General features: G+C 44.7%; 11 protein-coding genes across 41 annotated transcripts; 6 read left to right on the top strand and 5 right to left on the bottom strand.

Moving 5' to 3' along the window:
• Nucleotides 1-50,140: 50,140 nt before the first annotated feature.
• Nucleotides 50,141-66,800, top strand: RUFY1 (RUN and FYVE domain containing 1). Of its 4 annotated transcripts, none has more exons than XM_054217903.1 (18): nt 50,141-50,426; nt 53,743-53,934; nt 54,266-54,383; nt 54,936-55,037; nt 55,357-55,480; nt 56,546-56,604; nt 57,333-57,398; nt 58,015-58,084; nt 59,048-59,149; nt 59,579-59,695; nt 60,365-60,532; nt 62,092-62,189; nt 62,660-62,779; nt 63,608-63,737; nt 64,570-64,664; nt 65,136-65,184; nt 65,375-65,452; nt 66,063-66,800. In XM_054217903.1, exons 1-18 carry the CDS (start codon nt 50,159-50,161, stop codon nt 66,204-66,206), a joined length of 2,100 nt encoding a protein of 699 aa, XP_054073878.1. In that variant the 5' UTR covers nt 50,141-50,158; the 3' UTR covers nt 66,207-66,800. The 4 variants fall into 4 exon arrangements, with proteins under 4 accessions (XP_054073878.1, XP_054073881.1, XP_054073880.1 ...); XM_054217906.1 differs by having other exon boundaries at nt 50,238-50,377; XM_054217907.1 differs by lacking the exon at nt 50,141-50,426 and adding an exon at nt 53,347-53,437.
• A 1,182-nt stretch (nt 66,801-67,982) lies between these two features.
• Nucleotides 67,983-85,663, bottom strand: HNRNPH1 (heterogeneous nuclear ribonucleoprotein H1). Of its 17 annotated transcripts, none has more exons than XM_054217910.1 (15): nt 85,568-85,663; nt 84,881-84,994; nt 77,165-77,224; nt 76,004-76,141; nt 74,979-75,134; nt 74,637-74,780; nt 72,985-73,123; nt 71,803-71,981; nt 71,510-71,581; nt 71,297-71,430; nt 71,004-71,139; nt 70,746-70,829; nt 70,560-70,610; nt 69,377-69,469; nt 67,983-68,775 (listed from the first exon to the last, which is right to left on the bottom strand). In XM_054217910.1, exons 2-15 carry the CDS (start codon nt 84,927-84,929, stop codon nt 68,651-68,653), a joined length of 1,560 nt encoding a protein of 519 aa, XP_054073885.1. In that variant the 5' UTR covers nt 84,930-84,994; nt 85,568-85,663; the 3' UTR covers nt 67,983-68,650. The 17 variants fall into 17 exon arrangements, with proteins under 17 accessions (XP_054073885.1, XP_054073886.1, XP_054073884.1 ...); XM_054217911.1 differs by having other exon boundaries at nt 85,558-85,575; XM_054217909.1 differs by lacking the exon at nt 85,568-85,663 and adding an exon at nt 85,118-85,204.
• LOC128916382 (deoxycytidine kinase 2) lies at nt 78,082-84,433 on the top strand. Of its 2 annotated transcripts, XM_054217927.1 has the most exons (7): nt 78,085-78,232; nt 79,048-79,163; nt 79,582-79,775; nt 80,045-80,192; nt 80,764-80,879; nt 82,309-82,408; nt 83,918-84,433. In XM_054217927.1, the coding sequence occupies exons 1-7, from the start codon at nt 78,133-78,135 to the stop codon at nt 83,939-83,941; spliced, it is 798 nt and encodes a 265-aa protein (XP_054073902.1). In that variant the 5' UTR covers nt 78,085-78,132; the 3' UTR covers nt 83,942-84,433. The 2 variants fall into 2 exon arrangements, with proteins under 2 accessions (XP_054073901.1, XP_054073902.1); XM_054217926.1 differs by lacking the exon at nt 83,918-84,433 and having other exon boundaries at nt 78,082-78,232; nt 82,309-82,586.
• A 7,203-nt stretch (nt 85,664-92,866) lies between the features above and the next one.
• On the bottom strand, nt 92,867-103,836 carry LOC128916350 (leukotriene C4 synthase-like). 4 transcript variants are annotated; one of them, XR_008468937.1, is made up of 8 exons: nt 103,703-103,836; nt 101,279-101,454; nt 98,301-98,470; nt 97,371-97,470; nt 96,263-96,333; nt 95,950-96,031; nt 95,381-95,567; nt 92,867-93,745 (listed from the first exon to the last, which is right to left on the bottom strand). XR_008468937.1 is itself a non-coding variant. In XM_054217844.1 (7 exons), the coding sequence occupies exons 3-7, from the start codon at nt 98,356-98,358 to the stop codon at nt 95,441-95,443; spliced, it is 438 nt and encodes a 145-aa protein (XP_054073819.1). In that variant the 5' UTR covers nt 98,359-98,470; nt 101,279-101,454; nt 103,703-103,836; the 3' UTR covers nt 93,774-95,440. The 4 variants fall into 4 exon arrangements, 3 of the variants coding, with proteins under 3 accessions (XP_054073819.1, XP_054073820.1, XP_054073821.1); XM_054217844.1 differs by lacking the exon at nt 92,867-93,745 and having other exon boundaries at nt 93,774-95,567; XM_054217845.1 differs by lacking the exons at nt 92,867-93,745; nt 103,703-103,836 and having other exon boundaries at nt 93,774-95,567; nt 101,279-101,910.
• Nucleotides 103,837-117,042: 13,206 nt separating this feature from the next.
• Nucleotides 117,043-138,256, top strand: CANX (calnexin). 3 transcript variants are annotated; one of them, XM_054217378.1, is made up of 15 exons: nt 117,043-117,106; nt 125,458-125,646; nt 126,116-126,189; nt 126,701-126,759; nt 127,109-127,250; nt 128,524-128,605; nt 130,880-131,072; nt 131,964-132,153; nt 132,897-133,010; nt 133,509-133,665; nt 133,987-134,202; nt 134,605-134,724; nt 134,826-134,961; nt 135,114-135,205; nt 135,829-138,256. In XM_054217378.1, the coding sequence occupies exons 2-15, from the start codon at nt 125,461-125,463 to the stop codon at nt 135,880-135,882; spliced, it is 1,815 nt and encodes a 604-aa protein (XP_054073353.1). In that variant the 5' UTR covers nt 117,043-117,106; nt 125,458-125,460; the 3' UTR covers nt 135,883-138,256. The 3 variants fall into 3 exon arrangements, with proteins under 3 accessions (XP_054073353.1, XP_054073354.1, XP_054073352.1); XM_054217379.1 differs by lacking the exon at nt 117,043-117,106 and adding an exon at nt 117,135-117,166; XM_054217377.1 differs by lacking the exon at nt 117,043-117,106 and adding an exon at nt 117,487-117,510.
• Nucleotides 138,257-139,973: 1,717 nt separating this feature from the next.
• MAML1 (mastermind like transcriptional coactivator 1) lies at nt 139,974-165,319 on the top strand. 2 transcript variants are annotated; one of them, XM_054216923.1, is made up of 5 exons: nt 139,974-140,499; nt 150,300-151,709; nt 154,415-154,684; nt 158,560-158,674; nt 160,876-165,319. In XM_054216923.1, the coding sequence occupies exons 1-5, from the start codon at nt 140,131-140,133 to the stop codon at nt 161,865-161,867; spliced, it is 3,156 nt and encodes a 1,051-aa protein (XP_054072898.1). In that variant the 5' UTR covers nt 139,974-140,130; the 3' UTR covers nt 161,868-165,319. The 2 variants fall into 2 exon arrangements, with proteins under 2 accessions (XP_054072898.1, XP_054072897.1); XM_054216922.1 differs by having other exon boundaries at nt 150,297-151,709.
• A 133-nt stretch (nt 165,320-165,452) lies between these two features.
• LOC128915945 (leukotriene C4 synthase-like) lies at nt 165,453-177,036 on the top strand. The gene is made up of 5 exons (XM_054216927.1): nt 165,453-168,374; nt 172,636-172,735; nt 174,626-174,696; nt 175,422-175,503; nt 175,767-177,036. The coding sequence occupies exons 1-5, from the start codon at nt 168,317-168,319 to the stop codon at nt 175,912-175,914; spliced, it is 459 nt and encodes a 152-aa protein (XP_054072902.1). The 5' UTR covers nt 165,453-168,316; the 3' UTR covers nt 175,915-177,036.
• MGAT4B (alpha-1,3-mannosyl-glycoprotein 4-beta-N-acetylglucosaminyltransferase B) lies at nt 177,037-229,791 on the bottom strand. 2 transcript variants are annotated; one of them, XM_054216924.1, is made up of 15 exons: nt 229,590-229,791; nt 192,998-193,177; nt 192,161-192,301; nt 191,183-191,316; nt 188,548-188,594; nt 186,313-186,426; nt 185,850-185,925; nt 185,370-185,484; nt 184,446-184,576; nt 181,416-181,523; nt 180,273-180,466; nt 179,809-179,887; nt 179,279-179,366; nt 178,161-178,273; nt 177,037-178,081 (listed from the first exon to the last, which is right to left on the bottom strand). In XM_054216924.1, the coding sequence occupies exons 1-15, from the start codon at nt 229,684-229,686 to the stop codon at nt 178,058-178,060; spliced, it is 1,641 nt and encodes a 546-aa protein (XP_054072899.1). In that variant the 5' UTR covers nt 229,687-229,791; the 3' UTR covers nt 177,037-178,057. The 2 variants fall into 2 exon arrangements, with proteins under 2 accessions (XP_054072899.1, XP_054072900.1); XM_054216925.1 differs by lacking the exon at nt 179,279-179,366.
• A 7,455-nt stretch (nt 229,792-237,246) lies between these two features.
• SQSTM1 (sequestosome 1) lies at nt 237,247-241,794 on the top strand. Of its 3 annotated transcripts, none has more exons than XM_054217004.1 (8): nt 237,247-237,515; nt 237,668-237,763; nt 238,568-238,797; nt 238,920-239,076; nt 239,530-239,616; nt 240,142-240,386; nt 240,621-240,828; nt 241,482-241,794. In XM_054217004.1, the coding sequence occupies exons 1-8, from the start codon at nt 237,338-237,340 to the stop codon at nt 241,637-241,639; spliced, it is 1,359 nt and encodes a 452-aa protein (XP_054072979.1). In that variant the 5' UTR covers nt 237,247-237,337; the 3' UTR covers nt 241,640-241,794. The 3 variants fall into 3 exon arrangements, with proteins under 3 accessions (XP_054072979.1, XP_054072980.1, XP_054072977.1); XM_054217002.1 differs by having other exon boundaries at nt 237,248-237,515; nt 239,527-239,616; XM_054217005.1 differs by lacking the exon at nt 239,530-239,616.
• Nucleotides 241,795-241,895: 101 nt separating this feature from the next.
• On the bottom strand, nt 241,896-246,168 carry MRNIP (MRN complex interacting protein). 2 transcript variants are annotated; one of them, XM_054217006.1, is made up of 7 exons: nt 245,935-246,168; nt 245,805-245,864; nt 245,514-245,611; nt 244,237-244,306; nt 243,795-243,931; nt 243,409-243,508; nt 241,896-242,962 (listed from the first exon to the last, which is right to left on the bottom strand). In XM_054217006.1, the coding sequence occupies exons 1-7, from the start codon at nt 246,013-246,015 to the stop codon at nt 242,366-242,368; spliced, it is 1,143 nt and encodes a 380-aa protein (XP_054072981.1). In that variant the 5' UTR covers nt 246,016-246,168; the 3' UTR covers nt 241,896-242,365. The 2 variants fall into 2 exon arrangements, with proteins under 2 accessions (XP_054072981.1, XP_054072982.1); XM_054217007.1 differs by having other exon boundaries at nt 243,424-243,508; nt 245,935-246,167.
• A 633-nt stretch (nt 246,169-246,801) lies between these two features.
• Nucleotides 246,802-269,801, bottom strand: TBC1D9B (TBC1 domain family member 9B). The gene is made up of 22 exons (XM_054217001.1): nt 269,588-269,801; nt 267,200-267,310; nt 264,084-264,202; nt 262,794-263,022; nt 261,902-262,160; nt 261,047-261,254; nt 260,702-260,914; nt 260,381-260,542; nt 259,629-259,779; nt 259,017-259,231; nt 258,151-258,268; nt 257,150-257,435; nt 256,354-256,483; nt 255,147-255,245; nt 254,237-254,305; nt 252,831-253,071; nt 252,446-252,511; nt 252,219-252,290; nt 251,754-251,804; nt 250,632-250,679; nt 250,176-250,282; nt 246,802-249,256 (listed from the first exon to the last, which is right to left on the bottom strand). The coding sequence occupies exons 1-22, from the start codon at nt 269,703-269,705 to the stop codon at nt 248,564-248,566; spliced, it is 3,765 nt and encodes a 1,254-aa protein (XP_054072976.1). The 5' UTR covers nt 269,706-269,801; the 3' UTR covers nt 246,802-248,563.
• Nucleotides 269,802-271,747: the final 1,946 nt, after the last annotated feature.

The raw sequence follows: 271,747 nt of genomic DNA, 5'->3' as shown, positions 1-271,747 counted from the left end.
TTTGCCATTTTATGTTGGGTTCTGACATTGAGGAATATGTAGTAAAGGCTTCCATTGGTGTCCAGCCTATAGAGAATATAAATCCTACAATCTCATTCAGGGTGTTTTAGTCTTTTAGGCAAATTTATCTAGTTTTTTCATTCTGGAGGACCTTGATTTAGTCCACAACAAGATGCCAGCCATTGTATACACATTTATTCTATGGAAAAAAATCTTGTCTTCTTTATCTCCTACTATCTTCTTTTTAAAAATGTTTGCTCCATTAGCACAAACATGATGCACCAACACTACACTCTTCTCTTGGCAAGATAGTTTTCAATACATCTTCTCTCCCTCTTTTTTATCTTTCTTTTTTTTTTTTATGCCCCAGTAGCATCTGCAGACCTCTGTCTGGAATGATGGTCATGATATTTTCTTGACAATCCTTTCATTAAAACCTGAGGTTCTCCATCCCAAGTTAGTCTATTCTTTTTTTATTTTTTGGGGGGGGGATTCTTCTGCTACATCACAGTCCACTAAAGAGCTAAAAGGGTACATCTTTACCCAAATTAAGCACAGAAAATATAAAACCACTAGTTAGATAGTTCTCTCGCTCTTGGAACATATATAGCATTTTCTTCCCTAATATTCTGGCAATAATATAATATTTTATTTAAAATCTCACTTAATTGTGCTTTGACCACACCCTAACTTCCCAATGACAGCCAAGCACCTCCTTCCTCAATAGTCTATTGATAAACTGCTACAACAGGTACATATTAATAAAAAACCAGGGAAATCTTGTTAAAAACAAAAGGGAGCACCACCATTTCCACTTGCTGCTTCCACCTGCCGTGTTTTACTTCTGCCTCTCACTCTTCAGTTTCCCAGCAACAGCATGTTCCCTCAATCCCCCAGTCGATAAACAGCACTGAGCCCAGCAAGGAATTACTTCAGATGCTTCAACCAAAAGTCTAGAAAACAGAAGAGCTATTGAAGTGACAACTATCACTTTTATCAAATAACAACCCCTTGCATACGATGGCATGTTGCAAAGCTTTGATACCACAAATGACTTCCTGTCCTTTTTTGTGCATGTGCTAAGCATATTTGACAGAGCTTAATACCGTGTAATTATACCAGAGATCAAGTTGATCCCTGACTATTTTTACAGAAGGTATCACAGCAGAATCCCACTCAGGTATAACTGTATTTTGGCCCGGGACAAAAACTAAATAAATGAGATAACTTTTAATCACATTTTGAAAGTGTTTCTTAGAATAGATTTTTACTGCCTGATTTTCAAAGCTGCAGTTTTATATATTTTATGTTCTATTATATTCCTTTTCACTTCAGACGTCTGGTTGTGCAGACACTTTTCATTGCTTCAGTTCTGGGCAAATCATTATCTATCAAACCTGGAGAAGTGCTGCAAAACAAAACTAAACTCTACAGCATCTCCAGCCATAGCGATGGAACGCTGTATGAATAGAAATAAATTCTCCATAAGAAAAATCCAACAATTTAAGTAGTTGGATCAGAACCTAGAATCCAGGAGGTCTGACCTGAAATGGCCAGTGAAACGTTTCAGAAGAAATGGTAAAAATGCTAAATTAGCTATGTCAGTAGTAGGGTCTAGCTTCTACAGAAGAAAGTGCTTTAAAGACTGGAGTAGTAGCTTTCAAAGCTACTTGAGGCCTGAAGTCTCACAGCCCAGAAAAGAGAGTCTTTACAATTTCATGCTATTATTCCTGCTTTGGAGTTCAACAGATTCTGTTGCAGGTTGCAGCCACCAGAAAGACAACGAGCATTGCAAAACCATTTTGCTCTGTTAATGGAGTGACCAAAGATTTCCAAGTAGAATGAAACAGCAAGGTTTCATGGAAATCTTACTGGGCTCTGTAGAATATATTTGGAGAACTGTTGATTTTGCCAGAGAATTCTACATTTGTAAGGGGCCCTTTAACTTCTCTATGGAATTTGATAGGGATACAATTCCTCACTAGAATTTATAAGATGTTTCAAAAACTCTACAGTGATTAGCTTTTCACTTAAGGTTGGAAAATGGTTTGATAAGGAATGAGATAAAATGCAGAAAATTTTTCATTTCAGCCAGCTATAATTCTGTCTGTATTTCTGTCAGTAATGTATTTTAAGCAGTATAAACATCCTCCCAAAGGCAGATCTGTTGAAGTGTTTGGTGATACCCAGATGAAGCACTATGTTTTTATTAGGCCAGATCCCAAATTTAATGAAAATCAACTGAAAGACTGCTATTATTTGCTCAGTTTAGTGAGCACTGACAGAATTCCTATGGAATTAGTCTTGCCCTCATTTTTTCTTCTCAAACCCAACCAATTTCTCAGTGTCATTTCTGGGAATCTTGCTGACCATGGCCAGTGACTTTTACCTCCATTTAAATGATCTCCCCAAGGTGTTTTGTGAAGTCCAATGAAAATGAACATTGCTCGCTTGTTCCTAGCTGGAGCAAGTCACAACCCTATAGCAGCTTCGATCCGTTTAAAAGAACTGTGTTTTGTCCCATCCCACAGCAATAATCACTATTTTTATTTCAGTTTCTACTTATTTTACTTCAGATTTTAATCTGGTATTAGTGAATCTCAGGGGGATGTTTTTAGTGAGAGAGGCTATTTGACTGCAATATAAATTAAAAAGTCTCTTTATTATGCCCATAAGAAGTCTTCAACTTTATTATATTCGTGTAGAGCGACTGTGACTTTTATCATCTTATGTAAAACCTTAATCAGCTGTGAGTGTAAAATGAGATCAGACAGAGTTTTACTCTATCCCTTTTTTCCTTTTCTTTTTCTGACCAGAGTAGACCTGATAGATACAGAATACTGATTTAGCTGTTACCTTTCTTTTTATTTTATTGAAAGATCTCTGCAGGGATAAACATACTTTTCTGGAGATATTTTTTTTTAATTAAAAGTGAATAATAAAGTAGAATGATCTGATAATGATATGGACATAAATTCACACTCCTCTGAATTTTATATGAAGTTATATAACAGTGGAGTTTTATGAAGTCCAGCATATTCTTCTATCTTTCTACTTTCAGTCTGTATGAATTCTGCATCACGACACTCATTCCTTTTAATTACATTTTTTTTTCCTCTTTCTTTATTCTCTGGAATATTAGAACCTTTCTTCATTACTATTGTGAAAATACATACGATAGCAGTAGTTGGAGTGCAAGGAAAAATTACCCCTGTGCTATGCAAACACAGAATAAAAACCAGTCTCGCCTCAAAAGGTTTTAGTTCAAGCGAGGTGTGAACAGAGAAGCAGGTACAAGGTGATGGCATGCAGGCAAATGAACAGCATGAAAAGTTAGAGTATATTTGTAAGAAGTCTGCCTCTTGGTCTGTTAGGTTTTGTTGCCTTAATAGGGATGTATTACAAATAGCTGGCACGGAGAGTTAGGTAATAGTATGAGATAAAAGTAAAAGAAGGCAAAGAGTGAATAGGACAGTCAAAGCTCACCAGCTCACTCTGGATGCCCAGAAAATACATCAAGGCTGAGAAGAATCTTTGAGAGGTTTAAGAGAGATAAGATGGCAGCTCTAATGGTGTGGTTTGTTTTGGTTTTTTTTATAGTAAGATTTAATTAAAAAAAATATTAGTCCTGTGAGAGAAGTCAAGAAGGTATATTTTAAGAAAGCATTGCCTACTACATCACATACTCTAACATGGGGACAAAATCTTTGTAAGATTCAGATATATAAGTTCAAAACAGAGAAACCGTTCTGGCTTTCCCATGCTATTTAAAATCTTGCCTGCATGATTATATTGACCAGGATAACTACAGATGAACAAATATGAGTCCCTAAGTGTTGTCATGTATCTCCTTTTTGCAGACGTTCTATTTTAGAATAAAGGATTTAAAGGATTATTCTGGAACAGAGCATTCCCACAGGAAAGCAGAAGCACACTGGCATCATTACAGCAGAATAATAACACCCTGTAAACACAACCTATGTTTTATTCCACCTTATGTCAAGGCATTCAAAATCCCTGTAGAAACGTTCAGGAGCTCAGCAGCCAAGCAATTATACTCTTGATCTCTGCAGTGCCCTGTTCCTCAGGAAGATCTCCGTTGCTGCAGTGAAGCACTATACTCTGGAAACTCAATGAAAAAGGTTATGTTCATAGCAGGAATCTCTGTCAGCTGACCGTAATTCTCAGACTATGCGCAGATCAAGATAGGACAATAAAATGTATGGTGCAAACAAGGAAAAGTGAGAAAAGTCAACTGAGAACTGCTTCAAAGATGTTCAAACTAGCTTCAGCAAAATTGTTGCAGTAAACATCTATTTAATAGTAATAGGATTTTGCACAGCCAGCCTAAATGCACTAAGAATCCCATCTTTTAAATGCAACAAGACATTTCTGGGCTGTACTTCTGTTTAAATTCAGTTCTTGACATCACCTACTGCTGTTATATTGAAAGTCTTAAATCTGACATATCCCTTACCATGTCCCATCAAACACAGCATCATATTGGAAACAGGGAAAACTTGATGCGGCTACAAACTTTTTTTGTTTTTAATCTGAATCACTATAGCTTCAATGGAGTTACTCTGATTGACACCCATGTGAGAGAAGAATTAGGTGTTTACACTTGTAGAAACAGTTTTTGGTTCTGGTCAGTTCTGGTCCTTAAAGTCAAATTTCCATTTGGCAATTTGCTACTTCTGATTCACTTTTATCATCCATAATTCTACTAGAGAAAAAAACACGCAATGGAGAAAACTATCACAGGCAGGACAACCAGCCAAGTCATAAAACAAAACCTTTTATTCCTCCCTCTGTGCAAAAAGAACACTATGTATGGACTGAGTCCCAAATCATAAAGCTCTAAATTCTATAAATCTCCACAAATAGAATGAAAAGTGACAAATTCATTATGTAACTCAGATGATATATCTGCCACTGTGGCTAGGGACCAGCCTATTTGAGTCCAAAGCAAAAATAACCACATACTCCTCTGAGGAATTGTCAGTGCCCACTTTCCCTTTTAGATTAATCTTTAGTATAATTTGCAAAAAAGATCACAGTTAACTAAATCATCAACATTGACTACTGTCTGAAGTAAAAGTCTGACTGACCACTTGTAAATTGGCAATTCTTTAAAAGCATATAGAAACTGAAGAATAATGAGGATTATTTGCGCGTACTGAAAATGCAGACACCAAAATGAGCTTACTACTGCAAACAGAAATAAAAGAAAATTGTATCTACAGGTGGAAAAATTTAGAAATAATTAGGGATTCTGGGAGGGAATTTACACATATTAATCTAAGTGAGAAGTTGAAAGGAAAGGATTATTTGAGGTTAAAGCTCATTTTTTTCCTAATCAGATATTTGGGTCTTTTGGGTAAAAGACAAGTTTTATTATACATGCATACTGCCCAGGATGTTAGGAATGTCGCTGGAACTGTACTACAGTGAACAGTAGACTGCAGGATATGGAAAACCTGTGCTAGGACAGACTGAAATTTGGTAACTTTATTGAATAAAATAATTTACTTATTCATACAACAATGCAATAAATTGCATTCTACATCCCTGTTATACTGTCATTGCTGTGTAAGGATGTGGTTTCATAATCAATTTAAGCCAATCTAAAACTGCATTGTCACCGAAAAGGGCTGTCCCGCCTTCTGCCCTGGGCTGGCTGAAGAATAAGACAGACCAGTGGCAATTCATCATAGATCACCTCAATCTGATCATGAAAATACATCCTGAGTAAAACGCTGAATCCACCAGTATCAGTAGTAAACACTCCAATGGGTGCTAGATGACCCTGTTAACTTGTTGTATTGTAATCTGTAATATGTGTTTGGTCATAAAATATGTGTTTGCACGGATGTGCATAGAAAGTGTCTGAGCCATCTGTGGGCAGTTTATAACATCATCAACTCACTATTTAACCCGTTTTTCTCTATGAACCAGTAGGCTTGATCTCTGGTACTATGAATCTGATACTGTCACAGGTGATGCTTAATAACACTCAACTAATTTTAGATTCTTGACTATAGAGGTGGTTTACGAAAAAGATGCTGCTGTCTCACTTCTCAAAAATATGCAAACACCACAGATTCACCATAAATATGCAAAGACTAGAGAAAGAACATCTTTTCCCAGACTAACTCTGTCTGATTGTATGCTTGGGATGTTCCCAAGCTGCCATGTGCTATTTTAATTTGTCCACTGTGAGTTTTGAACAGTAATTTGCATACAGAAACCAAAAATAGTGGTTTGGGGATACAATACAGCTGATTTCTGTCAAACACGCTGTCCAGGGGTTTCGCTGTAAAATTTTCAGCAGTAGTTGGATATTGTAATACTCCATTCCCTAGCCTGAATTTATTACAGTAGGAATCAGGATATAAAAGGAAGTCCTATTCTTTATACTTTTAACTCACTCTCCTGTATGGTGCACTTTTAAAGTACAGCTGTCTACCAGATGCAAGAAAATTAAGACATTTAATTTCCTCTCTCTGTGCATACCTCCCATTAATGGCAGCTAAGTATGAAAGTAGGAAGAGAGCTGCTGTGAACAAACAGAATATAACAGCTCACCCATTTCAAATAAATCTGGTTGTTTCAAGAAGAAAGGCAGAAAAACAGTCACATCACATCGCACCTATCCTTCAGCACGAGACCTACAAATTCATACTTGATTGACTTCCCAGCTGCAGTGGACATTATGTGCTGAACAGTGATAACCCTTAAATACATCACCTCCAAATTCAATAAAATTTTGAAGTTTTAAGATAATAAAAATGCAGTTCTTGAGTGCATGTATTTTAAATTGCAACTCCTATGATGGTTTCCTGGAAATTATTTTTAAAAATAACCTTTTCCCTGTTTTGTCAATTGTACTTTTTAATTTACTTGGATTATTAGGTGTTCCGTTCCCTTTGTTTTGTTAAGGGGACTTTCGAAAGTACTAATAGATGTAGCAGATTAGAAGCAGCCTAGGGAATTTAGAGTTTGCTGTACACCTATGCTTTTTGCTAAAAGGCATAATTTGCCAACCATGGGCGTAACTCCACCAGTTTAGCCAGTTGAGGGAGCTGGGAGAAAATCGCTTTGCTGTGCACAGGATGCCATTATATTTGTACTTAGGTTGTAACACTTCACTTCAGATTGCCTTATCTGGACTACACAGCTTGATTCCAGAAATGCAAAGAAAGACTGTTTGGGACATCTTTATCAGGACCTTATTTCAGGCAGAACTGTATTAATGCTTCTATTTTACTATTGTGCTTTGTGTTTTATACTTAGTTCATGCTAGGTGGCATCTAGATGTCATTAATGAAAAAATGTAAAACTTTGTCCTGTTAGTCTCATTATTCTCTGCACATTTGTATCAAACAAACTTTTAAATCATGGAATGGGAACTATGAATGTCCTTAGTCATCATTCCTTAGTTTCTGCTACTATAAGGAACAAAACAATTACTGGCTCCTTTGTGAATCACTGCTGATGTCCTGAGTAATGACTGAAGTGGGGACAATGCGTCATGTAGAACTATTCCACAATACAGCAAATCAAGTTTCTTTTCCAGTTCCAATTGAAAATCTGAAGTACGTACCAATCAAAAAAATTAAAATCTGGTTCAGAGTGCTTTTGACAAATTTAACAGTTCTTCCAACCCGCCAGTGACTCTGTAATAATCAGCCATTATCATATTTCCTTTTTGTTCCATACAGTGTTTACAGTTAAGTAAAAGGTATTTCTAAATGATATGTACTTGTCAAACAAGACATTCCTGTCCATCTTATTTGATGTGGGTTTTGAACAGATTAAGAATTTCACGAGGATCATTTGCTATGACCTAGAGATTCAAACTTGTGACACAGAGGAATTACAGGATTAAAATTCCTGTTACAGATACACTAAATATCCAACTCATTGCTATGTTGAAATCTCCTATTCTTTTTTTTAATGCACTATATTGCTTGTTCATGGTTGATTGAGATATAAAACCGATTAATCTGCAGTTCTACAGAGGCAGATTTTAAAGTTAATTGCAGAATTTCATTGTATCTGGACTGTTTAAACCTCCAAGTGGTTAGTGTCCTAAATTTGAACTCCATTTCCTTTCAATATAAAAGGAATCTTTGGTTCAAGGTATAAGCCACACAAAAGTTGTATCATGGATTAATTTTCACTGTCTTTTAAATAGTGCATATCCATGCTTGCAATATAGAAGACTTTCAAATTCAAGAATTTAGAAGCTGAAGTCATGTTGCCTAAATAATCTCGTGTGACTGATTTGTGTCTTTGGGTGTTGCACAATTCAATGGCTACAAATACACTTTTAATGTCACAAAATTTCTTAGTGATTTTTAAAACATTCTTTTAGAAGATGATACCTTCTGTGAAAATTCAAGTACCACATTATAAAATCTTTACAGGAGATCCTCATCTATCACAAAATCAAGGATACATGTAGAAGTTCATCTGGTATTAATAGAGCAAATGCAGGAGACTGCCTCCTCTGCTAAATTTCTTCATAGCAAAGATTTTTAAAAATCAGATACCACTGTCTGCAACAAATGTTCACCGGGACTTTGATTTTCAATAAAGACCAAAGAAAAGACCCACCTGAAGGATTCCTCTGGATTCAGTGGAAGTAAGCACTCAGTTGGCCAAACAATCCTACAAGTCTATCCAGAAGAAAAGTGCTTAAGCCCTCTGCCATACAGAGAAGACCTTTCTGATAAGACTGCAGCGCGGGTTGCAAATTAGCCAGCCCTACAAACTCTGTATGAAAATCTTCATATGCCTGACCTTAGGTAACCAAGGGAAGAGGTGGCATGCGGCTAGCTCTGAAGGAGACCTGGTACTGTCAGTAGCCTCAGCCATTCAACTGCTGGTTTTCTCCCACAACCAGATCAGGGTTACACAGCACAACCTGCATCAGCACAGCCCCACTGCTTGTTCCTCAACACAGACTCAGTAAGGCAGCCACCTACGAACCACTCTTCAGCTCCACACGCCCCAGGCTCCAAAGAACAGGCCACCATGAAACATGATAATCATTAATGTCAAAGTGACTGCAAAACCAAAACAAGGAAGCAGCTTTGCTGAAGTACATGCACTGTCATAGGCCTTATCTTCAAATGGAAAGAAGAAACTGTGTGTTCATGCTACTAGAGGACACAGGAGGATATCTTGGGCACAGAGTCCCCACACTGAAGGGCCACCATACGTTCCTGCAGGGCTTTTATTCAGGTGATATTGAGTAGTAGAATCATCTGTGGAAACCTTCCTAGATAGCCCTGACTTTGTGTGCTGTGAGGGTAGATGAAACTTGTTGGCAGCTGGAACCTGGGTCACACTCTTAATACTGGGGCTGTGCTCCACCATTGTACGCAGTGTTCCACACCATGGCACAGGGATGTATTAAACCGGGTCCAGGAGTGCACTGGCATTTTAGCTAGCCTCCTGAATAGGCCACTGCAGTTATAACATAGACTTTGTCTCCACCTCACTGTGATGGGTGGCAGCTCCTGAAAATAGCTTTTGAAAAGCATGGATACCTTCTGAAAATTCATAGCCCTTTAAGGCTCTCATTAATTGCATCTATTAACTGCATGGGGTTTTTTATTTTCCAGGTTCTGAGTTTGCAGAGAACAAGGCTTGCAGCACCACAAAGACAGGATACAAGCAGCCAACTATTTCCGTATAGCCTTTCAAACATTTACTGATGCACCCCTATCTAGATCTATGACAATGCTTTCCTCTTTGCTCTTCCCATTGCCCAGTTTTAAGCTGGATCAATACAGTCATAAAGGAAATTCTAATAATCCAACCTAGTTAGTGTGTAATTGCACCTCACTGGTCAGGTCACTTAAAATATTTGTGATATTCTTGTATATTAGTTTTTACAGGCTAATATTTGGCAGTTTCTTATCTTCTCATTGTGCCATTGCAGAAGTGATTGCAAAGAAGCCCATGGGTACTTTACAAATCCCCAAATCATTATGAAGTTCCAAATACACTCCACAGTTATTATCTTCAGATTGTTCATTGACTGCCAATTCATAATATAGATGAAATGCGTTATTATTGTATTATTAGCTGTTTATAGCTTGATAAATCATAATCATTTCTAATTTGCAGAGATGTGAAAACACAAATCTGGAACATATATTTCCATATGTCACATCTAAAAAACCCTATGAACCAAAACTAGATTTTTTTTAATTAAACTGAGTATTATTCTCCATATCACTAAATATCGCATAGGACTTTAAAGGCAAAATAAAGAGTCCATTCCAGAAAGTACTTTTAAAGTCTACCCTGTATTTAGACCAGAAAGCAGGAAATATGAATTGACAGAAACAGCACCATAGAAATAAATTTATTACTTTCCAATACTCCTATATTCTATTACATTTTATTTATATCTAATACATACATATATATTGTTTTAAAAGATGGAAAACTGCAGGCAAAAAAGAGTAGAAAATTATAAAGAACTGCATTACAATAGCTGAGCAATAGTAAATATTTCTGTCTTCGTTTACTGAATGTACAAGAGCACTCAATGTAATTGCTCCCATCAAAGTTGAAACTCAACTGGCTGACAGCTTAACCTTTTGCGGTTTTGTTACAGGATTATGAAACAGTAATTGGACTTTTTTTAATATTGGGGAATTGTCACAAAGTGTTTATTTGTTAAATTAAGTCTTCCAGTATTTTTCAGGGAAAAAAATATATTTGTGAGACTTAATTATTATATCAAATAACTTTAATTCTATCCCAAAATGATCCAATTAATGTAGATTAGAAAACTCAGAGATAATCACTCTGGTTTAATATGCTTATACGAAGGACAGGAAGGCCCATATAGCACTGCCTGTGCTTGCTTAACTTAAATCTCAGTTTATAACGTCAGCCTGAAGTTTGATGTAGTCTGATTGCAATTTTGACAAAAAGAAATACTCCAGCTACAAAGAAAGAATAATAAAGTACATTTTTCATTATCTCTCTCACAGGTAACTCAGCAATTGCATTCAAATCTACCAAAACGGTTTAAAAATGTGGTTTTATCCATCCCTTCTGGTCCAGTGTCTAATACTCAGCACACTTATAATCTATTCTCTACCACCATACGAATCTTAAAATATTTTACCTTCTGGCTGGACTAAGAAATACATTTAGGAAGTCATAAGCTCTGCTACCTTCTCCTTTGTCTGATGTTACTAACTCAGCTACAGTTCTGTGGAATACATTAGTTTAAAACTGTATAAACCAATTCTTAAACAAAATTGTTTCCAAAAACACCATCTACCAAAAATTTATTTTCACATGGTTCATTTCCTTTCCCTTTTCCAGTAATACAAGATTTATTTTATTAGCTAATTTTGTTTTATGCTTATGTTCCTTATCACAGAAAAATTTTAATAACTTTATTAAACATGCAAAATAACTTCAAATAATTGTTTTTAAATGTAAAAGCTGTTAATCTGTAAGAAAGACTCTAAAGGCAGGAAGTTTAATTCACCAGCCCTTTGCAGAACTTTATGGCACCACGAAGTTTTACATCTATGAACATCCTGAAGGTATAATTATTCAAACAATTATAAAGCCTGTGGCAGTGGAGCCACCATGAAAACATGTGAACACAAAATATAACAATGAGGAAAACAGAGAAAAATCACATCACAGGTCAATATAATATAAGAAATTGTTTTAGAGTAGCAGTGTCTTTGTATTTTTAATCTCAGGCAGAAAATTTCAGGAGGAAAAGGGGTGAGACTCAGAGTACTTTGAAAGAAATCAAACAATACTAATCCAAAATCAGCAGTAAGAAGATACTGAAACTCCATGGTCAGGACATGTAGGAGAGGCTGGATATGCATCCAGACTCCTCCAAACTGGAACAGTTAGACTGCTAAGATGAATTTAACCACATTTCAGTCCCATCCTTCATAATCTCACACCGCACTTGCGCATTCCTTTTTGATCAAGCTAAACATAATAATTCTAATCTTGAATTATTTCACATAGTTTAGTCTCTTCTTTTTGGTAGGTCACCATCAACCTATAATATTGTTATTGTTACTGCAGAAAAAAAAACACTATAGAAATTTAGCTGTTTTGATGAGGATGCTCCAGTCTACTGATTATCAGTTCCTATGAATCTAGATTCCTTATTCATATTTAACATATCAGGCTTAAATATCACTGCAAGCATTTGACTTGTTCCCAATGGCTTATCTATACAGTGATGTATGCAGGAAACAGTCTGTTCTTTGAGATACATTTTTAAATTAACACTCAAATCACGGATTTTTTTCATGAGATTTTGACCCAGAATGCTAGAAATTTTCAAGATCAAGTATTGCAAAAGAATTTAGAGTAAAAAAACCCTTCTGACTTCAGTACAGAATCAAGTATTCAGGGACAGATTTGAGATTTTCAGATTGACTTTGAAAACCTCACTGATGAAATCAGAAGGTGTCAACACTGATTTTCTTATCACAACTGCCTTCCTGGTACTAAATAAAAGCAAAACAGATGCTAATACTATAAAAATAAAATTAAAAAAAAACAAACACCTCCACCACACAAACCCTGAAACACACAAAATTACAGTAATATTGGAAATAAGTGTGAAAAAACCCTGAGTTCCCAAGAACCTTAAAAATCTGCAGCCTATATCTGTGTAATACACCAAGTGGCAAAATAAAATCTCTACCAGCTGTAAGAATAATCAAGATGTGAACTGCAGCAAATAATAAAAGAAGAAATTCCTGAGAGACAGTGTAAGTTTCACCGAAGACGTTGAAGAGCAGAGCAGCCCTGTTCAGGGTGTTCTGGGAAATTTCCTGGCCAAACTGTTTCCAGCTTCCCACACAGCTAAAAGTGAAAAATTCAAACGCTGTTGCCCAGAAAGCTAAGGATTACATTGGGGAAGTAATGTGCTAGTTTACTTTGATCTGATTCCACCTTAACAACTGTTTCTCATCTTGACCTGATGATTATACCCCGCAAGTGCAAAACAGACACCATGTTAGTGTTGGCACTGCTGAATACTCTCTGCACCAGATTGCAATTGGTGCTGAAAGATCCCTGTGTATTACAGCTGTGCGTGATGTACCATAACAGCATTATCTCAATTCAAACAGCAATGGATAACTTTGTAATATTATCTAGTATTATGAAAACTAAAGGGAAATATTAAATAAAAAGTTCAAAATTGTCACCAAGCTATCATTTCTATACATTAGATTCAGAGTTGAATTTGTGTTAGTAAAGATTTTTGCATAGAGAAGGGTAAAAGTTGTGTCGTGTTTAACCAGAAAAATAAGAAAGGCTATGAGAGCTCTATTTCCCAACTTGATGCGCTCTGGCATCAAGCAGATCAATGTCTGTCTCACGTTTCCCAGCTCTTGACAGTACCTGCTCCTGTAAAACGCTTGCAGTGCCTCTTTAGAGAAGGCGAGACTGGCCCAGGGCTTCTCAGCACAGCAATACAAGCAAGAAACACTGGCATCTGAAGGGAGAGTGAGCAGGTCACACCTTTCTCAGGAAGGGGAAGAAAGGAAGGAAAAACTGGCCAGAGATCTGGAAAGGGAGCAAAACTTGGCTGCTTCTGACACTGTTCAAAGGGATGAGATGATATAACATGGGGCGATAGATTTTTCAAAGGGGTTTCCTGCACTCACACCTGAAGTGACCATCTTCTATACACTGGCCTCTCCTTAGGCGGCAGGAAGCGCCAGCTTGTCAGTGCTCTGGCAGTGGGTTGGGGCTGGGTTTTGCTGCCCCTAAGTCTCTTGCTGCCTTCAGTGACAGCTGCTCTGCCTGTGCCTACTGCAGCCCCTGAAGAAAGGTACAGAAAATCCAGTTTCGTTACAATTCTAATGAGAAAAGTCTTAGCAATTCATCATGCGAGTTGCTTATTTACCATTAGAGGTCACTGTCCTGCTTATGACATAACCCTTAGCTACATTTCATTTTACAAAGATTTTGTACATAAGTGGGTAGGCATTTTAAAGCCTAATAAACAGTAAGTATACAAGCCATTATTTAAATCAACATTTTAAAAAATCTTGTTCATATACAAGTCCTGCATAAAATTGAAAAATAATAAAGAAAAATAAAGAATATCTATTAGAATATGACAATTATCTGTCGTTAAAGGTCCAATAAGTTATGGAGTAGATGGCTTATAATTAAGAAAACTACCTAGCCAAAGAAATGTTGTCTTTAAAATGCTTCTCTTTTTAACATTGAGTTTTAATTCTTGAATAATTATCAATTCTCTTCAATGAAATCTTTTTCTCAATGACCGCATGATCCCATAGCATGATCGCCCTGAAACAGGAAAGCAGGCTTATGTGCACTGGCTGTTTGAGAACTAAGAGGCAGTAATTGAGAAGGAAATCAGTGAGCTGATGAGTGTTTTGCAACTTTGAAAGACAGACCTTGCCATACTTCCAGCAAGAGATCTGAATTTGACAGCAATGCGTACAGGGGATATAACAAAGATGAAGATTGTGACTTCAAGTTTTGTGTCCCCATCCAGTAAGAACTAATATGAAACTGGAAATGTGAAAGCCAGTTTCAAAACAAACAGGAGCAATAATTACTGTGTTCAGTCATCTGCACTGAAGACAGAGGGACAAGGATACTTTCCTTCTGGAAAGGCCTTTATATGGAATTTCCTGTCAGTCATTCCTTCTGGGGGAAAGAGTAGAGTTTGATCTGTTTCGGATGATAGTACGGTATTACAGTGTCCTGTGCCCTCCTCTGGCCCCTTCAGTCTCTCTAAAAATTGCTGCTGTTGTGATCAGTTCCACTGCACCTCACTGCAAAACATGGTGATCACTGAGAAATGTTTAACGAGCAACCTTTTCTCTCCACTTGAGATCAAATGACGTAGCACTGCGACAGCAGTCTCTGCTTCCTTCTACATCTGTCCAGTAAAACTGTGTCACCAAGCTGCTCCTGTGATGTCACAGAACTAATCTAAATGATGTTTCTGTGACGTCATAAGAAGCTGGAAACACACCAGAGGAGATGGTAACTTTCACATCTCTAAATTGACCTCTCTTACAAACAGAGAGCAATCAGATTAGGAAAAACACACAGATGAAGATGTGTGATCACTAATTCTCTTCAGTTCACTCTAATGCTTTGAGAAAAGGATTCTCTAGTTACTCTGGTTTGTATGCAGTACCTCACATGTACAATAACATGGAGAAAACTCACTATTTGTTAGTATAAAGAACCATTTAATGCTTTATGATACTCTTTAGATTAAACACAGACTTGCTGCAAGGAGTATCCTGAAATTCACTGAAACTGTAAAATACTGTCATGGGTTTATAATCCAATGATTACCATTTCTGCCATTTATCTTTAAGTTATGTGGTCCTTAATGAACTTTATTGAAGCATAAATGTGCATCATATAGGTTAAAAGCAGGAGAACATGAGGATGGCAAATATGGCATTCACTTGCTTCTCAGTTTTAATTAGGCCAACTGGGAGTATTTTAGCATAACATATTTCAGCTGTAAAAAATACCACCTTTAGATATGTACATCCCCAGCTAGGCATTTGCAATATTTTATCATCATGCTCAGGATTGTTTCTCAGCAGTGAATACTTCATCACTAGAAAGAAACTCAATAACATTTTTTAAAGCAAAGGTCGTGAGCCCTGAGCACTAACTCCTCATTACAGGCTGATGATCTTCGTAAAACTAAGTCATTCTCATTCTAGTAGGGAGCAAAATCTAGCGGAGAAAGAGCCACCTCCTGTGCATGTAAGAGCTCTCTCCTCTGATAATATTCTGATGCCTCATCATATTCTGTATAATTCACTGGCTGAAGTAGACTTTCATCACGTCCGCACAGATGCTGGGCTGGGCACAATAAAGGACATTTGTGTTACATAATGATACAACTTTTTCCATAACTTTTCAGAAAGTGCTGTCAGCGAGTGGTCCTGCCCTTGGGAAAAGAGAATCAGGAACTGCCATAATGGTCCTGATTAAGTGTTCTTGGAATATGGAAATGGCAATTCTAGGAAGATTATAAATTTAACATTTTCATTAGTCTTCAAGCCCTACTGCTGAATTCCTCCTCACATACTTATTAAATAATACTTATATTTTATTGCAATAATGAAAATAAAGAAGCGTAACTCCCAGTACTTAATCCACTACTCTCCCTCTGTAATGGAGACTGAGCTATAAAGAGGTTGGCAAACTTGCTATAGAACTTACAGAGATACTTTAATCACAGTTACAGACAATAGATTTTTTTTTCCAGGACATTTTGGGTGGACCTGGGTATTAACCACACATTTCCATCTCTATTTTGAACATCTGTTCAAAAGACTATCATAAATGATCGCTAACGTGATTCTGCAGAGAATTTAAGAAGCCAAAAATAAATATTACCGTCACATTAACAAGTCCCTAAAAGTGAGGACAGAGGATAGATTTAACTTTCTTCTTCTTTGATGTTGGCCTTTGTATTAAATTACAGAATCTTTCAGGAGAAAGAGAAAAAGAAAAAAACTTTTGCAAGTTGCACCCTTTATTTATCTTTTTTGCAACATAAGAAATACTTGCCAGGCTTTAGCCTGATTACTCATACTAGGAGGAATTCAAAATGTCATTCCAGTTTAAAACAACTTTGAAAAATTAGAGCCTTTTGAGGATAGACCAAGGCGTTTAGATAAGTCAAGTATGTAAAGATCATACATTTTTTTCAATCACTAATGGATTTTTATGATGTTTTTAAAAAGTATTTAAGAATAATAACTGACTAGAAAATCTGAGGCCGAATTCTGCTAAGGGAATTTTGCCACTGATGATAGCGGGTAAAAAGCCAGGTCCAGGAAAAGTATCTCCTCCGTGTAATTTTGATCCTCCACATGTCAAAAATTGTGTGCATCAATGTGCTAGAAACTTTTATCTTTCATTTACTCCACCAGGAGTAAAGGACATGCAGTAACCAAACAGACAATTTAATACTTTTCACACAGTTGAAACTACATCTTACTTTATGAGGGAAGAATGATTAACAGGCATAGTTTAAATGATAATTGGAAGATCTAAAACTAACAAAGGTCTCACTGTTTCTACAGATAGGCAGCAGAAAATAAGGGACGGAATCTGGAAGGCTTCCTCAGGGTAACATTTACTTTGCCAGTTTCAGCTGAATTGCTATATCAGTGAGGACGCTTTTCCCAAATAAGAGTATGAGGATTTTGGGCCCTGAAATTTAACTCTGAGCCTTTGCCCGTTCAGTGCAATGCTAAGTAACTATGAGCTGACTCACTTGCAAGAACTCGCAGTGTTAGTACTGGTTAGCGCTGTTAACTAGGCAGTTACTGACACACATGGACAAATACACACACATCCCAGGCAGGACGACGCAATGGTGATGTTGCTGAGGAAGTAACATGACTGACAAATTTCAACCTGCCGTTTTGTGATCTAGTGCCATTTTGAATTACATAAACACCCAAAACGCTCCACGTTAAGATTAAACTAATATAAGGAGCAGCTTTATACTTTGAAGCCTTTGTTATTGTTTCTCATGCTCCCTTCCAACTGCTAATAATGTATACTTTTACAGCGTGTTCAAGTTGTACTTACATCTGAAGAAGGGGACCAGGCAAGGTGTTGAAGGGAGTCCTTAGCAGATCCCTAAAGCAAAAGCAGAAGGGGAGGCAGAATACACTTGCCCTAACAGTTTTGTCTATAAGAATTGTATGCCTTGTTTTAAAAAATTCCTTGTTCAGTGTTAGCAGAAAGAAACTCTGTGTGTGCTTCATTATTATGAAAGAAAATGTAGAAGAAGTACCTAAGTTTAATGAGATTTTGGAAAATAAATATACATCTTGAATTGTCTGTGTGGTGGCTCTTTTTAATGAGTTTAACTTTTGGTGTATAAATAAATATTCTTTTAGATACCGTCTGAATAATGTGCAAATTAAAAGAGGCATAGGGTAAGCGCTTCAGTGCAAAATTTCATTCTTTCTACGGTACAATATTTGTTGTTTGTTATCTTCTGTAGGCAGCAACTGATCATTATTTCCAGGATGTGCTCAGGGAAATCTTGAAGTGTTTGTTTTAGGTAATGATGTGCAGCATTCATAGCTACTTGTGACTTTCAAAAACTGAAATTGAAGAGTCTGAAATATCAAGCATATCATTAAAAAATCCTTCATCGCTCAAGACTTTTGCTAGCTTCATTTTCATGTAATTGGAAAAAAAAAATGTTTTCTTGAATGCTTGGCAATATGATTTAAGTAAAGCATAAGTTCACTTAGCTGAGTGGATGCAATTTGATTCCATAAGAGTTGAAGTGCACTAGACAAAACTAGTGACCCGCTCTTCTGACCTGCTGAAGGTTTTGCATCAGTATGCCAGCAGCTTCGAATCTCTTTAACAACTGAGTAAAGAACAGCAGCCTCATTTATCAAAAATACTTTTCCTCCATTCTCAGTTAACTCTTCCAGTTACTAAACTGTTAATTAACTGGCCATAGTCTTCTTCAAGACTTTGTATGCTGATAATGTGAAAATGTAAACAAATAACACCAAGAAAACCGTCAGGTTTTGAGAGGTGGTGACTGAGATTTTGGCCGTATTCAAATATCATCAATGGTTTAGTAAGAAGAAAACTAAATACAAGTTGGCTTGTAAACACTTTTTTAGAACCTAGAGAGCATACTAAACTTTGTCTTTCATCCTGAGGAACATGACCACTGTCACTTCTCATGTCCCCCACATGGATTTATGCTTTTTCTTTTTTCTTTCATGCTGCTATGATTCAGCAAAGCACGTAGCATTTGCTTATGTTAAATATCTTACAAAGAGATTGACTTAAAAAATCTTAGATTTTTTTTTCAGTAATAAACATTGAGTTATTTGCATTTGCTTTAATGCTTTTTGAGTCTTTATGGTTCACTTTTTAGTCTACTTCTCCAACTAGCTGTTCAACTTAATGGAATTACTGTCACTCCGTTTGATAAATTGGGTCAGTGAGGGTCAGGAGCCCAAAGCAACCAAACTGAGCCCAGAAATGGCAGCAGAAATTCACTGTAATGGGCACAGGTTAGAGGTCAGAAGGCTCTGAAGCATGAGCAAAGTTTAGTGGTATTTGAATGGCATTATCCTTGTTGTGACACTAAGCAGGATCCTTAGCCAAGGGCTAGGACATAGCTACGCGATGTGTGTAGCAACACAGAATCAACAAATTATCTCTGTCCAGAGAGAGCTTACCATCTATGCAAAGAGAGAGGAGACAGGTGAATACAAATAACCACAAGCAGACCACAGGGAAGCAAGCACATGCAGATACTACCTGTTAGTGTCATAAACTGTGGTGTAAGTACACCAACAACCTAATTGCAGCTAATTTTTTTTTACAAGCATCGCACTGGAAATGAGATTCTTAAAGAGAAATACAAAGATGTATTTGAGGACATCCTTCCGAGACCTGATTAATACAAAGACTTTTCCCAGCTATATTAGAATTACAGAATTTTAAAATGCTTTTTTTTTTCTCCTTGGAGGGCTTTCAAAGTGCTATTCAAAAGCAGGCTTGTTTCCCATAAATTCATAAAGGAACATCTGGACTTAAAATATCCTTTCATCCTTTGCACATCATTTTAACACTTTCCCCTGATACTATTTTTGTTTTCCTTCTTGGATTTATTAGCTCCTAAGTAATTACCTTTTGTTTCTCTTACGTGTAATCATTGCTTGGGTCAACATTTTCAAGGAGCTCTCACAGCTTCAAGAATGTGGTAATCAACATTTTTTGATCATTTTTTTCAGTGCTTTTCTTCCTGCAATGACTGCCAATGCATTTCTTCTAGCTTTCTGTGTTCTGCATATGCATTCAAGCACTTCCTTCTTTTCATCTTCTGGGGGTTGAATATTCTCTCCCTTTAATTTAAAACTGATCTCTAATCGTTATATTGACTTGAGCACACAAGATGAGAGTCAATAAGAAGGAAGCTGTGATGGAGAATAGGCAAGAATCTTCCACTTACACATTCAGCTGATGGCTACACTGTTGGTTTATGCAAAGATATCTTCCCAGAACTCCCTCTTCTTTTATCATACAAACAATGAAAAAGTCCCATAAACCCCCAGAAGTTCACACACAAGGTTCTTGCAGCACTGTTCCTTTGTAAAGCAGGTATTTACAAGCTTTGCAGAAAAGCATAGAGAGCAACTGTAAAACCCTTTAGCTATCCTATGAGATCTGTGGCCATGGTTACGCAGCTGCTTTAACCCAGCATAAATCCAGTCTGCCAGTGAAATGGGGTACTTCTAAATTCCCCTCTCTATGAAGCTGCTCCTTCTCATTGCATCTCTAATGCTGGCTTTAGCTCTCCCAAGGTTGCACAGTGAGTCTGATAAGGGAACAGATGCAACTGCAAACCAACCCAGCAAAAAACCACCGAATATTCATTTTTAGTCAATTAGCTTCCTTATCGAACTCATTGCATAGCTCTACAAGCACTAACACCGGAGAACAGTGGATATACACAGCTGAGGGTGAAGTGCAAGGGCTGAAGATATTTCTGTTTAGTAACAGTGAGGCTGAAAATCAACTGAAAGCAAGTATGAAGCTACAGCGCAGCCTCTTCCTTTCTGTGCCTGAAAGTGCAGCTCCATTTCTGAGCTTATTGCCACAGGTTTGTTTTCTCAACTCCTTGGACTAACAGTATGAACTCATACTAACACTGCTTTCTGCTTCAAAGAACATGCTTCAAAACAGACCCAGCTCCTGGTACACAGCTCTCCAGCAATGTGCAAACATGGCAGACTGCTCAAGACTCATCTCTCTCAAAGCATTCCCACGTGCTCAATCATGAAGCAGGAGGAGGAAAGCAGTTACTGCCCTCTGCTGTAGGTGAGGTTTATAATTTTCACTAGGATTCTTAGGAGACTGAGCTTCCACCATGTGAGCAAGACTTCAGCCTCTCTCCTGCTTTCCAACCCCACAAGCCAAATGCAAGTCCTGAGTCAGGCCAAGCAGATCCAGTCTGCCATATGGAACCGTACAGAGGCCTCAGCGTTGGTTCAGATACAAAACTGGCTGCAAGGAAGCACAAGAAAAGAGCCAAGCCATGTGCCTCATGGTGCATGAGGCTTGACAGATTTGGCACAGTCTTAACAGGCTAGTTAAGATGCTTGCATTAAATTAATTTCCTATTTTCTTCGGTGTGAGGATTCATAGCTACTTTCCTAACAAAACAAAGACATTACTAACCACACGACCCAAAAAGCTGGTCTGTAAGAAAATATACTGACAATGTTGTTTTATTCTATTGACATTATAACAGACACCTTGTTATCTTGATGTCCTAGAAAAGGAAGGGCACAGAAACCACTCGGTTGCAACACTTAAACCTCTTTCCCAACTAAATAAGTGAAAAAATGCAAGTGGTCAACTGGATTTAACCCATCATCAAGAACTCATCTACTGCAAACAACGGTGAACAACAGAACAATCCTCCTAACAGCCAGAAAGATCCCTTGTTTGCTCCCATAAAAATCAACAGGATTTTTTTTCAACAGAACCAGACCAAAGTATTCAGTAACAAAGGAAAATCCATGATCTCATATTTACTAAAAGTAATTTTAAAATTGACAGCAATAATTTCTTCTACAAAAATTAGCACATATTACCATTAAAATGACTTTGATCCTGCTCGCATTACAGACAATGAAAAAGCTTCCTTTAACTCTCTCTCTGCCACAATGGTGCAACATCAAGTATACAATGCTGAATCCTATAAAAACTTAGGTCCACTTCCCTTTTTTTGCATATGGTTCATTCTATAGAAATGTTCAAGTCCAGGGAAGTTAAAGATATCTCCACACCATGAGCTCACATTCTCATAGTTCAGATATAACTTTACCAAATTAAAGGGTAAATGGAGTCCCATTGATGCTACATGCAAATCATACACATACATTGTATCACCTTGCTAGATTATGGCCATACTATTCACAGGATCAGTTCAATAAAGTATTACAAGTGCAATTTTTTGCTATTGTCATTAAAAATTGTCACTGATGAATAAAACATTTAAGATTCACATGGTCCTATGGTAAAGGTTTAAAATCACAGCCCATGTTGAAGTAGTTAATAGTGCTCAATCTACAGGAAGATAATTCCTACAGCACTCAACTATAAGGTGAAAAGAAACATTTTGCCAACTTTTATGATATCTAGAAAACTGAAGAGTTAGCAGGGTTAAACAGAAGGGTGAATCATCTTAAAGCTCCAATATAAAGAATCCACACTCATACACCATTCAGAAAGCAGAAATATATATGCTTTAGGAAAAAAAAAATCAATTAAAAATCTTTCTAATAAGAAGTTTCCTAAATATATGTATGTTTTAATTTTTCTCTCTTCTTGCACCTATGTATAAGGAGTTAATGTATGTTATGCAAGTACAGTTATATAATTACAAAAAAACACAGACCAGAATTAAAAAATTATGTGAAACTATATTATTTTTAAATGTATAGCCACATACCCATGTATGATGGCCCAAATACAAGCAATGTTAATAAATAGCTTGAACAAAAAATACGTATATTTTTAAAGCATTAAGACATATTACTGCTTCCCTGCTGAACCAACTCATAAAGCTGGCTGAAGAAACCTGGATAATTTTAAAGAGCAAATCTGGTGTTGCTCAGCAACAGCACACCCTGATAGAAAGGATGCAGGATGTTGGAAGATTTAATATTAGGGAACTGTGCTTGCAAGTGGAAGAAGAACAAATACAATTTATTCAAACAACATCCATAAAATTGGGACAGCTTAAAAAATAATAATCAGATGAAGTGATCATGCTAATATTAATCTTTTTGTAGTAGAGCTAAGTAAAAAGTTATTGCCTGGAACCAATGAGCTGGCATCACAGTTCATTAAATGGCACTGATGTTTGCACTGTCTTGATATGATATGATATGATGAGGAAAAAAAAGTGCATTTTATGAGCATTTAAAAGCAATCTCATGGCTGAAGGCTTTAGTTCTGGCACTAGTTTGGACAAGTATTTGCCAAAGCGAGAAATAAGAACCTAGACCTCAACACTTTCTCCTGAATCAGAGGAAATTTGATGCTCTCAAAGGAGAAAAAGTCCTAGATAATACGTGCTTCACCTTTGCTTTGGTTCCACAGAAGCATCTCTCATTCATTTATTCCTGATCAGAGTAGCAAGCCCTTTTTTTGGTTAAAAGGCAAGTACTGTGTTTTTTCAGTTTGAAGTCACTCTGGCTACATGTTCCATACAAATACATACTGTAGTCCCCATGTATGACAGACTACTAATGCATCTCCATTGATGACACCAACTCAAAACATATGACTTGTGAATCCAGTACGACATGGAGAGAAATTTCTCTGCTTTGGTCAGTTCTAACACTAATGACTTTTTTATGGCAAAATACAAGACAAACACTGTAAAGATACTTCTACTCACAAACCCTGAGAACGGAACTCAAGATGCGGGGCTGGCTACAAGACCTCAGTCTTCCCATCAGCTGGTTTGAAAGAGACTCTCTCTAATCATTTGCCTCATTGCCTTCTACATAAAAACTCTTCTTGCTCCCCCTAGATATATGATTGAGTGGATACTTAAAACAGATTATAAAGCTATAACTGCCTCAATTTTTATCAGAAATACATAAACTCTGCAGGACTCTAAAGCCTGAAAAGAAGGACATTAGCTTCTGCTCATCAATGTGCTGTTGAAACAAAATTATTAGGACTGAGCAAAAAACCTGTTGCTCTAAGGTTTGGTTCTTGAAGAGCTGGTGATAACAACACAGACATTAGGCAGCTGCATTACTCTTCTTTCTGTCCTAAAAGTAAATGTCAAATACAGCAAGATTCTTTGTTGCTTCTCCGATGTAAAAATCATTTTATTAAACAGGAGTGATACCATCTTGCCTATTAAATGATTGGTTGCATGGGAAACGAGTCTGACAGCACTTCTCAGAGAAACTGTCTTCTGGGTGACTACCTTTGGTATGACCCAGCTATACCCTTAGCTTGTCAGAAGCTATTTACATCAAATAACATCAAACTTTCATTGAAAATACAGAACAAAAGCCCTTCAAGCACCTGCTGTCCCAAAATGACAGAGAAAAATGTAGACTAGAATGAAAAAGGATAAATTTTTCATAAAAATAAGCATTTCATTAAAAATTTATACTTATAATTTCCCTTCCATTCTGGGAAGGGGGTTTTAATTAAAATCTACAAGGCACAAGTGTAAGGTGAAAGGCAGAACTAATATCCTCAGGAGAAAAAAATAGAAGGAAGAAATTCTTTCCTGGGGAAAACCTATGATCAAAGTAATACCATGCTGAAGATTCAACCCCTCAGATTTCACCATTGATGACATTCCCACTTTCAAAAGGCACAAAGAGCTCAGCACATTCCTCTAAGTGATATTAGAATTTTGTTGAATCTTTGTTTTCAAAATGCTGGGATGTGTTTGCTGCAATCTGCAAAGCAGCTTGAAGTCATTTTTATATCAGAGCAATGCCAGGGCCATGATTGAGCCCTTAGCTACATATGTCAAGAACAAATCACACTTTACTGAATGGTAATCAGTGGTAATATTTACAAAAGGAAATGTGAGGATGTGGAGTTATGTTATAACTCCACAGTTATAACATAACTCCAGTTATGTTATAACAACATCTCACTGTTGAGATTAAGTGGGAGAACTACAAAATAACAATGCTGGAAAATAAGCAAGCTACTCTAAGTAGAGCTCTTCTTTTGATCCTTTTCTAAGCCCTGACTTTGCAGTGTATTTTTATTTAGTAGAAACGTATTAAAAAAACCCCAAACGTTTATTCTGCAAATTCTTGTTATATTTCTCAGCTATGCAGTTCTGGAAAGGTAATTGTGTGGTGCCTTTATGACCATGTTTTCCTGAACTGTGTTTCCCCAAGTTCAGAGAAACGCTAACAGTTGAGGTGAATGCACTGAAGAGGACGTGACGTTGTTTCACAGATGCTAGCTTGTGAATTTCCAGTGGTTCAGAGTCTAGAGCTGGCTCTTATGTAAAACACACAGTTTCTTTTGGGAAGAGAAAAAACTTCTCTGAAAATGTAGAACAGAGTTGGTGCAGATTATATAAACCACAAGACAAATAAATGGCCTAAGCCTATTCCATAACTGTATTTTTTGCTAGAAAGCTTTTGAACAATCGTAATCTCTTTGAAAATATCACTAAACCAAAGACTTGGAAGTCTATCTATGACAAAGCATTTTAACCAGTAGCACATGGATTATAGTTTAGAAATTCATATAATAATAATCAGCTATAAAAACTATCTTCCAAATTCATTTTAGCTGTAAAGGTGGAATATATCTCATCTTTTGTAAGCAATAAAAAGAAAGGAAAAAGATTAGATGTGTTCTATAATAGACTCATCAGAAAAGTAGAAATAGATCACTTCCTTGAAGAGAGAAAAGGGTTTGGGAGGGAAATGGAGTAAAAAAAATATCTGTGAAACAGATGGGGCAGATTTCCATGAAAAGAAATCATAAAGCACTAGGAAGTCCTGTTTCAGAGTAATTACTACAGAATGTATCAAACCTGCAGGTATTTCATTGTGCAGCATCCCATAAAAAAGGCTGCGTTGCAAACTTATTCTGCAAATTTTTTCTTACACCTTGGACACAGATGTATAAAAAGTAATGGAGTCAGTTATGACTTGTCAATGCTTCCTTCAAATTTTACACCAGCAATAATTCCATAGCCCATCATGAGATAAGGAATTCAGAATTTGACTACATCTTTCAATGATGAATTATGATTAATAGATGTTTGTCATGTTCATATCTTTCAACCATGCAGTGAATTAATATATCAGAACATAAGACTAACTTTTCTCAGGTAACATATAATTCATGTTACCACAAAAAGTTACTGATACCAATTATCTGCTCCAAAAGCCCTTTTTTTTAATTGTAAAACTGAATCCAGCAAGATCTTTCAAGACAGTGAGCCAAAATGTATCCTAAAAAGTCAGCAAGTATTCCCCTAAGGGGTAACTTTCATTCTTCAGATCTTTCAGCAGTGACTAAGGGATGTTTTACCTTCAATTCTGAACACATTCTAAATTGTAATCTGTTTTGGAGAGATCTGCGTGTGATGAAAAAGGAGCTTGTTGCCCTTTTCAGTTTATAATGTCACCAGGAATTAAGTCTATTTAACAGATGTGGAATTCATCATTTCAGCCTTTAACTTGCATTAGAAAGTCACCTTTTTGATAACTGATCCCACTGTGTGTTGTATATACTGCAAGTATCAAAGGAATTCATGTATAAACAAGTTTCCTTCAAACAAAAAAGATGCACTTTCCCTGTATTGTAACTAAAGAACGAAGTCTCATAACACCATGTTTCTACGCAGTTTATCAAAGTGAAATCCTTGCAAGCAAAATAAGTGAAATGAAAAAAAAAATAGTTGCACTTTAAAACCTGGATCTTCAGCTGATCACAGTAACACTATTTCATCTGACCCATCACAGCTCACTAGAGTTAGCAGTAATCAGCTACTTCTCATAACCCAACATCATTTCAAGAGCTCATTTAAACATTTTAAGAGAGATGCCTACTAAATATTTAAGTCTTTTTCTCAGTATTCAAATTACTTTTACTCTGAGAAATGGCACACTAGATGACTTAGCAAAAGAAACTTGAATTCAGAGTTTCCTGACAAGCAGGTACACCACAAAATAAGTCCTGTCATTTCTCTGCCTCAGTTTCCCTCCTTTGAATTAGGAAAAAATAGGAAGAAACAGATTGATTATGTACAGTATCCTCAAATACCCAGGACCTTGATCCAGGTATACATAATTTTTTCATTAAAAATATATTTAATACCTTTTTATTACATACAGCTGGTCTCTGTGAAGAGTATTGATCTTACTCAAACCTGCTATCAGTGCTACTGAATTTGATATAGTTGCAGGTAGTTTGCCTCTTTTAAATTGACACAAATCCAAATGGAGCATTGTCTCATGAATACCCTGTGTTCACTGTTTCTTGCTACTTATCCCACACAATGGAAGAACTGTTGAAAAATCTTTAAGAAGGACTGCTTGTTTCTCTGCAGACAAAGGAAGGTCTAGACTAGACAATAACCCAAATTTTGTTGCAGAGAGGAGTCTTAAAACAACCAGTCATCACACATTTACAACAAGGACAATTGTTTCCCTGGATTCCTTAAAAATAAGTTGGACTCATGTTACACTTCTTGTAACTGAAAATATTCCAGTAACATGTAAGGTGACTGTGATTAAACTAGTGTTGATGTTCCAAATCAATTTCCCTTACATAAATTTACAATACAAGAATTCATTAAGACAAGGACGAAGCAGGTCTGATATATGAAATAATATTTACCTAGAAGCTTTGGCCAAGATAACTTATCCTCAAATTCCAACAGCAAATTAGTTCCTTTCTCCTACTTCACTGCATTTCATTTACATATATACCAGGCCCTTTCATAATAATCATAACAATTCCCTCAGCTCACTGAAATAAACATTATTTCAAAAGAAATACATCAACATGCAGATCCTCAAACTGAAGAGGAGAAAGAACAAAAACTAGTGCACATCAATTCCCACACGCTTACAAATTTCTGTATTTGTGAAACTGTGATTAGTCATGAAAATAAACTAAAAATAAAAATTTTAGAGTTTTATAACAAACCAGGAGGCAATTCCAAAAAGTACTCATGATTTTTCCAGACAAATGAGAATACTACTTACCTAATTTTTCATCATTCCCTTGTTTATTCTTTTACTTTTCCAATAAAAGGAAACACAAATAGAAAAAGGCTTAACCCTATCTTCATTTACATATGTTTTAGAGTATTCTATCAACTGTCTTCAGTGAAGGGACTTCAACAGCGTCACAGTACTATGGCACATGTCTTCAGTCAGATTGTTCATTTACTTCAAGTTATGGACAGACTTAAGAGCTGGGGATCTACAGTAAGGAGAAAGTGAGACTTGGTTCTACACCTAAAGATCAGTTCGTCTTAAGGAAACTCCATGACAGTCATCAACGTGTGAAGCACATAACTTTTTTTCTTCTGTGTCCCGTGATCAATTTTTTTTAACAAATTTGAAAGAAATAGTAGTAAGAGCTAGGCAGCTCTCTACCCCGAGTAAGTTGGACAGCTCCACTGCAATCAGTGGATTAGACCCCCAGCTAACATAAATCTCTCTGGGACCACTGAAGTTAATCACGAGCCCACCAGTTGGAGTCAATTCATATACTTCTACTAAAATCAATGGCATTACTTTGATTCACAGCCATGGGAGAAGTGGTGCCATGTTATATACCAAATAAAATAGAAAAATTTGATATATTTGTAGGAAATTGCCGGGAGGGGAGCCACGGGACTTTATTTTTTAACACAGAGAGTCTGAAACTGCTGTAGCTGTTTGAAATACAGAGTGGTCTTGATTTTGACTCTGTCCTTTTCCCAGGCTCACGGACCATTGAAATGATGGGGCCTTTTGCCTAAAAATGTCTCCAAAGTCAAAATTTGCATAACATGAAAATACTACAGGCATTCATATCACCTCTACAGTAAGCTAGAAGGTCAGTCTCTACACAATATCTCTGTGATTAGGAGGCAGAGAGCACAAAATCCTGAGGGCAATTCAAAGCAGGAGCCTGGTGCTAATTAGGCTTTAACCCTCTGGAGGAGGAAACGCCCCTCTTTTGCCCTGCTTCCTTTTCCTTTGTAACTGTGAGATTGTAAAAAGTTGTGAAAGCTTCTTCTAAGCCTTTGGATGTAAGCATCTGAGCCCTTTCTAGTTACCCAACCCTCCTGTAAGGAGTTCTACCAGATGCAAGTGACAGGGACTCCATCAAAAGCACACACTAGAGAGTTTATGAACTATTTTTCATAGCCCAGTAATTTAGTGTAGATAGGAAACTGAGTGTTGCAGCTGTACACAAAAGAAAACACAAATATGATACCTTCTCAGTCTCTCTCATGACTTGCCCCAGTTTTTCCCAGCTCAGGCAAAACCACACCATTGTTCCCACTGCCTACCTGTTGTAACCACCTCTGCCTCACCCCTTTACTTTCTCCAAAGTGGCAAAGGGAGAAAAGAGTACAGCTGCTTTTAGCAGTGATACTGCTCCTTTTTCTCATTCCAGCCAGGCCATTCTGTACCTGCTGCCACGTCTATTGCTCTGACTTTTTGTGCCTAGCACAGAAATTTTGTTATAATCCTGTAAGACATGCCTTTCCCCAAGGTTTTTCATCCTCTGATTTACAGGAGTATTTTCCGACTACCAGAAATTGTTATAATGATTGGAAACCCTGGCAAAAATACAGTATTTCCTCAACAATTTATCTTTTATATTTTTTGCTCTTTTATTCACTGGAAACAGACAAAAGTATGATTGGTGTTCAGGTTACCAATTAGTCACTTTTCTTCTCAGACAAGTGTGAAAACATCTCTTCTTATAAAAATCAAGCTCTACTTGAATGATTTTTCCAGAATAACAGTGAGGTTTGTATATACACATTACTGTAATAATGTCAAAGTTCAATCATACGCATAGTTTATTAGATTTTGTTTTATTCTTTTCCTTGAATTATTCATTGACTATCTATAATTTCCCAAAGAATAATTTCATAAAGTGCTGCAGCAATAAAACTCTCCATATATAGCACACCAATGTGGATGGTATTTATGATGTACTCAAAGAAAGATCAGCCTGTTACATTAATCATGTAAAAGTATTGAAAAATTATATTTAATCATTTCTATTTGAAAACCTGCTCAGAGCTTTAAAACCTGCATGAAACCTAGAATTAAATTTTATACAACATTTCCTGCAACAATATACATAATTATTCAATACTTCCAGGTTTGTCTGGTGTTCAGTAATCTCTCATCTCATTTTCTCTGAATTGTGAGTTATATTTAATCTTTTTTATTCAGTAGTTTTTGCTTAGAACATTCCAGATTTAATAAGTAAAAACAGTAAGATGTAAAAAGCCCTGTCCTTTGATCAAGACAAGCTGAACAGCAAGACGTCTCCTTCCTGAAACCCAGTTTTGGTTATGAGGACCACCAGGACACTAACACTGCTTCAAGCACTTTCTGTGCTTACCCCAGCCTCTGCGACAAGAAGAGGTACCCTCGCAGCCTTTGTGCTGGCATGCTTGGGTGGGAACACAGTGTGTTCTTATGGAGTACCACAAATTTCCTTCAGGACCATGTGTAAGGATGATGGAAGCAAAGATGTGGCCTACTAGACATTATCTTTAAAAGTGTAGTGACACTGGAATTGTAAGTGGCATTAGCAAGGTTAGTAAATTCTTTTGAATGCCACCTAGTTAGAGAATGCGTTTTTCCCTATATTTGACTTCTGTGAGCACTGAACCACACTGTATTTCTATTCGATCTGTCTTACAATTAAACTTCCCAGGCTTTGCTATACTCTACCTGTACAAAGTCAAGAGAAAGTCAAATCTGAAGACACAACCTGCTCTTCAGTAGGCCAAAAAGCAGAAGTTCTGCCTAGTACTCCTGGCAGGCTCACATGCACTGTAAGCCAAATCATGCTAACATCTTTCAGATGTTTGAAAAGCTAAATACGGTATACCATTATGCCTAGTTTGTGGCATATGAACTCAAATGGAAAATAAGTGAGCATGATTCCAAACAAATCAGAAGATACTGTCATAGAGATTTACCTGTGTCAGGACTGCAGAAACATTCCATAAAGTCAGTTCTTGAAAAGCTGGAATCTGCAAATAAATGAACATGTACTTAATTAGAAAATAAATCTATGAAAATGTAATAATGCCTTTATGAACTCTAACAAGCAAAGTGTGTGGGTGTGTATAGAATATATAAACCTGTATATATAAATTAAAGCTTTTTTCAGAATTTTACTGTCCCTGCAAAGGAATCAAATAAACAATTGGTATAATACTAACAAGCTCAGCTTTTATCTTTGAACATTAATAACTTATTTGAAATAGCTCAGCCTCCTGTATATGAGCCACCCTGTAGTGTTTCAGCTGATTTTGATTCTCTTCGTGCAGAAACCTTTTAGCTAATCATTTTCATCTCTGTGTGTCGATAAATCTTGCATCTCTAGGGCAATGACTTTTACTCAGCAAATGTTAAGCAGAAATAAAACCGCCCAGAACAGTTTAAGCATGAGAATTTCAATAAGAATTTAGCAATATATTGATCCACTTCTCCCCCTTCTGACTTTTCATTACTATGTCACTTTCACCTCCTGAATTCAATAAGATAAAAAGCTAAAATAGCATGTGACTTATAGGCTTTAGCCAACTCTATTAAAATTATTTTTGAATGGCTTCTTCACCAACAGCAAACTCAAAAAAAGGTTTTATAAAACACTGAAGGCACTAGAAAATTGTCAATAATCTATTCTTGAAGGGAAGAGTTGGCAGTCACAGACTACGAGTGAGTTACCTCTTCTATAAATACAGACAGAATAAAAAGCAGAAATTACAAGATAAAAAAATAATATATGCAATAGTAGGAAAACAAAGCCTGTAATCAAAACCATGTTTCTATGGATTTCTGAATGTAATATATCATTACATGCCCTACATTTCCTTTTCTTTGGAAGTCAGTTGACAAAGTATTTACATTTTACACTGTTCCTTAAATAAGTAAAATTAAGTTAATGTAACTCTTGTGTAATTATTCATAAGCATCTACCACCTAAGAGCCACTTGGATGTGCCAAATCATACTTCCTGCACACTAGTTGAACAAACATTATTTCTGTTCCCCTAATATTTACCAATGAGAATCAGGAGATAATCAATAGCCACCAAAAAAATTGACTGAAAACCCATCCTACCATTAGAAATGGTGATTGAAAAACTTCTCCCTGATCTTATTTTCAAAGTTTGAATTCTAGCACAGATGGTAGCGATACTATGCCTCTTCAGTCCTGACATATGAGTATGATAAACAGTGATGAGTATCAAATCTTCTTTAAGTTCACAACATAGATAATTGTCTATCTCTATGGTTATCGTGACAACTGATGAATGTCCATCAACATTTCATAGACATTTATTCTTAGAGGACCCTGTGAGAGGCTGAGACACAGCTCAGTGAATGAATGTGCCAGCATGTTTGGGAAAATCACCATGCGTACAATACTGTGCTCTCATCAAAACCCATTGAGTACAGTTGAATTAACAGTGACTTAAATACTTACAGTATTTAATGTATAGTGCCACAGAATGAGCTGTTAAAAATTTTTAAATAATGTTTACTGATAAAAATGTGTTATAAATGAATGTCAGTCATTGCCTTAGCTTAGGTCAGCACATCTAGCTTTTTTTCTCTTCTTTTTTCTATTTCCCAACATTAAAATAAGTCACATTAGCCAATTATATAGGAAGCATTTAAGAAAGGAATTATTTTCTTTTTAAAAAAATCATATAAAATCATTTAAATCTATGTAAGCACATGAAGTCTGATCCAGATAAACGGATTTTAAAGACTACAAGATCAACAATCTTTTTTAACTTCTCAAGCAGAAACCCATAATCTAAGCAGGGTGGTGTCTCTTACCATGTATTTTTGGCCTATAACTACCTCTAGTTTATAATCAATTTTCTTTTATCAAAACTGTTATTCAAACTGTATAAGCCTCAAAAAAAAAAGTGAAGTGAATGCTATATTTCTTTATCTATATATATAGTACAGCCAACCAAATATTACATACGTAATTGTATCTAAAGTGTCGGCTAACTTACTTCTTGTGGTTTATAAGATTGCAATCTTGCAGACTGATGTAGTTAATTTTATTTTTATAGCACTGTACCATTTTGTTGTCATTGTGAAAAGGAAGTGCAGACACCACAGATAGTTAATAGAGGCAAACAAATGGGCCACTCTATAGCTGATGCGACCACTGGTTCTAGAGAAGTCAGTGGAATTGGGCTGGTTGAGTTGAACTGAAGATCTGTCCCAAGGCACATGCTATCAATTTCAGCAGAGTGACATGGACTGGCATTAGCTGGAACCTGATCACAAGAACCCAGTGCAGTCATTAATTTAATTAAGTTTAAAATCTGTAAGTCTAAGAAGTTGCATTCCTTTACAACAGAGTTACACTGTCCATAATCCTGTTGCATTAACTTTCTCTGAACTGCCTCTATTGCATTCTTCTGATTACTTCCATAGAACGGGGATTGCTGATGATGCATATGAATAGCATATTAGAGAAAAATATATAGGGAAATCTATTTCAGTTCTACCAAGTATGAATAAAACAGGCACCTTTCCCACAATTATCTGTTTGGAAAGCATAGTGGTGATTCTAGCTATATTGTGACTGACAGCAAGAACAGACTGCTTGAGGAAAATTAAAATATCTTGATATTTACCAAAGTCAACAGGGAATAATCTATACTGTTACGTATTGGATTTCATGATCCTCATGAAAGACTCGCTGTTAGACGATGAAAATGTCTAAGGGTCCATTCTTTACCAACTCTATACAAAAAAGCAGTTGCTTGCAACTGTCTGCAATTAAGAAAAGCGTGACCGTCAGTGAGACCTTCATACAGCTCAGACAGCCATAAATACAGATATACATTCTCCTTTGATAATCACCCTCAATTACACTTCTGACTTACATAGTTCAAAAGTATCTTTGAAAGTTTGGTCAGGAATTCTTGCAAAATTCCAGTACTACAGCTACTCTAATAATCTAAGAAAATTAAACATTGTACTGTTGCTGGCTTGGGTGTACTTCTAACCCCTCTGTGAGCTCATTTAATTCAGCAAGTGTCAGAAAACTAAGCCAGGCAATAAAACCCAGGGAGTAGTCAAAGCCAGCAGTAAGGACAGCAGCATGAAATCCCAGGAGGTGTGAAGAGCCATGATTTCTGTTGAAGGACATTTGAACAGCTGTTTGATCACACAGAATATCACATATACAATATTAAGTTTCAGACTAAAATTCAAAAGACTATGTTTATTTGGTTGAAAATGTATTCAAACACCAAAGAGTTGGAGAACCTGCCTGGCATCCTCCTATTGCTCATCCTCCCTTCATCCTAAGTCATCTGGTCCTGCCATATCTACCAAAGGCTTTTTTTTTGCCCTTTTTTTTTTTTTAACTGAAACTAACAGAGCAAGAGTTACTGTCTATGCTATTGAGATAAATGAACTCTTCCTCTGGGCTTTTCTCAGATTTGGACTATCAGCTCCTTGTCAAGCTTATTCGTACCTTTCTTTTCCATGTACCTGGCCTCTTCTCTTGTCTTCTTCATTGTGGTCTCATACATGCCCCCCTCTTCCCGACCCTCCCTTCCCACTAGTAACACTCTAATATCATTTTGTTGTGATGTTTTTCAGCTTTTTTCCATATATAGAAACACTTCACAATGGAGGTGTAGATTCCAATAGAATGAGTTTCAGTATAGCTACAACAGATTGTTTTTGTTGATTCTTAGAATAGTCCACAGAAAACTAAGAGTCCACACACTACCAAGTGAAACTAAGCAGCTATAATATTGATGCAGAAATACAAAACCACAAAAAGTATTTATCACACAATTTCATTTTCTGATCAAGAACCAATTGTCTTCTCTTGCTATCTTCTCTGCTTGCCCCTTCCCCTGACAATGGAAATGGTTGAGGTCTACAAACACAGAGCGTGATATCTTGTCTTCTTTCAGAATCTCCTGGAATCAGTTAACTGTAAAACAATTAACAAAGCTTTCTGTAAGTCATTAGTATGTTACACTTCTCTAGAGGCCTTTGGAGTATCCAGTCTGTGTTTGCTCTGAGCTGAGTGAAATGCAAATCATTAGTACTTATTTCTACTTGCTCCGCCACAGTTATTCAAACCATAAAGGCTTCAAGACATATTGAAGTTACTGAAGTTACATGTGACAATATATCAGAGAAATAATGGGCAGCAGCAGTTTTCAGCAGGTTTTGCAGGCACAGAGCTGGGCCCAGACAGAAAGTGATAACCTATAAATCCAGCTAAGCTATAACATGAACGGTGTGACTGACCATTCTCTGTCAAACTGATGCCACAGCACAACTTCACAAAGACATGATGAGTTCTGGGACAAGATCTATTTTCTTTCCATTTTAGAGCAGACGTCCCAGAATGAGGTCATGATCCAAGATCTACACTCCTACATGTTTTTGTTGCAAATGTTGAAAAAGTGCCAACAAAAATAGAGGAATTTGGCCATTAAACGGAGTCTACGCTCCAAAATGTAGAAAATGATAAATAATCCAAGGTTAAAGGATTACTTGCAACCATGTTACTAAACCTCAGAAGTAAAACTAACAGTATTCATAATGTCCTGTATATTTTGTGACAATGGTATTACTTTGTTTCCCAAAGGACAGAGGACATGTAGCTAAATATCTGAAGGTGCCCAGAATACACCACAATGAAGTCTTACATAGCAAATCATCCATTGGAAAAATTATATTGCACTATCATAGACAATTTTTGTCAGCAACGTGCCAGTTTAAACAAAGCTGCATTAAGAACTTGCTTTTGAAAGTGTATTGCTTTCTATCCTGAGATGAAAACAAAACATGGAATTCAGAACTTCCTACAGACTGAAAATTACAAGTTTATATCAGCTGCATTCTGCATAAAAATGCCAATTTAGCAGTGACTGAAATCACCTACACTTATTCCTGCATCAGGATAAAGATAAGCTTCAGTAAGACAAAACAATCAAGTTTTGTATGCTACAGCCAACCAAAATGTTAAGTAACCAACTTTGTAAGAAGTTGATCTCATCCTCTCCAAGCATCACTTTCAGCATACAACGAATGTTAATCACATTTGTTCTAGCGCAACATAACATTTCAACAGAATGCATACCAACAGGGTCTTTGTGTGAATATTCAGAAAGGTTCCCTGGGGCATTTTTTCTGCAGCACTGCAAGCAAGCCTGGACACTAGTTCATTGATTTTGGTAGATACCTGCTTAGAAAATACCAGTAATGGTTTTCACTCATTCAAGGTAGAAATGAGAAAATGGGCTTTATTTGTGTTTAACGATGTGTTTAAATATGAACATCAGCATATTTTCCAGCTTCTCTGATATGAAACTTCAGCTTTGGATTTCATAACACTGGAAGTGTCAGGAAGAAAGAAACAGATTCTGGTATCCCAACAATTTTTTATTACACAGGGGATATAGTGCCAATAAAATTACAGCATAAGTATGTGGTAACATTGAACATGGCTGTCTCAAATAAAAGCTAAACTCATATCAGAGTTCTGAGCGCCTTAAGTATTTTTCAAGGTCACACTGTAAATTCATAAACTTTACCATGATAAAAGTCAAAATAATTTGAAGTTTGATGCAGAGTCTTTCACAGATTGCTCCCATAATGTCCTCATATAACAAAGGGAAATTGTGTAATTAGTCGTGACAATGGACTTCTTAAAAATTTATATTTAGCTAAGGTTTCAGCAAGAGAGTCTGCAATTATTAGCCGCAGTTCAGATGCATGAGCTACAAAGTCTGCTTGTTCACTCACTCTGTGTGTCCCTTCTAAGATTAGGAAAAGGAACAATCTAATTAGAAATAATCTTGCCAAGAACAAATATCAAAGAAGAAAAGCTAGAAGAAAAAGCTTTTTTTAATTTTTTTTCCCAGTCAACAGATGAGTCCATTAACTACGATGTGGACTTATCTCAAGCAAAGGATAATGCATCAGCCCATTTCAAACTATTTGTTTATAACTTTTAAAAATATTGTGATATTTTCTAAACATAATGGGGCCTGCACAAACCTGCTGATTGTTAAAAAAAAAACCAAACAAGATACAGTTTCAATGCACAGTATATATTTAACACTAAGTAAACTGAGCTGCAGAGAAGAAAGAAGCCTTGCTTTATGTAATGTTGTTGCCTAATCTCTAACTCTCATAATGGGAAATAAAGTGCCTTTTATGAGGTTCTAGTCCCTACAGAGTTATTTGGTAATAATGACTTAACAGGCAAAGTTTGAAAGTAAAACCAATTTTTAAGTGAGCCAGAATCACAGCTCTTTGGAGATTAGCACTGGAGATCAAAGTCAGCAACAAATACCCAAGCTGAACACAGAATGTCAGGGTTGTTTTCTTAGTTCATAGAAGCGTCTGAGTTTTATATGGTCTCCTTGCTAATTAAGATTCAATATACCAGTGAGCTGTGATCTTTGGTGTCTTCCACACCTGAATAATATTTTCTGACATTTAAGCCAAGCTAAATCTGAGTGTCTTAGTGACAGTAATGAACTGTATACTCAGAACTATATTAAAATAAGGTTTCCTAGGTTTGGTTTCCTAAGTTTCTTTGCAGGAGACTGAGCTCTTTTTAAGATAATCTTTTTTAAAATAATCCCATGCCTTGATACAACATTTCAAAATTAAGATAAAAAATGAATGCATCATGATAAACAAAAATGTAAAACCTTGTAAAATCTGTATTTTATTTCCTATGTAGTGTTTCTGCAAGTAGTACAAAATAAATTTTGCCCTTTTTAGGAATGAAAGGTCTGGGAATTTTGAGGGACAAAAATTCAGTCCAGCAAAACCTGCTACTTCTATAAAGGCATAGTTCCTATTTCCTAATATTTCCTATTATCATCATTAAAAAAACATAACATCAGGTTCTTTCTTTGTCCTTTATAATTCAGCATATTAGTCAGAAACACCTCAGAGAAACAAGTGTATGAGAGATTCTCAGGTATTGAAGAAGAGACCACTGCTCTTAAATTCTTATGTTAGGCTGGTATGAAAACAGAAAAATGATAGGTAGGAGAACAAGTGCCAAGTACAAAGAAGCCACAAAAACTATCACATCACTGTATTAATTTTTCCAACAAAATAGAAGCCATTGAATTGCAAACTCAGGAACAACAGCTTACTCAGCAAATGCGTAGGGCTGCCTGCCAGCTATTGAGTCATAGCAGAGTGTTGGTGCCACACGTTTCTCACAGCAGCTGAATTTTCATCAAACTCTTTAGTAGAGCAGGTAGGAAACTATCACAGTCAAAGGAAAAAGACAAGTATGTCTGTGTAGACAGTGATATGCGAATCAGACTGTTCATTAACAGGTCTAACCAGCTAAGCAGAATGAGATCTAATCAAAAAAATGGAAACATGGCATTACTGTAGATGCCTTTTTTTGTGTTATGAAGGATTAGATTACTGTATTGATAGTCTTCTAAAAACAGAGAAGAAAAATGTAAAATTCCAACAAATTAATATTTGACATGTGTTAAAAATAATGCATATGGGAAAATTAAAAAAAAATTTGTGAGTGTTAGAGACTTACTAAAAAATTAAAAGGATTTCATGTACATTTTTAGTTTAATAACAAGAATTCCTGCCCTGCAACTGAAGTGATTCGTAATTTCCCATGGTGAGAAAAGGTCCCTCTGCCAATTACATGTTTTCATCCTTGCACTGCCTCTGCCACTCATTTGACCCTCAGTGAGTTCATTCAACTCTCCAAATCAGCAGAAAAATACTGAGGATTTTTTTTGGGGGGTAGTGTTTTCTGCTCATTTACTCAGATGAATCAGCCCATGATAGTGTCAGATGAGTACCTGAGCCAAGGAAGGTGATGGGAGGAACATGCTGCTGCAAATGAGGGGGAAAAAAGGAGTAAGAAGTGAAATTGCCCGCTTGGAGGTTGTAAGGTACTGCACTGGCTCAGACATAATGCAAGATTCAATACAAAAGATGAAAGTCCATAAACCTGTGCAGGAAAACATCTGAGGATTTTTGTTTCTTACAATTAGTTATCAGCCCTATTTCCATGTCTGCTTCCTATGGTCCCTAAGAACAGTGTATGTTATATTTGATCACATTCCACTTTTCCATTACTAGCATCTATATGCTCCACATGTGCCCTGGACAATAAAGGTTTTCTGGAATTTTGAATAAAAGTAACAATAAGCCTCACAACTGCGATCATGAAAAAGGTCCCTATCCTGAGGAAACTTCCCAAAGCAAATTCTTACCAGCTTTCTGTGTCTTCTGTCCTGTCCATGAGTATAAATTAATATTACTCTGCAGAGATTCAGATCTCCTACCAATTATTCACTGCAAAGATTGAAACTTTGATTAGCAAGATCACTTGGTCACATTATGTTTTTTTTCTTTCCTTCTCTAGAAGCAGGGATCGTATCTTTAATTAATGCCAGTGAAGTTCATCTTCATGAAGCGATACAAATTTTAGCTAACAAAGCGGGGTGATCATGACACCATCAGCTCTTCTCACTTAGGGAACACAAAGGAGGAAGACAGATACGAAAAGCAGAATTGAGAACAGAGTACTCTGAGGCCCAAAGTTCAGATCTCAGCATTACCTCCACTCTATCACAAGACTGGTTTCAATAAATTTCAGAGACACTTTAGCCACAAAGCAAGTATTTTCCCTTGGACTCTGTGCTCAGTGCATCTCAGAGTTGATCTAGAAGTAAAACCTTACAGAATGAGTAAAATCAGAAATCAAAACACTCAGTGCTCTGACTCTGATCTAAAATTTAATTTAAAAAGAAGCTGGCTAATTAGAATCATAGAAACATAGAACAGTTTGGGTTGGAAAGGACCTTTAAAGGCCATCTAGTCCAGCCCTCCTGCAAAGAGCAGGGACATCTTCACCTAGATCAGGTTGCTCAGAGCACCATCCAACCTGACCTGGAATGTTTCCAGGGATGGGGCATCTACCACCTCTCTGGGCATCCTGTGCCACTGTTTCACCACCCTCATTGTAAAAATTTTCTTCCTTATATCCAGTTTAAATCTATCCTCTTGTAGTTTAAAACCATCACCTCTTGTTCTATCACAACAGGAACTGCTAAAAAGTTTGTCCCCATCTTTCTTGTAAGCCCCCTTTAAGTACTGGTAGGCTGCAATAAGGTCTCCCTGGCGCCTTCTCTTCTACAGGCTGAATAACCCAACTCCCTCCGCCTGTCCCCATAGGAGAACTGCTCCAGCCCTTTGATAATTGTGTGGCCCTCTGTAGAGCTGAGGAAGTTCTACAGAGTGTCATAATCAAATGAAAAGAGATCTGTAACAGAAATTATTTTTAAAAATAGTTAGCTTGCCATTATTTTTTGTATCTGCACTAACTAGAAACTAGCCTAAAAAAAGCTGGTTTTATGCTAAAATTGTGGCAATGCCTATATTAGGAATCAAACTGTTTTTTCTTTAATTGGGTTTTATAAAATATGGACAGAATGGTGAGAAAACGTAAGATGTCAGTCATATAAGGAAAAAAGATTAGAACTCTCCTCTATTATCATGCAGTCCCAATCCTCTACAATTGCACTATCAAAAAGTTGAAATATGTTCAAAGTTCTCTCTCACATCCAGTCCATTCAAGACAAAATTTTGCCGTCTTTCCTTTCTTTCCTCTTTCTTATTTTGGGATCTATCACACCTATATCATTTCTCAAGCACATATGGATTTTGCAGCTCAGCCTCTACAAATAACAAATAACTAAGATACTTTACTTTCAAAGACATGTCATAAGCTGAAGTTAGAAGCTTGTGGCAAATTTAGTTGGTTTTGCTAACGAAAATTTATAGCTTTCACTGTGAAACATTTTATCTATGACCAGACATAAAAGTAACCTTAACTGGAACCACTCCAATTCAATGGCAGCACTTTACAATATTTTTTTTAAACAGTAGCATTAAATATATATCTTCTTATTCAAACCACATTAGGTCTGATTGTGCCAGGCATGATATATGCCTTTGGTAATACAATAAGAAGTCCCCATTCCAAACAGCCTGCAGTCTAAGTAGACAAAATGAAGGAAGATAGTGACTATTTTGTAGAAAGAAAACTAAGCCAAAGTTCTGAATCATAAGCAATATAAGTATTAGGACATAAATAAACTACCACAGATCTGGGAATAGAACAAAGATCTTCTATGTCCCTCTCCAGTGTCTTAGCCGTAAGGCTTCTCTTTATGAGTAAAATGCAGTATGACTTAGTATTGAACTGTGAAGTTTTTTAATCAAGTAGTATTTGTCTTACATATAAACATAACATTTTCTCCAAAAAGCAAAACCAACTATTTTTCTGACACCATGCAACTCTTCAATGACTTTTCAATTTACAGACAAAATGCAACCAGTTGTGACTGCCTTTATATCCCATTTACTCATCTTTTTCATCAGCATATCCAGATTTTCTCCTCTACCTGAAACTACTTGTGGATTTTTCAGAAACAAAGAAAACATTAATAGTAAAACTGAGATTTGCTCGTCCTGTGAGTGGATGCCTGACTGGCAAGAACCATCATTTTTGGAACATTTGGAGGTGCACCTGAAATGCTATCCTTTTTTAAGACTTCCAGGACAGCACTGGTAACACACCAATACAATACCGTGAAACACAAGAGATCTGCGTTATTTACAGACTGCATACAGCACCCTGAAATGGTTAAAGACCAAAGCAGGGCCTCAGTATTACGTGAAAGTTAGCGCCTTGGGTGGCCTTATGCCCTAAACCATTATAAAGCATTGACTCAAGGAAGATCAATACCAACATATCCTGGCAGTACTGGAGTCTGGAGCTTATGAAATCTGACAAGACCACAGCCTGAAATGGTAATTGGCAGAGAATGACAGGAGTTTTTATTGCTCTTATTATGCTTAAAAAAATAAATATTTGCTTTATGTTTATTGGAAAAACAACAAAACTGTTAAACAAAACTGTTTAACTTCAGCCTATATTACTATTTTAGGGACTCACATTTTTCTTCCTTGCTCCGGTCAATAGGGCCATTTTCAGATGAGGGTTTGGGGGTTTTGTTTTGGTTTTTAAAAGAGGGAGATTATTTGAACACGGGACTAGAAAATTTTGCTACAGTTACTAATACCATATTTCCAAGCAGTAGTCAGGGCAACGTGTAAAATCTTCTGGAATTAATAGGACAAAGAGGAAAAGGAAAGATGGCAAGACACTATATCTTAACAGCTGGGTGCCAATTACTACTCTCTGTTAACAAAACACAGCCATCTACCGGAGGTGTCTTTGTCTCACCACTTGCACAAAGTGGCAATTCAATTAGAGGTCTCTTCCTTTCATGCAGCTCAAAATTTTAAACAAGTTTCACCTAAAAAGATTAATGTTCTCCACTTCATTTCATTGAAGCCATTATTACACTTCTTTATTGCCACCCTAGTTATTATAAATTAGGGCTCTTTCACCATTTGAGAAATTCTGTAACTTTCATCTTTGTGTGCTTTTGAAGTTCACCCCTAAGAAGGAGGTCTTCTGTATAAAAAGGAACTCTCTTGATCATGTGAGATAGTTTAAAGAGATCCATATTACATGAGGTGAGGTGTCAACAGAAATTTGCCATGGTATGCACTTCTAGCGGATAACATGTGTAGCACACTAAATGTATTTGGCATTATTAGACCCCTCTATTTTTTTCTAGATGAAAAATTTGTAATGCTTCATTGGTTGCTCTATTTCTCAGGATTTAAGGAAGGAAGTTACCTATGCCCACATGACAATACCACCTGCATTCAAGGTTAAAAGTATAAGTCAGGACCAGTATAAATTGAGGATCCAAAAAGAACAAATTTGAAAGAATAATCATTTGGAGCCTTCTGTGGAGGTTTTGCTCTTGGGCATACAAGCCTTATGTCTCAGATCATATTTTCTCTTTATTTAAACATGGCTACTTCAGATGCAACTCCTAATCACAAAGTCCCTAATCCATTGGTTATTAGAAGCTTTTGGGATTTACCAAGGCAATGATTCCTCTTTCAAATTTCGGTCTTTTTTTCTCTATGGATTTACTGGTGGTATGGTGCCAAGAGCCCCTGTGATTGATAAAAGATGGAAAAAAGGATGTTTAAGATAAAGCACTCCACTAGTAAGTCTGTCATTGGTTTTGCTAATCTGCCATGGGGAGTCTCTGTGAAGAACTCGGGGCAGGCAGGGGTTGGACAGGACATCCATATAGCGAGTGATTCTTCCAGCACACAACTTGGAAAATATGAGCTGTTCCAGTGCATTAAACCAGCAGAAAAACTATTCACTTTTGTTGTATTAGTTTTCTGCCAACTCAGTGCACTGAAAAGGCTCAGCAACCCAATGACCAAGGGAGTAGGAGAAAGGGTTTGGCCAGAGGCAAGAGATAGCAACAACGCAGCCAGCAGTTAGATTGCCTTAGGCTGCTAGAGAGCTACAACCTTAATTTCCTGACATTTTTTACTTTTGATTGGCTTATCAAGAGGTCAGATGGGGAGCAGTGCTGTTATAAAGAAATGGGAACACACAGCTGGAGGAAAAGGAGAACAGCAGTACTCCTGTGGCCCAGCTTAGATTAGTTTAAACCACTTGAGTCACTAGTGTCCTATGTTTTTCAGTTCTGTTTCCAAAGATGAGATGCTTACATATGATTAATTCCCTCAAATGGAGTAGGGAAGATATTTCTAAAGAATTGTTGGTGAGAGATCGCTAAGCAGTCTCACTGTTAACATCTAACCTGCCTACTCAAGTTTCCATCTTCCTCTTGAAGCATAGAAAGGCTTTAAGAGAAATTAGCCTAACTTGTAATGTGAGGGGAACTGATAACAGAAACAGTGAAGCTAACTGAGCTATACGCTTGTATTATCCAAAAGATTATGTTTCCCTTTGATTCTGTCAATAACTAAAGTATTTTTGCACATCTGTAAAACACCTAGTTCATTTTTCCCCCCAGTAAAAACTCCTATTGAATCAAAGGGTCTGGGAGTTATCCTTAAATGTGGCAAACCAACTATTGGTTACAGCTCTGCAAGGATAAAAGCTCTGAGGAAAAAAAAAAAGAAAGGAGAGAGAGAAGATACTGTTCCTATTTAAAAAAAACTAAAAATCTAGCTAAAGATTTATTGACTTCACTTTCAGTTTAGGCTCTCTAGATACCTTACTAATTAGTATGCAGAGTCATTCACAAAGCAATCAGAAAACTGAGAAAATCAAAGGCAACAAAAAAGCCTGGAATTACACTTCTCACACCACCTGTTGCAATCTTTTTCAGCTGTTTGTTTACTGCATCTTACGGATGTGACTCGTTATAAGACCTCAATTATTTGTGGAGAAGACTTAGCCAGTTTGTGCCACATTCTGCCCTCAGATGCACAAGCACAACATCACCAGAATTGTATGCAAGCACCTAAATGTTCCCTAGTATCTTAAATGCAAAAGATTCTTTTAGTATTCTTATTGAGGAAGAAACTTACCGCTTAAATATGTTGTAGGAAACTTAATATCCTTTGCCTAATTTATCCTTTTTCCTTTTTTACAGGAGGCAAAGCAAAACACTGTTATCTGACATGTGCAGTACTTTGCAAAAACTTAAACTCCTCTAGAAATCTGCCATTATTATAATACCATTATTTAGTAACATTAAAATAATTTCCATACATTTCTATTGCATCCAGCAAACTTGCAAATTTGTAAAGCTTTTCAGAAAATGACTGCGTAGCCTAGAATAACCAAACTTGTGTCTGCAGTTGGGCAGGAAAGGGAGAAACCTGAAATACTGGGAACCACTCACCACAGATAAAGTGATTGTCTCACAATTTTTTGTAGCTATGATATAGCAAATCATGCCATTTTATTGGGGGGAGGGGAATTCTCTTTTAAGGAGGAGTGTGAATTTTTTCAACCTTCATGGAGAATAGATTAAATTTTTAATGAACTCTCAATATTTTCTTTTAAATTATATGACTAAAATAAGTAACAATGTTTTTGTGTATAATACAGGTGTTTTTCTAGACTTGTCTAGGGACTGTATAAGGTATTTCATTGACTTATCATATAATATCTAACAATGTTTTATTCTGCAATTTGCAACATTTCTGTTACATTAATAGAATTATATAAGCCCATTTCTTCAGCTAATCAAGTCACATATAAGTATTCACATGTGTGTTAATTGAGAACTGCATTAAATAGCAAAAACGTCAGCACATTTCAAAGATACTGCATTCATATCTTACTAGGATTCAGCCTGTAATCGCATTTATAATTCCTCTGACCCTGTGCCCCTCAGTCTAGTCAATTTACACCACTTTTATAAAACTCTTAAAATTACACTTGATCCAAAATTGTCTGCATGCAATAGTGGAAAAAAGCCAAGCTAGTAAGAACCAAAACAGGTGAGCCATGAAAAATGCAACCCAAAACCACACAGGTCAGGAAGTCATAAATTACACTATTCAACCAGATGTGCTCTGATTTGGTCTGTAGACTAGACCAAATTATACTGCTTACTCTGGGGGGTTGGACTAGATGACCTTTAAAGGTCCCACCCAACGCATTCTCTGATTCTATACCATTTATCCAAACTTCCCAATTCTTGTAAAGTGCTTGGAAAATTATGTAACAACTTTTAACAGACAAAAATATTTTGTAAAATACTAATTATTTCATAATCCCACATGAAACTCCAGAACTGGTAAATAACCCTGAATTCATTAACAGGTAGGATTACTTTAGAGAATGTTCCTGGACACATACTCAACAGTCACAAGTTGAACTTCCTATAAAAGTTAGCCAAGCAACTACTTCCCTTTCCCCCAATGGTCTCTATTAGCACAGTTTATATCACAGAGCACTACAACTTCAGGAGCTGCTCAGGTAAGCATCCTAGCTTGTTTCTTTTCGTATTTTAAAAACTTTGTTCCAAGAAAGTAAAGCTTTTAGAGGCATTGATGTGATGTTGCTCAGTTCTGTTCCCAACAGAAGACCACTTAAAGATTGTCTCTAAAATCCACGTGGTTTTTTAAGGCTGGCACAAAAATCTGGTATTGACAGCGCCTGCTGGGAAGGTGACACCTTGTGAGCTATTTGTTTTTTCCCAGGTAGCTTCATAACATGATATATGCTCTCAGTGTGTCCTTGCTGTATGTTAGATGCTGCTCTGTGAATAACGTAGTGCCGTGGTGTCACCTAGTGGAAAGTTCTGCTTGCTACCTCTCTTTTTACAGTACCAACAAATAACATGTTAAATAACAAAAAGGAATATCATTGTGTTCTTTTTACCTCCTTTCTGATATTCCATATTCCAGTTCACTATGCTGCTATTAAAAGGTCGGGTATTTTTCCTAAAAAGCAGGCAATAGTTCAGAGTAGAACAATACTACATTTTTCCTCAGGCTGTCATTTAATATATATCTTTTGAATATTTGGTCTTAACTGGCTGATTTAAATATATACTGGATTCTGTTGCTGATCTTTTGATTCTATGCCAATATCTTAATGCAAGTTTCTCTTCAATATTCGACTCTATCTTTTCCTTAATTTACTACAGTGACACCCATTTCCACCTAATACTATTTCCATTTCCTCTCAGGGACTCTAATGACCTTTGAAATGAGTTTCAAACAGCTGATTCTTTCAGTAGTAATGAGAATTTTTTTCAAGGATGGCACTAGCTGGTACATTGGGATCAGGGAGCATAAAGATGTGGTTGTTGGGGTTTTTTTAAATGCTAATGATTTCTTTCACTCTACAGGTGAGATGACACAATTGGAAATAATCCTTTTTTTAAAAAAAAGAAATCATGCTTTGATTAGAAGTGAATGGAAAGGATGTTAGCTAATTAGCTGCACTAGAGGTAGAACAACAGCTAAAACTGTTGCCTCTAATAACTTAATCATTGTTATAATGAGGGAATTTATTCACTGCTGTGGAATTTTTTGAGGGGTTGGTTTTGGTGTGAGGGGGGTTTTTTATGACTTCCTAAAGCAAAGATGTTATCATTTCCTAATACTGTTTTTGCTCAAATGACATTCACTTATCCCAGTCCAGAAGGGGAAGAATGATTTAGTGGTTTGAGGAATGGGGAGAGAGGGAATAGTACAACATAAGCAACGACCCTTTTACTGGTATTTGATGCCGCTGGAAGATGACTTTTGTTAGTTGCACTACATACATGTATAGCTTATTGCCATCATGGTAGCACAAAGTGGTTGCTCACAACTTGGTGGATCCAGCTGTACTCAGCAAACACTGAATTCTTCTTGCTAAATACTGTGATTTGTATTGCTCTGTGAATTTTCTATAACATGCTGTTAAACACACAACAGACCAGGGTCGGGTTTTTTTATGTTATTCCAACTACAGCTACGCTTGGTATTTATTACTACTAGCCTTTTAAAGGTCAAAAAAATTGACTACTTCATTTGAAATGTGATCTATGTTTTGCTGATTGAAGATGTTATAGAAATGTAATATAATTGACAGCTAATCATGAAAGTTCACCCTTTAGCATACAGTGGCATTTTTGATTATTTTAAATATTTAAAGTGATTCACTTGAAATGTTAAACGGCAAAAGAGTTTATTAAAACATTAGCCCAAAAAATGTGAGATAGAGGAATTAACCAAATAAACTGTCTTGCTAAGTATCATTGCCTGAAAATTAATATTCCTTTCAACGTCACTGAACACAAATAATATAGCTTCTCCTATTCTAAAATTAACTATCTTCCATTTTGGCTAGCCAGACTTTTGTCTTAAATGCAATTTCCTGATTAGAATAGGAATCCTTCAGGAATAATCTTTGAATTCAACATTATTTAAATATTTCAAATGTGATTTTTATTTTTTCCACTCTTTTAAGAAGACAGAGGAGGGAAGGGACGGTAAAACCAAACAAGGCCATGCAAGATCTGCATGAAAAAGGAACTGAATTTCACATAGCTCAGACAGATTCAAAATGATACTTTTTCTTTAGAAGCATCTTGTTTATTTCTATCGTTAGAAAAAGCAAAAAGTAGTGAGTCACTTAGTTCCCTGATTAACTTTTCAGTGAGCTCTAACATTTTTAAGTCTCAAAAATTCTGTTTTTGTGATTACACAGAATTGACGTTTATGTAGTTTGGCAGATCTAGACAAGTCACATAATAGTCTTTCAAAAGAAAACACTGTTCATCTTCACATGAGTAGCAAGAGCTGGACTAATGATCTGTAAAGAGACTACAGTGGTGGAATATCATAATTTGCAGAAGACAGAGATAAAAATAAGCCCAGTCTCAAAACTAAAACTGAACAGTGTTATTCATGCATAGTGCCCCTCCTTGATAAATCTGGGAATCGAAACCAAAGTAACATCACTTCCCCCTCCTCCCCCTTTTTATTTCCTGTGCTTAAAGCTGTGTCCTGTATAAACTACATCCTCCTTGGCTGCCCCAAATGACTCCTTAGGAAATTGTACTTTGTAAAAAAACCAAACCTCTTTAACTTAGGGCTCACTTACAATATTACAAGACTTGCTTGCTTTAAAATAAGTAGTGGTGTAAGGAAGGAGGGCATTTAATGCATTCAGTGGCTGACTTCATAACATTGAAGTCATTTTGACCAAATAGTAATAACTGAAGTACAATTAAATCATATGGCTGTGTAACAAGAAAATTTTAGTAAATTTCTTATGCACAGTATAAAGTTTCCTATTTGATCTCAGCAGACACCTGGAATAAAATAATAAAATGTTTCTTTAATAGTAACATAAGCAAAGATGATCACAGACTATGTGGTACTTTCACTTACAATTTCCTTCTTTGTAAAAATATTAAGGCTGTAAAGGGGAATCTGATGCAACATTACCTTATGGGAGCAACACACTGAGAGGGAAACAGGAGTCTTGGTTTGCTCTTATTTTCTCAGTCAACAAATTTTTATGCCCTATTCTTCAAATGTATTGAAAAAGAAAAGTTATTTCGATGCTTAGCATTCTGCTTTACGTCTCTAGCCAATATTGCCTTGAATCTAATATTGGGTGGATAGTAAAAGGCAGAAAATCAATGTCAATTCTTTGACTTACTCAAGTCAAACAGAGGTATATTCATATAGTCAACTACAAGATAGCAACATACAAAGCTATTAGATACTTTGTCCTTATAAACACAGCCAAATACTGCTGGAGTCCACAAGGTGGAGTAAACTTATCTGTATAACCTTTTAGCAAAAGTAGCTTAAAGCCTATGATTAGCTCATATGAATCATGGTTGAATAAGAGGCTGCTGACTTCTGAATTCTAAAAAAAAAATACAAGAGTTTCCTGTGCTTTTGTGGAACAAAAGTTGTTAAATTTTCAGTGCCTGAGAAGCCAAGAGGACAGAATCAATCTTAAAGTAGCTTATAGTAGAAGAACAAATAAGATACAGACAAGAAGATGTATTTTGCTGCAAGACTACTGAAACTGATCTTCAACTCTCCTATTCCCTCCTCCTTCTCACATTTCTTAACAAAAAATCCCTTTCCTCTATAGAGCAAAAAGGCTAATATGCAGCATCTACTATCTCATGACTAAATGAGTGATGTATCTCAAGCACATACAGTTGCTGGATGGAAAAAAGGATAATAAGCCATGCATCAGTAGGCTACATCAATATTTCAGACACCCAGTAAGGTAAAATATTCATACTCAGGTAATTTCAGTTCCCCTGCACGATAAATCTTTTCTACCAAACACAGCCCAAACACATTAATGAAGTAGCCTTACTTGACTACAGTTATTTTCTAACATCAGTGATGCGAGCAAGCACGATTCACAACACTGAACCTGTTGTACCCATCCACCATTCTAATGAAGTTGCGATGACTCAAATTATAGGCAGAGTAATAAAGATGTCTTTAAGTTGTCACGACTTAACTGCATAAATCTGGGATGTCAAAAGATACTATAAAATTTCTAATTGAAAATGAGTTTGGAAAGACAGGTAGTAATAAAAACCTGTAAAGTGTATTTTTGTTACTTTCACAACTTGTTTCAAAGTAAACTCTGTCTTTGTCTTTCACTACTCCCCGAGTCTTTAACTCAGAACATCAAGCAAATTGTTCAGTTCTGGAAAGGCTTGTCTTATAGTCCTGCTTATGCATGCAGCTGCTTTAAAATGGTTCGGTGGCTCTACGGCACCTGCCTTCCAACCGGCGGCAGGCAGGCAGGCAGGCAGGCAGGCAGGCAGGCAGGCAGGCAGGCAGGCAGGCAGGGCGTGGGGCTGCCGACTCGATTGCTCATGACTAGTGTCATATGACACGTTAAAGATGGCTGAAGGGGAGAGTTGCACCGCATCTGCCGCGGAAATAAAAGAAGACTTTGAGATTATTGACAAAAAACAGATTCCTAATACGACTGAGCTAAAAAACGAGGAAAAAGAGAAAACGGAGGAAGCGAGGTGGTCGGCTCCTATCTTGTCGCTGGCCAAGAAAGCCTCGGAGAACTTGGCGCTGAGCTACGGCAACGCTCTGAAGTCTGCATCTTTGGTAGGATTCATATCCAAACCAGTCAGCAATGACAGCACAGCAAAAACAAGTATGGTTATGTTTATTTAGTAAACTTGCTTTTATGGTGCGCAAATAAGTTTGCTCCCATAAGTGCTGTTGATTAGTGTCAGTGATGCATGGTTAATACCTTGAATTTATTTTAGAAAATCTGATGCTGCAGGTTTGTTTTTTTTATTTAAGCAAAATTATAAAAACAACACAGATGTAGAACTTCACAAAATTTATTGTAATGAGAAGAATCCTAAACTCTTAATATATTTGGGGAAATTGACTTTAGTTTTATGCAGTAAGCTTTTTACTTGATTCCTTTTCTCCCCCTCCCTTGGAGTTCACCTCAGCAGCAGTCTGACTGCACTCCTAAGTGATTTAGTCAATTCGTTATCCGTCCTCAGTGTGCTGGTTCAGTGAAGGAACTGTACTGTGCTTCTCATGTAGCTTTCAGGTCAGAAAGTGGACAAGTGAACTAAGATACAGATTTATTATAAATTACTTTTTAACTGCCAAAAAAATGCCTTCTATTTAACCACAGCTTGCTTTATTAAACAGCTCTATTGATGGATATAGCAACCATACGTATTTATGGAACAGGCTTCTTAGAACTGAATTAAAAAACCTTTAGTTGAATTCATATGGAAATTAAATCTCAGTGATATCTATAACGTGGAAACAAGAGCATTCAAATATAGCAATAATTGGGCCTGGAGTCTTGTACCCCAGGCTGTCAGGCTAGCGCTCAGTGGTTTCAGAGCAATGGAGCTCAGTTTTGCCAACTGGTGCTGACCTTTTTGATTTTGATATTAATTACTCAAGTTGGAGTTGTGTGGGGATGAATTGTGACCACATAGCGAAATAAGTACTGATGATGAACTTTTTTATTTTTTTGTAAAAATTCCTCAATGTTGCATAGTCACAGTTTAAGATTAATTCTGTCCTGATAAAAAATAGATTCTTGTCTTTCCCTGCATTTCTAAGTCTCACACCAAACTTCTCACAGATTTGTTTCCTGGATGCCCACCCTGAGCACCTGGGATCTAACCTGACGAAGGGCAGGATATCCCATTTTCTTCAGTTGCATTTGGAATAATGCTGGGAATAGATGTAAATCAAAACAACATATAGCATTTGGCAACAGGTGGGGAATAAAACGTTCTCTTGCCTGAAATGGAGGTCCCACACTTCATGGAACTTTTACCATAATCTATCAGGTTCTTATCTGTAAAGTAAGGGGATACAGTGCTACCTCCCCAAATTGCTCAAAGTATTTGGATAATATGTTGATGAGTTTTATGGAAAATTCTGTAAGAAAATCTGTTCATAACTTAGATATGAAACGTGAACAGGTAATAGATCACCTGTTCTACCTATTCATTATTACCTTTGACCAAGCACTGTAAATTCAATTTAAAGCATGTATTTTTAAGAAATAAGCTGAGGCCTGCAAGGCCACTTGTGGAAAGCTAGGAACTTGTTCCCTGATGCCATCTTTTTTGAGAGACTTTGTAACCTCTGCCTGCTACTTCAGATCTGTTGATAGCATGTAACCTGTGCTGCACACTGTGCAGTCAGCTGGACATACAGAAAGAGACATCATAAAACCAGTGCTTGCCATTGAAGAAAATATGACCTACCTGGCTGAGAAAGCAGGGAGCTACAAATCTAAAGAATACAAATCAAGAGAGACTTGCAGTCTTAAAGACCACGAGATGGAGAATTGTTAGCTTTTCTTCATTCTTCCGTGTTTTCTGACTTCAAAGTGTGCTGAATAATTACAGTAAACAAAGCATGGGGCTTCAAAAATATGTTAAAACAAATCTGTTTAACTGAATGATGTGAGACTCCGTGACTACATTCTTAAAGATTGCAGCATAATGTCTGTGATCTTTTGCACTTAGGTAACCTGATTCCTAATCTTTGAGGCTTGGCTTTGGTAATGTGTTTAATAACCTGTCTTATTTTGCATGTACCAGCTTGCAAAATATGTACTTGACTCTGTAAATTTGCAACAGTCTAAAAAATATTGTTCAAGTAATTATTTAACTTATTAAGACACTATTTAGTGTTCATAAAGAACATTTAATTCACAGTATTTTTTTTTTGAAGTCTTGTGGATAATACGTGCATCTTGAGCAAGGCTTACAAGCAAAATATTGCTGATAAAGTAAAAATTCAAATTCAGTAAACCCTCAAAATAAGTTGATGAGTTTCTACTGAAACACTCCAATACTTAAACTCAGATTTTCTGTTCCTGATGTATAATGTGACAATATTGACATCAAAATTTAAAATATTACAGCCCTTTTAATCCTCAATCTTGTCTCAAGACATTATATGCAATTTTGAGGCATCCACTACATTCATTATAGCCACTGATACAAAAGGCTACTGAGAAGACAGGACTTTGTGTGTGCTTTGTGATTAAGATCTGTTTGATTAGAATGACTCCCTCCTTTCACTCTTCTGGGGTTTTCCTCATTTTTAATCCTAAATCAACTTTATGTGCACAAAAAGGAAGGTAATAATGAAAAATAGTACCCAAAGAGACTTCTGCATGGTGTTAGGAATAGTGTTAACGATCTTGCAGGGGCTCTACCTGTTTGACTTGATCTTCTGCAACTGCTGTTTCTGCAAGGGAGTCTGACCATTTGATCCACAGGTGACAGGATTCTCCTAATGCAACAGCGTTGGCTCAGAAGGTAGTTTAGGTGGCCACTGGCCTGCTGTTGGCAGCCCCTGTCAAGAACCTGTTGCTGACTGAAGGAAAACTGGCAGCCAGCAGCCTGCTTCTGTCACGCCCTCCTTCAGGTTTACAGGAGGAGGGCCCGTCCCGCCGTGCCGGTGAGGAGCAGCGATAAGGCCTGGCGGGATGGCTGAGGGGCGGCGCTGCCATGGCCACGCAGCCACAAACCCTTTCCAAAATGGCGCTGGGCGCGGTCCGCCGTTGCCACGCGCGCTCTCGCGAGAGCTCGCCGGGGGCGGTGGGGGGTGCGCGTGCTGTCGCCGCGGTAACGCGGGAGGGGGGGTCGCTTCGCCTCGGCCCAGGTAGGGCCCCGCCGCCCGCTGAGGCGGCGCTAGGCCCCGGGGTGGGGTGGGGTGGGGGGCGGTTTATCTGCCGTGTCCCCCCAGGGAACGGCAGGTGCTGGGAGCGGCAGGGCCGGAGCAGCGGCCCCGCTCCCCCCGGTGTCAGTTCTGGATGCGCGCGTTGGATGGGATTCACCCGGGCTGTGTCCTGTACCCAGCTCTTCTCAAGCAGCAAAATGGAGACCGAGACGGGCAGGCACCGCTCCTGCCAGCGCTGTGCCGGGTCGGGAGGAGCGCGTTTCTAAAAACAGCTTTTCTCTCTCCAGCCGTGTCCCCTCGCCCAGGTGCGCGGTGCCACGCCATGGAGGAGCGCGCCAATCTCATGAACATGATGAAGCTCAGCATCAAAATCCTGATCCAGTCGGCCCTGAGCCTGGGCCGCACGCTGGACTCCGACTTCCCTCCGTTGCAGCAGTTCTTCGTGGTGCTGGAGCACTGCCTCAAGCATGGCCTGAAAGGTGGGCACCCGCTCCCCTGTGGGGGGTCCGGCCGCCACGCTGAGGAGAGGATGATGAATGAGTCCGTGTCGTGTCTTGCCATGTCTCTAGTTTGACATTAATCGCACACACTGTATGATGCTAATCAATATTACAGATATAACTGTGTGGTAACCTTCTGATATACCCCGTATTTTGTGCCTCCTAAACTGTCAAGGTATTTTTAAATGCCTCCTTTTTGTTGACATATTAAGAGCTGGTAAGACAAAGTAAAACACAGACTAAAATTTGTAGTTCTGGGGTTGGAAGCTTGTTGCTTTTCCTCACAAACTTTCCTGTATACTCCTTTTAGTGAAGAAGACTTTTATTGGACAGAACAAATCATTTTTTGGTCCTCTGGAGCTAGTGGAAAAACTTTGTCCTGAAGCATCAGATATAGCAACTAGTGTTAAAAATCTGCCAGAGTTGAAGTAAGTCGTTTGTTGGGGATGATGCATTTCACTTGTGCTGCTGGGAAAAAGAATCCTTCGTGTAGTCTCTCGCCTTCCTTAATGAGAGCTTGTTCCCAAAGAGAAAAATATGTAGGAGGCATTGACTTCTCCAAGAGATAAGGAGGACATGTCAAAATACTCTGTGCTTCTGATTCAAACAATGCTGTCAGATTAAAAAACAGCATTTGGGAATTTCTATAAGCTTGCTAAAAATAACTGTAGAGTCTTCGCATACTTTCTTTCCTCTTCTTTCTGTCACTTTATGTCTTTGCCTAATTTTGTGCATGTGCTAGTAGTATTTCATTTATATAATTCAGGATGATGAAAAGATACTAGTTTTAATGCTAGTAGTTGGGTTGTGGTGGTAGTTGAAGATATGTACGTCTTTCTCAGTTAGGAAGAAGCAATGGGATTTACCCAAATGCTTCTGTGGTCTGGAGAGAACACTTTGTAAAGAGAGAGTTTTGAGTTGCATAAATCTAGTTAATAAACAATTTTGGGTTTATCAAAACATACAACTTCTCATTTTAGGACTGCCATAGGAAGAGGAAGGGCTTGGCTTTATCTAGCACTCATGCAAAAGAAACTGGCGGATTATCTCAAAGTACTCTTGGACCATAAGCATCTATTAAGGTAACCGTACAGACATACGTAGATTGTATTCACTGAATCACTGCAACCTTGCATTGCTGTAGTAAGAGGTTGTTAATTGACTAGTTTAAGCTTTTTCTTGCAATCCGCAGAGGAGCAAGTTGTTCATTGTTTTTGCAATGAACCTGCAGAGGAGCGAGTAGAGTATTTCCTGCAAGAGTTCCGTATCTTCCACCTTGTGCAATAAATTAGCAAAGAGGGAGCTTTATAAGGACTACGTTACTATTTATATGATTTCAGTGATGTAAGCACCATTATAATTATTATGATGTGCAGTGATGCCTTATCATATTTCTTTTAGCGAATTTTACGAACCTGATGCATTGATGATGGAGGAGGAAGGAGCAGTCATTGTGGGTCTGCTAGTTGGACTGAATGTTATTGATGCAAACCTTTGCTTGAAAGGAGAAGACTTGGACTCGCAGGTGAAGATTAAAACTTAAATAAGATCAGTCTGCATAAGATTCTAGTAGAATTAAGTGCGTCCATAAATACTTTACTGAGATGGGTCCAGAATTCTTAAATGTGCTATGCAGCCATGGTTTGCCATTGTTTTCGTAAATGGGCATTTGATTGTCTTATGACAAATCAAAAATTGGATGAACTAAACTAATTACAAGAGATATGTTATCAGGATGAATTTCCTAGGGACTTACGGGAGCTTTTGTTTTGAGAGGGAACAGTGGTTTCCTTTTGGCTTTGGTGTGTGTGTGTGTGGGTGATGTCACATACCTCTGCTGCTTTAATGAAACAGCCCAGGAGGATAAGGAATGTTTTGAGGTATTTGTGGTCCAAACAAATAAATCCCTTACATTAATCTGTGCTTAACCTATTGTGAGTATTTTATAATTTGAGACCACGTCCTCTTTCAGACAATCTGTTTTACTTTTGAATTAGGTAACCTTTGACAAAATGGGTCAATAGCATCACAGAAGTCTAACTCTCTTTCTAAGCTGTAAATTAAAAATATATGTTGCTGTAATTTTATTCTTATTAACCTTTTTGTTCTTTAAAAGATAATGTTGCAGAAAATAATGTTGACATTATCCTGCCTGTTCTACAAATTGTGAACATGGCTAACTATTAATGTCTTTATAAGAACTCAAAGAATTACTTTAATGTCCTCTCTCCATAAGATACTGTGTTTGGTTTTAGAAAGCATGATTTAAGTGGTTTTGTTGTTGGTTTGTTTTGGGGGTTTTTTTGGAGGGAGGAGAGGAGATGGGCAGGGGGGCATCTTTTTAAGTAGCAGTTTATGGAAATGCTGTCAAAACTGATAACTGCTAGAAACTGAGCACACTGAATATGGTTATTTTCATGCTTTTAACAACACTAGTTTGTATGTTTGCTTCAGCTAGGAAGAATACAGGTATTACCTGTCCTTCTAAACTTAAACTTCAGATGTTTACCTTTTTCCAAATATAAAGTAATGCCTGCTGCTACACAGACTTGCAATGTGGAGGTGTTAATGTCTTAAATATATTTTTCAGGTTGGAGTGATTGATTTTTCCTTGTACCTTAAGGAAACGCAGGACAGTGATGGCAAACAGTATGTATGGTGAATTAGTGATTCTAAATTGTTACGTTTTTTGTAGAACAAACCTGGCAGGCAGTCTGTGGGAGCACATGAGTGATAGAGATCTTCAACTCTTTTAATCATCCAAAAACGAGAATCCAAAATAGATTTTGTTAGCTAAAAAATACTAACTTTCTAACGTTGAGTTTGTGGTGGTTTTCACAGCAACACAGTGTGGAGAGTGTGTCTTGAGCTTGGACCGAATAAAAAGCACCCAAAATTTTAGGTTGTGTTTTTATTGGGTTTTAGAAGACATGATCTGCCAGGTCACCCACTGCTAAATCACTGCTTTGTTTCCAAGCACCGTTTCAGGAATGCGCTCAATTAACTAGCTGTCTTTGTGGGAGAGATCAGTTATAGAGGAAAAACATACTTTTAGGTGAAATGTTAGGTGAATTAGAGACTGCAACTGTTAGCATCCCTGTATCTAGAACACCCATAGTGAATTGAGGGAACTTAATAGTTTATGTGCTTCCTGCACTTCAGCACGCTTTACTGTTTAGCTGCTGAGGAGAAACAGCTGAAGAGCTGCTTCGTCTCCCTAGTGCTTCCAGTTGAGCTCAGGCACAAGTATTTTTATAAGAAAAAGAGAAAAGGTTTCAATGCAGTTTGCAAGTCTATGCTGAAAACTGTAGTAGAAGCAAACACTCTAGAATGAAGGAGTTTCTTCTCAGTCAATACATTCTCTCTTTTACAACTAGAGATGGAGGGATTACAGCTGTCCTTGACCAGAAACATTATGTGGAAGAACTTAACCGACATCTAAGGTGGGATTTTTATCTATTCTAATGTACAAATACTTGTCCTGTTTAGCTTTTCTAGTATGGCTTTGAATGTCTCAGCTGTCAGTCTTGGAGATTTTTGCCTGATACTGGTATTCCTTTTCTGATTATTTCTCAAAATCTTAGTTTTGTTTTGTAATCTTACTCTTCTGATGGCATTTGCAATGCGGAAAATGAGTCTGTGTAATAATAGTTGAATTTTTGAGACTTTTGGAGCTGCTCTTTCAAGAGAAAACTATTGCAAGTGCATCTGGAAATTCATTCTTTAGAGGAAGAGTCTCTATTCTTCCCCCATAGGTTGCTCAGTGGGAGGAGCAGGTGCCACTTACCCTCTTGAACATCAGAGGGATATTAAGACTGCAAAAGCTAAGCCAGAACAGGGCTGCCAACTAATACAGTAGGCTGTCAACTGTAGGGAAATGCATGATCCTCTCAGGGCTTAATAGGGACAGTTGTCCTTCCTCTGAGTTCTTTGCCAGCTCACTGAAGTGTTTCATTGTTCACAAATGCAAGGTGGTTAAAGTATGATTGAGGATAGGAATAAATGCTGAACACTGGCACTTCTTTTATTGTTTTTATGCATCTCTTTTCCTTGCTGCAGTTGCACGGTTGCAGATCTTCAGAACAAAATAGACTGTTTGGAAAAGACCAATTCAAAACTCCAGGAAGAGGTTTGTGTCTGGTCTCTTAAATATTTCTTGTAGCTCTTTTCTATCAGGCAAAACTCCCTAAGAACATATCTTAGGACCAAAAATATTTGAGTTGATACTAGTGAAATGTGGGGAATTGGTAGGACTGACATGAGTTGGCACATGGGGAAAGCTCTGTGGAAAGCTTCCACGTTATGTTATTTGTTAGAATGCTTTTGGGCACCAATTTGTTAGATGTGTTTCCTTAATCAATTTTTTTGTCTTGCAACGGTGTCTTCACCCAAAAGTAATCATACCACCACTGTAATGAACATGATTTGTCCCTCTTCCTTCTCCCCATACACATGTATTTTTCATGTGAGTTAAACAGAACTTGTAAAAAGAGAAGGAAAAGAAGCACATTTCAATTAGGAAATCTTTCCTAGCAGGGAACTGAAATAAAATCCAGCAGCATACATAATAATGGTGGGTTTGGTTTTGGTGGTGTGGTGGGTTTATATATATATATATGTGCGTCTATATTTATATGTATATAGTTCAGGGTGTATCTGTGTAGTCCGATTTTCAATACTTTTTGGGGTATCTTGACTTGAAACTGCCATAAAGTTCCACGAGTGAATGGCAACCCTGACTTGCTGTATGACTCTTAGTTCATACCAGAAGGAACACCACAGATCACAGATCTGTGGTGGATTTTAGCCTTTTAGACTAGGATGCATTTCTTTGCACGGTTAATATTTAAAAATAACTGATGAGGGTGTGAAGCAGAAGTCAAGTGAACAAACATTGGTGGACTTATTAATCGAGGCTGTACAGCGAGTGTGGCTGCAAAAGGGTCAAGCAGCTTCTGGGGACAATGAAAGGAACAAAAGGGGAAGTGAGCAGCGCACCTGCTACAAAGGCTGAGCTACTAACTTCAGAATACCTCCAGATGTTGCATGCTTGTACAGTGATTAAATATAGATATGTTCTCTTTGTAAACAGCTTGCAGCAGCAACTGACCGAATTGGATCACTTCAGGAAGAGCAGCAGCAGTTAAAACAACAAAATGAATTAATTCGTGAACGGAGTGAAAAAAGTGTAGAGGTGGGACACCTATTTAAAGATTATGAAGATCCTTAAAATAAGTGTTCTTTCTTGATCAACTGTAGTTAGTGCTCTCAAAAGCACTTTGAACTGGAATGCTAAGTGTGGTTTAAAATGCTACTGTGTAGATCACTTTTTTCGTGTATAGTATGCACAGGCATTAGATTTTGCTGTTCTTTACTACACACTTAAACATACACCTGCAGAAGGGAGAAAGCATTAAAAGTATTAGAATGGTTTCTTTTTATTTGTACTCTATTCTTTGAAATTTCAGCTTATTCATGTTTGCCAGCTTATTAATTGGAAAATAGTAGGATTTTATTTGAAATAGCATGTAGAAATACTATGTTAACACACAAGAACTTCAGGCGTACTTTAAATACATACCTTTCTGATCTTAGGTGGCTTTTTTGCTAATGTTTCTTGTAGGTAACAAAAGAGGATACAAAAGTAGAATTGGATACTTACAAGCAGTCACGCCAGGGTCTTGACGAAATGTACAGTGATGTTTGGAAGCAGCTGAAAGAAGAAAAAAAAATTAGGCTGGTAAGGAAACTTTACTGTAGAAAATGAAATGAAAGATACGGGATTCTGCCTACGTTCAGGTAGCATTCTAAATATAAGATGCATGCTGTGCACTTTTTGCAGCTATTCAGAATTCATAAAGGAATTGCAAGCAAGATGCTGGACATTGGTCATTAACGGTGTCTGTAAAGAACTGGAAATCAGGGCTTTTAGAATGCTGAAAATATAAGGTCTTTCCCCGTTTAAGAACTGACCAGCCTTATTATAGCAGACACTAAGACCAAAACACGGAGATAGGCAACTGTCTTTATGGAGGAAAATACCGTATGTGCACAACACTTTCACAGTGAGCAATTAGTGATGGGAGAAGAGGCTGGCCAGGCTTGCTGAAGCCCATGGCTTTAAGTCAACCCAAATCCAGCTGCCAGGAGAAATGCTTCATTTGACAGGGCACTAAGTTACACGCTGAGCTCTGCGCTTTGTGCCGGCAAATCTGCACCCTTGCCCTGATCCAGAGAGTTGAAATAGTATTTTGGTCTTACTAACTTAATGTATTATTTGAGGCCTAACTCAGTAGTCCAGTATTATCTCAGAGTAATACGCAGTTTGTATATGGAATTATATGAGACTTGGAAATGCATATCCCTGGCATATGACTATATAGCAGTAACTAGGAAATCTCTTTGTAAGGAACTAGAGAAAGAGTTGGAGCTACAAATTGGAATGAAAACAGAAATGGAAATTGCCATGAAACTTCTGGAAAAAGATACTCATGAAAAACAAGACACTTTAGTTGCACTTCGCCAACAGCTAGAAGAAGTGAAGGCTATTAACTTGCAGATGTTTCACAAATCTCAGGTATGTACATAGTGGAGAATAGAAAGAACAGCTGTAGTGGTGGTCTTTTACACATTAATTGTGCACTGGGGGTGCATATGCACTTACGCATATGAAGTAATACTTAGGTGCAACAATCTTCTGAAGAATATATATTTTCAAACTTCTTCGTTTTTTTTATTATGCTTCATTATTGGTATTATATTGGGTATGTTTGGAAAGAAAAGGGGTTTCTTGAGTATGCTGTGTAGTGTGCTGTAGGATTATCCAACGAACGCTGAGACAAATGGAGAGCTCTCACAGGGGAAAAGGTGTTTGCCAAAGGTCCTTTGTTCTAAAACTGAATGATTAGTCTTTAAAAAAATTATTTACTGCAGCCAAAAACTTTCTTGCTGCTTCTTCCCATCTGTGGTGTCTTGCCTTTCACCTGCACCATATTTAACACTGTTTACTATAGAAAAACAACAATAAGCCTCTCTAAACCAGTAGAAAACTATCAGTTATTTTTGTCCATCTCCAGCTGAGTGCTGTAGCCAGTGGAGCAGCAACACTGGATTTGGGGGGGTGGAACTCCATGGTCAGGCTGATCTTTGGAGCTACCAAAAAGTTGTTGGATTGGTTTAGGTAATTTATTATAGCCCTGTAGCATAAGGTGTGGCTTTCCAGATGTAAGAAGGTTAGAGAAGTAAAATGAAAAACATTTTGCTTTCTGGGCCTGTCTTCTTTTCTTAGTCTCTTCCTTACTCTGGCAGTTCTTAGAGTTTGCTTTCTCCATCCTATGTGTCATACCTGTTGCAGGGGTTTGGGGATGTTTTTGTGGGTTTTTTTTGTTGTTTTGGTGGGTTGTGGTCTTTTGTCATATTTGGGGTTTTTTTCAATTGGACAAAAAATATACTGATAGGCATTTCTACAAAGTGATGGCGTAGTAGTGTGCACACAGAATGTACACAGCTTGTCCCCATTAATGAAATGAGTTTTAACGTTACTGAGTTTAACTAGACTGCCCCTCCCACACCTGGTGCCAGAAATCCATAGGGGGTTTCTCTCATTTTTTATGGACTGTTTCCTGATGCCTGTTCAGGCTTTATCCAGGCCTTTGCCTCCTTCACAGATGCACAGAAACTTGTGAGGCAACGGCCAGTGAAACCCCAGTGCTGAGCTATGTCTTCGCTTTCCAAAGCAGTGTTTATTTGGTGGGGTTTTTTTTTGTCGTCTTGCTTCCATTCCCACTGAGTGCAGTTGTTACATTCAAATCATAATTGATGTTCTTAGCCTGTCAATCTGATAATTTCTTTCTTCAAGTTTGTTTCTAAAGAGAAGATTTTTGTCTTGTAGGTGATCTCATAGGTCAAAACTTCGTACAGTTAAGGTCTTCTTCTGAGCTCTTAACAAAAACAGTTGAGGTGTATCTGCTCTGGCATTATCGGCGTTTTGTTTGTACATTCCAGTTAGACCCAGGCATGGCCTATAACAAGCTAAACATTCTTTATCTAGTAGCAGGCTTTCATTAAACGCTAACACTTCATGCTTTAGAAAAGCAAAATGCGTTACCTGGAATATCTATTCACTTATTCCTACAGAATGCAGAGTGTTCGTTACAACAGAAAGCAGAAGCAATATCCTCTTTTGAAGGAAAAACAAATGAGATGATGTCCTCTATGAAACAAATGGAAGAGAGGTAATAATTACAAGCTCGAAAAGTCAACACTGAAGTCAGTAGAAAGTTTCCAACTGAAACCTTTATAGGATGACCTTTCATACACCTCCTGTAGACACTTGTGTGTGCGTGCCAGCATGACGTTCTTTTTCCTTTCTCCTCCTTATCACCCTCTGTGTTTGCCTGCTCCGTTTTTCCAGGCAAACATGCCTGTAATTGACCCATTTGAAAACCGTGGGGCTTTCCATAGGCAGGCTGTTTAAAAAGACATTGACTTTACTTTAAGAATAGGTATGACTCTCGCTTTTGGGGGTGTTTTTTCAGAAACAGTTGCTTTCAAAACTTGTCTTTTTTTTTTTTATTTCTCCAATACCATTTTCAGTTCAAGCTTTTATAAAGATCTATATGGTGAATCTAAAAGAACAGAAGGAGAGGGTGTAGGTAAGGAGTATGTGAATGGACAACAAATGTACATGTTCCTTACTTTGTAGATTGCAGCATGCAGAAAAAGCAAGGCAGGCTGCAGAAGAAAGATGCAACAAGATGAAGCAAGAGCTTGCTGGCAGGCTCGACACTTGCCGGCAACAGATGTCCCAGCTGGATAGCAAATGGTATTTAATCTGATCGGTTTTTTTTACCTTCACTTCTACCTTTTCTTTAAGGAGTGCGTTCTACTCCTTTTGTGCTAAGGTCTAAAGAGGGGTAGGTTTGAATTATATTGGTTTCAACGAGAGTTAACAGAAGTATGCAAGATCTAGGAAAGCACAGCACTTCTGTATAGCGCACAGTTAGCAAGAGGATTTTGAAATGCTTTTTCCAGAACATCCAATTTAGAGCACAGAGTGCGGGTAGAAATCTGGTCATTCTGACTGGCAATGGAGCTTTCAGTTGCTTTTTTACTAAATCAGGAGATAGACACAGTCATGCTTGGTAGGCTGAGCATATAAGTGACTGTCATCCGAAAGGATTGGGGTTTCTGGAGGGGCTTGGGGGCTGGGGGAGTGTGCTGGTGTTCTTAGGGAATGTTAATCCTCTAAAGATTTCCAATACATATAGAAAATGTTCCTTTCACTGTTCAGACTTCAGGGTAGAGTGTCATTTTTAAACATGGCTGTTGAAACACAGGTGATCAAATATGTACTTGTGGGGATTGGCTTTGGGTTTTTGTTTCGGGGTGGTTTGTGTTTTGTTTTTTGTTGTTTTTTTTTTCTTATTTCTCCTAGCCGTTCATTGCTGCTTGTTTTCTCTGACCTGAAAATGCTAATATAGTTTTTGATGTCTGCTGCCATAACGTCCCTGTTTTTTCCTTTCTCAGAACACCACTCTAGTTTTTGCCCTCTTTTGGACAAGGTTTCTTCTTCTCATACAGTTGCTATCCTTAAGTGCTATAGGATATTTTTCTGCTATAGGGTTTCTTAGAATGAATTATTTTTAAATAGCTCAACTCTGGAAAAGGAGTTAAAATCTGAAAAGGAACAGAGACAAACTTTGCAAAGAGAACTACACCAAGAGAAGGATGCTACCACTCTGCTTAAAACAGAATTGCAACAAATGGAAGGACTGAAGAAGGTACGCACAGTGCAAATGTGCCCGTGTTCAGGATTAAAGCTGACTTAGAGCCAGTGCGACGTTTGCGTCTGTAGTAGAGTATTTCTTCTGTACCCCTCTCCTCTGAGTGGTTTCAAAAGCGTGGCTGACATAACACAACACAAATCTGCACATGAAATGCCAATACAGGGCTCAGGCAATGAAAACAGCGTAGCTAGAGGTGGTTTGTGCCTGCCCTGCCTTAGCTTCGCGTGTCTGAGGCACTCACCAGTCTGCAGCTGAAGCTGAGGGGGGACAGCTGGGGACAAAACGCTCATCGGCTGTCCCATGGTGAGATACCCCTGCTCGGGTAGGAAGTGGCAAGTTCAGAGCTTTCGGTGACAAGTCTGAGGTCTTTCAACTGTATGTGATAAAATAAGAACGCGTTCTCAAGCATTCAGAACAACTGAATGCCATTTGCTTTTTAAGCATGAACACTGTTGTTAACCTAAAGAGAATTTGCTCCCGTCTATGGAGCAGTTTAGGTTTTGAAGGCACAATTGTACGCCAGTATCTGTCTATATGCACGTTTGTGGGCGTAGGACTGCTGCATTTTAGCTATGCTTAAGGATGTTTAAAGTCTGAAAAATCTTCCTCTCTTTCTGGTAATTATGGTTAAATGATTTCAGTGTTTGTGCTCTACAAGAACCCATGGGTAGTTCACCCTTGGAATTCTAAAAATCACACCTTAGAAATAGGTGGCTTTGTAAATGAGCTTACTCTTGTGAACTGCTTGGGTAGTTTGGATCGACCAACACAGGTTATAGGTCAAACTTAGCACACAAAAAACTTCATTTTATGCTTTATTTTATAGGAACTGAGAAAACTGCAAGATGAGAAGCAGCAGTTAGAGAAAGTCTGTGAGGAGCAGGAGCAAGCTCTTCAGGAAATGGGACTTCATCTCAGCCAGTAAGTTCTAGGAACTGAACTCGTCCACACGATGTAATGTGGAAAATGGAATATCGAAATTACACGAGTAATTTTAAAATGCATCCAGTTATAAAAATCAACCAACATGAGAACTTTAGGAGGCAATTACTACACATGGGAAACGAAACAGCCAGTAAATAGAAGTGAGAGAAGATAAGGATCTTGAGTAAGCTGACTTAGATGGCTGAGATAGGCAGCAACGCAGTCAATGCTTAGTTCTCACAGTGGAACTGTGCTTTTCCCGTATTTTTCTGAATATACTGAAAAGGGGGCAAGCCCCAAGGTGACAGAGCGTCCCGGTGGTACTGCATGGTTCAGAGCTGTAACAGCGAGCTGACTGAAGAATTAACAGTTTAGATTCAGTGGGCGGACGGTGGAATGGCAGGTGAAATTGAACACAATTAAATGTAAAGTCATAGCAGAGGGAGTAATTTATTTATTTTTTTCCAGATCAAAGTTGAAGATGGAAGATATTAAAGAAGTAAATAAAGCACTAAAGGTACTCTGCATCTCATGGATATTTTGACTAAACATACGCATTTCTTTTAACACCATCAGATTTCACCACAGCTATCCTCCTTTAAAAAATGGCTTTTCAAAAATACCAACAATATTGATAAGCTGCCTTTTGAATTTTATTTTATAAATTTATTTGTATGTACAGTGAGGTTTTCATTCCGATTTTCTAGGGTCATACATGGCTGAAGGATGATGAAGCAACACACTGCAAGCAATGTGAAAAGGAATTCTCTATCTCCAGAAGGAAGGTAGTGGTGTTCAGTGGATTATTTGTTTTTCCTTTTGGCACGGAAAGCAAAAATTGTGCTGTTGCCTACTTTGCTAGGGAAGACTGACGCTGCTTCAGTTCCAGGTCTTGTTGGCATGATAACTACATGGAGAAGTAATTTGATATTTCCCATCCTAAAAATTCTGCTGGGGCCCGTTCCTTGGCAGGGAGCTGTTGTGGGCGGTGTTCTCTCGGGGTGGGGGGACAGTTCATCTCCCTGAACTGTGGGCGGTGGGGGCTGGATGCTGCCAGGCCCTGATTGTGCCTTGGTGGCAGGGGGCTGCTGCAGGGTCCTGCTCGGTGCTTCGGGACAGCTCGCTGTGCCCCCATGGGACGCCCGGCAGCCCAGGCACCAGCTTCCCTCTGTGTAGAACCGGCCTGTGCGTGTTTTCCTGACATCCCAGGCAGCCGGGGACTGTGCAGGGATGGCCCTGCTTGGGTTGTGGGAGAAGGTGCTGCCGGGAGGGCTGGGCCTGCTGGGAACTGGAGGGTGACATCAGTGGACTCGGAAACCTTTTACAAGGTCTGATTTCTCTCTTCCTGACGCCTGTTTTTAGGCAGCTGTGCTTATTCTAACTCTCTGTTTGCAGCATCACTGCAGAAACTGCGGGGACATCTTCTGCAACACTTGTTCCAGTAACGAACTTGCACTGCCATCGTATCCGAAACCCGTCCGTGTTTGTGATACTTGTCACACTTTACTCCTTCAGCGGTGTTCGTCTAATTCCTCCTAAGGCTTTCGTAACCGTGACAGGACCACTTTAGCATTGGAAAAGTAGCCATTATTTTTCTAATTCTGAATTCCAGGCATCGTCTGTGCAGCAGACTGCCTGGGCTCTAATATTTTCCACTGTAAAGCAGAGCAGTGTAAAATAATTTGTAGGGATTATGCAAGCTAATGTTTCTCCAACTGGAATAATTAAAAAAAAATGCTATCACCTGTAATTTCCCTTAAAGGTCTATTTGAAACTAAAATGCAAATTCACTTTTCTGATTTTTATAGATATTTGTATTAAAATTTGTATATGGCATTTCTATGTTTATTTGATCCCTCTAGATGCCACTGTCTTTCTGCACATTAACTTCGGCTCCTCTGTGCTTTCCCCACAGGCGCTCCTCTGTCTCCCTGGCTGTGTACAGTTTTGTATTTGCTCTAAGTACAGAGAAAGGTCAATTTATGAATTGTCTATAGGAAGAGCTTTATGATGAGTGTCAATGAATGTGCCTTCTGTTCACTGCAAAATTAAAAACTACACCGTGTACTTGTTCTGAGTCGCTGTGACCACAGTACGGTAGTTACACAATAAAGCCTTTTGCAAGAACTGAAAGGAAGACTGAAGTTCTCATTTTTAACAGCTGTCAGTGATGGAGCCCAGAAGAGAATGTTCTTGTGTGGCCGTGCCACTGAAATGGATCTCTAATAACTGACCAGCATGCGCATGTTCACAGCGCTCTCCTGGAAGGTGCCAAAGCCAAGGCTCTGCGGTGGTGACCAACCACTTCCCTGCTTCCCCAGAACACAGCAGCGACCCCAGGTTGCTGCAGCTGCCCCTGCCTTAATGAGCAGGAGTCCACGGCTCCGGCTCTTGTTAATGACGTTGTTTTCTCAAGCCTGAGCCAGGCTGTTGCTGGGGCAGGACAGGCAGCAGCAGTTTGCCCCACAGTGTTAATGGCCCACCAGCTCCGCTGCTGCGGTCTCAGAGCTGTTGAATTACACCAGTGATCAGTGGAGGGGGCAGGTGACAGCAGCCCTGTCCCCAGCAGTGCCCACACGGCTGGGTGAGTGCCACGTGGCACAGAACTGCTCTCGGGCTAAGGGACACGCACGTGTGTACAGGACCTTTCTTTCAAAGGCTTCATTTGGTGAGACAGTGAGACCCTGCTCTACCCTTTGGCTGTTTAGTTCCCCCCAACTCTGGTGGAAGCTCAGCAGGGATGCACACGCTGGTGCCAACCCTCCCACATCCGAGATGCGTGACTGCAGGCAGCATCCCATTGATGAAACAGGGTTATAATACAGCAAAGACAACCCCAGCAAGAGCAGGAAGTGCTCAGCATTTCACCCTTTCTAGCTCTGCTGCTGCAGAAAAGCTGTAACTCAGCTGCTTATAAAACCACATCTTTAAGCATGATGTTTGACAAGCTGAATTTATTGAAGCACAGTCGCACTACGCTGCAGCGTCAATTGATGCAGCACTTTGGCTCCAAAGAGATGCCCACAAGTACAGAATCACCCCAGCATCGGCTTGGGCTTGGTCATGTCACAGCCCTGGGGCACTTCAAACCACACACATTCAGCTCCCGCAGGTGCTGGTTTGCTTCGCTAACCCCCCCTTGGCTGAGACACAAGTGTCACTAACACCCCCCAAGGCCAGCTGTCACGGGAGAGCTGTCTCAGTGCTCATGGCAGGCACACATTAGAGTACTACGGTCACCGAGGCCACCGGAGCACAGTGACACTTCTGCAGGTGTAGGCACACCCCAGAAGCTGGAGGTCAAGAAGGAATGAGTTCCAGTTTTTAAAAGGAAGATTTATTTAACAAGTTTCACTTAGCGCAATACACCTAAAAAGGAAATCACAATACAATGAAAGATTAAATCAAGGCCTCAGAATTTTATACGAACACCAAGACCAAAATCCTAAAGTAGCCGTATTGCGTCTCAACATGTTTTCCCCCATTAACTTAAAAAAAAAAAAAAGCTTTAACGTGCCTTACAGGATATTAAAAGAAATAAACTAGAACTAACATGCCAAATGTTCACTTTGAATTTCAGACACAGCCCCTATATTGTTTCTTTACAAAAAAGCATGTCTCTTTCAACATGTATTCAAAACAGTGTTGGATGTAATATGGTATAAGAGCAACATTTAACATAATTCAAACAGCTTTAACCTAAATACGCTTACTGCTTAAATACACTCCTACAACAAAACTAACTTGAGAAACGCTCAAAGTTGTTTAACAGTTATAGTCTTTACTCAACTTGGTTATTACATCCTAGATGAATGTTCATTTCTGTATGTTCAAAAATACTGAACCTGAAAGGTTTTAAAATAACAATCCTGAATTCACTTACAGTAAAGCATAAATCACAAGCTCGTATTGCAAAACTGTTAAACTTAGTTTTTTGTTTTTTTGTTTTTTAAAAAAAGATGTGACCAAAAGTCAGCGATTGGTTACATTCCCCAGCCACCACTCATGTTGGACATGTTGGACATGCCGCCCATGCCGTTCACTCCCATGGACGCGCGGTTCCCGCTGCTGTAGTAACTGCTGTTCATGGCGCCCTGGCTCCCGGGGTCTGGGGGGGAAAACCGACAGCAGGTTCACAGCTGGCTCAGGCAGACTCGTAGCATCCTTCCCCCAACGCCTGTCCTTGCTGGGCCACCGCGTAAACACCATCTACTGTGCCCAACACTGCAAAGCGTCAGTTCATTACAGCTCCAGACCCAAAATCAAGTTTATTGGTTGTTCAATGAAGAGCCAGCTCTGTCTCGCCCTCCTTTTGAGTTCAGTGTTTTCTACCATTGTGTGGAGGCAGAGAGCACCCAGCCTCCCCCGTTTGCACTCATTTATCTAAACCAGGTCGGTCTCCAGCTTCCATACTGAGAATCAGTACCTGATCAGAGCAGTGGAAGTCTGGAGACCGGCATTTCCTACCCCTTTCAGAATCATTTCCCACATTTCCCCCCCCCCCCGCCCCCCCCCCCCAGCTCCAAGTTCATGCTTTGAATCCATTCCCCTCCAGTTTGCCATTAGTTCCAAAATTCACAATAGCCAAGTCACAGGGCTTGTGCTGCCCGGTCTGTACCATGACCCTTCGGCAGCACTGAACAGCACCTTAAGGCACATTAAGCCAGCTGCACTTGGCCCACCTAAAACCAGTGAAGAAATGCTCTTACCATATCCACTCATGCTGCTTTGACCACCATATCCTCCTCCGTAACCCCCACTCAGCTGCTGGTTAGCTGGACCACCGTAACTGGATTGGCTTCCTTTTAAGTTAAGGATGAAAACGTTAAGAGCTTGCCTGGCCACACAGTCTGCTCGTTATCAAACCCACCCTTCGCCTAACTGACAGCGCCCCTGCTCCAGCACTAGCTCTCTCTCAGCTAGCTAACCTTCTTCCCAAGTACACAAGGTAACCAGCTCAAGGCAAGTGACCAGGTTTCTAAAGACATTCCTACAATCAAGCAGCAACAGGAGCTTTAAGAATCACAGCAAGTGCTTGTGATTCTCAAGCACTGGCAGAAGGGTTTACTTTTGTACTTTCTATGGATCAATCTGCTGCTGTACCTAATAGACACCCCAAGAGACTCAAACTGGGCTTTACGTGACCTGACACCAGCCCGTGACAGCACCCAGGAGGCATGCCGGTTCATTAACTGGAGTTACTGGTTTGGGTACAGTCCGGACAGACTTACTGCTGTTCCAGACTGGTTGCGCATCACAGCAGTGCTACAGGAGACCTCCACTTAAGCTTACTAACTACTGCTCTTCACCTCAGCACTTGTCTATGCTCCCACAAAGCTTTTCTGTAGTTAAAGTATCAGCATTAGACTTCAGACATTTTTTAATCAAAATACTGTAAAAGCAGCAGAGTATCTACACACGCACCCACCCACCCGCCCCTCCACCCTCAAGAAACCCCAAAAAAAAAACAACCACCGCCTTAATCTTTAAGAGACCGGACAAATCAGGTATCAAGAAGGGTATCTGCTTTATAGACACAATAGTGGCTTTAGGCTTGTCTTGCAAACACACGTTTTAGATTTTCAAACAATTTTGGAGTTTGCTAGAGCAATTCAGACCCTTTCTCCAAATTCCACATAGATTCTCCCTTGCCGCCAAGACCAGTCTTGAAGGGCAGGCCACATTCCACAGATACACCCTCCATCACCAGAGTCTGTTCCGGTCTCCAGAGAAAAGGGAAGGGGAAGGAGAGTAAGAGGACAGGCATCTCCCGCTTCACTCCCACACCACCACGCTCCCAGGGGCCACTCATCCCACCAGGCACACCACATTCAGCACCACAGCTTATTCAACCTATTAGTTGTTCAAATTATTCCCAAAAGGTTCATATACCTGGCAATGTGCTAGTGTTCCAATCTTGGACTACCCCTTCCGATTCCTTGACTGTGTGATTAAGACAGAATGTTGGATTTCAGTTTTTATGCCAGGCATAGAATAAGCAGGAGCTGTATAACATTAGCCAGCTTCCTTAAATATCAAGCGCTTGCTTAGGAGTGCAGTTAGACTGCTGACACATACCCATTGCTCCCATCATTTGACTGCCATAGGCACCACCACTTCCTCCTGCTGTAGAATTCAAGAAGAGTTCTACATATCTGTGTTCTGGAAGAAAGAAATTTTGCCGTGAGAGCATTTCACACCAAACCCACACACAGTTTTGCCTCACTGCTCAAGTAAGGCTGCAATAAAACCTTTGGCATTCCAGTTAGAGCAGATGCACTACACTGCAGTGCCATGTTTTCCCTAAACCCACATATTCAGAACAGTCGTACTTACGCATATTTGCTTTGTCTTTGGACATTGCGGCCACTGCATCCTCATGAGTAGCAAATTCAACGTCTGCCTCTCCAGTTACTCTGCCATCTGGTCCGATTTCAATGTGTACTCTTACAGGGTTCAGAGGTGAGAAGAACTACATACGAAATAGTCACACAGATTAAAACGCACCAATGCAACAGTCTGGCCGTTTCCTCTAAAGGAACGCTCGTTAACTGCAGTGCAGTTGACATGTCCAGTAACATGCCATGCGCTGCCCATGCGCTTAAGAGAACAGCAGATGTTGAACTCACATTATAGATGTCGTTCTCCGTAGCTCTGTAAGGCAGACCTCTCATGTGGACGCAGTGGCCAGTCGTGCTCTGGAAGGTGGATCCCCCGTCGCCGTATCTGTGGTCCGACATTCCTGCAGAGAAAAGAGTCCATTCTAGGTCTTTCAGATGTATTTTAGTTTCTTTTGGAATGTATTGAAAGTTTAGTTACTATTCCTATTAGAGAAATCTTACCTCTTCCAAATCTATCAGAACCAAAACCATAGCCATCATTATACCCATTGTAGTCATCATAACCTCCATAACCTATAAATAGATCGGACAACATGTTCATTTCAACTACACCAAGATCCAAATACACACGAACACACTGCAGACAACTAGTATTAGAACATTCCATTTCTTCTAGAAGAAATAAAGCCAAGGACATATACAAACCAGCAGTTACAAAGTAGGGAAGACACTACCAGGTCCAAGTGTCACTGCTTCTCAGATGAGCAGCTCCCTCTTGGACTTTGCATACTTACCTCCTCCATAAGCTCCACGTCTCATTCTTTCCAAGCTACTTCCTCTACCAAGACTGTTATATCCCCGCGTAAGACCAGGTCTGTCGTAAGGACCAGGTCTCTGCATTGCCAACAGCTTGCGTGGAGGGTCGTAGTGAGTGCGCACTTCCGCTCGGCTACTCTTGAAGATCTCAATGTACCTAGAAGTGTTTCCACAGAAAGAAGTCAGTCTTCAAACTCCTTCCACAAATACCTCACAACTTTACATTAAAAACAAGCCATTTAGTCATAGCCTCGAAACTGGCAGTATATTTTAAGCCAGGTTTCTTAACATTATGTAGGCAATGACATAGTATTATAAGCACTACATTACTTTCAAATCAGTGTATTTTCAAGAAATTACAATTACTGAAGGGTTTACATGCTCCTCATACTTCACAGTATCCCAACCTTAAGGGTGGGGGAGCAATATTGATTCCCCACCCTCCTCCCCCCAATTTAAAGTGTTAGTCAGAAAACATAGGAGGGACTGACGTCCGCTCAACTCAGCACTGTTTTGCTCATGTGGCAATGTAAACAGAGGGTTAAAAACCCAGCCTCCACCAAGATTTTAACCCATCAGGATGCTACAAAAAGCTCTGCATGTGCTAGTGAACCCAGCCTATGCTTCAGTGATTCAGCGTAGGCAAAAAAGTGCATGCTTCAATGAAAAATAGTCACAAGTAAAATAGAATAAAAACCCTTTGTGACAATTTCTTGAAAGCTATGCTTATTACATGGAAGATTAATACAGTAAGAAAATTTGTTACATTTCAACTTATAAAACAAGTTTAGAAAGTATCACATTTTCTTATGGTAATAAGAGTACTGTGCATGTCTTTAGAGCTAAAGGCATAATTGGTGCTATTTGAGAAGTTAAAGCCATAGTCTCTCAACTTCATCACTTTCAAGCTATTCGTTTTGCACTCTTCCAGCATGACCAAGTTTCCAAAGCACACTTAAGCTTAGTCCAATTTTATCTTTTGTTTTGGGTAGATCCAAACAGCCTGTGCCACACGCACATTAGCAATACCTTTACCGATCAACAAATTAGAGACCAAAATACTATTTCTATTCGGATGTTAACACTTTCAGAAGAGAGAATATGGATTTAATTGTTTACCATAAGAAAAGTGACATAGCCAACCAACCATCCATCCCCACCTGTGCCCTATTCTTTCCTTGTGTTTCTTTAGAGCCTTTTCAGCTATTTCCTGTGAAGCAAACTGCACGAAGGCCTCCCCCGTACTCCTCCCCTGGAAGTCCACCGGCAATGTTATCCCATTTGGCACGATTTCCAACCCTTCAACCCAAGGACAAATAACCCCAGTAGGGGGGCAATATTAACATCACAAGCCCAGTCATGAGTTTTTCTTATAGCTTTAAATACACCAGAATTTAAACACTTGTATGTGAATGGTATGTTGATTCTAGAACACTAGAAGAAAAAGCATGTCGACAGAGAGATCCACGATCACATACCATTCAGTTCACGTTCTTAACCCACCCTGCAGAGCACAGAAGTGTTCTGAGCATCACAGACAACTCCTCAGACAAAACATCTAATGCAGGGTGCATTAAGAAGTTCACATATAATTACAAACCTCTTCAATTCTGTGAAAGTATTTAAGATGAACTTTTTAAAACTTAAATTCAAACACAGCAAGTTAAACAGCTTATATATATAACAAGTATTTTTACTAGAAGTCACTCAGGTAAAATAATTAGTCTTATGCAAACATCACGTTTCAGCATTAATTTTTTTATCTTTAGGAGTGCTTAATTAAGAAAAAATCATGAAGTAATTTCAAAAGTATTAGTTTCTGAACAGAAGAGGCACATTTTGTATATTAAGCATATGAACAGTTTTTAAAGCTTGAATCACTTAATCACGTAAGAAAAAAACCAACTTAAAACGCACATGCTTAGGAATTGCTCTTGTTCACAATATACTACTGATTCAGAAAACAAAAAACAAGTTCTGAAGTTGTAAAATTGGAAATATTTCTACTGTATTTTAAAGCAAAACAGTACGCTCAATCATATTTTGTTACAGCAAAACATTCCAACTAATTTTAATGCTCACATTTAGAAATCTAGTACTTTGAAAATACTACCAAGTTAAATCCTGATAGATCAACATATTTCATTCTTAGGCATTTAGAAAAGTATTCCAGTTCCTAAAACATACAACAGCTGCAAAAAAGTGAGATTGAGTCAATACAAGACATTATCTCTTCACCTACCAAAACTTTAAGCTAACGGTATCAAGAGGGGGGAATACTGATAACAACATCAAGAGTGGGGAGGGGGGAAATCTGTACTTGGGTAGAGTTCTGCAGGCTTTTTTTTTCCTGGAATCTTACCCAATACTAAATCTACAGTTCCAAGAAATCACAGGCACGATGCACGCCCCTCCTCAGATCCTGCTCCTTGCACCGAGACCAGCAGTGGTGTTCTACATCCTTCACTGAACAGTGTGAGCCATGTAAGGCTGTGGGCGGAAATATCCTCCCATCTGAATGTTCACTTTTAATTTAGAAAGCAAGACACTCTTTTCTGCTACACTTACTTGGAACAGTATGTCCCACCAAGTACAATTAGAGCAGCTTTGTAGAGTTCCCTCATTTATTTAATAAACAAGTGCTTTAGGAATTGATCCCTCAAAGCCAGATAACTAATGAAGAATTGCTTATTTACTTTTAATACCCATCAGCATACTCTTGGAAGTACTACTGGGCAATCCGTGGTGACTTTTTTTTCCTCTTTTTAGCATAGACCAATAATGCTACAGCTACTACTTTTATCCCACATACCTGAAAAAAACTGTACAATTTCTTCTTTACTACAGCCAAATGGGAGTCCTCTAAGACGTACAAAACCATCATTAGCTGTATCAGGGCTGTTGGGACCAGTATGCTTCAGAACCCAATCCATTTCAACGTTGTTTGACTTGAAAACTGTAAAAGGCACTTAGAATTAATGCATTCTGCAATACACAACAGTTTTAAAAGCCATTTGCCTTGAAACTAGTCAACTTATGATATACAAGTCCATTTGTCCTTCCACATGCATTTTAAAGAGACAGAAAAGCAATTAACCAAAAACCCATCAAGCACAAACACATTTAGTCAGTTACTAGACCAACTGAGTCAAACCTTCAACATATCTGTGTCCCATTGTTTCTCTGTCCTTTTTCAGTGCCAATTTCACATCCTCCTCTGATTCAAGTTCAGCAAATGCTTCTCCACTTGGTCTGCCTTCTCTGGTGTAGATGAAACGGATACCCAAAGCCCCATTTAGAATTTTGCAATCTGAAAATGAACCAGGAAGGACAGAATTAATTATTACAGGAACACTATGACTTTAAAAATTTCCATTATTCTAAAAGAAAAAAACTAACAACTATCAATTTATACAAGATGACAAAAACAGCAGTTATAACTTTCATAGGGACCAATAAACTAAGGGACTAACGTCAAATTATCCTTCTGTCGAAGTCTGAAGATTAGCAAAACATTAAGGATAAACGCAAATTAGCTATCTATTTTCAAAGCTTTGTTGCCTCAACTCAAGTCGAATGTGCTATCTGCTTTTGATCATAACTTAGACTTTCTCATCAGCATCAAGTGAAATAAGCAGCAGTAACAATCAGTGCAAGTGTAACAAACAAAATCAGAACCAAATCCGATATGCCACCGTCATGAAGCACCTTTAAAATCTTCATTCAATGAAGAGTGCATGTATTTATCACTGCTATTTATTGCTTCAGGATGCTAATAATTTGGGGAAAGAACACTATACAAGGGAGCCTATTAGGACACCACCAAAAACAAAACTGATTTAGTTCAACCTAAGCAAGAATTCTGAAGTGTTTTTTTTTTTTTTAAAGTGTCTTCTGGCTGCTCAAGAAGCTAAGGCAGCTGTGGCTATCCCAGCAACTCCCAGACTAAGGTCCTTTGTGTCTAGCTCCTGCTAACAAAAGCCTAGCTTTCCACACCACATTCTAGCTGAAGCACTTGATGCACTGCAAACTTCACTAGCTACTGCAGTGCCCCGAACACTTCCTGGAACTGCTCACTGCAGCACTCCCTCTGACACAGCATCCCCAGGAGGAACCTAGAACTGACAACAGAGCCCAACCTCTCTCCCAAACCCCTCTTCCCCACGCAGTTCTGCTTACCGGAGAAAAACCTCTGCACCTCCTCCGTGGAGCAGGACCAAGGCAGCCCCCTGACTTTGACCACGTATCCCTCGCTGCTCTCCGTGTTGAGCATCACATTGGGGGTGAGGCTCTGCTCCGTCTCAGTTTCTGTGGTTGCTGGAGAAAACCAAAGCAGGTCCTTTGAGATGCCGCACAGCACGGCCGCCACCCGCACCCCCTCAGAGCGCCCGGCGGCCCCCCTGGCCTGCTGCGCCCACCCACCCCCGAGCCTCCTCTACCTCGGACCGCTGCCCGCCTCACACACACAGAGCCGCTCCCGCCTGGCCTGGCCCGCCCCCCCGGCCCGCGCCCAGCCCCCGTCCCCGCACGCACACATGGTGGGGCTCCGCGGTGGTTCTAGGGCTCCGAGCCTGATCCGCTGTCCGGAGAGCGCCTAGTCCCAGTCAGGCGGCAGCGAGCGGGCGAGCCTGTGGCGAGAGCGCGCTAGGAAATGGCGGCGGGTAGTCCCGCTTCCGCTGGGCCGGGCCTTCCGCCGCACAAAGAACCCCAGCCCCAGACACCGCCCTGGTGGGCCCAACGACTCGCAGTCCCCCGCCGACGCGCACGGCACCCGTGGCCGGCAGGAGACCGGCCTGCGGCGAGCGGCTTGCGGCGAGCGGCCGCCGAGAAGCGCGGGCTGCCGAAGGGGAAGCTGCGGCCTGGCTGCGAGCGCGGCGCGGGGCGCATGCGCGTCCACAACCGGCGGGCTCCGGCCCCGCCCCCGCAGCCCCCGCTTTGCGCATGCCCCGTAGTACCGCCGCGCTCCTCCGCCCCGGGACACGCACCCGCGCCGCGCCCGCCGGGTTTGCGCATGCGTCCTGGCTAGTCTAGGGGTCTTCCACCCGCCCCCGGCAGCTGGTGCGCATGCGTCGCCTCCTGCCCCCCGCTGAACAAAGCCGCCGCCGCGCCCGCTCCCGCGCTCAGCGCGGGCCGGGCCTGCGCGCATGCGCCGCTCAGCGCCGCGCTCCTCACCGCGCATGCCCCGTCCGCCCTCCGCCGCCCGGCCCCGGGGGGGTGGTGGAGGGGAAACGGCCGGTCCCCGGTACCGACACTCGCCCACCCCCCGCAGCGGCACGGCACGCGTGGGAGGGAGAGCGAGGAGGCTGCTGCACAGAGAGGTGTGTGGGAACTAGCACTTACCAGCTTCAAATGCTGACGCTACCCCACGTGAAACAATCTGCTCGCTTCGGTCACTGAAGCCTGGTGTGTTTGTAGGAGATGGGGGAAAGAAGAGACATGGGTCACAATTATCATAAAAGAAAGGAAAATATAACTCCCTCCCATCTCCTCCAAACACACCAGACCTAGCTAGATTTCACCCTGAATCTCATTTTTATAGAGGCAGGGAATAACTAATGTCACACCGCCTTGGATAGTTGCACCCCTATAAAAACTATCATCTGAGAATCCTCCATCCCATTTCTTTAGCCTGCAAAGAACAGGCAGTTTGTGTCTCAGCTTGCCCACCCAGCTGAGAGAACCCGTGCCAGGAGTCTGGCAGACTCCGCAGCCCCGGGCAGGCCAGCGCTGGCAGGGGCACCGGAGCCAAGCTGCTCCCGGCAGCACTGAGCCCTTTTGTCCATGTATCTTCCACCACCACACCAACACTGACCGATGGCCCTGGCTCAGCCCTTTCACCAACTGCCTGCAAACCTGCCCGGCCTCGGCCCTCAGAGAGCTGCGTGAAACGTTTAGTTTAACAGACACCGATCTGGACCACTAACAGCTACCTCCCCCCAAAGCTGGAGGATTTTTGAAAAATAATAAGAGATAATGCTCTCAAGTTCATGTCTGTAAACCAAACAATACGAAGAACTCGTATACGTTAATGCAAATCGAAGCAGTGAGCGGAACCGCTTTACGGTAAGTTCCTGAACGCAGTGGCTCTGCCCAACTTCACTCGCCGAACACCCGGGTTAACCCCCGGCGGCGGCGGCAGCGCTCCCCCGGCCCGGCCTGCAGCCCACCGCGGCGGGGAGGGAGGGAGGGAAAGGGGGGTGAGCATCGCCTCCGCCTCTTCCCGGGGAGTGGCGGCAGCCATCCCGCCCACCGGCTGGCGGGAAGCTTAAAGCGGGACGGAGCGGTCGGCGGCCCAGCGTGCCGCAGCCATGTCCACCCCCGCCAAGCGGCACTGCCGCGGCCCCGCCGGCTCCCTCGACTCCAGCTTCCAGAAGCGCCTCCGGAAGATTTCCATCGAGGGGAACATCGGTGAGCACGGAGGGCAGTCGGGGCCTCGGGAGCGCCCTGAGGGGGCGCAGATGGCGGCGGGAGATGGGCGGCCGAGGGACTCTTTCCACCCCCCGCCGCAGGAAGGCAGGGGACGGGGGGGGATATGGTTGAGGGAGAAGCGCGGCCACCGCTCACTCGCCCGTGGACCGAGACCCGCTGCCGGCGGTACTCGGGGACGGACGTCATCACAGGGGGAAGGGAGGGGGGAACCCGGGCGGACACGGCGAGGACGCCGTGTCCTCGTCCGCGGTGGGTGGGCTTGAAGAGAACAACCATCCCGTCCCTCCCGGGCTCAGGAGAACCCCCCGGGACCATCCCCACGCTCCCGGCCCGCTCAAGGACCGAGCCCGTGCGCGGTGGGGCCGCCGCCTGCGCCCCGTCCCGCCACTGCGCCACAAGCCCGCCGGCGCCATCTCTCCGCCCGCACCGCGCATGCGCGGCGGCATCTTCCTCTCACCCTTGCGCCCCAGCGCCGCGCATGCGCGGGCGGCTCCCCCCGCCACGGCCCGCCCCGAGCTCAGCCTGCTCCTAAAATGGAGGCCCTGCCGGTCCCTATCGGCTGCCCGGCCCAGGCACGGCTTCTGGAGCTGGAGATTAGACCCGCTTTCTCGGAAGGCGGCCGGGCGGCCCGCCAGCCCTTCCCCAGCGCCCCAAAACCTTCCCGGGCTCCCCCGCACCTCACACACCGCGGCCACGCCGCCTACAGCCCCGACAAAAGGCCTCACCAACCGCCACGCCATCGCTGTAGACCTGTCAGCTCCACGCCCTCAGCCAGCTTTTTGCACCCTCCGCAGCTGCGGGGAAGTCAACGTTCGTCAAGCTGCTCGAGAAGCACAGCGATGAGTGGGAGATCATCCCCGAGCCCATCGCCAAGTGGTGCAACGTCCAGACAGCTGAGGAGGAGTACGAGGTAGGGGATGGAGATGGGGCACAGAACCAACCATGGGGTTTGGCCGGGGAGCCATGCCACATCCAGCTACGCTTGGTGGGAGCCCACTATCATACCAGTTGTTCAGACATTATAAAAGCTACCTGGGAGGATACAATTAAATGCATATTCCAAACAGCCACCTCTACTCCCCAGGAATCGCATTAAAGCCTGGAACTCAGTCATTAACCTATCCTAAAGAAGCTGTCATAGAGACTACCATCAGCTGAGAAACAAATCTCTTTATTCCTATGCCTAAGCATTTAAAAAAAAAACCCAAACACACAACCAACCAAGAACCCCATAAATTCTTACTTCAACATACCAGAATTCTAGATTAAGAAAAAGGAGTACAATCCCACAAATATGCTTGTATTAAGTTTTCTCTCTTGTCCCCTAGGAGCTTTCAACATCTCAGAAGAGCGGAGGAAATCTACTTAAAATGCTGTATGATAAACCCACCAGATGGGCTTATACGTTTCAGACTTATGCTTGCTTGAGCCGAGTAAGAGCACAATTAAAACCCGTCTCAGCCAAGCTACATGAAGCAGAACATCCAGTGCAATTTTTCGAGAGATCTGTGTACAGTGACAGGTAACTACTCTCACAATGCAACAAAGAGTTCATATTAACAGCTCCAGGTCTTTATGCTCAAAGACATGGAGCTGGGGGAACACTTGATATTAAACTGTCTGCAAGGAGCAGCTTTGATTCAACAGGTGGGAGTTGGATAGTATTAAGAATACTTTACGGATGCAAGAGCAGGCAGCTATTTTTTTCAGTACCATGATTCTGATTCTAGTGAGAAGTGTTTTAGTTTGCTTTGGTCATTCCTGGCATGAGACTAATGCCTTTCACTGCAGATATGTATTTGCTTCTAACCTGTTCGAGTCTGGAAATATTAATGAAACAGAGTGGGCTATTTATCAGGACTGGCACACATGGCTTTTGAATCAGTTTGAATCGGATATAGAACTGGATGGCATTATCTACCTAAGAACCACGCCTGAGGTATGTTCACAGTTTTCAGCTCCAATTTTTGTTTCCAGGAGCTTAAGAGGGTACTAAAACCTACATATTCATGACATAATACTGCAGACTAACACTGAATTAGCTCCCCCCAACACAATGTAATGGGAAGCCTATTGTAAATTCAGATCTCATTCAGAAACCAAATTAAAAACCCTCCCATCTGAACTGCTGTTCTGATGTCAGCAAACACTGCAGTCACCAACTGCACCAACTTAAGTCACCAACTTACTCTCAGTAAGGATTTGAGGTTGAAATTGAACTTTATTCAGAAGTTTGACTTAACTTCAACTCCAGACTGTGTGGGAAGGGAATATAACGTTTTAGTAAGAACTACTGACATTTAGCTAAAGTGTCTCAAGTTTGTTTTTAAACAAAAGTTACTCTAGATTTAACTCATTTATGTTCAGTCTAGCATTTAAAATTAATGCTTACTAGTGTCTAGCATTAGTCCTTCTGATTTAAGGACCACTTGATCTGTTTAGCTAATTTAGCCTTCAACTCATGAGTAATGTCCAGGCTTGTATTTTTTGGGTTGTTTTTTTTTTTTTAGAAATGCATGGAAAGGCTTCAGATGAGGGGAAGAGAAGAGGAGCAAGGAATTGAGCTTGAGTATTTGGAAAGCCTCCACTATAAACATGAAACCTGGCTTCATGAAAAGACTATGAGGTACGAACCTATTTTCTGCAGACAAGTTTCAACTTACCGGCAAGGCTCTTACTTTTCTACCTTATATGCTAAGTTGATTAAGGATAAAACTAAGGTTTAAGTCCAGCTTCACTCAGCTACAGTTGGAAGGACTTATTTAGACCCACTACACGTTTCTTGGCACAGATATGACTTCTCTAGCTTATATGCAAAGGGAGGGTGTCTCTTAGTGGGGAAATAAAAACTGCCAAGAGATGGAACATTTCTTCAACTAGAAAGCTATGTAGCTCTAACCCCAACAAGGATATGAATTTTGTTAACTGGAAGTACACAGGAATAGGACAGAGTTGAAATGGTGTTCAGTGTCCGATCACTTAAGTTACCTACTAAGCAGCATCCAGTTCCAATGTAAGGGAGGGCAAGGTCCCAAATACCTTTAAACTAGGATGACTGTTTCAACAAGGTTTAAATATTAATCGTGACTTCAAAACAAACAATAATTAGAAAGGCTTTTGGCAGGCACTGTTACACACAAGTGACTAAGTGATCTCTACATACCTTTCCCCTCGACATCCTTACTGACTTTTACTAGTTTTCCCATCTGAAGAATCTCTAAATGTGAAAACAGACTTCAGATTTTCCCCTAGAAGAGCCTGAAATATTCTACTAAATGGGAGGCATAACAATTCCAGGAAAAGTATGTTATCAGTCACATCTTCTCTCTTAAGTTTCATATACGATGACCCAAATACTTAGCAGACAAGAAAGAACTGCATACTGTGGAATTTTGGGAGCGTTTACATTGTGTACTCGTTCCAAACTCATGAGTGAGCATTTCCTGTATTTTTCATAGGAACACTTAAGTCTTTGAACACAAGTTAAGAATGTTGTTCAGCACACTTACTGCATTTTAGAAATGCTTTTCACATGTAGGAAGAGAGAATAACTACTGGTTTAAGAGAACAATACATCCAGTTGCAGAACTACTGCTCCTGTCTGCTTCTAACCCGTAGCCAAAATGGTCTTGCTTATCTCCGAGCCATTTTAAATACCAGTCTTATAACCTGCTAAAAGAGGTCATCCCCACCAAAGGAAGCTTTAGAACTGCATCGTAGTAAATGGATTAGCAGTTAACTAGAAAGGGGTGGGGGAGACAGAGGGCAAGTGATATTTAAAAAAAAAAACCAAACACCACTCCCTCTTATCAAAATCACATTGCTGGTAATTGATTCCATAACGAAAAATGAGGTAAAGAAGCATAAACTATCTTTTCTCTCTACTTGTAAAATAACAATAGATAGTAAAAGGCCAGATTAGTGAAATACAATAAAGTTATGGAGCTACAATGTTGACTGGGTTATACAAGAGCAATTAAGGACAGACTTGACTTGGGTTTTATACACAGTACTTTATATTATTTTTACTAGCATTATGTTCTTCCATTTAACAGAGTTGATTTTGAGAACCTTAGAGAAATTCCCATTCTAGTTTTGGATGTTAATGAAGATTTTAAGAATGATAAGATTAAACAGGAGTACCTGATTGATAAGGTAAGTATTAAAAAATGTTTCCTCATATCTGCTCTTCTTCTGCAGTAATAGCTATAAGTTATCAATTTATGTTCTTAAAATTTGTGATGAAGTGCTTGTTTGGGGCTAATACCGTCAGTCTCCTTCACAGACTTAGGAAGCTACATAGTTGCAGAAAAGGCTTTTTGCCTTTCTTAAAAAAAAAAATCCAACTATTTTACCCCACGTCCTTACCCTCACAATTCAAGAGAAAACTGGGTGTTTTTAAAGAGGGGCAATTGTGGGGGATGCAAGTACGCAGCAGCTGGAGTAGTCAGACTATTCTCTGCCACATCTGCACTGCCATACTGTTAGTTAGATAGTTCACAGAACGATACTGTCCAATTCATGTCAGCCATGATGTCCTTCGAAAAATCCTGCAGTCAGCTTGGAGCTATTTATGCCCCCTTGCATTCTAGGGATCTAGGCTCTTCTTGGACATAGCACAACACATCTGACAAATGCAGAGATAACTGAACCTTCCACATAGTTATAAATGCATGAAATTACACTTGTAAGTAATCAGTTGTGAGGGAGAGTCAACAGCCATTTGAATTAACAACGTGATAATAAATTTATCACTTGAGTCAAAACGTTTGCCAATTCCAAGGAATGGCAAGACTTAGAAATTAAGTGCCCAAAGAAATTATTCTGCTGGAGCCATGTGCTGGGTGCCCAGGAAAAAAAACACACAAAAATAAAAAAACACCAAACCACAACACTAACCACCCAAACCAAAAACTCTAATACTTAAAAGGCATGGGGTGAGCCCCTAACCCTCCAAGCAGAGCTGTAACATTACTTGTTTCACTCACTGCAACACTTCAACCTTCCTTTCCCCCACTGCCCCAACAAGACTATTCTTACAAGCTGGAAAGAAGAGCCCCTCCTGTCAAACCATATAAACCATTTTCTCCATCTTGTTCTGGGTCATCAATTTGAGACTACTAAAGAATGACTCCCAGTTAAATAGTTCTATATAAACTGGGGAGGGGAGCAGAATGTTCAGTTCTGGAGATACTTGTTTTTAAGTTATATACTCATGGAAAGCAGCAGTTAACAGAGTAATAGAGTTATGAACCAGACTATGCTAATACATGCTCTTTCAACTTGCCCCACTGAAAGGATTGTCTCCACTGAACCTCCTTCACCACACAGCATACAAGGTGGTCAGCTCTACTTTCAGCTTGGGGTGGCGGGTACAGCAAGCTAATTAAGTAACATTCGGTAAAACATTCCAGATGCTGCATTTCATAAGTACTTGCTATTTTTGAGTAATCAAGTTACTCAGTTCTACCAAGTACTAACTTACAAATGTTGGGTTCACAGCTGTCTGCTACACTGAAAAAAACATTTCAGGTCATGAATTATAGTAGAGGCAGAACAGCACTGGGGACGGTACAGTAACAAACCATTTGTTTCCCAAAAAAGAAAAAAATAATGATTTAGCTTTTCTTTTAATGCAAATATATATGCTTTCTGTTTTCACAGGTCAAGTCTTTCCTGACTTCTTAAGAAGATGAAAATTAATTTGAATGACAAGTCCCTGAAGTGCAAGAGTTAAACCTAACAATTGGTGTTTTCTTAGACAATTTACCTGAATGCATTACCTTTCTAGCTTATTTTAAGGCAAGGCTGAAGTGCAAAATATGGTTTGGTTGGTTTTTTTTTTCTTGTCTGACCTGTGTGGTTTTGGTAGAATTTTCTGTATAGTTAAAAGGAACAAATATGTGGTGCTTTGATAGTGTTCTTTGTGTATATTCTCTGCTGTTTAATAAAGATTTTAAAAATATTGACTAATAACCGGCATTAACAGTTGGAAGAGTTAGCCAGTTATCAACGGCTGACAACCCAATAAACAGAGATAGGCACTGGGGCAGGGTTGTTTTGCAATAACTGGCAGAGTTCACCATTTTAAAACGAGACTGTTATGGCGTCCAGAAACCTTTACTTTCAACTTCTGCTTTATTGAATGGCTGTTTTTCACGAGATTTACGCTACTTGGGGATGGCGGTTACTGTAGTCGCAAGGCTTACACCTGCAATAAACTGCGATTTAAACATACTTTGTTTATACCTCCCCCCCCGGGTTCACGGATTCCCCCCTCAATACCCCACACGATACCGGCGGGAGGTAGGGACCGGATTGCCGCCGCCCCCACCCCCGCGAGGCCCCGCCACGACGCACACGGGGGGGGAGGGGGGGAACGACGCACGCGGCCGCGCCGCCAGGCCGCCACCCGGCCGGGCCAGGCCCCCGCCGCCATAGCCGCCCCCGCCCGGCGCCGGTAGGGCGGTACGCGGCCTTCCCCCCCTCCACGGCCGCCATCAGGCGCCAAGGCAGGGACGCGGCGGGGCCCCGCGGCGGGCGGGACCGGCCGCCCCTCCCCCCGCCCCACCCCCACCCCGCTTCCCCCTCACCGCGGCTTCCCCCCGCCGCGCCGCTAGGCCTTACCCAAGCCGGGGATCTCGCCCTCGGTCTCCTCAGTGTGACAAGGGTCCATCTTGGCCGCGCCTTCCCCTCAGGGGCCGGGGAGAAGAACAAAGCTCGGCGGGGGCGCTTCGGGCGCTGCGCAAACGGAAACAAAAGCTCAGCGGCGGCCGAAGGGACGCTCCGGCGAAGGTGGATCGGGGCTTTCCGGTGGGTTTTTCCCCGCCGCCGGGGGGGATGAGGAGCGATGAAGTAGCCGGCCTTTCCCGGGCCCGACCCGCCTGCTCGCTGCCGCTGCGCAGCGCCCCTCCGCCCCTATAAATACCCGCCGGCCGCGCTGCGCAGCGCCCTGACGTCACGCGCCGGCCGCCAGCCAATGGCAACGTGACAAATTAAACCAGCCAGTCACGTCCGGCCCCCGCGCGCTGGGGGGGGGCACCGGGCCGGGGCTGGGGGGGGGCCGCTGTGAGGAGCGCGGCCGCCCCGGGGGGGAGGGGGCCGTAACGGCGGCGAACCCCCGCGCACCAGCCTGGGGGCCGGGCCCGACCCCCCCGCTCGAGGGCCCGCCTCGCCCGTTTTTCCACCCAAACCCCCAACATGGCGGCGGCTTTGTCCCTCCCCGCCCGCCGCGCCGATCGCTTTCCGCCCTACGCCCTTCTTCCCCCCCTCCCCCGCCGCCGCGACATCCCCCCCCTCAGCACCCCCGCTCACGGCGGGCTGCGGCCGCGGAGCTCCGGCGGGGATCGGCGGCTCCGCGCACTGCAGCAGCGCACGCCGCCGTCAGGTGGGCTGGGCTCCGCCTCCCGCCGCGGCGGTGCGGGGAGGGGGGACACATACGCACACGGCGGGGCGCGGGCCCAGCGGCCCGGTCAGGCCCATGCCGCGGGGAGCGGGCCGCAGGCCCCCTGAGGCGGCGGGGAGGGTCAGGCCGAGCTGCCGGCCCCGGAGGCGGCGGGGGAGGGAGCGAGGGGCCGCCGCACGGCCGGGCAGGGCGAGGCGCGGCCTGAGGGAGGCCCAGCGCCGACATGGCGGCCGCGGCCTGGGCGGCGAGGAAGGCCGCGATGAAGGACTTGCTCGGGCCGCCCTCCCGCCGCCCGGGTGACGCTGTTTGCCACGGAAATGCGAACAATGGGGATAGTAACGGCAGCGGCTGAAAACCCGCCAACCCCGACCTTTCCAGATCGTGCTTTCAGAGCGACTGTTGTTTGTTTATTTGGGCAGGTTTATTCGCTGGGTCTCCGATGGGAGAGTGCCCTGGGAGGGTGACACAAATGGCCGTCCTCCCTTGCACACTGCAGTCCCTTTGCCCTGCACCCAACCAGACCAATCCCCTCTGCAAAATACTGTTGCAAAGAATCATTAGCTAAACCAACTTTAAATTAAAAGAGCTGTAAGGGAGCCAGTGCGGTCGAACAGATAAGTAGTGACCTTAGGCCTGTGGAGGTGTGGTGTCTGTTCACAGCTTTGTTTCTGAGTGGTTAGTGGAAAGCGAATCCCTCTGCTAATTCCTGTTGAAGCCTTTGCATTTCTAACAGTGAGTTAATGATAATTTTTGTGTTCCTCTAATGTATATTAATAACCCTAGACTGGGCTGCGTTTTCTGTGTGTTATTTTATTAGTCTGATTGGTCTTTTTAGTCCCCATTACTGCATTTGAATAATGAGGGAAAATGGGTTCTCTGTTGTTTATGCATTGTGATCCACGTGACTTCATGGCTTTGCAGTGGGCTGTACTGCCTGATATCTTGCCATCTTGCTATTTCTTGCTATTTTCAGTGATAAATAAAGCCTGGTTTGCCCCAGATTTTCTTGTTCATATGTTTATTGTAGTCAAAACAGCATTCTGACGTAAATTTTCTCTTTAGAGGTCTCTTAGAAAATTAAGATCTTCATCTCTTCACACTGGGATGAAGTTCTGCTGCATGCATATTCTTCCAGCATTAGAAGAAAGGTCATATGACTTTTTTGCAAATATGTAATTGCTGTTAAGTGTAGGCAAAATACCTCCCTGCCTTGAAACTTGACACATCCAACAGGAAGTTGGGTACAGCCACTTCTAGGGGAAGAATGTGACCGGGAACAGCAGAGGCAAACAAAGACATAAATAGTTATCAGAAGAGTTATAATTAGCCAACGTATATGTGGTGTTTGAAAGATGAAAATAATAAACAATTCAAATGGAGTTATTGTTAACAGCAGCAGCCCTTTTCCTGAGAGGCCATCTCTGGCAAGTGCTTTTGCAAGCAATAGTAGTCCCATGGTATGTGAGCACTTGCAAAGAATGAAATGGGAGATAAAAATCTTGCTGGAAACATGTGATGCAGGATTTTATTAGCTTTCTTGAGCAAGAAAACAACTATGTCTATATTTTACACATGCGAACTTCCAGGTCTTGCTTCCATGATTTCTTCTAGGACTTAGTTGTCATCAGTTTACCTGGCTGTTTTGTTTTATGGTGCCAGCCTGACACCTGTACCTTCCCTGCCAGCAGACACAGCTGAACTGCAGTGTGTCTGTCAGTACGTCTGTCTCAGCAACTCAAGCTACGGCTTCAGGTACTTGTTTTTCTCTGAAAGGGCTTTGTTCTACTTCAGAATTTTGCTGGCCCATTCCTGTGAAGGGGAAAGGCACACCTGCAGCTCAGACTGCTGGGGAGAGAAGCTGCTCTCATTTTCCCACTTGCGTTCCCAGAAGATAAATTTCGCCTTGTTCAAGTCAGCCTGGGGAGGGCTGTAATCTAAGCCGGGCTCATACTGCTGGTTTCTGTAGGCCATCTGGTTAGAAAACGGGCAGAGGTGGCTTCTTGGGTAGAAATCTGAAGAAATGATCTGCCAGATAGTCACACAGCCCCTGTGCAACATCCCCAATTCCCTTGAAGTTCATGGTGAGTGGGGCTGGGAGCAGAGACCTGCACCAGGACAGCATGAGCACCAGTCCAACCTGAAGAGATGCACAAAGCTGAGTAGATGTGTTAAGTTGGACCAAAGTAAAACTGCTTGAAGCCTGATGCCTGCTCAGGATGTTTCTGTTTGGTATCAGTCATAAATCGCTGTTTGTTAGCTTGCTTAAGTTTCTTTCCTGAGCAGGAAAATAATGGAGAAAATCTGCAGCTCTGGTTCAAGGATTTTATTGACTAAGCCTATATGGAGACACTCTGGTTGTCTGGAAGGGATGCAGATGCTGATCTCTGAGTAGATTTTGGAGATACTGTTGCAATGCAAAAAAAAAATTACCAGTAATTCTTTTATGGATCAGCATTTGCCATTTCTAGGAGAAGAGAACAGTGATCAGAATTTAAATACCTGCTCTGAAAAGATGACAGAACTCATTGTCCATCATCCCGACTCCATCACTGTATGCACCTTCTCTTTCCTAGCTGTACGTTATCCATTTGTTCTTCTGCCTCCATTGTAAGCTTCATCCTTCATGTCTCAGCTACGTGTGTTGCATGTTCCTTGGGTTTGCATTTAAGCATGTATAATTCGGGATCTTACAGTTAATCGGCAAACCTGATTAATTCTCAACAAATACTGCTAGCAGCTGACTTGCTTTATCATCTGAGGTTGGAAAATGGGAAACGCATGGAAGTCTTACGCTACCAATGCTTTGTAGGTTTTTCCGTATGTGTGGCCTCCAGTCAAAAGCCCTGGAATTCAATTATAACCTTTCTGTTGCTACCCGTGGCTTTAGAAACAGCCTCTAGCTGTGATACTGTGACAAATACAAGCTAAACAATGCTATTAAATATGCATGATGTGTGTTCTGCCATATTAGATAACAGGGCCACGTTCATCATCTGCTAATGCTGCCAATTCACAGCTTTGCCAAGGCAGCCTCCCTCTCACTTTTGCTTTGGGCAACTTAAGAGGCTTTTTGGTTATACTTCACCTTTACTTTCTACCTTTTTTATCTTTTTTCATTACTCTGAAAATGGTGGTCTGCAGCAGAGACTGGGCAGAGCTCATGTTTCCCGGCTTTCCTGAGCTGCAGTTCACTAAGAAGCCAAGTCAGTCTGGGAACCAGTTGGAGAAGCCAAGAGACACGGCTTTAGGGAAAAGCAGATACCCAAGTCCCTCCTTCTCTCTGCGGCCACTGTTGTACTCTTTGAATCTATCACTGCTTTATATCACCAACTTACGCACAGCTTATGCTGAGCATCCCTTGCCAAAAGGAAATGGAAGAATTGCCTCTGTTCTGCTCCCTTGGTGACGGCATCCTCTCGGGACTCTGTTGGGAGTTCACCTGTCTGAGGCTTCTCTGCTCATTAGTGTAACTCAGGGCTGTTAACATTTCATTTTTGTACCATTATAATTATGGCAGTTGGCAGAATACCTTCTGTTTTTAACTGCTATGGCTAGCTACCTGGCTGTGAACGCAGTTACAATGGTGTCTTCTCCCAGCATGCTTTTGGTATCTGCATGTTTTGCCTGACTCTGAGCTAGGTGAGCATGAGTCAGCTCTGATCCAGCAGCCATCTGGCCGTGCAGTGCCGTACTGAGCTCATCAGGCTGCTCTCCGAGAAGGTTTCTTCACTCAGGCAGAACATTTACAGCTCTTTGGCAGTTCAGCCTTGCACCAGCCAGGAGGGAGGTGGGCAAGTGTCCATTTGCATCTGTTGCAACAAGCCTTGTCCGCATTTCCTTACTCCACCCAGGAGGAGAATGAGCTGTAAAGCTGTAAATACTTTACAGTGGCGTGACCAAGAGTCCAGTCTTGGGGAAAGCATGCTGCAGGATCTGTATCAGGACAGATAACGTGGTGCCTGACCTCTTGTTATTCGAGCCACATGTGTTCATGAAATGGAGCCTATTTTAGGCACTATTTTAACAGCAGGCTCAGGCGCGGTGACCATAGCAGCACACTGGTTTCATCCTCGCTGACATGATGATCCCCGACTTCCACCCCTTGCAGGTAACGTGTCCTTAGCTGCTTGGGGTCACCCAGCTTTCTCTTGTCAAGTAGCACAATGTCAAAGCAACGCGGCTGATGCACATGCTGCTGGCACAGATCCTCTTTTATTCTCTCACTCCAGGAGCACTCTGTGAGTCCTCCTGTGTGCTGAGCCTCCTTTTGCTCCTCATACATAGCTTTTACCTTTAGCTCTTGGACACTGGAAATCCCTGAAGGCAAGAGTCAGGCACAGCATCAGTGAGGGCTGGAGCAGGACACACTCTTTCCTAAGCTACCACAGCAAATATCTGTTTTCCTTTGGAGGGAGGGCATTCACAAAGGGGCGTGTTGAGCCCTGTCCACCTTGTATATACTGTGGCTCTGCCCTCACCAGGGGAAAGATGAATTCTTGGTGCTCTCTTACAAGTGATAATTGCTGGGAGATATAAAACTGATGAAGATGAGGGAAATTGCAACTTTAGAGTGTGGATTTTCCTGGCCTCCATTGTCTTGACCTGCTAACATACAAAGTGGCAGATAGCTTTGGTTTTTCTTGGGTTGTGCCCCACTATCTAACCCAGGAATGGCTTTTACTGCGTAGGGCTGTGGCCTGTGGTAATGCAAAGGGAGTATTTGCTTGCGGGCGAGGGGCCTGTCTGAAACACCCTGCGCCTCCAGCCACGGCTGTGTCTCTTCTGCGACGGCATGGCGTTTGAGCCAAACACGGTGCTGTCAAACCACAGGTATGACACGGGTCAGCCACAGTCACGCTCTTCACCCCAGTCCACCTCAGCCTCTCCACTGAGGGTTGTGCTCTTGCACCTACACCTTCCTCTTCCCCCCCAGCAAAGTGCTCCTCCTTCCTCTGATCTTGCTCTGTTACGCACCCCACGGATCTCTGTGTCCATACTCAGATCAAGAGGGTTCTTGGGTATTACTGCCCGTAATGTTCTCCTTGGTTTTGGCACTGATGGATACATCATTCAGAAGGACCGTGCTGCACGCCGGCAAGCACCAAAACGCTGTAATGTTGACAGCGAGGCCTCTGCAGACTCAGCACATAAAATGGGTCACTACGGCAGTTATTTCAGTTACACAACTCCAGCGTGCCTGCCCTTCGTTTTCCTCGCCCTTCAAGTCACTGGAATGTAAAGAAGTAAAACGAAGACACGGGGGTAACCAAACCAGGATGAGGAACGACAAGGAGAAAGGAAAGTATCCGCCAGTACTGGTCCAGAGACCAGCATCCTCCCAGCTCCCCAGAGCTCTGGTCCTGGAGCTGCTGCAGAAATAAAGAGCCATTGAGAAGTCTGGCTCCAAATTAGCATTTGAATTCCCTTGTAGTCTGTTGTCAGATGGGCAGGAGGTGGGTGCTAGTCTCTGTCTCTCAGTACTGGTACACAAAGGTGGCTTTAAAAGGTCCTTATTTTTCTGAGGGAAAGAAATGCATTGCTCAAACTATGGATACTTTGTGTTTTCCTTCCCTCCCCCCCTTTTTTTTTTGTCTTTTCCCTCTCCCTTTCTCTTCTGTTTCACACCCTTTCCTGGATCAGGCTGAGCCATAGACAGACACGTCTGGGTATTGTTAGCCCAGTCTGACCTACTTCTTTCCCTCCCCTTGGTCCCGTGTTATGGATGCTGGTGCCATGGAAACCTGGGTGACATGCCAGTGCCACAAAGCCAGGGCCACCAGCTGCACCCTCTTCTCCCAGCCCCACAGGCCCTTCCCCTCCCAAACACACCCCCAAAGAGAGTTAGCAGTGCTGCTTCCCAGGGAAATTCAAGGGTGTGCTCCGTCCCACCACCAAGCCGTGCTCCGGAAGGACCAGGGTGTTCTTCCATAGGCTCAGGTGCATTTTTTCCCTAGTCCCAGGGCACAGCATTTCAGTGCTGGGGGCCAGATGTAAACCTGATGGTGTCTATGCACATATCCGGCACAGGCCATCACATGACGGGCAGGAAAGTACACGTGGGTGCCCTGGAAGTTTTCAAGATTAAAAAATAAGCTACGAACTTCTGCAACATGGCACAAAAGCCTTACAGGAACCTGGCTAGGTTCCTACCAACACAGAAATGGGAACGCGTGCGTGCCGGCTGTCCCTGCAGCGGATGGGAGTTGCTTCATCAGGGGGACAGGGCTGTGCACCTTCATCGTCACTCGTTTGCTCACGTGGGATCAAGCCCCATCCGGGGACGGAGGCTTGTTTACAAGTTCAGCCTGCGCTTTCCTTGCGATAAACAAAGTTCTCACTGGTTCTGCAGGTTTCCTTCACGCTCCGATGGCCTCCTGTCCAGCTGGCTGCTTTGCCTGTGGCTGTATCGGAGCGGATCGCCTTCCAAATATCCCACACCAAACCTTTTCCTCTCCGTTGCTGACGCTGAACTGGCAGCCGTAAGGGGAGGAAGGAGCCCGGGAACCCGCAAAGCGCTTGCAGAGGGCTCTCGTGTCTGTCGCCAGCCGTCTCCAGGAGATTTGTGCAAGGCTTCAGGCGTCGTGGTTTGGGTCTCCCCACCCCAATAACTTTAACGCCAGGCCCTGGCCCAGCACAGATGAAGCTGGAAGCAGGAGGGTTGGCGCAGGGGTGCCGCCGTGGCTCTGTTGCCCTGCCCTGGGCACGTCTCGGGGTGCAGCCGCGATACCCCGGGCCCCTATGTGTGTGTGGGGGGGCACTGACCGGCGCCTCGGGCGCAAGCTGCCGCTCCGGGACCCCCCCGACACCCCCCGGTCCCCCCCGCCCCGGTCCCCTCGGTCCCGGCGGCCGCAGCCGCGTCGCACCAGCGCCCTCTCCCGAGCGCGGCGGCCGGAGCCCGGGCACAGCTTGCTGCCGGGGCGGCGGGGACCGGCGAGGGACGGGGGAGGGAGCGGGGGGGGTCAGGCACAGCCTGCGGGTCCGTAATCTACGGGCGCAGCAGCCCGGCCTCAGCTCCGCTGCCGGCACAGCCTTTCCCCCCCACCCCCCGCCATACCCGGCTCTTCCCTCATCCAGTTTAGGTCGCCAGACCAGCCAAAAAATTAAGCCAGGACACAGATCCCCAGGTGGGGGGAGCTGAGGCGGCTGCGTGGGGCAGCCCCCCCGCCCCGGGTGGGGAGGGGACAGCGGGGACGGGAGCGGCAGCGAGGACCCTCACCCTGCCAGCCGTGGAGGTGGCGGCCGTGCCGTCGGCCGTGCAGCGGTGCCAGGGCGCTTGGGTTGCCGTCAAACCGGGGCTCACGGGGACGGTCTCTACCCCAGCCGGACGGTGGCCCCGGAGCTGCGTGACCTTGGGGTGGCAGGGGGAGACCCCGTCCCACCCCGCGCACACGCTGCCAGGCCGCACCTGGCCCCGCAGCATCGCTGCTGCAGCCGCAGGTGGGCAGAGAGGTTTCACGCAGCAGCAACGCGCTGTGCGGCCGCAGCAGCGTTTCGAGTTGGGTAAATCCTGAAAGCACCACCGGCTGCATCGCTGAACAGTGGTTCGGTGCAAAGTGATTTTCTCTGATGACGGTTATGAAGTAGCAGAGTAATGACAGCATCCCTGGGTGGAGGGGAGGAGCTTTCTTTCTGCCAGAGGCACCTGAAACGACCCCTCTGACAATTGTTTGAAGGGGATGATGTGCCGTGCAGCTTTTCCGTGGCAGAGCTAGCGACAGCGGGCAGCCGGGGCCAGAGCCTGGCTGTGCTGCACCGAGATTTTTGATGGTCTTCTCTGCATCCAGGGGGAGAAGCCGGTTTGCCACAGCCTCGCTGCTGAATCATTAACTTCCCTCCTCTGAGTCATTCTGCAGCCCTGTCACACGCAGAGCCCAGACAAGCGGGCTGAGGTGGGTAGTGGCTCCAGGCTGATACGGCGGGCTTAGAAAACTGGTTGCAGGGGAAAAGGTGGAGGTTGTGTCCGCAGAACCGGTGAGCACCAGCTTGGACTGACCTGAGACAGCAGGGTTTTGACACTGATCCAGGACCTGCACGGGCAGCTGGGACTGGTCCTTCTGTATTAACCCTCTGGCAGGTGACTGGTTATGCTGGTAAAAAGGTGAGGACTGAGAATTAACTTCAGGAGATGGTGGGACGTGTTAATGTAAAGGCTAAGTAAGGTCTCACTGGGGGCAGGTGGCATGTCTCTTCCTCCCTGGCCTTGCTAAGGTACAGCCGGGTTAAATCGTCCTCAGCCTTTTCCAAAGTGTATTACCAAAACTGCTAGAAGAAAGCTTTTGGTTTTGTTTATCTTGCTGTGACACTTTTGTTGTTGTTTTTCTTGTTGTGACACCCGGGGGTTCCTGTGAGGATGGGGCTCTGCTGCACTGAGAACTTCGCAGAGGCAAGTGCTGTACAGTTATTTTTGCTTAGATTTAAGCCTTCCCCTGCAGTGTTTTCCAACTTCAACACGGCAGCATGACTCCAAGGCAGGAGAGCCTGAAAGGGAAATGGACTGGGGGCTTTGCTGGATAAGCCAATTTAAAATGCAGGGAAGGAAATGAAACAATGTGAAAAATTAATCACTTCTTCCAAAACCCCCCTGCCTTTTGTTCTTACAGTCTAGATAGGCAAAATGCTGGGGAAGGGAGGGGAGGACAGTGGGCTTTAAAATGTGTTTAGACTTGGGAGCATGTTAATGCAGTTATTTTCGCTGTCTGGGTTTGGCGTGAAGTACCCCCGTGCTGATAGCACGGAGCACCGCTGGCGTTTTCTGAGCCGTGTCACTAACACGAGCGGACCCATGGCCAATAGCATCAGCGTTGTGAATGCTGAGCTCCCGTGAAAATCCAGCCCTTCCTGCCGCAGGGGGGCCAGGCCCAGAGGGGCCGCTGAGCACTGGCCAGACCACCCCCTGGGGACCACTGTTTGGTGCTGAGCGGCTCAGCCCCCCGTCTGGGAGCTCGGCACCTCTGAAAATCAGCTTCTCCCCACTCAGAGCTCTCCTCCCGCGGGACACCGGGTCACAGGCTGCATTGTGCTGCACGGTGAGGGAAGCCAGGCAGCCGCCTTGCGCTCAAACACTCGTGTTTTTGTTCTCTGCTAGTTGCAGACCCACATGGAGAAACCCAGCACAGCAAGCTCAGGGTCCTTTTATTTGTGCACGTTGTCACTCAGCAGTATTCAAAGTTATACATGCAGTAGTGGTTATGAGTTTGCGCAGTCTCATTTACGGTATCGCCCACAGGCAATGGCTAATAGCCATTATGAGGGCACTAAAAGACTTTCACACAACATGTTGGTGGCTGCTCCTGTTTCGCCTTCTTTGTTATGCCTCAGCCCACGTCTGGTTTCAAACAAATGCCTTTCTTAGGTGTGGGCCTTGGAAAACTGGCATGAGCCCGCATTTGGTGCCTGGGATGAAGGCAGAGCCACTGGAGAAAGGGGAACGCATGGTGATTCCCTGGGGTGGCTCACTGGGAAGCTCAGCCTGAGATGAGCTTGCTTTTATGTGTCTGGTTTTCCTAAAATTCTCCTTGTTTTGGAGTGTTGTTTCCACATCAGGCGTGACGGAGCTGCCAGGTATGGAGGACTTGGCACAAAAAGTACCAAGTGGGGTAAAAATAACTCTTGAGGAGCTCAGCAGTTCGTGCCGGCGCTGGGCAGCAGGGAGGGAGGTGTTAAAAACTCATGTGAGGGTGGACTTGTTGTTTGTGCTGCGTTAGGTACAGCCAGTCTGTTACCTTGGGCAGGAGGGAGCAGGACTCGAAGGCGAGGACACCGATGAGGGACAGAGGAGCAGGTCATGCTGTGAGAAGCTGGAGGACGTTCAGCCCCACGTAGTGAGAGAGGAAGAAATGCAAGATGCCCAGGGTTGACGCTGCAGCGAGAATCCAGAGAACTCCACTGCTAAAGTATATTGGGGTGAGCCTGGTGGGAGAGAGGGAGCCTGCTGAGACCGAGCATCCCCGCTCTGGCCCAGGAACAGTCCCTTCCTCCCCGGAGAAGCGGGGGTGGAAAGGCAGCCCCTCGCTGTTTTCTGCCTGGGGTCCCGTGCCCTGCTCCCACTTGGAGGGAGCACACACCCCCCGACAAGGGCTCGGGCCAGCTCCAGCCTTGCCCCGTATCTGTGTCTCTGGCCCAGCCCTGTACCCATGCCCACGTTATTCCCTGGGGAGAGCTTGGCAAGGCTGAGTCACGCAGGTGCCCAGAAGCAGCCAAAGGGAGTCCTGAGCTTTCCCAAAGCACATGATGTTCCCAAATGCAAATCTGCAGGGGTTACCATGCACTCCAGGCTGACAGAGGCATTTACCTGTCTGAGGACGATGCCCTGTATCCCATAAAGTAGCAGTAGCGGCCGTAGAGATAGAGCAGACCCAAGGCTGCAGCCAGACCTGCAGTTGAGAGAGATTACGGTGACCATTTCCAAAGGCTTTTTAGAGCTACTTTGAGCCAAGGAGGTAGCCCAGAGTGAAGGAATAGAGGCTTTGTGTCCTCTGGCTCTACCCTCCCATCAGAGACAGAATCACTGCCTAATTTATTGTTCAGGAGGTGAGCAGGACCTGAGGGCTGAGCCAGCACTCAGGGAAACAGATCCAGTGACAAACCAGGTAACAGGTTCTCACCTTGATGGAAGAAGAGTCCAGCCTGCCACAGAAGTGCCAGGAAAATGGGAAAATATTCAGAGGAGTTCACCCTGGCAGGAAAAAGGAAGGTCATAAACAAGGGAAAGGAGGAAGATCTTCCTTTTTTGCTTCCCCTAGCAGTTTCCAGAGGTTATTGCTTTTTAGAGCTGATGTCACCATAAAAACCTCCAGGCTTGCGCTTTCCCTCACAGTTCCCGTCCCACCTTTATTCACAGGAGTTAAACAGAGGAAGGAACTGAGTCTCCAGGGCAAAAGAAATTAAGTAAAAGACTCCCAGGTCAGACCGTGCACAAAAAGGCTCCATGAAACACCTCCACTGCCCCTTCCCGAGTGCTGCAGCTTAAACCCTGCTGTAAAAGCCCCAAAGCCGCAGGAAGGTCTGCCCCAGCAGAGGATGAAGTGCACCTTAAGCAGATAAGGCCAGGGCAGCTTGGACTCTGGGCAGGCGTGGGAGGGAGCACTGTGCTGTTTGGATTGTTTGTACTCCATGCCCTGTCCCCCCAAAGACAAAGCGGCAGGACCAAGAGACGCTGGATGAGGCTGAATCCAGGCCGGCAAAGGAGCAGAGAAGGGGATGGCGGGGGGGATGTTGCTCCTGCTGCCAGGTTGCCTTTTTTTCAGTGCTCAGCTAGAGCAAAAGCGGAAGCTTTTTCCCTCTCTGCCTCCGTCCCCACTGCAGCCCCAGCACAGATGCCCCGGCAGAGATGCTGGATTGCGGCTATCCCTGTCGCAGCCCCAGCTGAGATCTCTCTGGGAGCTTGTCCTTCCCCACGAGCGGGGTTCAGAGCAGGGCTGAAGCTGCCTCAGGCTTTGACACCGCTTGGCTAAAACCAGCCTAAGTCTCAGGCACCAACTGTGTCTTTAGCAGCCCTTCACCGTATAGCAGAGATTCCTGTGTGATTTTTGTCACCAATGGCTGGTGTGTTAGGACACAGTCTCGATGCCAACTCTTAAGCCCATCAACTTAGCCCCGAGGGAGGTGGGTAATTGCTGAATTACAGTCCTGAGAAACGAATGGCAAAGCCGGGGAGGGGCAGTGCCGTTAGCCATGAGATCTGGAAAGCATCTTGTAAGAGGAGTTTCTTACTGTGCTCGAAAGACCCTCTCAAATTCAGGTGGGCCTGAGATCTTCGGAGGAGAAATGCCAAACGCCCTCCTGGCATAGATCACCTGGAGGAAGAAGTAGGCTGCAGCAAAAGAGAGAAAAGTAGCAGCGGTCAGTCCTCTGGCTGGGCACGGTGGGGCCAGGGGTCTGGCAGAGGTAAGGGCAGAAGTTCTGCAGTCTCCTCCAAATCTTACACCCCTGCATAGCAGAGGATGAAAATCCCAGATTAAGTTTCAGACAAGGAAAAGAACGACCAAGTGCAACAGTGAAGCAAGGAGCATGCAGTCATTTACCACCAGTGGATATCTGCTTCCTCTTTTGCGTAATTAATAGATCATGTATTATCTGCAGAAATTGTTACACAGTTCAGATGCACTTTGTTCCTGACAATTTTAAGGTGTTTTCAATCTTTAATTTTTTCCCCTTCTAAATCGTGACAGCTGAGTAGGGAGGGAACTGATGCCACAGATAAGCAACCCAGACACTGAATTAAATTGTCATGCAATGTGGAACCACCGCTGGGAGGTGTTCCGTGTGACCCACCACAGCCCATTCTTCCACCTTTCCTCACCGCAGTGCTCTTTGTATGTTATTGTCTGCACGAACCTCAGGAACTGCTCTAAACCTATTTTTCAAAGAAAGCAATTCTACATGTTTGCAGAGGAGAAGATCTACCAAGAAGTTTCTGAACTGAGGAGGTAGGTCGGTTCAGAGGAGGGTTTTCCCAGGCACTTGTTTTGTTGAATACTGTTCAAAACCCAGACAAGGAATCAGTCCACTGTCTGAAAAGCAGGGAAGTGCCAGTGCAACAGCAGAAATGAAATATGGAAGTGAAAGGAAATCAATGGAGGTGCAGTAGACTGGTAGACTGACCCAGCAAGTACTTGGGCATGAGAATCCGATGGTCCCTACCTTGCTCCAGGACTCCCAGGACTGTCACAGCAGCCAGCAGATGAATCCGATCCAACATATTGACTCTTCCAGACCCTAGAAAATCTGATTTCTTGATCAGAAGCTCCTCTGGCCAGGTTTAGTCCTCGCTGATGCGGCAGTCGGCGGTGGTAGCTGGCAGCATAGGTGTGCTGTAAATCGAACAGGGGAAGATTTGCACGTGGTGCTTAAAACCAGGAGGAGTCTGGCGTGCCTGTTATTATATACACTGTGGCACTGGGGGAGAGAGGCCTAATGGAGAATTTCCGTTCCCACCCTCCCTTTTCCAGGAATGAATTATGAGGAAGCTAGCAGAGAGTGAACGCATGAGAGATAAGAGAGGGGAACTGGGAGCCGAATGGGAGGACAACTCTCAACAGCCCAGCAATCTGCTCCCCCCCAGGGCATCTGGTTTAAAACCGCTCCTAAGGAAGGCTGAGGCACGTCCCTCTTGCTGATGCTGCACGAGAAACCACAGCCCTGCTTGGGCTGTTCTGCACCACCTGAGCACCAGGACAGGCAGCGTTTGACGGTACGTATCCGGACAGGCAGCGTTTCTTGGTATGTGCACAGACCGCGCCGGGCACAGAGCACCACTTACGGCCACAACACTGAGACAGCATCAAATAAAGCCCCCGAGTGAAAAACCCACTGCAACGGTAAGATATGATGTGCTAAAGTCTAAAAGGTACAGATCTCGTGTGGTGATACTTTATTTGGGGATGGGTCCTGCAGAATGACTGTCAGGCACCGAGAGGTTTTCAGAGCCGACCCTCGTACTGGAAAGGCTGGAGCTCTTCATTTAAGGCTTCTGATCAATCCGCAGCCAAATTAACTCTTATCGCAAACACCAGAGAGAGTTCTGTGTGGATGAAAAGCTGCAGAATTCATCAGGATACGGCAAAAGGAAAATGATGTTTTCACACATCAGGGGAGATCCACTCAGCTAATTCCTGTCCAAGAGCACAAAGCTGGCACGGCCGCGAGCTGCCGAGACTGATGGCTTTGTGTCCTCCCTCTCCCGCCATTTGAAGGATTTTCCCTTCGGACCAGGGAAAAAGGAAAGCGGGTTAAGACAAAGTGACCGTTAAACACCACTATTATAGAAAATAAGATCAGATTAAAGCAGTTTACAGAAATTACACTGTATGCCTGATGTCCTTGATAGACTTTCTAAGAAGCAATAAGCTGGTTCCAGTTTTCTGCCTCTCTACAAGGGCACCCGCAGAGGCTATAACCATGTCCCAGCTCAGTATTTCTCCAAACATCAAACAGAGACACCACCGTTTTTCAAGCACCAGCTGTAAGATTAATTCTTTCATCCCAGAATTGGTCCTTTTTCATTCCAGCCACTGTTTAGAAACACAAGGAACATTGTGTTTCGTTTTCTCTCATTTAGCTGTCAAAGAAATTAAGGACTTTCCCGTGTCAGCTCAGAAAGGGCAGAGGTCTCACGGTGCTTCACGACGTTTGATTTCCCTCTGCTCCTGTCTGATTACAGCCCACTAGCAAAAGAAAATATAAAGCAAAACAACAGAACACAACCGATCCGAGCCTACACCTCCGCCAGATGACAGTGCAGCGTAACCTGCATCAAAACTGTCAAATATGTGTAAGGAAACCTGGGCCAGGAGGAGCTATAAAGGCTGCCATAGAGCACTCCCGCTCCCCAGATCATCATTAGATGCAAAATACTTCTAATATCATCTAGCGTAGTCTAAATATAATAAAAATAAAGGTTAGTAGAAACGTGAATGAACAAACAAGGACAGATGCCTCCCCTCCTCCTCCCTCCCCCATAGGCATAATTTTTCAAGCTGTCTTTACCTCCTGAAGGGCACAATGTTTTTCTTGTCCCTGTTTGTCACCATGAGAACTCGCCTTATTTTCTGTTCTCACTCGGTGTTTGCAAGGAGCAGACACAAGTACCCTCCTCCCAGCACTAAATGCCCTTAGATGTTGGGATTGTCACTGGCAGACAGCTTTAGCATCCCGCGGACCATGGTGGCCACCAGCATCCCTGTGTAGAGGGTGCCACAGCTGGCTCCGGTCAGCAGACAAGGTCCCCCTCGCCACCCCAGCCCCCGCCACCTTCCTGCCATTTGCATCCAACCTAACGACTACGCAACAGCGCAGTGACTCGGATCACGCCCTTGATCGGGCAGAAGACTCTTTGCTCTGCAGGCGACGGGAGATGGGCTTCCCGGCGGCGCGGGGCGCCCAGCTGGCTGCATGGGCACCACATCCCTGGGTCTGTGGGAGGAGAGGGGCAGGAGGGGCAGCCGGGGTGGGGAGACGGGAACAAGACGTCACCGCTGTCACCATCTGCCTACAATGACACTGGAATCAGCGTGTTGCAAAACCGCGCCCTCCGAGGCTGACACAGCCTAATTTCCTCCTAAGCAAAGGCAAGTTCTGTGGTCCCAGGCTCACCTCGGGGTGGATTTGCTGAGCGGGAGCAAAGCGCGCGGTCCCCCTCTCCCTGTCCCCGGCGTGTACTCTGCTCCCCAGGTTGCACCGTGTGAATGTGGCCCTGCATCACGGGGCGGCTGGACCTGGCACGATCCAACGTTCCTCGCACCTCCCCCTGAGTCATCGCCAGAAGCATTTCTCTCTGCCCGTGGCTGCTTCTGCCACCTCCTCCTGCAACCATTAATCCTTTATGCCTCCCAATTACCACTGTAGGGCCACACTGCGAGCTGGACTGCAACACCGATCGGGATTAAAAAGAATCTTGGGAAGAAAAATAAGCAACACAAAAGGCTTGGAGGAGTTTTAAGCAGCCACAGAGTTTGCAGTACCCATGACTCCCCAGGAGGAGCAGGGCAAGGAGAAGCAGCACTGAGTCCAGCAACGTTACGGGCAATATCACCCCCCTAGAAACATATTCCATAAGACTACAACCGGCCAAGAGCTTTCTATCAGTGGAAGAGGGAATACCTTGCAGCTGAGCAACTTACCCTTCAGCTGTGCAGCATGGAGGCGCCCCGTCCTTCCAATCCTATTGTAAAAATATGGAAGTATTTTCTAATCTCATCGGCGCTTGTGCTTCCTTTCCCTTTGAATGCCTTTGCAGCCTCTGAGCAGATCCAAACCCATCACCACGGGACTGCTTGCGGGAACAGTTAAAGTCTTTCTAACAGCCACACGGGAAAAAAAAAAAAAAGAAAGAGGTTTTTTCATTCAAAAGAATTAAAAGCCAGACAGAAAAAAAAAAAAGCGTTTTTCAAGAGAATGAAAGAGAGCTCAGCCCCGAGCATCTCAGTCTGTTGAAGGACTGGCTCCCTCGGGCCGGGCGACGCGCCTCCCTGACCCCCCACGCCTGCGGAGCCTTCCTTAACTCAGACCAACATGTGTCAAGATTTTCCTGGAATTCTTGGATTTTGCAGATGTAAGAGGAAGGATGGGCTGAGAACACGGCCAGAAAAGGCCAATTTGCAATTTCATCCCGTACGAAGACTCAGTTGGCCACGTGTTCCCAGGAAGTGGGGACAGCTGCAGGGAATTTCTGCTCTGTGGTTCCCATCAAGGCTCCCAGCAAGGCGCAAACTGGCTCAGATCTCCTGAGCGTTTTGAAACGTCTCCTGGGTTCTGCATTTTGCAATAACCATAAAAAACTTCAGATGACGAGAATTACCGTGTCTTCCCTAAAATGAGCATCTATACGGAGGCTCCTCCTTTCAGACAGCAAAATGGTTGGTTTTGCCAGCAACACCCAGGCTGGCATTATGGGAAGCATCCCTTGGAGTACAAACAGTCTGTGTTGGAGGTGTACGTTAGCCTGTTGATCTAGACGGATTTCAGACAGATATGCCTGAGATTTCTGGATCTGTGGCATGTCAGAGACGTCACAGAAACGTTCTCAAATGATTAGTTACAGCAAAATTTCCAACATCAAAACTGGTCTTCTCTGGGCTGCTTCAACCTGCTGCTTGAATGCCACTGCGAGGAGCAGGACCGTGGCCAAGCGCTCCTACCGGCAGCGCTTCTCATCTCGGCAAAGGTGAAGGGCTTCACTTTAAAGATAAAACGGGGGAAAACATTCAAAGGCATTTTCTAAAAAGCAAGATGGAAAGCCGCGGCTTTCAGAAACTACATAAATGAGTATATGATGCTCATTTAGTTAGGGATAATTGGGAGAAAATTTTTTTAAAGCTTCCTTCTGAAGGAGTTTGGTGAGCTTTATCTGTATTCTTATTAAATCTGACTGGAGAGTACATCAGTATGAAAGCAATGCCAAAATTCTCCCCTTAACCCATCATCAAAAGGCACTGATACATGCAAATGAATAATACCCCTTCTTTTATGGTCAACATCTGTTAAAAATATTAAACCAGGCAAATTAAATCCCTCTCTGGTCCTGCCTTGTCTCATGCTATTGTCACGTGAGGCAACTCCTTTCCATGTGTTTTGCCAATTTTCCTATTCCCTTTTCAGCAGAATGTCAGAAATAGAAAATAAACAAAAAAAGAACAACGCCAGAAAGGCAACGGCACTTCTGACTAGCTGGAAGAAGAATGAATCTCTGGAGTGATAAGTGCATATGGCAGGGAGGGGGAGGATTTCCCTTTGCGGAGGGACAAACAAGCCTTTCAAACATCTTTGGCAGCTCTTATGTTAACACACACTTAGTATTACCCTATAATGATGTGGGGAAAAAAATTGCAAGGCTACAGGGCACATCGACATACATCAAAGGCTGACGAGTGGTCACGGAGTGCAGCTTCCCTTTCCTTAAATTATAGGGGTGAAGAAATAGAGCTATTCAGGTTTTCTAGCTTGTTTGGACCAGAAAGCTGGATTCTGGTCAGCCCTGCCCAGTTATGAGATAGAGCTGGGCAGGGCATCGGAGAGGGGCTGAGCGAGGGCAGCGCGAAGGAGACATTTTCTAGGGGGGAGATTGGATTCCCGATAGATCTCCTGTGAAGGAGAGACCCTTAGCTTGCCAGGCACGGGGGAAGAGGGGGGGGATTTGCCTGAACTGGGGAGGTGTTGCTGGGTAGGGTCGTGTGTGCAGAGATGGGGCAGTCAGGAGGGCAGTGATCCCTCTGCCGTTATGGTGACTTTTCACACCAAAGTCCTCTCCCACACAGGGTTAGAGGAAAGGAGGAGTTCTGGGGAGACGAGGGAGGTGGTCTGGGGGGAGATCTGTGGATAGCAGAGTGTGATGCGGACAGAGATGCAGGCTGGGCTGCCCGTGCTGGAGGCCAGCTCTAAGCAGGGACCACACCGCTGGGAAGAGACGTGCGAGCTGTGAAAAACCTCTGTGGGGGCTCCCTGGTTCTGTCGGGAGCTGCATTCAACCTCAAGCTCTCTCACTCATTTTTTGCCGTGGCCATTTGTGTCCGGCCATCTACCTTGACCCATCCTCGGATGCTACTTACCGCGATGGGCTGGCATGGCCACCCCTGGGCTGTGTCTGTCCCAGTCACCCTCACCGGAGCTGCTCTGCTCTCCTTGCTTGGTGCTGCGGGACGGCGCTTGGTGGGACCTGCTGAGCGTCCTGCCCCCTGTCACCCTGTTCATCGCCCCGGGCTGTGGCTGAGCCGGACAAACACAGAGGGTGAGACCACAGAGCCTCCACCCACCGGCACAGGAAAGGGGACAAGGGACAAGGTCTGTGGAAAAGGTCGTGCGAGGGCAGACCATGCTGAGGGCAGCGCCGCCGGATGCGTTAGGAGACAGATGGATGTTTCTGTAGAGCTCCTCTGACGTCAGTGGTGTTAAAAGGTTTTGAAATACATCTTGGGAAGGAACCGAAGACAGATGCTGCAGATGAGGGCAGGTCATCATTTGGACTGTTGTTCTTTGAACTCTTTCACTCTCATGCCCCCAGAAGATGCCAGGAGCAATGTGCCCGAGGGGACGGGGCAGCCAGGCAGGGAAGGGAGCTCGGGTAGCGGGTGGGATGCTGCCAGCGAGGGGCACACACACACCGTGCTGCAGCTGCGAGGCTGCAAGTGTAGCGTGAGCTGTGTGAAGAGGCTGCCCGGGTCACGTAAACAGCTGAGCCCAGAGGGAACGCGAACGGGCTCTGTCCCTTCTCCCGTCTCCAAAGGAGAAATTAAACAGAGACGGTCTCTGTGTTTCCTGCTGGCACAGGACCCGGAGCCAGCGGCAGCCACAGGGCATGGGGCAAGACACGAGTCTGGGAGCGGACACGTTTCTGGGTACTGGCTGTACCTTCTTGTAGCCTTTGTGTGTGGGAGCCTGGACGAGGTCGAGCTGACCTGGGCGCATTTGAAAGGCTGAGGGATTTGGGTCTCTTCAGTCTGGAAAAAAGACGGCTGAGGGAGGATCTTATCAACACTTATAAATACTTAAAGGGTGGGTGTCAGGAGGATGGGGCCAGGCTCTTTTCAGTGGTGCCCGGGGACAGGACAAGAGGTAACAGGCGCAAACTTGAGCATAGGAAGTTCCACCTAAACATGAGGAAGAACTTCTTTACCCTGAGGGTGGCAGAGCCCTGGCACAGGCTGCCCAGAGAGGTGGGGGAGTCTCCTTCTCTGGAGACATTCCAAACCCGCCTGGATGCGTTCCTGTGCCACCTGCTCTGGGTGACCCTGCTCTGGCAGGGGGTTGGACTAGATGATCTCCAGAGGGCCCTTCCAACCCCGTGATTCTGTGATTCTGTGATTCTATGACAGCGCTGGCAGCCGCAGGGAGAGCAGGGCTGGGGACAGCCCCTGGGGAGAGGTGCCACGGGACCTCCTTGGCCTCACGTGGAGCCCAGGTGCCGCATGAAGGCTGACCCAGCTCTGCTATCCACCAGCACGACCAGGTATCTCCTACCCCCGGCGTCTCCAGTTGGGGGGGCACCATTTAAGGTACCAGAAGTGGAGGCTCCTTCTGAGCCTTTCCCTTTCTGTCCCCTCTCCTGGCTTGCAAAGCTGGGCCAAGAGAAATCCCAGAGGTGCCACTGGGGGCGGGCACCCATCCTGGCATCGGTCTTCTTCTAGCACCTTCTGAGCAACTTCAGCCTCTCCAGCTATGGGTGTGCTGGCCCACAGAGGCAGGCAGCTAGGGGCTGCGTCGTGGGAAGCCGGGACAGACGGACAGACAGACAGACAGACAGACAGGGTCTCTAAGTTAGAAAACCTTGCTCTTCCCAGAGGCCTTTGAGAAGCAGCTCATCAAGAACAGGGAGCTTGTGCAAAACGCGAGAAACTGCCTCTCAGCAGTCAGAAAGCGGTGATCAATCCCACAGTGGGACAAAGGAATTGCTTTAAAACCAGCTGGGTGTATTTTTAGGGTGTGAAATGGTTGCGTGATGCAATTGTGTAAAAGAATAGAACAACCAGAAACGGTGCGAAATACCAAACTTGCCTGCACCCCCCTGCTTTTAACCACTGGGAGGCTGAAATGGCAATCGAAGCGATGTTACTTGGCAGACTGTCTGCCTCCCAAAACCTGGAGATGGGATGGATGGTGTCTATAAGTGCTCTGCCAAGAAGAGGATTCACCAAGTGACACCAGGCAGTTATTGAGCTCCTGGTTCAAGCCGTACTACCGCTACCCTGCTGGGGAAAAAGGCAGAAAACCTGTCATCATTTCAGATTTCTTGTAAACCCTACATGATAAATATGCCGCTGCTTCCAGTTTCCTGACATAATTCCACTGCCCTCTTCCAGCCAGGTGCACGCAATGTTTGTTTTAAGGAAAAGTTGCTTTCCGAGTGATATAAATCCCTCACAAGCCATCACGCTTTCAATGCATTGTCTGTAAACCGTGTGGACGCGCTCCTTTTGATTGGTGCCTGTGACGGCAATAAGCAAGAGGGACGGTACTGGGATGTGGATCCCGCTGCCCTTTGCATCACGCTTAAGGAAACCCATTTTCCAGCACCCATCTAACTTCACACGGCACAGGACTGGGATGCTGCCTAATAACTTTGCGTGTCTTGATGGTAGCCACTGCCATTAAAGAAATTCTCAAAGCCCAAGTCAGTGCCGGATGCCTCCCGGCTACGCAGGCTTGTGCCTGCAGGACAGCATCCATCCCCGACCTCTGCAGGATCGGAGGCGGCTTTTATCCGGGGTCTGGCATGGCAAAGCAGCATTGAGCACAGCACACAGGAGCTCAGTCTTTGGTATTTGAAAGCCCTGACATTAGTGTTGGTCACTGCAATTTAGGCCTTTTGTTTAGCACCTGCAGAGATCCCAAACGGACGCTATGCCCTGTACAGTGTTAGTGATTACATGTAACAGCTTGTGCACTTTATTCACTGTCTTGGTCTTCTCCTCCTGAATACCCCTCTGAAATTTTTGGCTGTTGCTATAGTTCTGCAAATACCAAAGGATAATTTGCCTTGTCCTTCGAGAGGACAAATGAGCTCTGGTAACTCTGTGACAACTAAGCTTTTGGCAGCGGGAATAACAGCACTAGAAATTAAAAATAAAAGCAGATTATACAAGAAAGGGATTTAAGGGAGCTCAATCTCAAATTCCTGCGATTGCCCAAGAGGAGCACTGGTGTCTCACAATCTATTTAAAAGATCTTTCACTAAGCCACGTGCCACAGATAGAGAATTAGCAATAACCGTATGACTGCTCATCATTTGCTAATATAATCCAATGCTATAAGGCCAAGGCAGCCAAATAGGATTTTAATTCATTGACATCACCAAACTAGTAATTGCTTGCTGTTTATAACTGCCCGTCTGCCAGACGTTCTAATGCAGACAAGACAAGAAGTGATAGTTCCGAAGCAACCGGAGAGATTCTGGGACTGGCTACAGCCAAACAGGCAAGAAAAATCCCGTCTCAGCCAGTTACCGGGAGCAGGGAAGATGGACGAGAGAACTGGGACTCCAGCTTGAACCTCAGTTTGGAAAAGCGTGTCGAGGAGAACGTGGATGCTCACCTACAAGGGCATTTATTCTACGCTAACTTTAAGGATCAGTCTCACCTTTTCTGTAAAGAAACATCAAAGACTACGCTGCAAGGAAAAATCTTTTCTTTTGTCTGATAAATAGCTGCGTGGATGCCGAGCAGACAATAAGGTCCTGACAGAGATATCCTTAATTCAAGTTTTCGTGCGAGGTTTTATTAGGACACTACTGTTTTCTATAATTTTTAACTTCTGTCGAAGAAGGATGCGGCTACTCAGGAGTACACAATCCAGTCTGTTGGTACAGGACTTATCAGGGGCCAGTGTTCAGGTTATTACTAAAGAAAACAGAAAAATCTCCATCCATCATTTCCAGAGGTTCAATATTTACAATAGATTAACACGGCCAGCTGCTCTCTGCAGAACATTTTTTTTTATTCCAGTGAAAATGAGTTCAAATTCCTCACAAAGTCCTCTAATGATCAACCCTTTCTGGTATTTAACATTTCTCATACCAGTGATCTTCTTAACCCTAAACATAGAGGGGTTTAGCCAGAGATATACAAATAGATTTTTTATTAGGTATATTTTTATTACATATAGATTTTTATTATACATACAGGTACAGCTTTTTAATATATATACGCGTTTGTATATTAAAAAATCTATGAAGAGCTGTAAAGCAGATGCTGGTTTAGTAATCAGTTAAAAAAATTGGTAAACAATTAGAAACAGGTTTCACGTTAAATTTAATTGGGGTTTTTTTTCTGACTTTGCCTCAGATCCACATCTTTATATTCATACAGGGAGGAGGATCTCTTTGATTCTTTTTGCTGCCTTGTAAAAAGGTATCAGAAAACAACCTCTAACAAAAGTCTACCCAGGACTGCAGAAAGCTTGCAGCTCGGTCCACTTCGATCTTGGATAACGGTTGTCCAGCGGGAACAAAAGGAAAGACCCTTGTCACTGAGTTGATGGACAGATTAAAAATGTACCTGTTCACAGGACAAGGTCTTAGATTAAAATGTCCCAAAATAACAGGGGAAGCTAATGATGTGCTTTTATAAAGGCAGCCACCGATTCCAGTTCCACATATAGGCACTTGCAAAAAAGGAGAGTCTAATGGGGGAAACGTTTCAAATAAATTAAAGGAATGAACTGGAAATGTAAAACCAAAATAGCGAGCTTGTCTGATATGCACCAGGTAGTTAGAATCCACAGTTTCTACGAAGGCAAATGAGGGAGCAGCTCAGCTACAAGCCTGTTCCTCTCAGCGGGGTTAAAGAATTCCAGCTCTTACCTAGCCTGGTTTCTTGACAGAAAATCAAAGCACCCTATTTTTGACACCGGAATTTGTGTTTGAGAACAGCAACATTCCCTGGGGCGCAGCTGATATTTTTATTAGTCTCAATCAGATCTGTCTCTTAATTCCTCCTCATTCTTTTGAGTTTCTACTGAGCTTGGTAGCAGCTTGCCTTGCTAATTTGATCTATTTCTTTCAGTTATAATACTTGCCCCATGATTAATTCAAGGCTTGAGTGATAAGATCTATCTCTAAGCTATTTGACTTGAAAATAAGAGCAAAGGTTGTCAAGTTTCACTTGTGTAACCTTAACCATTCCTTTCACTCTGGTGCCACACAGACATTTTCTGTGACTGACGCTAGACTGCCTTCATTTTGCTACCAGCCCGTATATCAAAGGAAGCCTCTCATCCCCCAACTTCTGTCTGATTTTTTAATAGCCAGCCGGTTCTGAAATAAATCCCCACCTCCACAGTCTCTTGGGCTTCTACATTAGAAAGCTTCTGCATCTTCGAACTCTGCAGAGAATACTGCACCGCTTGTTGCACTTGCACAGAGCCACGGTGCTGCTTTTCATGCTGTGACTCACTGTTTTCCCTGGAAACATTATTAGAACAGCCATGTCTAGGATTTTTTAACAATTTCCAGCTTTTCTGACGGCTTCACTGAAAACTGGGGAGAATCTAAACTCGGGACAGTGAAGAACAGCGAGAACATCACGCCCTTAGGGCCACGCTAATCACCCTCCTTAATCTGAAGCAGAAGAAAACCCAGTGGATTCCAGATTCGCGCTTACATCTTCTTTGTTTCACGTGCTCTTGCCTAGATCTGCTTTAAAAAAAGTTATTCGATTTCTGAAATAACACTAAGCATTGTTTCCTGTCATTCCCCCATGCAGCAGTGGCAGTGAAACAGTAGTGGCAGCAAGACCCAAACTCAGTAGGAAAGCCTAGAGGACAGGCTCTACTGTTGCCTTGGTCTGAGTCAGGATGGACAGAAATGTTTGGTGTTAATATAAGCAGAAACAGTCATCAGGTCCCTTGTCTCCACTTCGTCATCCACGAGCAGCTCCAAAGCAGAGCCCTCAGGCTGATGCCGGGGAGGGCTGCAGACCTCTCATGGGCACCTGTCGGTGACGTGGACAGCCTTGGCTTCCCATCCAAAGGGTTTTCAGATGTCCACAAAGACCATATGGACACCACAGGCTGTGTCTCACGTTCACACTACACTTCAGAGAGCTCCTGGGAGCAGTCGCCTCAGGTACAATGTAAACATAGATATTCTCATGAAAGAAAGCTCCAGTACCTCTCCAGAGTGCACACCTTTTGCCCATTACCAAATGCTTTTGGGCAGGAGTTCAGACTGACAAGAACTAGCAAACCAAAGGAAATTTTCCTCTGTAACCATTCAAATGAGGGAGGGAATGCATACGGCACAACCGTAATGTTATCTTGGCTTTGTCAGCCACAGCAATGCAAGAAAATGCAGTGTGTTCCTACAGAAAACTCTGGCAGACCACCAGGTGAGAGCAGCCGAGGTCGCCTTCACTGCACACAACTCCACGCATGGGGCTGGAAGCCGGGGCTAGCCGCGGTCCTCCTCTTCGTCCTGCTGCCGCATCCGTGCTGACTTCACTGCCATCCCTGGTTACAGCGCGGCTTGGCAGCCGTTCGCTCCGGTGGTGACAAAGTCCTTAGCAAGCACTTTGTCCCTGCTGGACTTCAGAGGCCAGGCGGGCGCGGGACCACCTCCGGACCCAGCAGCTAATCCTTTCCTAGGAGATGACTATCACAAATACAAGCAGCAGCAAATCCTATAAACCCTTCACTCCTGGCTGCTTTGCTCCTGGCAACCAGGGATGGAAATCCATTCACCATTCCCGGGCTAACGCCTGGCAGCCGGAGCAAGAGAGAGCCTCGGAGGTGCCTGCACTTTTTGGGGCCGTTGGCAAAGGGCTGCCAGGAGCCCCACAAGGCAGAGAAATGTTGGAGACACTTTTCATCCCCAGAGGCAGAGTCAGACCCTTATGAACACAGGGTTTGCTTATTCCCCACCTTCCTTTCAGGCACAGAATTGAGCCTTTTCCTGCAGAAAAGAGGAGGAACTTCAGAGCGACTCTGCAGGGAGGGGAGAGCCAGGCGACGGCGGGAAGGGTGCAAGATGGGGGCCCAAACCACATGCCCAGCACAAGTGTTTGGTGCCGGTTTTCGGAGGAGAAGCCGAGGCCGGGAGGGAGATTTTAATGCATTTTTGCCACCAGAAGGCAGTGGGGAGCTGCAGATGTGAACAGTGGGTGTTCAGCAGGACCTTCCCCTGGGAGAAAGAGCAGAAGGAGCCTCTCCCTCCGCTGTGCCTGGGTACGGTCCTCTTGTCCAGCCCCCTTCGCTGTCCTTAGGAAAGCACACGGGACTGCATCTTGCCAAGAGCGCCTTGTTATCATTTTCTTTGTGAAATAGATGTGCATCAGTGTTGTTTTTTTTTTCTGAGTAATAGCTATATGAGACAGGAAAATAAAAACATGAGAACAGGAAGGTGGGGATGGTCTCCAGGGGGAGATGCACAAGGAGCCATAGGGCAGCAAACGTGCTGGAGGTGCTTTAGCTGGGAGCATTGCAGCCCCCCAGGCGCAGCAGGCGATGTCCTGCCTGCAAAGGGAGGGATGCCAGCCTGGGATGAACGTGCCAGAGATCTGCTGGCCCCTCCTTGGGGCAGAACATCTCTGGCTGCGCAGGTCACCGTCCCACCAGGCACGGCTGGGTCAAGGAACACCCGAAGTAGTGGAAGGAAATGCAGACACCATTGGGATTTGAAACCAGCCCTGGTGAGGCAGGGAAGAAGCACCTCAGGCCAGGCCAAGGGGAGGTGCAAGGAGCTGCTGGTAACTGCAACTTCTGCAGGGCTTTTGGTGGGTTTGTAAGCTCAGAAACTGGCATCAGAAAATGGCTCTTAAGTCATTTCAATTTATAAATATTTTCATCTGTTTACAAACAAAATTAAGTTCTAACTGAGAAATGGACAGAAATTCTCAGCACATAAAGAGCTACCTTGCCTCTCCATCTGCTGAAACCTTCTTGGGGTGAGCACAGGCGTGGGCCACCCCCAGCATGGACCATTCCTGTGCGCAGGGCTTCTCCAGCACCGTTGTTGTTTTTGGAAGGGGAGCTAAATGTGCAAAGTCACTCTGCCCTGCAGCTCTGACGTATGACCGAGTGATTAATAGGGATCCAGTGAGCGCACTTGAAATCCCCGTCGACGGGTTGCAGCCACCGTGGCCGCAGCGCAGCTGTGCTGTGACCGTCCCTGCAGGCATGGTGCTAGAGATTCAATTTCACAAGTCATTCAAGCATACCTACATCTGTGTTGCTCCTAAAAAGGCCAATCCTGCTAGTCCAGCTGAAGTCAAACCATGCATCTTTTTGCTGAATTTGTTTTCAGTCAGGACAGATGCCCAACTCCAGCCACGGCGCAGCCACACGAGCACAAAGGAGGAAGTGACACGGAGGGTGGCACACAGCTAATGCAAAGAGAAATGGGCTCAGTGTGAAACCACATGCGAGATTTAAGTGAAAACAGTACAGAAGAGTAAAAAAAAATAAGGCTCAAAAGCCAGCATGCAGAGTACCAACCACATCTGGGTTCCTGCCTTCCTTAAAAGAAGAGAGTGATGAGGGTTTTTTGGTCAGACACAGATAAAGACCCACCAAAATGACTGAAATATTTGTCTCCTGTGATCCAGCCTCTTCGGCGGCAGGAGCTGATGGTTGCGAGTGGGAGAGTGTCAGGTCCAAAGAGGTCACCGAGTTAAGTGCTGCTAATTCCCTGTTTATTGACTTCAGCAAGTCAGGATTAGGACAGGCCAGGGGTGCGAGGTGGCCTTGCACTGTGTACATGGCATGTCAGGAATGCAGCTGCTCTACCATGACTTCTGCCTGATTTTTAAGGAGAGGACGTGGTGGGGAAGGCAGGCAGCTGCCCGGGGAAGCACTCAGTTACCCCAGGGTCGCATTTGGCTCCAGATGCCTGGTTTCTCGGGCAGGGCTGGAGGCGGTCGTGTTCCCTGAAGCCAAAGGTGGGGGGCTCCTGGGCAATCCTGCCATGGAGCAATCACATGTTGGAATGGGAGAAAAGGAGCTTTTCTGCCTGCCTTCCTTCATAGAGTCACTCCGGACATTGTCCCACCCTTCTCTCTCCTAAATAATAAACCCGTTTACCTCTTTCCTTTCTCCCTGTGATATTCTACATTTTAGAGGAATTTCAGTTGCCATTAGTTGCACCCAATCAGTCCGTCAAAACTTCAGACATTGGGAAACTTGACCATTGAGAATTGAAAACGCTTTTTATTCTTCAAAACAAACAAACAAACAAACAAACAAAAGCTTCCTTGGCAAAACAACTGCTTCTAAATGAACAACAAGCCCTGAAGCGGGGAGCCCCCCGGCTGGCCACACGCAAGGCGGTACCGACTCACGGGGGGTTTGCGTGTTGCTGTACAGACACCAGTCGTAGAGGAATTAGCACGGAGCCACGAGCAGCTGGGGGGTAGCAGCTTCCATCAGTCACTATCGGCCCCAGCTGATCTGAAACGTGCGAGCTAAAGCAGAAAGACCTTCTGTTTCAGCACAGCGTTCTCTCTTTTGGCTTCGTCGCTAATAACACTCAGGGCCCCTCTCTGTGCCCCCGGCTCTCAGCAAGCTGTGTGGAATGAGCGTTTTGTCCTTTGCAAAAAGTTTTGGGCATTGCTGATGCACTCAGGCCACTAAGGTGGTGGCAGCCTGTTGCTGGCAGGCGTTGGCTGGTTGGGGGATGCTGTGTTTGCATCTGAAGGATAATCTGCATTTTCCTAGTGAGGGAATAACAGCAAAACCTCAACACAGCAGAAGGTGTCTGATGTCCAACTCTTATTGCATGCGTTGCAGCCATGCTCAGATAAAAATGCCTCAAGTGTGAGACCCTCAAGGAGGACACAATTCTGGGGATATTTGAGGGCCACTCTCAAGCAAACCTTACATCTGGTCTTTGGAAGAACTGGTGGAAAGGGGCACAGTGGGAACCAAAGCGTGCCCAGCAAACAGGTGTGATGCCTGAGGGAGCCACAAAAGCTGTGTATAACCCACGGAAAGCATCAGGATTTCCCTAGCTTAGGTCCAGACCAAACTTGCACTTATTGTCTTGTCTGGGGTAACTCTGAGCTTTTGGGTCCCAGAAGTTTTCCGTACATTCCCTGGTCCCAGGGGCAGTTCCTAGCTTGTGCGAATGGTATCAGATGGACAGGTTATCTTCTTCCACCTCAGTACTGTGCCTCCCCGTCTCCTCCCATCCATCTGCTAGTGCTCTGCTTCTGGTTCTCTGTTGCTTTTTCCTTTTTCTACTCAGTCTGCCTCCTCTTATTGCAATTAATTTATAACACTTCTTACATTCACGCTTATTAGCTTTGAAAACGGCAGGACTTTATTATTTCCTTAGCCCCCCCCGTTTTGATAATGTTAGTGTATCTTTTCCCATCCTTTCCTCAGGCATGCTCTCCAGAGATGTCATTGTAAAGAAATGTGTTTTCCATGAAAAGCGTACCAGGGCGCATGGACGTTGCCCCGTACAGAGATGTGAGCTTGTCTTCCCTCCTGCAGTTCAAAGTTTGAAAGAGCAAAAGTCAGCGTTCTCCCGCTGGTCATCTGCCTTGACTGCGGGCTATCTGTCAGTGTGGTGTCCCTAATGTCCCGCAACCCTGACCTGCTTGATTTTCCACTCACTTCTTGCCAGGTTTCCAGAGAAGAATGAGTCTGAAAAGATCTACTACTAATGCTTGAAATGCAAGGAGAGTGCTAGCGATGTGGCAATGCTCTGAAGGAATTAAGGAAGGAGAAACACTTCAGAGATCGAGGTTAGAGGGAATTAAGAATGAAAAGTACTGGCTGAAAGCGTGGGAGGTTTCTCTGTCTGGTAACAGTCAGGGCAAGAGAAGTTCCCAAAAACACAATTATTCAAAGCTGGTTCCCTTATAAACTGAGGGTTGCCTCTCACCTCTCAGTTCTGCATGTTCAGGCTCTGCCAGCTTCGCCACATTGCCCGTTTTCTGCCTTTCCAAATTTACTGCCAAAATCAGAGAACAGCACGCTCCTCAAGTGTTTATCAGTGGAACGAGGCAACTCTGCGGCAAAGCCTGAACACGTCTAAATGGTTTCCCTTGACAATGTCATGTTTGCCATGTGGTATCTGCTCTCCCTTTCTCTTTCATCGTCCCTGCCCTGGCACTCCATAGCCTGGTCTAAAAATATCACCTTCTCGCCTGCCAAAGGAGTTAAATCTTTGTGCATGTTTCTTCTGTTCCCTTTATCCCTCTTTCTTTTTTTCTTTCTGTATTATCTCTCTTTCTTGTGTTGATTTTATATTGCTTTTATCTAAGTTCAAACATCTTGAAAATCACAGCATAAGATAGGCTTTTAGCAGCTGCTTTTTTAAAAAAAAAAGCAAACTTAGGCTGTTCGGTTCCCCTCGATGACAAAGCAGCACAGGCAGGAGCGGGCTCCAGGGCTGCCTGCCTGTGCCGTGATTCAGCAGGTTGTAAAAGGAAGGAATGTCTTCTTTTTTGGGAAAGGGTGGGAGAGAACGGGGAGGCATGTGTGACAGGCATGCGCGTGGGCATTTGACTTCCTGGTGCTTGTGTGATTGCAGCGGTAGTATTGTGCTGTCCTGCGAGTTATATTTAAGTTAATAACCTGCTTCAAAGAGGGGTTTAAAAGATATTTGGTGGAAAAAAGTTATTTTGCCTAGACTGGCGAGGGAGACAGCTAAATTATACTGCTTTTTTACCCTTTAAAGCATTCCTCCGTGGTGTTTTTAGTTTCTTCTTTAAAGCTCTTGGTATCTCCTGCGCTGCCTGTTTGTGGCTGTTTCCCTGCCTATCTCTCTGCATCTTCTGTTCAGTCTCTGGGTGTAGCTCACTCAACAGGGAGGTTTAGAAGCCAGCTTGGTGGCTTTCTGGAAAAATGCGAGCGTTTGATTCCAAACTTCAGTGTAAACAGGGATTTGCTGATTTCATTTATGCTGAGCCTTATTTCTGAGCGCCGGGGCCCTGCTTGCATTGTCCTAACGCGGTGGAATTTTCTCTGTGGGGAGACTTATGTTGCTGACTCATTGCATCAACTCAAAACAGATTTATGTTTACAAAAAAAAAAACCCTCTTCTTTCTTCCATCTTTTCACTCCTCCTAGCAATACTGAATTTGGTATTCCTACAGAATACCTCCTATCTCCTCAAGGAGGCTGCAGCCTACAGACCACACAGGAGCTGGCTTTAAACTGGGCAGTTCAGACACAGCTTTCCATTTAACTGTTCTCAGCCGGAACACCTCAGACACAACTTGAAAGTGGTTTTACTGACAGGGTAACAGGACTCCTCATCGCAGGGCCCGGTTCATTGCCATAGAATCATAGAATCTTCATGGTTGGAAAGGACGTTTGAGATCATTGAGTCCAACCATACGACCATCGAGTCCAACTATCCCACGCTGCCGTCCGTACACAGCAGGAGACAGGGACTCCTGAAGTTTCATTGTGCTCTGACAGGTTCTTGCATGGTCCTGCGTAAACCAGCCACCTCCTCCGTCCTCTCCTTCCCTGTCAGTACCGCAGGGACAGCTATTGCTGCACTTCCCTGTGCTTATGTACTTTTTCAGATGGGTAAACGTTGAGCATTTACACAGTATTTCACCTCTACAGAAACACATGATGTTAATTTTGGAAATATAGCACAGCTTAAAGCCTCTGATTATTAAACAAGGCCTTTAAACAAGGGGCTGCCTGAGCAGCACTGCTGTGTTCTAAACACACTGGAGCGTGCCTCACTTTTTCTGGTTTTCTTAAACCGTCAGCTTGTAACTGAGCAAAAAATATTAGATATACTGTATTTTATGAATAGGCAGGAAAACTTGAAAACCCTTTCTAAGGAGCTAAGGAACGAGAGGACAGATGTGAAGGTGATTTTGCTCTTTAATACCACGGTGCAAAAGCACTGAGACAGGCCGCGGCCTCCACGGACAGACCTCCCGGGTGAGACCCCCCCCCCCCCCCATCTCCAGCTGCACGGGCAGGCCCAGGGCTCCTCCGCTGCCGTGCGGTGAAGCGAGCCCGGCCGCTGGGCTCTCGCCTGAGGGCCTGCGGCGGCAGCAGGGCGAGGGTGTCCCCCCACCTCGGCCCCTCCACATCACCGGGCCGCCGCCGTCCCCGCGGCGTGGGGGCTGTGAGGCGGCGGGGAAGCCGTGCCCCGGGCCGTTTGTCCATTTCACCGCCTCAGTCCGCTGCCGGCGCCCGCACCGCCCTGTCAACCGCCGCAGCGGCCCTGAACAGAGAGCCACTGGGTCCCCGCCCACATTTCAACAGCCTCCCTCAGCCAGCCAATCACCCGCCACTTCCTGCAACCCCGCCAACCAATAACAGCGCTCCACGAAGGGCAGAGCCGTTGGGGCGTGTTTTGAGGCGGGCGGGTCGTTGAGCGGCGGCTGTTTTAGCCAATAAAAGTGTGGAGTTGGCGGCGGGGCGGGCGGGCGGGCGCGCTCTCGGCCAATGGGAGAGGAGGAGCGAGGTGGGCCGGGGGCGGAGCTGGCGAGCTGTAGATAGGCGGGCGGCGGCGGCGGCGCTGGGCGCGCGGACACGTGACGGAGGTGAGGGCCGCGGAGGGGAGGGGAGGGGAGGCTGGGGGCGGCGGACGGGGGCTGCGGCGGGTGAGTACAACTCTCCCCCGCCTCTACAGCCACCGGGGCGGCTCCGCTACTGCCGTGGTGGGGGAGCGGCAGCGGGCCCGCCCGCAGGGCACGCCGGGGGATTAGCGGGGTGAGGCGGCCGGGGAGCCGGGCCCGCCCGGGGGGGAGGGTGCGGTGGGCAGGGCCCGGTGGAGTCTTGGGTGTGGGGGGAAGCGGGGACCCCCGGGAGCTGGGGCGAGAGGGGTAGCCGTGCCTGGGGAGGCCCGGCGGCTGCGAGCGGTCACGGGGCGGCTGCGGGCGGCGCCGGAGCCCGCTCGTCCCCCGTAGGCCTCTGAGAGGCCTGGCGGGGAGCGGCGGGTCTTCTGGTAAGTTCTGGGACCTTTCGGCTGGCGAGCGGCTTGTGGCAGGGCCGGTGGGACACTTGGTTGCCCCCGCCCGACGGGGAACGGCCTCAGAGAGGGAGGGAGGCCGGGGTCGGAGGTGGATGTGGGCTGGCCTGTGGGTTTGGGTTTTATCTGGCTTCTTGCTCTCGTGTCGGCCGCTAACGTGTGGGAATCGTCTTGAGCTGCCTCAAGACGCTCGCCATGAGCAGGAAGGCCCGCGTAGAGGGGAGGTGGGTGCGGAGCTTGGCGTGTGGCCTGGTCTGGGCTGTGCGAGGGGAAGTAGAAGCCTCTGGAAGGGGGGAGATCAAGGCGCAGAACTGGAGGCCCAACAGGTGGGGAAGATGTGGTAATCAGAGAGCGAGGGAGGCCAAAGGTGAAGTACAGACGAGGAGACTGCAGCAGCAAGGTCTGAGAATTTTGGGGACCCGAAATGTACGTCTCGATTTTTGCTGCCTGAATATAATTTGTGTTGAGTGTCTTCAAAATAGTATATATGACATCTTGGTTTTAATTTTTGGCTGAGGATTGTATTGTGTGCTTTTAAAACAAACAAAAAAACCCCAACAAACCACACCTTTGAATTAAAGCATACATAGCCTCCTGCTTTCTTGTCTGCACTGATTCTGAAGAGTGAACTTTCACATGCAGCTTTGTGGTTAAGAACTTTCTAGGCTGGTCTGTAGAAGGAGAAATGCTGCAGGTGATTTGGTTGTGAAGGGAAGCAGACATGTATTAATAGTAGTAGTAGTGGTAAAGGTCCAGACTTTATTAGTGTTAACGTAATTAACGTTGCAGCATTTCTGCAGAGCATTGTGGAAAGCTCTTTCTGTAACTTATTTAGAGTATGTTAGATGTCTGAAAACTAGTCTCTAGGAATATAATGTAATTCTAAATTCAATATGTTTACTTAACGTTGTCAAATATGTATAGCTAACACACAGGTTTTATGGGACACTTCAGCCACTGTGGTTTGGGTTGTTGCTAAAATACTGCAAGGAGATAGCGGAACTGTGATAATATATGAGATAATACAGATAAAATACTGGTTAAATACAGGTTGAAATATGTTACTCTAGGTTCACTCTGATGCACTTGAACTGACTTCAAAAACTTCCTTATTGTTTATTTGGTCATATTACATGGGCTTATCCAAAACACTTAGCAAAACTGGGAAAAGCTTCAAGTTAAACTTTGTGTTTATATGAAGTCTCAGAATTTCAGTTAAAAAAAAAAAATTGTGAAGGGGATACTTGTATGGTTCACAGACAACATCACAAGCTGAGCATAAGATGTAAACTGCTTCCTGTTATCAGCTGCCCTCCTAGGAAGGGAAGCGTAATGCAAAACCGTAAGAAAGCTTGCAACTTCCGTTAGATTACCCTCTCACTTGATGTGCTGCAGCACTTCCCTTTAAGTAAATGAATAAATCCTTTACTGAGAATACACTGTAACTTGTGCTTAGCCCTGCCTTTTGCTTCCTTTTCTGGCCTTTCATTTTTCTGCCTCTAGTAGTGATTGTGATGGCAGTCTGTTCTTGCTGGAATCAATTCTGTAGCAGGGCAAACTTGAATGTGGTCTGAAAGATCTTGGGGCACCTCCAGATCTCCCCCTGCCTAATGTAATTTCCCTAGCAGCCCATCTGTTTTATGGTCAAAAAGCCTTGCAGTTCTGTCTTTGCCCTCCAAGGACTTCCAGTTCTGCGGGAGTAATCTCTTTGCTGACAAACAGTACATGGTGTTTTCTCCCTTACTGTATCTGCACTGTTGTACATTATTTTTAGAAACTGGCATATTTGAAATGCTTAATAAAAGCAAGTTTTGTTGCTGTCACCTTTCACACTTAATCTCTTGCCTGGTTTGTGCTCCTTACAACCCAAACAGAAGGCAACTTTTTTTCTGTGGGACTATCAAGCTCTCCAGGAGAGGTTTGGGTAATCCTTTCCAGGAGACTTTTTTCTCAAACCTCATGTAGCAGTATATCCTAGCTACCCCCTCCTTAAAAATAAATTATATTTAAAAAAAAAAAAGCGGGGGGGAAGGGGGCATCAGCAAACCACTCTTCCCTCCAGAGCTCCTGCCTCTGGCCTGTTGTGAGCAAGGCTGTTTTAGTTGAGCCTTGTCTGCTGTTTGAGCTATGATGTTAAAGGCAGAATCTTCACAGTGCTGGGAGCTGTCTAGCTACAAAACTAAGTGTTTAAGGGGAAAAATAACGTTGTCTGCATCATACAAATTACTGCATATACGAATATAATTTCATTATGTTCCTCACAGAGGGGTGATGAGGTAATGTACTGGTTGCTGAAATTACAGTGCTTGGCCACATGGTTGTTCAGCTTTGTCATAGAGCGTAGATCTCCCAAATCTGCCTAGAGAGGGGTCTTAGACAACCGCAGATGACAGAACTGCACATGAAACTATGGCATTAAGCTGACTCTGCTGCCAACAGCTTAATTTCCTTTATCCTTGGCTACTTACTTTATCTCACAGTACTTTCACTTGTCCTGCTACAGCTCTTTTTGCTTTTGCCTACTGGATTGGAGTATTGACTCAGGGTTAAAATAACACGGCAGAAGGACTTCCAGCCATCTTAAACCAGCTGCTGGTTCATCATGAGGCTGTGTAAACAGTTACCCTGGCACCGCAGAGGCGCCAGGATGAGGAAGGTGGAGTGATTGTGAGATGTAGAAAAGGTTTCCTCTGCTGTTCAGTAGCTCTGACTTTAAGAAGCTAGTGGACTACAAAGTAGGGTAGCCAAGCCTTTGCTCAGAAACCATAAAAATCTCATTTGAGAGGGAAAATGAGTATCTGTGTCTCAGCCTTTCTGTTCTTGTCTCATTGCAATTTTTTTTTGTTGTGATGAATTTCTTTACTTTTGTGCCTTTAAATTTTTCTTCTATAATTCTTGTCTTGCCTGAGGATGTATTGTGCCTATTTTTACTGGTGAGCTTCCACTGTAAATAACATACTGAAATTCAGTATTTGGAACACAGGACACAGCTAGCAAATTTTGTTCTTCCTATATTTAAGTCATTCAGCTGTCACTTCAGATGCAGCTGAAATAGAAATCAGATGTCTTCCAGTTAAATTGCCGAGGTGTAGTTCATAGTGACTTATTTTTAATAAGCCCCATTTCATCTGACTGTTAATTCTTCTAAAAAAAAAAAAAAAGTAACTAGGACCACCCAGCCATTCACTTGCTTTCCCTCCCCCCCCAAGTAGAATATGGCAAAAAAAGGAAAAAAAACCTCATAGGTTGAGATAAAGACAGTTTAATAGAAGAGTAACTTAAGAGAAACTAATAATAATTATAATGGTAAAAGAACATATAAAATGAGTGAGCGATACAGTTGCTCACCACCTGATGATCGATTGCCCAGCCTGTCCTGAGCAGCAATTGTGAATTCCTGTCCCCTGGCCAACCCCCGTCTTGACTTAATATAGGCATTACTTAGCAACAGCTAAACCAATATGTGTTATCAACATTATTCTCATACTAAATCCAAAACACAGAAGCTACTAGGAAGAACATTATCTCAGCTGAAAGCAGAACAGTAGTAAACTAGATAGCCAGTAGCAATTCCAATGTAGTTATACATTCTGAAATATGCAGTGTTAAGAACTGGCTTGATGAACCACTCAAATAGATTAGTAACCAAGGAGATGATTAAACTGGTTTTGCAGGCTCTGTTTGACCTGACAGGGAAGTTACTTTCTAAATAGTATGTTCTGGAAGTATGATAGCATCCTTTGTGTGGGTGCTTTTGCTGTCTGTCCTTCCCCAGGACATGTGTATTAGAGAGGTGACAACTGACTGCTGTATGGGTCAATTGTTTCCAGCATCATGCCAATAATTAAAAACAACTTTCCCTGTTATGCACAGTGAGGGGGGAATTCTAAATAAAAATAAATCTCAGAAGCTGCATGACTTCCTTGATAGCCTTGAAATCCAAAGGTTAGCCCATTGCTTAGCCCTGCATTTTAAGAGTGCTACTTGTACGGCAAGAAGTTGATCTTGTCTCTGAATTTCATTCCAATTTGGTTTAGTTTTTACTTTCTAAAAAGTGAAGTCTGTGTCATGCAGCTGTTCCAGGTGTCTGTTTTCAGCACTCTGCTATAGCTCTTGTAAATTCCAGGGGCAAGTGCTTCGGCCTTTTGACAGTCCGGAGTTGGTGAACAGTACTTACGTCACCTGTGCTTTTTCTAGTGTAGGAGCTGGCTGTGGGTGGACACACATAGAACAAGTGATCTGTTAGGCCTGGCAGTCTTGAACTCTCTTCCTAGTTAGTACTTTAGTATTATACTACAGTACCTTTGATCCAAGTGGTGTGCCAATGTCTGTAAGTGTCTGAAGACCTTGTTAAAAAAAGTAGATGAAGTTTTGGTTGTCTCTGACATGCAGCAGTGTTATGGTGAAAATGAGGTTGTGCTCAAGTGGAATTGAGACATCAGAAGCTCTTGCCTATTATGAAAGGGTTCCTTTGTTAAAGTCTTTTGGCAGTTAATGTGGTCAGAAATACACTAACCTTCAAAAATATCACACAGTTAAACCTAAAGAAGGGAAGTGCAGGCAGAGTAAAAAAATGGCTAATGATGATAATTGCTTGGAAATAGGACACTTCTTCAAGGGAGAAATCTGATCATAATAGAGTAGGTGGCTGTGCGTCTGAAGGTTAGACTACATTTTAGGTGACTAATGGAACACCTGTAGTTGCTGGCAAGTTAAAGTTCCACTGAAAAATTGGTTTATGCCTGTTTTATACAAAACCTGAGTTTCTTCTCTCTTCCCCTCCCATTCTATCTTCTATTTACGAATAACCTAATTTACTACAGCATAATCATGTTTATGTTGTGTCCCTAAGGATTGTGTGAAGTTGAAATTTTTTCCTGTAGCAGTACATCCGTTATGGATAAAAGTAGCTTTTTAAATATCGAAAGTGTGTGCCTCATTTGAATTGCTCTTCTGAGAACACGGTGTCTTTTATTTCTTATAATTTAGTTTGTATATTGATACAGATTAACAGAATAAGGAGCTTGGCATGAAAACTGGCAGTTGCAGGAGATGCTACCAGTCTGTACTCAAGGTGTATGAATTATAGCTTATGTTGAATTTGGGACTGATTTAATATGTAGGAGGTGTCCTAAACAGCTTTCTGTAGGGATATAAACTTGTGAATACTGCTTGCCAATGATGACAAAGAGGCAAGAACATGAAAATGGATTAGCTTCTCTTCATGCTTCTAGCTTTCTTTTCTGGGGAGGAAAAAAGGAAGCTTGCTTGGGAATGTCAACAGGTAGTACTTCTGCCCTGAAATGAGGTTCGATGAGGCCTCAAATTCAGACGGAGCATTAACTGATAAATGTAGACCTGCAGGGTAGGTGCCTATGGTTATATCAGGAGCACAGATGTGCACAGTGCCATAGCTTCTGCCCCAGCCGTATGGGTCACTGGCAGAATTGCCTGGTTTCACTAGGCTGCTTTGACAGAAGAATTTCTGCACCAGCCTTGCCTGCGCTCTGAGGCGAAGTCCCTTTTCTGCTGACAAATACTTCCCAAGGATTGTAGTTGGGGTGGGATTGTGAAGTAGGTAATTATCACGTATGGACTCAGTACTGGCATGGAAGTTAGAAGGGGGTGATTTAGTTCTTTCATCAAAACTTTATTGCTGGTTGGCTAGTGTGAGATTACTTAAGGGATTATGTGTATGCTAAATCATTAATATCCCTTGCACAGGCTTGGGAGGAGGTATGCAGAAACTCCTTCCGCTTCAAAGGAGAGGAGAGTATTGACTTATCTTTAACCTTGCTATATTTTTAAAATAAACTTCCTTGTATCACTTTCCAAATCATGAAGTGGTCATTCTATCTGCATAATACAATTTGAAAGCCATTATAAAACTTGGCGTAAAATCTTCCTGAATTTAGCCATGCTAAAAATGTGTTTGGTGAGGCCCTGTTGGTAAGAGAAAAGTCAACCCTTCCCTTGGAAAGGTGTCCTTGTGCCACCTCATTTGTAGCTGCGTCAGTTACACAGGACACATCCAGGGCTCTAAAAATCACTTTTTCAAATGAAGTTTCAGGCTCTTGTTTTCTGTACTTTTTTTTTTTTTGTGCTGGTGGGCATGAGTTTATGTAGAGAACATGCCGTCTATGTAAGAGGTACTTGAACTTCCAAACCAGTGTTTGCTTGACAGTTTTCATTCCTTGGTTTTGCATTGTGGTTCCCACATTAGTAATAAGAGCTATGAGCTGCTACAATGTCTGTAACTGTTTTCAGACTTGGTTGTACACTGTGCATTAAGCAAACATGCTTTGCTCATATGTAACAACACTTGAAAGTATTCTTTTTTGTCAGCTGTTCATGCTGTGAATGGTCTCCTTTTGGCTCAGAGGTGTTTCGGTGCAGTTGCCTGAACCGTGAGGGGGGGGTTGCGAGCACGCATTTAGACCATAATCCTCAAGGCCATCACTATTGTTAGAAAACTGGCTGCAGTTGCATGTTGCTGTAGTGACAAACTGGGCATGACCTCAGCACAAGTCTTTAAAATATGGTTTTGTTGTAGTTATAAAACATCCTCTCCATCATTAGAAGTAAGTTAAAAAGTAAGCTAAGAATGGTATATCTGGTATGCAATGTAGTTTTGGAGTATTGGATAGTGCTGTTAAGCCTTTAAGACTCTAAATTCTTCTAGTTGCCTAAACATGCTTTGGAAAGTTGAAAGTTTGTTCTCTAGCATGAACTTGTGCCCCTATAGACACTACTAACTCTGCTTGAGTTATGTTTGGAAGTCTACAGGGCTACAGCCTGAGGCAGCAGTGTAAGGGAAGGAGGGGATGTTTGGTTTTGTACTTGTTTTCAAAAAAAAAAAAGTGTTAGACTCAGTTACAACTCTGGTTTGGGAAGAAAAATTTGGAATGTGATTCAAAGGAGCAAAGGTGATCAAGGCATAGGTTGGTTTTGTGTTTTGCTTCTTTTTGGGGCAGATAAACTGAGCAGAATACTAGGGGTGTTGCCTTCTGTATCAACCTAAAGGTGCAGTGATCTAGTTTTTCTAGAAAGAAAGTCAAATTGAAACCCATTTCCTCAAAGGTCTTTTGAGCTACATCTTGCCAAGATCTACCATGTATTAGGTGTGGCAATGCATTGGGCACCTTACAAATTAGTTGAAGTGTGATATTTTAATTCTGTTAAGCTTCTGTTACAGATTTTCTTCTTATGCTGTTAAATTAGAGCTTGAAAGAGGGGAATCAAACCAACTGTTAAATAGTAAGAAATTTTCTTCCTGAGTCTGCCTCAGTATTTAACTGCTTGTAGGCATCTGCCAGTAGTATCAATGACTGTTGGCAGTAATTCAGGAATAAAACCCGGGGAAGGGGACTGGTGAATGAAAACGCTAGTGTCCCACAGTTGAAAGGACAAAAAAATAATGAACAGGGGAGAGAGGATTCGTTACTTCATAGATTTCTCCATGCTTGAAAGAGCTAGCTAATTGTATTTCAATTCCTGAATGGAAATTTCAGTTTCTGCATGATGCATTTTAGGTGTTTTGTTTAGGCTTTTGCAGGTACATAGGTTGTAGTGCTGTGTACAACAGTTTGCTGTTCTGCTTATGGACTGTGACAGTGCAAGAGCAACACTATGACCCTTCTGCAGCATGATCTGCAGAACTCGCACACATGGTCCTCCACTCAGTTAACACTTGTTTTGTATTAAATATTTAGCTTTATGTTGTATCGCCCTCCAGCTTTTGGAGTGGTCTCAACCAGCCAGATGCAGTGAAAAACTGGGGCTGAAAGATAAGTTTGCACTTCTTCAGTGGTATGACTAGACAATTCACCTGTTGTCTTGGGTGCTTGGTTTTGTACTGAGAAGCAATGCTTCGTTCTGTGTCCAGTGCTGGCTTGACCTCTTTGCCTTGTCTTATTTATTCAGATCATGGAGCTGAAATGGCTACTCTATGTGACCCTACTAGCTCTCGGGACTCTTGCTGTCCAGGCAAATGATATGGATGATGACAATGATGGTGATGATGTAGTTGATATTGAGGATGACTTGGACGATGGCATTGAGGAGGTAGAAGAGTTAAAGCCTGAAACGAGCACTCCTCCTCCAACTCCAAAGGTTTGGCATGGAACTTCTTTCAAAAATTGAATTACTGTTTGTGTTGTGGTTAATGTAAGTCTGATCAGAGTTGTCTTTACCTAGCTAACATTTAATACATTGTGATGTTATTAAAGATGTTATCTGGGATTAGGGCTTGGAGTTAAGCCCAGCTGCTTCGTTCCTATTCTCATGTCCCCCCATGTTCTTCCTGAAAACTTAGATCCACCCTTGAAATCTGTGATGTGATTATCAGGAGTTTAATGCTGATGTTTCTAGCTAGATATATACTTTTAGTTTTAGTTGCGGACGAGCACAATCGCTTGGCACAAGCAGCAATATTTACGTAACTTCAGTATTTATGCTGCAAGGGTGTTCAAGGTAAGCTGTATTTGAGTGTAGGGAGGGAATGTGAGCTGTACGTGCCTGTGTTTCTTTAGAGCAGAGAATATACCTTGAAAGGTGCATAAATGCCTCTCTTCTCCAATAGGTTACCTACAAGGCCCCAGTCCCAACTGGTGAGGTGTATTTTGCAGAGTCCTTTGATAAAGGAACTCTGGATGGGTGAGTATAATCTGAAGGATGATTCAATATAGCAAATAATTAAAAATTATGGTGAAAGGCAATGAAACTCTTTCTAGAGCCTGTATTGTTCAAAATTGAATGAAAGGGCAGTGATTGGGGAGGACTACAGCAGTGACTATATGAGACTATATGTTAAGGTACTGAGCTAAACTAGTATTTCCTTAAGTTCTAGTAACAAAGGGAAGGTGAGCTGTACATGTGTAATGTTTTAATCCCCATCTGACTTTTTGCTTTCTTCAAGTAATGTGAGGATGGTGAGGTACTGCTTTTATTATTTTTTTTTTTTACAAGAGCAAGACACTGAGGCCATGATCATAGTTTAGGGGTGGGTAGTGGCAAATGCAGAAAACTTTGCAGACATGGGAATAGAACTCCTCAGGGGATCAAGGCACTAGAGTGTAGTCACAGGACAGCAAGCATTATCTTAAGGGCAGTATTTTTAGTGGGGAAAAAAGTATGGTTTTCTAATCATTGGATATCTGTCTTCTAGATGGATTCTTTCCAGAGCCAAAAAAGATGATGCAGATGATGAGATTGCCAAATATGATGGTGAGTCCAACACAGGCTTTGGATGATAAATGTTTCTGATGTCTTTTCCCACATCTGATAAATAGGTGCAAGTCTTTTTCTCTTTCCCAGTTAAAATTGTGTTTACTGAAGAAAGTGTGAGGAGCATTTATATACCTGGCTAACAATATGAAGTGTAGTTCCGATTTAGACAAAATATCCAACTGGATATTTGAAAATAATTATTAGTGAAGATGTTATGCTAATAACTTGATAAGGTACCCTATAGTCAGCATTCTGTTCTGCAATAACACACTATCTTGTTCAAAATTGGGCTAAACAAAGACTGTCTTGAACAAGTTTTGATAACACTTGGTTAATTTCTCTCCAGGTAAATGGGAAGTCCAAGACATGAAGGACACTAAGCTTCCAGGAGACAAAGGGCTTGTATTGGTAACTCGAGCCAAGCATCATGCGATTTCATCCAAACTTTCAAAGCCTTTTGTATTTGATACCAAACCCCTTATTATACAGTAAGTAAAGGATAACTTAATGTTCTGTTATTTCAAGGGTGACATGATAGCAGGCTGATGTTTATTCCATAACTGAGCTGTTTGATGACACAAGATGCTGTAACCTATTATTATACTGTTTAAGTAAGAGTAAAATAGCAACCCAGATTCCCAAAGTGGGAAGTTAGGAACAGCATGGGTCTCTCTGAAGCCTGAAAGGAAAGAAGTCTATAAAAACTTGACTTGGTAACCTGTCTTGGGACTTCAATTTGATTGTAGTAACAAGGTCGGGCAACTGACTTTTGTACTGCTAATTGTGAAAATCCTTGTCCTTTTGGACAAAAGCTGGTCTGTATGTAGGTCAGTGTACTTCCTTATGCAGTGAACTGCACGCTGTTTCCAAGGTGGAGTGGATGGAGTGGTAAAGATGCACTCGTTTCCTCCTTCCTTTGTCTTAGTTCCTGTGTCATGGAAGATGAACAGCTTGCCTAGCTCTGGCCATGACTGATGTAGAAGAATCTGCTTGCATGTATGTTAGAATAGCAAGTCAGGAGAAGAAAATAATTCAGTGTGAACAGCTGAATTGTGGATTACTACCTACTTTATCAGTTTTAAACAGAGTAAGCTAATTTGTATTTGCATAAGATAATGAGTTGGTCACTTTGCTTTGCCTGACTGTTTAGTTTTGGCTCAAAATATAAAGCTAAAAATAAATCCCAGTGGTCGTCCACTCCAGCTGCTGGCATTGAGAGAGGATCAAGCATACTTAGCCTATTCCAGACAGAGATGTTTTGCCTTTTTCAGACTCCTTGGCATTCCTAAATATACTGTTGTATGCTTATAACCCTAAAGGGGCTTCTCCTGGGATCCAATTGTTGTTGCTTTGGTAGTCTTGCAAATTGAGTTGTCTGTCTGCCATAGTAGTTGTGGGGAAAATAATTGGCTTGCCTTAATCTCTATTGCAGCGTCTTACACATTGCAAAGCTTTTCCTTCCTTCTCTCTACTTCTAGATCATAATCTTCTAGACCAGCACTCAATTCCTTTAATCTTTTCTCTCAGATTAAGTCTTCTAAATCCTCAATTTTTCTTGTTTCTCAGGCCCTTGTGAGTATTTGCTTAGTACTTAGAGTTCAGTGTGTATTTTGGTATTCACTGGGCACATGATTTAAAGCAAACAACAACAAAACAGTCTTACTCTTCATTTGTTTGAAAATTTGTAATTGTGTATTACAGAAATAATTTTTCGTCGTGTATAATATGTTTCTCCCCTTCTCTGTCCAAAACTAAAATTAGGTATGAAGTAAACTTCCAAAATGGAATAGAATGTGGTGGGGCCTATGTGAAATTGCTTTCAAAAACCCCCGAATTGAACCTGGTGAGTAATGCTGCTACTTTGAGTATTAGCTGTGAAAGGAGGCTTTTTCACTTTGCTTCTACCTGAAGAAACCTCTTCAGTAAAGGCAGTGTGGGCATATTTAGGGTCTGATCACCAAAGTGCTTTGCACTCAGCAGTTTCCCACTATTTTCAATTGGAGAAGGTAAATACTGAAATCTTTTGGACTCCTCAGTGAAAACTCTGGACTTCCCTAGTAGCTGAACAGTTCTAGAGCTTTGCTAAAGTCTGCAATACTTCAGATTTCCCTAGGTTCGAGGACCAAAGAGGAGGTATCTTATGAAAGCAACCAGTCTATGAGGAGAAGCCTCAGGAAGCTGTTGTGCAAAAGGAAGATTCCGTGTTTCATCTTCTAAAACAGACTAATGCAAATAACTAAAAATATACCTTGCATTTATTGCCTTGCCTTTGTCAGGTGAACCCACTTGTTACTGAGTTTATTTTAAAAAAGTCTTGAGGTTGGACTGGATACATCCTTATATGTTCACACTAGCTATATAGAACTATTTGCTTCATAAATGAACCTTGAATGCATTGTCTTAAAAGCGTGGTCATCGGAAAAGACCATGCTACAACTCCCAAGGATTAAGAATCATTTTCTCTCCTGTCAGTCACATACCTACCTAAAGTGGTTTAGCCTATTCAGACAAAGCTTAACTGCTGGGTCACCTTGCACAGGCTTTTGTACCCTACAGGTTTTCTTTTGCCATCTTCCTAGACTTTATATGAAGTACGTTTTATGACTTGTTACCCTTCCTTCTCCTGTCGTTCTGCAGTCTCACTGGAGTTGTAGTATTAACACAGACTCCAAAGTATTAAAAAGACACCCAAAAGACTATTTGGCTGCCTAACCAGTTCCATATGTGCATTGAATTTTAAGATAATGTTAGCAAGAACAAAAAGACTTGTTTTGCAGTCTTCAATGGTGAGATTATTATATCCAATTAGGTCTCAGATTGAGACCCTATACCAGTTCATAAGTGCGTAAACTAAATACAACTTGGCCTCACTGTTAATGCTGCTTCTCACTTTGTGTGAAAGAAACTCACTGGACTAGCTAATCATTCATTATTACCAGCAACTGATACTTCTATATGGGTAGCTTTTAAAATCTGTTAAAGGAGAAGCCTTTGCCTGAGCATTCCCACACTATTCAAGGAGTTCCACGCACCCCACCTGAGTTGTGACTGCTTGGACCAGAGTCACTTTGCGGCAGGTGACTCCAGTGAGACGATGGGTGCTCCTTTTGACTCCTCTCATACACTTACTCTTGGGCAAGCTTCCTCCCTGAGGCTTGACCCTAGGTTTCCCACAGCTGAGTCTCAGGCATCAGATTTTATAAAAATAAATAACTTAATTGAAAGGTGCAGCAGCAGGGTCAACTAGCTGGGTGCCTCCAGAGAGGGACCATGAACAAAGAAATCCCTGGGCAGTTATGCCCTTGTGATCCATACACCTGCCCCTCGTGCTCTTTGCATGCTGTTCATGTGTCTTTTAGTACAATGGTGATTTTTGGTTTGGGGTCTTATGGGATTCTTCTTCTGCGTCAAGGCAGGCCGTTGACTGTTCTTACCTCATTGATTTGCAGTCTCTGCTGGTGGTTGTGGCCTCCTTATTTCTGGTTTATGCTTCTTGTGCACCTGTGCTCACTGGCAGAACTCAGGGAACTGAAAAGTCCCAGACTTAGGGGAAAATACTACCAAAACATCAGTGTGTTATCAACATTTTTCTTATACTATAAGACTAAACACAGCACCGTACCAGCTGCTAGGAAAATTACTGAGAAAATTAACTCTATTGCTGCCTAAAGGCTTCAGCAAATCTAGCCCCTCCTGCTAAGTAAAGCTAGGCAAGCAGTATAAATCGCACCACATTATAACCTAAGTAATTTATTCTAATTAAAACTTACTTATTTAAGCTAAATGACTAATAATTCTCAACAAAATCCTTTGTTGTGATGTAGAAACATACCTAAACATTGTGGTTGTCACTTACATTTATCTCTTTGATAATACTTGAATAGCTGCTGTTTTCCATCTGGGAAGTGGAGACCAAGGGTGCAAAATCAAGTAGCTGGGATAATTTTGGTGTTTTTTCTGGAGGCTTGTATTCATCATACAAGCTTCAGTGTGGGTACTTCACTGGGTTGATATCCAAGTTGCAGAGTAATTTCTAATGAATTGGGAGTTCTTATGACAGGCAGTGACTTAAGTATATTTCAAAATAATGGAATGAAGTTTTGTATTGTTTTTAAAGGATCAGTTCCATGACAAAACTCCGTATACAATCATGTTTGGCCCTGACAAATGTGGAGAGGACTATAAATTGCACTTCATCTTCCGGCACAAAAACCCAAAGACTGGCAAATATGAGGAAAAGCACGCAAAGCGTCCAGATGCCGACCTGAAGACTTACTTTACTGATAAGAAGACCCATCTTTATACTCTGGGTATGGTGACTGTTAACTGTGCGTGTTAACAACTGCTACTATGTTTCCTGATTCAAAAGCTCAAAAATACAACTAAAAACCACTTGAAAGCTCTGAATGCAAAATCTGGCTGTATTATACAAAGGCTTATTTCTTCCTTGCAAGAAGTCTTGATTCATGTAAGAAAGGTCATGAGAGACCTTGAACTTAATAGTTAAAGGAGAACTGAATTTCAGAGCAGTCACGAGTAACTTGATATGCTATGTATATCCAAAATAATTATCAACATTTATAAACTGCTTGAATGCTGCCCTCTAGTAAATTGGGATATACTAGGCTTTACATTTGGAGGGATAGTCTTTTTTTCCTGCTGCTTTCAGAGTACCAGACAAATTCGGTGGTTCTTGAAGTATGAGGTCTTGTCTGGTATATTAGCTGTGACTAAAATCTTTCAGAGGGCACTCGGGAGGATCTTTCTAGCTTTTCCTACTACAGAGGCAGCAATGGATAAAGGAGTGAGATTAAAATCCTGTGAGTCAGTAGTAGGTAGTCTTATTCTTGAGTAGAATATGAATACATACATTATTACTATAAAGCAATAACTTCCTGTGCCGAAGTCAACTTGCTGTGGTAACTGGTAAATCACTTTACAAGCTTCTTTGTGTTTTTAGCATATTTAAAGTAGGACTCTTGCAATGAGCCTCCTTTCTCACAAGGTGAGATGTGGTACATTGTCACTGGTTACTCGTTGGCCTAAGGAGGAAGGTTTTTAACAATTCTTTAAAACAGTTGCTGGGTAGGTGGTAGCTTGGACTGCTGAAGTTTTAGTTGTGCAGTGGGGGGTGAGCGATGCTTTATGATGCACGCTTTGTATCATATATGTAATGGCTACATCAACTTCTTTCCTTACAGTCTTGAATCCTGATAATAGTTTTGAAATACTGGTTGATCAAACGGTTGTCAACAGTGGGAATTTGCTAAATGATATGTCTCCTCCTGTGAATCCACCCCGAGAGATTGAGGACCCGAATGACCAGAAGCCTGAGGACTGGGATGAGAGACCAAAAATCCCAGACCCAGATGCTGTTAAACCGGATGACTGGTAAGCTGTTGGAGGGGTGGAATTGAGGGAGGCCTTAGCCTGATAATTTGGTCCTGATCAAAAAGTCTTGCTCATATGACTTATAGAAGGTTTTGAGTCTCACCCTTGCAATCAAAACACAATCGGTTTAGGTATCTGAGCAGCAGTTTGGTAGACAAAGGCAGACAGGGTCCATGTCCTCTGGGAATTACTGTTTAGTGCTCCAGTTACTGTGCTGGCCACAGATGAAGCCTTTACTGAAACAGCTATGCCAGCTGATGCTTTCATCCCTCATGAGATCAAAAGATGAGCTGCAGAAGATATAACTGTAAGATGTTTGTAGTTGTTTGTGTAATGCCTAGTTACATGTGACTGAAATATCTGACATCCTAAATCAGAAACGGATACTGAGTTTTTGCTGTTGAACCGATGCTTTGTGAACCATACTCAGTTTCAAGCTCAAACGTGTGTTTGCAGCGACCGCTAAGATACAGGATTTGTTGTAATGTGCCCTTCCTAGATTGGTTTTAAAAAATTAGTATTACCTTACAGTTGGTGCCATGACTGTTCCATGAGGCACAGGTATGGGTAACAGATGGCAAGGCAATTCTGTTCTGAAATCACATTGTCACACTTACCCTGTGAGAAGTGAAGCTGGCTGCTTGTCTACATCAGTGGGCTTGTTCAGAGTCTGTAGAATTGTGCTTTTGGGTTAAGAACTTTTATATGTTGTCTGTGTTAATACATGATAATGTGTTCTCAAGGGATGAGGATGCTCCTGCAAAGATTGCAGATGAAAATGCTGTGAAACCAGAGGGCTGGCTGGATGATGAGCCAGAATATGTAGCGGACCCTGATGCTGAGAAGCCTGAAGATTGGTATGTTTACTGCCTGTTGCAAATAACAGCAAATATTTCATGGCTTTGGTACTGGCTTTTACAAGTATAAGAACAGCTAGTTCGTTGTTGCTCACTAACAAAGTTGTTGATTCAGGCTATCTTGCTTCAAAAGTAGAAGGCAGAGTTGGTCAGAGGAATCTTGGCTTCTTGTGTTCACCTATGCACTCTTCAACTCTGCTGTGATTGTAAGCTGAACAGGGCGAAGATGGTCATCTTGCGGTTGTACCACACTTGAAAGAGGCAGTGGGGGAGGCTGTGCACAGAGACAGGCTTTTGTTGAGCTTTTGTGCTTCCAAGCTGCTATTTGAAATCATCATTCCTTCTGCAGTGCCTTTATCTACCAACCTATGCTTTATAAAGTTTCAGTATTCCCATTTTGTGGCAGGAATTTTAATTTTCCTATAAATCAGACATTGCCTAAGTCATATTCTGTTTTAAGGCAAGGGGTGGACTTCAAAACAGAATTTCCTTTTTCAGGGATGAGGATATGGATGGTGAATGGGAGGCACCTCAGATTGCAAATCCTAAATGTGAGACAGCTCCTGGCTGTGGTACCTGGCAGCGACCAATGATTGACAATCCAAACTACAAAGGCAAATGGAAGCCTCCTATGATTGATAACGTGAACTATCAGGTTGGTATTTTTATTGCGTAGACTGCTGGACAGTGCAGCATTGCTCTTACAAAAATCATTCTGATCTAGATTCAGCAGGTGTAATTAAGAACAGAAACACTGTCATGATTGTACTGTGTTTGAAGTGGACAGATTCTAAGCGTTTTTTTTACTTGGCTTCACTTTGTGGCACAAATGAAAATTGATTCCCAAACCCTGATGACTTGCACCCATAGACATTCTAATTAAGTGCAATGAATTGGTCTTTCTCTCAGTTCAAAATGGGCTGAAAAATAAAAAGTGTATTCTAGGAGATGAGGCTGAACGTCTTGTCTTTTCTAGGGTATATGGAAACCTAGGAAGATCCCAAACCCAGATTTCTTTGAAGACTTGGAACCTTTCAAGATGACTCCTTTCAGTGCTGTGGGGCTTGAGCTATGGTCAATGACTTCTGACATCTTTTTTGACAACTTCATCATCTGTACTGAAAGAGCTGTGGCTGATGATTGGGCCAGTGATGGCTGGGGTCTGAAAAAGGCAGCTGATGGTGCTGCAGAGGTGAGAAATAAGTTTCATTGTGTGCTTCTGACTGGAAAAGCAGGAGCATTGCTGCTGTTCTCTCCCACAGTCTTTATTGACATATATGTACCAAAGCTAGGGGTTGTGATAAACCAGATTAGAATCTCAATTCCTAATTATAATATGGTAATGGTTGCTATAAATAGCAATGAGTACTCGCTGCTCTTTTATGAGGTTTTTGCTCTGGCTGTTAACTTCAGCCTAATTCTTAATTTGCAAACTATGGAAAAAGTACTTGTGCAGGTTACCTTTAATTTTTTTGACGTATGAAATACAATGTTCAAAGTTGCAAAAAGCCTCTTTGAAAATTCTGTGTCTTTAAACTTAACTACTACAGCTTGCTGTATGGGATGAAATTTGACAATTTTTTTTATCTTGCAGTCTGGTGTTGTAGGCCAGATGATGGCAGCCGCTGAAGAGCGTCCCTGGCTTTGGGTAGTCTATATCCTCACTGTGGCTCTGCCAGTGTTCCTTGTTATACTTTTCTACTGTTCTGGGAAGGTATGCATTTCCTCCAATAATTAGTATAATGTTTAGAAGAGATCCAGCAAAATGTGCCTCAGCATCACAAATAATTGCTGGGTTTTGACACTTCTGTTTAGAAACAGCCAAGTGCTGCAGAATACAAAAAGACTGATGCTCCTCAGCCGGATGTGATGGATGAGGAGAAAGAGGAAGAAAAAGACAAAGGGGACAAGGAAGAGGAGGAGGAAGAGGAAGCAAATGAGGAAAAGCTAGGTAGGTAAACTAGATAATCTTGAAACAGTTTTGAGGTTTTTTTTCTCTCATACAATAAAATGGGAGGATTGGCAGACGTGGAGTAAAGCCAATGGTGAACTAAAGGTAAGTCAGGAATGAGAATGGTATTTTTTTTTTTTTACTTCCCTTAGAAGAGAAGCAGAAAAGTGATGCTGACATAGGAAGTGTTAGTCAAGAGGAGGAGGAAGAGGAGGAGGAAGAGGACAGGAAACCTGCATCAGAGGTAAGAGTGCTTAATCTTTGAGGGAAGTCTTGTGCGTATTTGTTTTTTCTTCAGTAAGGCTTGTTCTACATGACTTAAGTGTTAAAAGTTAACCTGGCCCATGTGAAACTCCCTCCCAATGTCAGAACTTTGGAAAACTTAATCACCCTGCAAGAATAGGAATTGCTGCGGCCAACTTCAGCAGAGCTGGGCACCTTGCTACAGGCACTGCCGTAGACCCTGCATTGTGAGAGGAGTGGGACTGCGTGGAATGCATCTTCTTGAGGCAAAAGGCTTATTCAGCTTTGTATGCAGTTAGGATGTGACCTCAAGTGCTCCACGCTGACATAATGGCTGACTTAAAAATGGGTGGAGCATTGCTTGAAGTTAAAGGGATTCTTATGGCAGCAGAAGCTGTTGAGTACTCTCAGCAAATAGTGTATGGCCACTGTGAAAACAAAAGGATTTGTGTGTTTGCCATGTAAAGAAAGGGAGGGGTAGTAGCAGCAGTAGGTCCTTTCAAAAATTAAATCCTGACGTAGAACTGAAAGTAGATTATTCTTTGTAGGTTTTCTCAAAATGTATTTTAAGGGTATTCTTAGGTTTTTATTTCCTTGATGTTTACGCAAATTACTTTCTTGCAGGAGGAGGAAACTGTGAATAGATCACCCAGAAACAGAAAGCCAAGGAAAGATTGAAAAAAGTCATAAGAACTTGATCTGTGATTACTTTTTTTTTTCAAAACATGGTTCTGGGAGAGGACCTTGGACACCTTACATTGAAACTTGGACAAACCTCAAGATTTCACCATCCACAGGTTCCAGTCACACTATCCAATGTAATGGAGTGTCTAGCAGTAAAATATTTGCAATCATCTGTTTTAAAGAACATCATTCCTGTAGAAAGAATGCATTTAATATAATGGGCTGTGGATTTTGGAATGTAACATAACTAACCTTTTCATTTTTGGTTTTAAATATTCCGTTCTGTTTAAGTAGATTGGTAGAACTTTTTCAGTCTCAAACCTTGGCTTAATTTAATATATTAATTAGTGAAAAATAACAATGAATCTTGAAAGTGCTAGGTGATAAAAATGCAGTTTTATAACTAGTTTTTTTTACAGAGATGTAAATTCCTAAATGCACCAGTGTCTTTATATCCCTTAAAATTTGATAATTGTTTAAAGAAAAGTTGTCGATATATTTGACAACCCCTCTGCCCTCAAAAGAAAACTGGGGAGGAGGTATGGGGAAACCAGTAGTGAAACTCTCTAATCAACTTAATTCTTTTGTGGGGAGGGGAAAGAGGAAGAAGGGTGGAAGGAAGGGGTTAGTCAGTCTATAGAACATGCATACTGTGCATGGCTAAAGCCCTGTTAAGTGTTGACAAATGATCTAGGGTTTGGAGTGGGTCATCTTAATGTGGCATTTAATCCTGCAGACCTTGCAGATAATGGATTTTGTTAGTTCTTGAACTCTTTGTAAAGATTATGGGTTGTTGTTGGGGGGGGAGGGTTAGACTACTTCCCCCTTTCCCCTCTGCTCAGCCACTGATGCTTTCCTTTCTCTGTGGCTATACAGCTTTTCTGAGCGCGGCTTTGCCTCAGTTGCTGAAGCGCTTCATTTCTCAGCTCATCGTCAAACTCTTACTTTTATAGCTAGGCCTACTCCTTTCCAGGGTCCAAACACTGGATAGGACAGTGTCCCATATCCTCTCACTGTTATCACTGTGTGTCTACTCCTGTAGAAATGGGGGAGGTAGTCAGGTAGACAAGTTGACTGAGTATTTGTTAAGGAAAAAAATAAATAAAAAACAAAAACAAAAAAAACCAACCAAGATGTCAGTATTGTAGGTGGGGAAGGAGCATGTGGAAAATCTTGAACTGGTATGTGAAACTGTTTTAAGTCTTTTATCTGCTCTTCATGTAACAAATGCATCCTAAATTATATTGTGAATGTTAGGGAGTTCCAATTCCAGATGAATAAATTTTTTTAAAGCGTTGGAGTCTACCATATTATACTGTTTCAGACACTTTCTTGTGTGGAATGCAGGTGATCACTACAAGAGCATACCTCTGAGGGTGAAATCTATGTAACTTCATTACACTGTACCAAATATGTTGGTGTTTGGATGTCTATATAGATAAACTTTTGCCTTTGTTTAGAGTGAAATTAAATGTCCTGAAATTACTCTTCTTGCACTGAATTTAAACACTCCAGTGTTGTTTGGTCATAGCATAGGTATAGTGTGGGGAATAATTCCCAGGGGTTGGGGAGGGATGAGTGTTCCAGTTACCTTGCAAACAATCTAACCAATCAACTAAAAACCTCTTGGTTTGGGGGTTTGTGGTTTTTGTGGTGTGGGGTTTTTTTTCTTTTTTTTTTTTTTGTAAAACACCTTTTGCTGCCTGTCCTCATGTTGTATCCCTTGGTTGTTGTGTTTGAAAGACTAGTGATCACAAATGCATAGCAGGATTTCTTGATCTTTCTGCGGTGTGCAAATAAACTATTGTAAGCAAGATACTGGAAGTAATTTCAGACTTCTGTTGGGAGCTATTGCATGTTTAGAATGCCTTTGCCTGTTGAACACCTGGTAAATACTGCTCCTTATTGCAAAAATAGCTTATACTCTGACATGGAAGATGTCATAGCTTAAGCATTGCTACTAGCTTGCTCTCAGGACTGTATTTTTATCAAGGAGCAGCTGCTATTTATGACTCTCAGTCCTTTGAGATGAAATATATGTAAATGGTTTCAATTCAGCTAACATTTTGAGCACAACGTGAAAATCTATTAATGTTTTTTTTATCTTAAATGCAAATTGCCTTAAATTCCCAAACAATTCATGTGCATACATGTTCTTTCAAAGCATCAAAAGTGAACTTAAGATCTGCTATCAGCTTTTAAATAGTATTATATTAAAGCTAATTGTAAATCTACATTTGCTTCTGCTAAATCTCCTGAAAAGGTCTCCTGTCTGCATGTTACGGCTTTTTTTTTTTTTTGATACCATAGTGTATGCTTCTTAAATAATCACTACAATAAATGAAGACTTTCCAAAATGGATAGACAACTCCAAAAGTTACTTTTTATCCTGCTTTCTGACTTGGGTGGCTCAGTTTAACCTCGGAATCGCTCTTGTTTCTAAGGCCTTGGAGGAAAAAAGTTATCTGTTTATCTTGAACTCTTACAGCACAGTTGTGTTGTTGAAGTACTGAACCTCTGCTCGGTTGTGACCTGTGAACTAGGTTTGGAACTTACAAATACTTGAAGGTGGTTTTGGGCCTTTTGTGTCTGTGTACCGGAGAGTGGCTTCTGAAAAGGATGCTCTGCTCCACTGAATGTGCTGGGGGGTTGGATTGAGATGGTGAATCAGACCAAAACCCTGGGGGGAGTAGGTGCAGGCAGGGTCTGAAACACAGGGCAGCAGAAATGCTGAAAACAAGTTCTTTTTCCTGGAGTGGATAAAGATGCGGCTTTAACCAACTGCCCTGTTCCAGAAGTGTTGTTGGATGTGACCGAGGCTTTCTGGGTCTGGCAAATAGTGAATTATCACAGCTTGAGGCTGTGACTTGTGAAGGCATTGTGAGTGTCGGTGTTCAGGCTGACTCCTGGGCCTGGCGAGGGATTCTTACGAGTGCTAATTGCGGTAGGCCAACATTGTGGTGGTTGTCTGTCTGTCTCTCTTCTTCCTCCTTCCTCAAAAGCAATGCTCCACTTTGGCTGTGGCTACCTCTGTGGTGCTGTGACTGCTGCTTCCACCCCTAACTGGTCTCCACTTAATGCCGCTGTTGCCTCATGGTTCCAAAAAAGGGGGTTTTGGTGGGTTTTTTGGGTGGTGTTGAACAAGGACTGTGATTTCATTTGCAGAAAAGACCTGTCCATTTCATAAAGGTACCTGTAGATGCAACTTGAAAATAAATCAATATGTAAAAACTAATCAATAAAGAAACTTAAGCTTGTTTGGTTTTCTTTGTCTAATTAGCAAAACCACCTCAGCCTTCATCGAAGTGGAGGGAGCAGCTTTGGGCTGGGAGCCGGTGCCTCAAGTACTGAAGAGGAGGTGACGGTATCCCATCGGTACCTCCGTTGTGGCGGGACTGGTTTCTCCCCGCACCGCAGCCAGGTGCTGACTAAACTCGACGTTTTTGACCCAAAACCAGGGCTTCTGCGCGGCGGCGGCAGGTGAGCCGGGCCGCGCTGTGCCCCGCAGGGCGGGGCCACCCATCCTGTCAATCACCTTCGGCTCCGCCTCCCGACGCGCCTGAATGGCTGCGCCGCTGATGCCCCGCCCCCTCCCTGCCTCTGCCTTTTAAACGCGCGGAAGGCCGCCTCCGGAGCCCCGCCCTTCCCGCCCACGCCCTTGCGCCTTCATGCGCGCTGCCGCGCCTTCCTATTGGCTGGGAGGGATGTCCCTCACGGCTCGTGACGCGCTACGCGGCGTGACGTACCCCACCACCCAGGAAGCTCCGCCTATTTATTCTCAACTCGGCTCTTGAGGGGAAAAACAATTTCAAGATGGCGGCGGCGCGGATAACAATGGGGAGTCGGGGGTTCGGGCCGGCCCGTGCCTGAGAGCGGCGGCCGCTGGGCCGCGCCGCGCCGGGAGGGAGCGGAGCGGGCTCCGGCTGGGCCCTGAGGGGAGCGGGCAGCGGCCGCCGGGCAGGGCTGAGGGAGAGTAGCGGGGGGAGCGAAGCGGCACCGGCCTCGGGGGAGAAGGAGGAAGTGGGGCGGGGGGAGCGGAGCGGGCGCCGGGCCGGGCCGGGGGGAGGAACCGGGGCGGGGGCGAGCCCGCCGGGGAGCCTAGGTAAGGCCCACGGGAGGGGGGCGGGTGTGGGCGAGCGGCGGAGGCCGGGAAAGGCCCGAGGGGGGGAGTCCCCCGCCATGGCGGGGGCCGGTGTGAGGAGCCGGTGAACGGCGGCGGCCGCCCCCCTCGCTCTCCGGTCCATGGTGCTGCCCCCCTGCCCCATGGCGGAGTTCGTGGTGCCGCGGCACAGCGCGGTGATGGAGCGGCTCCGCCGGCGCATCGAGCTCTGCCGGCGGCACCACAGCGCCTGCGAGTCCCGCTACCAGGCCGTCTCCCCGGAGCGCCTGGAGCTGGAGCGCCAGCAAACCTTCGCCCTGCACCAGCGCTGCCTGCAGGCCAAGGCCAAGCGGGCCGGCAAGCACCGGCAGCCCCCTCCGGCCCCGCCGCCGCCCGCGCCCCCTCCGCCGGCCGCCGCCGTCGCGGGAAGCGCCGACAGGACCGGAGCCAACGGGCTGGAGGCCGAGACGGCGAGCGGCGATCAGCACGGCCGCAGCAGCACCTTGATTGCGGTAAGCGAGGGACCGGGGGAGTTGGGGCCGCGGAGGGGGCCGGCGGCCGGTGCGGTGGAGGCGGGCTGGCGCCCTGAGCCCCCCGGCCGGTGCGGTGGAGGCGGGCTGGCGCCCTGAGCCCCCCGGCCGGTGCGGTGGCCCGCGGTAGGAGGGCGGAGGTTCGCGTCGGTTTGCGGAGCGTCCCCGCTGTTCCAGCTTTGCAGCCGATCGGGACCGGTTTATTTTCACTCTTGTCACCTTTGAGTGCTGGAGGAGTGCATAAAAACTGCTGCCTGTTCGGGTAGGAATAGGGGGTAGGTAGCCTTCCGTGATGGCTGCAGGCATTCGGAGTAGCGTTCTGAACGTTTCTGGCTACTTCACCTAAAATGTCCCTGTAGAAACTGTCAGAGGAGCATTACTACTACGGTGGCTTTGGATTTTTTATTTGCTTGCTTATGTCTTTAATTCAGGCTGTCAGTATTTAGTGGAGTCACTTGATAAGGTTATGCTTATTACTGAGGGGGTATTTTTAACACAAATAATGTGTCTGTTAATTCTGGTACATATTGGAAAAAATTTTAGTGGAAAGGCAGCTGCTTATTTGCCACTCACTCTAGTGGGTGTGAACACTATGGGAATCCCACTCCACCCATTAAAAACTGGCTTAGCTCAAAATCTTAATGTTTCTCTGGCTTCTCTAGCATTTCTGGTTGTCAGGATATATTCATGCAGCCCTGTTTGTATATCAAGATAGCTATTGCTTAACTTATTCTGAGCCCTTTAAATATACTGCTATGTAGTAACGTGTCAGTAATGTAGGTTAGTAGGATAACCTCTTAAATAAGGGCTGCCTGTCTTAATGCCTGTCTGTCTTAAAACCAGGTATTTCTAAATGGTGGCCTACATGAAAATGATACAGTACTGTCGTGAGTGTCTTTAAAATGGGATACTGGATTAACCTGAGACATTTCTAGATTAATATATAGATGAAATCGTATTTTTAAGGTGGTCTGTGGTTTTGATCAGATTAGAAGGGAAGGAGGATGTGATTGTCTCCTGTCTTGGTGGACCTTATTTAGTTACAATTTTTAAAATGGAATCGTGATAGAGCTTACTCTGTAGTTGGATATGACTGGTCATGATGTGAAATATTGAAACATGGGGCTCATCGTTGTCATCTTTAACGTAACTAGTACTAGGCAGCGTGTGTGCAGTTTGCAATATTTACAAGATGAACTGAAAATGTTATTCAGCGGAATTGTTTCTGTTCATACTAATATACATACGAGAATCTGGGACTTGCTGACTTTTCTGCAGACTAAGATACTTGTGACACAGTTAGAGCACTTCGGATGGTGTTAAAGCAGGGTACTTGAGGAGGAGAGAAACCTTGTGCATTCCTGACAGTGATTCTGTAAAACTTTCCGGGTAGCCGTTGTTTGGTAGACTGATCTTGAATGTAAACTTGTGTCAGAACAAAAGTGACTCAAAGTCATGTTTTATTATCTAAAGTCTTGGTGGCATTTCTGTTTATTTCCTGTCGGGCTCGAAGGCTATTTGCATATGGGGCTCTATCCATTAATAATGCGTATACACACTGAGCTCTTTAGCATGTCAAATCCGGTTGCTTAAACTGCCACCACACATCTTCATATTGATCTTTTAAAAGAAAGATGTCTCTAATTCATTGGTGATGTTTCTTTTAAATTGCTTTGGATGTGGATTTGATCTAATTAGCATCCACTATAATGAGGACTCTCAACAGCAACGAGGTTCTGAAATGCACTACACATCTGGGGAAGCCCTTCTTGTACAGGAAGCTGCTGCCAGCGGCCAATTTACACAACAGAAGAGGGTTTTAGTGTATGAATGACTCTTCCTCGTGCTGGCCTGCTGTTTCCTTCCTAGGATACATGACTCTAAGCTTAATTGCAACTGCTGATTCATCACCTCATTACTAGGGTATAAAGTTGGTTTGCTTAGTAATTCAAGTTTTGAAAAAAAACAGCTACAAAAACCCTCTGCCGCTCATTTAATTCCTTTGGCATAAAAGGTACCTCTCTAGGTTGGTATTTTACCTGTAGCAATCATGTAGCTGTTATCAAGACCAAGCATGTGCTTTGTACAGGAAGGACATGGGTTTGGTTTACAATATTCAATAAAGTTTGGATGAACACCAAAATTATCTTGTTTTAAAATATCCTGCACACATTCCTTTCAAAAGAATGCTGCTAGATCAGTGAAACACGCATCATATCAGCTATTGCTGCTGTTACGATCCAGAGTTTTCCATGAAGCTGCATATGAATCTTCTCTTGGAAACTGGTACTTGGTGTTGAAAGTTAATGCGGCATTTATTTTGATCCTTGAAAGAGAAAGCAACTCATGTAAAGGTAGAAGTTTGTGATCTAGCGTTAGAGGGTTTGTAGTAGAGGGATGTGAAGCTGCATTGCCACAAGTGTGGACAGTGGACAATGTGTGTGCTCCCAGATGCTGTACTTCAGAGCGTCTTCTGCAAATTCAGTATAGTCGTGGGGAAAAGGATGGCACCGCCACTTCCTTCTTAATGTCTTGTATGATTTTTCATGTGGCCAAAATCAGGTATTTTCTTTTCCATTAGTCTTTTCTCTGTTTTAGATTCTAAAGTTGGATGGATCTTGCTTACAATCAGAAGCAAGGGATAGATTCTTCTTTTGTTTTCTTACTAAGCAACTCTAAAATTTGAGTCGCAGAAACCAAGAGAATACAGTATTGATACAGAAGTACCTTGGATGATTTGTGCACCATGAAGGCCTGTCCCTTCACTTGAGGGAAGAGATGCAAAATTTGTTAGCTTCCTAATATTTTTATGAATTTTTTAGACTATTATTTAATGGGGAATTCAAATGTTGAAATTTACTTGACATTTCGATTGTTTAAGATGACATTATTAAGACTATGTTCAAAGTAGAAGATACTTAGTATTTGGATAATATATTGTCTGTTGTGTTAATCTTCTATTTTTGAGAAACAGGGAAGAGACAGGACTTGTCCCCTAGAATGTTTTTTCCTCTGCCAAGTTCTGATTTGATAAAGTTCATTCTAATAATGCTGTTGAAATTCTCTGTAGTAGAAAGGTTGGCTTCCTTGTATTTCTGTGATAGAGTATAACGGAGCGTATCACTGAGCTGAACAGGAAGTCTTTCATTGACATGTGAATAAGGAGAATGGCAAGATCTGGATTTTCATCTCCCCTCCTTGTTTTATGATGTGGTCTCCTGGAAGGAGACTTGCTCCCTCTTTCTTACTGTTTCCCCCCCCGCGACCTGAGAGCGGCTGTTGTTTAGATGGCTTGCTTTGTCTAGAGCTGCCTCAAAACCACAAACAGTATTTCTGGCATGGGCAGAGACGGTCTAGTTGGTGGCCTGTCTTGGGAATGCTTTGTGTTAAAGCTGAAGAGCAGACCAGCTTTTATTTGGGAGCCATAGAAGCTTTTACATTAATAGTAGGCGAGTTCTAATTTAAGCAAAGGCACCAAGTAAAAAGTTTAAAAAGAAATTCAAGCATAAGGAGAGCAAAGCAATGTTTCTTGGTTGAAAAGACCTAAAGTAATAAATTAAAGGGAATGGATGCCTGGATTGTACTGACAAGCATTAATAGCATTCCACTAACGAAGCTCAGGCTAGTACAATAACAATTCAGAAGACCTCATTTTTGTGTAAGCTGTGGTATAGGGGTGTTAAGCTGTGAAATTATGTTTTACCACAAAAATAGCAAATTATTTCCACGTTATTTATACATAACTACAGTGCAGTGTAGGCTTGCCACCATTGTTTGTTTTTGCTGACAAGTCTGATAGTTTGTTGCCCAACAACTCAGACAGGTTTTTCTTTGTCTCCTTTTAATTCTGTGTGAGGTATTGTTGTATGTTTGAAACGTTTCCCTTACTAGATTAGTTAGATATGCAGTGATGCTTCCTAAATTGTAAGGATCTGGGAGTGACTGATCTGCTGCTGCTGTTTAAGTTCAAGTGAGGTGGAGGATCCGGCATTGCAGCTGAAGGCACAGCAGTTTTTTTGATTCAGCAGAACAATTCCTGTAGCAGAAGCTGCCCCTTGTGACTAATGCAGGCATGGGATATTTATAGACATGCATATCCACAGCCCTTCTTCGCTCCAGCAGGCAGTCACCCAAATACAAAAGTCTTCTGGAATTAAAGTAAAAGTCAAAATTAAAATTAGTCCAGCAGTTTGGTTCTGACAACACAGTGGAATGCAGGAACACATTGGGTAATAAAATGCCTTCCTTGCAGGGGGAGTGCAACTTCGGAAGCTGTGGGTGGATGCACAGTTAGTGGAGAGTTCTTACTGTGTCGTGTAGTCAAAATGTTATGTTTTCTATCCAAAACTCGTGCCCTACAATTTCTGATATTTGCATTGTTGTTCCAGCTTAAGAGGTTGTCATCTTTGTTGCTCTTGTCCTTGGCCAGGCAGGAGAGGAGAATCAGTGTCTATAGAGGACCTACTGTAAACTCTGGTTCATGGGAGCTTACCTGGGCTGCAGTACTACCACTTCCGTGGCAGAAAACCAGATATGTTCTATTTTGGTTTCCCCATCTAGGTGAGAATGCTGATATCTAGCTAGGACATGTATTGGAACTAGATTTTTACTATGTTTCTAGAGTAATGTAGCATGTCTTCTTTGAAGATGACCAGCATTGTATTTCTCTTGCTGGTATTTCATGACAAATCTTTGTAGACATAACTTAACCCTGGAACTGAAATGGTAAACTTCTTCCAAATAAAATATAAAAAATTAAAATTCTATTGAATCCTGTAAGAATATTTTAATCTCTGTAGCAGATGCTTTAAAAAACTAAACAAGAACATTATATGGAGCCTAAAAGGCACAGTATTGGAACCAAATTTTTTTAAAGTTTTGTTTCTCCTATATTCAAGAGATATTTTTTCAGAAAAAATGAAACTTGCATGCAGTTTCTATTTTATATGTATATATTTATTTACTGTCTTCAGTTACATGACTCAAAGTATAACAAATTACTGGATTTTTACAGAAGTAGTTTAGTTGACTATCCTCAGTTTAAAAATTCTGCATTGTGATGGACTTCTTGCTTTCAAGCAAACAACGTGAACTAAACTTTCATGCTTGATAATGCATTGAAAGGTTGTTGGCTTCAGATTAATATCTAAAACCAGCTTCAGGTATTGAGCGTTTCACACTGATGTTTTGATTTCTGGAATAATCTTTATATCTAAAAAAAAAACCCCAAAATATAAAAAAAAAAGCTGAACACCCTCCCCCCAACAAACAAAAACCCCACCAGAACAACTTTGTGCCACTGTTTTGATCAGTGATTCATGCCCCTTTCCCACCAAGGCAGTAAGAGAGCACTGCACTGGACTCTGAAGTTTTCAACTCTGCCAGCAGAAAAGGTGGAGATGAAGTTTTAAAGCTTTTCCAGTTTTCTCTTGTTGGGCTTCTGGGGTAGTTTGTGGACAGTTTTTATGAAGTCTGCCAACTTGCCCCTGCAGCAAGACCACAGTATGGCTGAGCATCATTGTGGTAAAACTGGTGGGTTTGAGACTTGAGATTGAATATATTTTATGAAAATTATTTGTGTGCTGTCCGTTTTCTGATGGAAGCCTTGTCATGTGACTGGGCATTCATCCATCTCTGGCGTTGTGGTCCTGTGTCCTAGTGAAGTACTGCGAACTACGTGATCAGGGGCTGCTTGTGTTGGGCGCCCCTTTTGTTGTGATGGATGACACCTGGGTTTTATCAGTTTGTGTTCCTCGCATGAGGAATCAACAGTTACAGCCTGACTTGCATGTGTGCTCCTGCCAAGTGTATTACCATGTTGAGGAGTCTCTGTTTTGCTCATGTGAATAAAATGCAGCTCTGATGATGTGATGTGGAGGAGGTGCAGCCTATGGTTCTTCAGTGGCTCTTTGAAAAACTGTAAGTCCATCCTGTCTTGGGCTGAAGGGCTGAGGCCCACTTACATCCCTTTCTTTGCACTGTTCCTATATTGGTTTGAATACTTTGGATAAATGCTTTTGGGGTGATACTTTTAGGCAAAGCTAAATAGCAGGGATTTTGGAGGTTCGTCTTTTGTTGGGAAGTTAAGTAGGCTGAGAAAATGGGAATACATTTCTGCATCTGATCTTGTGACAATAGAAAGGATTGGCTCATGCATTATAAATAAAATTGATTGATTCTGCTAAGGAAACCCTGGACAGCATATCAGAGGGCCACTGTGCCTTACAGAGTGATAGTGGATAACAAAGCTAAAGGGATTTTCTTAGTGAGTAGGAAGCTTGCTTTACTTTGTCAGTTTTTCTTTTTTTTTTTTTTCTTTCTGAGTTTTGGCAGAAGAGAACAGGTTTTTCTTGCCTTGAGTACTCTGTTGGAGCAGCTTGATATGTAGATAGCTTGCAGTCTGACTTGCATCTCACATGCTCTTGTTATTCTTTTTCCCCAAAACCAGATTATTTGTATAGGCATAGCCAAATTGGGGAAGAACTGAATTTAATATTTCTTTTTCTGTTGTGAAATCAAGAGCTGAGGTGGTATGTAAGAAATGCGTCTAAGAAAGGAATTTCACAAGAGAAAGTTGCATTATTTGCAGGGTAGTTATATGAATGTATTTGGTGTGAGAACTTCAGATTGTGTTACTCAAAATTAGACATGAGTAAATAGAAGGTATCAGGATATATTTCTAATAGCAGAGGAGAAGGAACCTGTAACTTTTGGCTCCCACAAATTTTTATAGCACTGTCTTTTCTTGAGAGAGGAAAGGAGGTAGAAGATGGAGCACTGTTACTAGGTTAGTTTTAAGCTGTTTAGCTGGTGGTATTGTAGATAGCGTAACTACAGTAGCATAAATCTGAGTGTAGACTTATTGCCACTATATGCAAGTAGGCTTTTGACTCACTTTAATGTGAAAAGTGAATTAGGATGCAAGTGCAGTTGGTGAATAGCCTCTAAAACTCAAAAGTTAAGTGTCCTGGTTACGAACCGGGCTAGAAGATAAGCAGATTTTCGTCTTTCCTGTGTGTCTGTTGGCTGTTGCGTACAGGTAGGATATCTTTCAAATAGTCTTAGATTTAGCTCAGGTGAAGCAAGGCTTGAAGCAATCGCCCCCAAATTCTGTGTCATTAGTGAATTTATTAAAGTGTTGTTTTTTGGTTTTGTTTTTTTTTTTTTTACAAAGTAATATAGTTTAGGTGAAAGAAGGTCTTTTTCTAGAGTGACTGAAGTCAAGATATCAGCAAAAATCAGATATCTGAGTGTTATAACCAATAAAACCCGTACAGATATGAAAGCTCCTAAGTTTGGGGGTTTTTTTATTGAGGGAAAAGAGCCTGTGATGGAGATTAGGGGTTTATATCTTTTTTTAGACTACAGTAAGTAGTCTAAAAAAATCATCCAAGCTTATAAGCATGGATGATTTAATCTTAGACTTGTTAGTTGCATATATTGCAAATGGTGTAGTACAGTAGCGAATACCTTAGGACAGATTAACTTCTGGAATATTTGTCTAGCAACCCAGGTGGGCTTTGCAGCCTGTGAAGAGCTGTGTGCAGTTATAGCTATAATGCCACCAAAATCCTAGTTGCCTTGAGTTGTCTGTATGAGTTATAATTACAGCAATGACCCCAACGGGCATATATTCTGGTTTTATATAGAAATTTGCTCCAACTATGAGTATGTTCAGTGTGCACCACTTGGTTATTACTTGTATGTCGGTTTTCAGGGAGTGTGTTTTTTCCTAGTGATTTAGAATTAAGGAGGATCCATTCCTAAAGTCTGAGTGATTGACTCATCATATGACCTTGGGCAAGTTACTCATCCACCTTGAGCTTGGGTTTTCCCAGTTGGAGTATTAAGTAAACAATGGCAAACTTGCTGAAAGCCAAATGTCGTGATTGCGTTGAGGCTTCTTTGCTTTCTGTTGTTTTGCCTTTTGCAAAAAAAAAAAAAAAAAGTAAATATTATTCTTTCAAGTTGGTATTTGAAAAATTCACTTTAGATCTGGTACTCCAAGCTGTAGACTTAATGTTCAAATTAAGAGAATTCAAGTTCCAGCCTCCTCTCCAAAAGCACACCTCACCTCATCCTGCTAGGTCTTCTGCTGATCTCACTACTCTGCTGCTGTTTCCATGAACCATCTAGAAGATTATAGTCTCTTGGGAAGCTGCAGTCTATCCCTCAGATAAAAATATGATTTTGCTGCTACCTATGCAAGCATTAATCAAATAGTGTTTTTTCCAAAGATCAGCTAACTGTAGGCTGTTTAAAAAAAAAATAAAATTACAACAATTAACTGTGAACCAGTCCTTCTGTCCTTAAATCAAAGAATGCTGTTGCCCAGGCAAGTGCTGTAAAATTCTCCTGATAATTTATGCTGGCTCTACATACACCCTCTTGCTTGAGCACTGAGATCTTGAGGTTTCCCCTGTTTGTTCTTGGATGAGACAGTTTTCCCCAAGGCTTAGTGGACTGCATTGTGGAGACTGCGAGTAATATTAAAATAAGCATACTTGTCTTGAGGTTTGTTTAATGAACTGCTTTTCTGCCATCTGAGAAAGCTGCTGTTCAATGAACCATGCTTCAGGAGAGTGGCTTTTTTGTGGGGATTCTCCTCATGTGCCCTGCTGAGATGTAAAAAGGTCCTATTTTTTTATGTAATAAGGACGCTCGTACAGGTCAGAGGAGCTGACGGGAGCTTTCCCTCTTTGAGTGCACTGCTCTGTTCCAGCAGCGTCTCTGCCCTACAGGTTTGTCTGTCTTGGTGTAGCGTTCCAGCACAAGCAAAGCACAAATTTTTTTATGGAATGCACCTGAGGGAAAGAAAAGTTTATAGTCATCTTTGATGTGTGCATGAATTCTGTTTTCAGATGTTTTTGAGGTCAACGGAAAAAGCTTTATATTTGAAAGAGCGCTGCCAGGAAGGAGAAGTTGAACAAAGGCTCTCAAACTCTGTGAAACTGTTGCTGTACCCTCTGGTTGCTTCTAGGTGGCACTACAAGAAAAATAATATGTACATTCACTAGTTGTGAGAAGCCAACTGTTGAGCTGGTTGGGGCTCTGGTGGTTATAGTGCAGAGAGGAGCAGCTGGCAAATAACTCTAGGAGAAAGGAGGAAAGGAGTAAACTTACTCTGCCGTGATAGAATTGACTGAACTCTGAATTGCATTTTACTTGTGTGAAACAGTCACTTAGTTTGTCACTTAGTGACAAACTGGTTTTGCTTTAGTGCCAAAAATGTGATTGTGTACAAAATTTATATATGTAGTTCTTCTCCAAAAATTATAATCACAAGAGAAATGGTTTTCTTTTTCTCTAAATATTTAAATGTGAGACTGCTTTATAAAGCAGTCTTGGAGAACAATTACACTGTGTGTACATGGGCCAAATAAAATACAGGTTTTTATTCTCATCTAAAATTTGAATCTTAACATTCTTTAATATTTTTTTCACTTTGAATAGGAAAAATAATAATATATTCCAGTTCACAGCCATTTCTCAACTTCTTGTTTTTTGTCAAAGTATATGGTGGCTTTTGGTTTTGCTTGAAGGAGGGGAGAGGACTGTTTGAAGCAGGGGGCTCTGTTTGATATAGTACATATTTTTGAAAGAGATTATAGTAAGGAAGTAATCTCATGTGTGACTTATAAAACAAATCTTATCAAAGGAAAGATGTAACCTTTTTTTTAACCTTTGTTTTAGTCAGAGCTAGACAATGTTCTAGTAAGAAACAAAAATCCTAATCTATGAAACATAAAACTAAACAACTAAAACCTTTTTTTTTTCAGCAGCTCCATGAGACTGTGAAAAGAAAGCTTGATAGTGCTGCTTCCCCTCAGAATGGAGACCAGCAGAATGGCTATGGTGATGTATTTTCTGTGTCCAAGAAACTGCGTCGTGATGATGGTCTTGGTGGAGTGAGTGGTTCTTCCAATGGAATACCCCCTGTGTCTCCACTCCATCATCTTGACAAGAAATCTGGCAGTGGAGATACCTTACAACTTAATGGAAAACATCCGATGGGTCTAGATGGCATCAGCAAGAAGTGTCTTCCAGATTCCAGCCTGCAAATGAATGGAGGTGGTGATGCTGATGACTCGTTTCCTCTGAGTTTGAACAAAGAGCTGAAGCAGGAGCCCGTAGATGATCTTCCATGTATGATTGCTGGAGCAGGGGGTTCTATATCTCAGAATAACTTGATGCCTGATCTTAATCTTAATGAGCAAGAATGGAAGGAACTTATTGAGGAGCTTAATAGATCAGTGCCTGATGAAGACATGAAGGATCTCTTTAATGAAGACTTTGAAGAGAAAAAAGATGCAGATTCTTCAAATTCAGCTGCACAGACTCCATTGCCACAAGATATTAACATAAAGACTGAGTTTTCCCCAGCACCCTTTGAACAGGAACAGATGGGATCTCCACAGGTGAGATCCACTTCATCAGGTCAAGCATTTATTGGTGCTGCTTCTGCACCTGTAAGTGCCGCTTCTCCAGCGGTTGGTAGTTCTCAGACTATGTTTCAGCCTTCCAGTCAGTCAATGACTGAAAATCCTAATCAGTCCATGATGCAGGCATCAAACCACTCTCAAAACGTCCAGAGGCCTCTTCCCAATGTGTTGTTACCTGGGAAGGGTGCAGGAAGTGCCAAAGAAATGTCTTCTGCTCATCAACTTCAGCAGATTGCTGCCAAGCAGAAGAGAGACCAGATGTTGCAGAACCAGCAGCAAGCTTCACAAGTCCACCAAACAAATCAAATGTCTACGTGGCAACAGTCTGGGCCTTCTCATAGTCCACTGGCTGTCCCATATACCATGGAGAATCCCACCAGCCCATCGGTTTACCAGCCAGACTTCAACAATCAGAAACTCATGATGCCTACTATGGGAAATAAAAGCTCACCGAGAGCTGGAGGCAATTACCATGTGAACATTTTGGGTCATCAGCAAAACAGCTTGAACCAGAACCCTGTGAACAGTCAAGGCTCTATGCTAGACTATGGGAACACCAAACCTCTCTCACATTACAAAGCAGAATGTGAACAGGGGGTTACAGTACCTGGGCAGAACAAGACTCCCATGTTGGCATACATACAGCAGCGCCAGCAGGCACCGCTGGCTCACGTGAGCGATGACCAAAATGGGATGATCCTGTTGAAACCCAAGTCTGGAAACATTGCCTACCGACTACCGCACAGTCAGGTGAATGTTCTGGGGTTTGTTACCTTCGTTTAGTAGCAGATTTAAGGTTTTGCAAGAGGGTGTTGGACAGGTAAGGCTAGAGAACAGACTGCTTGGTATTGTTTCAAAACAGTCGCCACGTGATTTTAAATAAAACGCTAATATGCAGTAAGCTGAGACAAGAGTCAAGAACTCTTATTTTCTGCTGAGGACAGTTTTTAATGCCGGTTCTAGGTCATGTAGTAATGTGTGATTTCTAGCTTAATATACTTTGTGGGCAACAAATTATGTCACACTTCATAGAAGCTTCTACTTAGGAAGATGAATAGATGCTTTGTAAACTTTTGCCTAAAATAACTCATATAAAACTGTAGTGTTAAACAGTGTTCTCAAAGAAGCTTTGATTTCTTTACCTTCTTTTTAGTCCCTGACTTGTGTCAGAGTTGGCTTACTATAAAAAGACGTGCTTTTGGTTCCTTCTTTTTTGATGAAAGGTGGAAGTGGGGGCTGCATTCCTGATTTCTTGGGTATTCCTTGAGATTTTTCAAATCTAAGAATTTGTTATTGGTTAAGTCTCTGGGGATTGGGGAAGCATGGGCTAGGAGAGAATGATACCTTCAAGAATGAATAATAGAAATATTTGTCTGCTTGAGGCAATATGCTTCAGGCTTTCCTGTAAAGGAAAATTCCAGATGGTGCTTCTTTGCCTTTTATATAACTGATATTACAGATATGCTGCAGGTGAAAATTTATGTAGTGGATGGAGGTATAGATTCTTTGGCATTCTGTAACATGTGCCTGCAATGCACATCCTAGAGGGCTTGTTGAGAAGAAAGGTCTTTGCTGTATGGGTTAAAGCTCCTCTAGCGAAAGCCATTGGAGATCCAGCTCTAGTAATATGTTCCCTCAACAAAACAAAAAACCTGGGAAAAAGATCTGATTAGTCTGCAATAAAGACCACACTGATGTACAAATAAAAATCTGAGATTGATGTGTGCTTCCTAAGGCACAAAAAAATTAATCTCTTCAAAAGCTAACAGAAGTAACAATCTTAACAACATCTTGATGGAAGAAGAAGGGAAGGGTAGAGGTGATTTTGTCACATCTCCCCCTCAGTGACCTTCTATCTACACTGCCACGCTTGCATTGAATTATCAGAAATACCGATGAACGCCTCTGGAGAATTTCTGAAAAGCTTGCACAGCATTACCTATATTTGGCTCGTGGTGTCTTATGAAAGTGCAGAGAGTGAGAACCAACAGCTGAAACCATTAGAGTCGTAGAATAGTTTGGGAAGGAAGGGACCTTTAAAGGCCATCTAGTCCAACCCCCCTGCAAAGAGCAGGGACATCTTCAACTCAATCAGGTCACTCAGAGCCCCGTCCAACCTGGCCTGGAATGGTTCCAGGGATGGGGCATCGACCGCCTCTCTGGGCAACCTGGGCCAGTGCTTCACCACCCTCATGATAAAAATGTCTTCATTATATCCAGTCTAAATCTACCCTCTTGTAGTTTAAAGCCATTACCCCTTGTCCTATCACAACAGGCCCCCCTAAAAAGTCTGTCCCCATCTTTCTTGTAAGCCCCTGTTAAGTACTGAAAGGATGCTCCAAGGTCTCCCCAAAGCCTTCTCTTCTACAGGCTGAATAATCTCAACTCCCTCAGCCTGTCCTCACAGCAGAGGTGTTCTATCTGTCTGATCGTTTTTGTGGCCCAAATTAGCTGAATTCTAAACTCGAAAGTAGTATTTGTTTGTGTAATTAGTGATGAGGCTGAACTGTGCTTAAAAATTGTCAAATTTCGAGTGGATTTGCCGGTAGAAAGAGGACAGTATCAGATCTTGAATTATAATTGTTCCGTGTTATTTTTGCTTATCCCAAGTTCCAATCTCCAAAAAAAGCAGCCTTATGAAAAATTAATAACAGGCTTATCTATAGTAGTATTTTTCTCTGTGGAATATAAGGCTCATTTTAATCAGGGATAGCCTTCTTCCCCTTCACTTGCAAATAGTAAATGCTCTGATACTAAAAAAAGCAACTCTAGGAGGGAAGGCGTAAACACTCGCGGAATTAAACATTGACAGAAGAGGCAGGATTTAAATAAATGATTTGTATAATGAAAATTTAAAACGTAGTATTTGAAAAGCTGCTACCAAAGTAAACTGAAGCTGGTGTGTAACTAGTGCCGTTCCCCTGGCTGAGCAGAAGCACGCAGGGCTGTACTTGCCTGTTTGAGCTGGACTTTGGGAAGTACTTTGGGACTGAAGTTAAAGCCTCTATTCCTAAATGTTGTGGAGCTTCTGACCTTAACTCCAAACTGTCACTCTGTGTCTGGCACTTTATAGATGGGTTTTTGGTTGTCTTTAGCTGAACTGGAAACTGTATCACACTTTGCCTTTTCCATTAAGCTTCACAAGTGAAGAAGCTATTGCATAAGGATGGCAAAATGTAAGGAACTGATCTAATTTTATTAAATAGTGTAAATGTACAAATAACCAATAACTGACAATTTCTGTTTTTCTGAGATGTGTTATGATTACCTCCCCTGTGTAGGCTTTGTTTATAAAGTCTCTCTTCCTTATCTTGTGAAATGATAAAAATAATGCATACAAACAGTGGTCATCGCCATGAAAATGCCTTTGCTCATCTGGTAACTACATACAGTTTCTAAATTCTGGAGGGCTAACCTTTTTCTGTAACTCATGTCACTTTTTCTGTGTTCTGCAGGATCAAACCCCCTCTCCTAACGTTCCTCGTGTTCCGGTTTCTGTCCCGGGCCCTGGCGTGGGTGCCCAGGCTCCCAATGTCTCCATGGCAGGTAACCACAGCAACCCACCTTATCTCAGCAATCAGCAGCAAGCAGCAGTGATGAAGCAACACCAAATGCTGATGGACCAGCAGAAGCAGAGAGAGCAGCAACAAAAGCACTTGCTCATGGAGCAACAGAAGCAGCAATTCCTAATGGAGCAGAGACAGCAGCATCTTCTGGCTGAGCAGGTGAGAGGGGCCAGCAGTCTTTTTTTTTTCTTGGTGGTGATTTGCTTTGGTGGATGAAACAGCATTTGAGATTTTTCAGTTATCACATTACAAAATAGGGGATGTAAACTACAAGGTGCTTTGGTATGGTAAGTATAATTGCTGTTTTATGTGTCTAGAAAAGTAACCCAAATAAGTGGCACTTGATTGCTGAGACTTACTTTTTCTATTATTACAAGGCACTGTGCTGAATGAAAAGAATAAAATAGGTAGAATTGAGTAGTGTGAAAATACAAGACAACACCTACATGGAGAGAATGTATCATGCCAGCGGTGGTGTAATTCTTTGTGAAAGAAGAAAGGCAAACGGAATCAGAGCAAAAATAAAAGATAAGGTTGGGATACCGTTGATGTGTTCTGTAGAGCTTTAAAAATGGAAGCAATGAGGAAGGGACTCTGTAAGTTCATTGTGCTTTCTGCCTTTCTTCCCTGCGAGATCCACAACAGTTCATGTTTCAAATTTTAAAACATCATTCACTTGTTTATTTGGGGAAAATAATTAGACATCTGCATCCATCTTACATCTTACCCTGCCAAAAGAATTTAACTCTGCTGTCCATCAAACTGCAGAAAGCTGCTTTAGGCCTCTCTCAGGGAAATGGGCTCCTTATGTGAACCTTTCTAAGCTTTAAACTTTCTGCACGTCTTTCAACTGGGAATCAACCCAAAGGGCCTTATTCCTGTCATCAGTGCTTTTCTGCATTTTTAAAAGTCCATGCAGCCACTTTCCAGACACTGGCAATGTACATACAGAGAAATTTTTAATATCTGTTATGAAGGAAGGGGAAGATGAATTTTCAAAAAAGGTTTGAGACGCAGAGAGAACCTGGCATTCAGATCTTCCGGAAAAAGTGTAATGATCTGGACTGCTGAAAAGTTTTGCTTTTGAAGGTAATGGGGGGAGGGAAGAGACATGGAAGATGTTGTCTTGGGGATAATGGAAAAACAAAAGAGCCAGTGGTTTAACGGAAAAAAATGTGAACTTCATCTATTCCCAAGAATTAAAAAAATGTTAAAAAAAAATTTAAATGCTCTGGGGTCCTTCAATTTAAATGCTCTGGACTCCTCCTGGAGTTGAGAATGTGTAATTTCCTTAATTTTCAACACTGTTAGAAGCTGATAAATCTCAGTGTTCTCAGCTTTAAAGTTGGGAGTTGTTATGCTGGTGGGCAGGATTTTTGCTGTAATAATAGTTTGGAAAATAGAGGTGGTGAGAGAAGGTCAGGTCATGGTTGTGTGTGGGGACACACATCTTAACTTTTATTGCAGCAGCTGTCTATCAGAAGGTTTATTTAAGAAAGAAGGAAATGATACAGACTCTGAACTGCAAATGTGTGAAAGCCCATTTTGAGGGGAAGGGCATAGTAGAATCTGTAGTATTGTGGAGCTGTGGCAGTGCCAAGTCCTTGCTAATGGCTGTTCTGGTCACCTGGAGAGTTCCTTTCAAACTGAGGACTGGGTTGAGGTGACAAAAAAGCCGCTTCAGTTCTTCACCCAGTGTAGATAAAACATAAGAATGTGATTGGCAATGTTTTAAACAAAATTGTATGAATGTTGGTAAAGATACATATTTTTTTTTATATTTGGGTAAAATACAATTTGGGCTAAGGGAATATTGTGGTGGAATACACTGTCAAAGACTGAAGGACAAAGAATGCCCAAATCATCAATAAAATTGTATTTTCTGTATGAGTTCTGTCATCTATAAAGGTGTATAAATAAATATAATACTTATTAGTAAATCATTAAGTTTTTGATGACTTGTATGTTAGTTTCAAATGTCAGAAATTGCTAACGTTACTCTCCCAAAATGTTAACAAATAGGTACTCTTTGAGAGAAGGTGGGGAGAAAGGAAATATGGGGTCTTGGCATCCTGCTTGTACTTCTGCACCACTGGTGAAGGGCAGTTATTACAGCTCTACTAGAGCTCGTACAGCTGTGGCCCAGTAGGATTCCTTAGCTAAGTAATGGACCTTCCAGGTGTCAGACCTCTCTAAGCGTCGGGTGGGATATTAACAGGGTGATAAGTAGCATACCTCAAACAGTGTTGAAATATTTTTCTTTTCCTACCTATTTGCTTCTGCTTAGCCTGCACATGTTGCTGTAGTAAATATCAGTATTATGAAAATATTTTATTCCTGTCTTAGTTACGGTAACTACAACTAACTTCTACAGCTTGCATCTTTGTATAGTGATACTGGGACTCTCATCCCAAATAAGGAGCAGCTTTGCTTTGGAGCTGAACAAACTTAGATATTGCATTTGCCATCTTTCTTGGCGTTGCGCTGCCCAGTCAAGCTGGATCTTGTTAGCATTCTAATTTGATTTTTTTTTTTTTTGGATATACATGATACTGGATGAGTCTTACAAAAAAAAAAATCTGAATGAGTTGATCTCTATTTTGCAGGAGAATTGCAGTTTCAGGTAGCTTCAGGGCCATTTCCTGCCACTCTAAAGCTGTCTTTACGTTTGGTGTTGTGCATCTCCCCCCCCAACCCCACCCCCACCCCGAGCCAGGTTCTGCAGCTCTAGGTTTCTCTCAGAACTGTGGCATCTCTTCTTGGCTTCTGTGGTCAGCCTCTTTCAGGTTTGACTGGTCCTGCAAGCAGCAGGTCCTTTCTGTCAAGCAGCCTGCCCTCTTCATTCCTCTGCATGTCTCAACAGCTGCGTAGTTGTAGACGTTTCCAAAGGATGGTAGTAATGCATATCTGCCGGTTGGTTACGTTGCACTGGTCTCTTCTTCAAACGCTTATTGCTCGTGTCTTTACCCCAGTACTCTTGGAAGGGAATTTCTGTCCCCTTCTGTGCTCTCTCTAACTTTGCAGATAAGTAGGTAGTTGTGCATTGTATCACTACTTAGTTATCTCAGAAATTCAGTCTGGTTGAAGATACCTGTGGAAGAAGAGCCAGAAACACTATGCCTGTTGTGTTTCATATTGTAAAAGCAGCCTGTTGGCTGTTCACTCTGTCAGGATCTCCGAGTGTACCATTAGTGCATGTACACTCTTGACATTCCCCTCAACATTTTAAATTTCATTTTCCCAAAAAATTTCCTAATAGAAAATCTGCTTGTTTTATTTTTTGAATTATTTTATCATAAAGTAGATGTGCTTTTAAAGAGGCAAGGTTATTTTGAATCATTAGTCAGGTTTGTTTCAATTGCTTGGTGCATTGTTAAGAAGAATGATTGCAACACTTCTGTAGCTTCTGTTATAAACCTAGTTCAGCAGTTTTCCATAATCTTCTAGGAAAACCTGTGGTATATAAGAATTTGGGTTTGCATATTTTTTTCATTTTTGAAGGCAAGGCCTAGAAAATATTTACATGTTTAGTTTTTACTTTGCTGTGTAGCATTGTTGATGTTTATGACTTGTACTTTTTCGTTAATTTCTAAAAAGAGCTCAAGAATAAATTCATCTGGGGGTAAAGAGCAAAAAAGCACGTGTGAATTTTTTTTATACACACTTTCATTCTTTTTGTACCTGTCAGTGTCTTTAGAGTATTGCTAAAAATGCCTATTGATTATGTCACTGATTAAAAGACTAACATCTCAGATTTCCAATGTCTGAAGGCTTCAGACGTGCATTGCAGTAACTCCCGTAATGCGTGCTGTTGTCCTGTTGTCTCTGAGTTCCCAGTCTTGTCACTCATCAGATTAAATTGACTGTGTTTGAATCTTGAGAACAAAGGTCTGAAGTGACTTTAAGGCTGCAGAAGCCCCTTTAATTACCAGCTCCGCATAAAAGTGTGCAGATAGCTTGTTTTTATCCAGGATAGTCACCCTTGGAAAAAGCTTGGCTTGTTTTCTAATAGTCTTGCATTGGACCTTTCTCAGGAGAAACAGCGGCAGCAGCAAGAGCAGCAGCTGCAGCGGCATCTGACTCGGCCGCCTCCCCAGTATCAGGATCAACCGCAGAATCCGTACCAGCAACAGGTTGGGCAGTTCACAGGTACGTAAACATGGCAATTGAAATAATGGCAGAAAAAAATACCAGGAGTGAAAAACCAAGGTGTCGTCAAATTTCCTGGATTGAATGGCTTATAATTAATTCATTACAACATCTCACGTCACTGTGCCTTAAAACTTTTAGACCTATACTCTGATTCAGTTGCAAATTAACAGCCTCCACTGTCTCGGGTATCTGGGACAACTTAACCTTCTGATTCTTAATATTGCTTTGGAAGTGGGTAAAATTCTTAAGTACCTTCGTTATTCTAAAGGCCTTTTTATACTACCATTTCCCTTTACAGGTTGTGAATTCTACTTAACTTCAATATATTTGTGTGATACTAGAATTTGGGTTTTTTTTTCTGAAGCCTAACATCACTACTGCTTGTATATATCACAGGCCCTTGTTAAAGAAAAATAAGGGATGTATTGTTTCTCTCATCTACTAGGATGAGTTTAAATTTCTCTAATATTATCCCTGCTACCTTTAGAAATGAAGAGAAATTAAATTGCATTCCTTACATGTTAGCGTCCTGCTTTTTTTTTTTTTTGTAGGAGAAGCAGCTTGTTATGTGTTCAATGTATTAACGCTGATAAATAAAAGATGATGTTACCATTATCTGGAATAGCTTCATGAATGTGGTAGAACTAGAAAACAGTAAAAACTTACCTCCTTACCTGAAAAATCCTTACTTAACAGGGCATCGAGAAGCCGCTTGGCTTTTTTGATAAACCTAGAGGACAAAAAAGTGCTTATTCCCTTCATTTTGTTTCCTTACTCTCTGTGTTCCCACCGAAATAAATACTGAAGGGAAACGGGAAACGATGCAAATAGCAATGTGATACTCTCATTCTGATGGCACTGGTGACTATGCAGTGTCTTAGTAGAGCTATGACTGGGTTTTGTTACTTAACTGAAAAAACTTGATAGCAATACAAAAGGGTTGTGTGTTAACACAGTGATCAGTAGCATCCTTCAAATATTGCACTGAAACATTTTTTTTCTCCTGCCACTTTTTTACAGAAATACAGTGGTACACCTGTTAGAAATAGAGTACGTTTTGCTATAATGAACATCAGTGTTAAAACTATGTTTTCCTTGTTATGATAATTGTAATTGTTTTTTTGCATCTGAAATCCTGCTATGTGTACTACCTCTTCACTGTAGTGTTCCAGTAAGACTGTTTCCCACACACACAACATCAGTGTTTTTATGGTGTGTTTTGTTGATAACTAATTCGGTATAATTTGAATTATATTTGAATAAAATTATATTTTAATAAAAACTGAATTAATAATAATAGAGAGTCAATATTCCTCAGATAGCTTAAAATATGAAAAAAAATAAATCTGCAGCTTTCTTTTTGGTTTGAAAGTAGAGAAAGTACTAGTGTAGGTAGGTTTCCCTTGGTCGACTGTAAGAAGTGGGAGGTGGGGTTATATACGTTACACTTCACTGTGCTTTTCTATTCTTTTTTTTTTTTTTTGCTTTAAGTAGTGGGCTGTTTCTTATACAGGAAGAAATCTTTTTACTCAGAATTTACAAGAACAAAGGACTTTTTGGGGTTTGCTGAGAAGACATTTGTATCATCTTGCTTGGTTGTCAGCATTGCATATTAACATAGCAAATAATTCATTTGCTATGTTTCATTTCATTAACATTCAAATATTTCATTGTGGAAATCCAAAAGATATTTGACCAAACATTTCTGAAAGTTACGTAAAATAGAAGAAATTTCTGGAATGGGGAAAATGCAGGACTGGAAACCCTGCAGTCGTACAATAAGAGATATACAGTGTATGCATGGAGTAACTGACAATGTGTGTGTAGTAGGTGGTATTTTTTAACAGCCTGGCAAATTGTGCATGCACTTCAAAGTATGTGTGTATACCTTTGTTCACAAAGAAAGGCAGAGTCCTACCTTTAATTTTTTTAAAATTGATGATGCTGAACTCTTAGAAGTGGTATTCAGATTTTTTTTAGGACATTGCCATATCTGTGTTTGAGATCAAGGTGGAGATGCTAACTGGAGCAACAATTGACACTCTTTAATTAAAGTACTGCTGTCTGTGTGTTGGTTGCAAAGGTCGCTTTATCCAAATGCAGCTGCAGCTCTGCTCTGGATTATAGCGTCTACAAGCCTTGCTTGGCTCTGGTTGAACCGAGATACTTACTGTGCAAAATATTTCTCTGTATTTCAGGGTCATCTTCAGCCATGCCTGGGGTCAGTAATTTAGGACAGTCCAGCTCCAGTAGTCCACGGATGTTTCCTCAGACCCAGAACATGATTCCGATGGGACCTGGACACAGTTCTGTTCCTCCACTCCAGTCAGGCTCCAGTCAGCAGGATCGGGGGGTGACTCAGTACACCAATATGCAAAACATTCAACGAGGGGGATTGTACAACTTGGCGTCTGGTATGACGCAGATGGTTCCCCAGCACGCAACGCAAAGTGCCAATGGACAGCCACCAATGCAGAGACAAGGCAGCTTGGGCCAGGGCGCTGCCGTTCCGGCGGGGTATGGGCAGAACACCTTAGCAAACTCAAGTATTTCTCAGCAGCACAGTAAAGGTGCACTGAATCCAACCTTATCTAAGCCGCAGATGGCAAGAGTACCAGCTGCTATGGGTGCTCAAAATCCGTCTTGGCAACACCAAGGTATCCCTAATATTAACAACCAGACACAAGCAAACAGTGGCCTAGGACCGTTTACTGCCAGCTCCTCTTTCCACATGCAACAAACTCATCTAAAGATGGCCAACCAACAGTTTGCCCAAGGAATGCCTCAGGTAAGCCTAAGCACCAGCAGACCGATGACCTCTATGAATGCTGCCGTCTCTGGGCAGATGTTGTCCTCATCTTTAGGTGCCCAGCAGCGGACAAACCCACCTACACAACAGCAGGTACCCTCACAGCAAGTCTTGCCTGGCATGAACCAGACTGTTCCAGATCTGAATGCTTTCAACCAGAATCCAAATCAGCAAATGCCCAACAGAGGTAATCTGCACTGTAGTCAAGGGTACCCTGTGAGGACAACCAGTCAAGAGCTGCCTTTTGCCTACAGCGGCCAGTCGGGCAATAATGGACTTCAGAACTTAACTGGTGACACAGATCTGATAGACTCTTTGCTGAAAAACAGGACTTCAGAGGAATGGATGAATGATTTGGATGAGTTGTTGGGAACTCATTAAAATGGGGCCGGGGGTGTGGGTTCTACTTACTTTTTTAATTATTTCATGAAATATAAACAACACTTGGACCAAAAAACCTGTGGCATTGAGGAGACTTGCAGGCATTAGAGGTAAATGGTTGGGAAAGGGACTGGAGCTGCTTCTCAATGAGTGTTGATACATGGGAATGGCGCACCAAGCAGGTCTGCAGGAATAGTGCGCTTTATCTTGGTGTCTCTGAGGAATCGCACACTTGAACAGGTCAAAAAATATTGCGCGTGTCCTAGCCAGCCTTTCAGAAATCTCACTTGTGGTGTTCTAAAATTAATTTTTTTTTAATTATTTAAAAACAAAACAAAATTCCACAGAAATAGCGCAGAAAGAAAGCAAATAGTTGCACAAATTGTGTTTAGGGCTTAGTCTGCTGCAGCTATTACTTGCAATCATTATTTGTTTGTAGCTTGACAGGCTATTATAGTATTGTCCATCAAACTTCTGACTTTTTATTTGAGAAGAGGCTCTATGCACCTGAGTACGCTTGCAAAATGTTTTGAATTGTTTCTTTTCCCCATTGCTGAAGCATGTGCCTGTACTCTCAAAAAGCAAGTGATATTTCACAGTAATTATTTCTAGATGCTGGTAATAGATGAAAGAAAGTATTAAAACCTGGCCAGTTAGTCTAGGTAGTCGTCTTAATAGATTGTAGTCTTTTAAGCTGCAGTTTGCACTCTGTTGTAGAGAGGCACAGTTCTTGGCTTATACCTTGCTGTGTTTAAAGGGGGAATTTCTTCTGGGAGAACTTTTGAACTCTAGTAGGTTTAACATGAATTGTAAAGCCATTTACTTTGCACCTGTTTCTTCATAACTTATTTCCAAAGGTAGTTGTATTTAAATGAAGGCTTTGCTTCATGACAGCTCATCTAGTTTTTCTTTGTTGTAAAAAGTAAAACTAACTTTTGAGATCAGTTCATTCCCCAGAGTTAGCAGTGACACAGTGAGCACAAGACTTTGTCACTTCAGGATAAAAAGGAGGAAAAAAGAATTTGGCTGAGAGGTGGGAAGTCCTTATCAGCAATAATAGCACAGGCAGCCTGGGAGAATACTTGTATCAGGGTTGCTCCAATATGGAAGTCTCCCCCTTTAAATACCTTTTGGTGTTTTGTTTGTTTTATTTTTTAATACTGGGTTACGAGTTTGATAATCTTTCTATAGAGACTGGTGGATTTACTTCTTTAATTTCCCTTGAAGCAGATGCTGATTCTTCAGCTCAGCCCAAGGAGACCTCTTATCCGCATGTTGGGGTCAGTCCCAGAAAGGACAAAAACCGCAATGGGAACAGTCTGTGTTCCAAAGTCCTTACTTTCTACCAAAAAAATCCCCTATCCACCAACAAACCACCTTGCCTTAACCTTTATTTTAAAATGAAAATAAAGTTGAAAGCTTTTGTTTTAAATGCACAAATACCTCTTCCCTTTTAAGTCCACTTTTTTGGGAAACTCCTTTAGACTTTCTAATCAGACCCAGCGTTGTGATCTAAAAGCAATTTCCTTCAACACAGACTGGCTTCTTCAGGAGTTTTCTGCACTGCAGAGATGGGTGAGAGAGGGTTTTTTCCAGAGTGGGTGAAGGGAAGTGAAGGATAATGTTGATTTCAAAGAAGGAAAATACTTTACTGTATCTGCAGCTCCTTTATGAGACAATTTGCACTTTTAAAAACTGCTTTTTAACACTAATACTTTAACCCTTTCCAAATATGCATGGAACATGGTCTGTCCAGCACACTTACCTAGTGTGGATGAATTACGCTCTGTTGAACAGATTTGATATTGTATCACATTGAACTGTTGGTGAAAGATGTGCATTGATCAGTGGATCCCACCGTTGAATAGTGGATAAAACTTCACTGAAGCAGACTTAATCCCTCGTAGAGCTTTTGAAAAGATAACATAAAGATTGTCTTTGGACGGGAAGACGAAGGTGTTAGTGACTTTGGTTGTTGACACTTTTGGTATTTTCTAGAATAAGTAGATGAGATGCAAATAACTGTTGCTAACTTTTCTTATACTGGCAATCTAAGAAAAGAGCTAGTGAGTTTGGTTTACTATTAAGTTAAACCAAAAACTGGTCCAAGGTAAGTGTCATTAGAGGAGTATAGATATAAACTAGCAATGGCAGGGGAAGGAGTGTTTGCTGTATTTTTATTTTTAAGGGTTAACTTTGCACCAGTGTGCCTTCCCTTCCTGTTGGGGGTGCTTGGGACCTCATAATTTCAAGTGACATCCTTTAATGTCACTATTTTTTTCTCCCCCTTACAAACGCTTGAGAGAAATAACAGGGTAGCAGGATTCAGCTTTTCTTCCCTGTTTTGGTTGTGGTGAAGTCTGCTACATTTTCCAGTAGATTTTGCACGCAGACTTTGTTCTGAATAAGTCAAAATGCAATCCATCCAGTTGTGATTTCTTAATTGGAGGAAAAGGACATCTGCCGTTTGCATTATTACTACCAAAAAGGCAATCCAGCTAAATGTCCAGGAAAATGCAGATGTCCTCTTTCCTCCGCTGTTTCTGGAAGCTAAGGTGGATATTGCCCTGCTTGACCAGAGGGTTTGTTCAGGAAGGTATCTAGATTTGATGACAGGGCCTTTTCATGGTACTGTTGGAGTAAAATTAAGCGTGATTCTAGGCAAACTGGGTTACGATGCCCATTGGTCTTCGTATGTGAACAGGCTCCAAACAGCATTTAACCTGGTAGAAAAAACAGCCCTCGCTTCTGGTTGTGGTCCCTGTCCACATAATACGATCAGGCTGTTGGAAATACGGTATCACTGTAACAAAGTTGACACAGTTCAATGGAAGTGAAAAGACGGTTTAGATGTACATAGGTGCATGGGTAGGGCTGGGCTTTGCCTTTATGCCCTTGAACATGTAGCTGTCTGTATATGCACTTGGGCTTTCCATTTGCTGCAGCTTCAGAGCAATAAAATAGATCTCTCCTGAACTGTACCTGGCCAGCCGCCCATGGCTTTATTTATAAACTGCGGTTTTGGTTGGGTAGGAAAGGTGAGAGTGTCACTGTGCAACATCCACTGCCTTCCAAAAACCACGATTCAATTGAAAAGGGTGCTCAAAATTTTGTTATACACATTTCCTTTGTGTAAATAAATGTTTACAATTTTATATTAAAGATTTGAATAAGAGTTAGATCTTCTGACTGTATATTTTTTACTTTTTATAGATTTTAAAACTATAATTCTTTATATATGTGTTTGGGGGGTATTATGGTAAGTTTTATGCTTGTAAATGGAGAACAGTTGAATTTGATGCTAACCTTTATGAATTTTTGTCATTGAAATGTATAAAGAGTCCATTAATCCCCTTATTCTTTTACTACAATTACTGGTGCACACCAAAAAGAAATCCTTCACTTCTGTTTTATCATTATAAAATAAATATTTTGCTAGTGTATTAAACATACATGGTGTGACTTTATACATTTGTGTGAGCTGAGCAGAGTTGCAGCATTGTTGTTCCTAGCGAGATGGTTCCCCTCATCCCAGCACACAAGTTTGGTCAGCCTGTTACTAAGGCAGATCCTTCTGCTGCGTCTTAGCAATTCTTACGGTTTCAGAAAGTCCATTTAAACAGGCCAGAACTGCATAAAGAGACCTTAGAAAGCTTTATTTTTGAAAACAAGGCTTTGTGCTACACCCACTGCTTCTGGACTTTTTTTTAAAATGCAGCTGTAAGCCTTAAGATAGGAAATACGACTGCAGGGTTTATTGTTATTAGTGAAAAAGATGTTAATAACTACTCACATGTGCAGAGTTGTAGAGTTCCAAAAAATATGCTCAGATTCCCTCAAAATAACAGGCCTTAAAGGTTCAAATTGGTTTCCTTGAGACTTGTAAAAAGGCAAAGGCCGTGTGTGTTTGACGTAGGCAGATTGCGCAAAAATAACGGCCTGAGAAAGGAGGAACGTGGACTGCAAGTGAGAGTTAATGTTTCTGAAGAAGGACCAAAATACTGGCAGCGAGTTGGGTGAAGATTTTGGCTGAAGTCTGGTGAGGTCCCTAAGCCACTGCTGAGAGCTGGGGGGGTTGAAGAGGCTGTGGAAAGTAATGGTAAAAATAGGTGTTCTGGATCCTGCTGGATTGTTGAGCCTCTGAAGGTGGACACTTCCACCTGTGGTGGTTCAAAGAGAAGTAGAGCAACGATCTGCGGCTCCATCAGTGCCCAAAGGAACCGAGCTTTAGTGGCCTGTGTTTGGATGTCAGTATGTTCTCGTTAACAAGCTATTACTTGACTAATTACTCTGAATCGAACATTTCAAAGCAGTTCTCTCAGTGAAACGTACCACTTGCAGCAGACCCAAGAATTGGGTAATTGATGTAGTATTTCCTGTTTGTCAAGTGCACCTTTTAACTGATGATATCTAGTCTTAAGTTCTAAACTATCATCTCAAATATCTCCAACCACAGATTTAGCAGTAATGATAAAGAAGAATTTGCAAAGCGTGACACATGCGTTCATTTCTTGCTAAGGCTGCACTCATTTTACCGTAATTTCAAGGATCCCCCTACGTAGTAAGAATTTTAATTGGCTTCAAACATTGAAGGATCATCCTCCAAGCACTGAAGTTGGTGGCTTATTATATACCTGTTGTGTTTAAGGCCCCAGCTCAGAGCCTTCAGATATCCTCAGAGTTCATCCTGCCGTACCTATTTGGAGTATGTTCCTACTCCGCAAGTCTTGCGTTGTGTTTGGGGGGAGGAGGGGACCCGGAACTTCAGAAGCTTATGAAGAACCAAATGTAATAATAAGTAACAATACCGGAATGAGCCGCTTCTAGCCTGTGGGGAACTGTGAAGTTACTGCTTTTATTAACTTTTGCTTTATTGTCCCGTTAAAAGTGCTGCATTGTATTTAATGTTGAGTAAACCAGAGATTTCCCAAACTGTCCCCTGTTGAAGTGATGCGCACGTGCATGTGTTTCCAGAGATTTTAAGGAGTCGGTGGCAGCTTGTGATCAACCTCTGCTCAGAAACTGATCTTTCCTTTTTTTTTTAATTTCCCACTTGATATTAGTGTTTTTCCTGAGGCTGATGGAACTCTGTAATGGAAGGGTTTTCGAAAGCCTGAATTGTTTGTTGAAATGGTGTAAGCAGAAGCAGACTCCGAGTGACTTTTCCCCTCTGACTTTCACGTTAGACACTCCAGGTGAAATCTTGGCTCACCAATAGATTCTGTTAAGGTTAATTATTTTATTTCTATTTCAGTCTGGGTCTGCTGGCAGCCTGGAGAGCCAAAAGTCATGTCATATGAGTGTTTTGCAGAGAAAGGGAGTGGTTTTGCTATTCTACATGCATGTTTTACCAAAAATGCACAATTACCTATTTGAATTAAGTGTTCAATTTGATAATCTGTGACGATGGGGTTTTGAGGTGATGATGATCCAAACCAGAAGAACAAACTCACTGTGTCCCACTTGCAAGAAACTGTAGGTCTGGTCATTTCTTTAGCTTTTTTCCTCCTGTTTGGTTTTAAAATCCCAAAAGTCAGTAGTCTTTTATCCGTAATCCTGTGCTTCGGAGCAACTTTTTGAACTGATGCATATTTATTTTGCTTTTGTGGACTGGGGGAAAAAAAGTTATTCAGTGCTAAAATACTGCTGGTTCTCAAACTTTATATTTCACAGTCACCATTCTGATGTCAGTGTAACGTTTCTGAGGGCTTGAGTGTTCCTGCGTCCTATGCTGCCATCCGTGCTCAGCTGAGAACTTTTGTTTTGTATGTTAGCCAGGAAAAAAGGTTTGTGTTGCAGAATTTTAAAACCACCAGAAAACTACAAAAAGTGGCTGAGTACTAGAAAAGAACAGAACTTTTATTTGGCAAAGTTAGGGTATTAATAGGATAAGATATCTGAGTGCTCTTAAAATAATAATTCAGAATCCACTAACAGAGTTGAGTTTATTCCAGCTGAAGTCTAGAAAATCTTTCATACGGTCAACTCCACTATTTGGAGTCAGAGCAAAAGGCCATGTCATTAACTTGTAAAAATTATTAACGAGCATTTACAACCTCATGCATAATTTAGATACTTTAGAGCTGATTAAAACTAGCGATAGAAAGGCTGGGAAAATTCCAATCATCTTTCAGTTGCTGGCAATGTATGATTCCATCGTGGTACAGAATCTTGTAAATATAATAGCAAGAATTTCACGGTTTGAGCGCGCAAAACTTCTGCTGTTACGTCGTTCAGCAGAAGGCACTTGTCTTGAATAGATGTTTTCTGACGGCTGGCTGCTTGGGAAAGCGGTGTGGCGTGGCGAGAGTTAACGTGGGGTGGAGGAAACACGCGTTGGTGCAGAAGAGTAAGAGGGCTCCATTGTGGGGCGTGCAGTAGTGGGGGAGAGAGGGCTGGAGAGCAGCACCTCACACCTGGCCGGGGTTTTGCTCTCCCCCATCAGCACCATGAGAAATCAGGTAGACCTGCTGGCCACTGTCACGGTTCTGGGAGTCCTGGAGCAAGGTAAATGTCCTTTATATAACGCCAGGTAGTGTTAAGCTAATCGTATTAAACTTTGGGGAACTTGGTTCCTGTATTTTGCTTGGAGTCTCTGCGGAATGAACGTTGCTGTTTGTCAACATGGTAAAATCATGCAAAAGTTCGGCCATCGATGGGGGGAGCGTCACGCTGGAGATGTTCATTATTTAATAGGGACTAAAATGGTCCGCCAACCTCAAAGCCAGCATCCTAGAAGGAAATGAAATTTAAGTTTTAAAGTTAGAGCGATTTCAACAATAGAATGTCTTTAAAGTAAAATACTTTGTGACTGAATTTTAGCAGGTAAGTTGTATCTTAGAGTGGCTGGAGGTAGCAGAAATAAAGGCGGGTTAGTAAATATGCTGATGAAGAGGCCAGTGTACAAACGTATGTCGTATGTACGTGGAAAAGAGCATCTTGTAAACGTGTCTTTCTCCTCTGTGACCGACACTGCTATGTGTTCAATTCATATAGCTCAGCTGCACGGAGCAGATGACAAGAGGAGTTGACAGCACGCAGTAATTTGGAAACTAATGCAAGCCCTTCTGGTCAGAAATAGACGCAGACGTCTTCAGGGAAACTCAGCGACTTCTCGTAATTTAAATAGATGCGTCGGGTTTAGGCTGTTTAGAAAGAAGCAGCCGCGTTGCCAAGCTCTGTCTGCTTCTTGTGTTTAATCGTGCGGGTCCTTTGGGCAAAGCGTCTCCCCGTTGGGCTTCCGGAGGGTCAGGAAAGGGGACGCTGCCCCTGCCCGGGGTGGGGACAGAGTGCCATTTTATTAAAATCTGCACATTTCTGTGAGGGAAGGTTTGTTTGTGGGTTTTTTTTGTTGCTGAATTAACTGACTGTAGAGCTATCACACCTCTTTACTTACAAATGGATGTGAATCTCTGAGCAGCCTGATGTATTTTAGCCATCAGATGATAAATCTCTTAATATGAGCATTATTTAAAACACAAATATGCTACATGAAGAATAGAGTGCAGGATTTCTGAATTATCAGTGATTTCCTCTCCATTTACAGAGAAATATCATCAACTACAAATGGAAGATACTTCTGATTTTTTTTTTTTTTTTTTGTTATTAAACTAAGCGGGGATGGAGGGAGTGTTTATTGTGCAAAGAGAAGGCATGGAGAAAACCTGAAACTGAGCTACTGAAAGGTTGCTAAGCCCTTTCTGTTAGGAAACCCTCAGCAGCAAATCCCTAGATAGCAGTTTGGTCTCAAACAGATTTGTTTAATCAGAACTTCAAGTAGTTTTTTAGAAGTCGCACCCTAGGCATGTTGCTTTCATGCTATGGAAAGGGGAAATGGGTGCGAAACCAGCAGATAAATAGCAAGTATCGGTACCCTCTTATCTACGGTAGATCGGACAAAGTAGCCTCCTTTTATGGTCTCTGCATGGGAAGCTGAGGAGCAATTACAAGGTGCTACGTGTCTCCTTTCTCTTCACTAGTAAGAAATACGTGTGCTGGTGTCACCTTGACTCGGAGCTGTGCAGTAGCTTTTCTTGCATGTTTTGAAAGGATGTTCTGTAGGTGAGTTACGGATCTGAGATTCGTTCCGAGAAGGCAGAGCACTGAAACGCCAGCGTTCACTCTATGTACAAAAACTTCCATCACGTCCTGATGCAGGAGAGACAATGTCATGGGCAAGCTTAGTGCAGTGTTGGTTGCTTTTTATTTTCTTCTGAATTCTCCGGGAGCCCACGGTTTCCGCGTTCTTTCAAGTAACTTTCCCCTTTTTAATTTAGTTAATTTAGTTCAGCGAAGCGCTGAGTTTAATGCTCTGTAGATAACATGCCCCTGCCCTGTGTTGAACACTGTACTGGAGAGCAGAACAATGCTACCACAGTTGTTATTTCCCCCCCCACTATTTTTTTTTATGGCTTCAAAGAAAACAAAGCTTATGCGCTGTCACTGTGGGTCAGTCCCCACAGAGCTTGTTTGCCAGGTTCACTCAAATGTGGTGGGTATCGGCTATAATATGGCTTGACAAGTTTGTGGACATAATCAAATAGAGAGCGAAGGTCTGGCTGATGCTTCCCCCGAGGAGCAGAGTGCAGGGATGGCTCAGCCTCTGTGAGCTGTGTGGGATTCCACACAGGAGTTTAACTTTGGGACATGGATCACAAAAAAAAAAAAAAAAATCAGTTTGAAAGGTTCTGCAAAGTAGGTTGAACTCTTTTCCCTAAAAGTCCATGCTGAGAAGGCTTGTGCAGCGGGGGTCTTTCCAACACCTCGTTCTGAGAAGTGCTTTGGGAGGGTGATTCTTCACCCTTAACGCTTCCCCCCTGTGCCAGGTTTGGAGGACAGGTAGCCATCCTCCGAACGGCCCTTCCTCCTCTTGGGTGGTGGTTTTATGTATTATCCCTCCCTAAGCATAAGGGATCTGTTGCAGGATTTGCCTGGATATTTGTCCCTGTATACAAGCAAGATGTTAAGCATTGAGTTGATGGAGGGGTTGGGTCTGAAGCTATTCTTGCCATGCTCATCAGTCGCGAGAATGCGACGTTAGGAAGGGTGCAGATGGCATGAAGCGGGATGAAGACCGTCGCCCAGCACAATGCAGTAACTTTAGCTCAGCCCGTTTCTTGAGAGGTGGCTGGGATGAACCCTGAGAGCACTAAATAGTTGCGTAGGAGAGATGCGCTTATCTGATGCGAAGAGGAGGTAACGGGGTGGGCCATCACACTTGCATCGTCTTTTCCCCAGAGCTCTGCCAGCTGCCGCTGTGTGGCCAGCTGTGAGTTACCGTAGAGCAAGTGCTCTGGTTTCAGGGAGAGGACGCTGTATTTCACCTGGCCGCGTCTCAGGAGCAGGACCGTATCCTCACCCTTGACCGTAATCAATGTGATGCACATGAATCGGGGGGGGGGAAAGCAAACTCGTCCCTCCCCACCTTTCTCCCCCAGCACCTCTCGTTTAGGGCTGGGTCACTGCACTCAGCGTGGAAGATGCTAGAACATGTGGGTGTTCTCTTAAATGAATGTCTGTGTATTTAAATGGATAGTATGTTGTGTAATACGCAGGTCACGCAGCATCAGATTATTTACATTTCTAATTCCCTTTTCTTCTACATATGTTCTAATGCTTTTCTGCAGGCACACGCGGATCTGTCTTGTCTTTAATCTTGCAACATCTGTCCCTACTTTCCTTCTCTCTCCTGCTGTTCTGCTTTTATCTTCTTTGTTAGACAGTCCACAAGGCATCCTTGCAGCCTGGCTCCTTGGCTCTCTGTTCGATGCTCTGGAAATGCTGCTGCGTTAGGACCTTGCTAATCCAAGTGACGCGCTGAGCAGCACGATGCCACAGCCACCGAAGTAACTGGGTTTTATAGTTTTGTTTTCTCCTGTATGAGAATTCTCATTTTCAATAAAGGCAACAATACAGTAGTGCGCCTAAATAGAAACACTCGAAACATCAGCAGTCACCCGTGGGAGTAAGAACTTTCATCAAACAGTGAAACGGTCCAAATCTTCCTGTTAACAACTTCTTGTCGTTTTGAAGTGACTTTCAGTGTCCCTTACAGATGTACAAAGGAGGGATGTAGCAGACACAAGGTTAGTGCCTCGGCCCAAAATGGCACAGGCTGACAGCAGTCTGAGCGGCTCAAGCCTTGGGGCTGTCCTGCAGGAGCGAAGTGGAGGAAATAATCATCCCCTTCCCCATTTCCGTCGACTGCCATGACTAAGAGCATCTCTATCTAACTGACTTAATGATATCCCAGTGCTTCACAGTTTTGACGCTGCTCTGGGGCACGGTGCTGCCCTTGTACAAAAGCTTTGTGCCCGCTGGGTGTAGCGGGAGACGTTACGCGTTATTCCCATCAGACTGGCTGAGGGGGTACTGACACTCTGAATCCAGAGCGTGAGATTAAAAAAAGAATAACAATTCTGGGGGGGGGTGCGGACTCAGTAAGGATTTACTGTGCGTTGCCGGCCTTGCCAGGCGTGTTTGGTCTGCTGGGGAGCAGCACCCAGGGCTCTGCTGCTGCGTGGGACTATGCAAACGCCGGCGAGCACCTCGGCTCTGCGGGATAACCAAATCTGGGTTTACAGTACGGGCGTGAAATAAATGGCACATTTATTCCAGGTTGTGTGTGACAGCCCTGGACTATGAACCTAGACAGTATCAGCTCTTTTCCTCTAACCGCTTGCTTGATTTCAAGCCAGATAAAGCTTGGCCAAATGAAATGCTGCTGGACTGTTACTGTTCCTGTGTTCTTTTTTTTTTTTTTTTTTAGCCTATTTCGCGCTGCAGGTGATCTATGCCCGACGGAAATACAAGATCTCCCCTCCTGAGACAAGAGGTCACCCTGAATTTGAGCGGATCTTCAGAGCCCAGTAAGGTTTTGGCTTTTCTGAGGTGACTCCGTCTAGAGATGACTTGAGTCAAATGTCACTACCAGGAAAGACTGAAGTCACCCTCAAGTCACCTCTTCACTTACTGCTGCTGATACTAGATTATTTTTTTTTTTTAATGCTTTGCGTCCAGAGATCTGAGTTTGGATTTGGAGCACTTTGCTCTGGCTGGAGTGTTTCTGTCCATCCATGGTAATCCTCCTTCTGGCATCGTGAGAGGCAGCCAAATTACTAATTAGTGGCTGTATGGAAGAGGTGCTGAGCATTAATGCATTACAGTAATTAAATTTTACATTGATGTTGGCTCCAAATTGTGAGAGTAGCTGAAGCTATATTAGCAACCTAATGTTTGCTTGTATGTTTTTGCTGTTGAACTGAAGCAAAGGGCCTTGCTGGCAGGACCAGCTACGAGGACGTTTTAATTTTTTTTCCCTTTTTTAAGCCATTGTACCGTGAGAGTCGGCACTCGCGGGCCCATGCCGAGGGCTGTTTCTTTTTGCTCTGTTCCTACGGAGAGAGTAATGCTGGAGCTAAACTGGAAACGTTCACGGATCCCTTTGGCTTCCAGCAAGGACCAGATTCCGTCTTTCATCTCAGTCGTGCTGTTTCATAAGCGAGTCAAAGGAATGGCCGGAGGTGGTTTGAAGGGTAGCTCGAGCGCGGCACTAAATCCTGAACAAAGCAGCTGCGTTTCCTCGCCAGCGTGCAGCAAACATTTGTGGAGTGACAAAAACACCCGCTTCGGTCCTTTTGCAATGCGGTGAAGGGCCAGCCTGCATGGGAGGCAACAGCCTTTGCTAGCTGGGTAGCTGTTGATGAGGCTTTTAATTAAATAGCGGGCCGTGTGTTAACAGAGTCGTGCTGTGGGCTCCGGCGTGCCGGGAAGCCCTCCGCTATATTCTGCAGAGGCGGCAACCTCAGGGAACTTGAGTTTGAGGACGGTATTTCTTCATTGTGTGCTTTTTCATCCCTTTATTCTTTTCCCTGTGGAGAAGGATACAAATGGATAATTTGTTTTGATATATTAAAAAAATAAAAAAGAAAGCGGGGGGGGAGAAAGGTATTGACTTATTACTCACTCGTGGAAGCCTGGCAGCCTCCCCTCGCTGGGGCTCGAACTGCATTTGCAGTGTAAGGTTCTTCAGACTTTTTCCAGCTCCCAATCTGGCTCCATTCCCTAAGGCTTGGTAAATTTGTGGCCAAATTTAAGATTAAATTGCTTAGGGAATGGTAAAATGTAGGAGAAATCAAGAAAAAAAACAAAACATTGTCTTTAGCGTAGTTCCCACTGTCCTTTGTTGTAGAAAATCTGCCTTTTTGTCTGTAAAAGAAAAAGGGAGGAAGAAAAGAAAACCTGGCTGCAGATCTGATCACCTTCTGCTGATTTAAGTCTGGGAGAAGGCTCCTTCTTGCAGCATGACTTGTGTGACACCCAAATTTGAGCTGTGCTCGCCCAAGGGGAAGAGAATGCTCCTTAAATAATGTCAAGGAACCTCTACCCCTGCAGCTTCTAAGCTGTAGCTGCACTCGATGTCTGTGAAGGCGCCGTGTGTGGGGCCGAGGATGGAGCCTTTGAGGGTCCAGCAAAGACAAATCTCCATCTCAGCCACAGCTCGTCATTGCGAGGTCCACGTGAACGCGGGTGAGATGAACGCTGTGTGTTGTTTGGGTGCTTTTCTTCTCTAAAATACAGATATTGGGTGTCCTTGGTCACAGAAAAGGCCCTTTCTCCCCAGCACAGCACATCAATGTTTCTTATCAGCCCTTTCGTTTTGCTCTGACGTGTGCTTCCAGCTCACCCCTCTGGCCTCCGTTAACTGGTTTCTGCCGTACAAGGGTGCAGTTTTAACTCTCATCTCCGGTTCTCACCAGGGTGAATTGTGCAGAGTACTTCCCGATCTTTGTCTCGCTCCTCTGGGTTGCTGGAATCTTCTTCCATCAAGGTAAGGGGGGGAGGGGGAACCCCAGCCCAAACCACATGCACAAACCAAAGAAACCCCAATTTAAATCCCATTGTGACTCAGGCACATCCCATCTGTCCCCGTGAGGCTGTTACACAGGGAAAGCGAAGTTCCCCTTTGGCTGGATGGACTAAGGAGTGCCCCAACTCCAGTGTGCATGAAGCCGCTGGTAGCAGCCGAGCGGGTCTCCTGCCCAGAGGAGAAGTTTGGTGGCATCAGCAGCCAGTGCTCCTTCGCCAGAGCCTGCTGTCCCCCAAGCTGTATCTCTTAGATAAGGTCAGGCTGCCGCACGGCGCCAGGGTGGCAGCAAGCTGAAGCAGAGCTAAACATGATACCCAAATCGCTATGTCAGAATGAGAAACCATAACCCAAACAATTAGTCATCCACCGTCCATCCCGTACCAAGTGGGTTTCAGGGATTCAGCTGCTGCCATGGGGAAGATGTGAGGAAGGACCATGGAAGGGAGCGTTGCAAACCCAAGTCCTCCTGGGGCAACTTTTTGGGGCAGGGAAGTTCATCCCTCACAAAGAGAGAAGGAAGAAAACCGGTTTAAACTCCCACAGCGTTGTGGCCATGCCCCCTCTGCAGGGGCAAGCTGGGGTGGGGGGTGGCGGTGGGGGGCATGGGTGACTGAGCTGGGCTGCAGCTCTGGCAGCGTCCAGGGACCCCCAGACCCGTCAGGACTTGGCTCCCCTCTCCCCCACAGGTGTGGCTGCCGTGTGTGGGCTGCTGTACCTCTACACCCGCTTCAAGTATTTTCATGGATACGCTGCGGCTGCGCAAGGACGGTTAGTACACCCGGCCGGGGCTGTGGGCACCCCAAACCACCCAGGGAGGCTGGGTGCAGGATGCGTCCCCCGGGGCAGGTTTCCTTCCCACGGGTGGGGCTGAAGGTGGGTTTGCATCACCCCCTTCTCCTCCTCTCCTGCCCCTGCACGCTCGTGGCCCCACCAGCTCTTCCCCAGCAGTGTCCCAGAGGAGAATGGGGGACACCAAAGTCCTCACCAGCATGTTGGCAGGTGGTGTCTGATGATGTTTGCTCCCTGCACAGGTTGGGGCCACTCTATGCCAGTGCCCGGCTGCTCTGGCTGCTGCTGGGGCTGGCGGTGGCCGGGCTCCTGGCACACTTCTTGCTGCCTGGCTCCTCTGCATGGACGGCAGCGCTGGTGCAGCCCCTCCAGCTGCTCGGTGCCTGGTAAGCGGCACCACCGCTCTCCCAAAACCGCTGCTGGCCCTCGGCGGAGGGGAGGCAGTTGTGTGGCACGGTCAGAGACGACATATCTCCCCAGCTCTGTGCTTACCTTTGAAGGGAGGTGGACGCTGGCACCCCTCTGCTTGCAAAGCTCTGCTCCTCAGAGATAATGTCCCTTCTAGCGAACACTGCCCAGCCTCTGCCCGTGGGCTTCACAGCCGGGTTTTGTAGCACCTTCTGCTCTAAAACCTCTAACGCCTTTGGCTCTGCCTCGTGGACCATGGGTGAACCCATAAGCTGTCATCACTCCTTACTGCTCTGATGATCTATGTTGAAGGATCACATCATGGATATATAAAAAATAAATTCCTTTTCTCAGTAGAAATCACCTGTGATTGTCAAAGGCGCTCAGGAACCATGTGTGATAACATCTGAAGGTTAGGGGAATGGGTTGCATGGGAAAAGCTGCTGTTATTAAAACTAACTTGAAAGGGTGGGTAAACTTGTCAAAACCCTTATCCAAGCTTTGGGAAAAAAAGCCTGACTCTAGTCAAATGCTAATTTCTGTGTTTGGCGTTGGTTTGAATGGTCTTGACTCGGCCCTGATTTCACTTATCACCAACCCATGGGAAGGATTTTGCCCCCTCTCTCTAGATTTCAACCCCCGCTGCAAACTCAGCATTCGCAGGTAACTAAAGCAGGCATCACCCAGGCAACTCCTTGCAAAGTTGTATGCAGGAAGAAAAAAAAGCAATATATTTTGTAAAACAACTGTTGCACAAGTGCACCCTCAGGCATACAGTTGCCCAAGTGCCTTCCTTGGTCCCCACCGAGGAAAAAGCTGACCAACCTTTCCTTTTTTAATAACTGCTAAAGGTTTCTGTGATGCTGGGGCAAAAATAGCAGCCTCCCCCCTGGGCTGCTCTAAGTGCTTTCCCCAGCACGAGCGATGCTTTGGGAGTATTGGGTACTGGTGAGTGCTGAGGAATGGCTGCGTTTCAGGTGTAGGGGCTCCAGCTGGTCCCTGCCCTCCCTTGGGGACACGCATGGTCCTGGGGAGGGGAATGGGCAGGCAGAGCCCGATCAGGCGCCTCCCCGCTGCCAGTGACTCTCACCACCGCACCAAAGGTTTAAATTCAGCTTTTATTACAGTGCACATTATTTTATATATTTATATAGAGAGATGTACTTGAAAAATCAAATGTATCCAATAATAAAAAATACAGCACATTAAAGTAGTATAATGCATTCCAGTGTATAGCTGAAGAGACATTGGGATTTACACTAATCCCTACTATTTTTGAACTGGGCTAGTTCTCCTTTTTTCCCCCCCCCAAAAAAAAATTTCACACCTATCAATAACTGAAAAAGTTATTTAAAAAGATGGTCTCTGCACTCAATCTCAAGGCATGAAGACACTGGAGACTTCACCGTGAGTTAAGGGGCTGTGTTCGATGCTGGCAGGCACAGTGTGGCGTATTTTATTTTTTTCTTTTTGTTTTCCCTGCCATACTCATAGCTCCAACCCCTTTGGATTTGTTCCTCCTCCACTGAAGGAGGGTCAATCTTCACCTCGCTTAATCCTCAGCTGTGGCCAGGGCCATTGCCTGGGTGAAGGCAAGGCAGATCTTGGTCGCTGGCCATCTCCATCCTGGCAGGACTCAACATGACCAAGCCCCCCCCACCCCTACTCTGTCTCCAAATACAGCCAGCGATTGCCCTGTCCTGGGCTGAAGGTGCTTGTAGTCCCCACGCTTGCTAAAGCTCATCCTGATCCCAAAACTGTCCATTGTGTCAGGCAGGGACGCGCATGGCAGCCATGCAGCTGTGAGGGGCTGAGGGAAGCGCCCAGGCCTTGCCGGGGGGGGGAGCGAAGCCAGCCCTCCGTATGGCATATTGGGTTTTGCTTTTTGCTTTTCTTCCGGAGAAGACACCGTCCTGGCCCCGCAGCACCGGCTGGGGATGGTGGTGCCGTCCTGGCAGCCCCTTTGCCAAGGCCCGTCGGCCTGTGCCGCCTCCTGGCAGCCGGGCCCGTGCCTCGCCGGCATGGCTGTCTTTGTGCCCGGGCGAGGCGCCGCGGGGAGGAGGGAGCAGGAGGGGAGGGAGCAGGACCGGGGATCCACGCGTGTCCACCCTTCCTCATGCCCGTGTCACTCCGCTTTTTTGATAAAAATCTGCAAGGAGAGAGGGCTGGGATCAGAGAAAGCCGTGGCGGCGGGGAGCCCCGGGCTCGGGTGACAAAGCCTGGCTTACCTCGCTCAGGATGATCCACACCGGGGAGTCGGTCTGGATGGACAGCCTGATGGCCTCCAGCGGCCCAAAGGATGGGTCCACCTCACCCTCCGCGACGCCCTTGGAGAAGGAGCCTGGCAGGGAGAGCACAAGGGTGACGTGGGGACGGTCCCCTGGCAGCCAGCCCCCACTGAGGGGACCAGGAGCAGCCATGGCAGCCCCTGCGCACGGCGCCCCGACACCAGAGACATGGGCTGAAAGCCAGCAGCGTGGAGGGCAATACAGTGCAAAATGCTACACTGAGGGGCACAAAACATCAGCTACGCAGAACGAAATGGGGAGTATTTGGCTAAATATCACTGCTGTGCGAAAGGGGAGCAGAGCGGACTGATGGCAGCACTGTCCTGTAAGAGATAAGGGTCGGTTCAGGATCCACGCCACGGAGGCAAGTCTTATATCTATAGTTTTGGAAAAGTTGCAGCCTGTTGCTGTGTTCCATTTTCAGGTGTGATTTTTTTTTTAATTTTTTTTTTTTAAATGCCACTGGGAGAAACCAGACAGCATGCAGAGGAATGCTAAAGAGGCAAAAAGCTATGCATGCCAGGGAATTTTTCTTTTATTTGTCTACTTAAAAAAAACCCCAAAGAAGTCGTCTTAGCAGGGACACCAGGGCTTTACCACACACCACTGGGTCCCCATAGGCTGCAGCCCCTCGCTCTTGTCCAAGGGCAGGACAAAGCACTAAAACAAAGTCAGGTGGCAGGAGATAAAAGTCCAAGCTGCAAGTGGTGCGAGTACTGAGACAGGCTGAGATCACGAAATTGCCCGCGGTGGAAGTTTTTACCACCAGGTTAGGCAAATGGATAATCCGAATAATTTGGTCCCAGCTCTGAGCAGAGACAGGCAGAAACACAGGACTGGAAACTACCTGAAGAGGACACCTAGTCTAAGAGGGGAGGGAGGGCAGTGGAAGAGAGGAGACAGTGACAATTAAATCCAATTCCAACCTGGCTCCTGGCAAGCAGAAATTACTCGTTGCCAAGTAAACAGCACTAAGGGTCTCGATTCACTTGAGGGTGAGGCTATGGGCTGTATTATCAAACGCAAGGGGCAGTTTACGACCCCGCACCCTGCTGTACCTATCTGTATGTAGCCATCTGGCGTCCTGCGGTATTTGACGGCTGTGCCTCTTCCCTCCTGCAAGGCTTCCTTATCCGACTGCAGGCTCTGTGGGAAGGAGAGGAGCTCTGCACAAGGCCAGTGGTAAGAGCCACCCAAAAGCCCCAGGCAACAGCAGCAGTCCCAGCGCTGCCCTTGCCAGCAGCCCTTGGCATCTTTCCCCCTGCCTGGCACCCCGAGCCTCAAGCCCCAAACCAGGAGGACATCTGCTGCCCTCATGCTGCTCCTTCCACTGCACTACCCTGGCTCCGTCCCCTCCATTTGAGCATCCCCTCTGCAGCCATGGATGGCTCCCATAGCAACTGCTCAGCACAGCATCCCTGCTCCCAAGGTGGTACCACACCAGGCGTGACTCCCTGGTTCCCAGCCACCACCTCTCAAAGGCAATGCCTCTTGTAAAGCTTTTCCTGAGGCTTTAAGCAGCTCCCTTTTCTCAAACCTCTTTCGCTTCCCACTCCACCCCCATCTCAATTCTCAATAAAACACTTACGTCAAACGGCAAAACCTCCACAGTCGTATTGAAGAGTTTGTCTTCTGGGTGCTCAATGTTCCCGCTGCGGAAGAAGAACCTGCGACAAAGACCAAAGCCACAGAAACCCACATTGAGTGAAGGGGGACATGACGGCTTTCACCCCAGCTGAACTATCAAACAGCTCAACCTCACATGCACCTTCCCAAAAAGCCCCCAGGCACATGGTTTGTAACAAGACCACCTGTGCCAGATTAGCAAACAGTAGATTGCTCACAGCTGCGGGAAAGCAAAGGGCTCCAGCAGACATGGCCCCACCAAAAAAGGGTCAAATTATCCTGCCCTTGGAAGAGCACTGCTCCCTCTCCTTGGGAGCAGAAGGCGTGCAAGAAATTCAACACGAGGCAGAATAGTGAAAGGAAAGTGTCTCCTCACGTTCCAGGCTGTCATCGTGTCCCCTGTCACCAAAACCCCCAGGCACTTGCCTTTCAATGCGGAGCGGCTTGAAGAACCTGAATCTGATGAAGTCTCCGGCTGTGGGAGTGAAGGCCCAGAAGAAGTCCTCCCGCAGGTAAGCCTTCTCCAAGGTGAAGTGCTGGTAGGTTTTCAGGCTGGTGCTCACCTCCGCAGGGGGGTTGACATGCTCTTTCCGCAGGGCCTGCTTGCCAAAGTCCTTGTCCTTGGTGGGGGCAAAGCAAAACGGCAGAAAAGGGTCACGAGCTGCTCTTGCCCATAAGGAACAAGAGTCACAGCAACAAGGCACCCCAAACTAAAAGCTCTCGATTTGCACCGTGCAGAAGGGTGAGTGATGGAAGTCATCTGGGGAAGGTACCAGGGGAATGTGTATCCCAGGAGGACGCAACGTCAGGAGAGGCAGCACAAAGAAGCACCACTGCTCTGCACCGTGATCTGGCACCAAAGAGCCCCTCATTGCCCAAGCATCCTCGAACCCCTGTCCCTACCCCAGGAGCACTGCAAACAGTCCTCACACCCGAGGAGAAGGTGGCTGGGAGGCTGACAATAGCATAAAATGGATTACATGGCCTGATGGGCACTGCACTGTGGTACAAACTGGATTACACCATCCTTCACCTGGGGACTGGACAGACACAGGACTGAGGACAGCCCAGGGATGCGTGTCTACAGGACCTGCACGTATAGCTGTGGGAAGCTTGGTTTTGTTGATGTTTAAACACACACAAACAATTCAAGCTCTTACACAGCAAGCTCAAGTTTGCATAACAGCAAATCCCAGGAACAAGGAGCGGGGTGGGAAGGAAGTCAGAGCAACCCAGGAGTCATCTCTCCAGGGTTTTTCACTAGATGCTTTGAAATCACTTGACCGGACCATGGTTCGACACTCAGGATGGGTGGCCTGGACCAGTACCAAGGTTTAAAAGCTTGCAGCGACTCTTGGTACATGTCACTGCCATGCTGACAAGCAAGAGCTACAGGAGCTCACTGTAATTCAGAATAAAACACAACTACTGCACAGAAATCCAGCCGCCACCATCCCAGCAGTTGTTGTCACTGATGTCCCCACCCCAAAAGCAGCCAGTTCCCGTGTGCCTGGAGGCCGGGCCTGGCAGAAAGGGCATCTGCAGCTTGAAGAGGCAGCTGGTACTTACCTTCAGCTTCTGTATCTTCCCAGCCAAGGAGGAGTGGGTTCCCACGTGCTGGAAGAGCGAGGGCTTGAAGCGGATCCTCAGGTTTGCCTTCTGCCTGTCGCAGTGTTTCTGAAATGAGACAACCCCACAGAGCCCTATGGTTAAACCATGCGGGAGGAACGGACAAGGGCATGACCAAACCCCAGGGAAAGAGGAGTGATAAACAGCCCTCACCCTCCATCTCTGCGCCTTTGTTGGCAAGAGGGCTTTTAACGGCACTTTGGGGCACCTTGACCATGACTGTCGTCCAGTCACCCACCAGGCTCTGCAGGGCAGCCAGAGTGCCCCGGTTTAAGTGCCAAATGTCTCCTTGCCAAGCATAGCTTAGCAAACGCTGAGCTAATCTCTGGGTGCTGTCAGGTAGGGACAGCCAGAGAATGTAGTTTCTTTCATCCTTGGCTTATCAGTAAAGCCTTTTTCCTACAACTCGGAGCTTGGGATCACGGATGTCTGAAGGTACAGCAAGCCCTGGGATGGTTCAGAGCCCAAAAGAACAGGTAGCAAGTGCAGGATCTATTCAGACAGGCAGCGTTTTCAGTTTGTTGGCAGGCGTTGTTGGACAGATGTACGGCACGTGCCATTGTCTGAGCTGTCTGGCTGTTTCATGCCTGTCCCACCTCATAAATAAACTTGGAGATGCAACTCTGATCCAACTCCGATTTTCCACGGGGTGGAGGGAGAGAGACAATGGAGAAGGAATAAAGGACAAAGGGGAAAAACACTGAGAGCGTGAAGACGAGAACTCACGTTTTAAAAATAGTTCATTTCTCTCAGTTTGGGGGAGCTGGACGAAAATACAGGGTTAAAAACCGGAGGGAAAGGATATTTGTTTTCCGAATTTTGCTTTTTCCAAGAAAAGAAACACACGCGCAGCCCAACCACCATCTGCTCTCGCAACCTCCCACCCAAGAGCAACCCCGGCAGAAATCCCGCTGCCGGCCGCTGCGTCAGCGGCTGCCTGGCACCAGGCAGGGCGCAGCGGGGAAAGCCAGCCACACCGAGCCCCCGCCATGGGCTACCCGCATGGGCCACTGCGCCGGGAGCTGGGAAATTCCAGGCATGACGCCTGCGAGCTGCAGAGGAGATAATCCCCTAATCCAGCTCATATTACATTAGAAAATTAAAACAAGCCATGCTAACGGGAGAGACCCTGCTCATTGTCAGCAACCCCAGACACAACCCCATCAGGTCCGATCTCACTCCTGATGGGGAAAGGAGGAGGAATGGGAACGGAGGGCATCTCCGGATTTCCCCCTCTCTCTCCCTTTTTCCCCTTCTGCTAAAGAAGCATTTGCTGAAAGCAGCGTTGTCTCAGTCGAGCCAGGAGGGGGAATGGCTCAGTTGGTGGTAAGAAGGTCATCCTTTCACACAGCTTTACCCCAGGTAAATCTAAAATTAGCTAAAAAAGAAAGAGCAGAATATACCCAGAGCAGGCAAAAAGCACTTACCAAAAGCTCAGGTCAAACAAACTCTCAATCAAAAAGACAAATCCTCCCCGCTACCAATTTGATTCTGCACAGTGGGATTTACAAGGGAAAGCCATGTTTGAAAGGGTGCTGTGCAGAGTTAATCATGCAAACAGTGGGGGAAAGGAGCCAGAAATCCACACAGAAAGTAGGTTAATTTTTAAAAAGGCAACACATTTAAGAGGTTTGCAGTTTCCCCTGGGAAAACCTTGGCTCCGCCAGGCAGGAGAAGACGAGCAAAGATGAGCTAAGGAGATGATCCTGCGCAGCAGGATCTGCACTTAATCAATGCTCAAGCTGAAGATTTTGAATGGGGGGGCCACAGACGGCAGCATCGTTCCCAGCTCCATCGCGGCATCCTGGCCTCACCCATGGCAGTGAGGACCTTGGGGACTGACAGACAGCCCTGAGGACTGCTCTGCCACGCAGATGGTCTGAAGTGCCACGACATGATGGACACCACCTGAGACTGGTCCTGCTGCACACGAGGGGCTGGAGCTGCCTCTGCCAGGGATCAGGCCAAATTAAAACACATCCCTGCCCTAATTCTGCAGAGCCCTGAGGCTGTCCTGTCCCCCCAACGCATAAATACAGTATTTATCCCCGGGGTGACCACTTGCTCTAGCATTTGCCACTACAAAATAATTGTGGCTATGAGGTCCACCCTAAGCAACTGGCTTCAAGTGCTGCAGGGGGACTCCGCTGCTCATTCTCTGCCGGGGGAGGAGAGCGAACGAGTGTATGAGTAAATACAATATGTTCAGAGAGGAGACAGGAGAGGATCTGGTGGTGAGCTCATCTTACACGTACTGTCACACACAATCCTCCTCTGCCCTTCCCACTCGCTTTAGCCCCTTGCTGCTGCCGCCGCTGGGAGTTCAAACACAACCTCCACAGGGCAATGGGGGCTTCTGTGCTGCCAGTCTGCAAGGCCTCGTGCAGATATAGCTCCACAAATGAGATGGCAGCATGAAAACGGAGCCCATTTCACCTCTTCGCACCCTCCTAGAAACCTCGACAGGAGCTTTGCGTGCTCTGGCTTCATTTTGGCATGCTGCGTGCGACAGGCTTGCTCTCGGGTCATCTGGGGTGAGCTCTCTGGGCAGCCTGTATGTGTGCTCCAGGCGGGTACGGCACAGGAGACCAGAGCCAAAGGGTTATTCTGGGGTTATAGTTAGCGAGCAGGGAACGGCTTCAGGGAGAGAAGCACACTGTAATGAAAAACAACACAGAAGAATGGGGAACAGCTACTCTCCTCAAGGACTGGAGGAAGAATACCCTGTTAGTGCTTAGATGCAGAAATAATGCCGCTTCTGACAGCTGCAGACTACAAAAGCCTGAACTCCCAGGTCTTTGCTTACACAATGCGCATGGATGCCCCGCAGCACGCTCCACAGGAACGGCATGGCTCAGTGCAAAGTCAGTTAGCACCAGAGCTCACAGAAAAGATCCTCTGGAGACACAGACTGAGCATACATTTGCCCACGCACAAAACGTTCCCCTTCAATGGAAGTTATTTACGTACTGCGTCTTTTTCGGGGTTGCAGACTTTCACCCAAAGGATGTGATCCAGCAGCCAGTCGATGGGTTTGTCCTTATAGAACATCAGGATGAACTCCACGATCAAGCTCAGATCCAGAGATTTGAACATTTTTCCTACGGCACAAAGAAAGGGAGGAGACAGAGCAGCTACGGTATGAAATGGTCAATAACCAGAGCTGGGTAGAAAAAAACGTGGGAGACTGGGCAGGGGAGGTTGGATGTATCCATCTCTCTACGTAAAGGAAAGAGCATGCAGCTCTGTACTATGTACCAGTACTGCTGGCATTGCTAATACAGTTCCGGATTTAATATTTATCACAGAATTAGAAGGCATTAGTGCCTCACAGGTCACGACAGCATCAAAAGGTCTAAAACTCTTCCATTCAGCAGGGAGAAATAAGGATGAAAAACATTCAGCCAGCTGCAGGACAGACCATTTCCTGCCCCGAAAACTGCAAGTTTTAAGCCAGTCAAACCAGTATCCAAAATAACAGATCAAGCTGCTACTGCAACCACGTACTGCTGTTCCCAAAATAGTTCTCTGCTGATGTAAACTTCCTTTTGCACACTGTTAGGCAACTCCTGATCCCATCCAGCCTAAAAGCTACTGGTCACATCTAAGCTGTTCGGCTGTCTGCTGGGCCACTGACCAGGTTTATTTTTATTAAAAGTGAGCATCAGCAGTACCAGCTGTGAGGATTTTTCTCCCCTGTGCAAACACAGGGGTCACTGCAAAAATAGGGAGGGATCTTTTCTCCCCTGTGCAAACACAAGGGTCACTGCAAAAATAGGGAGGGATCAAGTCCAAGTATTTTACTATCTCATGGGGACAATTGGACCAAGGGCTTTCCAGCAGACACTTGTGCCCGTGTCTGCTGGGACTGGGGTGAGCAGGGGAGAGCGTTACCAATAAACCCCAGCTGAGAAAACTCCAGGATCATCCACTCCTCAGAAGGCTGCTGCAAGGCAAAGTTCTTCATCGTGCTGAGATAGTTTGGTTTGGCCACAATATCATCCTCCAGCTGCAAGAGGAAAGGACACTCAGTGCCAATGACCCATCCGGGCTCCAGTAAGAGCCCCTCTGTGCACAGCAATCACGCCATATACCGGAGAAAGCTTTGGCACAGACCTAGTTTATTTTGGAAGACGCTCCAAGCAGATTTTTCTCACCCAATCTAACAGGTAAACGAAACAAGGATTCCTGCCCTCCCTAGAGGGGAAGGTCTCCAAGTCTAAAGCATCTTAGAAACCTAGCTTTTGAACCCATCTGGTTAAAACCCGCTCCCACTCTGCCACATCACACAACCGGACACGCTCTCAGCCGGACACAATCCGCCATGAACTCGCAGGTACACCCAGCTCCCCTTGCCCCCAGCACCAAATTCACCTGCACATAATATATGCCTTTGGACTGGGCGTACATCATTAAAAAGCAGTAGTCGAGGTTCTGCTTCGTCCTCCACCTGCAAGAGACAAACACGGTGGGAGCGCTGGTCTCTCCCAGGATGCCAGGCTGGGAAGGTGACACAGCTCTTGGAGGAAGGGATGGCATACGGCCTCTTAACCGGTCAGCTAAGATTTACTGGAAAACTCAAGGACTTCTGAAATGAACATCACCTGGGTTAAAATGACCCCTCAATTGGTGATGGAAACACCGCAGCACAGGGCAAGCCCTGCAAAGCTGGCGCCAGTTCATACACCCCCCACCCATGGCCTTCCAGCTCTTGGATAAAGCGAGTTTAAGGGCTTCGTCTGGTCCTGCAGAAGAGCTTTCCCAGCTGGAGGCGGGGGGGAGATGCTGCAGTTCCTTAATTCAGGGCTTGCTTGTTTTTAAGCTCATTGATTCTTACCTGACTCTTTCCTTGGGGTCCCCAAAGGATTCCCGCAGGTGAGAGAAATCAGGATAGAAATGCGGAGATGGGGAAATTACCTCCAGGAGACCTGAGTGTATTTCCTTTGGGAATCTGAGGGAGAAAAGCAGCAGTAAACAAATACTTCCATGTCTGACACACCATTTCATAGACCAAATCGCTGGGTAAACACTGAGCTGCAGAACACACAAAAAAATACAGCCTCTAAGATAAAACCTCCCCAGCAACTAGTGCACTTCCAAGCCTCACCAAAGGACATCAGCGGGGACTGTCAGAGAGTTTTAAAGCTGCTGTCTCCCTCCCACAGTCTCTAATAGCCCCACGTTCATGTTCCCCCCCCCTCCAGCATCCCTCCTCCCTCCCTCCCTCCCTCCCATGCACACAGGTCAGCTTTAAAGACCAGCCACAAGCACCATGTACCCTCTGCAGGATTAAACGGACCCGCAGACTGGTGCACCAAAGAAAGGACTTGCTGGCATTACCGGCATGTAAAGATTTTCCAAATGCATCAGTAATTAAAAGCCATTTTGCAGAGATTATGTTATGCATTTCTGCTAAGTTACTTAAAACGCTGCTGTGCTGTAGTTAGGACAGTCAGTGCGAATTCTACCTAGTTCCCTTACACTGATAAAACCAGCACCTATTTTTCCTACATTGTGGTTCAGAACCCTTTAAAGAGTCAAACTCAAACAGAAAAAAAATGCCACCCATTTGAAAAATATGTACCTACAACAGCCTTGCAAGCAATACCCAGAGATTACTGTAACTGTGAGAGATAAGCGGGAAAACCAGTTATTTTTATACTGCCTTTTTGAGAACATTTGGTGCAAGGCTGATTTCCTTTCTTTGTGCGGAGCCCGGAGGACAGGAGATGGGGCAGAGGGAGACAAAGCAGCGAGATTGCCAAAAACTTCTCACTTATTTTTCCCTTTCTTATTCCCTCCTTGGGACCGGCAAGATTTTCGGCTAACGTTTTCAAACCTTCCCTTCCTGGGGCAGCAGTGGAACAGAAGCCTCTCACTGAGCTGACAAAACCTGCACCGAAGCAGCAATGGCTTTCTCCCTGCTGCGACAGGAGCCCAGCCTGCCCTGGCCCCACACCGCCTCAGTTCAGTTTGGAAGAAAAATAATTTCAGTGACTCAGGGAGGGGCAGGAGGCACCGGCGAGGGGGACGGCGAGAAATCAGATCATTAAGTCAATTAAAGTTTCGGGCCTTCTACGCAGAAGCAGTCTCTGCAGCAGCGCCCAGTAATTTCATCAGGATCCATCGGACAATCAGTCCATTATCTCCCGATAAGTGCGTCCTCCTGCCAGCCGGCAGAAGGAGGGGAGCTCTGCCAGCTCCTGCACAGCAAGATGGAGGGCTCTGTTTCAGCTCTTCTGCAAGTGCCTGGGAACACAAGCCTCCCCGCACGCGTCCCAGCCCCTCTCCCACCATTGGCTCGGGGACGCGGGGCGCCCGGAGGATGTGCTGCCCTTTTGCGGCTCCTTCTTATGGCGACTGTGATCCTTTGGAAACAAGCAATCACAGGAGCTGGACGCGAGTCACAGCCTCTTCTCTCACCACCTTTTTCTTTTGCCTCCGAGCTCTGATGCTGTTAATACCTGGACCAGCTCACGGTTAATAATCCGTCACCGGCTTCTGCCTAAACAGCCACAAACGAAGCTGCAAAAGCCACTAAGATGCCGGGACATAAATAGCAGCTAGCGTGAGAGACAAACGTAACTAGTGCCTAGAACAAGGGAAAAACAAACAGGCTGGAGCAGGAAGAAAAACGGATCACGGATTTTAAAGCAAAAGAAGGCAGGAGCATTTGGGTGTGCTTACCACACTGCCCAGTTGCTCTGACTCTGCAGAGCAGGTAGAGGGCCGCACTAGACACAGAAACAATTGCCAGGATCACTGGATATCTAAATAATCCATCTCCTCGCAATGCCACAGGACAGAAAGAGCAAAATGAAACGGCCTGTGTTAAATACTGCAAGCACAAAGCAGCCGAATGGAAGGTACATATGGGATGCATTTTAGAACAAGCAGAAAGTGGAAGCGGCAATAGCAAAGACAGCCCAGAGTTTAAGAACAGAAAAAACCCAAACAACAAAAAAAATACAAAAGGGAAGCAGAAAATCTTGTATTTTCTCCTTAACAAAGCCACTCCCTGGCCTTGCTAAAGGCATAGACCGTACCGCCGCAGTGATCTGGAGGTGCTTACAAGTTTCTGATATTTTCTGCCACTCCGGCTGTGTACTGCGGATCCGTCTGAAACAAAAGATAAGCAGTGTTAGATCCATCAGCCTCAGCCTCTGCCCCCCGGGGTTCAGAAATCACCGTCAATGCACCGCGGGGTACTGTCAGCACCTCCGCGCCATCTTCATGTCTCCTTTTACCCAGCTTAACCACACTCCCCGCGCTGACGGACTCCTAGGAGCCCTCCTTTATGGCTAGCATTAACCAAAGGCATCACACACACCAAAAACCACCCCAAAGGACTCAAGATGCTGCACATCTGCCCCACGTGCTCTCCTGGCACTTCTGCCCCTGCCAGCACCAAGTGTTTGCACCAAGCGTTAACTTCGGGGCTCTTTATTTTTTTTTTTTCTCTCTACACGCTGGCTTTCATCCAAGCGAATACTCTCGGCAGAAAAGGATCTCTACCCCTTTTGTGAAGGAGAGGGGTCTATTTATGAGCGTGCGTTTTTCATTTCAGGTTCATGTGAACGTTTTTCTTCCTAAACCAACAGTTTGCTCCCAGAATCAACCTGGCAACCTGGCGCAGTTGGGAGGCAAAGGCCAGCAGCGCCGCACGCCGCTCACTCTCTGCAGGCGAGAGAAGTGCAAACACAGGGACGGGCACCGGACAGAAACCATCTGCACAGCGACCAGGAAAACAAAATCCAAGAACAAAGGGCAGGAGACCCAGGAGCAAAAACTGTGCCTGTTTCCTGGTGGCGGCATTGTTTTGGGAGGTTGTAGGGATCACGGGACCGCGTGTCCCGGGCGGATCTGCAGACGCAGCACTGCAGAAGCCGGGACCGGCTGTTGCTGCGCTTGGCGCCGGGCGGAGGTGAGAAGTGAAACGCCGGGGATGTATGTCACGAGCTGAGGCCAGCGCTTCCAAGCTGGGGAGGTGACAAGGGAGGGTTTTCTCGAGAGGAAAAAGGTCCCTTTCCTAAAAAGGGCTCAGGCTCCCAGCGTTGGACTGATTCTACCCCGGTGCTGCCAAGAAAACAGCAACGGGAAAAACAAAGGCAGGAAAGATGCTCCTGGCTTTGGGAGCAAATGCAGAGCTCTGCTCCAAGCACCCGGCTGCCACTGAAATGGCAGCTTGGTGACAGCCCAGACGGCCAGCTCGTCCCAGGACTCCCCTCTGCCAGCCAAGGAGCCCCCAGCTCTCCCAGGCAGCCCGGCCACCGTGGATGACACCCGTGGTTGTTAGCGGTAGCACTCGGAAATGAGAAATCCCCATCCCCAAAAGGCCATTCAGTTGCTCCTGAGCTGTCCTGAGTCTCCAAATGACCCAGTGTCCGCTCCAGGTTCATAGGACCTCTTCACTATTTACTCTCTATCCCGTGTCTGAAGGGTCCGAACGAGCAATGCCAAGTGCAGGTACGTTGGGAAACACTTTGGGAAGAGGCCGTGCAGGCACAGCGGTGGTTGGCACTCGCGTGGGAGAAGGATGTTGTGCAGCTACAAAGACAAGCTTGGCAAGAGAGGACAGTGACGGCGGTGGTGATCTACAACTACCATTGCTGTTACTGGGCTACAGCACGTGTGCTCCTGCACTTGACGGTATCACAATTAATTTCTCTGTTGTTCACGTCCGTCATCACAGGTACGCATGGAAAGTCAGGTGCTGTTATCACAGCGCGCGCCCTATTTTCAAAGTCAACTTAAAAAAAAATAAATTACTGCAGTCCTAAACAGAAGATATTTTTGATAAAGTTACTTAAAACCTCTCATGCTTTAACTCACTCCCTGAGAAAACAGCCACCAAACCTGTCCTGGCTCAAAGGGAAACAACAGCCAGGACCGAACCTTGTCCCGGGCACTTTGGGCTGCACCCATCTGTGCACACCTTCTCCTTGTACGAAATACCAGCCAGAGACCCAGAAGCCAAATGCTACTCAAAATGTCAAGTTATGGGTAAACAGGCAGCAAACCCAGACATTCATCTTTGTTCTGCTCCCAGTAACATGCCACTGAGGTTTATCTTTCTCAACGGATTTCTGGAAATTAAGACAAATGCACTTCAAGCTCAAGAAAATAATCCTGAGGGGAAAGCCATGGAGAAAAATAACCATCTAAACCCATAGATAAAAGCAGCTCTTGCAGATTAATGTATCAAGGCTTTTTAGCCCCTGGATTCAGCAACTGATTCTGGGCTCCAGGCACCAGTATGAAGAGGCATCATGTTAGTCTCAGCCCCAAATCAGCAGGCTCTTGGGTGTGGAGAGGGGATTAGAGCCGTCTTTGCAGGTATGCGGAGAAATGAAGCTGCTTCAGGAGCAGGTCTGAGAGCTCTCCCAGATGTGGCCATGGGACTGCTCTGGCACATTTTGGGAACAACCACTCAAGCACCCTGCAAGAGCCACAAAGATTATCGCACGTGCTGCGCTGGCAGCTACTAATGTTTGCCTGCTCGCACCCTGACCCTCTCTGGCCCAATCGATGTTTCATTTTGGGCAGGATGCACCTAATGATCCTGCTCGGATGGCAGCCCAAGGCTGGGCTTATCCGTCCCGGCAAGCAGCAGAGCTGGTCTCCAGGTGGGCAGCCGTCCTGTTCGGCACTGTTTGGCAGACAGCGGGGCCAGGGAAACGGGATAAACAGGAAAAGCTCTGTCTTACCTCGGCGATGAGGACAACGATGACGGAGTCCTCCTTCTCCTGCTGAGTTAGCTCTGAGATGAGGGAGTTGAGGGTGTCGGTGAGGTAGGAATGCACCTCCCGCTTCACGCTGGGGATTCCCATCACAACGGACACTGCCCAGGGCCAAGGAGAGATTTTAGAGAGGGGGGTGTGCTGGGACAAGACACTTCACTCTGCTCCCATGATCGTCTCATGGTTCACCTGCTCGGTGCCACGCTCCGTGATTAAAAACCAGCAGTGATCAGCAGGTTGGTGGGTTCCTGGGCTACCTAGGGCTCCCATACTCTTGTCCCCCAGCCCAGTACCGACCAGCGGCACCCCAGTGCGCCAGGCTGGCAGGGTACCCATGGCAGCCAGATAGACTCTTTCCTTTCTCCCCAAAAGACCGATGCCTAAGGAAACACCCAAACCCCCTCCTTCCCCTAGGGGCCTTTTCAGCCTGTCAACATCAACTTAAGACCACCTTTGTTCTCCAAACCCCTCCCATGGGCAGAAGCACCTCTGTTTAGGAGGGAGAAGTCAGGTCTCTGGTTTTGGGTTGGGCTTTTGGAGGAGGGGGGGAATCATCTAGTACCCAAAGTACTACACCAGATAGGATTTGTCTCCTAAGACTGGTTTAAGTCTCCATGAAGCACCCTGCAAACTGTGCTTTCATCTGACCACCTTCCAGGCAAAGTTTAGAGCACTCTGGAGATGGAAAGCAGCAAAAAACGTCTGGCAGAAGCATCAAGAACATTTTAGTGCCAATGAAGAGCACAGACAGCACTCCCCCATAGACTCGCAGACGTGACATGGCTTACCCACCCCACGTGCCACGAGACCAAGAAGCTTGCATGATGCATGCAGCCGTTCCTCCAGTCCTGCTCGTCTCCGTACCACAGCCAGGCCCGGAGGAAAGGGGAGGGACAGGCACCAAGGTGAGGAAGAGCACCAGAAGCAGCACTAATTCCCATTTACCTCCAGTGCGCCCCTGTCCCACATGCACGGCTGGCTGCAGACTGTTCTCCTTTGACAGCAAATGTGGCAAATGATGGAAGATGGTGGGAAGGTGCAGCACATTCTTGTTGGTGATATTCCACAGTTTTAACTTGGTTTCGTCTTAAAAAGGAAAAGGGAATCAATTGCAAGGCATGGCAGGTAGGAAGAGACTGCAAGGCGAAAAGCCTTTGTAGAGCAGCCCGGCCACCTGAGACTACTGCTGGGTTATAAAAAATCAGGCCAACCTTTAACATGCTACCACAAACCCAATTAAAGTTCAGCAGGAGCCATGAGGGCCTTAAAGAAGTCCCAAAATATTTGGGAAGGAGTGGGAAGAATGAAGATCAAATGAAGGTCAAATCGGATCTTTCTGCAGAGATCCAATTTTCTTCAACAGAGCAACTTAAAAAAAAACACCAACAAAACAAATAAATTGGCAAGAGGTGCTCAGCCAGCCTAACTCCTTCCTCCCCCCTCTCTTTGGATACCCATTTTCCATATGGATTCAATACAGCCATAGGAAATGGCGTGTATGACTTGCAAGAAAAAAAACCCCGACTTGTAAGCAAGCAAATTGGCAAATATCCTCGGCAGAGGCAAATCTCAGTGTTTAATGATGCGTATGCACCTGTAATTAAACAGGAGTTTAAGAGTTCCCAAGTCCCTCTGAACTCCACACTTTTCTCGCGCCGGGGGAGAGAAGAGCACGTCCTGTCCGCAGCCCAGCACACACGCACACGCACGCACACCTCTCTACCTCCTCATTAGCAACAGCTTCAAAACAGCCCGAGATCCTCAACTTCTCTGTTTATTCACCAGATAAGCTGCTCCAGGTCCGGTTTATATCCCGCAGGGCCTGCTTCTCCGAGATCGCTCTCTTGATCTCCTCCAGGACCAGGTTGAGCTCCTTTGAGCGCTTCAGGCTCTCCTGCTCGGCTGCGTGCAGTCGGTCCCGGAGGGCGAGGAACTCCCGCTGGTAGATGTCCACAACGTCACCTGCGGATGGAAAAGAGAGAGAAGCTTCCTCCTCTGTGCTCTGAAGGGTTTCAAGTCACAAAAGCAACGCCCATCACTCATACGCCGCCAGTCCTTAAAAGATGGATTCAGGGAGCTGTGGTTCAGCACGCACCCATCCGTGAGAGGGCTGGAGAGAGGGCAGATTAAGTTGCAGAACTGCCATTAAAAAGCTGCTCCCGTTTTCCTCTTTAGCTTGGGTTTCCGGGTCATACAGAAATACGACCCGGTTCTCTGTGACCAAAGCACGCAGATGATACGTTGCATGGTAGTTCTTCTTCACTATACACTCGGAAAAGGGGAGTCAGCTGCAGGCATTAATTTTACGAGCAATATTCTGCCTCTCGCTCTAGATCCAGAAGTTTGGGTGTGTGAGATGGCGACCGCTGGAGTGAGCAGCGGGGAACCGAAGTCAAGTGAAAAAGAACTGAAAGCACTGGTGGGGGTGGCCTGTCAAAGGAATATCAGTATTTTTAATCACCTTGCTCCTCGCTTTGGTTTCCTTATGGCACACAAAGGAAAGAGTTTTAAGAGCACGCATCGAAGGGCGTTCAGGTGGGTAATTTGGGAGAATCCCTGGACAGCATCTCGAAGGCTTTCTCCAGATGGCATGGGGCATCTCCTGGATGACCCCGAGTGATGGAAAGCGAGATGCTGGCAAGGGGGATGCTGCTCTGCAATCAGACGAGGGCAGGCACAGGCAGCTTCGGAAGAGAGTCCCAAATTCTAACGGACAAAGGGATTTTGGGAATCTAACCTTCCCGAAACAGGGCAGGATAAAGAATATCACGTGGCAATAGCTGTCTGGATGCTTACATAAATCCAAGTGTTTGGATATGAAGCTTACGGATGCACTATAAATGTAATATATAAAATATAAAAAATATTTGATAAGGTAATAAAGCTTTTTATTTTGAAACAACATCATATCACTAAGCCATTTTTAAGAAATAAAACTACCAAGAGCCTTCAGCTGGAACTAACTACACAATAGCTGGGAGTGGAATCAGTTAGCCATTAATGAACTTTCCCGGAATGTTTTTTACCCCACTATTTTATGCCCGCTTTCATCTGTGGTCACTCACGTGTTTTCAGTAACTGACAGGACTACACCCAAACCAGATTTATCCACTGATTAGTGGACCCTTAGCCCAAACGCCACCAGGAGAGCTGGTGACCAAAAATACTGCACCGGAACTTCCCAACACAGGGCTAAATATAAATCAGAGCCATTGAAAAAAGATACACCGACTGCATCGACAACTTCTATTTTGGGGTCTATAAAGAAAAAGGAATTCTGAAGATCAGACATGCCCTGCTCCAAAGCACAGAGTTTCCAAGACAACAGCGCTTCCCAATCCAGGTCCTGGTAATGCTTTTGCCTGGGAAAAGTTTCCCCCATGGGGTCTCTTTCCCCCAGAAAAAAACCTTCTTAAAGACTCAGTGCTTCAACACAAGGGACCCCCCACAAGGCAGCCTGGCTCCTATTAACCTTTCAGCATTATTTTCAAAGCCACGGGCACACGGGGAGGGAGCAGAGGAAGTTACACCCATTTGATTACTCCGTCCATCTGACAACACGTTACTCAGAGAAAGTCGAGGGACAGACATAAACAAGACCGGTCCTTCCTTTTTCCTGTGCGGTGCCGCTCGCTTTCCGCTCCCCTCGAGAAAACATTTAAAAATTTCCAGAAAAACAGGTTAACACCCAGCTTTGGGAGCAGCCGCGGGAATTCACAGGAGGATGTCAGGCTTTAAATTGACTCCATGACGAGCTAGAACCTTTACCTCCTGGCACCTCTCAGACATAAGAATATACCTTTCGGCTTCCCAGCACCCTAGATTATAGGTTTTCCTACTCGTATCTTTTACCGGCTGCATCTGCGAACACCAGGCAAGGAACAAGTCTCACTTTCTGTTTTTGCATGACACGATGGCAACTGTGCTTGTGCAGGGCTGGAAGCGTTTGGCTCTCGACGTACCGGGGGTTACTATCCCGTGGACGCTATCAAAGCCACATCACAGCTAAAGGCTGCCATTAGATCTTGTTCTGCAATACCTGGAGCCGAGTAAAGGCAAAGCTTTGCTCTTAATGGCTTTTTCCAGAGCACTGCACTTCGTTTGTGTCAGATTTAGAAGGGAAATGTCACTGATTATTCAGTCACTAATGACCTGCCCGCCGAAGCCAAGAGCTGCACTTTTCATTAGACTGCAATGGTGATGTGCAGTCAACCATTTGCTGCTTTTCTGGCTAATGGTTGGAAGTGAAATTGTATTTGTTTCCAGTGCTCTTGTCCTATGATGTCTTCGTAGGCTTTCCATTCTTTAATTAAAATTTCATGACATTTAAAAGCCGATCGATCGCGACCGGTTCCGGTGACAGCTTGAACAGTCCGAGACAAAGCCCAAGATGGGCGTACAGTTTCCCATGAATTTCCAGTAACGCCATTTTGCACTTGCTGGTCTGCAATGACAGGGGGACACAGATCTGCCGCCCTCGCAGAAACCCTCAGCGGCTCAGCCAGGGAGGGCACTGAGAAGCCACAAAGGGCAGCAAGGGACAAGGGGGGTGGGAATTGGCTCCCATCTCTACAAGCAAGCTTGGACACAGAAGTGATTTGCTGCTAATTAGGCTGAACAAATTTTTCAGCTAGTGTCAGTTCAGTACAGACCCTTTACCTACCTTTCAAAGCAGCAGCACTCCCTGTCTACATATTTATTGTCTTCCAGCACAAGACAGCAGAGCTCCTAAAATACCCTCAGACTTAAGCACTTCAGGACAAAAACTCCTAGCTACATTAAAAAAAAGACTCAGCTTACTTTTTCTTGAGAGATAACACACTGCTTCAGGCTTAAAATATACTGATTTAATAAAGAAATAAAGTCGGCAGTAGGTGACGGTCTGCAGGACAGACCGGGGAGACCAAAAACCCTCTCGAAGGGGGACGTGCAGTACTTGCAGCAGACGCCGTGAATGCCCAGTGCCCTGCAAATAGCACGTTTCACACCTCGCCATGCCTAATATTTGCACTCCGCAGTCTTTCGCAAGCCGCCTTTAGAAACAGGCTGGCTGCGAGGCGTCGGGCGCGCATGGAGCAGCTTCGTACAAGCCAGCTCTCTGCAGGCCAGAGAAGGCAGCGCCGGGCGCAGCTGAGCGCCGGCCGCCATCTGTCCATCCATCCCGCGGCAGATCTGGGGGTGTATCCCTGGAGGGGGGAGCAGCCTGCGGCGGAGGGACGGCGGCCGTAGGAAGCGTCCGGATGAGCATCGCTGGCCCACCGATGGCTCCCCGCTCTGCTCCCTTCCCTCGCCCCGGCTGCGCCCAGCCGCAGCTGCCAGGTTTGGGGTTTTTTTTTTTAGCTGGGGGGCTCCAGCTGAGATCCCTGCGCTGGGTTTGCTGGGCAGCAAGGCCAAGCACTGGTGGAGTTGCAGGCAGGGAGGGCTTGAACAGGGTCCTCTCCCAGCAGCCGGGATGCAGTGGTCCACGGCCGACGGGCACACACTCCCCAGGAGCCTTACGGGGGCTCTGCAGTGCCCATCTCCTGCGGCCTTACCAAAGCTTTCCATCCATCCGAGACAGCATCCGTATAATAAAAAGTATTTCTCCATGATGGAGAATTCTGTGGCTTTGTTCTTAAATTTAAGTGACTATTAAGTGCAAACCACGTTTGCCAGCAGAGGTGAGGGCTGGGACGTCTGCGTCCAGTCTGCTTGTCCGTCTTCAGTTTTTGAGTGAAAGCAAAATACCCAATCTGATCCTAAACCAGCAAACAGGCACAAAACCAGTGCCGATAAAAACCCCACTTTGAAATCTGACATGGTCATCCATATATATATCTACGCATATACGTATACATATGCATATATATAGACATGTATATACATGTATATATTTATATGTGTGTGTATCTCTATATACACTCAGGAATGTTATAATTCTGCATCCTGCGTTAGTCTTTCAAATCGCACTCCAAGCGCCCAGCAAGCCCGCGCTGCATTTTAAACATGTCCGTATTTCAGGACCAATTACTTTTGGTTTTGTTCTCCCCCGATAACCTCTCCCAGCAGAGCCGACCCATGGCCAAAGCCAAAGATTTCCCTCCAATTCAGTCTTTTCAAAAGCAAATGCAAAGTCTTTGCTAGCTGGATTTGCCTCTCATTAGGAAGTCTTTCAAAAGATTTGTTTAAAAACTAAAAACAACCCCCAAACCTCTAGACCGTTTATCTTTATAAAATCTTGGCTTTCAGAGCACAACTGAACCTTTTTTTGCTGCAAGAGTTCCCAGGGCCAAAATAGCCAAAATAAATTGTAGCCAGGCCCCAGTTCACAACGCAAATGGAGCTGAAGTAGAAAACTGTCTACAGAAAATGACTATTCTCCTTCATTTTATTTAAAGCACCCCTTTAATTAATAACTGTTCCCTTTCTAGGACTTGCAAGGGTCTGGGGGGACTCCAGAGCACACAAACCACCCCCTCCCCGTGCTACAGCATCTATGTTATCCGAAAAAGCACCCGGAGAAACGCAGGGAACCAAGCTAGGGAGCCATCTCCCCCCAGCTCGCCACCGTCCCCGTCCCAGCCAGGCGCCCGCGCTGCCCACCCCTGGCTTCCTCCCCTGCCATTTACAGGAGCTCTTGGAGTTATGATGATGATGATTAGGGATTTTTTATTTATTTTTTTTTTTAACGTTTTGATGTTTAATGATTTATATAATGCTGGCACCGCTCCGCACATTACACTCGAGATTTCCCTGATTGAATCGCAACATTCATTAGGTATTTTGCTAACAGAATTTCACCAGACCGTTAAAATGGATATAAGGAGTTACTGCACCGTATCGGTGAATTAAATTCAGCTCCTGAGATGCGAAAAAGGATAGTCCTGCTTTACATGGAAATCTGATGGCTAGTGGAGCACACAGATGTTAGACGCTAGTGGAGCACACAGATGTTAGACGCTTTGCACGCAGGTACACAGGGACTGGCAGTAGCTCCACAATAAACATATCATTAAAAGCAAAATACTGCCCTTTGCTCATTTGTTTGTAAAAGGAAGAAACCAGCTTTAGAGACTCACCATAAGCAAAACCCCAAAGCATCCCTCAGAAAGCCATGGGGAAGCGACGCCGCTGGGATACGTGGAGCTACAGGTAAGCTGTGACAGCAAAAATATTCTCTTAAGTAGCAGAAAGAAAGAGAGAGGATAGTTCAGCATCCAAAATAACCCCCCAAAAGTCACTGGCTTTGCCAGGCAGGACGAAGATTGAGCAGGTTTTTTCCTACAAATCTAAAGAAACACTAACCGTGCACCTGTAAGATGAGGAAGATGAGAAATAGATCATCTCCTCTTCCATGAACCAGAGGACCATTATTTCCCATCTTAGACTCGTCTTTTAAAATCATAAATATTTTGGCAGCTTAGGATAGATGCAGCCACCGGGAATGTGGTCTGCGTTAAGGAACTGAGCACCAAAACGCACCGAGCAACAAATCAAACATAGTTAAGGCCAGATTTCAGGGAACGGACGTTATCTGGCAGGGTGGACCTCCCAGAAGGCTCCAGAAGTTCCAGCTACCCTGGCTGGGGGCGATTCATCCCCACAGAAAGAAAGAGCATTTCAGCAGTGCCATCACCACACAGCAAACACCGATGCTTCATTCAGTAAACATTATGCGACATTTACAGCTCCACCGTGTCCTGAATCACCCGGATACTGAGTCAAAACAGACATTTTCTAGCTGCTGCTTATAAAAATATACCCCAAGTTTCTATATTCTAAGTTTTTTTAAACTATTTTTTTTAAAGAAAAAAGGTTTTTAAAGCAAAAAAAAAACATTTCAAACAAAACTTTTTCAAGTTTTTATATTATATTAATTTATAATTTGTGGTTACCAGCAAGACAGAAAGTAACAGGGAAAGCAGAGTCTTTAGTACCACTAGAAAGCGCATTACTATTGGGAAAACAGCAGTAGACAGGGAGAGCGTAGGCAGGACCGGGGAAGGAAGGAGGCGGCATGTGGGTTTCCCAGCTCAAAGCAAAGGGTCTGTGTGAGGTGGTGCTGGTGCTGAGGGTCAAGCCGCAGAGTCACCGTCATCACAGAATGGTTTAGGTTGGAAGGGACCTTAAAGATCATCTCGTTCCAACCCCCTTGCCATTGACGCCTTCCATTAGACCAGGGTGCTCAAAGCCCCGTCCAGCCTGGCCTTGAACACCTCCAGGGATGGGGTATAATGGGCATGGGCGGTCAAAGCAGCCGTCAAAAATAGCAGCTATGGTTTTGTTCCTTGTGTTCATCCTCTGCCCTTTATTTACACTTTCTTTCAGTTCAGTCACTGCCTACAGCATGTGCCATCCTGAATCGGGGCCGAATAATGTATTTCAAAGCCACCACCACCCCAAAACACATAGAATCACAGAATCGTCTAGGTTGGAAAAGACCTTTAAGATCATCGAGTCCAACCATCAGCCTATCACTGCCAAACCCACCACTAAACCATGTCCCTCAGCACCCCATCTTTTAAATACCTCCAGGGATGGCGATTCCAACGCTTCCTTGGGCAGCCTGCTCCAGTGTTTGATAACCCTTTCTGTCAAGAAATTTTTCCCAATGCCCAATCTAAACCTCCCAGTGCCATCGCTATGTCCCAACTTAAGAGCCTGTGCTCAAGCACCATCCTGAGCTCAGGCAGCGCCGTTCTGCGGCATCAGGGTCTCTGGCACATTACAAAAACTGGTACCCAACCTCCCCACCCAGGAAAAGGCACTGGCTGCCCGGGTGAGTGATGGCAGCAGGAGTGACCCTTCGCAGCCAGCAAAGCTGGGAGTCAGGAGGCTCCTGTGCCGCCCCCGGGATCGGCTGCTGGGTTTGAGCATCCCACTGCACCACCGTCATGCTGAGCCAACACATCAGCCGGCGCAAGAAGCTTATTAAAAGTCAGCCTGTCTGAAAAAAAAATGATCCTCAAATAAAGAATGTGCTTCCACCGGCTGCAATCTGGTGTGTGTGTGTGTTTGTTTTGTTTTAATATAGACATTTAATAAGAGCCTGTGGTATATTTAACAGCATTTCAACCTTCAGCATCTCCGTGTAATGAGATAGAAATGCAATGCATCTCTCCACTGACAGTCTCTACCCAGGGAACGCAGGCACCCTTAAGTCACCTTAAGTTCTTTTTGCAGCAGTAGGGTTTGATCATATTCCTGTTGCACGTCTCCTCGCTGGAGTTTAATGTTGTCTCAGCACATACGTCCTCAGAAACAGAGAGGAAAATACATATCCCCTGTGCCTTATTATTCCAAAGTAGGAGCAACTGTTTGCATTTGAGAACCAGTTCAGACAACATTCACACAGATCCTTCCAAAAAATAAGGAGTTTTTTTGCTTTTAAAGTCCCAAGTAGTAAGTTTTCAGGACTGGGCTGGGTAGATTTCCCATTGCGGGGATGGCGAACCACAACACGGATGGTGAGCACTACAATTCCCCTTCCAAGGAAGAGAGCAAGCCGCAGGGGTGCCTGTGCCCAGACCCGAAAAGTTCCCCAGGGAGTTGCAGGAGGGACGCGGGCTCCAAAGCGAAGATGTAGAAACTCAGAAATTAGGAAAGCAAACAGTGATGCCCATCACCTCTGCCTAAAATGTCTGGGATCAGGGCAGAGGAGGCAGTAGAAGCCGTCAGACGGCTCCCGGGCACCTGCAGAGCAGGTTTGGGACTCTTTCTGCAGCCCAGCTCCCTGGGTGAATCACACAGAACCACACAAAGACCTCCCAGATCACTGCCAATCCCCTGGGTTTTACCCTGCCACAAACAAAAGCGCTGGCGGGCGGCGAGGAAATCCCCCGAGGTGTAAAACCACCATCAGCTTCTGCAAAAGGAACTCGTCCTCCTGATTTTTTCCTGGGTTTTTATCAATCCGTTCAGGGGATTTAAGGAGACGGACGATTCAGATGGCGATTTCTTTTGCTGCAAAACAGCTAAGGAGGAGAAGGGAAGAGGGCAAATAACTGCCATTGATCTAAAGAGAAAGAAGACGAAATTAAATAGCGAATTTTCATCATAGCAAAAGGTTAACTATCCAGAGGAAGCCATACGGTTTGGTATTAAACCTGCTGTCTAATAGATTTAGCGAGGATCCGGAGAAGATGAATTTGTGAAGTGGCCAAATATGGAGATGACACGGAGATAAGTTCGTCAAAGCCAGAAAAGAAGTAAATGACCAGGAGAAAAGGCAGCAGAATGGCAAACTAACGCCAAAGCTGGCAGATGCAAATTTATTGGGGGGGGGGAATCAAGATATTTTTCACCTGGTTCTTAATGAACAACATTAACTAGGAAGGAAACCAGAGCATCAGAGCGTCTTGATGCTGCTCTGCAGGCAGCAGCAATCCAGGGAAAAAAGAAAAAAGAGGGATGGAGAGGGAGGCAAACAAGATGTTAGTCTGCTTAGGGAACGGGATGGGGAATAATAGTATGAAGATTATAACATTATTAAAATGATGCTGCCTAATCCCAGAATAGTTTTCACCTCATCTGAAAAAGAGTATTACTACAGACTTAAAAGGGGCTTTAGAAGAGGGTGATGAAAATGATCAAAGGACTGAAAAAAAACCCTGCTCTGTGAGGAAAGAAAAAAAATATATGAGATTATTCATTTTAGGATGGTCATGATAATAGGGCTCATGATGAAAAGCATATAAAATAGAGTGATATAATGAAAATATATCACAGACTTCCATTCTCCTTGTCTCAAAATATAGGAGTGAGTAACCATTCAATTCAAATACTAATTTGAAACTGACAAAAGGAAATGTCTTGCACAAAAAAAGAGTATATTATTTCTCTGAATTCACTGCCACGGAAAAACACCGAGATGACGAATTTAAACGATGCAGAAGAGCTGGAAGGTGCTGCGAGCACAGAGGCACCGTGAGATGATGGGGTAAATCACCACCCCGCCGGTGGTCCCCCGCCTCCTGCGGGCTGGCAGTCCCTTTTCCCCCCATTTTGTGGGAGAAAGACCCCAAATTTTTGTGCCTCTCCTCACAACTCAATTAGGAACGCTGCAGCTTTCTTCTTCAAAGCGAAGCTAATTCATTAGCAATCTAATTATTTACCTGCGTAGCACAAATACAGCTTTCGAAGCATTTTTCTCTCAAATGGAAGGCGAAGGCTTTGTTCTTGGTGGGTTTTTTAATACTCTTTATTTGACTGGGGAATAAAAACATGCTGAAAGTGAACAAAATAAAGCATTACAGAAATCATGGGTCATTAAACCGAGAAATAATTGCAGCTTTACAAGGTTTTTAAGGGAGGGCATCACCCAGGCAAACCTGGGTGAGGGGTGGAAAGAAAGGGGAAAAAAGAGGAATGGGAAAGGCTGGGAATTTATAGATGTGGTCAGTCCCAGCCGAGCAAACCTGCACGTGGTTTAAGAGGAGATGTGTTTGCCTGATGCACCGTCCTTCCATGGCATGGGCAGGGAAAATGCTCTTGGATGCACTTAAGGGCAGGAACAGACTCCCAGGGGAAAGCGTGCTGCTCTCTGGTATTGGAAATGCCCTTGTAGGAACCCATGGCAGCCTCATCCAGGTATCGCTGAGGTCCCAGCACGCAAGTCTTGGCACTGGCCATGCCACAGGTTGTTTTACTTGTCACCTGTGGCCACCAGCTTCACGCTGGATTGCAAACCATCACACGCAAGAAAATCCCAAGTGGGATTTTTGCTTGGCTCTCACCACCTGCCAACCTCCAGACTGGATTTCTCTCCCTATCGCCTTGTTCTCGCAACGAGCACCAAAGCTAGGGAGTAAAATCCCATGAACCGAAACAACCCGGAAGAAACTGCTGATGCCTGGAGCGTGCAGGACCGCGTTCCTCTGGGCGCTGGTAAAGCCCAGGAAAGGAGCAGAAAATCCTGAAGCAGAGCTAATGCCTCACAGTCTAACAGGAAACCCCATTTTATTACAACCTAATTATGTTAATAGTGTAACAGGGACCTTGTTCCACCAAGCCCCAGAGCACCCATGCATCCCGCTCTCTGCCGTAGCACTAAATGGCTCGCAAGTCCAGCTGAAGGAAGCCCTCCAAGAAGAGAAGCTGATCTTTGCAAAGGTCACCGTGTTAATCATCACGCCCTTTCGCTAGCAGCAGCTGTCGCTAATTGCCTGTGAAGGAGTCGAAATGAAATTCCTGTTAATCCTCCTCCCAACATTACTAAAATCCAACATCATCATCATCACCATCTCCCCCCACAAACGGCCAGGAGCCACCAGCACTGGGCAGCTGATGGAGGAGCTCAGCCCGTCTCGGGAGAGAGGTGGCAGCGGCAGGTGGGAAATAGCATTTCCACTTTGCAAATTGAAGGATAGCTTATTGATTAGCAGCAATGAGTGTCGGGACAGTATTTCCCACCTCCTTGTACGATCGACCCTCGCACTCGTCATTCCGCTAAAGTTACCACCAGACTCAGAACAGTCGAAATCCTGGAACAGGGGGAATTTGTTTAATCAATAACATATGAAGCTTTTGGCACGGCTGAGCGTATGAAATAATTTTACAACAGCAAAATAAAGTAGTGCTGTGTTATAAATCAGAGAACACATATGGAAAAGTTAAAGCGATGCACTAAGTCACAGGGATATCAAGGAAATCACAGAAGTTCTGGCTGGAGTCCCTGGCTCCGCTGATGTTAATAGCTGAGAACTTCAATGCAAGTCAGGTTTGACTTCTTTTTCCAAAAGAGTAACTCATTTGCAATGCACGCGGCTGTATTAGAGTGAAAGGGTATTTAGAGCGTTCCCTTCGCTCACCTGTCTATGTAAATTGTACATCTTGTCTACCTACAGACCCGCAGCAGCAAACACATTACAATTTCCCTATTGTACCCGTGCCCGATCGGGCGCACGACCGTGCTGGCGGGGAGGAGGAGATCACCACAGACTCGTCACGGGATGGGCGGATGTGAATTGCATTTTGTTTTAGTTGTCTTAAATAATTTGCAGAATGCTTAAAATAAAACGCATCCAGAACCTTTTAAAAAAATTGCTCAGCATTAGTATTTGAAATATTTATCCCCCAGGGTGCAGGCTTGTAACATGAGCACTTAATGGGGTACATTTTCTTCTCTCCAGAGAAAAAACAAGACATTGCCATTAAATAGCACACTTAGACCAACTATAAGTGTTGATGCGATCTGAGGGCTCTTGTTTCATTTTATATGCTAGGATAATTCCTGGGAAGAAAAACATACCGCTAGAAAGAGCAGGAAGACCCACTTCTCCCTTTTCTCATTCAGCAGCCAAGAAAACACGAGAAAGGGTTATCAAGTAATGCCGACACCCCCTCCCACAGAACCAGTGCAAAAAAACCCCCTTATTTCTTCCCCTTGCAGAAAATGCATCACTGAAGTACAAGTTCACATCACTGAAGTACACTGAAGTTCCCGACTTGCCAGCAACAGCAAGCTGTGGTAATTTAATTTTTCCCTGATTTGAAAAGGCAGGGACGAACGCGCAGAGGAGGCGGCCCTGGTCACAGATGGGACGCCAGTTCGGCTGTGGAGCTGCCTGCCAGCCCCGTGCCCGCAGCAGCGTTATTCCAGCAGACCGGCTCCGCAGGCAGGCAGCACAGATGCTGGCGATGGCACAGCACGAGCTGGGGGTTGCAGGACGTTTCAAGGGTAGAAAAATCAACAGCTGGGGGAGGAGGAGGAGGATGCTGACTACACGGGTGTCCTACTGCTAAGACCTTTGGTTGATGATGCCTTAAAGCTTCCCAGCGAGCTGCAGCTCTGAAGTGATACTGGCATCTCCCGCTCCCCCCGGTGCCAAGCTCCGGGCAGGGTGTCACGAGTGGCTTTCGGTGATCTAAAGGCAGGGTGCTCCCCACGCTCTGCCTCTTCGGACATCACCAACACCCACACAGCCCCGTGGCCCACCGTATCCATGAGCTGGTCCAGATGGAAAATTAAGTATCCTTGTTGCAGGATACATTTTCCGCCAGACCATCCAGCTGACCGAGCCGGTGCTGCAAAGGAAGCACAAGGGAACTAGGATGCCATTTTGGACAACGGCCCGAACGGAGAGCCGTTTAAACGGCTTGTGAAACCACATCCTTAGAGGTTTTGCTTTCTTGCAATGTCAGGTTTACCTAATGGCTTAAGGACAATGCACTGAGCCTTACAGTATGCTGCTTACCACCTCCCAAAATAGGTATGCTTCCTGTAGCCCGGGACCGCAAGACAATGGTATTTATGCTTAATTTCACGACTGTTCCTAAAGCGCTCTTCAGCCCTGGCAGAGGACACTTTATGCTCCCTGCGAGCGGATGCACAGTTCACGCCTCTCGTTTCCTTCAAACACGTCTATTTAAATGCATTTGGGTTGTCAGCGTTTCACACACCGTTACCTTTACTGGTGGCATATATAAGGTAACGCTAATTGCTATGTGGGCTGCTGTGGCTCAGTTTTCCAGACTTCCCACCCAGAGGGAAGCTCTGTTACAGAAAGATTCCGTTTGACAGGTTTCGGTGCTGCAAGGAGAATGGAAGATGGATGGGCAGCCTGCTGCAAGGAGAAGAGCCCCCGTCTCCTCGCAGGAAGCCACAACTCCATCAGAGCTCACGGGGAGAGTTTTCCACAACAAAACCGTTGTATCTTGGGCGGCCCAGAAAGCACCAGCGCAGCCGCAGGTCCTCACAGGAGCATGGGTGGGACGACATGGGATGGGGCTGTCTGGGGAGCAAAACGCTCCTCGGGACGAAATCAATGGATCAATCGGCATTACACCAAGCGAGGAGGATTTGCTGAGATGCTCAAACCAAGAGCCCAGACACTGTCAAGCTTGGGGAGGTGCTGGGGGAAGAGAAGAGAGCACAGAGCTTGGCCAAGCTGGAAGAGGGAGAGGGGCTTTGCACAAAATGAACCCCCAGCACGGTCGAGCAGAGCCACAGCTCGTACCGAAGGAGTTAAAGTGCACAAAATCCCAGCAAACTGCACCACGGGGAGTGACGAAACGCAAGTCCGCCTGTCCCAGGAGTGCCAGGAGGTCAAAACCCAGGGAAAATCCCACCGCAGGGGAGCGAGGTCCGGCACAGCACAGGGGAAACCAGCAGCGTGACTCACCCCGATGGGAATTGCCCTGAAAACTTGCAGCAGGAGTATTTCGAGCTCAATTCGAGCCCCTGTTCCCTCTGTACAAAGAGGTTTGCTGTTGGACTGCCGGGGAGGCCGTTTCTGTACTCGGGTGCTTTTGGGACCCCCCCCATGCATCCGAACACCGCTTTGGAAATGGTCTCTCACCGGCTGCTCAGCTCCTCTTTGAGTACTAAAAGCTGTCACCTGGGCACACGAAGAAATGTTTAGCGATGGGTTCACCCTTTGGAGTGCCTTTATGAGACATGCGTAAAGCGAATCACCCCGGGTGAGTCCCCTGTTAATAACTCACCCTCGTACCCAGCTTCCCAAAGCTTCCCGCGCACAGATCAGCTTCGTTACCCAGCATCACCGCCGTGCGTTGCTGTGCAAAATCTAATCCAATTTTCTTCTTCTTTAGGGATAAAACATCAAGAGAGGGCAGTCAGTCTGTCAGATCCAGCAGCAATGTGGAAGAAGTGGAGGCAGAGCTGTGTCATCATGGAATCGTCTAGGGTGGAAGGGACCTTTAAGATCATCGAGTCTGACCATTAACCTGACACTGCCAAAACCACCAGTAAGCCATGTCCCTCAGCACTTTGTCTACACATCTTTTAAATCATCTCCAGCAAACCCATGCCTGAGGAGGAGCAATGCAGATGGGTGAGCTCCAACGCTGCCATGGATTGGGAGGGGTGGTTCAAGACACACAGCCTCTTTTGGGGAACTCAGTGTTCAGTTTTATGACCGTGGAAAAAACCAAAATGTATAAACTGTGAGATCACGACTTTGTATGTAGGTATTTAGGACTACAAAGATACTCCTAGAAGACTCCCATGGCCATGTCCAAAGCCTGGGGAGAGCAGGGGCACACTGACAGCCTTACAAATCAGTAGACTGGAAGAAATATCTTAAGTTGTCCATAACAAACCAGAGCAAGCTCTGCTAGTGCAAAGGTACCAAAGGTATCCTGGATGCTGTCAGCGTGGGTCGAGCGTTTATTAGCCCAACGTTGGTGTGGAGCAGGGCAGCCCCAAGCAGAGCCACCCGGAGCTCCGCACCACCTCCCGGGTGTCTATCCTTGGGCACTGCCCAGAAGTGACCAAACCACTACAAAAGCCAAACTGGGGTCAAGATGCTACAAGAGCCCCGCTTTGGCATCGCTGTGCCCCAGCCACGTCCCCTCTCGGGACGAAAACGCACCCTTCTGCCAAACCACCTCCGGGGTCCCTGGGTCCCTGCACCACTCATCTGCAATCCGGCCAGCGCACGCTGACTGTAGCTAATTCCCTGAATACGTTTTCCCGAGGACAAGCCCAGCAGCTGCGTGTGTGTGTGGCATATCACATTTCGGGGGGTGGCATTTCTACACCCCTTCCCCAGCACAGATCTGGCAGGCGGCTGTGCAAGCACCCAGGAGCGGGCAGGATGCTAAGCCAGCCCCGCACACCTGCAAAGACAAATAAATTCTTTACTTTAACATCAGACAGCAGACTATAAAATGAAGCTACAAGAGTGTATCACTGCACGTGAAGGGAAATTCATTCTGCTGCTAATGCCCATAACTTCCCTACTGAGAGTAATGGGTATCAACAGGAGAACAGACATCTCAGAGGGCCAAAACGTGCGCTGGTTTTTTTTCCTAGGCTTGTGCTGGGCACACTACCTGAAACACAGAATCGCTGAGTTCTTCTTTCTCCCCAACCCTCAAGCTGATGTAAAATGCCCACATTTTAATAGTAAGCGTGATTAACCATCAGCATAAATTACCAGGGTTATAATGAAGTCTCAGAAAAAAAACCCTTGATTGTTTCTTCGGAGCAATGTTCCAGTTATACACCAAGTTACATTTCAGTTTAAATAAAAAGCAACTCTTGTGCTGGGTACCAGATAAGAACTCAAGTCTAAATGAGGCTGGCGGTCCTTCCCACCTTTGAAATACATAAATATATGTGTTATTTAGGATCAGCGTACTATGGGGACTGGCTGATCCTCCGGAGCTGAAGAAGAAGAGCCAGATGATCTTCCAAAGGCGAAGGGAGAGGAGAAAAGCCAGTTCAGATTCCCAGCCAGGGCAACGATTTACGGGTAGGTGCATTTTCTGACTTTGACTTCTTCAGCAAGGAGACGGTACGCGCACGTCTCCCTGTTCAAAGGACATCTTGTGCGTATGAGCAAATTTGTCCAAATCGTTTTGGCTCCGGCCGCGGTAGTATGTTTAGTACACGATTTCCAGATGTGTTTTGTATCCCCGTCAGTCCGGCTGCTGCCTCAAGCCAAGGGAGTTATATAAGCTGCAAAGCTTAATTGGATTATTTAGCCCAAATCGTTGGCCAAGAGGCAGCGGGGCCGTGGAACCGGCCGGGCAGCCCGGAGAGGACCTGCACCACCACCGGCCGGGGGAGAACGGGAGGGAGCACGAGCCAGCAAATAAATTAAGGAATTCATAAAGCAAGACTGGCCTCCCCATCTCCCGCCAATGTTTTCTCACGCCTCCCGTCCCTTTTACGGAGGATGCACTAGCTGGTATTCTATTAGAAGTATGTTTTCCTACTTTAACAACAATTAAAAAAAGAATGCAACAAGCATTTAGAAGACACGAGCATTTCCTCTCCACGCTAACGAGCATTTCCTGACCGTGCAGCTCCACAACATGGAACTTAGTTTTTCCCACAATGAGGTTTTTTCCCAAACTTTGGCCGTTGCGGCGGCTTATTTTCCATTTAAGGGCATAATCCTGCTTGCAGGATAACCCATCCCAGCGGATCTTCACAGATGTAATTATTAAGGCAAAGTCCTAAAAAAGAAAAGTGTTGCAACTATTCTTGGGAGGAAATCAGGAAAGAGAAGAGAGAGGAGCTGAAGAGCTTCCAAATGCTGTAGCTACCAAAGCGTGCCAGAAGGATTTTGTTCCTTTTATTTTTAATAGAGCTGGATGGTTAAGTCAGAAGTTAACGCAAGTATATAAACTCACGCTAATCTTTCAGCAGGTCGCCTACTCCATTGCTTAAACAAAGGGCATGTGCGTGCTTGAGAGCTACTTAAACCCTTGCCATGAGGCCCTGGATGGACTTTGTATGGCTTCGCTACAAATAATAATAATAAAAAAAAAAAAGCAGCCTGGCATCCTTCTCTGCCACGGTCGACAACATTCCCACCGCTCTCCACCAGGCAAAGCGCCACGGATAAATTCAACAGATTAAAACAACCAGAACAGTACAACAGGCAGGGATGTGCTCAGTTCTGCTGGAAAGGGCTACACAAACGCTGGGAATCGCACGCTCGGAGGGAGAAGATGCTTCTTCTCCCCCACCCCCGCCCCAGCTCTGGTCCCCAAAGCATCACGCACACAACCAAGCCCCAAAATCCGGGGCTGCGAAGCTGCGTCGCCCGCATCCCTGCTGCAATTCATGACCAATATTCCCCCGAACGAGGAGCTTCGATTGCCGGGCTGTACGGAGTAACAGTAAACAGCAGTGGTGACCAAAAAAAGCAGTTTACAGCAGGGCTCTCTGCTACGATCCCGTGATTACTAGTTATGGAAATTTTTCAAAAAAAAAAAAAAAAAAAAAAAAAAAGGAACACAAAGGGAGATTTCCACAGGGCACACAGCGAGCCATGCAATTTGTGCTGCGCTTGGACTTTGTAAATCAAAAACCCAGGCGATGTTTACAGCGCTCTAGTTGTTCCTTAAACTTCGTTTTTCTTTACTGCGTGCACTTCATGCCCTCGGTGAGCTGCGGCGTGAAGCTCCCTCTGCGTGACTGACGGCAAGCAGAAAGTCGGCACGGCCCGACGGGGGCAAAGCGGCCTCACCCCCACCGTATCTGCATTAAGAGCTTCCACAAATTTGTGTAATACGCAGCAGTATAGAAATGGATTTCCAACCAGAAGAGCAGTTGGCAGGATTAAACAAGTAGAAAAGCACATGCACATAAAAAAACCCAAAACCAAACCCAAACCACCCCCCCCCCCCAAATCGGGAGGTCTGCACACGAGCTAATGGAACGAGCAGAAAATAACTGGGCATGCTCGGGGAGCGGTTCCTTTACGACAGACAGTAATGTCTCATTACGGGAGAAACAAATACAATAAAGATGAATATTCCATCTTCCCCTGGCTACATTTTAAGCGTTAAGCCAATATAAATCCTCAGGTTATATTTCACAAAAATAGCTAATAAAAGAAAAAAAAAAAAAACAAAACAACAAAAAACCCACCACCGAACCAACCCTGCTGGCAGCGCGGTGAAGCAAATTTCATTTGAAAAATAAATCCTACATTCTTCATAGGCAGACGTGAAAATCAATCAGACTTTATCACAACAGCCCCTCCCAGGACCAAAAGAAGCCACAGAGTAAATTTACAGCAAAAAAGTTGTTTCTCGTGCCCTTCTTCCCCCATATCGCTTAACCCAGTACAAAATTACTGGCAAACCGGCGGTTACTGCATCTTATAAACAGATGCGACACCTCCCCAGCCCCGCGGTGCTCCGCAAAGTCAACACGGAATCAACCCAGCACTTGGGATCATCGGTAAAACACTTGGATGGCGAAACTACACGGATGCTGCAATTACTGTCATCACAAAATGACCATTCAGCGCCACTTCTCTAGCGAGGCCAGACCGTACCAGCCCCCCGCTAACAAACACGGCCTTGTCGGGGTGTCTGGGCACGAAGGCGCCCGACACCAGCCCGCGGCTGCCAGGAGAAGATCGCTGGCAATTTAAGGACACGCTGAGCCGGGCCAGGACACCGTAGCATCACCGTTTCTAGCTGATCGAAGGGCAAGCTCAATTTACCTCCGCAGTTTTGTGACAACTAGTACAAGCCGACACGCGAAACGGTCTTAAAGCTGCTCTTGGGTGCAAGATTATAAATCTGGATCACCACCGTCTTCCCTCCCACAGCAAGAACATCACCCCGAAGGCTTATCATCCATCTCTTACCAGGATGGGGCAGGGAGCAAAAGGAGGAAGCATCTTTAATCAATTAAATCCCAACTTGGTCTGAGCTGGTCTTTGCACAGAACATCCCTCGGTCGCTCCCCCAAACAAAACGAACCCCCTACACGTGCCGAAGGTGTTGGAAATGGAGTGCGGAGACACGCGCCGTGCCCGGGAGTCTGCTGGATGCTTAAACATTAAAAACCTGTGGCTCTACTCGGTTCTGCACCTGCAGTTCCCACCTGCCCCCGCGGCTGGGAGGGGGATGGATTCGGGGAGGGGACCGTGGTGACAGGAGCCGGAATTGTCCCAGGCGGTGGCAGCGCCGTCCGTGTAAGGGGACTGAGGGTGGCTTCCAGTCTTGTGCCTCTTGCAATCTCAAGACGACCTTTCTGGATTAAAAACACCTTTAATTAGGGCCAAATCATTAATTATTAACAGTAATTTTAGCTTTAGAAAAAAGTTTGAAGCAGCCAATCACTTTTACCCCACTGTAACAAGGAAAAAAAAAATAATTCTAAAAGAAACCTTTGCTTGGCAAAGTTTTCCCGCTGCCTAAACCAAGGCAGGAATAAGCTCAGCGATGAGCTGAGGTGCACCAGAGCTCTGCAAAGGCGGCAGCTCCTGACACTCGTCGCTTTGGCCAAACCCTGACTGCAAACTCTAGAAATCCTGCTGGCCCAAAGTCCCTCGGATTCAAGCACTGGAGGCAAACCTGCAACAAGAAGCAGCTGTTTCTGTAGATCATAGCTTAGGCTTTGGGGTTTGCTTATTATTTTTTTTTTTTTTTTAAAGTTGGTTTACTGTATATTTATTCCGTCTATAATCTCCCCTTGCCTTGCATCTCCATTTTGAATTATTTATCATCAGGTATCACATTCATTTGCACACTTTATGAGGTACAAAAGAAATGATTAGTCATTACATATTAGACTTCCCCAAACCACCTGTGCCAGGCTTTGCAGCAGTTTTGGTTTAGTTTTTTCTCTAATGCTTGGGGGGGGGCGGGGGGGGAAATCCAAGGGGAGAATGGGATTTGCTGGAAACACAGAGTAGAATAGCCCGCACGCTCGCTGATGGCAAAGGCTCATTACTCCGTTATAGCTGTGCTCCGCAAGGAACGCGCAGACTGTCATCTCTGGCGTAATTTAACCGGCGATACAAATTGCAAGCAGTATTATTTCAAAGGACCTTTATTTATTGATTAGAAACGAAGTCCTTATCCTCTTCCTGCTCCCTCCTTGAGTCGTGCTGATTGCACACAATAGAGAGCTATCACTCAAAGAGCCAATTAAGTCAACTTCTGAAAGGTAATTGAATAGCTGAAATTCTTAGTGCAATATTGTACTGCATTATCTTGATTGCAGCAAAGAAAAACAAAGCAGACGGAGCAACAAAAATTAGAGAATGAGGCATTAGCCGCAGGTAGGAATACCGAAATGGATGGTCCGATTATCAAAAAAAAAACCAACCCAAAACAGATTATTTTCTTTCTGTGGTTACTTCTAACCCTTGCTAGAGGTGTGAGAAGGAAAAAACCAGCCTTGGTCTTGTTTATTTTCTGCACTCGGCAGGACTTCATGAGGGATCGGCTGAGCTGTAGACCAGGCACAGAGAACGGTGGTGGTCAAGGCCACCCCACCACATCCCTCCCCGGGGAAGAACACATCATCTGGGCATCCCATTCTCAACCGAAAGCTTTGATTAAAGCATTTCTTGTGGCTGGGACTTTATGAAGATATGGATCACCCACGCCTGACGGAGGAGTTCATACTATTCTCCAGCAGAGCCACCTACAGACCTTCTCTCTTCTGCCCTCCTGGCCACCTTCAGAAGTACCTGGAGGAGTTTTGATCACCTCTGGGATTTCTGTACCATGGCCCAATTGGGCTGAAGCGAGACTCGGAGTTTGAAACCTTTTGGGAAGGAGGACACAGCTTCAGTCCCTTAATAACAACAGGCTTAAACAGAAGGGGAAAAAAAGGGGGAGAAATTGATTGTAAGCCTGCCAATACTCAGAAGTTATATAAAATCACTCATTTAAATGCAGTAAAAAACCCACATCACAAACTGCGAGCAGAATCCTCAGGAACTTGAAGACACCAGCTGTACGTGGTCAAAATTCACCATCAATTTCCGAGGAACTACTCAAAGTCACAGCACTCGGGCTATAAAGCATTTATACAGGGACATAAAAAGGAAGCTTTCTGCAAAGTAGGAAAAGAGGCGCCACAGAACATAAAAGTCTCCCTCTTCCGCACCAACAGCAGACGCTGGTGTGACCTACCACCCCTGTCCTCCTGCCCCTTCATCCACCTGGGCTTCCACAGCAGCAGAATCAATCCATCCATCGTTAGAGCAAATTAGTGGCCACGTGCTGCTTCGGCACCGTCCACCTCCCCCCACGAGTATTTAGTCCAGCACCAGGAGTCTTGCTGAAGACCATACAGCTGAGCAGGGTGAGATGCTGCGGTGTCTCAGCCCCAGGTACCTGGATGCTTTCTCCATCCATTCTCCCGGTGGCTACCACAGCGCTCGAGGTCCCTGCCCTGAGCCCGCAGAGTGTCCATCCCAGTACAAGCATAGACCTCCCAGAGCAACCCAATAAACGTCACTTCTCTGCCAGCGAATGTGCCAGCAGAGAAATGCAAACCCATCCTCCTGTAGACATGGCTTCTGTGTTTGAGGGGCTGCCGCAGGGATGGTCAGGGGGGAGGATCCAAAGGGATTTATGCACCTTGCAGGTAGGGGACCCCTCTCGTGCCTTGATTTCCCACCTGTGAAACAGGCCGAATGACACCCAGCCAACTTTGTAGAGGGCTTTGCTTTTCATCAATCCACCTCCACCTCTAGGAGTCCGGTGTCATCATCCCCACCGTGCTGCCCAGGGGCCTCGGGACCTGTCAGTCTGAACCAAAACAGCCCTTAATCCATTGGGAATTTGGCAGTATCATGTCATTAACCCCTGAAATACACGTGGTACCAACGTCTGCCACAGTGCACCAGAAATAAGGCATTCGCACCCACCACCGAGTCCTGCCCAAACTTCTGCCTTACTCATTTTTGTCATTTGCTCCTCGGTTTATTTTGCAATTTTCTCTGCAATTCCCGCTGAAAGACGGGACACAATTTAAAGAACTTGGAACAATTTCTTCCGAACTTGAACGGCCTTTGCCCAAAAGAAGCCAGAAGGAAGCCTATGCACCCAAATGACACCCCAAGAGACCCGCTCCTCAGACAATACTCCATAAAAGGGAGCTTTAGTTTTTCTTAATCAGACTGAAAGCTCATCAAATACAGCAAAGCACCAGCCCCTCCCTGGCCAGTCTATACTTGAGACTTGTTCTATCTTTTCAAAAGCTCTCTTCAGTTACACAACCAAAAAAAAGTCTGTAAGGACTATATCTAGAACAGCTCTAAAAATTGTTCATACTTTCTCTGAGAGCTTACGTCAGCTCAGCGGACGGAGGAGCCAAGAGAACAAATATTTCATGGAGCAGTCACTGCACATAAATATTGCCCCCGACACGGATGCACCCTGAATACAATTACATCCTCACATCAATTACTAGGACGCTCCAGAAACACTCTTCGTAGAAAACGAATAAACAAATAAACAAACAAACGTAAGCTTGAGATAAGGAACTATCTGACATTCTAGCAGGCTGCTTCACCTTATAATCGTTATTTCCCAAGACACGTTGTGCTGGTTCGTATTCCAATAATACGTCCGTGTAGCCGCACAGGTACAACGGAAGCGTACAAATCATGCCTTGCGAAACAACTGTTGGCAAAGAGCAGGATTTGTGTATTCATTGCTCACCGCTGAACGGTTACGTACATTTTAATTCCGACCTCAAACGCAATTTGGACAACGGCAGATGCTTCCTATAGCGCAGGCTTCCGTCGGAGGAGAGTTAATTCAGTTTGAACACGGCAGCAATGAAGAAAGGGATTTAAACAAATATTTTCTGCTTCCTCTCTAAGCTTGATACTGCAGAGGTAAAAATGAGGGAGTATTAAACCGAGCAGCTAAACCTGCCTCTCCCAGCCCCGGCTCTGCGCTCAGCCCAGCCCGCTACGCCTGCCCTTCCCTGCCACCAAACATTCCCCTCTCTGTGACACCAGCCTATGGCAAAAAGAAATTAAATTATTTTAACAAGGCTCTTCCGGGTGCACACTGATGTGACCTGATGAGAGGAGAATATGCCTCTTGTTTTAGGCTGCTTAAGTTTCACCAAAAAAAGGGGGCACGCTCCTCTGCAAAACTCTTTTTCCTCTCCCCTCGTTATCCTCGGCAGCTTCCTCCTGTTACTCTCCATTAACAAGCGGATCATTATTTCACCAGCCGCAATCAAAACCTTCCGTAAGATAAGATCCAACTGCAATTTTACATCCGCAGAGTTGCCCACACTGAAGAGCCCTGAGATGCTCTTAACGAGTTGTATGCGCAGGGATCATCGCCTCTTCACCCATCAGCGGAGTAGTTTAAGGGGAAAAGAAATACTATAAATAATTGAAACCACAGCAAGGAATGTAGGCAGAGCAGAGGGAAAGAGGGCAACTCAGAGGAAGCTGGCAGCAGGAGAAGTGATAAGGACTTCTCCTGGAAGCCAAACCAAACAAGAGTGCGCGTACAAATAAATCCGCACTTCTTCACCTGTGCGCTACGCCACACACCAGCAGACAAAAGAAGTTCCTGACCTTTTCTGCACTGTTTGGCAATCCGAATTTTAAGCACCTACGAGCCCTCTCTTACCAACATCTTCCCCTTTCCTCCTCTCTGCCGCATCCACAAGACTGATGCAAATGACCCCCGTGCTTGTCCCCGGCACTGCAGCAATCTTGGCCACCAAAGGACGCTGACAAGTAAGTAGAATTCGATTTTAAATCGTAGGTGGGACATTCATCTGACATCGATGAATGTCCCACCTACACGGACCCACATCTCCTCGCCCAGCCTTTCATGGTGAAGTCCCGCCGAAGGCTTCCCCCTGCACCCAGCAGGTTCTGGGCACACCAGAGAGGATCCTGCTCTTGGCTGGGGCTTCTGAGCACCACGGGGTCACCATCAGGGTGAAATGACCACCTCTGGTTTGAAAGCTTTAAGAATAATTAACCAGCGCTCTGGAACAACAGATGAGTGCTTGACGTTTCAATCCCAGCAGTAAAACACCTCCTGCTCTGAAGGGCTAAAGGTTGTCATTTTGCCTAACCTTTAACTATTACAGCAATACTTCTTGACCTGCATTTTAGAAGCTATGAACCACAGCCTAGACAACAGCACCCGGGCTACGCGATCTGCCACTGTCTTGACAGATTTCCAAAGAGACGTGAAGCATCTGCCTTTCTCAAGTGACTTGTAGGATGCACAGACAGAGAGCTCTGCAGACATCCAGAAAAAACACACCGTTTCCCTCTGGATACGGCTCACCCAAGCAGGAGATGGCAGGAGGTAGTTTATGATGCTCCATGGAGGTAACGCTTGGCGCCACAGCTCCAGGTACCACTTCATCACAGCACAGGGTTGAGGAAAGGAGACTTCAACGAGCAACTCGGCTAACCAGACACCTTTAACGAGGAGCAAGTAATGAGATTTCTTAGCGAGTGGTTCATTCAAAGGGCGTGCAGTGATATCAAGAACCAGGTCAAAATCCCCATTAAGATCTCTGCAGAAGTCAAGAGCACGTAGGAGGGCTGGTGTTCCCAGAGATGAGATAAGGTGGGTATCTGGCCTTACACATCGATTTTTAGGGGTCAACTGACAGACCTCACCAGACTCCTCTTGCAGAATGCCGGCGATTTTAGGGCAAAAGCCTGCGTCAGGCACCACTGTTAAATTCAGCCCTGCTCCTACACTCGCAGGGCTAGTAACTGTGGTCAGGAGGTGAAGAAACCTTGATACTGACTCTTCTGTGTGAGCAATTCAGTTTAAGAGCTGCTGTTCAAGAAGCATGTCACTAAGATGAAAGGTGACCACATTTCTTAAATGTAATTCATTTCTTTAAGAGTCTTCCAGAAGCAGCAAGTACCCCCTCGTACTCTCTTCTCTACACACAGCCCTGCTAGGCAGCTGCCTTATAGAGGTGTGCTTTATTGCATGTTAGACCCTCTTGCAGCCTACCTGTCCCAAATCCACGCCTGGTACGGCAGGGCTGAGCGTCATGTGCCTCGAAGGACATCCTCCGGTTGGGACAGGCAGATCACAGCTCGTGGTTATGTGAACGGCAAATCTGGTGTCAGGAGCAACTTCCAGCCCACAGCAAAACCCGACACACCAACTCCTTAGATTTCAATACAAGACTGGCCCTTGTACCCTCTCTGCGCCACACGAAGGAGACTGGAAACCCGAGTCCACCGTGGACAGGACAGCATTTCTTGTTTGACTTCTCATCAAAAGCAAGGAAGACCTTTTGTACTTCCAAAAACCTGAACCTTAACTGTACTGCCATGCCAGCAAGAAAAGATGGGAACCTTGTGGTTCGAGAGGGTCTACTGCTGAGAAACTACATTTGGGCACTCTCCACGTGGTGAATGATGGAGTCCTTCCCCGGCAAGACAGCCGTGCACAGCATCTGTCCAGTGTGCAAAGGGATGATGCTGGCTGCCCATCCTCCCCTTCCAGCTGGAGGACGGCTCATGGGCAGCCGTCTCAGCTGAAGTCCCCAGACCTGGCTCCCGCTGTCGGATGCCCGGCCCGGCTCACCGAAGGATGCTGCAGCCGGCTCAGGCATGCCTGGGTTCGCTTGGTGTGTGGCTGGAGAGAAATGACTCTCTGGCAGCTGGCAAAAGCAGCTGCCTGCAGCTGACGGGGGGGTAACGAAGAACCTGCTGCTTCTTAGAAGTGCATTTCTGTCGCCCATACCTCCCGAACAGCAGATTTCCTCTGACCATGGGGTCGTAGAGAACAGAGATCCCGTAACACGGATCTTTCAGCGCTGGTAACTGATCCGACCTCATCCAAATGTCACAGTTGCTGTCAATACAAAACTGTTCCTTTCCACTTCATCCATGGGGCACCCATTAGGCTCAAACACAAAGGCAGCAAAGAGCCTACAACAAGAGCCTCATTAACTGACTGTAACGGGATTTGTTTTGGAGCGCAGTGCCGTCCCCCGCGCTGCGAGGCAGAGCTCTCGCTGGGGGAAAAAAATGGATCAAATTAAAAAATATCTTGCATACCTTAACATTGCAAGCAGCTCTTCCGTCAGACTTAAAACAACAGCATTACCAGACGTAAAAGGGAAAAAACCCCAGGAAGTCTCCCAAAACAGCAGACCAAATGAAAAAAGAAAAGGATGAAGGCGGCTTCAAATCCGCCCCGGAGAGAATGTGTGTCGCAGCTTTAACCTGCTGTAGGGAGGGGGGAAAAAAGGAAACAGGATAGCAGAGACCAGAAATCAGATTTATTAAGACCAACCAGGTAGATAAAAGATAGACGATCACCAAGCAACGATGGCTATTTTGGAAGCAACTAACTTCTGGAAATGTCTAGTCAGCTTCAGCATTTCATACACATGAAATTAGTGTCCACATAAGAGTACTCTCCTGAAAGGACAGGATTTAATGCAGCCAAGATAATTATCTAGATCCTTCTTTATCCCATTAGTGGTTTTCATTCGCATCCTGGAACACCATAAGCGGATTGCTCAAGAATTATTTGCCATCCGCTGTTCCAATCCCGATTGGAATTATCTTTATACCTCGGTACGAAGAAAAGAGATTACATCCCAGCCAGGGCTTGCTGCAATGCCCTCTTTTCTGAGGCTCCTTTTATCGTTTTTGTTCAGCAAGGTGATGAAAAGAATCAGAAAACAATTGTCACGGGTGTGATTTTGCCCTCTCCTCCTCTTCCTTCCCCCGCACGTGCGTTCGGGAGGAGGAGGAGATGCTCTTCCCCCCGCATCCCCTGCAGGAGATGCACGGCTGCACCTGCACAGAGATGAAGCTCAACGAGACTTAGTCATCAAATTACCCAGGACAGGATCCAAAAAACGCTCCCAGCTTCCTTTTGCGCCACGATCCACTAATAAAAGGAACAAGGATGAAACTGTTAAAACCAATTAAACAAATCAGTTGATGCAAGAGAAAGAAGTGGGATTCGCTGCACTAGAGATCCCAGGGGCGCCTGCTAAACGTCGTTTCGTGCTCTCTAGTAATATATGTCGCTGTGCAAGCTCCGATGGAGATAAAGCCAACATCATTCAAACAGCCAACACAACCCCTTGCTTCAAGGCCTAAAACAACAAGACGACAGAATTCCCCTCCCAGCCACTCCAACCGCCTGCCAGGTTTTGTATTAATGGAAGGATTACATCTCCTTCCAGGTATGGCGAGGACGCGGCTCGTCTCCCCACGGGCATCCGCGAGTCCGCCCTGCGGTGAGGAAAGATGCCCGGGCGACGCAAAAACCATCCCTCCTCCTTATGGAATCATATGGATGTAGGTATTCAGACCTGACACGAATAGGAATGCATGTATTTTTAAAAAAAGCGTGCTTTACGGCTGCGTAACGAGTTGTCGCTATAAACAAGTTATTAAAAGGGGGAGGAGGGACACAATAATAGCAGGTGCCAATTACTCAGCTCCCAGCAGAGACTTTCCAGTTTCTCACCTTCCCCCAAAGCAAGATGTGCCGCTGCACGGCAGCGCATCTCCCTGCGAGTGTAACACCCTTTCGGAGTATCGCTCCTCTCCCCCGAAGCAAAGCTGCGCTGCCGCCGTGCCGCCCCCAGAGAGGGGCCGCCCATTTCCCCACCGTCCCCGCACCGGAGTCGAGACCAATACGGCGTGAAATTAATTTGGAAAAAAAAAGAGTGAAACAGCAGAAAGTAAATGAAATGATCTTTTTAATTGACTCCAGGATCTGGCCACTCCTCCCGCCAACAGGAACAAGCAAATTTGTGAGCTAATTGCGACTGCCAGGTTTGCGTCTCTGCAAATATCTGCTTAGTTTCAGGAACAAAACGCCAGTAATGATTTTGTTATTTTAAGACGGCGGCATAGTTTCAGACAGTAAATGTCCACACTGCAACTGGAGCCGTCAGAGAGATCCCATCCTTTGAGGCGAGCACACCAAGGTAATGATTAATATTACAAAAGTAATCCGAGCCTTTAAAATCATTATTTCCAAAATCAGCAAATAATTACCAAGGCCTTCAGCAATCAATACCCAAGATAAATAGACAATTAAACTGCAAAAGAAACAGAAGAAAGTAGTTAATATTTGCCAAACACAAGCCAAATACACTTTTTCATGGTAACCAAATACTTCCAGTAAATAGATATTTTAGCTCACTGGAGAGGCACTTTCAGAAAGTAATAAATTAATCTAATAAAACAGACAGACAGGGTGGAACCAGACATTAACGAAACACAAACTGATCTATACGGAGCCAACCCACAATCCATGTCCCAGTTATGCTCATCCAGCACTCCGGGTACTCACCTCCCCCACCCAGGTCAGCTCTTTAGCTCTGGGAAAATACGCGTTTCGCGGGCACGACAAAGCAGCGAATTTCAGCCATCAGACGACGAAGTTTGCGCTCAGCGAGAATCTGCATTTCCAATTTTTTTTTATTTTTTTTTTTTTTCCCCTAGATACCCCTCGCTCCTCAAAGTCAGCAAGTTCATCTGCTTTTAAAGATGACTCTCGCTTCGCAGTGCAGTTTCAGCTCGGGCCGCGAGGTGCGGGATGAGCTCTCACCGCCAGCAGCACCAGCCACCTACGTGCGATGCCCGTGCGAGCATCCCCATGGATGTCCCCACCCTGGGACCCAGAGGGGCTCCTCCTCACTCCTGGGACCCGGAGGGACCCGCAGCAACCCCTGACACCCGGTGCAAGGACCAGCACCACCCCCTCCCCGGGCAGCCCAACTTTTACCAGCTTCTACCCAAAATCACTGCTTGGAGCTAACGAAGCCACACTGTTAAGGTCGACATCTGGTAAAGTTCCTCAAACAGTGGATAACTTGAACCGGACAAGATTAAGAGAGGGAGAGATGTGTGGGAAGACATCCATCCTGGTCATTTTCTGCAACATCAAAGGAAGAAGGAAGGGAGGAAACCGAGGGAAATGGAAGACAAAGAGAAAAGATATCAAAGCCAGCTCCAGAGAGAGGGCAATGAGCGACGGCATGAAAAAGGAATAGTTAAAACACAAAAGGCAGGATCAAATAAAAGCAAAAGATCACAGTCTGGGCACAGAGAGGAGGGAGGGGAGACCACCACACCACTTTCGCCAGCATTAGTTGAATAATTCATTTGGCAGGTACTTGTCAGTGGCAGTGGTTGAGTCTGAGAGAGCCCAACACCGTCCAGGTCCATCCATCCACCAGGCAATGCGTACGGTCAAATGCTGTTCTCGCTCCTCACATCCAGCATGGGGACACGCCATGGGGACACGCCATGGGGACACCGCACAGCAGCGCCGCTCCCCTGAGCGCCTGTCTTTTGGGGGGGAATACAGCGATTTAGTCCTCATTTGGAAGACTTCTCCAGCTTCTTCTGTCTGCAGTTCTTGGTACTGGCAGGGTTAGCATTGCTACTAGACCAGGCTATACAAACGTGCAGTGCTGTTACACGTATCTTAAGCAGCTCATAGCTCAGTACTGGAAGCGTTTCTTTGATGACGTACAAGGGCTTTCGAGGGCTACACAACTGTTTTGGTACCGTAGCCCTCCTATCTGAGCCATGAAATTCCTCAGAGCAGCGACAATACATAGAGGGTTTATTGCAGCGTACGTACAAGTAGCAGGTGACAAAAAAAGGGTCTCCAGGTTAAACCTTATTTCCAGAAAGCTCTTTGCCATCACAGAGAGAGAAGAAAAAAAAAACCAAAACCTCCGTGCTCTCCGGGCAGTCTTGAAAATATGATCAGGGTGGTCTAAAAACTCCTTGATGAATAGGTGCGGGCCAGGCAGCGGCACTGACACAAGCCAACACCGAGCTCTTCCCCAGTTCAGCATCCATCCCACTACCAACAAGTCCTAACCCACCAGTGTGACAATGATAGTGACAAGTAAATGGTCACTGCAACTCCACAAAACTCATAATGAAAGTAAAAGACAGGTGGAGACTAATTTTTGCACAGACACTTCTTTAAAGCCTAACAATTTACATGTTAATGCTGCTGCTGTCCACTTCAATAGAAGCAGAAATGAAAACATCTTGCACAAACGTGTCTGGTCACTTCAAAATACAGATTAACCTTTAGGTAAGTATTCATCCTGTGTGGAGCAGAAGAGGGCAGGAATATTTAAATATTAGGGGAGCCACTGCACGGCAGGGGCGGGCAGGAGGGAAGATGGAGTTCCGGAGCCGTCTCTGCGCATCAGAGACACGTCCACGCTAATGCACGGATCCTGGAGACTCCAATGTGACCTGACACCGGGACAAAAGCAGAAGGGGAAGCGGCTGGTGCCACAATTAATGCAGAAAGAGATGATTTAAAACAGAAATCCGCCCTTCCTGCCTTTTCTTGCTTCGTAAGAGAAGCCCGACGTGAGCTCAAAAACAAACCCAAGAAGGGCATCGCTGAATAAAACACCCCCTACACTTTAATTCCTATAAAAGAAGGCAGGAAAAATGCATTTACCTTCATCAAAGGCAACAATGCTCTCCCCGAACCAGGAAGCTGTTAAGCAGATACTCGATCAGCAATCCCCGAAAGGCCTCTCCCCCTAACAGCGTTAACCCGCCAGCCCCCGCTGAAGCCCTTTGTTTATTTTAATAGTTTCCATAATCCTGCAATTTGACCGGTGACTTCTGCCGCCACGGCAGCCCTCTGCACCCACCAAGCCCTCTTGGGCTTCGGCTCATGAAAAATAAAACGCCTACGTTAGGATTGGCACGATAATGATACGGAAAATCTTCACGAGAAACGTAAAGCTTCATCTCCAAATCCTTTCAGGCAGGCGGCGCAGCCCCACCTCTGCAAAGGTTTCCTGCAACGCAGCCTCATGCTAAGGCTCCAACCTTGAATTTCACTTCACTTTTTTCCACTGGTGAAAATCAGTGGGGACATGTCCCGTCCCACCTCACGCTGGAAAACCTGAGCGCACCCCAGCAGAAGGTTTTCTTCTCCACCCTCACCCCGCGCGCCCCATCGTCCCGCATCCATGGTGCTCCCAACCAGCACCTTCCCGACAGGCACGTGCCCGGTGGCTGTGGATCCCCGTGCTGAACCAGCCGCCCCACGATGGATATTTGTCCCGTGTTTCTTTACACCGTGAAGTGAGAAATCAGTTCTGGGGGACTGGTTTGGGTTTTGTCAACAGGGAGAGCCGCGGATAACCCAAGCCTGCCTGCAGTAGCCTGCCAGCAGCCTTGCCCCATCTATTGCTAAAGCAATTTCTCCACCACTTAGCAGGCTTCAAAGCTTCCTGGAGATGACTGGCAGCTTCCCTTAAACTAGCCAGTATAGATGTGACTTACATTAAACACTAAGTGAATAATCAATGAACATTCAGGATATAAGCACAAATCAATGATTTGTTTTAGATGAATCAAAGGGAATCACAAATGAGGAAGGGTTTTGTTCTGTCACAGAAGTAAACCAAGAGAAGCAGTTGATGCAGCTGGGGGGGGGTGTGCGTTAACCTGCCCTGCCTGCTCCTCTCCTACGCGCTGACACAGTCCCCGCTGTCGCAGAAGCGCGGCTGTGTCCTCCAAACCCCCGTGACAAGAGATGCCTCTGTCCCCAGAGAGCAGATGGGAACTGAGGCATGAAACCAGCCGGCTGACTTTCCCGAGACTGGGAGGGATGCGGCACAGCAGGGCCCCAAATCCAAGCCTCCTGTGCTGGGGTACACTGTCTGGGTTAGGAGAAAGCCCTCTTCCGTAACTTCAGCTCCATCACACAACTGCAGCTCTTGTCATCGGAGCAGCAACGGGACATGGACAAGTGCACGGGTAGAACAGGTCAAGAGCCCAGCTTAAAGACCTAACAAAAACTGCAAAAAAATAAAAATGGAAATGCCAGTGACTCCAGACAATGAAAGATTTTTTTTGATAAATGCCTATCGACAGGTTGCATGGTGTCCCTCGCTCTTGGGATGAATTTGGTCAAATCGTATGCAGGATAATTTTACAAATGCTGCTGCATTCCGGCCACCAATCACACACCACGTCTGCTGGGCACCACATGGGCCAAGTAAAGGCTCTCAGAAATGCCCCTGCCCATATTTTATTTGCCATGCATTTTAATGATAGACTTCTAAACTCTACGGTTCCCCGCCTGCACCTCCTCAGCCATCAGACGCACACGCTGGGTCTCCTGCCGACGTCTCTCCTCCTGGTAAATGCTTCCGAGGATCGCGGTGAAAACGATCGCTCGCACCCGTCGGGCTGCAGCCGGTGCCCGAGACCCCAAAGAAACTGAGAAAACCTGAAGTCGAGCTGGTGCGGGGACCAGAAATGAAAAAGCAGCGGGAACCCCCGCGTGCCGCAAGACACGGCTCCTATTTAGCAGTATCACAGGCTTTGACTCTGCTGCTTCTCGAGCGGATTAGCCTTCACAGCTTTTACTCATTATATAAAAAGACTTTGTAAACACGCTCAGAGGAACGTCCCTCCGGGACAAAGTCTGCTTCCCACAAAGGACACCCCGAGCGAGCAGAGCGTCCCGCCGCACAAGGCACCAGACGAGCAGTATATTTCCTTACGGAGATGCCGCCTGAGCCTGCCCTGCTGCAACGGGCACCGGAGCAACGTCCAGGCTGCAGCCGCCGCCCCGCCGTCACCAACGCCCCGGCATCCCCACACCCCACCGCGTTCGCAAGTCGAGGGAGAGACCCCGTGCTCAGACCTGTCCCCGGATACCCACCTGGCATGCCAGCGGCGAGTCCTTCAAGGAGCCGTGCATGTCTATTCGAAGCGCTTTCACAACGCCCACGGGAAGAACTGTTCCCATGGGATGAGCATCCAAAGTAGCGCGTGATCAAAACTGATGTTAGGGGCGTGAAGCCACTGTGCGAAGAGCAACCCTGCTTCACGGGCAAATCCACGGGTACGGAGGTGCCCACAGCTGTGGTTTTACAATGGAAACTGGAGCCGGCTACCACTGGGTAACTAGAAATCATTCAAATTTGAGGGGGAAAAAGCCTGCCGGGGGAAGCCTGCACAGGCAGCGTAGGTACAGAGCCCACCCCCAGCTACGCAGCTGCACCCTGGAGGTGCAAGCCCAACCGCCAAATGCTCATTATAGATGAGCACCAAACAGTTTTCATCATTGGAAAGGAAAAAAACCCAACAACTTGTAGGTTAAACTTGTTCACCCTCGTCCCATCTGCACTTGTTACTTATCTAAAGTCATGACAGCTTCTCGGTTTTCCTCAGTAAAACACCCCCTGTAATCCCCACGTTGGGCACGCTAATGCCCGCGCCTGCCCGTGCCTCTCCGAAGGCTTGAGCCATCGACTGCAGGTCGCCCTCCATAGTTAAACCCTGCAGGTCAACCTGATGACAGCAGCTTACAGAAGAGCTTCTTCCAAGGCAGCTGTTGGCTTTGGAAAGTTAAACCATACTTAAACCTAAAATCAGCAAGGAGAGAATATTAAACGTTGGCCAAGACACCCACCACCATGATGCACAGCACGTGGTCCACCTCCAAACCACCCCGTGATGCTGGACATCAGCCGCCTGGGTGACTGGTTGTGCTATTTGAGGCTGCCCTTCTCTTCCTTCTCCTGCAGACTATTTCAAACCTCATTTATAATTGGAAAGAGGCAGCATCTGTTTTTGCAGACCGTGAGGTCAAAACTTCACTAATAACCACAGCATGGCAAAACACCATTAGTGGGTAAACAAACCCTGCATCGGTCACAGAATAGCAGCTCTAGAGCTGGTTTGACCTGGTTTATTTTCTTTTGGCTAATTGTTTTGTCCTCTCAACACAGAGCGGGAAGACAAGCAGGCTCTGTGACGCTTTACATGTGTTTTAATATCATTTTATTCCCCACTGGAGGCAACACAGACACCTTGCCAGCCTTCCCCAGAATGCAATGACACGAGGAGCTCAGGATCACTGGGAATTGTCTCCAGCCACTCATGGGGGACAGCCGATGTTACAGAGCACTGGCAAACACAAAGCCTGCCTTTGAAAAACAAGGGGATGGGGATAAGGAGGATGCAGGAAATTATAGAATAATCAGCTTAACTTCAGTTGAAATGCTTAGAAGATGATGAGAACTTGAGCAAGAGCTAACCTCTGTTTATCAAGAACAAATCACATCGAATCTATCATCTTTCTTTCTGTGACCGGGTGCCAGGACTTGTAGGAAGGAGAGAAGAAACAAAGATTTCAGGGAGGCCTCTGATAGTGCCTCATGTGACATCCCCTTAACACAGCAAGGGACACAGGGGCTGGACTGAGCCACCTGGAGATGGGTGCACTGCTGCTGAGACGACCACCGGTGACCTGGTAGTTGTGCTTTGAGCACAGACTGGGAGGACCTTACCGAAGCGGTATCGAGGAGAACCCATCCCGTATCTGATACCGCTCGGTGTTTTCATGCACAACTCGGCCGATGCTCGAAAACATGCCAATTGCCTTCGCAGGCGACACCAAGCTGAGAGGGACTGAGAGCACGCGGGAGGGCAGGATCAGAATCCAAAACAACCCTGACACTTTAGAAGGAGCCTGGAGAAAAAAAAAAAAAAAAAGACGCAGTTCAACAAGGACAAGCGTGAGGTAATGCGATTTGGTAAGAATAATTAACCGGGCAAATACAAGACGAGGAACGAAAAGCAGAAAAAGTTCTGGAGAAGAATGGCTGAAGGGCCGATGGGATTAAAAAAATTCAATACGAGTCATCTGCGGCAAGAGTAGAAAGCAAACACACTGGGATGTACAAACAGGATCGTCGTATGTTAAAGACCTGAAGCAATCCCTGTTTCTTCTGAGCAAAACTGAGGCAGCGACTTCAGTCCTGTATCGCAGGTTGAGCATCACTTCAGGAAGGATAATGGTCCAGAAGAGAGTAACAAGAACAACTGCAGACCAAGAATACATGACCTAAAAACAATGATGAAAGGAAGCAGCGTGGTCTAATCTATATGAGCAGGGACGAAGGGGAGACACGGTAGCGACTTCCAAATATCTAACAGGCTCCTGCAAAGGAGGAAGGAACTCTTCTGCCTGTGCCCAATAAATGGAAAAAAGGAGAGCACGCATGAAACCAAACTGAAGGAAAAGACATTTCTGTTCAGATCCTAAGAAAAATCCAGTGGCAGGGCTGCTAAATGTCAAACAGATCATCTGGAGAGCTTAGGCATCTCTGTCATCGGAGGTTTTTAAGAATGAATAAGATAAACATCTGTCAGCAAGGGGTTAGTTATCACCGATCCTGTGTAGGGGCAGGAGATGGACTGAATGACCTCTCAAGGTCTTCTCCAGCTCTGTACAGAATAACAGCCTGATACGCAAATGACCATAATAGCCGGAAACCTGCTGTGCTGACACAGCCCGACCCGTGTTTTTTGTGACCTGTTGCAGCGATCGCTGTTTGCAAGAGACAATCTGTTGCTGTCAGAGGCATCCCAGGGAGAGTCCTACCAAGGAGGACAGGGACAGTGGTACCCGAGGTTATCATCTTGTCACTTCAGTGAGCAATGGGGAAAAGCTACTTGTTAAAAACCAAAAGTGAGTCAAAGGACGACACAGTCCGGGCGGCACAGAGCGCCTAGTGGGGTTGGCCATACTGTTTCAGAAACCAGGAGCGATGCTCGGAGCCTGCGCGGCTCCACACGCTGGTTTCACTTCATTTCTGGGAGCAGCTACGAGCACAGCAACTGCTCAGCAGTAACCACAAGAAAGCAGCTCTCAGAGCGCTCCTCTGCCCCTGCACAACCTACCACGCTCTGGCAGGTCTGGCTGGCAGCGCATACAACACCACCTGGTTGTGCAAACATTTTGTCCAGTTAAAAATCTCACCAGCAGAAGCTAACCGACCCACCGGCGGTACCCCTGCACCACAAACGCCCAGCACCCAGACCCACCGGGCAGCTCTGGTGGGATTTAAGCCACATTAGCACAGGGCAGGAGAGCCCTTCAGCTGATGAACGAGGCAGTGGAGTCCAAACAGCCGCCCGTCAGACACCCGCAGCCACCAGGAGAAGATGGCACATCCCAGGCGCTCCTGCCCTGCTGCCAGGGAAGGGGCTGGGCTGGATGGGCACCTACGCGGGCTCGTGTCATCCTGCCCATCAGAGCCAAAAAACCTTCCCCCAGTGCTGCCCCAGCCTTGCACCAAGCTGCATCTTGTGATGGTGCATGGTGTGCCGTGGGACTGGAAAACCATCAAGTCATGTCTTACGCTCAGCAAAAGCTGCTTCTCACCTGTAGCAGGGAGAGATGCTTATATAGAGAGTGGGAAGAGAAGGTCAAGGGCTGGATGGCTGAACCACGTGCCTTTATCAACCCCTAAAATTGTAGGAACTGGAAGAGCTGTGCGACTAGCACGGGCATGAGAGGCTGCACAGCCATACACGAGACACATACACAATTCAGAAGCAACTACCAGAATTGGCTTCCAGGCCAGGATAAATCCGGTGTGCCGCTTTAGTGAGCGACAGGATAGGGGAAAAGCAACTATTATGTTGTCAGGAAACACCAGCGGCGAGCATCTCCGCGACACCTCTGAGGGGTTCCCCCGCCGCCTCGCCGGGACGGGGCCCTGCACCCCTGCTTTGCAGCCGCCTCCGCGGTACAAATCCAGCCCCAATGTTCCAGCGCCGAAGCCGGCAGCCCTCGCACCCGTCCCACACGCGCTGAAGTTATGGGACTCGGCATCCAGCCCCAAGAGCTGTGTGCGGCGTGGGGAGGGCAGGGCTGCTCAGATCCCCCCTCACCTCCAGTTTGCCCAGGGACCCCCCAGCATCCGAGGGCTCCCCCCAACCGATGGCATCACCACGTCCCCAGAAGGATTTAACCCGCGTGGTTCCCACCGCACCCGAAGATTCTCGCCATAAACGCGGGGGTGCGAAGGAGCATCACCGAAGCGAAGCCCAACGCGCCCCGACCCGGCCGGCAGCTCCCCCCGCCCCATCCCCCCGGGGGCGCCCCCGGGACGAGCGGCGACCCCCGGCCCCGGCACCTCCCGCTCTGCCGGCCACGGGCACGCCCGCACCGGGGGTCCCACGGGTGGCGGTCCCGCGGGGGCCGGCGGGTACAGCATCCCGCAGAGGGTCCGGATCCCCCCGCACCCCCGGTGGCCAGCCGGGCCCGGCTCCCGGAGCCTTCCCAGCCTCCAGCCCCGGCGGCGGGGCCGCGGCCGGGCCCCGATCTCCCCCGGCGGAGGCGGCCGAGCCCCCCTTACCTTTGTGCCCGCCGAAGGCGCCGTACCAGGAGAGCGAGAGCAGGGCGCAGAGGCAGCCGAGCAGCAGGGTGAGCGCCGTGCCGCTGCGGAGCCTCATCGCCTCCTCGCCGGCGGGGGCGGCCGCATGTCCCGGGCGCGGCGCGGCCTCGGCGGCCCCGGGGGCCCCGGCGAGCGCAGCGGAGCGGAGCGGGGCGCGCAGCCCGCCCGCCCGCATGCAGCGCCCGCCGCGGGGCCGGGCCGGGCCGCGCCGGGCGGGCGGGCGGGGCCGAGGGGCGGGGCCGAGGGGCGGGGCCGAGGGGCGGGGCGGCAGCGGGCGAAGGGCGCCCCCGTGCGGGGGACTGCGGGGCTGCTGCGGGGAGCGGGGCGGGGGGGAGCGAGGGAGTGTGTGCGTCTCTGTGTGTGTGTGTGTGTGTACGTGTGTGTACATGTGTGTATATACGTGTGTGTGTGTACGTGTGTGTGTACGTGTACATGTGTGTGTACGTGTGTGTACGTGTGTGTATGTACGTGTGTGTACATGTGTGTGTACGTGTGTGTATATACATGTGTGTATATGTGTGTGTACGTGTGTGTACATGTGTGTGTGTGTACGTGTGTGTGTACGTGTACATGTGTGTGTACACGTGTGCGCATGTGTGTGTAGGTCCATGCATGTGTGTGTAGTTATGCATATGTGTTTATGTGTGTGGGTACATGCACGCACATGTATACGTCCGTGTGAGTGTGTGTTATGGTGTGTGTTCCATCGCGTGTCTGTGTGTGTCCATGTGTGTGCATGCATGGATGTGTGTGTGTGGGGGGTGTGCAGGTGTGTACGTATCTGTGTACACGTGTGTGTACATGTGTGCACAGGTGCACGTTCATGGGTTACACATATAAATGTGCACACCTGTGTACTTGGCTCATTCATGTGGATGTGTACATGTGTGCTTGTGCACGTGTATGTCCATACAAAGATACATATATCTCTATAGGTGTCTGCCTGGGTCTGTGCGTGTGTGTGTGTGTGCGCGGGCACACGTGCCTGAGTCCGTATGTGTGTGTGTGTCCCCACGTGCCTGTGTGCCGGGGGGGGCCATATGTCTCTGTGTGTGTGTGTGTGTACACCCAAGTCCATATGTCTCTGTGTGTCTGTGTGTGCACACTGGGGTCCGTACGTCTGTGCGTGTCCCTGCCCATGTGTCCTGGTTTCAGCAGCTGTCCCCATGCATGGTGGAGCGTGCGTCCCTGTGCGCATGGACCCACGTGTCTGCCCCTCTGTGCAGCGGGAGTGTGGACGTGCGTGGACATGTGTGGATGTGCGTGGACATGTGTGGACGTGTGTGGACGCCTCCCCCAGCCCCCGAGGTGCTCACGGGTGCCGGTGGCCGGTGGTGTGTGCGCAGCCCCTGTGCGCGGGGAGTCCCTGTGGCCACACGTACAGGGCTGTGCACGGCGGGGGGTGCAGGACACGGTGCGTGTTCGCTGCCAGTTCCGCGGGAGCTTCATCCTGCTGACGGAAACAGCGTCTGATGGTTATTGAGGGAAGATCGGTGCCCGATGGGTATCGCCAACGGGAGCTGCCGCCTGGCAGGACGTCGGCGCGCTGCCAAAGGATCTGACGTCTGGGGGTTGTGGCCTTGAGCTGCTTGCCTGGATGTCGGACAGAAGAAATCAGATTTTAAAATTATTTTGCTTGTGTTTTCTTCTCTTAATGGATCCGGCTTTATTTCGTTATAGACCAGGAGGAGCTGCACGGGGAGGTCGGGTATGAAATGCCATCTTCCCGTGCCTCCATCCCTAGGCTTCCTTCTGTGCTTGTCTGTGAGGTCAAACAGGAGGCGGCAGCTCCTGTGCCCCCGACACGAGTACAGAATTCCTCTGGCTATAAAGTTGTCATCTTTCATTCCCCAGACCTCTTTTAGTAAGTAAATATTTCTCAGATGTGTAAATATTGCAGCACTGGCTTCCAGTGACCAAAGTCTGCCGTTACAAATGTTTGGATCGATTAGGGAGCAGTGGAAAGCGAAGCGCGTGCCCGTGCCAGAGGCAGGAGCGGTGATGGAGGCGCTCGGACCGGCCCAGGCAGGGATGCGCTGGGAGCCAGCCGGGCTCCGCGGGCACGTCTCCTGCGGGCACCACTCCAACCGACGCGGGAATCCTCCTGGAACCGGGAAATCCAGGAAACGGGTCCTCAGGTCGCCCATTTCTGCAGGAGGTGGTCCTGTCCCTTCCTGCGTCCTTAGGCTCTTCTCTAGTTTATAAAACACACCGCATTTTTCAAATCTTGACATGGCCTCTCCCAGTGGATTAGGAAACTTGGGAAGGAAATGGGCAGGGGGCCCTTAGGATGGCACCCGAGGTTTCTGCCTCCGCTGCCAGAAGCCAGCGAGGAGCTGGGGGGGGGCCCAGCGCAGGCCGTTGCTCACACCCTGAGTAGGGAAATGCACTGAACGTCATTCTCGGGAATACTGAAAAAAAAAAACCAAACCAAAACAAAGAGGGAGGCCGGATCTGTGCTTCCTCACCTGGATTTCGCAAGGCATGGCCCCAGCCACGTCGCCTGCCGCAGGAGAGCCGGCAGCACGTCCCCTGCCTCGGAGCAGCCCGGCCCTGGGGCGCTTGATGGGCTCCGGGGAGAGCAGCCGCGTCCCCAGCTCGGACCCCCAGCCCAGCGCAGCCCCCACAGCTCGCTCCTCGGCTGCAGGGAAAGCCACCACCACACCAGTGAGAGCATTATTTCACCATTAGAGCAAAGAAAACAAGCCCCCGCAGCTCTGTCCCGCCCAGCCTGCTCAATTCCTCGCCTTACACCTACGCGTTAAACCCAGGAGCCCACAGAGGGTTCGCAGGAATTAATGGCAACCCCCCCCCCAGAGGTGTCAGACAAGTTCAGGGCTGCCGGTGGGACAGGCGTGTGAAACCCTACCGCCCCTAAAGCGTTTGGAGAAATAACACGACGCGTTTTAGTGCATGAGATGTTGGGTGTTTTATTTCCAGACGTGCCAAACGCTCCCACCGCTCGGGATACGTGGTGTGTCTGCAGTGGGAGAGAACGGAATAACATTAATAATCTCTCCAAGACAATTAATTAGACTCTTTCCCAAGGATAAAGCTTAATCTAGTTTTTGCTGATATACTTTGTCTTCATAAAAGTCTGAATAAATGAATGAGCTTTATACCACCCTCATATGACAAAAACCTTGGGCTCTCTTGGAAAAAAGTGAGGGATGAAGCAAAATTGTCAGCACTTGCGATTTTTATATCAGACCTGCAAAGTTCACTGTTATTCTTGAAGTCCCTCCCTCCTACCCCAATTTTGGCTTTTATTCTGCTTTTAAAAAGCGAGTTTTGAGCCTCAGTCCTTTCTCAGAGCAAAGTTTAAAGTACAAACTGCAGCGACTCAAATCTCCAGCAGCAAATAAACAGAGCGAAGACGGTTTTTTAAGGAGATCTCACGACCTTCGAGCAGCTGATGCTGGCGATACCGAGCACGCTGCAGAAACGAGGGCCTTCCACTCCCATAGCAATCCACCGGCCCTGAGGCCATTACAGAAATTAGAAAGAGAACACATTTATTAGGTCTGGATATAAAATGTAATTCAGATTTATAGCTGATTTTATTTAGCTCTCTAAAGAGCTTGGCTCTGGGGTTTGGCCCAGCCGGGAGCAGGTCAGGCTCGGTCCTTCCCGGGCTGCTGTAAGCAAAGAGCACGTGCTGTTTTTCTCCTAAAACAATTGAACTTCATTTTTTGTGTGTTCTACTGGGTTCAAACGTCACCGGGGCTTGTTTTCACTGCAGTGCAAATGTTACCAAGTTCTCCTTAGCCAGGAGAGCTGAAGATCACAGCAGGGTGCTTACCTTCCGTGTGTTGACATGTTGATGCCTTAATTCAGGGCAAAAGCTACGAGTCAGGTTCTCAAAGCGACACTCAGCCCCAGGAATTCGGGTAGGTTGCAAAAAGTCCCTTCTCACCTTCGGGAATGCGAAATCCTTATGTATTTGCACAACACCCATAGTGTGTTTGTACTTTGTGCCTGCTCTCCACCCGTTTTCCTCGTCCGCTTCCTCTGCCTCAATGAAAAATAACTGTGCCAGAGTTTTCTCTGCCCTTAAAAGTTTCATGTCACCGACGAGCACCAGTGCTGAGCCTGTGTCAACACCTGACGTGGCAGAGCCGACCTTCTGGAGAGCTCAACCTCAAAAATGAGACAGCAAAAAAAGAACAACAACCCCCACTCGGCTTCCCCTTCTTCCTGCGCCGCTGCGGAAGGAGGGTTTCTGCTTCGGAGGCAACGAACGGTGTTTTCGCTGGGCTGGCGGAGGAGGGAAGCTGTCATGGGACCAGGCTGAGTCACCCACATCTGACCCGAGGCGTCCGGAAGATCCTGCGCCTCTCCAGAAGCCTCTGGAAGGAGCGAGTGGCACCACGGCAGCGTGTGGACCGTGGCACCCGGTCCAGCTCTGCGCCATCCCTCCATCACCACACACCAGAGCCGGGGGCTGCAGGGGGGCCAAATCTCACCCAAAGTGCCAGGGCAGTGATGGGGGCCTGACGGATTGACGATTTGGGGAAGAATTCCCTCTGGAAAATCATTGTCAGCCTTTGTTGTGGTTGGCAAGGAAAGAAAAGACTGGATCCCCCTCCCCCCAGCATCCCGCCAGGACTTTACTGCGAACACAAAAAGTTTGGACTTAGGGAGTCTTTCCGGTGATCGTGCCCATGGAGGAAGAATCTCAGCAAATATTTTTAAACACTTCCCAGCAGCAAGTGGGTGTAGAGAGAAAGCAGAGCACTGCAGGGATGCTAATTGCTCCTTTTTGAGCCTTTCCTCTGTAACCTTGAAATTTTAAACTTGAACAGCTTTTTTTTTCCCCCATCCCCTTTGCTGTTCCCTTTGCTACATCCATCTGTGTTGCAGGCTGACAAACCACTTTTTGGGCAGTGGTTGCTGTGACACTGTGGGATTCCTAAAGAACCGTAAGAAAACATCCACGCAGCCAGCGCTTCATGCTGGGAGCGCCAAAACCCGGATCCTCCAGCAAACCCAGGGAAAAGCATCTCAATCTATGTGGGAATACAGCACAGCTTCTCACACGGCCTCTCCAGGGGGCTGAGAATCCGCCTGGAGGCGCATCCCAGGGCTGGGGGCGATAGGAAATGCTGGGATAGTGAGGGCTGAGGTCTGCTCCGAGGTCTGCTCCGGAGAAGGGCTCGCTGGGAGGAAATCCCCAACCTCGAGGAGGAGGAGGAGGAGGAGGAGGAGGAGGAGGAGGAGGAGGAGGAGGGGACTCACTGAGTCACCCCTGTCCCGTGATGGGTGAGCTAAGCTAAGAGCAGGCTGGTGAAAGCCTTGTTTTCCTTATGTTTTGTAAAAGTGCATGATGTCACCACCAGAAAGCTGAGCGTGACTCAGCACTCCCCACCAGGAGAAGGGAAATTCCCTCTGGCTTTTGGCCCCTTCCATATTTGCCAACTGGATTAAAGTTCACACAGAGGAAAACTTAGATTTCTGGTTTTAATTTGGTGCATCGCCTGATAATTATAAATGCATCAATTAATCTGGAGACACGACTGGCTTGAAAAGGCCCAGCAACTTGAGGACAACCCCCTGTGCCACAGACCCCCCAGGCAGTAATGGAGAGGGGAATGAGGAATTGTCCCTGTCTGGGTCGGCAGCAATTCGGTGCCAAAAGAATGAATGCGCTAGGGCTGGGCCCCAAAAGCCAAGTCTTTGGATCCGTAAATAAGACCAAAAGTGGCCATTGGGGTCCTCAGAAATAGGGCAGAAGATGGACATGCGAGAGGTGATGCTTGGCAAGGCAGATAACGGCACTGGCAGCATGTCCTGTACCGCGTGCCCTGCTAACACCAATCCCAATTCTGATTTTATGGAGAAAAAAAATTCGGTTATGTCAAGCCAGCAGCTTTCACCGACATTTTCAGAAATCAGGATACACACAGCAAAGAGGCAAAAGGGAAGGTGAGCGCAATACACCTTTGCTGCACGCCCAAACCTTTCGATATCTCGTGCTGTAAAAGCCGGTGAATCATTCCCTGCACAGCATCATCCATCACCCGAATCCACTTATGTTTATACTTTAACTCATCACTTCAAGGTGGAATGTTTGCCATGTCATACCTAGCTACTGAAATTCCTAGAAAACTTTTTAAGTTAAAAAGGGCCACCCCTTTCCACTGTAAATACTATTCTCCAGAGAAGTCTCATGATTTCAAAATTGCCACACATATACCAAAAATGTATCTACACAGACGCACAAGTGTTTTAACATAAATACTTTAGGTCAAGAAATAAACTACCTCCACAACGTCAAAATTAAAACTTATCCTTCTCTTGACTGCAGAAGACGATAAATCATGACAGTTTCTCCTAAGTTTTTATTATCTTAAACCAAGAAATATGTCACCAAGAGTCAGAGTGGTCAGGCCCTTGGGTGAGAGGAAATTAACACCAACGAGGAACCTAATAATCATTGATCCATCTTTATTTAATTACACTTGGACGGCACAGTCAGTATGTTCTGCCAGCTGGACTTTCCTGTGGCCAGATTAAGAGGCCTGTCAACTGTATCTGATCTGCAAAAAAATACTGCTGCCAACCAAGTTGGAAAGCCCCCAGAACATCCTCCTTAATGTCAGTTGTGTTTATACTAGTATCTTTATTTTTAGTCCCCCCCTTCCGAAACGCTGGGTTCGGGGAAGAGCGTTAGCTGAAGAGTTATTTATTCCTGCCATGCTGAGCACATCCCCCCCGCCCCCCCGATGGACACTGCCACCCTGGCTCCTGCCTCCGTCATGCTGCTGGGGGTTGGCTTTGCTTGCTCCGATGCAGAAGACGGAGGCGAGGAGCAGGACCGGCATGCCGAGTGCTGCATTGGTGCGTGCCCTGGCTAACGTGGGCGGCTGCTGCCAGGCTCAGCTGGGGTGCCCCGTGGTGCACAGCAGACCTGAGGTTGCGTTTCCCCACCAGTGGGTCTCGGAGCCCACGTGGCCGCCCAGAAGGTACCGAGGCCACACTCGCTCCTTGCTGCCCACGCTTTTGTGATCAGCAGGGCCCTGCGCCCCCAAACCGCCCCTACCCCAGTCTGGGCATGTGAGCGCGAGCATGGGTGCTGCTCGTGGGGGCCGGGCAGGGCAGAGAGCAAACACGGGCGAGTGTCCACAGATGGTTCCGGCTGCAGGAAACGCACCAGCGAGCCTGTACCCCTCATGTCACATGGGGGCAGCGGCTGCCGTGCACAAGCTGGGGGCATGTAAGAGAACTTAAACCGAGCGCGAGGGGGCTTCGCAGAGATACCTGCTCCTCAAGCTGACGTGCCTTATCCTTAGCAGCCGCTTGGCACGTGTATTTTAGACCAGTGCTGCGCCGCCCCGTTTGGCTGCGGGACCCCGGCCCGCCGCCCGGACCCCAGCGGAGCCCAGCGCGGGGGCGGAGCCTGGTCCGCAGGGGGCGGAGCCTGGAGCTGCGAGGACTCGACGATGCTGGCGCGGGGGGCGTGGCCTGAACTGGGGGCGTGGCCTGGAGCTGGGGGCGTGGCCTGGAGCTGGGAGGACGCGGTGAGGCTGGCGCCGGGGGCGTGGCCTGGAGCTGGGAGGACGCGGTGAGGCTGGCGCCGGGGGCGTGGCCTGTGGCGGCGCTATAAGGCGGGGGCGCAGGGCCCAGCTGTCGCCCCGCCGCCCGCCCGCCGCAGCTACCGCAGCTCCGCCCCACCGGTCCCTGCCGGCAATTCCTGCTGCGCCACAGCCATGGCGGCGCTGACGGTGAAAGCCTACCTGCTGGGCAAGGAGGAGGCGACCCGCGAGATCCGCCGCTTCTCCCTGCCGCCGCCCGCCCGCTACCAGGCCATCCACGACCGCGTCGCCGAGCTCTTCCAGGGGCTGCTGCGGGCCGGGCCGCCGCCCGCCTTCCGCATGCACTACAAAGGTGAGCGGCGGGGCGGGGGGGCTCCTCCGGGTCAGGCCCCCGTGGTCCTGCGGGTGGGAAGGCCTCGGGGCTGCCCGGCGGGTGGGGTGCCCTCGCCGCCCCCTCCGGTGACAGCCGACCGGGCGCCTGACCCTGCGCTTTACCTTCTCTAGATGAAGACGGGGACCTGATCGCGTTTTCCACCGACGAGGAGCTGGAGCTGGCGATGCCCTACGTGCAGGACGGTGTCTTTCGCGTTTACATCAAAGGTAACCCCGCACAGTTTCCCGGGGCGGTCGCAGGCCTCTGAAAACGGGGGAAACGAGCCCTGGCCCTTCCCCTTGTCCTCAGGGGCCTGGTGGAACCTGCGACCTTCGGGGGGAGGTGAAATAAAGGGCTGGGTGATATGCCAGAACGTGAATCCTTGCTGCCGAGGTGGGGTAAACACATCACGAGTTTCCTCCTAGCCCTGTCATCTTGACTGGGCCAATGTGAGCCAGTGTTGTCCTGCTGGCTCCCTGGAGACGCTGGATTAGCACCCGTATCTTTAATATTCACAGCAGTGAGTTAGAAAGCCTTAATTCTGGCTTATTCCTCAGTGCGCAGTTGCTCCCTTGTCCGTTCTGCTCATGTAGATATCCACAAAACTTTTATCTGTGGCCTATCTAATGAGTCACTCCAGCGATGTTGTCCCTGCTCTCATCTGTTATGCCTCCTGGCATTTCTTCCTAGCTCCCTCTCCAGAAACATTTTGTTCTTGCAGTTCTTAAGAAGGTGGGACCAGAAGCCAAACGGGGCAGTGCAGCACTAATCTAAAATAAACAAGCCAAGAGGCTGTTAAGGATAAGGCATGCTCAGTTTGAGGAGCAGGTATCTTTGCAAAACCCCGTCGCACTCGGTTTAAGTTCTCTTACATGCCCCCGGCTTGTGTTTGGCAGCCAGTGTAAAAATAAACCGACCCAGTAAGTCAATACTGCTCTGACAAGGGCTGTTTGCGCTTCCTTCTCCTCTGCCCGATGTCCAGCCTTTAAATAGTAACCTTGTTTTGATGCAAAGTTTCCTTTCCTTAATAGAGAAAAAGGAATGCCGGCGGGACCATCGCTCGCAGTGCAGCCAGGAGCCCCCCCGCGACATGGTGCACCCCAACGTCATCTGCGATGGCTGCGAAGGACCGGTGGTGGGTGCCAGGTTCAAGTGCACTGTCTGCCCCGACTACGACCTGTGCAGCGCCTGTGAGGGGAAAGGCGTCCACAAGGAGCACAACATGGTGATGTTTCAAAGTCCGCTGCTAAATCCATTTGAGGTGAGCAAAATCAATGGAGGGGGAACTAATGAATGGGGATATTCCTCCAATTTAAGTCACAAGTTCCAGTTACTCAGAATCTGGCTGTGTGAAGAGAGTCACGTGAATGTTAACCTTTACAGTGGCTTCCCCGAGGACGCTGGCTCCGTAAAATGCGGCATGGTGTTCCACCCTTCCCATGGATGCACTGCTGGGGATATCCTGGCCCTGCGGCTCCATGCCAAAACTCCGAACAAGCCCAGGCCGGCACTGCAGCCTCCAGTCCACCCACTGCAGAAGGTAAGAGGAGATGGCGCTGGTAAACAAGGTGGTGGTGGAGCCAGAGTAGCTGAGGTTCTGCAGCACAGGGTGGAATCTGGGTGGAAAAATAGACACAGGAACTACTCCAGTTTCTTTCAGTGCAGAGCGGGATTATTTTAAGGCATGCTTGGGCCCATGCAATAGATGGGGATGCAGAGAGAGTATTGGGAACCAAACAAAGCTGAGCTGTTGGGTCAAGCATGTCATTACTCCAGTTCTGCCTTTCAGCATGGCTAATGAGCCTTAACAACGCTAATGCCACCGGTTTTCTGTTCCAGAGGTAGCTCAGAGTTATTTTTTTGTCTCTATACTGCCTTTGTGCAGTGTGTGAGTGACAGCAAATGAGCACCAAGATCTCATGGGGATACACTGGATAGGTGCTTTTTCCCTCTGAGCTCCTATGTATGCTAACAGAAATTGTTTTTCTAGAAGCTTCTACTAACAGCCAGCCTCAGGACCCCAATGTCACCTTCTTAAAGAATGTTGGTGAGAGTGTTGCAGCTTTTCTGAGCCCCCTGGGTAAGTGAGTTACAGTTTGTTATCCCACTTCCCGAGACTGGCTTAAAGGTCCTTTTAACAGGAGCAGCCGTCAGCTGCTGTGGCTGATACTGGCACTACCTCCTGCCACTAAGCCTCAGCTTACTCCTGGCACTAACGATTCTAGGCTTAGAACAGCCACTCGGTACCTTTTCAGAGCCCTCCTTTGGGAGGAAATGAGGAAAGATTTTTATTAACGTGTCACCACTGCAACACACTAATCTTAAGTCAGTGGTGACTCAGGATTTTGCCTGGCTTATGTAGACACAAATAACTTCATGCATTTAGAGGGTCAGGCTAGGCTTGTTTCAGGGGAAGACAACTATTTGGTGCTTAGCTATTCGTTGCTTAAAGAATGCTTTGCATCTTAATCTGTACCTGTTATATGGCAAACCATAGGATTACAGAAACCTTACAGTGTTTAGACCGGGATTGATGCACGCTCTTTTAGGACTGTGCTATGGAAAAACCTCTGTAAGACTTTCTCCATCTCAAATGCATTTCTAGGTATTGATGTTGATATTGATGTGGAACATGGAGGACAGAGAAGCAAAGTGACTCCTGCTTCTTCCAATCAAGAGCAGAAGAGTGCTGAGTCAAGCAGCGGTACGGTTAACCAGGACGCTCAGACCAAACAAGACTGGAATAAAACAGATTCTGGTACAGATGTAAATGTTGTTGCGGAGCAGATACAAGACATGGTGATAGATCCTGTGCCCACACAAATGGAAGATGGCAGCTTCCAGTCACAGGTACAAGAACCAAGACATTAATTTCATAATGCTTGCTAAGGCTTTACTAGAAAGGAAGACAAACATTTAGCATGCAGTGGGGGATTGATGCACAGCACCTTTGCTTTACTGGTTTACAGCAAAGGTGGTGGGATGAGTTTTGGATGTAACTTTTGTATTAAAGGCAGATAGTAGGAGGATGTATCCTACCTGGAAAGCACTGCAGCACCTGGACCATTTTTCTTTCCATTTCAGGAACACAGCGAGTCCAGCAGTTCGTCAGGGGGTGATGAGGACTGGACCCACTTATCTTCCAAAGAAGTGGATCCTTCCACAGGTGAATTGCAGTCTCTGCAAATGCCAGAGACAGAGGGTCCCAGCTCCCTGGATGCGTCTCAGGATCCTCCCCAAGCAGGACCTACAGGACTGCGAGAAGCTGCACTCTACCCACATCTCCCACCAGGTATGAGAACATAAGCAGGTTTCATAGCTGGGAGTAGTTTTCACTCAGGAACTGCCAACTTGCCTGACATAAGCAGACTTGCTTTTAGAGGTGGTAAAAACCAAGGTTATGTAAGTTAGAGCTAAACTTGTCCATAACTTTGTTAGCAGGTAGGGCAACTCTTGCACGCTGTTAGGGACAGTGAGCTCATTCTCTTCTTGAATGTGGGCAGCTAAGTCTTAACAAGACTTCTGACCGTAGACTAATATGCCATTCAAGCTGTAGGAAAAAAGGTGGTATCCTAAATCATGTCCTTGCTATGTACTCTTCAAGAGAGCCCTTTAATGCAGGATGCGGACGAGTACATCCTGCGACTTCAAGACAGCATTTTTCTGGTGGGAGCCAGTAACAGTATGCCAGGCTCCTTAACTGAGATAACAGCACAGTGTCCTACAGCAAGGCCAACCCAGTCTGACTCGCAGTTTTCTTAGCTAGTTATGTATCTTCTATCTCAAATGTCTGCCCTCCTGGGAGATAAAGGAGAGCACGTTGTGTAGCATTTAACTGGCTATCCTAGGATTAGTGCCAGCCTACCTATTGTGTGGTATTAAAGCCTTTGCTGGTTTGCCAATTATATGAAATACTTCAACTTCAAACTATTCTTCTCTTAACAGAAGCAGACCCTCGCCTCATTGAATCTCTGTCCCAGATGCTCTCCATGGGCTTCTCCGATGAGGGTGGATGGCTCACTCGACTCCTGCAGACCAAGAACTGCGACATTGGGGCAGCACTAGATGCCATCCAGTATTCCAAGCAGCCACCTCACTTGTAGTAGTCTGTGTAACAAAAAGCACTTTCTTCCTAACTGAAAGCAAACAATGTGGTACAACTTAATCAGTGGTTCATCTTTCTCCCTGCTAAGGGTTTCTGTCTCATGTTCCAAAGTGCTTGTAGAATGGAGGAAAAAATAAATACTAGTTCCTGTGATGAGTCTGTGTGAGTGTTTTAAGTATCACAGCTGTCTGAGTTAAGAGCGGAGGGACTAGACTAAGAACATGTGATTTTATGAGGCAGCTCAGGCCTGTACTGCCTCCTTGGTGTTCCCCCTTAGGGCTACACTTCTGAAGAGAATTAAATGCTTTGCTGGCTCCAAAGCCTGCTCTGCAGCACTGGAAGAAAGGGTTGCTAGGGGAGATCTAAACAAAGAGGTGGAACAGGAGAAGAGCTGGAGTTTGTAATGGGGAATTAATTACAGAATTTAATTGTACTGACCAGGACGCCTTAGAGCTTTCTCCCCTGAAGCTGACCTATTTCTATTCTTATTTCTAGCTGATGTGGTTGTTAGATAACACTGTGTAATCCTAGTACTTGCCTGCTGCAACAGTCTCTTCTGCCCTCATACCCTTTTCCTCAAAAACAGCCACAGAGCAAGTAAACAACTTCTTTAATAAGTGCAGTTCTGTACAGACATCTTCAGGTCAAAATCTTGCCTCAAGTACTCAACGTACCAAATACATTATAGAGACAAACAAAGCAATGCCAAAGATGCCTAAGCATCTCAGAGATCATCATCAAACTCCTCACCTGTGCAGAAGAGGTGCTCACAAGAAACACTGCTAGGGTTTGGCCTGGTGTTACAGTTAACAAGGGCGTCTGCCCTCCTCATGCTCTCCAAACAGCACCTTCCTGCAGTGGGCCCTGAGACACCAGATCCTGCCCTTATCAATTGGCTTTGAGGTTCTCCGAACAGCACGTCATCCTCAACTGAGCAACTGCTGCTGATGCCAGGCAGTTTTAAGGCAAGCCGTTCAGTGTTAGCAACATGCTTTTTAAATTCAAAACCTGTACCTGGAGGTAGAGCTCTTCCAGCCTGTTCTAAGCATCTACTGGCCACACCGTCATCTGCTGCGGTGGTGCTGTGTAGCTCCAACCTTCCACTGCCCTCCTGTGGTGACAAGGTGACCCTGGCAGCATTTTTGCTACAGCTGTCAGAACATGAGAGAAATTCTTCCCACTTAGAGGGTTTGGTACAAGCAGTTGGGGTTTGTGTATTGTCCTCAGGCACTACGGACTCACAGACAGCAGGAACCATACTGTCTCCAGAAACAGCATCACTGTCATCTTGATCAGCCATTGCTACTACACATTTCTTGCGCTGTAAGAAGGAAGAGAGCTTGGTTATAAATCCAGCAAGCACAGCCAAGCTGCACAGAAGCAGGCAAAGAGCACTCAGGTCCTTCATATGCACCCAAATTCTCACCAGCCTCTGAGGCTGATGCTCTGGGCTGTGAAGACTCAGGCCAACTTCACTGGCACTGCAGGAAACCACAGTGCCACTGCTCAGTAAGGCAAAGCAGCATAGCTCTTAATTGTGCTGATAGAGGAATCTGGCTCAACCACTCAGCTTACGCAAACTGGCATTGTTTTTGCCTGACTAAAACCATTCAGAGAGAAACTCCTAACACACGTTTCTTCTCCTCCCCAGTCATTCAAACGGAAGAGCAGAGGAAGACTCATAAAACTTCAAAATTATGATGACACAAAAGAGGTCAGGAGAACACGGTTTTGTTTTACTGGTAGGATCTTCTACAACTAAAATACCTCAAAGGTTTTAACCTTTTTGGCTCGGTAGGCAAGCTGGAAAGCTCCATTTTCCTCTGCGTAGTCTTGAACATCACTGGAGAGAAAGTTCTGCTGTTTCCTGTGCAAGAAAATAATTCACAAAGAGGACAGATTAGCTCCACTGTGAGTTGTTTGGGTTTTTTTTCCACAAATCAGCAGTAGCGTTCATAAAATGCATAGCTCTAGCATTAAGAGAAGTTTTGCGCCCAAATACCAAATCCCAGCTCAGGTCAGGTCAGGTCACACATTGCAACCTGTACTTTGTCCAGCTATCAGAGGCGAGCTACCTCCCACACCTCCAAACCAAATGTCACCACTCGGGGGCAGGAATTACCAAAAAAAAAAAAAAAAAGCTCTTTTTGTACCTTTGTTCTTCCACAGTGTTCTTCCTCCGGGAACAGAACTGTTGCCTTTCCATACCTGCCTCATCCTCCCCATCTTCCTGACCTTCACTGTCCTTGTCCAGATATTTACTCCAGCGGCTGACTTCTGCCCTTCCCTCCTACAACATCAGAGAATTACTGAAAACAGCAAAATACAGGGTTTTCATTTTCGGCATTGTTATGTATATGCTGAATGGCTCAAATCACAGGTCAGTTTAAGACATGTTCCTGTATCGTGTTCCCAGGTTCAGTATCCCGGTGGAGCGCAGAGTTTCTGTATTCATCTCATTCTCTTTGCTGGAGCCTCTCTGATTATATACATTATTTCAGCTGTCTGAATGCATATAAAAGGATCACTGTTTTCACTTTGATTCACCTAGGTCAGTATGGGTTGGTATTTACCTCAGCTTTGTAGGTATCTTACCTGCTGGAGCGAACTGTCTTCACGTTGGGCTGCTACATTTTTGCTGTCATTTACAGATTCTTCTACGCACCTAAAATAGATGTTTAAGCTAGAGTTTCTAGAACACACTTCTGTGTATTGATTTATAATTTTCAAATCACCTAGTCATAGCACAAGGGACTGGATAGAAAGCATGGGTAGGAACAGTGGAAAGCCAGCATGTCAGAAAAAAAAAGGATCTATAAAAAAGCAGATGTCAAATGAAGGATTTGCAAGATATATTGCCCAAATACTTGAAAAAATTTAATTAGAGGGTAGTCTCCTTCTTTCTATACAAATAGAGTAGCAAGTTTGATCTAAAGTCGCTAATCATTTAATGACAAATTCTAACTGATCATAAGTAGGGATATAACAGCATGTCTTTTGGGACAACAGCTTAAACCCACTAATTATATTTCACGCAAACAAAGAAAAAGGGAAGTTATTTCACAATGTTTTGAATTTCACCATGTTTTGAGAATAGAAATAGCAACTCTTTTTGATAAAGTGAACAAACAATGAGTTTTCTTCCCAAAGCTTAACCCTGAAGCACTGTATATACGCAACTAAGTTATCTAACTAGCTTTGACTGATTTCTGAAAATAACCTTGAGTAAAAAGGAAGCTGGACCAGTTCAAGACCAGTTCATGTTTAGGCAATTTGTAAACAGATTCAGGAATGAAATAAACAGGAAAGTGCTACTCAGATTTTCCAGCCCAGCAGGAATTACACCCAAACGTTTGCTCTAAACAAGTCTTTTTATGAATAGCAGCAGCTACTACTCAACAGATTCACAGTGTGAAGACCCTGAATGCCAACAGTTAGGTAGCAATAGCTTCGAGTGGAGGAGGTTTTCTCTCTGAGGATGCACCTCTGCACTGCTTGTCAGTCTGTAAGATGGACACCTCCACAGTCAGTTCATCAAACAGTAAATAAGACAGACCAATTTGAAAGAAAACCCAAACAAACCAAACCCTATTGCATATATTTTAAGGGGTAAAGGCCTGACCAACACACACCATTGATCAACTAAACTTATCTGAAAAAAATTCTTGTCAAAAGAAACATACCAGGACACTAAACCCAACAAATAGCTTGTTCCTGTGAGGGGACAACTAAACTGGCACATGTCATGGCTTTACAACAGGACAGAAACCCTCCTGTGAGCTCAAATTAGGAAATGGGCACTGCACGTGTGAAGATGTGCATCAGCTGTAGCACATCAAAAGAAAAGAGCAGATAAAGATTAAGCACTTTACCGAGATGTCCAACCAATTGCTTCCTCCGCCTCACCCTGCAGCAAGTTTAATTTCTGGACGTGGTGCCGACAGTCTGGGCCTGACCCTTGGCCATAAACCTGCAAAAACAACAACAAAAAAACAAACAAAAAACCAAGGCTGAGGGAGCAGCCAGATGGAAACAACAGAAAGCGAGACTCCACTTCAGGTAATACTAAAGTTAACCGAGCGTGTGATGCCCTGCGTAGGGCTAACCGCCACACTGGGCTCCGCACCGCCACTGCACGGGCCTCGCCCCGGCCGGCCCCTCACCTTCTGCACCGCCTGCCGCTGGCCGCACACGCTGCAGCTCCACTTCCCGCTCCGCTTGGCCTAGGAGGGCGCAGAGGGGGTCAGTGCCGGCCCGCAGCCCGCTCCCCGGCCCGGCCCGGCCCGCACCCACCTGCTGCACCTGGAAGAGGCGGCAGCGGCAGCAGCGCAGCGCCCAGAACGGCGCCGCCATCCCGCCACCCGCCCTCGCCATGGCAACGCGCGCCTTCCGGCCACGTGACGGCCCGCTACCAGCCAGTCCGCCGCTCTGCGCCCGGGGCCGCTGTCGCGACAGGTTAACTGTCGATAGGGACAGGCCGCTCCAGCTTGGGCACTGGGCTGTGTCACCAGCAGCCTCTTACCCTGTCTTATAAACCAACCTATTACCTGGGCTGAGTCGCCTCCAAAGGGGAAGGGTTACGGCAGCGCCCGCCTGCCAGGAGGGAAACGCTTCAATGACCGCGTCTGCACCTGCATGAAGCTGCGTCGGTCTGCGATAGACACAAAGTAAACGCACAGAGTAATTTAAAAGAAAGGAAAAGCAAAAGAAAGGAAAAGCAAAAGAAAGGAAAAGCAAAAGAAAGGAAAAGCAAAAGAAAGGAAAAGCAAAAGAAAGGAAAAGCAAAAGAAAGGAAAAGCAAAAGAAAGGAAAAGCAAAAGAAAGGAAAAGCAAAAGAAAGGAAAAGCAAAAGAAAGGAAAAGCAAAAGAAAGGAAAAGCAAAAGAAAGGAAAAGCAAAAGAAAGGAAAAATAGGGGGTAAAAGGAAAAGAAAATAGGGGGAAAAGGGAATAAAAGAAAGTAAAAAGGGCAAAAGAAAAAAAGGGCAAAAGAAAAAAAGGGCAAAAGAAAAAAAGGGCAAAAGAAAAAAAGGGCAAAAGAAAAAAAGGGCAAAAGAAAAAAAAAGTCAGACTCCAGTCACACCACATTTGCTCTTGCAGGTAACTGCCATGGACAAAGAACAAGCAATATTCCATAAGAAAAAGGCAGTCAAGGTAGCCTATAGGATTCTGGTTCATTTATTGAGTACATGACAGATAAGACAGACAGACAGTGTAAAATCACATGTATTATTTGTACTTTAAAAAAATTACAATAAATTACTGAATAATTAGTAAAAGCAGTTTTACTAATGGCTGCTCTCCAATGATACAGGACAGAGGAGGCAGAGAAATAAGAAATATGTACCAGCTGTGAATACATACAGAGAATGTCACAAGGAGGAATTAACACTGAGTAGCACACCAATTAGTGTTAAATGGGAACATCCAACCCAATGTGTCCTTCCCACCCTTTATAATCCCAATTCCAGCCAAAAGCTGTTGCAAACCTTTGCCTTCAGTGCAGGGTCTGCTCTCACCGAGCAGCAGCATCTCTCGCTCCAGAGATGCCTGTGTACTGAGATGAATTTATCTGTAGGAACAGCATTAATTTTCCTTCCTCGGAGCGCAGGCCCTACTACCAGAAGGCTAACTCTTAGTTTCTTCTGGTTTTCATTGATTTAAAAGAGCAGTCACTCAGTCTCCCAGTTATTTCATCTCTAACTGGAAAGAGATCTAGTATTTGAGGTTTCCTGTAACGGGCTGGTGGCAGAGGGCCACACTGCTTTGTGTTCTCCCTCTTTAGGTATCAATGCCCTTTGATGTGCAGTAGTTTCTAAGAGCACATCCATGGCTAGACTCTTTGTACAAAAGATGTTCCAAAAGGACACACTGGGCAGCTGCAGGTGGCACAACACTCCTGCACAACTTCCCGCCGCAAGCGTTGGCGGGGGCTGACTGATCGAGGGTTCTTAGGGGTCTTCCTGAAAATTGGACCCATCGCTAGCTAGTGAGAACAGAGAATCAGCATGAAACAATGAATATTTTATGTACCAACAGGGAGAGTCCAGCAGACCAGTGTGCCACTGTCCTGTAACACTAAGGCTGATTCACCGAGTTCTAATTTAGGAGCACATTCCCTCATTATAACGGTCATGAGCCCACTGATTGACTTAATACTACCTCTGCACTGAAGTCAAGGAGCTCGTGGCTTCCCAGACCAAAGAAAAACAATGGCTTTCAAAGGATTAGAAAAACAAATGCTAGAAAACCAGGTTTGTCTGAAAACTCCTGAATGCTGAAGGAGAAAAAAAAAGGTGGTCATAACACTATGGAAATGCCAAATCACATCTGAAAGAAACCTGCGAATCTGAGAAATGTCTGTGTTTAGACCTTAGGGTGCGGGGAGCAGTGGGGCACGATTGCGTTATAGCTGCTGAGTCACAGAACAGCACTGAAGAACTCACAAGACTATTTATAGGTCAGAGTCCTATAGCACTTGACTACACTGCATTAGCTCTCGGACTGGCAGAACGTGGTTTCAAGCCAGGCTGCATCTGCTGTGCAAGTTACCCAGGAACCTACAGCAAACAAGGGCAGGCAAGGAGCAGTTACTGTCTGAAATAAAACTTCATTAAAATAAAAGACAGCAAAAGGCAGACATGCATAATTTATGGTGGTAATTCTATATGTCAGGGGCTATTAGGTTCTAATGGCTCTTGAGAATGTAAATCTAATTCTGTCAGCCAGAGTAGCCAAAGCAGCACCTACACAAAACAGTCACTGTCAGAAGCCCCTTATCGACTGGAATCTATTGTAATTGTGTAGTTACTGGTCTCTGATTAAACACAAAAATACCCCAAACACAAAATACCAAACCATCCTGCCATCTGCCGCATTATCTCCCTGTTTTATCTCCCAAAGACAATTCCTGCTTTCTTGAGTTCACCCTGACACGGAGGAAAGTTCATAGTCGCTGGATGAACTGAACTGCCTCTCTACCTTCTTCTGATCTTTGATCTTTTGCAGAATGTTGACTTTTTTCTCAAAGTAGTTTACAAGGGCTGTTTCCGTCAGCATGGACGCTAAGATCTGCTCAAAGGAGATAGACCAGTCAGTATCAATGGTACTGCCGTACCTGGCAGCTGAGCTACTGCCTTCGCAACCAACCAGGACCGTGTCATCTGCAATGTCTTCACACTGCAGGGAGCCTGTGCTGACCATGGAGTAGGAAGACATGGACATATCATCTTTGGTTTCATCATCTGATAGCAGCTGTAAAGGAGAGCCTTGTCCTTCCCCTGACCCCTCTCCTAGAGTTTGGTTCTCCTGCTGTGTTTTTTCAGGCTGAGCATCTCCGCAGGTTTTGTCCTCATGGTCAGCTTGGGGTTGTTGCTCCACTGCTGAATTCTGACTCTGTTCAGATGTTGGTGACTCCTCTTCACTCACAGGATCTTGGGTGTTGTTTCCTTTGCAGTCCTCAGACTTCCTCATGGGCCTGTTGGAGAATTTTTTCCCAACCTCCCCAATTCGCAGAAGGAGACTGGCTACAGTGGCAATTGCATGGTACAGCTCTTGCTCCACCGGGTCCTCGCTAAACATGTTGTAAAGGGTCTTGCACAACTCTATGAATTGTTCCTTTAAACGACAAAGACCAAAAAAATCATACTTCAGGCTGAAAAAAGTCGACAGTGGCAGATGACAGAATCACAGAATATCTCAAGTTGGAAGGGACCCATAAGGATCACCGAGTCCAACTCCCTGCTCCTTGCAGGACTGCCTAAAACAGAACCATATGACTAAGTGTCATCCACACACTCCTCGAGATGAAGCAACATGCACCATCTTGACTGACTCCTTGTTTATCTGCCTCCCCACCAAATAAGTGGCAACTTATTGTAGTGATTCAGAACAGCCCAGTGCAGGAAAAAACTCTTCTCTCTCTGCTGTAGGGGTTAAATTCAGACACGGCTAGCAATTTAATAGTGGTAGGGTTTTTGCTGACAGATGAACAAAGTACTCACATATTCACATCTGAGAAAACCTGAAGTTTTACTTCTGTCCTGTTACTCTTTTGTGGTCAGCTTTTAAGCATTTCTGAACTGGTTTAAGCAGCACGCATCAAGGAAATTAGAGACAGAAAAGATCACACCAGTCATCAGACTCTCTTTCCTGTAACCACATACTTCACTCTCCAGCTGTAACTTGAGGCAATGCAAAACCAAAAAGGCCAAACAAGTTTGTATGACTGGTGGCACATTTGAAACATACTGCTCTGGAGGGAAAACATAGATCGCAGTTTTTATCGGAGAAATTGGCCTGGGAGGCAGAGAGAATCAAATATATTTGATTGGTGGACACAAAGTAGTTTGTCCACATCCACTGAGGAATTCAGCACAAACATGTGGAATTAGAGGCTTCCAAAGCTCACCAGACCAGAACAGCAGGGCAACCCACAGGCACGGACTCAGTATGCGGCAAAATGGCTGCGCGTACTGCCAAATTCCTCACTGAGCTGTCAGTCATCTAACTGGAAACCTTCACATTCGCTTCTTACCTGGCTCATTTTGGGGAGATCTTTAATGGTTTCTTTCTTGGCCTCTTTTTCCTTGGCCCACATTCTTAGGTAGTATCTGTAGTCCTGTGGACTGGTACCTTTCTCCTCTGTAACGCAAGACCAAGCCGCTATTGTCAGGTGGTTAATGGTTTCAGACTTAAAAAGTGAATGCTGTGCCAGCAAAAATCGTGCTGGAAGCAGGTTTTATTGACAGTTCAGGAAAATATCTACCAGGAAAGCTGCATTGTTTTCTGCTGGTTTATCTGATCCAGCTCACTAGAACAAAAATTTTAACACTGCTGCATCGGCTTGACTGCTCATAAATGAAAACTATGAGTTGACAACTTACCAAACATGACTTAAAAATGTTATGATCTTGGTATGTAAAAGAGTCAGAGCAGTAAGGCATAAGAGAATTTCCTGGCTTGCATCCCACTTTACTTGTGACAAAATTACCTTTTTCTGGACCGTTCTCATTTCTCCTTCCTTTATCTTCTTGGGTTTCTAAAAATATATGGAATTATAAAAGAATGATTAATAGCTGATTTTCAGCAATACAACACAGGAAGAACATAAGACAACTCATATACAAATTAAAATCATACAAGAAGATATTTAATAGAAGTTAGATCTCACACTCCCACATCATGTTTGGAGGAGTGAACAGAACAGGATGGAAGCAAGAGGCTAATGGGATGAACTGGATAAAAAGCCACACTGAAGAAGTGGGTTGAAGAGCCGAGGTAGAGAGTGGAACTCTTAAAAGAAAGGGCGAAACACAGATATGAAAGACAGCTAAGCAATGCGACGGCTTAAAGACAAAGAAGTCAGTTATCCAAGGCAAGAAAATGAATGGAAAAAAACCAAACCACCACTGAGCACTTATGTGACTAATATCTACACTCACCATTATTCACTGACTGAACTGACACTTCAGGAGTAATTTGCAGAATCTGACTTCATGAACTTCCCTTCTGGTTCCCTATATTGTCGCTACATTTTATAAGGAATCTTGGCTCAACTCAGACTGTTAAGTCAGCCATCTAGCACCAAACAGCACAACTACCTACTCGCGTTTTTTTTTTTGGAGCATTATTATGTTCTGGTAAACATTTAGCATAAATGACATACTTTGACCTCCTATTTGACAATCTCTAAAATTATCGTTTAAGAAATACAGTAAATTAGCCTACTAGCAGATTTACCATTCAATGGCATGCATCCTTATTCCTTAAATTAGAAGGCTATGGAGGAGGCACAGGTATCATCTACCCAGGCCAGCAAGCCTAGTACCCCCCACCCTCTACTCTAACCATATTTTCCCCTGCCAGCTTCTAGGGTGAGATAAACTCCGCTGCAAGAAGCTAGACAAAACCTATTTTGACCAAGGTTGAAACTCAGTAGGTAGACTATACCAAAAGATACCTAACTACCTGTGACACTCCCACTATGAATAAAGTGCTATGAGAGAGGAGGAGCAGCAACAACTTGAGGGTATTTAAAACCGCACACTGGTGCTGGCAGATGATATCAGCATTACAGCCATGCTCAATGCATGCACATAATCCATGGACTGACCTTGAGACTCACAGTGCAGGCAGAAATCCAGCTCTGAGACAAAAGGAGATACTTGAGCAGCAGAAAAAGGGGTTGAGGGGACAATATCCCAGATTAAACAGAAGAAAAGGCCAGACATAGACAGACACAGAAGAGGAAACAAAAACAAGAAGAGAGACAATGAGACTTGCATGAAAAACCTAAATCATGGTGGGAGACAGGGGCTGGTAAAAGCACACCGCTCCTCCTCAGCAGTCTGTAACTGTGCTTCAGAGGGGTCCTGCATGAAATGGGCGCTGAGCAGTTTAAGCTCTGGACTTCTTTCCCCACCATGCAGCAAAGACAGTGAACTCAAACACACTGGCAATCTTAACATACTGTCACCACGAGACCATGCCTTGCAAAAAAATCACTATTCACAGCACATGTGTTTGTGCTGGAACTCCCGCCTAAGCTGAGAGGTTAAAGGCAGCAGTGTTGTATTACCTTCTGTTGTAACATCCTCTGTGAAATAACTCGTGGCCTCCAAAGCAGACTCTGCCTCCTCTGGATTCAGAGCTATATTTACAGAAAAGGAAATGTTAAGCTCTCTGAGCTAACTGAACAGCAGTATCACTCACTTCATTAGTGAAATTCATGAGCCATCCCTTTTTCAATTGCATGTTAGAACAGACCATACTCAATAGTAGCAATATATGAAAGCAATCACTCACCAGGAGGCAGATGCAGTTTGTAAAGTACTTTGAGTTTTTCAGTGAGGTCACCATGGTACATTCCACCTGAAGAAAAAAAACCCAAACAGTTAGAAAATAGCAATTAGGATAAAGAATCACCTGCTCACAGGCTCAAAACAGTATGAGTTCACATGCAATGAGAAAACGCTAACTGCACAAAGCCCTGTGCAGAAGCAGTAAAGAAATCTACAGCAAAGCTGTACCTTGTTGGTTTGCTACCTCGTTTCCCAAAACGGGAGACTTTGTAGCAGCAAAAAGGCCGCTTGTGATACTGCAAACATCGCTATCTCCTTTTAGTTCTCTGATTTGAAAAGGACAGAAACATTTTTTGCAATATTCCATCATTTCCAAAAACACCACTTACTCATCCCTGTCACAAACTCCTTGAAGTTAATGAGAGAATCCCTGTTCTCATCCAGAAGCCGGAACAAACGCCCTGCCAGCACAGGCGTATGTGCACCACAGGACCAGGGGGTCAAACTGATGAACAGCTCTTTGAACTGCTCCATGTCTATGCGATACTGCTCCAGGTAAGGTAAACTCTGATCTCGGCGGGCAGCTGCAGCACGATTGTTTCCCCAGTAACAGCTCATCAGATACTTTGCCTTTGGAGGGAAAAGATTAATAGGTCAGCTTATAGTACTCTACAACAACCCACGGGAATGGAGACTTTGTTATCGCCCAAGGGTAGCATTGAGCAAGCAGAGAAGAGACATTTCAGGACACACTGTTTATCTCCCCCGTTATTCCTAGCGTTACTTCACTACAAAACAATATGAAATGAAGGAAGAGACAGGGATTTCACAAAAAGCACAAAGAACAATTTTAAATGAAAAATACAAAAAACATGATTTCAGATTTGAATAAAATGACACTCAGGCTTTACTGCAAAGGGAACATGCAGGTTTTAGAACTAAGCCTCTCTTTTGTAGTCTACAGCACAGTGCAACCGAGTTTGCACTCAGTTTGCAAAACTGATTGTCAATATTGATTTGCAAAACTCATTGTCAATATTTCTCAGTACAGAAGACTGAGGTACTACATATAAAGAACTTTATAACCATGGGTGTCAGAAATAAAACTAAATGAAACAACACAAGTAGTGAAACTGTTGACTAAGGGGCTAACAACAAAAACGTCTGATACAAACTGGGACCTTATTATTAGGTAATTTCTGGGAAGGAAAATTGTCTAGCTTTAGTAATTTCATCACAGTGTGACAAAGAGGTCAATTCAGTCATGAGGAAATGATCTGGAATCTGTTTTTCTTTTTCTCTAACAAAGTAGTTTAAACAGCTGGGATTGCTGCCTCTGTTCTTACTGCACTTGGTAAACGCAGTTGGGTAATATCACTCTTCAAAACACACACATTGACAAATGGAGGCAAAGCACTTAAGTAATTGTGTCATAATTACAGAGCATATCAATGGCAAACTTGAGAAGAAAAACTGAAGTACAGTCAATCCCAGCTCCCTGTTCTAAGTGCTATATGACATTCCTGTCCATTGATTCCACAATCTCTTTCTGAATAAATATCATTCAGATACTGTGAACATGTTTTGGCCATCTTTGAAAAAAAAATAAAATCAATAGGATAGTAATAGGGCCAGTCTCACTGGCACCACCTATAACCATGTATAACAAAATGCCACATCTGTTTCTGATAGGTTGGATTAAGAATCAAAGCAAAGTCATTGCTTCCCTTTCAACTTATTTGGATATTTGTTCTCTCAGTGTCAGAACATATTCTTCCTCGCTCTAGCTTCTTACCTTGAACACTACATACAGCTCTTCTAGTTCTTCAATAGAGAAACCAATGTCACTAGACACAGCTCGGACCTATAGTTAGGGAGAAAAGAGAGTGAATAATTAATTCCAAAGCTAGAATAATCAAATAAGACTCACTGAAAAAATCTGTTAAACACAGAAGAAAAGAAAACAAGTGCAAGGAGATATGACACAGGATGGGAAGGAAAACACAACCATTCTAATACTTCCCATTGCTATGGATTACAGGTCAGGAGGACAAGTTTCTGGTCAAGCAGAACCTGCTGACATTTTGAGCAGCTAGAAAAAATTGCTGCACTTATTTCCTGTTTGTGCAGATCTGACTGTGCAGACTGTGTTGACCCTCCCTCTTGTTTTTATCTTCAGATGTTTGACTCAGATGCATTGAAAAACAACAGTGGAAGAAACATGTAGATGAGGTTCTCCACCTATGACACAGGAGATAATTGCAATAGATATGGATACTTCCCTTTGGCCATGAACCCTTCTGTAGAATTCCCTAATGCGCTAGCATACTCTCTAAATGGCAGGAAAATAATGATCTGCTAGCTAGCTTTTCTCAAAGATTCCAGGCAAGCAGTAGAACAGACAGCACTAGGCAGTGGAGACTGCTACAAGGCCTACAAGTGGTTTTTATCTCTCTCCATGCCACGTATCTCATTCAATCATGCCCTAGCACTTCAATCCATTTTATTAGATTAACTAGAACCATGTGAAGAAGAAAACTGAAAATCCGTTATTCCGGTCAGTAAATCCATTTTTCACATGAACTGCAATTCTTTAAGTCACTTAAAACTGTGTCTGCTACAGCGCAAACCTTCCAGATGCTCATGGCAAAACACTTTCCATTAATATGCCATTTGGTAGCTCATTCAATCTGGGAGTCACATACCACACTCTTCTTGGCTGTATCCTCCAGAGACTGGATCACTTTCAGCCTTTGTTTAAAACGCATTTGTTCAATGTCATCTGCCTTCAAACTGCTAAATTTCTACAAGAAAGGAAGCAGACCAGGTCAACATCATCTCTAAAGAAAGAAAAAAAACCCTAGAAGCCCTTTACCAGCAGCAAAAAGATGAGAAAGAACTTGAGGTCTATTGCCCATTCAGCCCTGTCCTGAAAAAGCAGTCGTCCAGAATTCATGAGAAATCCAACATCAGAGGTTTCTAAAGAACAGCTGAAAAAGCATCTGTCAGGACTGACAGATCCTGTACTGTGGCAGATGTAAGAGAACAGACAGGTTGTCATTCCTTCCAGCCCTGTTTTTTAATAGGACCCATATGAGATTCAGCTACAAACACCAAAGTTAACAGGCTTTTCTCCTGACTAGGTCAGACAAGTAAGATGAATTTGGCGAGACTCTTTTATAAAAGAAACCGAGAACAGAGACGGCAGATTTGAAGAAACAAACAAAATACCCAGCAAAATGATATCTGCCTGACCGTAAGCAGCTGGAAGAAGACAGGATGAAGAACATTTCCCTTAAAAAGGGAAATGAATCCACATTTACCACAGTGTAGCACAGAACCGTCAAACACCGGCTCTCTTGCCTGCGTTCTCTCCATCATTCAGAAACAAATTTCTTATGAGTTTGTTCTCAGTATGAATAATGAGGTACACCTCCACCCGTGTAGAGGTATTTCAAAAGCACTGGCACCGTTCTTGAGTCATTTTCCTATTACTATAACATGGATCCCAGAATAGGATTCCTGTGTCCATGGACTGAGATACTTCCATGTTTCTGCAGCATACCTCACAATTTTTACCCTGAATTTTCTTCCCCAACTCCCTATCACTGACAATCGTCACATACAAGTAAGAATGGGGACTTTTTTGGCAAAGTAGGAGGAAATCTCTGGTCTGTAATTTTTACTTATTTGCGGTCTTTGTTTTAGTCTCCATTAGAGTCGGGGGGAGCCTTTGTAATCCACAATAGCGTTAGGCTCTATTCGTACCAAAGAGGAGGATTAATGGCTTAGGCCTGCACTCCTTGAGCACCTCAAGCTATGAACACTGTTAGAATTCTGGCTGCACAAAGTATAAAACTGGACGTTAGTAGAGGAAAAACCTCTTGGGCAAAAACTAAGCCAGAGCCTTACCTCATAGGATGTTTTGATGAGTTCAAAGATGTCAATTTCAAGTGGCGGGTCATCTCCACTCGTCAATAAGGCGTGCAAGTGGGGAATAGGGGGAGAGACGCTCTGTCTGTTAACTACATTGTCCAAATATCTGTTGGGAAAAAACAGAACAGATGCAAGACTCCAGGATTAGTGTCCAGGAAAAGAAGTAATATCCTAAACATACAATTCCCAACTGCTAGTATCATTAATCTAAACATGTAGGAAAATTTAATTTTTCCCAGCTAACCCGCAATGCTACCCTCAATGTACCTGAGGTAAAGTTGATTTAAAACCTATTTTTGGGGTATCTGCTCTTTTTAAAATGGGCTTCTAGTAGTAAGCTGAAGATCTTGCTGCACACAGAAGAGATTCACATTTCAAACAAGAACATCTTACATTTACCAGACTTGGGAGATATCTGGCTGATAAAGTTTTGTGTTTCTAGAAGGTGATTCCTGCCAGGGTCTATTCTTAATAGCAAATCAGAATTCTTCTGTGAATTTCAGATAAACAACCCTTCATAGTTAAAATTCAAACTGAGGAGGAGGAGTGCATTATGCTGCAAGGCAAACAATTCCAGAAATATGGGATTTCTCTGTACTTGAGACAAAAATTAATTCAGCTGTTGCTAAACGCAGTAGCAAACCTCTCTGGAGCACAAGTTGGGTCCTACAGTGTTATCTGTGACCTGCTATGTAATGGAATTAGGTAGAAGAGATGATGACTAAAAGGGTACCGTTACTATTCAGTTATAAGTAAGAACAATGAATGGTACCTGCCCAGAATAGTCATGGCTTCACCTTCATCACAGCACTGTAACAACTTCTCCATGTTGGCATCAAGTATGGCCAATGACACCTGCAAGATAAACTTGATTCCCTCGTAGAAAAAACAGTCGACAATGACCACAGCACTCTCAAAGGGCATGACACTGAGAAAGAGAGTGAGGAACCAGGAAAGGGATATGGTGGAAATCACTCCCAGGTCCTGCATCTTTTCTGACAGCTGTGGAAGATATTCTCGTGTAAGTTCTTCAAAGATGCCTTGGTCCACCAATGCACCTGGGAAAACCAATAAAAACAACAGTAGAACTCAAATTGGTGGTATCACGGTACCATAGTCAAACTAATAAATTATTAAACAAAATAGCATGAATTCACTCTGATTTCATGTAAGCCTCTCAACATCAAAACTAAAATTAATGCATTTATTTACATTTGTTCCCTGTTCTCAAGAAAAGCAACATATTTAGATAGAGACTATTCCTATATTGCAGAGCATGCATCAACAGAATCTCTCATTGATCTACGCGTTTTCCCTGAAAGGAGGGGTGGAAGATTACTGATATTATAGTATTTACATCAAACTATACTCTTTATACAGATCAACTTTAAAAGCCCATGAAGCGGTGCTTTCACTAACCTTTCCTGGAAGCCTATTCCAAAGATCTATTACATCATTCAGATGGGCAAAAAAACCCCCAATAATTTTCTTCTAGATATGTCTCCTTACTGCTAACGGTCCCTCCTGCTACCAATTTTTAGTGACTTCATCTTCCTTGTCACTACAAGGTAGCACTACTACCTTGGCAGCCTGTAGTGTCTCTTCCTATGTCTCCATCACACACCTGCAACTTTAAAGGGAACAGGGTTGTGCTTCATCATCTTTAAAATACATCACATTTAATTCATTCTGAACAACAAAATATTCCTGGGAGATGCTGGTGCAACTGTAGCTGAAAATTCAGGCTCCAGCATGAATTTGACAAAGACTCACCCACTACTCTTGTGTTGTAGTAATCTGGCAACATCCGCTCACATAAAGCCACCAGGAGCCAGAAAGCCTCTTCCTCATTGCAGTATAGCAACAGTACTGATGTAACAATGTTCATGGCCTACGAGCCGGCGGAATTAAATATGCAGATATACAAGAGAAACATGAAGATGTTCATGAAAGCTGTCATTACAGACCAGCTAAACTTAAAAAGTGTAAATACAGCAGAACTGTCACTAAGGGTCCCATCTAATTCCAGCTTTTACTGGTATCTGAGTCAGTAGATGACCTTGAGCCAATTTACCTTCCTGTTTCAGTTCCTCTGTTTGTGAGGCAGCAAATAATATAACTACTTTTTGTCAAGCGCTTTTGTTATTCAATGTGACTAAGTATAATTTTCAAAGTTTTCATAAAAAGCTTTGTAATAATTTGGTCGTGAGAGAACATAATGAGAACCTCTAATACCAGAGCAATACACAGAACGAAAGTGAATTTTCCACTGAGTTGTTTTGCAAACCAGCAACTGGCTTCGTCTTCAATATACTGCCCATGAGCATCATCTCTTACTTGATTCGATTGCTCTTTTTAACGAAACCAGATGTTTTTGCTGAACTAGGGGAAGCTCTAGCTGGAAAACTAGTAAAAGACTGTCATTACACCTAAGAGAAATGTGCAAATTCTATTTAAATGCTGTATCCAAAGGACACTTAAGAGATCTTGCAACATTACCACTTCTTTCCTACTCTCATACCACCACACTGACAGCATGAAGGAAAAGTCTGAAACCGAACAAAAAACTGCAGAAAAAGTCCAAGTCAATCATGGTCACCGTGTAGGACTAACAAGTCTTAGCAAGACTTCTTGCTTACCTGACAGTACCCAATTGTTGGATTTCTGAATGCATAAGCTGTTAAGACTCTGCGGAGGGCAGCAATTCCCAGCTCATTCTGGAAGGCAGGATGTTCTGGCATAGAACGGTGCAGATCTCTCTCAATCTCCTCTGTAGCAAGATTGTACTTTCCCATTGACTTTTCCACAAGATCTGCATAGTAACCAGGATGAGTCACCATCTCATTCCAAGCCCCTGTAACGACAAACAAATACTGCTTCACCTCTCGAGCTTTGGAATACAGATTTTATGCCCACAGTTTCAAAAAAGAGGCAGCCAGGAAGTGCTACATGAACTCATCAACTACAAATAGATATGAAAGTTTAATAATAAATTCATTGCAAAATCATCATGTTAGAGTCTAATTTCAGTCCCAACACTGAAATGCAGACAAAGGAGGCCAAAGTGCTACTAGGCTCATAAAGAAAGTAATCTCAGGAATGCGATCACTGCATTTTTGGCAAAAACACTATGAAGTATCATTCAGGTGGAGTTAACTTGTGACTAATTTATTCTGAAATGAGCTTTTCCTTTGACATGTGCAGAAAACTTATTCCTGCTAGCTGTCAAAGTTTCCAGCACAACCTCCTACCTGAAAAAAGGAGCCACAGCTCTCCACGAAGGTTCTCTGGGATTCCCTTTTGCACGAGCTCCCTAGTCTTGGCAGTGCGATACATACACATCCCTCGCCCATATTCAAAGAAATGAATGTTCCAAGACTCTTCCTTCATCTTCTCCTTTGCCTTCACAGGAACAAATATGGCCGTTTTAGGAGATTAATGCATTTTCATGTTTGTAGGACAAGTAATTTCAGGCCTATACTTCATGAGAGAAATGCATTGTGACATTTAAAGCCTTTCTTCTTCCTGCTGAATAAAAGGGTGTGTGCTAATCTACACTGTTTTGATTCAGTTCTGACCTTGCTTAAAGTTAAGTCTTTACGACGCTAACGTGGGCTGTGCAATGGCATTACACCTTGCAAATCCCGACATAAATGCAAGTAGAACCATGGTCTAAGACAATTAACTAGCAAGCAGAAATACCAGTTCTCTGCTTTTTTGATCTGAAGAAAAGTAGTTCTTCACAGACACAAATTTACATCCCAGAAGCACAGAAACGCTAATTACTCAGCCTCCAGTCGAGTATCTCGGGTATCTCAGTACTGATAAAGCAAGCTGACAGTCAGGCTACATCTATGCAGCACTATCATTGTGACTAACACAGCAGTGATACTGCAGGACTGACCAGGGATAAAATGCATTTTCAGTCTTAGAGTGTACAGGAAATCTACAGCCTACTGCAAACAATTTAGAGTTAATTGTTTGGAGTTAAAATATTATTCACCCCTTTGGGTCCCAAGAGCTCCTCGGAATTTCTTCTGAAGAGTTTGAGTAGTCCCTGGGAGGCTGTTGGCACCTCCCCGGCACAGAAGCTGACAGGTCGATTGCTGAGAGCAGACGTGGGGCTAACTGCAAGCGGGCTGCTGGAAGGCAACTCTGGAACCTCCTGAACAACAGAAGATAAAGCATCTGAGGTCAGGCAGCCTCTGTCCTCTGCTAACTGTCTAACAAAGAGACATCATTTGCTGGTAACAAACACAACACACTGTAAGGAGCATGACTCTGGAAAGTTGACAAACGCTCCTCACAGCTATTCCCTTAGTACCTCGCAACCAGGATCAGCCAAATTCCACTTCCATTCCCTGTCGCTGCTGCATGGTTTCTTGGACGGCGTTCTCTGCAAGAAGTCAGAGATTCTCTGTACCAAGAAATCTCGGTCTTTCAGATTGGCAAAGAAGAAAGTCATTTTACTTTTAGTGCTGATGGACAGAGGGCTGGGCAAGACACTGGAACTATCTGCTTTCTCAACTATTGTCACCTAGAAGACAAAGATAAGGGGCGTTTGGACCTAGCAGATTTTCCATTATCTATAAAGCACTGCACAAAAGCTAGAAGCACACAAAAGACAGGAAAGGCCTGTAGTCTTAATATTCATCTGAGAAGTCCCTACCTCCCTGAGAGGAATGATGAGATGACAGGCCTCCTCTGCCTTGCTGGCAAAACAGATGTAATTGTTGGAAACAAACATCTGGCCAGGAATATGCATCTTGTTGAATGGTGTCCACAAGGTACAGTCTGTATGTCCATCCAGGCATTCATCCTTGGGCAACCGGAAAGTGGCACGGTAGCACTCATTTTTGGCTCGAGCATCCAGGTCTCTGGGGAAAAGTAAAGAGTAGTTCCCAGACATTTTTTCTCACTTGAAAAACCCACTGAAACACTAGTGTTAAGTGTTCGTTCCAATCACAACCTTCAGATTGTGCTGTGTATTCTTAGTATTCATTTCTCTAACTGAGATGCCACCCCTTATCTGACTTCTCTTTCATCCTTCAGACATGCTTCACTGAAAAGGTATGTCCTGCAATACAAGATAAAATATACTAGTGCATCTGCGAAACTTAAATGTTACATTAGATTCTGAAACTGCAGAGAACAGTCCCCAGTGGGAGGATTTATTAAAATACAAATGTATATTACTTTTTATAAATATTCAATTTCCGACTAAGGGGCTAATGTAATTTTCTTCTTTCACATTTTTTTTTTTTGAACAGGATTTTCAACAGTTTCTAGTTGAAAATTCTTTCTGACAGTGCCTAGACATGAGGGTGTGTGTGAATTCTGCACGTGTGAATTTGGGACGGAAAAAAAAAAAAAAAGAACAGGCAGAGGGCTAATGACTACAATAAGTGATGCAGCCCCTAGCATGAGAAAACCCCAGTGGCACCTGGGAGCTACACAGTAATGCAGATTTATTACTACAATCCCCTGTTATCTGACCTCTCTTCTCACTGCTGGAAACATATACCTTTTTAATGCAGAGATGTTCTTAAGAGGCTTCCTGGGCTTTGGGAGGGACTTGTCCTGTAGGAAGCTCTCATTATCCAACAGCTGCCGCATAGCAATATTAGCCAACTGCTCCATCAGCTTGAATGTCTCGTTGATGTTGAGAAACATGGAAAAATAAAGTTCGTTGTCCCTTGTGCTTACTTTAATGCACTCAGGGAACAGCAGTGTAGCATTTTTTTCTAGCTGGGTTACATCCACCCACTGGATCACCAGTGTAACTGAAAAAAAGTTCAAAAAAACTACTATCACAATTCCAGGCAAAAAAACCAAACAATCAGAAATGAAGCTCAAGCAGCAAGTAAGCTCTCAGTGTAGCAGCATTTTTCCCTTTTACACATGGACAATTCTTTTCTTCATACTTTACTGGGTTCTTCAAAAATACTTGGAAATAATCTTTGGGATTAACTAGATTACAAATAATGCAGTTCCAAAAAGGACCATCTCCCATCCAGTAAGTGCTTTCAACTACAATTACTCAAGTTTTCATTCTTTCTTTCCAGCAAATTAGCTTTCGACTGAGGAGTTCAAGCTGTGTAAATACTGGGTCCTGGCGGTGGTTCAAAATAAAACTGACCAAAGTAAAAACATTGCTTGATTCCCTAATCCAGTTAAAGTAAAACTTCAGGTGTACTTGTACCACTTGAGAAATGTTTTGAAAAATGACTCAGGCACTCAGTTTAAACATCACTGAAGTGCCAACGAGTGCAAGGACGGATCTGTGCGTTGAGCTAGAGCTCAAAGGACTCCTAAAAGGAAAAACCCTGTCATCTTAAAAAAAATTCACACAAAAGATCAATTGCATCAAGACCATGGTAAATGGCAGAAAAGCAACTAACTGGCTTATAACTCACCCTCTTTGCCCAGCAGGAAGGAGTAGAAACAGAGGTGATTGACGGTGAGGTACAGCCAACCCTGCCTGGGCACACGCCCCTTCCAATAGCTGCAGGAATAGTAATTGACCAACTTCTCCACCTCGGGCATCCCAAACTGCTTCCGCATCTTCAGCTCAGCCTCTTTGAATTTACCTGGATCCTCTTCACTCTGGGGCTGCTCATTCTTGTTCTCTTCAGCAATAATTCCCTAAAAGGACATGGAAGGAGAGAGAGAAGAAATGGAAGGGAACATGCCTGCTGACAGACATACAGCAAAAGGTCACAGCAGCAATCCGGAAGACAGAAAGAAGAAATATGACATAGCAGTTATCATTTCTCCTGTCACGTTAGAGAAACAGTAAAGACATGTAGAAAGAGCGTTCAGATAATCGGGGAGTCCATGATCTGCGATCTACTCCTGAACACATGCAGCAAACATTCATGTTTAACATGTGACTGAGTTTCTCACGGCTGGCCTGGTAACAGTTTGAAGACCCTGTAGGAGAACTGAAGTCTGTTTTCCCTTGCAAACTTGCTTCTTCAACAGGAAGAAGATCAGCTGCCAGGAAGGGCAGAATTCTGCAGTCTGTCAGATCTTGACTGGCCAGAAGGAAAAACAAATGACCACAATCTCTCTCAGAAACACACACGCACACACACAGAGAAGATACAAAGAATCTGACTCGAGTACTGGAAAAGACTCAAATTCTTGCTGTGCGATAAAAAAACTGTGTTTATAAGTTCTGCTCTGGAGAATTTGTGGGCTGGGAATCTGAAGTGTTTTAACTGCACAACAAGCAGAGACACCTGACTCAGAAGTCAGTGGAGGTTTTACTTCCCAGATGAGATGGCTTCTAGACCACCGTGGCAGGGCAAGTACATTGCTTACAAACTAGAATTCTCTCTCCCATATTTGTTGCTAGATGAACCCTCATCTAACATTCTCTCTGAATCAAAAGTATAATTTACAAGGATTTTAAAGGGGTATTAAATTTTACTTAGTAGAAGCATCCTAAGCAGGCTGTTCCTTGACATCTACTGCTCATAAATTTTTTCCTCCCCAAATACGTTTGCCCAGTGTTACGGCTGTAATGTGATGCCGACAATACTGTATACATTTCAGGACATGTGTATGTCTGAAAAGGGAGCAGAAAGAAGTTTTACAACGGAGCTCTTGCTCCTTCCCTCCCAAGGGTAAAAAAATTCTCAACGACACCTTCCCATTCCTTCTCAGGATCTGGAAGACCTCCAGGGAAACACGTTGCTTACATGTATCTTGCCCTTGACAAAGGTGGTGATATCTTCTTCATTATCAAAGATGGAGAGAGTCTGCAGTAAGTTGTTCTCCAGCCATTCCCAGTGCTTTGTGATCTCTTTACGAGATGATCCTAAGTGAAGGAGTAAAAGATGATGGGAAGAGCAAAGAAAAAAGAAATTAGAATAAGTCCTTTTTTTCCTCCAACTTTACAGCAGAAAACTAATAATTACCCAACAGTGATCAGGACAAATCAAACACACCAACTGTATACATGTCAAGGATATTTTATGTACACCACCATTATGTTTCTAATGAAACGCCTCCACTGCCACCAAGGATAATCAGCACGCTACCAAGAGATCATCCTATTTGCCAGCGCACACCAAACACAGCTTTTTACCACAGACAAAACGCACTCTTATATTCCAGACAAGAAGCACTCTTTTAATTCCTGGTATTCTAGAATAAAAATAATGGACTTTCAGAGAACCTTGAAATTTCAGAACAACTGAAGTCTTTACATCTTCAAAGAGGTTCCATTTTCCATGGGCAATGGTCGGCAAAGAGCATACAATTTCAAAACAAAAAGCAACCAAAATAGTCACGTGTCAGAAAGTTCTTTGCTTTCTTAAATAAAAACATCTCAGCAAAACTCGTATCAGTTAGTTGTCTTTAACCACACAGTCCACAAGAGTTCATAAAGGATAAGCTTCGCTGTGTAACCAATGCAAAGAATTTTTCTAGATAAAGTTGCCTTAGTTAGTTGCCATTAATTATTTCAAAGATTTGTGTTTACTAGAAGATTTCATCTTCTCTATCAACAGCTATCACTATATACTCTTGTAGACAGAAAAAAATGCAGAAGAAATAAAACCAGCAATCCAAACAAGATAAGAACCATCCTTAATTGCAGACAAAAAGAAATCTGTTTAAATGCACATCAAAGACACTTGTAAGTTTCTCTTTGCCAAATTTCAGTAAATTTATCTTCTGAAGTTTCATACAAAAGCAGTGGGATATCTAAACATGTTAACAGTGTGACTCACACTACTTGATTTCTCTGCGAGTACATTAGACCCCTCCGTGTGATTAATGATGGAACAGAAGAAAGCATCAGACCACACAAGCAATTCCCTGAAGCTATTGCTCTACCTGACTTTTCTTTTTCAAGAGAGAGCTTTGGCAATGAAACAGTCTTCACGTATTTGTAGCTGGATACCTAACCACAAAATCCAACACCAGCTAATCTGTGGTTTCATAAGCAAAAATAACTCCAGGTCCTGAAAACAAGAACTAGAAGCAAGCAAGCTGTCTTGTCTCAAAGGACTGCAGAGCTATGAATTTGAGTTCGTGTGTACCGCCCAATGGATTAGACAACAAGTATTTTTTCTTTTGCCTCTGTGTATAAGGTTATTTGACATCTCTCCTAGCCATCAGACAATGTTTTTAAAGAATTACTGATTTTGAGTAACACAAAATGGTTTATTTTAAGGGCACAGAGTTATCAGTTATAGGATATTTCGTTGTGGGAAAACCCCACAGGTTCAGCAACAATGGCAGGGGAATAAAGTCTGCGTTCTGTTTTGTTTCATGAGCTGCATCTCTCACCACCAAGCAACAGCAGACAAATTGCTAAAATAAGCCAGTCCTCAATAAGTGACATCTTTCTAAGAACAACGTTAGAATTACATACGTGAAGGAGTAAAATCCTGCAATTCCTACAGAGAGCTGCAAGAACAAAGTGCTGAAAGGCTGAGGCTACACGAATGACCAGAATGCTGCCCACGTATTTACACATGATAAATTGTAAATAAAATATAAGCATTTTTCAAATAGAGAGCGTCGTATACATTTTACAACTTTAAGTGAATACCAGTATTTTACTTTGACGCTAAAATGAGAACCAGTTTTGATTAAAAAATACTTTGGATGAAGACGATATATTTACTCCAGTATAATAATTTATCAAACTCCATTCGGTAGTTATACAGCCCATCTCACTCTATCATGCTGCGTTACTTAAAAGTAACTGAGATATAGACGATATCAACTACAGCACTCCTGAAGTTGTACAAATATAACACATTCATTGCGTGTCAACATACTATAAAATTTCAGATTTGCACCATATGGGACCAGTAAATATTCTTCTTTTTTTCTGTGCAGTTTCTGGCCTGACATTTTTTTTTTTCTGTCATTGTTCTTCTCTGCATCCTCCTTCCTCAAAAGGGTAACTGAGTTTCTGTGCCTGTTTCTGTGTTCTGTTTCTAAACCTCTCTTCTCAGAATTTATGTAGCTGTGCAAGGAAGAATATTGTTTTGGTTGCCTGGGGAGACGATGGAAGCAGGGAAAACAAGACATCAACATCTGTGGGCTTTGCAAATGATTACTTCATGCTCAGATTTTACATCTCAACCACAAAGAGAGAAGTGAAGATTCTTATTACAACAAGGTCGGTCTAGCAAATACATGTGAGTATTTTCTCTTTAGCTGCCAGTAGGACCTAAAGCCTCAATCAAAGTTCATCACCAGATAGTAGAACACTGTACCGTGGTATTCCACTACAGCAGTCAGACTTCTCAGGTAAAAGAGGGCAAGGATTCTTATGTTTTAAAAAATATTACTGTAATATATTCTACAAATATAGTATAACTATGCATCTATTACAAACCAGAAATAGCAGAAAAAAATAACCCGGATCAAGACAGTAAAGAGATTCCCCAAAGAGTGGCACCTTGAACGACCTTGCATGTTGCCATCTTGTACTGTGTTCCTGGTAAGCAGGTTTTGGCACAACACTCATCATCCGACAGCAATCTTATCATCGCGGTTTGATTCTCTGAACAACCGCACTATGACCATGCAAACAGATACACTTTGGACAAAGGAAAATTTGTAACATCTGCAGAAACAGAAGCTTTTGCAGAGCCTTACGTTCCTAAACTAAGTTTAAGCAACACTGAGAAGTTTTATGATTTCTGGCATCTTCCACTACCGCACCAGAAGCTCTAGAAAGTTTCCTGAGCAGTCACAGAATACTCCTATGCGGGATAACTGATCATCTGAACCAAACAGACAATACAGTAACACAAATCCAGGCTCTGACAAGAGCCACACCAATACATACCACACGCCACTGCCCAATACACTTGAGAGTCCTGAGTCTGGTGCAGAATACGGTACGGGGCAACTCTGGCACTGGAATCCAAAACCACGTCTAATGTTCCCACAAGAAGACCTAGAAGGCAAAGAGAGAGAAATTAAAACAATTTAATAGTAAAATGAAGAATTGGGTTAAGCAAAAATACAGGATCAACATCACAGAAAAATGCTGATGTTCCTGTCATGTACGCTGTGATGGAAGAGCAAGGGCACTCGGTTGAGAAAATGGAAGATGTACATCCAGTGTCCGCAAGCAAATTACCTATAAACCAACTACAGCCAATCCCACTGGTAATGGATAAAGTTTAGATGGCAATTAAATGTCTACTAAACCTAATTATAATCCTCTGCCTTCCTAGGAGAGTTTTCTAATAAAAGTCAAATGTATTTTCCTCTGTGGGGTTTCTGTTGCTAATACTGATTTTTAAGCCTACTAAATTAAAACACAGAAGAGTTTTCAACGCTGTGTCTTTCAGCATCACCTATGCAAACAGTAGGTTGGAAAACTCATTCAAGATGGAATCAAACAGCTCTAGAAAAACTGGTATTCACAGGCTTCAGTGATGTTTCTAGAAGTACTTTGATTAAACAAAGAAGGCAGAGAATCAAAATGTGATAACGCAGAAGTTAAATTATTTTTATATGATGTTAAATAAAAAAGCAGGCACCTCCAGAATAAATGCTGACAAGCCACCAGACTTTGTAAAGCAAATCCATTTTTTTTTTCAATTAAGTCTATTTACTAGATAAATATCTAAGATGGTACTTTGCCCTGCTATTCTAGTTAATGTACTATGAGCATCTTTAACGCAAATTAATTTTGCAACATCTTCATGATTTTCTAACATTTTTTCTTAACAGTTTTCTAACATTAGAACTTGGACAAGGAGCACGATTGCCCCTCTGGTTTGCTATTCAGGAGGCCCAGGCTCAATTCCCTGCTCTCCTCCCCATGGTTTGGGTGAGTCTGAGCAAACTCATCCATATCTTATTCATTACCACGAAACACACTACTTCCTCCCTTTATCTCTCTCGGCTACCCAAAAGCAACTAATAGATCAGGAACATACCACTGAGCACACTTCAAGAGAAGCGCCATCCATAATAAGCTCATCTGGTAATCCTTAAAACAAATACGTATGTATCCAGCACAGTGGGATCTCGGTTTGGCTCCAGGTTTCTTGTGCACAGTTTTAGGCAGAACATGGATTAAAAAGTCATTTTGAATACTTCCTATAACAATACTGAATATGTCAAATATTGACATATGGACCGGTAACACGACATGGTTAAGAACTACAGTACAACAGCAACTTCGACACATTTCCAGCTCGGCTGAATACCTACATTCTAACTCTAAAATGTCAACTTGCAGTTGTACAGCTCCTTAAGGAGGACACGTGGCTTTTAACACGTAGGAGCTCTGAAGAAGACTCTCTCACTGGGCTAAACTCGCTCAAGAAGCAAACTGGCTCAAAGCTAAAACCACTTAAGAACAGATCAGTTTAAATGTTTCCAGAACAGCACCAGGTATTCATTTCTCCCATTTTTACCTGGGAAATTCCAGTATATGATTTCATGCCTACCTGCAAAACTACACAAGTAAGTTACGTTATATAAAACACAGTAATACAAATAATTTAAAATATTGTGAAAAGATGAAATATGCTAAGTATGTTTATCAGCTGCGTCATTTCTGTAGTTAGCATATTTGGTTAACAGGGATAACATGTGAAACTGGTTGTCAATAATTCACTAATATAAATCACCTAATTGTGTATGCGTTTTGCACACAAATGGGGTGTTTTAAAAGCGAGGGGATTTTGTGTTGCTGTTGACACCGTGCCTTGGCCACAGTTCTGTCACCCCACACGGCCATCGGGCACACGCACCCAGGGGCGGCTCTCACCGGGCTGCACCCACACCGCCTCACCCCCAGCCCAATTTACATAGATATTAACTAATTAAAAACTACGTCTTACTCTCATCCTCTAAACCTTGAAAAAACACATTAAGAAAAAAAAAAACAACAAAGAAAACACCTCAGTAATTCAAGGCAACACGAGTACGACAAAGAAGCCATTTTTGACAAGGGAAGAAGACCACCCCACCGCCCCCCTTGCCGTTATTCGCCCCCCCCCGCAGCAGCACGGCTGGGGAGGCCGGACCGCCACCGCCCCCCCGGCCCCCCCCAGCTCCGGCCCCGCCGCCGCCGCCGTCCCGAGGGGGGCAGCGCCCGCCCCGCCCTGACGGGACCCTCAGCACCCCACCCGGGCCGGGCAGGGCAGGGCCCGGCGGACACGGCCCTGAGGCGGCCCGGCCGGAGTCTCCCCTCAGCCCCGCCGCGCCTCACCCGTGAGGCCGCCCCCTTTGCCGTGTCCCCGCCGGCGCTGGAGCAAGAAGAAGGGGTTGGCCCGCTCCGTGACCCACAGCGCGCCGGCCAGCAGCACCTCCTCGGGCCCCAGCCACATCGCGGCGGCTCGGAGCGGCTCGGCGGGGGTGCGCCGGGCCCGGCCGGAGCGCGGAGGCGGCGCTGGGCGAGCGGCCGGGCCGCACCGGCGGGTCACGGGGCCGCGGCGGCGGCGGCGCCCGGCGGAGACGGCGCCCCCTAGCGCCCCGGCCCCCTCACGGCAGCGGGGCGGCGCCATGGGACCGCCGTGGCGCGGGAGGGAGGGCCGTGGCTCTGCAGTGCCGAGGTCACGAGTTCGAGCCCCGCGGTGCGGAGGGCGGACAGGGCCGCCTCCCTGTACCGCTTCGGTGGGCAGTTGGGGTTCATCTCCTCTGCCTCTGGGTGTCTGGGGGCTGCAGAGGCATTCGCTGAGCCCTCAGCCTCTGAAGAGTCCCTCTGAAGAGACTGAAAAGACCCTTGCCAGGGCAGCTCCAATTTGACAACAGTAATGTGCTTTAAAGGTTTTATGTTTTACTTAATAGGAGCATCCTAAGCAGGCTGTTCCTTGACATCTACTGCTCATAAACTTCCCCCCCCCAAATACATTTGCCCAGTGTTACGTCTGTAACGTGATGCTGACAATACTGTACACATTTCGGACGTGTGTATGTCTGAAAAGGGAGCAGAGAGTTGTTTTACAACAGAGCTCTCGCTCGCTCCCTCCCTCTCTCTCTCCCAAGGGTAAAAAGTTCTTACCACCAGCTCCCCATTTCTCTCCCAGGATCTGGAAGTCCTTCCGGGAAACATGTCGCTTGCATGTATCTTCTTCTTGTGATATCTTCTTCGTTATCAAAGATGGAGAGAGTCTGCAGTAAGTTGTTCTCCAGCCATTCCCAGTGCTTTGTGTTCTCTTTACACCAGGCAAATGAAAAATCTTCCTGTCCAGCCTGTGGGACCCACGGAAACACAGATTATTTAAATGCTCCCTCCCATTTTACATGCAGTAATTTGTGGGAGGTGTCCCTTCCCAGGGCAGGCGGTTGGAACTAGATGATTTTTAAGGTCCCTTCCAACTCTAACCATTTTATGATTCCATGATTTACTGGCAGCGAGCTCCCAGCGCAGCTTTGCAGGGGGTACGGCCCCCGGCACACCGGGGACACGTCCAGCTCTCCTGCCCAGGCTGGCGATGCTTTCCCCTCCCCTTTGGGCAGACGGGAATTCCTTTCCCCTTTTTGCAGTGAAGCACACGCCCCACTGGGTACCACCAGCATCTCGGCCGCGTCAGCCAGCCCACGCTGGGATGGGGGTCCCGGCATCCCCCTCCTGGCAGCCAGCTCCATTTTCATGCTTGTTTTGCAGCTCTGGATCCCACGTGGGTCTTGTGATCAACTCCAAGGGCAGTCTTTGCAGCAAAGGAGAGCGGGAGATGCGGTTCCTTCTCAGCTCTTGGCCACGGAGCAGCTTCCCAGTGATTTAGTGAATCGCTATCCTTGTTTTAACAACCATTAGAGAGTCCCCCCACAAACTCTGAAAGTGTTACTACAGCAGAAAATATTGACATCTACCATCCCTGCGCTTATTGCCCAGCTCCCAGGAAGGCGGGAATGCCGTGTTTTCTTTAGGCTGTAAATCCCTTAACCCTGGGATGATCTATCTTCTGTGTTAGTGCAGCGCCCTAATCCCAGCTGGAGCCTTTGTACACTACTGTGAGGTAAATATTTATTAGCTGGCTGAGCTTTTAAGGCTCTGCCTCCAACCTGATGCCGTGGCTGTGCTTGGGAGCAGCACGCCGGGTTCTGAAGGCTGAATGTGCTGCGGGAAGGCTTCGAGGAGATGCTGAAAGGTCCTTCCCTGCGTTTCTATCTCTGCTCCTCCTCGCTAGGTGCCATCTTTCAGGTGGCAAAACGCTGTGGGAAGGTGGATTAGTGGCTCATGTATATTCATAAGCCACTTTGAACCACATGGCCTTTAATGGCCTGAAATTTCTAGGCACTAGTATAGCAAAATAAAACAATGTTTACTGCAGAGTGGGAAAAATCCTCTCTGAAAATGGATCTTTTGACAATGTCGTTCTACACTGTCCTCTAAGATATCATAGAATCATAGAATGTGTTGGGTGGG

The sequence above is a fragment of the Rissa tridactyla genome, chromosome 11, assembly GCF_028500815.1.
Source record: "Rissa tridactyla isolate bRisTri1 chromosome 11, bRisTri1.patW.cur.20221130, whole genome shotgun sequence".
NCBI classification, from domain to species: Eukaryota; Metazoa; Chordata; class Aves; order Charadriiformes; family Laridae; genus Rissa; species Rissa tridactyla.
Note: the sequence above shows the minus strand (reverse complement) of the source record. Positions and strands in the feature narration are given on the sequence as shown.

Bases quoted from the DNA above. Each gene is read 5' to 3' on its own strand.
- CANX (XM_054217378.1), top strand. From the start codon at position 125,461: ATGGAGCTGAAATGGCTACTCTATGTGACCCTACTAGCTCTCGGGACT. The intron at 127,251-128,523 runs GTAAGTAAAGGA...AACTAAAATTAG, and splicing joins ACCAAACCCCTTATTATACA to GTATGAAGTAAACTTCCAAA. The intron at 133,011-133,508 runs GTATGTTTACTG...TTCCTTTTTCAG, and splicing joins GCTGAGAAGCCTGAAGATTG to GGATGAGGATATGGATGGTG.
- MAML1 (XM_054216922.1), top strand. From the start codon at position 140,131: ATGGTGCTGCCCCCCTGCCCCATGGCGGAGTTCGTGGTGCCGCGGCAC. The intron at 140,500-150,296 runs GTAAGCGAGGGA...TTTTTTTTTCAG, and splicing joins GCAGCAGCACCTTGATTGCG to CAGCTCCATGAGACTGTGAA. The intron at 158,675-160,875 runs GTACGTAAACAT...TCTGTATTTCAG, and splicing joins ACAGGTTGGGCAGTTCACAG to GGTCATCTTCAGCCATGCCT.
- LOC128916382 (XM_054217926.1), top strand. From the start codon at position 78,133: ATGTCCACCCCCGCCAAGCGGCACTGCCGCGGCCCCGCCGGCTCCCTC. The intron at 79,776-80,044 runs GTAACTACTCTC...CTTTCACTGCAG, and splicing joins AGATCTGTGTACAGTGACAG to ATATGTATTTGCTTCTAACC. The intron at 80,193-80,763 runs GTATGTTCACAG...TTTTTTTTTTAG, and splicing joins ACCTAAGAACCACGCCTGAG to AAATGCATGGAAAGGCTTCA.
- RUFY1 (XM_054217903.1), top strand. From the start codon at position 50,159: ATGGCTGAAGGGGAGAGTTGCACCGCATCTGCCGCGGAAATAAAAGAA. The intron at 57,399-58,014 runs GTGGGATTTTTA...TCCTTGCTGCAG, and splicing joins GAACTTAACCGACATCTAAG to TTGCACGGTTGCAGATCTTC. The intron at 62,780-63,607 runs GTATTTAATCTG...ATTTTTAAATAG, and splicing joins TCCCAGCTGGATAGCAAATG to CTCAACTCTGGAAAAGGAGT.
- MGAT4B (XM_054216924.1), bottom strand. From the start codon at position 229,686: ATGAGGCTCCGCAGCGGCACGGCGCTCACCCTGCTGCTCGGCTGCCTC. The intron at 192,302-192,997 runs GTGAATAAACAG...TTCCTTTTTAAG, and splicing joins GACCTGGAGCAGCTTATCTG to ACGAAACCAAGTTAAAACTG. The intron at 178,082-178,160 runs GTAAGCCAGGCT...CTCTCCTTGCAG, and splicing joins TGTGGATCATCCTGAGCGAG to ATTTTTATCAAAAAAGCGGA.
- MRNIP (XM_054217006.1), bottom strand. From the start codon at position 246,015: ATGGCGAGGGCGGGTGGCGGGATGGCGGCGCCGTTCTGGGCGCTGCGC. The intron at 244,307-245,513 runs GTAAAGTGCTTA...CATCTATTTTAG, and splicing joins GCAATTGGTTGGACATCTCG to GTGCGTAGAAGAATCTGTAA. The intron at 243,932-244,236 runs GTAAGATACCTA...CTGATGTTGTAG, and splicing joins AAGACAGTTCGCTCCAGCAG to GAGGGAAGGGCAGAAGTCAG.
- SQSTM1 (XM_054217002.1), top strand. From the start codon at position 237,338: ATGGCGGCGCTGACGGTGAAAGCCTACCTGCTGGGCAAGGAGGAGGCG. The intron at 237,516-237,667 runs GTGAGCGGCGGG...TACCTTCTCTAG, and splicing joins CTTCCGCATGCACTACAAAG to ATGAAGACGGGGACCTGATC. The intron at 239,617-240,141 runs GTAAGTGAGTTA...ATGCATTTCTAG, and splicing joins AGCTTTTCTGAGCCCCCTGG to GTATTGATGTTGATATTGAT.
- HNRNPH1 (XM_054217910.1), bottom strand. From the start codon at position 84,929: ATGGACCCTTGTCACACTGAGGAGACCGAGGGCGAGATCCCCGGCTTG. The intron at 75,135-76,003 runs GTAAGCAGAACT...GTTCATTTTCAG, and splicing joins GGTGCAGAGGTTTTTCTCCG to ATTGCAAAATTCTAAATGGG. The intron at 70,611-70,745 runs GTATGTGTCAGC...TTAATCACACAG, and splicing joins TCAAATGATGGGAGCAATGG to TCAAGGAATCGGAAGGGGTA.
- LOC128915945 (XM_054216927.1), top strand. From the start codon at position 168,317: ATGAGAAATCAGGTAGACCTGCTGGCCACTGTCACGGTTCTGGGAGTC. The intron at 172,736-174,625 runs GTAAGGTTTTGG...GGTTCTCACCAG, and splicing joins GAGCGGATCTTCAGAGCCCA to GGTGAATTGTGCAGAGTACT. The intron at 174,697-175,421 runs GTAAGGGGGGGA...TCTCCCCCACAG, and splicing joins TGGAATCTTCTTCCATCAAG to GTGTGGCTGCCGTGTGTGGG.
- TBC1D9B (XM_054217001.1), bottom strand. From the start codon at position 269,705: ATGTGGCTGGGGCCCGAGGAGGTGCTGCTGGCCGGCGCGCTGTGGGTC. The intron at 250,680-251,753 runs GTCAGTCCATGG...ATATATTTTTAG, and splicing joins CCTGCACTGTGAGTCTCAAG to AAACCCAAGAAGATAAAGGA. The intron at 250,283-250,631 runs GTAATTTTGTCA...CTTGCGTTACAG, and splicing joins TGAGAACGGTCCAGAAAAAG to AGGAGAAAGGTACCAGTCCA.
- LOC128916350 (XM_054217844.1), bottom strand. From the start codon at position 98,358: ATGTTGGATCGGATTCATCTGCTGGCTGCTGTGACAGTCCTGGGAGTC. The intron at 97,471-98,300 runs GTAGGGACCATC...CTTTTGCTGCAG, and splicing joins CCTGGGAGTCCTGGAGCAAG to CCTACTTCTTCCTCCAGGTG. The intron at 96,334-97,370 runs GTAAGAAACTCC...TTTTCCTGCCAG, and splicing joins GAGAGGGTCTTTCGAGCACA to GGTGAACTCCTCTGAATATT.